This window comes from Gymnogyps californianus, chromosome 7, assembly GCF_018139145.2.
Source record: "Gymnogyps californianus isolate 813 chromosome 7, ASM1813914v2, whole genome shotgun sequence".
Taxonomy (NCBI): domain Eukaryota; kingdom Metazoa; phylum Chordata; class Aves; order Accipitriformes; family Cathartidae; genus Gymnogyps; species Gymnogyps californianus.
The window spans coordinates 6280251-6561211 of NC_059477.1; the positions used below are offsets into that span (position 1 = coordinate 6280251).

Below are 280961 nucleotides of genomic sequence, written 5' to 3' on the forward strand. Positions count from 1 at the left end.
GGAGGGAGGGAGGCAGGCTGCCCTGTGGTTCAGCCAAGTGGGAAAAGCGGTGGAGCCGTGATCCAAAACTGTGACAAGTCCCCGCCAGTGGCCTGGCTTGTGACAAAGGGATGGCTCCGGCCATTGGTGATGCCTTCGCACACCTCTGTGCCAAAGGCAGCCAAAGGAAACACCGTGACAAGGGAGGGAAAGCTGGCTCGTTTGTGGACCTCCTCTGCCTGGAGGGCTCCACTGCTCAGTGCAGGGTGATGCTAAACCTCACCTCCAGGCTGGGAGCCTGGGATGAAGGACAGAATAATGTATTCACACAAAGCAGGGAAGTATTACCCCACAGAAGAGGATGCTAGCTGTCAAAACTGGTTCTTTTGGCAAGAAGGAACAGGGATTAGCCGAGAAATGACTTAATCCGCTCTGACTTCTCCTGGCAAGACTGATGATGCAATACCAGCAGGTGCATGATACTTTTTTTCCATGCAGGGCAGCGATGCGCAGTGGTTGAATGCAGGAGGAGCTGTATCACAAACAGTGGAAACCAACACAAGCAATTAGATGACAAGCGATTTTATTTTGCAAAACAATCACTATACAGCAACAAATACAATTGCAAATCGGATTGAAAAACATGAACTACCTACCACCAGCCATTCAAGAAATGCCTCTTTTATGGTAACAGGCTCTAGAATTACCAGAAAACACACAGGTTTGTAACAGCAGACTGTATTCCTTGACATCCCAGCACACAGCATGTTTATTTGTTGGCTTTTTCTCTTTGCTAAAGTTGAAGTGGCTTTTATACGCTTGACTTTTCCAAGTGTGAAACTAATTTACCTTCCTGCAGTGGGAATTGCTGGAGTTGCAGAGGAAGTTGCTTTAGCAATCTGACTAGTGAGTGAACTTAACACACACCTAGGCTAGAAATCTACCTGCGTCGATTTTCGTAGCAAATGTGATCTACTCTTCAAGGCATTTGCCTTTGAAGGGACATTGGTACTTGAGTTTTGAACAGTATTTGGTCCAGCATGGAAAAAACTTCTGCTCACATGTGGTAGTCCACACAGGCTGCCTTTCGACTCCTGTTGGGTCATGTATATAGGCAAACTTAGATTTGTAAGCAGTCACGATGAGGTTACTACTGTACCTTAGCAGAGCGTTGAATGGATAATACCATTTACTGCTGTACAGTGAAAATATACATAGCCCTTGTGGGCACACAATTTCCCTCATCAGTATTAGTTTTTCCTTTGCTGTTGCTGGACAGAGGTTTGCTCAACTTTGATTTCTTTCTGCTTGTGGTTACATAGAAACAGAACTCTGCAGATGGGGCAGAAACACTTTTTCTTTTGTCTCTACAACTTGATGGATTATTAATTTGGGGCTCTCCCCTAGCTATCCAAACAAGGTTTCACCATTGCTTCTGTCTGGATTATCTCTGCTTTGTTACAGAGTTGGGTCTCAGGCACCCAACACACCTGCTGGCTCAACACGCCTGTGGAAAAGAAACACAACGGATGCAGTTTCCAGGAAGCTGGCTCTATCTTCTTTAGTGGGCGTTACATATTTACAAAACTGTTGTTTTTAAAACCAACACTCTTCTTGAGAAGTTAAGATTAATATGAGCTTTTTCAGTGAACATCTAGAGTCATGTAACATAACTTGGTTTTTTTTTTTTATTTAACAGCACAAAACTCTTGATTTTTCATCTAACTCCACAGCGTTCTAGGATTCTTTCTATGGAAGGATGATTACAATTACAAAGGTCTTTGCTTGAATCAAGACAAGAAAGCTCATTTTAATGCATGAAATAAATGACTTGGAGTGTTACACCTCTCTAACTTTGGACTCATAGGTGGATTAACTAAGCTTCATTTTCTAGAGTATGTCAATTTTAAAAGCAGAATAAAAAAACTTGAGTCTCAGGTTAACACTATTCTCACTAGCTGGTGTTCAGCTTCAGAGAAGCTGAGGTTCAGTAGTACCATAGACTCTTTCCCACATTGGCAAAAGGCATAAAAAAAACCCACTGCAAGGCTAATTCATATTAATTGATAGTATGATCAGAGCAACGTGATATAAATACTGTTGTTTTTTTCTTTCTGTCTTTCTGTCTGTTGTTTTTCTGGAAAAAAGGGAAGAGGCTTTTAATGCACCTCACTTGACACTGTTTCCATGTGAATTCTTAGGATTACTCTAAGCAAAAGTATAACAAATACAAGTCAGAAATCAGAATCCTCCAGATGCGCTTAGCATGGTTCTAAACTCACTGTCCTTTGTATGAAACAACCGACTTACAAACAGTATTAGGTACTTTATAGTGTGAAAAAGCTTTTTGCAGAGCTGAAATGTTGTGTGTGGGGCTGTTAGGAGTTCATCTTCAGTAAAATTTTTAGAGATGTAACCATTTTGTTTTGTCTTTGTACTGCTGTGACAGCTTAGCCAAAATCCCCCTTTGGTCCACTGAATATTTACTGTCTAGTAACTGTGCATTTACTACCTGAATTTAATGATGGGGAATCCTGTGCTATTAATTATTAGAATCCTCCACAGACATAAAAATCTTCTCTATGAGTCTTTTCAGATCAACCCCAACACACACAAGCACACATACAAATTAAGAAGGAAAAAGAACAGATCAAAAGCTTCCAACACACAATGTTAACCTAATACATGTATCAAGTATAGCTCAACTGACAGTGCAAAGTTTAGTTAAGAGATTTCAAAAGGAAAAGATCAAACAATCTGCAAGAATGTAAACTGGTCATTTCATAATGTCTACTGTACATATAGTATCAGCAGATTATTGTCCGCTGATGAGTAATACTACCATATTACCTTCAGTGTTCTCTTAGTGTCCATAAGATAGTGTCGGAGCTCTTACAGGTAACTCCGTTAGATCGGTTGTTTATATATCTCTGCCCTTTATCTTTTATGCACACTTTTTCTTATACTTTTTATAGTCAATATAATCCCACTTTGCTCAGATTTTAAGATGCCATATTTACTGATGAATCACTATGGCAACCCAGTTTAGGGAGCTCATTTTATTTATTCACGTACTATAATTTACAGGCATCTCTGTTACGTTTATCACTGTTAATCTGAGTGCCTGAGTGTATACATGAGACATCACTAAAGGAGTGGAAACAACATCTTAATGCTTTTTTCTGTGTTTCAACTTTAGCAAAAGAAAAAAATAAATAAATCTAACATTCACTGTTACTACAGGAATTTAAAAAAAAAAAAAAAAGAAAGAAAGAAAGAAAGAAAGAAAGAAAGAAAGAAAGAAAGAAAGAAAAAAAGCCAGAACCAAACTATTGTGGATTTTTTAAAAATCCAGAATCCAAACTCAGCCATCTTTGGAGACCCTTTTACAAACATCTGGACCCCACAAAAATCATACCTTTGTGAAGAAAGGGAGGGAAGGGAAGAGGGAAGGAATCCTTTTTCTAGCATCACAGAAGAGACTTGCATCTGGCACTAAAACAGGGTCACGGCTTTTAGTTGTTACAGAAAGCAACTTCATGCTAAAATTTTCATCTTTTTTAAATGTATTCTTATGAATAGGGAAAAAAACCCCTGCTAACATCTACTTTTACATACCTAAAATTGCAACACCAAAGGGTGCAAGAGACACAGATACTGTGAATAAAGAAGTAGAATATTCAAGTATATGAGGAGGGCGTATCACAAATGGCCACAGAGAAATATATATATCTATAATACTGTATCAAACAGATGGAAAGGATGTGAAACCGGTGGTGCGTACACAAATCTAGCCGCTTAACCAACCTTCTAATCAGACACAAGTCCGTTGGGGTGGAAGTGCTTGCTTTCAACAGCTTTTTTATGTCACTTCCCCAAGCATGGTTCAAATGTTTTCAACTACTATTTTTAGTTATTAGTTAAATAATTTATTGGCTTTTCAGCTATACACTGACATAATTAACCAGGTCCAAAAAAATGTTAATAACTTAATTCAACTTTTGTTCTACTTATTTATACAAAATAACACATTTTTTTTTTAATTAAACTTGAATTTCTTTATATGCCCTTCCTTCTGGTAAGCAGACTGTTAATTTAACCTGTAATAACTTACAATGGGCAACTTTTCTTTTTTTATTTCCCCATCTATCAACAGAACAGTGAAATGAGCAAATTGGGATATTAACAAGGCTCTTCAGAAAGAGGTGGATGGCCTTCAGGCACATGAAAGGTAAAAATGCATTTTATCATAGTACGGTACTCCATGCAAGACAGAGCAGAGCAACAATAATTGTCCAATGTAACATACTGCAGTTGTATACCCATATAAAGCCAGTGTCTTCCTGTTGTAAATGGAGATCAGGCCAATTCCTGCATCTATTTAATTTTTTTTTTCCTGTTTTTTTTAACTGTATGGTAACTACAAGTCTTGGGATGTGACTTAGTTTTAGACATGGTAAAGAATGAATGTAACACCTGCTCTGAGCCCATTCCTGCCAAGAGCTCATGCCTAAATATTATTACTTCATACAACGCGAAATGAGCAAATTCATAAGCCCTGCTTAGCAAGGGCTGCTGTGACATCTTCAGCGAGGGTAGCAAGCTGAGGTGATTCAAGCAGGTTGATGCTTCCAGAGGATGAGACATTGCTGAGTCTGCGTGGCGAAGCCACGCTGGACCTGCCTGGTGACTGCGTGATGATCTCAGCCCCGTGATCGACACGGGCTTTAGCGTGCTCTCTGAAGTTTAGCTTCTGGCTGTCAATCTGCTCCAGGAAAGCAAAGAATTTAACACATTACATATTCACCAAATTATCTCATTATAGGTCATCATTTGGGTCTCATTTTGTTTAAGAACTCTTACAAGGACTGAAGCTTCTTCACTCATTAGAATAATTGAAACTGCAGATTTTTTCACCTCGTTTAATATATACTGGCTTACTATGTTACATTCTCTTACTATTTCTGTCTCCGATGGATGCTTTAATGAGCAGTGCCATTGTTCTTAGCTGTATGAATTTAATAGACATTTTATGGGCATTATGATTTGTTTCCAAAATCTGTATTTTCAAATGTTTGTGGGAGTGATCTTACTTTCAAGATGTTTTCCCCCTGTTTCACAAAGCAGTCCTGATCCTCTGGGATACCCATACTACAAACTTATTAGATCATACCTGTGCTGTACAACAGTCCCAAACAAGGTTTATCTTTAGGGGGAAAGCCAGTGCACAAACTACAGGATGTTTCACTTTAAGATTCACTCTCAACTTAGATGTGGATGTGAGATTGGTCATTCCAAATTCCAAAGAGAACAAACGGCACGTGAGTGTGCTTGAAGGAGAATAAACAGATGTCTCCTACTCAATTCAGAGCCATTGCTGAATTCACAGCTCTAATAATTTCACAGGGCCAGGGGCACAGTGGTAGCCTTTTCTGACGGCTGTCCCCTTACCTTGACATTACCACCGCCAGGTACGTGGTGGGCATTTTCCAGTGAACCAACTTTAGCCTGAGCTTTTTCTTTGAAATCCAGTTTCACGCTCTCAATTTTCACACGCCCACCTCCTACACAGAAAAAGGAAATACAGATTAAGAGGCTGGAATGGCTCAGGAAAAAGTCTGACCTGATGCCCAAGGGTGTGCACACATTACTTCCCTTTTAGTTGAGATCTAATGGTTTTAGAGAAGCACAGAATACCATGCTGCATGTTCAGTAAAATATAAGATCTTCAACACATATTCAAACTGTAAGCAGGTACTGCAGCCCTATTGATTTTCACGAGAGTTAAGCACATGCTTAAGTATTTTGCTGACTTCAGTCTGCATTTCAGTATCTTATCAAACTGACATTATGCCACAGCAGCATCCTTCTGCATTATTTTTTTATCTCCTCTCTAAACTAGGTGGTCCCATACCTTTATGTCTTTATATATTTAGTTAAGAATATTACTTTTATTACCAAAGTGTATTTACTTTTTCTTGGACTATAAAAGAGAATGGTATCATCCATGATTTTTCCTTCACATAACAGGATTAGGTCTTTGCTTTGTCCCACATCCCAGAAATTCCTACAATACCTGGCTTGTGGTGGATATTCTTGAGCGAGCCACACTTGGAAGTCACATGACTCAAGTCGATCTTCTTGGTTACTATTTGCACCTGTCAAAAGCGCACACACACACACAAATTACAGGAATGAAAAGAATAAAATAAATAAAAAGCCAAGCCCTGCAGAGGAAGAGCCCAAGTCTCTACAAACCACTGGAAAGGGAGAGATGGTTAGCAGAAAACAGACCATGCCACAAAGGAGGAAACACCTGGATTAATACAGCAAGCTTCCTCCCCACCTAGGGAAATGACAGAGGTCAGTTAAGCTTTACTGTTAGCAAAACAAAGAGAAGGACAAAGCAGATCAGTTTGCGGGTTCTTTCTAAAATGTTTCTGAGCCTCCTCTCAGGGTGGATGCTCTGAAGCCCTGTCTGCAGCAGGACCCATCCCGTTTGCTTCTGCTCTTGAATGTGCATCTGGCAACTAGGAATATTTCGGTGACTGTGTTTTTTCTCTACCATCTGTTTCATATTTTTCTGCATCTAAATATGGTATGCATTTCATGTCAATCCACTATGGAGAGTCTGATGAATCTACAAATGTGACTCCCGCAGCTGTACCTGAGCTGGCTGGTGTTCAGCCCGCCGGCTCGGTGGTGCTCACCAGATAGCAGTGGCACCGCTCTGCTCAGCCAGGCAGCAGCACAGGCACCCTCCCTCCGCCTGCTGCTCTGTGCCCTGCTGCCAGCCCTGTTGCCATTACTGAGCTGAGCCCAGCTCAGGAACAGCCACAGAGTGACACTCCTGCCTTGCTGTACTCCCAAACAGCTCCCAGATGCGGCTCACAATCACAGTGACTGCATTAGAAGGTCTTAAAAAGTTGCAGCCCCTCCAGGCCAGACAGGAGCTCCAGGATGACTGCAATGCCACTGGTTTTCTCATATCACCAGCGATGACTTAAGCCAGCACTGGTGGCTGTACTGAATCTGTTTGGATCAGACATGCCCACACCTTCAGCTCTTCCATCTGAGGGGAGATCATTTCCATCAGGGGGGTCAGAGCCGCCTTAAGCTATTCCAGCGTGACTGCTAGAACTAACAGGTGTCTGGTCAAACCCGGAGCAACCTCAGTTTGTTATACTGGAATAATGCTATGGCATTAGCACTCAGCACACTGGCTGATCACACCCTCTCTCTGAGGTTTCTTTGTCCTTATGTTTTATTTTTCCTCTTCCTCTCTGATGAATGCACATAACTGAAAGGTTAGCTGAGGAAGGACTGATGCACTGTAAGATGCCCAGCTGTGAGGCTGCAGTCTCACTGTGAGCTGCAGTCTCTTTCTGGAAATTACTTCCTTGGGCCACTCCCATGAAAGGCACTGAACCATTTCAGCTCACACTGGACTTTTACTGTCAGCACCCTTGAGCATTTAGAGATAACCCTTTTCTCATTTCCTTTTCCTGTCCAAGTTCTGGAAACGTGTTGTGCTCTGTGGAGAAAGATCAAGAGGCCACCACTGCATACACAGGGCTCACAGACTACCAGACCAGACTCACATGTGAAACAGTAGCGAGAAGGAAAGTAGTGCTCAGAGGAAGGGAGACAGAGGGGTCTGGCTGTGCAAGGTGGGTCACCACAGTGGAGATGCCTGTTCACAGGGTGTCCGTACTACTTACATTTCCTCCCCCTGCAGAATGTTTGATGTTATCTCTGGAACCACACCGGGATTGAATATCGCTAAAATCGATCTTCTTGTTTAAAATCCTAACCTAAAAGGAATCGGAGGTAACTTACTATATACCATACACACACTCCATCGGGGCACAGGACAAGGGAGCCAGGGTAATTTTGCCTCCTGCTGTGACTCCTTCTTCTGACACTTGTATTGTGTCAGAAAGTGAGAAAGTAAACCACGCCAATCTCTATGCTTAGTATGTTAACACAGCACATGTAAATACACTATGCTGCTCTTTTTCTGCCTCATGAAGTGGTGGTGAAATACAAAGGGGAAAGTTTTTATACTGGGAGATATGAGAGGTGGCTTTTCCCTGAAAAGCTCAAAGAACTCCTTGCTTGCCTGGACTGGACATAGTCCTTGGATGGCCAGTGTTCCTGCTGAACCGGCCACAAGGAGAGGATGAAAACCCTCCTTCCCCCAGCTCAGCACTCCAGCCTTTGATACAGAAATCCCAGATCCAGCCAGCTCAGGCACGGGTTGAAATCCTGAGGTATTTCGCCCCTCCTTCTGCCATACAGCCATAACAGCAGCTACATTCATACAACAGACCTCAGAGTGTCCTGTGAAAGGGGATTGACAAAATTAATTAAACTGAAGTCAGAGCTCTCTACTGCTCTGTCTCTTTACTGTCATCTCCTAAAGGGCAATGCAGAAAACAACAGCATCTGGAAACCTACAGCTGCAATCACTGCTTCTTGATTTCTGATGCTGGCCATAAAGTTGGTCACAACTTTCTGGTGCTAGTAGCACTGTGCTTCTCCCCTATGCTCTTTGTTCTGGCAGAACAAGTACCCAGCTTTCCCTTGATGGTGCCAGCCTCCCTTACAGATGTCAGGAGCCCACATTTTTTCTGTGTTACCTTAGCCACAGATGCACTGCAGGCATATGACAGTGCCTGGAGGTGAACTCTGCGAACAGCAGGCCATGCTGTCCCATGCTTGACCCCTACCTTGACCCCCATGTCAAAGCAGTTCCTCCACCTGGCAGAACTCAGGTACCACCAATGATTGTTCTCCCAGGGTATGATGTGCTGCTGGATGGCAGTTACCAGTAGGCAGGCACAACTGGGTGCAGGGTACACACCTGAGTGACACCACTCCAGACTTCTTTCTGAGCAAGGGCAGGGGACTGTGCTCACCAGTATTAGGCTTTTCAGGTGTGTGAGAAGGCATTTCTGGCCAAGGCTGCACCTGCCTTCTTTGCACCAGGAGCTTTTACTTACTCAAAGAGTGCCACCCGTGCAGCATATTCATTCTCTGGGTTAAATATGAAGTCTTTATTCAAATGTTATGTTGGATTTTATTTACCTCTATATTATTAATATACAATATGGATTTACACTCTTTCCTGTATAGAAAGCCACAGAATTTTGGGCATTATCTATTCATTTTGCTAAATGGCACTTGTAGAGCCTTCACTGACATATTACTTAGCACAGTCCTGTTGGCTGCTGTTGTAGGTAAACCTACAGTGACTAACCGATATTGAGATAAGAGAGAGGGAAAGATACACTGAGGTACCTTATTGTGGCTTCTTACCACTCCAGGAACACCAAGCAGCTGCAAACCAGGTGAAGTGGTCAGTGGGAGGAAGAAGAACCCTGTGCAATTTCTGCTTCCTGACTTCAGGTTCCCAAACTGCCCCAGGCTCCCTGATAAATCTGAGACGAATCACTCCCTCTGTGCCTCACCTCTCCAAACTAGGAAAAGACTATTTGCCCCCTTACAGGAATATCAGATTTTGCAGCTCTTGGCTCCTGCAGTGGGGATAATGTCACATTAGGTAACGAGTCGAATCCTCTGGCACTGAGCACCTGGAATGCACCCTTGACTTAAGCCCAGTAAACTCCAACAAGAAATTTTCAGAGGGTCACACTTTGTAGCTAATGTGAAGAATTTCTTCACAGCAAGCTGTTTCATGGGTCCCCCTCATTACATTTAACCACTACATCAGTCAAACCATTAGGATGTTGTGTTCTCTCGCTTTAATTGGTAAAGATCTGTGGTGGTGGCATGCTCAGCAATAAGAGTGATAACAGCACCAGAAAACTCCACAACTGGTAGGTCACCTTCAGAAGGGCATCTTCAGTAGGCAAACTGATTTCTGTCTTTCTCCCTCCTATCTGCTTAATCCATCCAAGTAAACCAATGTACACTGAAACATGAAGGCAAATGCCTTTGGAGTTTTATGCTTGTGCTTTCTCTCAATATACTATTTGTTTAAAAACGTACCCCAGTACTATACAAGACAGGTGTCACATCAGTTACAGAAACACACATCAGATGTGCAGTCAGATCTGGCTCCCAGAGAGCTTCAGGCCAGACACAACTGGGCAAAACAGAAAACCTTCCTAGCACTTTCTGAGCACATCTCTCTCAGCAATGGATCAGCAGCAGCTCTTAGCAATGGCCACAGGGATGCATTTACTCTGAAAATGCTGACTTAGGGGTCATGAAAAGACCTCAGTGCTGTGGACTCGGGGCCCATAGCTTAAAATGGAGCCAAAGCAAGGTGATAAGTTGAGAGGGTGCCTTTGATCAAGTGCCTCAAGGTTGATTTGCACCCAGAAGTCTGACAGTTTATGAGTCTCGTGGCCCATGGACCTGGCTAGCAGATATGTAAAGGACCAATCATCTCAATTATCCTCTCTGTCTCACTGGGTGAAATGTGCCCCTGTGTAGAGGGGCCAGCAGGAGACCTATGTATGATTTATGTCCTATGCTGAGGGCTGAAGTGAGCTGAGTGATGTGTATGTGTTGTGCTGGTCTTCTGGCTCAGGGAGGAACTGCACTGATCCAGGTTTTCCCTGATGATCTGTTTCTCTTTTCCCTGGAATATATCAATATCCCTGCACATATTTAAATCATGACTGCCCTCTATAACTAAGTGTTCCACAAACTAATGGAGCCTTGTTTCCTATAGATTAAGGCTTTAAACTGCTTAATCCCTCCATCCTATATTCTTCAGCAAGCCCTATCCCCTCTTGCCAGCAATATCCCCCAAGCTTTCTCCCAGGTCTGCTAGACTGGGCAAATAGAAGCCAATACACAACCGGCCAGCTGTCTGTTGTCTCTGATTGTGGAGGAGGGCTGAGTTATCACTGCCTTTACCCCAATGACAATGTTATGCTGAGTCTCTGTATTGTACCCAGTCAACAACTATCACCCAACTTGGAGGGACCGCCTGTATTTCTAACCACTGCTCCCTTGCCAGCACTGGTTGAAATTGGCCAACAAGTTACAACGGAGTTGAGGAACGCTGAGACTGCCAGCCAGACAGTGTGACTGCACGAGCTTTGTTTCCTTTGAGAAATCAGAGTGTAAACATGAGAGGGAGAGTACCAGCGAGGGACAAGAAGTATTTAGGCTAAAGAGAAACTTTGGCTTGCAAACAAAGAATGGAAACTGACTGTGAATTATTTGAAGCTGGAATCTAGAGGGAAATTTGTAACTATCAGAGCAGGGAGGCTCTGGAACTGCCTCCAAACTGCCTCCCAAGGGAACAGAGCTACGACAAGAAAATGGTAACCTTTTATGATGGCACTTGATGAAAGGAATTAGATGATGCAGCTGCCTGCGATAGAGACAGCATGAACACCATGACTCACCAGTAAGGTCTCCGTGTTCCTGAATGTGTATGTACATCTTGTGTGGGGGTGGAGGTGTGGTAGGGATGTACATATATGCACTTCAGTTGTGCTGCACATTAAATGAAAGATCAAGCCTGCTCATGCTCTTAATTCAGGAAAGGGAACATTTTAGTCTGTGGCAGAAACAGGACTGCTTTCTATTCACACTAAGTAAACATCCCAACAAGATAATGTCCTGACAGAGCCCCTCATAACCTGACCTGCCAGTCTGAAATGGGTACATTCTCTTCTGATCTGATGCTGGTTTGCCCAGGTATGCTGGACAGGAACTGGAAGTCAGTATTTTGATCAGGACCAAGGTGAGGTTCCTCAGCATTTGTCATATCCACGTGAAGTTAAACCACAGTGAAAAAATTAAGCCTTACAGACAATGCTGGGTTTATTCCACAAAACCCCATTGCCCAAGGAAAAACTGGCTTCTGTCTGAAGCCCTGACAGTCTGACAGACCTTCCCCCCACTCTGTCCTCTGATGACTCCTCAGCAATGGTCCAGAATTGAAGCCCAGGGCAGACTGTGTGCTGATGTGCACACAGTACAGCCTCACTGACTCACACTACTTCTAGGTAGTCCCCAGCAGGAATCAGACACTGTGCTCCATACCTTCTGTGCTGTTTGAATGCTATCTGTCCAAGTACTGGGAGATGCAGGGCATTTATGGGTAGCCTGCTAGGAAACCACATGTTGAAGGTATTTTTCTCAGAGTTCATTTAGATGAGGCATATATTGATCTGCTCCCAGCAGGGTAAACTAACTCCCTTCCTACATGTAGTGGCCTGACTGGCAATCTAAACAGGAAGGGGCTGTGATCCAAGGGCAACATCTACACTAGACCAGGGGGGATGTTTTGGGGTTAAGCTGGCTGACATGAGGAGAAGAGACAGGCTAGCAATACCTGTGAACCTCCTAGTTAGATATATGCCTCCCTAAGGCTGTTCACAGAAAGTGAATTTGGATCTCAAAGTCTCTATGTACAACAGTCTCCAGTCCAGGGGCCTCAAGCAGGCCCTCCTCTGTCAGTACTGCACCACTGGGTTCAAGATGAGCAGAAATTTGTAGAAACACTGAGTGGAAGGCAGAGAAATGCAAGAGAGAATTTAGTTCAGTTTGTGCCTCACTGCTAAAGACAACATTAATTACTGAAAACTGCTCATGAAAGAGAAAGAATTATGTTCCATTGCTGCCTAGAATCATTCAGTTCAGCTGCTTTTCACAACAAGAGGGAAAGCCCCTAACTTACCAGCATCTGGGCAGAGAATCCATAAACGGCTTTCCTCCTGTAGCGTACTACACTAGTACACACCAAAACAAAGATATTTGAAGAAGAAAAATTGTGATGCTGATGAAATTACAGGCTCTGAATACATTTTCCAAGAAGCTATGATTTATGTTCTCCCTGCCTTGCAATTATGGCCTCTGAGAAGCTCCACCACAAACACTGTGCCTAAAGCATTTAAAAATACTCTAGCTTGGCTCCACTTGCCGTTTGAACATGCTGTGGGGCTGTGATATTGGGAAAAGCTCCCAGACTCCTAACAACTTATCAAAAAGGGCAGGTTCCTCCTACTTACCACAGCATCACAGTAATTTGACAGAGCTACATCCCAGGAAATAGACATTATTTCAGTGTTTGGTCTCCTGGTTAACACAGGGGCTGAATGAGACAAGAATTGGTTTGCATAGGAAGCAAGGTTAAGGTTAAAACCTGATTAGAATCAAGAGGCAGTTCTAAGTGCTTCCAAATCGATACGCTGCCAAGGACAGGTGATACTACAGTTTTCATGCTCCTGGCAGAGGCTACAGGTAGAGGAAAGGGAGGGGGAAGGGTATTTATTTGGCCTAGCAAAGTCCTTGAAGAGAAAGACTGTGCCTCAGACTTGTCACATCTACAAACAAAGCTTGTGATCATGGTCAGCCTTTGTACTCCTGAAATTACTGGATACACACACTAGTGAAGCTGCCAGCCTACAAGCTAGTGAGATTCAAAATAAAAGGCTGCGCTGGACATAGCATAGGCAAAATAATGTACCATCCTCATCTTGCTCTTAAAGGGTGAACAAGATAGGTTCATTTCTGGCCTTTAAAAACGTACCCAGAGGCAGACACTGATCATGTAATATTTCAGCCTGAACAGTTAAACTGCAAAACAATTACAAACAACTGAAAATACGTACTTTCAATGGGAAGTATCAGTAAGTAGAAGAGATGTCTTGCAATCGGCCACATCTTTAATACTTTCATAGGACAACAAAGGGTGATTTACAAGCTTCTTTCTACCTATTTGCAAACCACTGTATTCATCAATTAATAAGGAGGCCACACCGAACTAGGCATGTCCCTACCACTAAAGGGAGAAAAGGCCTATAGAGAAACACTGAGAGGTTTTGCGTAGTTGTGCTGGGAAATACAAAGTGAAATGACCATCTTCCATGCCGAAGAGTTTACAGTCAAGAGACAATAGCTGAATTTAACGGACAGCTCAAGGAAATGCAAGATCCACGTCAGACGAGCTGTAACACGTGTTCTGTAATCAGACTCCTCACTACATTTGGGGAGCTGATCAAAAGAATGGTAAAAGAAATTGAAGGATATTCATGCACACCAAATAAAAAAGATCCTAGGAGCTCAATTAATTCAGCTAAAACACAGGATCCCTGTTTTAGTACTCCCTTAAACAAAAAACCAACCAAACAGATTCTACAGAGTTTGATACTTAAATTTTAGAGGCAACAGTCTCTACTCATGGGAAGATATCAAATATCAAGTACTGAGCATCAAGTACCACAGTTTTCAAATCAGTTTCCTTATCTTTAAGAAGGGATGAGTTTTGAGTCACTATGTCTGGATTTTCTTTACTCCAGCATAATGGAGAAAATTAGGTTCTTCAGTTCAAGTTCAAAAACATATCTTGTGTTTAATCTCTTCATGCAAGCTGGCTTTCCCAAAGCTCAGCAGATACGTCCCTTAGCATCTCTTTTTACTGTTCAAATCCAAATTTCCAAGATAAAAACTAAGGGTTTTATCCTTTTCTTTCCTGCCTTTTCCCATCTAGCAAAATAAATTTTTTTTCTCACCTTTCTGTGCAAGACAGAACACTATTATATGCCCAAATAGCTCTGATCCAGATTATGTATTGCCTCAACATTTTTTCCAAAAGCAAAACCTTCCCCGTTTTATTGCTAATATATAGACTAGTTAGAGCTCAGCTGAAAATGCCTCCTCTGCCGAACTTGCTGCTGGGATGACTCAGACTTCCACAGGAATTTATGTCCTGGTAATTTCAATCTACTCTAGAAAAAAATACAGCTTCTCCCCTTGCTATTAACGAGAGACCAACAACGTACGGTACATCACGGCCGGGATTTGTCTCCTCTGGCATTAGCCAGCTAAGAGTTGGAATTGGTCACTTAAGCTGCCACTGTAGTTGGTGGAAAGATGCTGAATCCTCCAGAAAGTGATAGCTTCAACTCTAGCTAGACAGATCGAACACACTCCATCCGACTGGCAGAAATCAGTGCACTGCTGCTAACTCCCTTCAAAAGAGGGAGAAGCATCGGCTCATGGCTACTGTAGTCAGTGGAAGTTTTCTTAGTGGCTAGAGCCCCATCGGACAGCTTGTGACCCTCCTGATTGTGGTTCACAGTTTGTCCTCAATGAGCATGATGCATGTTGTACAGATAGTTGAGGCAGAGCAGTGATGTTACTCTGTCCCAGCCACATAGAAAGTGAATGTCAGATCTGGATAGAAAGTCCCAATTCCCTGCTCATTTCTACCAACCAAACACCTTTCCTCAAAGAAACTTTCTGAAACTTGCTAGAGCCTGGCAATGACTGCTTCATTTTTCCAAAATATGAGTCAGGAAGAAGATCTTGCTTTTTATCCACAATAATTCAAGGCTTAACTGTACAGACTGTACTCGGGCAAGCCTTCCATTAAATGAGTGCAGTCTGAACACAGGAGCTGCAAGATGTTATTTCTGTACAATCTGCAATGATCAGCCAAAATTCTAAATTTCAAAAACTTAAAAATGATGGTTTTGAGCTGTGACAGAGTTTTGAAGGTGTGCCTGAAACTCCTAATTTCTCTTTGCATTTGTAGATCTACAATTAACACGGGATGAACTGGTTTCTAATTTTCAGTTCAGAACAAATCCCTTCAAATGTCTTGCAAATCCACATAACCAGGAATGTATAAAGAAAACAAAAGCAGACTGACGGAGATTAATTTATCTTACAGTTGTGAACTGTTGACTTGGTAAATGCACAAACTTATTCCAATAAATGCAGCTAACAGCGTGGAAACAATTGCCTCCCAGTCTCTCATTAGCCAAGTACTTTAACAACAGCCATGTTACAATGTCAATCCACATCTCCCTATACAGCTGCCTCCTGTGGTTCTGGTTGGGGAAAGCACCAAAGCTTGAACCTTATAAGTTCATTTATGTTCATCCCTGTCCTGAGCAGGGACATTCTCTTAACTTGGGCCAAAGTGTTTTTGGCTCAACTATGCCGCAGATCATGATGGATTGGAGAAAAAGTGCATGACGTGCCAGAAGGAGATGGGAGACAGAATGGGACCCAGCAACAGCTCAGATTGCACTTTTTGTTAGGCCTATATTCTCCACTACTTTTTAGGGCACTCTTCATCAGCCAGTGCACCAATAGCATATAGTCTAGATCTTCAGATTAATTTTTGGGCAGTCATCAGTGTTCATAACATAGTGCAAAGACACGTGAAACAGGAGGAAGAAGAGTTATAAGATGCCATCTCAAGGGGAACTTGCTGAATACCCTTTTGACCTGCAGTTCTCCCAGGAGGTGCTCAGCTCTGGTGCACCACCAGACCTGTCTGTCTGTCTGTCTCTGCACTGACTTTGCATCCTGGCAGGCTGTACCTGAGGAACACTTCAGGAGCCTACTGTTCTCTGCAGACTGAGTTGTAAATTGTGATGATGGGGGTGTGTTGTGGGGGAATCTCTCCTGCCATCCAAACTGATTTTGAAGCTAACAAAAAATTGTGCAAAGAAGACAACAGATATCCATCCAAGCCTCCTCCTCTGCCCAGCTCTCAGATGTCTTATCGTTCCCTGTGCCGGTCTATTTTATCATCTAATGCAGATGCCTATTCTCCTTGCCAGCATTTTTGTGGTTTCTGGACTGGTTATACTGAATAGTGGTGTCATCAATTTGTTCAGACTTTCCGACCCATGACTAATTGCACTTTGTTTCTATAGTTTAGGAAAGATGGTGAAGTTCTTCCTTAATCTTCCTAAAAACCTTCAAGGAACACTTCATTCTTCAACATGGCTTAGGTATTTCATTTTTCTATGTGTCATCTTACTTCTTACAAGGTGCCTGGCTGTTACTATAGTTAGTGATATTTTAAGCCTTATGCGTGGCATTCTAGTCTATACAGCTCCATTCACTTTGATGAAGCTATGCTGATTCACACCCACTGAAGTTCTTGCCCATGGCTGAGATTTTAGGTATATGTTTTAAGATTAAATTTAAAGAAATCTAGGTTGGCTTTATCCTTGGTTGCTGGCCTATGATGCTTTATAAACACTCTGCCTGGTCAGTAACGAAAAGATTCAATTAGCGCACTTTTGTACTCCGATATGGTACAAACCACATCCATAGACAGAATTTCAAGAAGAAAAAAAATCCGGACAGAAAAGAAAAACCCCAGTCTTGGCATCTGAAACAGATTTCCAAGCCCTTCCCCCAGTTCCCCCATGCTTCCCTTGGGGTGTCTGAGGAATAACAGATGCAAATGGGTTACTTTTGAAAGCACAGCATTTCCTCCACAGCTGATGCGGTGCGAAAATCCATCTGAAGCCCAGCAGACATACCCATGAGCAAGTCGCCTCTGAGCTTTGCCAAGAATGATACATTTCACCATACTCTACTATAAAGAGAAAACCAGACAACCACCTACTGGCTGCATCACAGAGCAGAGAAGCCCTCGTTTCTTCAGACTGCAGAATACCAATTAAACACATCTCAAGCCATCTATTCCTAGTAGGAGCCTAACGCAGTGCAAAGTTAGCTTGCTTCTTCCCCTAGAAGCACGCTCTTTTTTTTTTTTTAAAACCCTGTCAGGTGGAGTGATTTCTCTCCTTTTCTTTGTTTCTGTGGCTGGCAAGTCAGAGCTGAAGTAAAATCAGTCTGCTGTCTGATGAGCTTTTGATGAAATTTAAAGCACTTCATTTCTTGATTTATTTAGCATTCAAACATCCTCTGCTTCTTCAGTTCTGCACCTCAGCCTCTGGCAGTTTCAGAGCATGGCTGCTTTCTCTAGGACAGCTGTAAGCTAAGAAAAGACCTTGTGCTAGGTTCAGATATGCCTCTGGTAAAAGGATAGTCTGTCTCCAAATGACACTTTTGGGCTGCATATCTGTATTCCTTTAGTGATTTGCATGTCATGTTTATGTACTTAACTTGCCCAGATATATGCTGGCTTTTTGTCTGCTTGTTTTTCCTGTGGTTATTGCTATCAGCACTTCCAGTTCAGGTTATAAAACTTGAGCAGCTTTCTGTTTGTTTCATGGATCATCACTAAAAGCAGATAGCAGATAACAGCTCATTTCAGCCAGTGCAATATTTGCTACCAGACATTAAAGAAGTGAGCAGACACAAGGAAATGAAATTAGCTTTCATGTGTTCCTCTCACAGACTCTATAAAATTCAACGGCAGAAACTGGAAAAGAATTAATCCTAAAACCTCTTGTCTAGACTAAGCAACTATAGCATAAAGGAGACATAAAGGAAAAACTCAGTGAGTCTCTCTTTGCCCAACCCACAGCCCAGTGGCCACATACCACTGGGAATTAAAAAATGCTTTAGCTTCAGTGACATTATGTCCACCCAGCAGATTTCCCCTGTGATCCCCGAAAGAGTGAAATGCCAACTGCTGTGCCATCCTTCACTACCCAGCAAAGACTCTGTGCAACTCCATAGAACTGCTAAGGAAACGTAGCTGTCAAGGCATGGTGTTTACAACGAAATACAATTTGCTGTGGCCCCCTGGTCTTGTACGATTGTTACAGTCCACAGAGAGCAACAGGGAGGAGGAGGATAGGCTAACATGGTGCTGGTTTCGAGCCCCATGTCCAGCAGCTGGGCTTGTTATGAGGAATGCTAATCCAGATGCACAGTCTGAACTTGTGTTCCGAGCCTCCTGGAGCCCCTGCACACTGTGACCATCTGCTACGCAATATGCCAAATGTGAGTTGAACTCGCATACAAAATAATTACACAGACAATTGTCAAAATAAAGGCAGAAGAACCTTTGCTGAGGCATTATCTCCTTGACTTTATCTGGGTAACTGGCTACTGTCCAAATCCTGGAAAGCACTGAATGTGTTAATTTACCATGAAAACAGGATCAACACCTAAGAGATACCTCACTGTTTAAAAGATGAGCCTGTTTTTTTCTCTGGAAGACCTGCAGTAGGCATAAGGTTGCAATGTTAAGTTTTGATCCAATTTATTATTTTTTTCTGAGACAGCATTAGACAAACCTCACTGTTCTGTATGTTCCACTATGAATTCCAAAACTCATATATATATAGAAGTATCTGATCTGGAAACACTGTGCAACCCAGCTTTCTGGAATGTCTTGTTTTCAGGATAGCTGAATGGGGGAGCATGTTATTCACCCTGATGTCCTGTCCCTGGAGGTAGTTGAGAAGTGAACCTTTCATAAAGCACTCACATTGCCACTGCTGTAACTCAGCAATCTTAGGGAAATAAAAGGGAGCTGGGGGCACTGCGTGTTTTCGTCGTGGGGTGGTATCCAGAATCAATATGAAATGCACAGGTACTTTTTACAAAAAATAAATCAACATAATTGTTTACACCCACAAAGCTGAGTTGTCCATATTTTTAGCATAAATGTTGGTAAGCTATATTCTTTTTCCTCATTCAGCCTCTTTGTTTCTAAATAAAACAGGATTTCTTTCACGTTATAAATGGTTTTATAACTCTTTAAACATTAACAGAATGGACCACTTCATCCTGTAAGCTAGAACAACAGTTCTTCCAAATAGAAGGAGAAACAAATTGCTTGGACATAATTTTGGCTTTTAATGCCATCTGTGTTACTATTTCCGCATTGCCCAAAAATGAGAGAAGACTATTCCAGCTCTGGCCATGGCTCTGCTTGGCAGGGCATCAAGCAGAGACTCTTCAGAGGAAGGTATAAACACCATACCTCGGACAGATTTATGGTACTTCCTATCTGCTCTTTCCTCAGTCTCCAAAAGCTTCTGCTTAGCTTAAAAGCCTACATCTTTACTGCCCTTTCCAAAGTTTGGTAAGTTCTGCCTGTAGTAACAGGGGATTTTGCTACCTTACACACATGTTCAGTCTAGCCGAAAGCAATCCTCCTGACAATGTGCCTCATTGCATAACTCTGCAAGGTATGAAACTATCTCTTTTTTTCAGCTTTTAATTGCATCAACATGTCCCTGAATTCTTGTTCTTTCAGACAGTGAGAACAGAAAATCCTGATCTGTCTTATTACACATTCACCTTTTCTTAGATTATACACATTCTCCAGTTTATACAATTTAAGCCCTGTTCCTGCTTATTCAAACCCTGCAGCAAGAAAAACAGTTAAGTCTAATATCTGTCCCCTCCCATCATCTTTAACTTGGAGGTTAACCAGGTTGGAGGCTGCAACCCTCATTAACATCATCCAACACAATGCACATGTCACATAAAATGACACAGGAAAAGGTCATGGTGCTGTGCAATCCTGCTAACATCTATCTAGGTTGAATTTGAACTTGCTTGAATTAAAACAAACCTCTTCCCTTTGCTGGTACTGATGAAGACTAAGTAAGCAGCAACTGCTGAGACTCAGGCTGAAACGTATCTATGGCATGGAGTGCAAACTCTTGCTTGAAATTTTTCAGCTGATCTCAGTGAGGCACTGTCAGTTTTCAGGTGACAAAATACTTTCTGAAGATTGTCCTGGGCCCTGCCAATTAACATCACTTAAACAACCAATGCATATGGACAATAGAAGCAGCATTTGCAAGGCAACTCAAAATGGCTCCCATCCCATACCTATCCCAAAGGTGCACACATAAGACTAAATCACATATGGATGAACATAAAGAGTGGAATCCTTACCTGCCCCCCTTTAGGCTGGTATTTGATGTTATCTGTTGATCCAATTTTGGACCTGACGTTCTTGAGGTCAGGTAGAGGCTGATTAATAACTCGTAGCTGCTTCGGAGTGGCTGGAGATTTAGGAGGAGTGCGAATTATGGCAACTTTTTTCTCAGTAGGTACCAGTATGGCAGATTTGGGGGTCCCAGGAGTGTGTGGGGTTCTGGAGTAGCTGGGTGTCCCTGGAGTGCCTGGGGTACGGGAGGCATAGCTTGGTGGTGTCCCTGGAGTGATGGCAGTGGAGCCAGGAGTAGTGGGGGTAGAAGTTCCACTTTTTCCTGTTCTGCTACGAATGGGCTCTGATCCTACATGCAAGGAAAAGAACAGCATTAGACCCACAGAAATACAGCTCTTCTTCCCTCTGTACCTCCGAAGACTGCATCCCTGTGTGCCAAGCGAGATACAGCTCTAAGATGGCTGTCCTAGTGCTAGAGCAGCAGATGGGATGTCTGTCTCTGTGTCTTACTTTGCTATCAACCTGCCAGGAGTTACCTTGTCACGTGTGGTTGAGCTGGTAAATAGTCCATATGGTGACTGAGCTCTCTGTTCTGTAACACAGGTGTGTTTCCCACAACACCTATGCTTCCTGCAAAGCTTGCTAAACAAGGCACAATATCACACCAATTTCCGTTTTGGGGAAAGGACAAGAAGCACTCTTGGAATCTAACCTTTGGGACTTGATCTGACAACCTGACTAGCCAGTAAGAATGTTGTCACCAATTTCAATGGATTTGGGCATTAAACTAGAGAGTGGAAAAAATTCTGATCGTAATCCTGAAACTAAAGGCTCTGAGTGCCTGGCTGCTGCTGGTCACATACCACTGCTGGCAATCTGGTGTCTGCAGCTGAACCCTGGGTGAGCACTCAGCTGATGAACAAGTCATAGCTCTGTTGTGTGGATGGGCAGATGTCCCTCACATTCAATTGCTATTTTTCATTAGTGCAGTGAAAGAAAGCAATTACAGAAGGCAACCTTGATTAAAAGTCACATTCTAGTTACATCTGCATGCAAGTTAAAAATAAATAAATACTGGAACATTTTGTAGCAGCTCCATTCAGTGTTTACGACATTGCCAGTCCTTTTCACTGAGCACAAGAATCAGTTTAGTAATGGCACTGTGCTTTCTGCAGCCAGCTCTGCTCATAACTCTCAAACGCAAATAAACAGAAGCTGAGGTATCTCCATATGCTGCTTAAAGCAAAGCTTTGCTGAGAATACTCGGGGAGAGAAAGACCAAACCAACGCCCAAAGCCTGCGAACCCTAATGCCGAATGGGTGCATATATGTTTTCACCTTTAAAACGTTCAGGAATTGTGAATCCAATGGGCCTCTCTAGAGCACCCAGTGGGAGTAATCAAAATCTTATTTAAAGTATTTGTTAATCATTCTGTTTACGTAATGGTGGTGGACCAAACCCAATGCACTGCTGCCCCTGGGGTCTAGGAGAAACTCTTTGCTCTACATGACTCATTAGACAGATTGAACATACTCCACTCTCACCTCCAGTTTCCCTGAATGGTTTCTTTCTTTCCAAACCAATCCTAAACCAGAACCTTCTCACTACACCAACTGAGACAGAAAGGGAACGATTTTTTTTCCCAGCTCCCTGCAGCTTTGGTATATTTATTTTTCATTCCTCAGTCCTTCACCACATTGGCAAATGCTCAACGGCCTCTCACTCCTAGTCAGCAGAATGGGCTGCTGTACCAGCTGCGGGTCACTCTGCTTACAAAGGGTCTCTGTTTTATCCTTGGAGCATCACCGAAGAATTTTAAAGGATTTTTTTTGTAGAATTTAATAATCTACTTCCCTTAAGCTGTCTTAAAAGGGCTGAGATTGGTTTCTAAAGAGTGAAACCAGAGGAATTCCTATTGGAAAGCAGGGAGCCACATCCAGGTTCTGAGGCCTGGGCTGAATGCAAATCTAGCTAAAAGTTCTGGGGGTATTTGGTAAAATTCTCTTTGTCCTGTAATTTCTTTTGGCCTGTGATTTGATAACATTGGTCCTCATGAAAGGACCTTGCTAGTTTACTATGCTAACTTCCCCCAAAGAGTGACTCCACTAACATCTCAACTCTCAGCAGAGTTTTTACCCTAGGATTAGAGCACAGGGAAATCATTACTGTGAAAAAACAAATTACTATAACTATTAGGTTCACTTTTCCAAGATCCATCAGAATATTTTATGTTGCCTACTTCAGGTTTGTCTCATTTTTCTTGCTGCTGTTTGTAAATGCCCTGTGTTAAGTATCTTACCCAGCTCTGAGCTCCCCACAAAGGCATTTTCTAATATCAACGATAAGTCTGAACAGCAGTCCTAGCTCTGGGCATCGCAGAGGATGGAAAGGGTGCATCCCGTCCCTGGTTTCAAGTCCTTGCTGCTCAGCACTTGGTATCTGAACAAAAACAGTCTGTGATTTCCAACAGCATACCCCACACCTACCCCTCTGTGTAAAAGATAGGAACACATGATGCTATGGCAATGTGAGAAATCTAACAAGGATGGGAGACACCCACAGCAGTAGGAGAGGGTTAATATGCAGAAAACGTACGGGTGGTCCGTCGAACTGAAGAGGAAAGAGAAGCTGTGAGGGAGAGAGAGTTCTCCTCTCTGTCTCGGTCTCCTGATACACCTCTTCGAGGAGGAAGGATAGAGGAAGGTCTTGGTAGAGAGGAACGCTTTTCGGGACTCTTGCTTACTCCATCCTAATAGTAGCAAAATAAAAATGGAAGGTTTAGTTGTCAAAACTCACTCTCTGGGCTGTGATTTCTCTCAACCTATATACAGAAGAGGAAGCCTCATCCTATGGGCCCAGTTTACTACTCACACAGGAACCTGTGGGGATCCAGCCACCTACCATGCTCTGCTTAGCTCCCTGGTGCTTCTTTACTGCATCAAAACACCCAATAGTCATCTTCTGAGCTACTTAAGACAGATACAGATACTCTTGGATCTAAATATGGATGGATCCCACACTTGGTTCTTAATAAGGGACAAGGTTTTCTTTAGTGAAAGTTGGAAGTAAAAGAATTCTCTGGAGCTCAGGTGTGAAATTCTTATGTGAATTTACCTGCAAAGTAACTGCAAAACTGGTGCCCAGAATACACCCCACACTGTATTGTTAGGTGATGTGTGATTTTTGCATTTTCAAACACTAACTTGTAATTTTTTTACGGAGAAAAATTTTTAGCTACAGCTTATTTTTTGAGTGCAGGACTATTAATCCTGGTGTCTTATTTGCTTCCATACTCATCTTTTTACTTTTTGAAATCAGCAGATACCCTCTTTTTACTATGGTTAGAGCGATGGACACGTATGTTAGAATATTTTTGAACTTATGGGATGGGCAGCCAAAGATAGTCTTGCATAAGCAGATAGTCCTCCCAAAGACAAATGTGATGATGGTCCCAACCAGTAAAAGACACACCAAGCACAGCGTTACACAGAAAATGGAAGTCAACAGTGAAAACAGTTTTTAAATGGGGATAGCCATCAACTCAGCATCAAGTAGATTTGAAACACAAGTGAAATGTAAACATGGGAAAGCTAGGATGGACTGCCAAACACCTCTTTAAATTTATACTGCAACTTCTTCAACATGGTCCCATGCACAGACCAAATTTGGTTCCTAGAGCATTTGCCTTCCGCCCTTATTGCTGGTGATTAAACTGTACCCTCCTACACTGGGGACTGAATTTGTTTCCAGAGAATATTAACTGGTTGAAAATTACATTTTTTAAACTTGGAAGGCAAATTAGTACTGCTGTTCTTTGCCACTTACCCACGTGCAAATGGGTGCAACTTCTTAGCAGTCAATGAAGCAGCATCCATATCAATAGAAAGAAGATATGTCCTTCTAGTTATAACTTATTTCACTTATGTTTCCTCTGGAGAATCTCCTTCGGCTTTATCCATTTTGTAGCACAAATCTTGTAGCCTGACAATCAGTTTTCCTGCCACTGGATGTAAGTAATCCCACATAAGCTTGGCAGAGAATTACTCAAATTCAGTGGGTAGAGAATGTGATCCATGGAGTTCACCTACACATCTCCGAGCTAACTCTACCAACTCTGCTACCTTACCTTAGCATCTGATTTTGAGTAGGGCAAGCAGTCTCTTGGGCCTGCTGAGGAGGGCCGTACATAATAACTGTCTGTATCGAGAAAAGTGGCCCTTTTAGTAGTTAATGAGCAAGCTGAGCTGGGTCTTGGAGGAAGCAATGACTTTGCTCTAGACTTTGAGGCAGGAATCTTTGACAAAGAGGCAGTCTAGTCATGAGAAAACAAACAAAAGAAAACACAACATGAAGCTGGACAAAAGGAAAATACATGCAACATGGACCAAAAAAATGCCAAGCTATGAATTAATACTTGTGTCTGGTAATGGTGTCTATGCGGTTCTGACATGCATGAAAGTTTCAGTTCTGTGTTGTTTGACTGAAACCATCTGGGTCTGGACACAGTTACTGATTCTAGGAAGTGCCTTTTTCTGCAGATGCTGTTTCTGTCTTGTGTTAATAGGACAAAAGTGGTGCCAGGTATCGCATTTAACTGGTACAACTGCTGGTTGGCTGCATTAGAAGCAAGTGCAAAACTACAGGAGCACCAAGACATCTTAGTCCTTTAAAACTAAGCTGTGCATTTGAAATACATCACTCCAGGCTACAGTCAAGAATAAAACAGTGGGAATCTTAAAAGCAAAGTTACACCAGTATTCCCACAATGGCAGAAGGACAAGACAGCATTGCTTCTTGTGCCACTGTGTACACACAAAATCCCTAATGCATCCCAAACACTGTATTCTGTGCATTTGGTGTCACTCTACAGAAATTCATAAATTTGTATTGACAATGTGGAGTCCTGGGATGAGGAAACCTGTATATGGTTGAAAGGCTGACATGATACGTCATCGTGATCAGATACTTGTCTGATTCTGAATAATGATAATATCCCATTGAAAGAACAATTAAAAACCAATAGGATAGATTGAAAATTCTTTGTTGACACTTAGGAGCACCTAACTGCTTTGCAAAAAGGAACTTCCTTGAAAGAGAATAGGGCTACTTGCTTCAGCAACATTTTTTTTTTCTCCCACGGGTATAAATGATACTACAAAGAACAACTGCAAGGCTGTTATCTTGACAATGTAGTCCTGATTCTCTCTGTATTCATACAAGCATTAAGTTACACATAGGAGCAATCCCAATGGTCCTGTAATTATGGGATTTGGTACAGAACTTTAGCCATGAAAAATTTGGCATTTGATCTAAGTCAGTCACCTAGACTTCCTCAATGTTCAGGAAAGGTGTATGAGTTACTCCTTAAGTTGTCTTTATTAGAAAATGAGAAAAGAATGGGTTGTCCAGCCCTGACAGGCATCTGCCTTAGCCTACATGCCCAGCCTACAGAAAACTGAGGCTGCTGTGCCGAATGTCATCCATGACATCATCAACATGATTAAGAGTTGCAGAACTGTGTAACAAACAATTCCAGTCCTACAACACAGCTGAGAGGACTTCTATTGGATATCATCAGCCATACCAAGTAGCAAGACAAGAAATTAGTTCAAAGGATGGAAGTGCTTTACTAGCAAGAATATATTCCTAGAATGAGTTTTGCAACATATTTATGCCTCTTTCTTTTAATACTTATTTCACTGTCTGAGAATAAACAGAATAAAAATCAGTAAATAATTATTTTACACAGAAACCGCACAATATTTGTTTCTGTCACATCAAAGGCTTCTCCAGACTTTGACTGATTTGTCATAGTTCAATTTATGGATCCCATCCACTTGTGAAACTTTGGGCCATATTTACAAATCCACTAAGGTGTTTATTGACGCTGAAACTCTGTGGAAACAGGGTATCTACGTTGGGTGGCTCCAAGAAGTAGACATTTTGCAAACACCTTTCACTCGGTTTTCTGAACTTGAGATATAACTAAGCACGCACAGTTTGAGGCCCAAATGTTCATTCAGTGGTTTTCGCCTTTTTCAACTTGCGGGTCACGCAAAATGTTTCCCCTAACGAGTCTGGAAAACTCTTACAGATTAAGATTTTAGGCACAACGTAGAGACCTCGTCCTTTTCACTCATATTGCATACAGTGCCCTCTGTGAATATGTGCATCTAGCAGGGATGCTAAAGATGGACGAGGCTGAGATCTTTCAATGCAATAGCTGGGGAAAAGGCATGACCTTGAGCTTATGCACTGCTCTGAGATTATCACAGTCTAGATGCCCTCAGTGTTATTTAGGGAGCAAGGCACTTTTTAGCATCAGTAAGAGCAGCAGAATCTGGCCCAACCAGATTTCAGTGACATGCTCAAGGCTGGTAGAGCAAGCAAAGAAACCAAATGCCTCAATCCCTGCCTGTGCTTTACCCAGAAAACTATTCTTATTCTCTGTTGGCAACACGTTACCTTTGACCTCTGTTATAATTCATGTCGCTGGAAGTGCCAGCTGTCCACTGGACAAAGATCTATGTAACACTGACTAAGACTCAGGGATTGCTGAAGTCGGGATGCAGAAACCTCACTTTATTTCAGAGGTGTTCGTAACACATGAGCGATGTTCTCATCATCTTGCTACCACAGGTACACAGCTCCTTCCAGCAGATGGAACTGCTTAGCCTTTCCTGAACCTGTTCTGCAAAGCAGTATGTAAAACTGTAGTTTGAAGATGGATAACAAAACTGACCAGGTTGGATGATCTAACATTACCAGTGGAGAGGAAAAGGCTGCAATTGAAGGACATAAAAGCTGAAAATCAGGAAGAAACACAACAACAAAAAGGGAGAGGTCTTTATAAAAGCAGAGGTGAAGCCAAGGCACAGAAGAGAAAATGTCCAAGAGTTGCATGAGTGTGGCAATCAGAGAAGTGAGGCAACAAGGAGAGAAAGTAAGCAGGGCACAGACTTCTGATCTTTGCATAAGGGACATAAGGGACAGGGATAAGAAAGGTGTGTATAAAGCAGATAATTTCAGAGAATGATTCTGCAGTGCTTGTACTTAAAGCATTCCATGAACACAGATTACTCTGAAAACGGGCTAGTATTGACTTCTCTTGCGTAAGTGTTCATCATCCCCCAAGAATAATAAACCATACTGTTGACTCAGACCAGAAACCTGTCCAGATATTTCTTACTGTACTAGTAAAGAAGCTCTAGCAGTTTCCCAGTTATGAGCTGAAATGGGTCAGACTTGAAAAATCACATGAAATCCCAGAATCCATGGCTGAATTCAGATCTAAATTTCACAGCTCCTCCAAAGCCTCCCATCAGTTATGCTGCTATCATCATTAACAATTTCTTACAATTCATAAATAATGTGTAGCACTTTATGAGACAGAGCTTTTTGTTCCCCAAAGAATTGATGATCTGGTTAGACAGATGAAACAAATCAGCCATAGAATATATTAGGAAATTCAGAGGAATCCTAAGGAACTTCTTCATTGTTAATGATGGCTAACAATGACAAAGTATTGTCGTGCTGCAGATGTGAATTAGCATGTGTCAGTGTCATGTAAAAAAACAGTTGCATAGGGGATAGTGAAAGGAGGTTGGTTTCCTGGGGATTTTGGAGTGATGGGACAGGAAGAGTATAGGGTCAGCATGGGAGCAGGGCGGAGAGGCACTGCAGTATTTGCTGAAGCAAACTCAGCAGAGGAGAGCCAGACACAGGGAGCAGAACAGGCTGCAGAGCAGCTGAAGGCAGGGCATGTAACTGTCAGGTTAAAACACAGACAGAAATCAGCAGTCCAGGAAATGGCCATTCAGAAAGCACTTCATTGCATACAAAATGCTACTGGCCAATAACTTCTACACAGGCATGACCTCTGCAGAATGCATGGCTATGTAATGGTGCATCAGAAGACACCCAGTGAGTCCTGGGGGAGGGTTTCTGCCTACATAGCAATCAAGCAAGTTGGCAGTACGAGTCAGGTGCTGCAGAAAGGGCCAAGGTACACAGTTTATCCCAGAGGACGACCTGGCTCAAAATGCTGAACAACATCCAACTCCTGCAGTTTGGAGTCTGTGTGCCCCCTGTGGATCTGCAAACTGTCATCATCTACTACCCGGGACTGTAATTCAGAGGTTATTCAGGAAAGGTGGTTTTAATTACCCTTTTAAATGAATAATGAATATGGCAAACAAATTCTAAATGGAACACAAATTTTAAATGGAACACACAATTATTTACTGAATTAACACAAAAAGATCTGAAATAAGGACAAAAGGAGATTATAAAGATGAACAATAAAATCATTTTACTCACTGAGAGTTTTTCCTTTGCTTGTTTAAATACACCAGGAGCCTGGTTTGTTTCACCACCTGCTGCTGAGAGACCCAAAGAAAGACTTTGATAGTTAAAAACAATAATAAGCACTTAGTACACTTGTTAGAACAATTAAATGCCTTGGAACTACTGTGCAAAGCAATTACTTCGTGAATGACTCTCAATGAACTGTATGCAGGAATGTACCTGCCTTAAAAATGTCCTGTATTCATCATACTTGAGGTAAAATGGTATTCTACATGTTTCAAACAAATCGAAATTTTGTATTCATGTTCCTAGAGGTCTAGAAACTACAGTAAAAAGTTCAAGAAATAGTTGACAACTATAAGAGGCTATAGTTCTGAAGGTCAATCCTCAGACACCTTAGCATCCTGATTTTCAGGACTGTCCTCTAAAAATCAGGCTCCTTTAAGTAATGCACAAATTAAACTAACTTTTCAAAATATTAGCCAACATTCCTAATGGAAAGAGAGAGATTCACTGTTGAATTATCATCCTAGTTGCGTCAACAAGGTCAGTGTGCCATGGGTCAACTAAGTCCTCAGACTTTAGCAATTCAAATTATATCTGGGACATCAAGTATGTTAATTCACTATTTCATTTATCTGATACAACATGGTTTGAGGTAAGATTTTTCTCTCTGACTTAGATTCCATCCTTACAAAAAGTTTTGGAATGGGGCAGCTTTTTGGAAAGCAGGTTATTAGTTTCACCCCAACATTGCTGCTCAGGAAGTGATCTGCCACACAAAAACTAGATGTGAAATCTTTTGGTATCTGTGCCAGGATGCCTTTAGTAAATGCAGAAGCAGGACAGTAGTCACAGATTACAACCTTTTGCTGTAAACCTAACTGTCTTCCAACTGTAAAACCAACCCTAACACATCGTACAGGACAGAACCGATTAACTTTCTCCTTTCCCTGTACAGTTCCCAGGTGTGGTGAGGATATCCCTGGTTTTCTGCCACACTTCCCACTCTAGTTCTGCCCTCTTAATATGATTTTTTTTTTTTTTTTTTTTACATTGAAGGAGTAGGAGAGAAAACTTTTGAGGAGGAAAAGAATATATAACTGCGTACTTCAGTAGTTCTGAATTTGTAACAGCGATAAGTACAGCACAGCCCTCCTGCGTCACATCTGTTACTGCTGGTTTTGGTCTGTTTTGCATTTCTTCTAAATAATCACAAATAGCATCTTTCCTCCTTCCCTTGGTATTGAACCCTAACCAGCCACCACTATGAAGTGGAAAGAATAGCGGTGCTGCTTGTGCTGACTTACCTGAAAGCACCACAACTTCTCCATCTAAACAAAAGATCTCTACAGGCTCTGCTGGCAGTTTAAATACACAGCAAACATGTTTTACCTCAGGGGGCAACCCCAGAACTGAAGACAAGGAACAGAAGTGTATCACATAGTGACTCCCGCTCACAGCCAGGTAATTGTCCTGGCCTTGCCACCGTAAATACTCCTCTGACGGCACAACTGCAGCGGCATCTCGCAGCCACTAAGAGAACACAAGTCAGATTGGGGTTTCATTCATGGAACTACACCAGTCAAGGCAAAGACTTCACAACTCTTTCCTCAGAGTTGGCCATGCAGTTTCTTTTTCAAATGGCAAGGATGAGTCTCTTAAAAAGCAGTCCCTCCCTTGTGGATATGGCACTGTAAGTTACCAGTATTTGCCAGTGCTTACCAGTGACACGGGAATTTTTTTCTGGTATTGAGGGGAAATAGGGGAAAGATGTCATTTCCCGGGCCACTATGCAGAAAATACAAGCAAATACTAACTTTTTTTTGTAGACACTTGTATCTTACGACTGGACATGTTTCATTTTAAAGTCACAGTAAATGCAACATGGAGGTTTCAACTGACTGCAATACACTCAAAGCTGTATAGACTACACTGCCAAGGAACTTTTGGTGGGGCTCCATTGGCCAGGTATCACTAAAGCTGATAAGACTGTTCCAAATAGGACACACTGACAGTCAAAACTGGCTTCAAGAAATGGTGCTATATTTTACATAAAAGGAAAATGGGAGAGAGACAGTGTCCCTCTAAATTCCAGATCGTGGAAAGAGCTGGATGACTGGTTCAGGCTCAGGGATGCATAGGTTAACATACGGCCGCCTACACTCTTAGGATATCACATAGCAGTGCACTCTTTCTCATGGCCTCCCCTCAAGTCCCATCAGTAAGTATAAAAAGGTGAGGTAGAAGAAAATAAGGGATACTGTGAATTTTCCAGCAACACTGAGTATGGTGAAACATTCTAAAAGACATTTTTGTTCACTTTGTGGTATGGTTCAAGCTCCTCTGCTTTAGAGCCCAAACCTCAAAGTTCAACCCACATTACTGAAAATTTTATGATCAGTCTGGGTCCATCATTTTGGTTGCTCTCCATCTCAGGATTTAAATGTACTGGGAGGTCATTTTTGTATTACATTTTTCACTTTGACTAATACATCTGCTTCACTACGTATTGGAGTGAGAGAGAAAAAGCTCTGATGGTTGCCAGGCAGCACACATTCAAGGCACCGGGCAGATTTCCTTATGCAAGTCTATTGGCATGACTCAGGCCTCTCCGGGACGCTACAGGCCAGAAGAGTTCAGAGGAGTTAGTGGTAGAGTACCTGAGGGCAACACAGCACTGACCACAAGGCTGTAGAAGTGTAGACGAAGTTGAGAACACTACAAAGCCAACACTTTTTCCCCCCCATTTCCACTGCTTATTGAACCTCCCGGGTCTTTTGAAAGAATATGTGAATTATGGGTCATAACTTCTGAGCTGATCAAGCTGTGCTTCAGCAAACAGCAAGAGGTAGCAAGAAGAGTTGTTTTAATCCTTTTTTAAAATTCCTCACTCTTGGGTAGTTCTGGTCCAGACTGCAAGTTAGGACAGCCCAGAGACTGCAAACTGAGGAGGAGCCATCACGGCAACACAGAGGGGCCTGGATCAGCCTTTCCTTCCCCGGCTCCATTTCTTGTGAGGGGGGGAAGTAAAAGGACCAGATTCCCTCACAGGAGCAAGGCAATGGGACCGAGTATTTAGTTCTGTTGTCCTGATGGACTACAACCAGGAGACAATACACACTTCATACAGTTGAGGCACGATATTAAAGCTGCCCTCGCATAACTATCCTTTTACTGTATTTTCACTAGTCAGACCTCCATACTGAGACTGGTCTAAATTTAGAACAGGAGTGACTCACTGGTGCAAAACTGGATGGGAACGACTTCTTAGGAATACTTTTGGTATTGCACTGTTTAACTATAGGATGGGTAATAAATCCTGTTCTTAATTTCTAAGCCCTGAGAAGAGGCCTATGTAATTCTGCATTGCTGTGCATGGTTCTTGTCTTAATAGCCCTAGTTTCACTCATGAACAACCTCACTGCAGCATGCGGCTATGTTACATGACAGAAAACCTGGCCTCTTTTAGCAAAATTTTTTTTTTTCTTAAGATCACCAGAAAAGTCATGTTCATCTTTCCACCCTGAACTCACAGTAACAATGAATAATATGATGAAAATGCTGAAAGTGTTCTTTTTGGTCCTCTAAATAATGATACACCTATCGAGATGTAACAGGAATCATTTGTTTCGTCCTTTCATCTTCCTCTACCAAATATTAAGATTTTTGCTTGGAATGCATTTGTAGTGTGAGCCCAGATTTCTTCTCTCTCAGCTTCATGCTGCATGTGGCTGGATTCCCCCTGTGGATTTTGACTGTACAGCATAAACATCAGTGACAGATTGGAAAGTGTCAATGCAGATAACATCAATCAACAAAATATAAGTCTGAAACACTTCTTATTATGCATGAGAGTAAAAAAGCAAAATAATGGAAATGCATACCATGGTTTAAGCTGTCAACATTTTCCCACCAGAAAAAAAAAGCGTAATTAAAAAAAGAACCAAAAAAGAACAAAATGATGAGTAGAGATTCCTACAACATCACACTATAAGCACAATGCCAAGTTACAACCACAGCACTTGGAGGTCCAAGCTATGACAAGCATACATGATCATGGCCTCCATTAAATAAACAAACAAATACCAGGAAAGAAAGAAGAAAAGAAAAATGATACAAAACACTAAAAAAGCAATACTATTTGTGAAGACTGATATTCTTGAAGGAAAAAATAAAAAAATAGAGAAGCTGCTATAGCCATGAGATTTACAAAAAAAAAATATGTCTATGTTTGCCAGCCACATTGCATAACTGAACAGAACGCAGTCACCTGTCTGCTTCCGTTTAACACAGGAGAGATGAGTTGGTCTAGTATATTTGATAGCAGGTTTTAAAATGATTTTCCTGGAGGGAGAGTGGGCCTGAACTTCAGTTTTTTTAGCAAGTTCAGCTTTCTTATACACTGCTATGGACAAAAAAACACAAAAACATAGAATCAGGAAAAAAACCAGCAAACAGTTTCATATGACAATACATCAAGTGGCAGGCCCACTGCTCCACAACTCCAACCCGATCCGTTGCTTCTACTGGGGTGAACAAATCCTAAGTCGGAAGAGGGGGAGCACTGGTGCATTAACCTCAGATGTGTTACCCAGTGATCAGTGGGGATGCCTACAATGAAACGGGACTGGTGGAGCAGTGAGCCTTGCACATGGCTTTTCATATAGTTGTACAACATCTCATTAAAAGGCACTACCGTTAATACTGTTAAGGTGCACATCATCTACAACAGAGTAACTGGATAGTACTGTACAATAGTAAAAAAAATTTAAAAAATAAATATATATTGTAATAGGGAGTGTTAAATGAACCTTTTTTCCTTCTCACTTCATCTCTGGAGAGTGTGCTAGGTTCCTTTTTAGCTATTTTCCTTTCAGGAGTAGAAATCCTGCCTCTCCCAGTTTTAAAAGGTTTCTCTTTTTTATGCTTATCAAGAGATGATCTTCGCAATTCTCTCTCTGCCTTCTCCTCTTTAGGAACAGTCTCTAACTGTTCAGTCATGATGCTCCTATCATCATCTGTAGGATCAGAGCAAATTATAACAACAAACAAAAGATTAGTAACAATTGTTAACAATACTGCGGTGGAGCAGGGAAAAAATAGTTGAAGACAGAGCAGACGGATTAATAAAAAAAGGCAGACTATTTTACGATTTTTCTGAAACATGCTGAGATTACTATTACAACTATAATAATTTTGCTTTTTGATCATTATGATTTGGAAGCAAAAATATTTAACAGACAAAACAGAAAGGATAATGCACACCTTGAGTATCTGCCCAGAGACTGTCTGTGTCCATGATGGAGTCATCAATTGTTGTTTCATCTTTGTAATCATCACACGTCTCTGTCTTGTAGTCGGTGAGCAGGATTTCTTCTCTCTGGGGTGAAGCAGGAGCTTCTGGGGAGCCCTCCTTGGGCTCAACTTGAATGTCAGCCACTTCCTCAACCTCCAGCTCCTCTTCAGCCTGGGAGTCCCCTGTTTCGATGTCTTCCTGCTGAGTAGCAGCAAAGCGCACACTGTGAGAAGCAGATTCACCCTCATCAACTGTTGTCTGCACCACTGTGATAAAGTCATCCTCTACTGTCACCACTGATTCAATAATGCCTTTCAGTTCAGGCACTGCTTCTGGGCTACCCTTGGCTAGCATTTCTTCAGCAGTAGGTTTCCCAAAGTCTATTTCTGGGGGCATTTCTGATATAAGATGCTGTTTATCCTCTTCTTTTTCTTCTTGCCCTACTTCTACCTCTTCTTCCTCATGTTCTTCCCCTTTTGTGGCCCCAGCTGTCACTTCACATGGCAGCAGCTTTTGCATTTCCATAGGTTTCACAGCTGTATCAGGAATCTTTTCAGTTCCTTCTGCAGGCTGTGGTATGCTCTCCATCTGAATCTCAGCAGGCTCTTCCTGGAGAGGCTCAGCTTTTGGAAGGAGCTCCACAGAAGGCTCCTTTGCTGGTAACTGTGCAGGCGTCTCTTCCCCAGACACGGGAGGTTTTGGAGGTTCTGCTTTGACATCTTCTGGTTTCAAGGATTCTCCATTCAAACCTTCTTGGGCTTGATCATGTTCTCCACTAGATTCATAAGATTCCTCTTTATCAACTGCCTCTTGATGTACCAGATCGGGCTTAGTTACTTTTTCCTTAATTTCTGTTTCCGACAGTTTGGTGCTGTCCTTCACATAACTAGGCTCGGTCTTGGAAAGTACATCTGCATCCTTTGCTTCTCTGGACAAGATGGTCTGATCTTTCTGTTGAGTGTCTTTGGGTTCAGGCTCTGCTCTTTTAACAGAGGCTTTGTCCTTCCCTGAAGGGAGAGAAACAACCTCACTGATCTTACTATCTAACTGACTCTGATATTCTTGGTCAGCCCTCCTTGCAGCCACTTCCAAATCGTGCTTTATAGCATTGTAATCTGGTTTAATTGGAGCTTCTATCTCAGCTATTTCAGGAACAACACTAAGCGTCTTCTCCTCCTTCTCCATCAACAAAGAAACAGCATCCTTTTCTATTGCTACCTCTGAAGCTGATATTCTGTCATACATGGTATCATCAGTTACATGAACTTTATCAGCCACAATTTCTTCTTTGATTTCTAAGATTGCCTCAGGTCTTGTCTTCTCTGGCTCTGCACCTTTAATGGGATAGACCTCTTTAGAGTCAGCTTGATCTTCACTTTTTTCTAGCACAGTATCCAGCTTCTCTTTTTTCTCCTGCTCAAAGTCCCTCGCCAGAATGGACTCACCAGTGGCATGCTGACCTAAGTCTTTTTCACTGAGGAATTCTTCTTTTGATTTTTCAGCTGCTGCCAGCTTCACTTCTATTAAAGACAGGTCGGGAGCTAAGCCACGTCTCAGTTTTTCATCTGTGCCTTCGTAAAAGGGACAGGTTTCGCTCGTTAAATTCTCACTGTCCTGAACTGGAGAAGGGAGTGGGACTGTGTACTTATTGAAAACACAGTAGCCCAAGTCTTCTAGCTGACTTTCAGCTTTTAGCGTTACGTGGTTTTCATCTGTCACAGGTGGCAGGGCTGTGCTGCTGTCTTCCACAGCAGTGTCAGAAGGAACTGACTTCTTTTGCGCCACCTCAGCATCTGCACTCACGGACGCTAATCTAGATCTTGTCCCTGCTAAGTCTAACATTTCAGGCAGGTCAGGAGCCAGGACAGCCCCATTTTTGTAATAATCTTTGGCCAGGAAAGGTGATTCGGCCAAGGTCTCAGGCTGGACTTTTTCTTCTGCCATTGCTTTTTCTTCTTCAATGTGCTCATCTTCCTCTCTACTATCAATGGGGAAGCAGGGGGCCTTCTCCAGTGCTGGTGTGGTTGCTGGCAAGTAGTCATCACCTTCATCCATACTTCCACTGGTGTTAGTTAGAATATCCGAAGCGAGGGGAGAAAGATCATGTGCACGACCAAAGCTAAATCCTAGAGCTATTGAATCCAGGCAGGACATGGGCAAGTTAATAGACATACTTCTCTGTTCAATTGCAGATCTCCCACCAAGTCCCAAGCTCCTGCTCAGAGTTAAGTCATCTTTATTCTTACTGTGGAGTTCTCTCTTATCGCCATAGACTTTGGGGTCAATAGTGAACATTCTTTCTGTCGGGGAACTTGGTTCTTCAGATTTGTCTGGTGTAAAGCTCTGAGCCAGGGTACTGTACCCTATCTCATGAGCAGGCACACTCTGCTGCTGATCTAGTTCTGTCTGTAATTCTTCCTCCTCTTCCTCTTTGTCTTCAGGTATTAGATGATCTGTCTGATAAGGCTCATACACACTCTCTTTAGTGTCACTTAGCTCATAGTAATCACTGCCTTGTTTCAGAGCGTCTGCTTTGAAGGCTTCCTCTTTCAGAGCTGAGGTTTCAAAGTACTTCGACATTCCCGATCGATCTTCCTCCTCTTTCATTTGATGAGGAGCTGAAACACTTGTCTTATCCTCCTTGGTATCTTTTTTAACATCTTTCTCTTGAGAAGCTTCTAGAGTAGGAGTCTTGTCCATGGTTAAACTTGGTGCCTCAGGGGCTTTCTCTGTTATTCTGGATAACTGAGTGGTATCAGAGTGCTCTACTGTTTTCTCAAGTGTCAGTTCATGGCTTAACTTGGCTGGGGGTACCTGTGTGCTTGGCTGCACCTCCTTTTTCGTGTCTACTGTTGCTGGGAGCCCACTTTGGTCCATTTCTTTTTCTGCTTTGAGAATATCAGGTGACTTTTTAGCTTCACCATCCTTTTGAAAGTCTGCTTTGTCTAGGGAAAGTGCCTTAACTTCAGGTTTTGTGGTAAATTTACCATCATCCAATATTCGAGCCTCCCCTTTATCATAGAAATCATACCTTTCTTCCTCATCACTCTCATCCTTGGTCATGTCCTTTTCTTCCTGCCACGCAGGGACTTTCTGGGTGCTTGGCGTTTTCAGGCCATCTACAGTTACTCCTGAGACTTCCTGCAGAGCTAGTGTCCTGTCTCTGTGGATCTGTTCATCTTTAGTGATGTCTTTGGCAAACAGCTGGTCAGTGGGTTCCTGTTTTGTTTTGGAACTGTCTTTGAGTGGAAGCTCCTGGGGGACAGCAGGAGATGGGCCTGAAGGAAGTTCACTTTTGGCTGCTTCTGCCTTGGGTTCTGATAGCAATAGAGAACTTTCACCATGGCTGATGGCAAGATCTTGCACATCTTTCAGGTCATCTTTAAATTTCATAGATATAACTTGGTTGGATGATGAGGGCACATCTGCAGTCCTTTCTTCTGTTTTGCTCCCTTTAGGCAGTTCAGATGACAAGTCCTTTTGTTCTTGAGAAGCAGGAGGCTTGGCAGCAGGTTCTGCAAAACTGGCTTCCCCTTTCTTTTGTGAATCAGTTTCCAAGATCTGTTCTGATAGAGGTGAAGGCATTTTTTCTTTGTCTTTGCTCTGTGAATCCTTTTTGTCTATAGCCTCTGTTTTTGCTGGCTGTGGAACTAAGGCATCATGTTTAGGTTGCTCACCAGTCTTACTGTCTTTCCCAGACTCACGTTGCTTTGTGTCTAATGGTTCTGCTGCGAAAGGGCGTGCGCCCTCCTGGACACGGAATTCCATCTTCGTGGCTGCAAGTAAATCTGAAGTAGTTTGTTTTGGTTTTATAACAAAATTATTTAAAGCACTTACAGGCAGGCAGTCATGTGGCTTACAACAACATCTTGGTATGAATGATGGAAAGGAGAGGGAGAAAGATGCAAACATGCAGCAAGGCCATCCACCTAGAAATCTGCTTTAAAGTGTTAAATCCTAGTTTCCTTTCAATATATGAGGTTTTACAGTGAAAATGTGAGTTGTACACATATAAATATGTGACCACTGAAATGAGATGAGTTCATGTGAATTCTTCATCTTCATGGTTTGTATACAACAGCAAAACCACAAGTAATCCTCACTTCATTGGTATGCTTTGCTGGACTCTGTAGCTTATGTTAGTTTTGCGTTAGTAAAGTCTGCAAGATTAAGTCCAATCGATAGTATCTTTGTGTGTTGCTGACATTTAAAACATACATAGTTACACATTTCTATATCTTTTTTACATTTTTCTTCTATACGCAGCCTAAACTAAAGAAATAATGCATACAAAAGGTTTCACAAGTGTCAGAAGAGGCTGGGTTTTTAATTGTACGAACTTTTGACATTCACTCTTCGGCAAATGACAAAAATCTCACTGCTGTCATGAAACCGGTATATGTAAATCAGCAACAGAGCTATTAATAGTCCCAGATCCTGAAGGTCTGGTCTTCAAAATGGCCAGCCACCTTCAGCTGTAACCGAGGTCAAAGAATACTCGGCAAGTTTCAACAACTGTAGATCAGGCCCTAATTAAGTTTATTTGAAACAAAAAATGCTACTCTTACAGTCTGCCACTATATTTTTAGGGAGTAATACCTAGTTAAGTTTTTTTTTATAGATGCTCTGTTAATCATTAACAGATTGTTCTTTTTTAATATCCTATGGAAAATAATGATTCCTATCATATGGAAATCTTCCTATCTTGGAAAATATGGAGAGATACTGCAGAATGTGGCAGAACTTTCTGCAGTAATCTGTAAAAAAAGTTTTACGAGTTTTTTCTAAAGCTCGCTACAAGCATTGCGCCAACTCTGAATCTCCTCATATCTGATTTAAAGTCCATGAAGCCATCTTTTTGCTATGATGAATTTGAATGTTTTAGAACAATTAGTATCAAAGTATTGGTCATTCTTTAAATATTTGCATATGTTAACATTTAGTCAAAAAAGCAACTGCCATTCTAAACTCTACAGGTGGAAAAACCAGAGGTCTACAACTACAGTAATTTTGCTCCTGTATGCTTTTACATTTGGTGACCTACTTGCAAACCCTATGAAGTATAAAAACATGGCCATTGAGCTGATGTCATCCTCGTTTCACAGAAATTAAATAGCTAGATACTGACTTTCTTTATGTATCCTACTGTGCCTCTGACTGTAGTGCAAATGAACAATACCAATGGCATCAAAATATATTCTGACTGCCAAAGGAACTTAATATTCTTTAGCTGGGCCAGCCAGAACACCAGCCTCGCAAATGCAGCATTTCTTAGCCAGGTAGCAAATGGGTACATCACTACTCCACACAATGCGTCTTTACACCTTGTTGCACTGGCTGAAGAGAAATACCATTAAAAGGAAAATCTTGAAGCCTAATTCTTACGTACTGAAAGACAATTGATTGCAGTAAATATTTTGTTCAGTAAGCGGATCAGAACTTCACCCTGTGCACCCAATCCTAAACTTCAATATGAAGGCAAACATCCCAGTGGAAGTGAGGGAGGTTTTGCTTAAGAAGGCACTCCAGCAGGGTTAAACATTTGTATTAAGATAAGACACACAAAAAATCAGAGTTCTGGCAATGACTGAGGAGAGGAGGGGTGGACTGCAATGAATGGCAAGGATATGACATAAGAAGCAATAGCTTTAGGGAAGCTACACCAGAATGCACTGAAGCACACATACACAAAAAAAAAAAAAACCAAACAAACAAAAAACCTGCACACTGCAAATGAAAACATTTCTACAGTTTAAGCCTCTTTATGTCATAGTCAAAGTCAATATATCTACTTTTTGAAAGAAAAGCAGATGAATCTCTGCACCAAAAAGAAAAAAAATATACATAGATTAGCAATGTGACTGGCAAACACATCTGAGATGGGGGAAAAAGGCTTACGCAGAGGAATCAGCTTAGCTGCAAAGCATATTTTATCATGGCAAAGTAAAAAATCAGGAATCGGCCGCAGTGGTGGGAAACCATGTTGTCATACAGCACCTATGCAATCATATTATCTGCTACACACTCTTCAAGCATAATAACAAGAGCAGTCATACTAATAAATGGGAAGAACAGGAAATGAAGCAGCCTTGGAAAGCATTGGAGAAAGCTGGAGAAGGATTCACCGGCAGCAAACACATGCAAACCTAAGGAGGACACACCTTCCTCAGCTGAGGAAGAGGATGTGTCTTTCAGGGGTGTTTCTGCCACAATGGTTACACTCTCCCTGCTGGATGCCACACCTGGCACTTTGTCTTCGTGACACACTTTGGCCTCCAAACCAGAATCCGACTGACCCTCACAGAGGCCCTTTGCCTGGTCCGAAGGCTCAGTGGGCCCGTGCTCTTTCCCCACTTGCTTCCCAGGAAGAGCAGCAGGTTTCGCTTCCACAGCCATTGGACTCTCTATTGGTTCTTCTTCTTGGGGATGGAAAAAGGAGGCGACATCAACACCAACAGTAAACACCAAGCACACAGCTCAACAGGACTGCTTTTACATAACACTTTCAGCTCTGAACACTTTGGATTTAAGTGTGTCAAAGGACTGCTAGCATCCAGCCCATTTTAGTCATTGTGGAACTGAATTTTCCTTAGGAAAAAAAACAAACCAAACCAAAAAACCTGTCTCCCCCAGAGAAGCATGTTTATGCTGTAAGATGAGAGCTGAAAGTGTTTTACAGGTATACCTCTCCCAAAGATGATTGTGGGTCAAATATTCACTGCAAATGGAGATGGTATTGAATGATGGATGGCTCTGACAACACCAATGCATCAATGAGCTCAAAGCACACTGATACTTTTCTGATAAACGTGCTGTTTAATCCAGTACAAGACATTCAATTGAGGTGGAGGAAGGTATGAGGCATTAGTTTCTTTCCACTGACCTTGGCAATACAGACTGCTAAACGCCAGCAAGTCAATCTATCGCATGAATCCTAGATTTGGCAAAATATTGAGCCACTTCCATAGTCTTAATAAGCCTCGTGCATGGCTGATAACTAATGTTTTCGCAAGAATTCAGCCAAGATTCCTACACTGAGCGGGTTTATAAACGACTTCTCCCTTAGGCTGCCTGACATCTGAACTCTGTATGTGAAAATCACAGTTTTAACACAAGGACTCTTCATTTTCTTTTCTGTTTCCCCACTAGCCCCCAGGCTTCTCATCACCAATTAAGTCAAAGAAACCAATGAGTGCAATATAACTATTTGTTCATCTGAATTTCTAAAATACATCACTCAGCCTATGGGCTGTTAGGATCAGTATAGTAGTATAAGAGCCATCTTTACTCACGCCATGGCAGACGAATGATTAGAAAAGTCTCCATTCTGGACTGTACTCCTGCCATTGCTACTCAGACAGAATACTACTGTGCCCTATTAGTATCCTCTCTGATAAGAAGTCAGGATAAAGTGTGAAACCTTTGATTCAGCAACACAGTTAAGCAGCTGACCAGCAGCCATGTTACAGTCAACCTGATGACCTCCCTGGGTTTAAAGTTGTCTCATGATTAAGGACTTTGCTGAATCATACTTAGAACAAAGTGGTTTCGAATCTGGAATTGGCTGTATCCAGTCTCTTGGTATTAAAATAAAACCTCCTCACAAGGGCTTGATTTTTCTCCTGAGATTGGCCCAGTGAAAACCAGACAATCAACCATCCACTTCAGTTACGGCCTTTAAAAAGTGATTTAAGGAACACAAACACTATTTGAGGCTGAGAAAATATCACTATGTAAAGTACAACACATTATTAATAACATATAAAAATGTAATTAAGGTTAGATACTGTATCTTAAATGAACAGAAGCCAGAAGATTCAGAATCAGAACTGGACCGATGCCTGAGTGTTACAGGGATATTTACACACGGTGTCCTGGTTTCGGCTGGGACAGAGTTAACTTTCTTCCTAGTAGCTGGTACAGTGCTGTGTTTTGGATTTAGTGTGAGAATGATGCTGATAACACTCTGATGTTTTAGTTGTTGCTAAGTAGCGCTTATCTTAAGCCAAGGACTTTTCAGTCTCCCATGCTCTGCCAGCAAGCAGGTGTGCAAGAAGCTGGGAGGGAGCAGAGCCGGGGCAGCTGACCTGAACTAGCCAAAGGGGTATTCCATACCATGGAACGTCATGCCCAGTATATAAACAGGGGGGAGTTGGCCGGGAGGCGCGGATCGCGGCTCGGGAACTAACTGGGCATCGGTCAGCGGGTGGTGAGCAATTGCATTGTGCATCACTGGTGGTTTTTTTTCCCTTCCTCCCCCTCCTTTTTTGTTATATTCCTTTTCATTACTATTATTATTATTATATTTCATTATTACTATTGTTAGTATTATATTTTACCTTAGTTATTAAACTGTTCTTATCTCAACCCACGAGTTTTACTTTTTTTTTCCCCCTCTTTCCTCCTCCTCACCCCACTGGGAGGGGGAAGGGGGAAGCGGCTGCGTGGTGCTTAGTTGCTGGCTGGGGTTAAACCACGACACACGGGCAGATTGTAAAAGCAGCCTGGCAGAACAGCAGGTGTCCAGCTACAAGAGGCCCTGACTTGAATAACTTGCTTTACTTTTCTTTTTCCGATTTTATGTAGTTTTGTATGTGCATCCCTTTCAACTAAAAAATTTTAAGGAAAGCCTCTCATTTTACCCAGAGCAATTTCAGGTATACACCTCCATTTCCTGAGACGCTTCACACAATGCCACATGATTAAAACTAATTACTTACCAAAGTAGAAAGTTATCCCTGACTTAACGAAGGAATCCTACAGACTCTCTTTGTGCAGCAGGCTCTTTTATGCCAATCAGACTGCTAGCTTACAGGCAGCAAGTGAGGAGGGCTGTTTCATAATGCCTATCTTTTCACTGATGATTCAGCTTATTTCCCTTTTTTTTTTCCCCCTCATAGATGTGCTGAGACCTTACACTTTCACCAGGGGCAGATGCATATGACTGAAAAGGAAGCTGCCCATGAATTAACCAATCCAGGAGTGCTCTAAGTACAGCTATAGGTACCCAGCTATAGTAAGGCTACTCCTGTGCTTTTCCGTCTCCCCTAGCTTCAGGCAGACGTGCTGATATTAACAACCTTCAATTATTAGCATTGATCTCTTTCTGGTGCTGTTGCAGTATTAGGTTATATTATCTTGTTAATTCTGAACAACTCTGGTTTTCTTGAAATGACCTGGTGAGCAATTTCAGGTATACACCTCCATCTTCCTGAGACACAAACCTTCAGAAGACTCAGTACTGTTTTTAACTTCAGCTCCTGTGTCCCAAAATTGAGTTAATCAAATGTTCCAAGATGAAACGTGATCTATTTTGCCTTGGAGAAGAAGTGAGCATTCCTGTTAGTCACTGAAATAGATTCTCCCTTGATTCCTCAAAAGCCATTTCACTTTTATGTAACCTCCACTGATAAAATAATACTTATGTGCTCAGGCCATAGAAAAACAGGGTACAGAAACACAGTAACAGTGAACTTTTTTTTTCTCTTTGGTTGCAGTCAGCTGACATGTTAACTGGGTGTATCCACAAAACAACTGGAGATCAAACATGACCCAATACTGTCTGAAGTCACCTGTGTATACAGGGACAAAATTTAGTTCCTTTGCCTACTGGAGAATTAAAGACCTTCCACTGCTATCTTTGGTAGAGACATGTTTTTTTTTCCCATTAACAACTGACTTACCTCCAGCAACAATCTTTTGGTGTATTTTGCACACTGTTCTTGGCAGTAATTCTCTGGCACAAAGAACAAACTAGCTTACGCTTTTAACTAGCTGCTCCTTTTGCTTCTGCTATAAGCTAGGCCAGTAGACCAAGAGCCCTGATTTAAGCAGGGACTATGGTTTCACTGACCCCAAAGTTGCATTCATTGCTCACGCTGCAGCTTCACTTGGAGATGGAGAGACTCTGGAGGGGCGTCACTTCCATGTGGGGAGAAAACACAGCTAGGTTTCCCTCCCCAGACAGCAGCAATCCCAGGCACATATATAATGGAATGGATGGCAGGTGGGTAGAGGGGAAGAGGAACAAAATGGGACCATGCTCAGTTCACCTTCATCATGGCCCAACAAGACCTCTGTGCTCTTCACTGTGGCACTGGGACGTGTACTAGAGCCAGTCCACTCTGAGCTGAACAAAGGGTGTTCATAGTACTCCTCATCCGAATTGTAGGGCTCATCATCGGGCACAGACACTGAAATGGAGGGGGCCAGGTGTTTACGCCACTCCCTGCTGGCAGCAGGCCCACAGCCTGGGCAGTGGTGTAGCGGTCCCACCTTATCCTCTGCCCCTTCATCTACAAATAGACACACACACAGACAAAAGCTGCAGGACAGACAGACAAAGAAAAGACAAGACAGGATGGATGCATGCACTAGCAACACTAGCCACTATGTCATACTGCAGAGTGGATGAAATCAGCCAGGCTACAGGTTAATGCAGGATGGAGGAATGAGGCAGCTGTGCATTTTAACACATGGGCCATGTATGTGGCATTTCCTACAGTGTTTATGAACATCGGAAACCAGCCGTCGGAGTAAGTGAATTTCAAAACTATACCCTCATTATTCAGAGGAACACATACTGTACACAAACCACATCTCACAACTCACACTGATACTCATATGTATTATACAGCTGACTGACTGTATTAAAAACCTCTGAAGTATCCCGACACAGTTGTATCCCTCATAGTCATCAGGTGAAGTACTTGAAAGTGTAAATTTTAAAAAGTCGTTTAATTAAAAAGCAAACTAGCTTACACTTTGGTCAAAGGTGGTTTTATTTCTCATTGTATCTAATTCAAAATTCCCCACTTTTTTCTTTTCCCTATAAATAACATTTAAACAACCAAAAAACCCCTTCCCCAAATAGCTAGCTACCTTTCTTCCTGATGAAGGCCACACAAAGCTGCGCACAGCAATCTCTTTTAGTCCTATATTTTATGCTGTTGTGTCATGTTTCTGTGGGTGAACTAGCTCCCACTTTGGTGTTGGCCAATGCTTTGGAATGACAGCTTTATTCACCCATCACTGTAGCATCACAGATAATCACATAATCATCTCAGGACTACACCAGCTACTGACAGCTACAGGGAAGGGGAGCCTGGGTTGGTTTTTGCAAGACAAAGAAAAATAATACTGCCCAATAAAAACGACTGCCCTACCATCTGATCCATACAAACCTAAAGGGGAGACTTGAGAGCTTGTGTAGGCTAAGGTGCCGTCTCACCATGAATAAAGCTATGAAAAACTAAACATCTAGTACTAGAGAAAATATGTTTAAGCCCATTCTCTGTGTATGACAACTGGCAGTTTGATGAACACTACATTCATGGAGTGCCTTTAGCAGCTGCAGCTATCCCACTGGATTTCCTACTAGCTTCAAGAACAAGTCCATGCCCGGTGTCCCTGGCCTTTCTCCAGGTAATTACAACTTAAAGAGTTTCCCTAGAGCATCCAAAACTTTCCTCTCAGATCCAAAACACTGAGTCAGAAAGCAAGGCTTTAACACAGGCAGCGTAACAATATTAACCAGATCTCTCTGTGTGACCCAAAAACAAGATGGCTCATGAATGCTGCTGTAACTACCCTTACCCAAGTCTCAGAAAGCAATTTTTATCCAAATCAATTCCATCTATAAGAGCTCTAAGGTTCTTCCTGGCAAATAACAGTAAGTTTTAAGTTTCTTTCTATAGCACACCATGACAAGACAACATCTGTGTCTTTAAAAAAAGCACCCTCTGCCTTCTGCAGCAACATGGCAGCAAGTGTCCTGTAATGTAATGACAGGCAGTTCTTCTGCCTGGGAAAAGAATGCTGTAGTATCAACCCATTCAGGCTCAGTCACCCACAAAAAGGAAGAAAAATTATTCATCGATGGCAATATTAGTAGCTCCAATATGTATCACAGTGCTGCAAAAGAAAGATTATCCATGTTTAAGACTCTGTGACAGCCCTGAGGCTGGCCAGGACTGAAGGTATGCTACGTGCACCTATGCAAATACACAAATATCACCCATGGAACTTAGTTCAAGAGAACCGTTCTCACATTTTCTTTCAGGGCACAAAGAGTGCCTGAACCACTGATAGTTTAGTTGCTTCACTCCTGTAGTGGAATCCAAACCCCAGATGCAGGGGTTTATGCATGCTTAAAAGAGGTAGGAGTGGACAGATAAGCCAGCAACCTGCTTCCGCCAAGCAGGAAGCTCTGCAGAGCACTGCAATAGGAAATGCTAAACACAGGGCTGTACCTGAGCTTCCCACCTTTCCCTAGTACTCAAGGGCCAGCAGCAAGGTTGCAGGGAAGCATCTTGATCCACTTGCAAAGCAGAACCCATGGATTTCTCCTCCACAGAAGCTTCTACAAAATTCAGTGACAGATTTGAGGGGGCTCGCGGTTTGCAAAAGGCTAGTTACAGGGGTGAGGACATGTCTCAGGGTGCAAGAGACCCGGAATCAACTCCCTCCTAAACCTGAGAAGATTCAAAACTACAACTCCTGCTTCTTTGCAGGGTGCCCTCACACTAGTCCATGTATTACTGTGGACAAGAGTGGAAAGGGTTGACACACTTGCCACCTCTTCTGCTGGAACTGGGACATAGTGGAGAAAAGAATGGAAGGTTGATACGGTCAGAAGCAGAACATGGAGAAGGAGGATGTGCAAAAGGGGAGGTTCTCCTTCCAGCTGTGGGTCATATTTATCCAGGGGCCCTTCAGAAGTAAAATGCATCAACAAGAGTGAAGATGAAACCCCAAGACTTCTCTATACTGATGCAAACAAGGCTGAAAATTCCTCCTTTATAGGCTCTGAATGGATTGTAGGCAAGAAAATACAGGCCCTGCCTCTGCTCCCTAAAACTACAGAAACTGACAACAGTAAAAATGCTTAATATATATTATTGTGATGGTCCAAAATCATTAGGAGTGCAAAGTCTAGCATTGTTTGGGGCTGTTATGTCTGTGGCTATCACAGATTTACATTGATTATTTATCAGTTTTAATAAAGATATTTTCAAAATTCCTGCAGATAATTTCATTAACAAGATAATTATGTCTTTAAAGGAGGATATGCTTTTATTTCCACAACGACAAAAATCCTTTCTTTGTTATTTTAGTCCCTTCTAATAGTTCTTTCTCATCTCAAAGCGTGGGAAAAATCCCCAATGTATTCTAAAGTCCAAGATTAAAATCACTTCTCACAAAGGCTAATTCTGCTTTAGCTTCCCGGTATCTTTTGAAAATGCCTTTCAAGAAGTAATTTTCACTGTAAATAGATCCATTTTTACAGGACACTTGGTTCCTTTCAGTTTGTAAAATATTGTTAGTTGGTATATAAAGCCCAATCTGAAATGCCTATTTCAAAATGGAAGATAGTCCATCAAAGGCATCCTTCTATCTTGTAACATTTAGAAAAATTTTTACATGAAGACATTGTTGACCATTGTCAAAAGGTGCAGAGCACAAAAGAAATGCCAAGTTGGCAAGAGAATATCGCATCAGCCCTGCATGATCAGATACAACTGATAAAAGGATTAGACGGTGCTAGGGAAAATTTCATTTCCTGAGCAAAATTATGTTACTATAGTTGAAATAAATGAAATAATTTCAATAAGGCAAATTAGTTATCTTACCTTCTGCAGCAGTAAAAAGGGACAGGCTCATTTGAATGTTTCTCTGCAGCCAAATGAAAGAAAGAAACCTACATCCACTGACTCCTTTCTCTCATAAAATACACTTGACCCACAAACCTCTCTGTCTTTTCTACCTTTTTTTTTTTTTTTAATTTGTGTTTGCTGCATGGCTGGCCACATCCACCTTCGTCATGTCTACAACAGTGATTTCCATCCTACTATGACTGAAGGAAGTCTCTTTTGGATTCAAAGCAATGCAACACACACTGACAAGTGCATTAGGAAAATGTTCTATGAGAAGGGGAAAAAGGAGGTCTGAGGTAGATACACACACCAAGCGCTCACCTTTTTTGTTCAACAACTGTAGAATTGGGTTAAATTCATCAATTGTATTCTACCAAGCAGAAAGACAGACAGACAATGTAAAGGTGCATGAGGATGGATAGCCAGATGGTATATGGAACTGAAGGTTTAAACAAGTACAGTAAAATTGAGTCAAACCCTACTGAGGCAAACTCTTCTGAATGGGAGCTTTGCCTGAATAAAAATGACAGGTCTGGCTCACTCAAGTCAGCAAAAGCTCAACTTACCCACAGAAAATAAGGACCACACCTTCTAACAAAGAGCAGAACACAGGATTTTTACTACCAGTAACTACACTGAATTAACAACACTGATATTTTGGGAAAAAGCAACATAATATACTTCTGGTGAAATTTTTTTCAAGAAGTTCCTTCTGTTCATCAACCAGTTCTACTGTGAGTTCCAGTTTCAGAGCCGGACATAAGAAGCTTCCAGCAGAGTGCATTAATGACTCAGCACATAATTTCTGTCCATACTTCCCTTACAAATCTACACTTTTAGGATTTATACAGGCCATCTGCTCTGAAAAATTAAGAGTTGAATCAAAATCTTGTCATGGAAAAGTCTCCTTTGACTAACATTAAAGGAAACAATTTGAATGTTTTTAAAAACTGTAGCATTGTGTAAATCATCAAAATGACTCCCAAACACTGACCTTTCAGTCCTTGCAACTACCCCTGCAGGGTAGATAAGTAAGTGCTATTATTTTAACTCAATTCTACATGCAAGGAAAGAGAAAAACAACAATGTTAAGTGACTTGCTGAGTCATATGCACAGCTGGGAACAGCACGGTCCAGTAGTTCATAATAACCTCGAGTTGTATAGTGTTTTGCCACCTTCTTGTGTTAATACAACTAGCTAAATGGTTTCCATATGCTTAGGGGGCAATCTACAACCTCCTGTCAATTAATCAATATGAGGACTTTATAAAATCCTAAAATAAGTGCAAATAATACTGCTGATAGAAACAGCATGCAAAGCTAATCCTCAACTAAGGGTAATGGAAGAACCTTGACATTGGCCTGAAGCAGAAGAACAAGCCCTTTATTGTGCTCTGAAAAAATCAAAAAGCATACGCTGAACTAGTCAAGTGAATTATATATTAAAAAATAGTGATAAAACCCTGGTAACAATTCTAAAAGCCTTTGCTAATGCCCTACTAGCTTCCTTTTCAGTTAGTAGTTTTGATTACCATTACCTCTGGGTGATGAGTCTAGGAACTGTTGTGCTATTTTTTTAAACACACAATGGGCAGATTTAAAAAAAAAAAAACAACAACAATCAATTAATCAAATTCTTTATATTGGTTACTAACCACATCCAGTAGGTATTTCCAGTACAGTGGACTGACAAATATTGTTGTTAACACAGCCTGTAATTGCATTATCTCAAAAATGACCGCAGGATGGAACATGCCTAATTGCAGTGTCCTGATAAACTGAGAGTCAGACTATGTTAGCACATGAAACAGCAACCACCCACTTGCAAAATTAATAGAGGCTCTGTGTTAAAATACCAACAAAGTTTGTTCAGCAGATGACAAGAAATTATTTTCATGCACTTATTTAACAAAAAGAAAGAAAAAATGCTAAAAGAAAATCCAAGAAGGAAATAAATGGACACATAAAAATGCTATTGACATGGCAGAGTTCAACTGACAGTCCCCTGGAGATTCTGAACCCAAATCCTTCCCTCTTATCCACATAATACAGCCCAGTTTTAACATATTGCTGTCTCCCTATACTGATTGCCTTGATGCAGCAGTCTTCTGTTGAACAAAGCACTGACGCACATGCTTACCATTGTGACAACTTCACTGGGCTTTAGGCCTCTGCTTAAAACTAAGCCAATGCTTAAGTTCTTTGCTGGAGGGGATTTTAGCAGGAGGAAAATGCAATGATCATGGGCTACTGAAACTGAACATGCGTTGTGCAGAACAGAGTAGAAATTTGCTTTGTGAGACTAGAACTCGACTCCTGCACTCTGTGTACAGAACCCCCAATACACGTAGGCATTGAAGCATGAATTACAGGTCAAGGACCAAAGAAATGATCCAACTCTGAATCTCCTTGCTTTCGTGCATTTAAGATTCCAAAAACACAGCTAATGGTAATTAAAAAAAGCAGCCAAACAAATCCTAAGAAAAGAAAGATGACCCATACTGAATCACAGTTTTGGTGACCACATTGAGACAGCAGACATCGTGGCTCATATTGCATGTAACAGATAAAAAGGTGAGCATCACCATCTTTTTTTCTTTAATATGGATGTACTTAACATATCCTGTCAGTTACCTCTGTGCATATGTGTCTACCTCATCCATGCATTGCAGGTGGTTTGCAGATGGGGAGTTACTGCTGGGGAATGCCTTATCTTTTCACATGAAGGTGCAGAAAGTATCTCCATTTTCTGATTCCCCCATCCTTTAGATTCATGTCTCATCCCTCTGCTGACAGCTGTGCACTGCAACGTCCAGGAGACCCTTACCTTCCTCCAGAGCTCCAGTCTGCTCAGAAGCTGGCGACGGAGGCGGGGAAGGAGGCAGGTTGGCTGACTCTTCAACTGCTAGAACAGTGAAAATGAGATACAGCAATTAATTCCAGGGAGACCGATGCTTGATACAAGCTGCAGTCAGCCTGTTCTGCCCAGCTGAGAGAAATATTCAATGGGGACTTATGCCTAGTGGATTTTCAGATAGACCTATTCAGAATACGTGGGTTTTTAAAGTTATAATAAAAGGATTTTTTTTTTTCAGATAGTATGAATTATTTTCTAAATTCTGGTCATAGAGTACAATAAAAAAATCAAGTACGAAATTATCTTTTAAATCAGTATTGCAACTTAGAAAATCTTCAGTCACCCAAGGCAACAACAATAAAGCATCTGAGCATGAGAGATTTTATAAATTCATGCTGACTATCAGAAACTGGCATCCAATCTCTTCAATTTACCTTGAGTACATGAACAAAAAACATTCTGCATGCTTTTTTTTTTTCCTTTCTTCTGCTGAGTTCAAGGTTAACCACAGAATCCATGCAAATATTGCTTGTCTAAATACAAAAGACATCAGCATAGGGAACTCATGTCAGCCATGACATAATAGTGATTCAGCTGAGCAAGGTGCAGTGAAATCTCAGATGCACTTACACTAGGTTTTAGATTCATTCCCAGTCACGAGACTAGATGCTGAAACTAGATGATGTTTTTTCAATTATTTCAATTAAACTACGACAAAATCCTAAACAAACTGCTTCTTAAATGAACTCAGCATAAACTCTGCATCTGATTTCATACCAATCACTGAGAATTTTTTTTCTTTAAAAACAGATCTACTACTGGGGCTTAACCAATGGTTTTTTTTTTTTTTTTAAAATAATAAAAAAAAAATCTGTTTTAACAAATCTGTCTTATAAACGGCACCTCTCAACAGGCAGATCTCAGTTTCTGATTCAGGGCTTCTTCCCAAGCATAGAAAGGCCAGCTTCAAAGCCCCAGCAGAATTTGCCAGGCCTCCTTCTATTGATTTCAGGGTGGTTTGGAAGAGACGCTTATGCGACTTGTCCTTAAGATGTGCTGTCCAGGGACATTTATATCTTCATCCCAATGCAATTCTACCCGCACTTCTTTAACAGTCACTGACCACAGGAACTGTAACACCAACAGTTGCTAACTGAAGACACACTTCTCACAATATTTTTAAAATGTCTTATCTAACTAGATGGAACTGAATATCCATTTTGCCTCACCCTGGCCCCAGTGAAGCAATCTGTGCTTAAATATGTATGAAGTGTTTTGCAGAATCAGGGTCTTCCATGTAAAACTGAGTGTCTGTAAAGAAGGGAATTATCAAGCAACACATCTCCTTGCTGCAGTTCAAAATTAGTTCAATGAAGAAAAAGCCCTTGGGAACCAAATTTCCAACAAATATTCTAAATTACTCATTGACTTTAATTCATTCCTAAGCAGGGTCCAGCCACTGTACCAAACAAAGCGGAGTGCCTATGGGGAAAATACCACAAGGCATTATTTTGATTTGATCACAACGCATGTGCACTCAGCAGAACTTATCCTGGGGCAGGCTTGCAAGACTTGCCCTACCTCAGGACTGAGTATGGCCTTTCTCTGGCCTTTGGTGTACGTGTTTTGAGCTACTGTGAAAGTTTTCTGGCAGGGAGGAAGCACTGTAGATACAAATAGCTGTATACTTACTTTTATATATATATATATATATATATGCTTGTATTTCAGAGACACATTTCACAAAGGAGCCAGCAGGAGGATGGGGACGCAGCATGGACCAGTGGCAGTGGTACCATTCCCAGTCTGGATCACTGGCTTTTGCTTCTATGATGTGTAACTCTCTCTCCCGCAATCTCCCTTCACTCTGCCTGGCTGCTAACCCCTCTCCTGCCCTCACCTGGTGTGCCTCATTCCTCTCTGCTTCCTGTTGAGGTGCTCCTCCTCCATCTTTTTCAGTAGCTACCACCCAACCAGCAAAGCCTCACTTTCTTTTTATATGCCTCTCCTCTAATCTTTGCCTCTTCAGCCATTAATCTTTCTCTCTTCATGTTGTACGTGGCTGAACACAAATGGGCTCAGAGCGCTGCTGGGTCCCACCAAACACGACGACTAAACCACTACCACCAATTACGTTTACAGCTGTGCCACTCAGGAGTCAGAAACCAGGTGGAGAACTGCTGTTAGAGCAAACAGGGAATGAGACAGTCACAGGGCCGTGAAGAACTGGGGCAACAAGGATACCACTAATACTACATGGTTCCAGCGTTTATCCAGTGGCGCTGCAGTTTACCCGTGACCATAACCTATGTGAATACACAGCTTAACGGTTTTTTGTAATATACATACATATAACATTTGCAGACACGAGGATACTTTGAACATTCTTTGTCTCATTTTACCTAAAGGTAGTGGTCCAGGCTGATCTTTGTGCTGGGCTTCTTTTTCCTGTTCGCCTTTCAGGACTGCTACAGCTTCAGCTGTTACTACTTGTACTATCCTCGCAGACACTTCTTCTGTGGCAGCAGCAAAGTTAGAAAAAACAAAGAGAAGTATGCTAATGAGAATGATGTTTTAAAATTATGAAGATTAGCTTAAGCAATAAAAAATGGAAGCTGACTTAATCAATTTTTAAAAGGTAACTTTTTTCCTGAAATATAAGCAAATCATTAAAAATAAAATAGAAAGTCCAGATATTCCAGAGATCTCAGTGGAAAATGCTGAGTATTTATAAAAACGAGGACCTCAGCCTTTACAGTAAGATGCACAAAGCATCATTACTAAATGCTCTTTCTGTTAGGGACAACGTGCAGCAACTGCAAAATTTTAAGACAATCATTTATGGAGTGTCTAGAAATTCTTTTTGCAGGTACTGTTTTGCAAACAGGGGTAGAACGGCCAGCTGAGTAATGGGATTTCTTGACATTTAATGTATGGAGTTAGCTGCACTCTTACATGCACCTTGGATGATACTTCCTCCTCATCAGCACACAGTTTGTATGCATTAAAGGCACTTCCGAGACAGACATCTATGCTGATGAGGGACTTGAAAAAGAAGTGCCAAATAACATTTCTGTATGATTAAAATGTATATTTTGTCCTCCTCACCCCTCTTAAGACTGCAACACAAAGCTTTATTTAAACAGTAGGTCTGAAGATCATGCAGAGGGAGGGACTGCAGAGGGTAACATTTGTTTGGTGCGATGGGCTCTCCGGCCCTGGTCTCGGACACAGGCTTGGCTCCCGGCCACTCACTCTCGCTGTGCTGGGTGCAGGGAAGGGGGACTCGCGTGGAGCTGGCCGAGGCATTGCACGCTTGACAGACCTGGGTGCCACAGGACCCGGGCTTCGCTCTTCCCCACTGCCCTCAATGTGTGGCATGCCCGAGAGGGGCTGAGGAACCAGGTGCTCTGGTGAGTGGAGGATAGCAGTGGGACCACTCAGGGAGTAAATACTTCCAAACTGAGAATTTGTACCTCCTCTCGGCTCTAGACCCACTCAAAGGTGCAGTGAAATGTCATTGGGCACACAACTGCACATGGAAGTAACGGGAGAGGTTTCCTGCCCTAAGGGCAGTTCAGGCACCTTTGATCTAGCAAATCAAGGACTTAAGGGTTGGTCCAGCAGAACCATCTACAAAAGAATTCAGAGAAAAAGGGTTTCGTTTTCTTATCTGTGTGTCAGCCCACTCTCCCTCACTCATTACTCAACATATTCCTCCCTCTCATAGCCAAACCCAGTGGAAATAAACCCCTAACTCTCCAGCTATTTCTGAGTGCTGGCTGAGAGTTGTTTGAAACGCAGGGTACCGGGACCCGACACGGAGCTGAGCCCTAGCGAAGGCAACAAGCTGCGCGGCTGCGGGCCCACCAGCTGCATGGCTGGGCACAGACCTGAAAAGAGAGCAAGAATCTCAGTGCTGCTCCACCCCTCGCGTGGAGACAGAGGTTTCTAATGGCAGATGGCAATACACCCTGCTCCTGCCAGGAGACACTGGCAGAGCCCCCATTAATCACCATCCCGAGGGCAGAAATAAAAGCTCTCTGCTCACCCATTACCGCGTCCTTCAGGCAAGAACCAGCTGGGAAGGGGAAGTATATTTAAATCAATGCCCTACATGTAACTTTACAGCAACTACCCTAGCAAGGGACGCTGTCCATTAGATTAATAATGATGATTTCTTCTCACAGTTAGTACTCTTACAGAATTCCTTTGTACTTTTAATGTAAAGTTATTCCTCTTCGTTTGTCCTTTAGAAAAGCTGATTTTTTTCTCCCAAAAAGCATAGATGTGAGTTACTTGACTTTCGCAGTTGTGTTTGTCTAAAAACAAAGTGCTACATTAATCTCTCTTTTGCACAAACTATGTAATGAGATATTAAAAAAACCCACCCACTGGCAAAGAACATTCGTAATTGTTGGTATTTATATCTTACAATTCACTTCCCTCCTGACTGGTCGCCAGGAGGGCAGTGACTGCAATAGCAAGAGTAGATGGATGAATATGTCAGAACAACTACCAAGCAATGAAAAAAATAAGCTGATTTAAAAAACTGTTAGCCCCAGAATACATGAATATAAACTTGCCAAGGATAAATGCAGACTAGATGCTGCTTTCCTACTGTCAGGGGTGTGAAGTTCTGGCAGTCTTCCACGTAGCAGGAAACCACTCAACTGGTTTTGAGATGGAGCTCAATACATTTACGAAAGGGACTACATATAGATGCCTGTATTAGCAGGAGACTGCAAATGGCAGCTCTAGTTCTATTCGACAACGTGCCCCTAGTATGAGATGAAACTCTACTTTGTTGTTAAATAGATCTAATCGAGCACCATAACCCCACAAATCAAGTCATGCGTGTGGCTAGTCCTATGGACCAAAGAACAGGGATATTGATTTAAAGCCCATCAGTCTTCCCAGCTGCCTTTCAGGGGCCTGCACCTCATTTGGGGGCTTTTCAAATTTTTCCTGCTTCCATGCCTGCTGGATGCTGGGGGTGCTTCTCGGCACCTCTTGGTTCCTTCCGCTTGTGAGAAATGTGGAACAGATATCTCCCAGACCCTCCCAGACTGTCACGTGGTGCTGCTGTTGCAGAGCAGGGGACTGGACACAAACGGTCCCTTGGAACCATTATAGGTCCTGACAATTCCCTGTGTTGTGAGGCACACACAGACTGCAAAGCATAAGTGATACAGGGGAAAACTGGGAGAATGAACCTGCAGCTTGGCCCATCCTCTTCCTGCGGCACCCTGCATGGGTGGGACACACGGGTAGGAAACAAACCACTTTTCCATAAAGTGTCCTTTGATACTTGGTGTATCCCCATGCAGATTCTGCTCTTTCAGAACAGGAAAGAGTATCACCCTGACAGCTTTGGTGAGCATGGAGAACGGCACAGAGCTTCGCAGAGTACCACGGCTCCAGAAGACCCCACGCCGACTGTCACCACCACTTTACGCCTGCAGGATGTGACACGTGACCCTTCTGTCAAAATTTCCATGAATCTACTAATCACAACACTATTGACAAAATTAATGTAATCAAATCTGTACTGTTAGCTCAGATGAACAAATCAAGACGCAATTAGGAAGACTGTTAGGAGAATCAATTTTTTAAGCTTATTTTCACATGAAAATTTTAAGAAAAGGTTCCAATTAATTTTTCAGATATAGAATATGCAAATGTATACCAGATTTAGTACCCTGGAGCATATCCAAAGGAAACCCACTCGGTCACCTGCTCTCCATCACCAAAGCCACTGCAAGCCTCCTCCCAGCAAGGTAAGACAAATCCCTGTTAAAAATGGTCTGCTTTGTTACAGAACTTCCACTTGTTCACATCCAGCCTGGTTCTGGGCTCTCCAAGGCTGGAAGACAGGTCCCACCCTCTCAGCTCTCTTCCTGATTTAATTTGCCTGGGACAAAGATTATGTTCCACAGGGAGATATGGCTGGGGGTGAAAGGTTGCCTCCTGAAAAATAGAAATTTCAATTTCAGGCTATGCAAAATAAGTAAATAAAATACAAATGGCCTCTGGGTTTTGTGGGTTTTTTTTGTTTTGTTTGGCTGGGTTTTTTTAATCAAGAAAGGCTCACTTCTGAACACTCTGTTGATGGATATTTTGGGTGACACAGGAGGCACAGAGAGTTCACCAGAAGAGCGGTGCTTTTGCTATACATGACTGCTGCAAAAGGACAGACATTTTTGTACTAATGGACACTATAAATAGCAGATCCAATGGGTAAGTCAAATCCTCACAGGGCAGCTACTGAGACTCTTCATAGTTTCCTTATGGTTCAGTTAAAGTTCAAGGGAGCTTAATGATAAAGAACAAAAAAGAAAAAGGAGAGTTAGCCAGCCTGGATGCCAGGCAAATTCTTCACAGCCTAAAAGCTCTGGATTCATTAGAGATAGTTTTGCTTGTAGAGATTTATTTTCCCTCTCTTTAAGCAGGTAGACATTCTCTAACTCTACTTTGTGCCACAAAAATGGCACTAACAAATGACATGTAACACCAAATACATGTTTCTTAAAGGCAACAAGGACCTTGGCTTCACGTAAGACTCCAGCACAAAGAAGAACGGCAACACGGCTTTCCTTTGCATTTTGCAGAGAGTAAAATGCTGCTCCTTTTTACCAAGATGTCAGCTGCTCATGATACAGGCCACAGACTGAGTCTCCCAGTTTGATTTCAGGGAATGTGGCACCCAAAAGCATAGGTGGTCCTCGAATGTGATATCCATAACAGAGAGGAGACATTGTGAAAGATCTTCAGCGCGAGCTTTCAAAAGCCCCCTGACAACGAGCAGGCTGAACCGAGAGGCCAGGAGCTAACACACAGGGACCGGGATTCCACAGCTCCCTTAAAGGTTGTCACTTCAGACCAAGCTCTGACGGGGCTGTCAGGTCAAGTCTGCCCAGTTGCTACTAGTGCCACGGCTGCCCTCTAGCAGGAACAGAGGACTCTGCCCTGCTGAGAGGACAGGCATCTGTCTTGGGCACTACGCTAATCTAAACCAAAGTTAAAACTCAAACCAGTAAGCACTCTCTGCTCCTGGTCTGGGAACCCAGCCCGATTCTTCTACAAGGTATGACAAACCCCAGCATGCCAAATTGGGATATCTGGAGTCTCTCTGCCCCACAGATAACTCAGGGACACAAACCCTTTCAGAGCACTGGGATGCACAGGAGATGCTGAACCAGCTGCTGATGGTATGGGGAGCCGCAGCCTTTCCTCTTTGCTGGGTTTAGAAGGCCTGGTGCCTCCAAAAGCTGCAGTCCCTCTCATAAGCACACCCAAGGGCACAACAGCTGCCCAATCCCCACCCCAGCTTGCTCTGGCACTGATGTTTAAACTGCAGTAGGTGTCATCCAGACACTCCCTCCAGACACCTGAGAGAGACCCCCTTCACTGACACAGACTCAACCACAGGCCGTTAAAGCAAGGTTACATGTCAAACATGCTACAGCAGAGCCAAAGATCTGGGATCAGACCCTGCAGAAGGCCAAGATGTTGTGTCAAAGCCCTCCTTCATTTCTTATTGATGCTGCTGCAGTTGTCAATGGACTGCAGATGTCTCCACTGGCACCTGAATCCATTACCTACAGTACTTTCATTTCCCAGGATATCTTTCCAGTCCATTAAGTTTTTTAACAGACAGGTTTACCAGCCCTGCAGACAGATGTACAGCTGGTGGCAAGAATCTTTAAAAAAGGTGTCCGAGCTTTCACCAAATATTTCCAGAAAATTGTTAGAAATAACTGGCAACTATAAAGGCAAGAGCAAAAATTAGATCTGTGAGACATCTCCGCAGTGATGTGTGGTGTCTGTTCCCTTTGTGTCCCTTTTAATGGTTTTCCTTCAGCCTCAGGCACTTTTTCTCTTTCTCTCCCAACCTACCATAACCTCAGGCTCAATCCGTTGAGGAGCTGAGTTTGCTAGGAACACCATTTCCGAGGTGAAACTGCTCAGGCTCAGACATTTACCTCTGACAGCCCTCATCCAGCAGTACCTTTTACCTTCTTCTCTCTCCCTTCTACCCCTCTATGCAATGCTGTATTATTATTCTGAGAATTGTTTTTGACAGGAGAAACTTCCTATGGGCACAGCTCACGGCATCTTCCTGCCTCGCAGGTATGTGTCCCGGCACTGCCGCAGGGATCCTGCCAGCAGAGGAAGCGGGGCTGGTACAGCTCGCTCTGGGGAACCGCTGGCTCACCACCTCACATAACAGTGTCAGTGATTTCTCAGGCCAGAGTTGCCCTGGTCAGACCACAGTTTGTCTCCCCAGCTCTTACTCTCCTTCCCCGACTGTAGTTGCCTGTGTTTCATTACTGCCATTCAGCCAGTTCACTCAGCCCACCTATCTATCACTTCTTGCCACCTGAGCACCCATTTCACAAGAACAGGGACAGCTCCTCCTAAAAAGAAGCAGCATTTCACGTCCCCACAATTTCACTGGGACACTCTTCCCAGACTGGAGCAGCATCACCCCCCGCTCTTCCTAGCAACAGCTCTATCTGATACCACTACGGTGGCAGCGGATCTTGAGTTTGCCGTAGCCACGGAAGATGCCATCTGGTCTCTGTAAAGCAGAACTTAAGGCATAAACAAAGTTTAACATGCTGGAACTGCATAGCACAACAAATGCTCCAGGAGAAAAGCGAAGGAAAGGGATGACAGGAAGGAGGGACAGAGAGGAGAAGACTGAAAATTGCATCAAAACTTCACATGCATTCACAATGTCACCCCTCAGACACCTACCAAGAAAATTAACAGTGAGCTCGGTTAAAGCAAAGGGTAATTAACGCTCCTGGAGCACTGAGGCTAAAACAGGGATAAAGATGCAAACAGATGGAAAGGATAAAATAATATGTTTCATTAATTTTGCTACATTTTAGGGAAGCAACACAGGCAAAGCACAGCAAAAGGGTTAGCTACATGTGTGCTTGCAGAATTGCGAAAACAAAGCAATTCCAGTCAAAATGTGCCTGTCAAAATCCCCAGCGGGGTGCAGAGCCGTTTCCAAGGTAACCAGCACTAATTGTTGGCACAGTGGAATCCAGTTAACAACAAAAGCACAGAGCAACCCGCGCTGCTTAGTGAGACAAAATACCCCAAACATATTCCTGGAGAAAGGAAAGATACAAAGCAGCTATTTGCTATCTTTGACAATTTGAAAAGCAAACAGGACCTACGGATTCCCCGCCCCCCTCCCCGGGCACTGCAATTCCAACTGCAGCAGGACTACAAACCGAATAGCTATTCCATTTGTTTAGAGGCATTAGCCAGTCCCCTAAGGACAGGTCCTGAATTCACACTCAGCTCTCCTGGAAGCTGGTGGACAACTCTTGTTTCAGTCAAGACTGCTGAAATGCTGGGGAAAAAAGATCTGGGCTTCACCCAGTGACATTTCTGATGGAAAAACCATAAGACACATCTTGGACTTCATCACTGGGATCATGACATCTCTAAGTACTGCTTTTTGCACTTGGGTTAAAAGAGAAATGCACAGCAGCAATCACAGCAGCATGAATAAGTTATATAAAACCCAAATAATGCCAACAGATTAGTGCTTGCAATTGAAGAAAAAAGCAGTAACATAGCTTTACAGAATTCAAATATTTGCTCTCAAATGGCTTTCGTGAGCGTAAATATTTTGCTGTAAGTAGGTCCTTGATCTGGATGTTGGCAATATCAACAGTAATTGGCAGGAGGTATGAAGGCAAATAATGGGAACATCAGCTTTTAAATTAAATGAAACCACAACACAATTGACAAGTATCATTTCCCTAATAAACTCGTTGACTTTAATCTACTGTAGCATCAATGAGGATAGTGACAGATTAATTTAATCACCAGGATTTACCAACTGAACACGTCAGAAAAGGCTTGTGTTTTGGGAAAGAGTGAGCTTTGATTGTTTAATGCATTGAAACACAAAGGTACGAACATTCAGACTACCTTTGGGGAAAGATGTAGTGCAGTGACTATGTGAAAAGAGCACGTACAGGGGAACTACAGCTGGATAGCCTGGAAGCCTGTGAACAGCAGCTTCACACCCTGGTGTGCCCCACAGCACACGGCTTATGCCTCCATGTTTTGGGGTACTTCAAGTATTCAACAGCTCCTCCTACATTCGCCTTAAACTCAAGACTGTAAATCTGAATTGCCATTATCCAGCCCCTTAACATATCTGCTTTATAACAGAGTAAATCTGGTGCAAGACTGGAGTCCTGGCTGCAGCTGAGCTGTGTCGGACCGGTCGTGCTCTGGCACAGACAAACAGGGAGGCTGGAGGGCGGCTTGTCTGTGCACCCCTGGCTGCTCTGCAGCGTTCGGGGAAGCAGCAGCCCAGGGCTCGGGCTGCCTGTCCTTGGACCACTTCCACGCCTTCTGCGTGTACTTCAGCTCCACTGCCCTGACTGCATTTTCCTGGTCACCTTCTTTAACGAGAAAGCTGGACAGGTAGTCCAAATCTCCAAGGCACTCAAGTTGCAAAATCCAAAGCGACTCATGCTAGGAGCCAGTAGCAATTCCGACAGTTCCAGTGAGCCCCCTCCTCTGGCTCCCCAGCACACCCCAGTGCACATTCATGAGGCAGAGGCCTCTGCCATGCTGTCTAGCAGCTGTAAAACAAAACACCAAGGGATCAGCCCACGCACACCCCCTCCCTTGAAATATGAAAGACTGTTAAAAAGGAGTCATACAAACGTCACTACAATAAAGCAATGCTTTTAAAACGAGCCCTCATTACTGCAAATACTTGCTCCCTGTGCATCCCCTGAGTCGCATCTTCTTAAGTCTACTGCCTGGAACAAAATATTTACTACTGTCAGCATTTCCCAGCCAAGTCAGAGTTGGGAAAAGCTAATCGGTTCTGTTTTGTCTGATGCATCGGCAACACAATTTACACCTGACAAGCAATATTGAAGCAGACAACACCAGACCCTCAGCCAGAGCAATGCAGTGAGGTCCCACTGCCTTTCCCAGGACTTGGTATCAGCCGAAAACATCACTCACACGTACAAAGCAGCTGTATCTATCTTTCATTAAAACTTGAACTCCTTAGGACTCATGCAGAAGAAACCACTTTGGCTTCAAAACAAAGAACCAGATATTTAATCCTTTGAGTGTAAGTAAATACACATAACAGGTAACTCGCTTCTAAATCAATATTTGTTTTGAACTTCAGTACAAGTTAAGATTTTAAACAGACTTTAAGAACCCTCATAGAAGTCAATGGAGCTTCAGCCACCTACAGCAGGAGGTGACATTTCCCTGAAAGTTTATTTTTAGCTTCTTTTGAGCTGATTTTAAACACTTTTTACAGTGTTTCCTGTGATCTTTTTAAAAAAGAATTCAAAGTAAGCTATACAAACTCTGCTGAATTTAAGTTTAAAATTAACATTAACCTGTGCACGCTTTGTGCGGGATTTCTAGTCATGCCTGGTCAGAAGGACTAAAGATCAGTCCGTCAATGCAACAGAATTTTCATTCATCCCATCAGGGGATATGGTAACACATAAAATGCAGCAATACCATGCCCTGTTCACCTCAGGGCTCACGCTGCCAGTCCAACCCTGCTTAACCAGCTAGCGCTGCAATGCAGCAACAGCTGCACGGCTAATCTCCTCCTAGCTCTGCTTCCCAGCCTAGCCCTGTGCCTGTACCAAGACAGATGTCTTTCTCCTGCTGGCTGTGAGGAACGGCATTGCGTACTTACAAACGAGTGTGTGCAAGTGTTCCCACAGACAGGCAGAGCAGAACAGGTCCCACGTCACATACAAACTAACCAAGTCCTGCAGAGGTCATGACGTGGATGGATTTTCAGAGCAGTTCTCAGCCCCGCTCAGCAGTTCTGCCATCTCTCCCCCTCTCTTCTGGCACTACTTTAGTCGAAGGGAGCCTCATCTCTCCTAGGTCACCGTCTCTGACCAGGACTCATCCCTGACCGCTCACACAGCCTGCTCCTGTCCACTGCCTGCCCACCCTTGGAGACTGCTGGCTCACACCTCTAAGTGTGCAAAGTGATTAGGAAAGAGAAATGTGCACCTACTCCTGCAGAAGGGAGATGCAAGAGATGCACAGTGCATCTTCTGAACTACCTCTTCCACTTTTTTGAACAGAGCTGTCTTCTCTGGGCACTTAAACACCTGCAAGCTTCTGCAGCCACAGTGCTGGGGACGTCTGGGTGCTGTGGGGAGAGCTGAGACCAGGGTTTGGGTCACTGCAGCCACTGGGAGAGGTCTGCAGTCAGAGGCAGAGCTCTCAAGTGTACTGAAAATGAGGAGCGGCTGTGGAAATTCAAGGTCACAGAGGAGCTACACCGGATGGCTGGGATAAAGCTGGGAGTACATAGAGAGATCAAGGGGAAAAAAAAGCTAGAGGCAACGTAAGTAAGAGGAGAAGAAGGAAGAGCTGACAGAGCAATTGTTGAGAAGGACAATATATTCTTAAATAGAGAGAAAGGATGACAGTGAAAGGGAAGAGAAAGCAACTCATGGACAGGAACAGCTAAGGATTAGTTCCCTTTACAGCTCACCAACAATCTGTGCAGGCTGCGTTACTCTGGATTTGGCACATACTCTGAATTTGGGGTAAAAAGCAACAGTCACAGCTGAAGCCTTCTCCTTCTCTCATATGTGGTGCAAGGTTATGGATGAAAACAGTTTGGGTACGTCAGCAAGACTGCCACATCTACGCAGCACTGGCAGCTGATACGTTAATAAAGAAGAGTAGAAGTATCTGTCTCGCCAGATGCACGGGCTGCACGGACGGAGGACCAGACTGTAAATTAGTTTTATTGTAACTGCCATAGGCTATATGGGTTGCTGGGAGCTGTACCGAACTGACCATATATCACTATGAATTAGTCTCAAGGAAAGAAATAGGAACAAAAAAGTGAAATACCTGGGGTTTATTTTCCCCTCCCAAAGTATATAGTGCCTCCAAGTGAAACTGATTTCCATGAAGTATTCAATCTACTCAGTCCCGAGTGAAAATGACTCTCTGGGAAGCAGCTAACAGGTTTTCCTGCCTTGGAGATAATGATATCTCACAGTTATTTTCCATATACTGCACGCAACTAAAATTAAAGTATTAAAGTTTTGACCATGTATTTTCCACACGTAGGAGAAGTGCTCACTCACATGATCTAATGTACACAGCTGGGGTGCCTTGAGTTTCCTGCACTTTTTGCATGTGATGAGGAATGCCTCAGTAACAACAAAACCCCCAAAACCAACCAAGACTGCATTTCTAAACCATCACCTCAGAACGGGTTTTCCAAGCACCACTGACTCCGCTCTGCAGTCAGTCTGTGAAACAGCACAGGAAAACATAAATGTTTTGCTCAGCATCTCCCAAGGAACAAATGACAGAGTCAACACCAGCATGTAGCCCTCTCACTTTGAGTCTTGCCTTTGAATTTCCAGATCAACCTTTTCACAGCGGGTACGGACAGGCACTGGATCATCAGTGCTCATCTGCCAGCTAATGCCAGCTGCTTTATGCTGATTTCCATCCCTTCAGCTGGCAAGGGCAAGCAAACCTGTATTAATTATCATTATAAGGATTTAATTTGAAGTGAGCAGTTAATCTACAGTAGCGACTCCACAAAATGGAAAAACCCAAACCAAAACACCAGTACATGCTAGGTTTTGTTGTCCTTACTCAGGATATGAATATAGCACGAGAAGAGATGATTTCTTTCTCTATATTGTAACCTCACAGACTAAAACAGCAGGGAAGACAAAGACAGGGGTTTGTCACCAGCTTCCTTCTAATCTTTGAGTTCCTCCCTCAAATTAAAACCCAGATCGCCTTTGCTTTCCAATTTTAATACAGAGTAGCCCATCAGGGTTAGTCAAACCAAGAAATTTGCATATATATCTCTCATACATGTATTTTGCACAGTAAATACATCCCAAAGTAGTATTTCCTTTTCATTTCCATGAAAGTCATGCCTCAGTGAGGACAGCAGAGTGAGGTCCCCATCACAAAGCGCTCCCAGCTTCTCTCCCCATCTACCCTGTCTCCCTTAACCTTGACAAGCAAATGCTAGAGGAAAAAGATTAAATCCTTCTTTCCTTTGTCAGACAGCCTGGCTGTGGCTCAGAGCCGTTACAGAGAGGCTGTGCACTCCTGAATGCTAAATAAGCTCCCAGGCTACATACTTTCTCTCAGCGGAGCTTAAAAAGAGATCTCACTCCGCGCAGGGACGTGTTGGCATGGCAACAGGGGAAAAAAGAAATCAGCAACGCCTGGCACTCCTCGCAGGAGCAGCAGACTGTTTGTGTGACTCTCATTTTTGTAAGTGATCTGATGGTACCTACCTCCTTCTCTGCCGAAGCTTAAACCCGTGCCCAGCTGCGTGTGGAAGGGCAGATGTCCAGCCCGTGCACCGGCAGGACCTGCCTCCACCACATGCACCTGGGGATGGCAGGGAGCTGTGCCTTGTGCTGGGCTGTCCTGTGGTTAGCTAGGGCTGGAAAGCGCACCAAGCCACACACATCAGCTTCCGCAATGGGAAAAGGGGAGGAAGGAATCTGTGAAGCATAGGGGTGAGCGGGTTAATGACCGCACCTCCAGGCTCTTCTGCTCCACAGCGTGTGAGACCCTGAGAGCTGATAATTGCCTGTGCACAGCGCGAGGGGCCAGGAAATGAGGCACACAATGCCCACCAGCACGTCCCGGGCTGTCACCTAAGAACCTGCTGCTTCCCTTTCAAGGTGACTTTAGAGAAGTTGCCATTTCAGCTCTGCCTGAAACAAGAGCAGCTGTGTGTCTGCAAAACAAGGCTCTGTTGTTCAGTAATGAACGTTCCTCCAAATCTTCCTGCCCTCGGATCAAAACTGGAATGGAAGATTATATGCTGGCACAGTCCCCTGCGATACCACCTTCCAGCTGCAATCGCAAAGACCTCTGCCCACTGCCAAACATTGCCCAGTGCTCCTGCATGTCCTTCATGCTGCCATCCTGGGGACAGAGACCATGATGGCTTCCCTTCAGACGTGACCGGGAAGAGCTGCTGAAGTGCTCCATCTCCACCTCTCTGCAAGGGGCAGAGCTGAGCCAAGCCCGGAGGGCAGGAGCCCGCAGGGAGACAGCACACAGCCCTGCACAGGACTATGCCGCCAGGAGCCCGCAGAGAGACAGCACACAGCCCTGCACAGGGCTATGCTGCCTGCCTGTGGCTCTGCCGCAGCCCCCCTGGGTGACCTGGGGTAGCTCTCTTCACACCTGGCTGCCTTTTCTCCTGGCTTTTACAAGCCTCGTCTACTTTATGTAATTCATAAATGCACAAGCCCTCTCCTACCATACACTGAAAAGGACTGCGGCACAACAGGCCACAATTTAGAACATGGCCTCTGGACACAACTGCCCCACCAGTCACTCAGCTAACGCCAGGGCTGGAGGGCCAACATCTGGCCCACAGGAACAGCAAAGTCTGCGTTTACGGCCCCCATCAGAGCAGGCAGCCAAACACGAACAGTGGGGAGGAAGGGCAGAGGCAAACAGATAAATGGCAAATTTTTGTGCACAAAAAGGGGAGACAAAACCAAAAATTTAACTCCCAGGATGTGTTCTGTATTTGACAGGATATTCACCCTTCAGCAGCAATAGCTATCGTGGCTACAGCAGCGCCCCAAGAACAGCTGCAGATGTTTTCAAAAGGCAACTTCAATAAACAGTGCTCATGGCATACAGTCTGAATTACCGGTGTGGTTGGAACAACACGTTATGAAAGATATTTCCTCCATATCCTGGCCTCACTGCTCCTTGTTGCATCTCCGAGGTTGTTATCAGTTACGTTTTCTGGGAACGCTGATGGCACCAAGTGAGTGCTGGTTGCCAGGCCAACACACTCACAGGCATTTCACTCGTACTCCTTAAGGAAGCACAGCTGCTTATGCAATTCCCTCTTATGATGCTCATACCATAACAAGAAAACACCAAAGTGAATCAAAACACCAACAGGGAGCCCAAAGGAAATGGCTGGTTGATGCCTTCTCTTGGCCAGATTCAACGCTGACATGGCACGATGCAACAGTTGACTCTAATGGTGTTACTGCACCTGGTTTGAGATATGGTTTTCAAAAGCGAATCTGAACCACACACTGACATTTTCAGAGGAGCTTTAGGGATAAAAGAGACTGATGGCTGAACTTCTCTGGGTGTCTGACTCCCAGTCATGGGAGTCAACGGCACCTGCACACTGGGTTCTCTCACCCCACTCCCTTTCAGCAATAATTTTTGCATGCTTGCACTACCCAAAACTGTACCAGACCCTCCAGCTCCTACCAATACATTTCAATCATTGACTGATTTATGAAGTCCCAAGAGGAAGTGGGAGGGCAGAGCCAGCCCCTCAGAGAGGTTACGGTTGGACAAAATGGGATGTCTTACTGGATTTAGTGACCGGTAGTGCCAGCCACAGAAAAACCTGCAGAGACTGGTCTCTACAGCCGTTATTGAATATTTAGAGTCAGGGAGAAGATAGCTGGTGGTAGGGGACACATGGGAAAAGATGAAATTTCTGTGGCTTCATTCCCGGTCCTCTGCAGAAGAACAACTGAGAAGGACCTCTACAGCAAGCTTAACAGAGAATGGTAAAAAACCCCATTTTCTACAAGTGCCCCAAAGAGGCTAAGCGGCTCTTCTGCCTCCGCCTATGCTGTCTTCAGCAACATAATTTAAACATGTCTAAAATATTCCAATAATGTGTCCCAGAAAATGACACTTGTATTACTCTTAACACAGAGAAGAAAAGTTTCAGAAGTCTAGTATGTTTGTCTGTATCTAAATTGGCAAAGATGATGGTGCACAGTAATTACTGTCACATTTCCTGGGCAAAGGGAGGGAGATCAAAATGCCTAATTAACAGCTTCTTTCCCATGGGAGCCATCAATGACGTGGTAAGATGCATTCTTCCAGCTTTGTAAAATAAACAACTGAAACGGGACAAACACAGCAATCACATTCATCTTTGAATGTCATTGATTTTGCATCCTTCTGTGCATTTTGTTTGTGTCGCTCGAGACATGCGGCTTGCTGAAAATGCACATCTGACAACAAGGCTGGGAGGCTCCTTTGGGGAACAGGCATTCAGGGAGTTTGTGGAGGGCTCTGGTAACTCCAGGAGGGCTTGGGCAGCAGCAGGACAGCCAGTGCAAACAGCTGAACGAAAAGGAAAGCTCTGACAAAGCAGTCCTGCTGGAAAGAAAGACTAAAAAGGCCTCCATACAAAGAAGGCCTGTTTGTACGTTTACTGGCAGTGCCATCTGAGTATTATCACTTGTACAGCAAGAGAGAGAGAAAAACGAAAAGAAGATTAAATGAGATGTTTTTAGAGTGGGGAAAAAAATATTAACACACCATGGGACCAGGCGATGATTCCGTGCAGTTTCAGCCCAGAGAGGCTGTCATGTTTACTGATACCATGCACAGTGCTGCAATCCTGGCCCAACACAACCTGCCATTGCAGCTCCAGTCCTAGCCCTCGTGGGCTGAGGGCCCTGAGCCGGCAGAACTAAGCGTCATGGTGATTTTCTAACAGTGCAGTGGTGGTGAGGGCCATGAACAAGATCCTCTTTACCTGGAGACTGGCTACTACAAGGCAAGCTATGGAAGACGATGGGATATAGACTGTTTCCTTGACACACTGCCAGGCAGCTGAAACAAGCACAATCCCTGTCTTCATGGTTTTTTTGCACAGCCAACCTAAAGGGACTGCCCACCTCTGCTCAAGTATTACTGGCTATGCCAGGGCAGTCTTTCAGGCTGACATTCCCTGCAGCTTATTGAAACATGCTTATTTAAAGAGTAGTTGGTCACAGGAATAGATTTGTTGCAGATGCCCATTTAGTCCAGCTGAACAAAGCCTAAAACAAATGGCTGAATTAGGATAAATTACATTCAAGGCTGTAACATGATTTGCCCCTTCCCAATTTTCTCTTCGGTTGTTCCCTGCAGACTGTGCTGTTTCTCCTGTCTGAATCCTCTCCTCTGGGGTAATATCTGCCATCATGCAAAAGCTGTGTTGGCTCTGGATGAACAGATAAAACTGAACCTCCTTCTATTGTCCTTACCTTATCTTCAATTTTTCCTTTTTTCCTTGCCACTTCCTGCCCCTGCTTTGCTCCCTCACAGCTTTGATCTCACCAGCTCTCGGCCCTTCGCCTCTCCTAGCTCTCCCGCTGCTGGGTCTGTTCCTCCACCATTCCTCAGCCCCTTACTCCTCCCTCAGCTCAATACTGCCACTTCTTCATTCCTCTTCACAGGTCTAGGGCTCCCCTCTCTTTCTGTTTCACTTATAGACTAACACATACCAGTCTCTGGGTCCCCCCAGCCACCAAAAATCCTGGCCTCTCATTTCTCTGTCATGGGCTCCTTCTCACCCACCTTTCCTATGACTCAAGAGCTCTGAAAAACAAGGCAGGAGCACCCAACCCGCAGTCGGTCTGCTGTGCTGTGTCAGGACGTCTGCTACAGTTTTCTGGCAGTCTGCATCCCACATGGTTTGGGTACCCTGCCAATTAATGAAGGGCTCTGCTTGTCACTCTGGCAGGACGCATTACTGTCCTTAACATTGACTGACACCAGGACAGAGCCACTGTCCTGAGGCTCTGGTAATAGGATTTCAGGAAATGCTTTCCCTTCACCTGTCAAAAAAATAATTCATCAAATAACTGTGTGGGTAATCCAAACCCCCTCCAATTATAAATCTGAACTTGGCATATAATGAAGAAAGCACTCAATCAGCTGAGTCACTGTACATAAAGACATATTGTAGAAGATGCTTCACAATGCATCTAATTACTTTTACCCCTAATTATATAAATTTGACAGGTTAGTCATATTATTGAAAAGAAAAATAAATGCATTTTAAGTGTAAAAAACCAAACCTTTGCAGCTTGATGTTCCTTGCAAGTCAAATACAATGGACTGTGTTGAATTGCTGGTTCCCAGAGAATGCTGCAGCACATCTGTACTGCTCCTCAGTGCTTCCTCCCAGTTAGTTGACCACTTTTCAGGAAGCAAAGAAAAGGCTGCCACTCTCGTATTTCATTGTAAGTCAAACACATCCTGTGCTCTACTATGGGGTCCAATCCAAAGCTTTCCACATCAGCCCACTTCAGAGTGAGTTTCTGAAGATTACTCTATCACGCCTCCTTCGCAGCACACATCTCATGTGATGTGAAAATGTTTGGTTTGACAAGAGCTACAGATCTCATCCTCCCCTCTTAGTACTTCCAAAATCCTCACCAAAGATGCTCTGTGTGTGTGTGTGTGTAGGTGGGAAAGGACATGGACAGGCATGGATGAGGGAGAGCACGTTGAAACTCGGTGGATCTTGGGCTGTGGGGTGCTGCAGAGCACCCCAAAGGCAAGGTGTCTTCAGGAGCTCCTCAGGAGCAGTGTGGGACTTGTGGCTTGCAGAGGCACAGGGCTGAGGACAGAACGGGGCTGAGCTGGTCTGCCAGGGGCAGCCCAAGTATATTTACAAATATATATACACAAACACATATAAAAAGGAATAGCTGCTTTACCGCCCTTACTTATATCATATCCATAACTGCTTCCTACGCGCTATGCCAAAAAAACCCGGCCTGTTGTCTCGCACGTATTTGCCTGTGACTTCGGTGGATGCTGGATCAGGCCCCGAGGCTGCCCTGTCCACAGTGCTGTGCACTCTCCCACGTTCCCATCGGTCCATTTGAAAGGACGGCATTGATGTGTCTCCATAATGCAGCCATTACCAGCGTGATACCGAGACAGATCAATCAAAGGCAACACAACAGCCAGATTCAGAGGATTCCAAAATTGAGGTCAGACTCAATAACTCTTAGACAGATGCCAAGAGAGAGAGACACACATATATACAGGAAGGCAAATTTTAACTGTGCAAACCTAAAAATGTCACTTGCAGTGATGGATTGGATGCATTTTGGCAAGAACTGTTATTTCCTCCCCCATTACCACTCCTCGCCTCTGCATCAGTGTTGGCATAAGGTGCCTTTGTCCTGGTGGCCTGACTCTAACCTTCCCCTTAACACACAGCCCTCAGATTTTACAGCACGAGCCCTGCAAATGGGTGCCCTGCTGCTTTGCTGTGCCCCAAAGGGACTATTGCACTGCTGCAGAATACCTCTCCCTAGAAGAGGCCCATTTCATGACTAAATCCCGGCTCCTGGGGCAGTCAGGTGCGGGAGAGCTTCCTCAGGCGAAATGCCTCAAAACATAACTGAGTTCTCATCAGCAGGGATGGGGCGATGGGCAGCTGCCTGGGAAATGCCCTGTTTATACTAGTGCTCCACTGCGGATGAGCTGGTTGTTGCAGTTGCTGGAGATTTATGGACTCCGACACAAAGGCTGAGAAGCCAGAGGTTTTCCTAGGTTATGGTGCTGGACTTGCACCAGGGAAAATAAAATCCCTGTAAATCCACTCAAACCCACAGTTTGGCTTAATTATCTCGGTCGACCTTGGCTTCCTGTGCATTTTCTCCTCAGCGGTTTGGAGTCAGTAAGCTACTACAAATGATTAAACGATTCACATTATTGGTAATTACGTGTATCAGAGTGGCATTTAAAAACCCTACCCGATACAACACACCACTGCAGTTAAAATTTACAAGCAAACACAGCAATGATGACTGAATTTGGTGGCGGATGGCAATCCTGATTTCAAGATGAAACTCTGAATCAAACATCAAAAATCCACTTCAACTTCCTGCTTCACAATGCATTAAGCATATCCAGCTAGTAAATACTAGTGTAAAATGGCAACACACGCCCCAGTCCCTTTGTAGCACTACAGTAAGTTGCCAACAGGTTTCTCCTTCAAAAAGAGAAAAATTATTAAAAATATATCTTAAGTATCCTAAGATGGTTTATGTTGCATTAATTAAATATGAACTTAGCCAGTGTGTGTGTGCACAGTGCACAAGTTTTCAGAGAGCTAGGAATTCATGCATGAAGGCAAGCAGTTTTAGGGACTTTTCTGGTTGTTAAGGACAAACAAAGATGCCACGAGATAAGCTATATTAAGACTCCCAAACACAAACTGTATGTATTGACAATAAGTCCCCACACCAGAGATCTTGCAATCTAAGCAGACAGTGAGAAAAAAGCAGGGGAGGAGGAAATGAGGCCACAAAGCAGTGATCGAAGCAAACTTCACCCAGATCAAGAGTAGTCTTGTTCCCTTGGCAAGTGTGTGTCCCTAGTCCCGTTGCCTGCCCTAGACCATACTGCCTCATTTTTTCTTGGTCTGCTGTTTAACACCTTGCCTCAAAAAGCAACATGAAAATACACTACTATAATGCCCACTGATGGGCAGCAGTGGGTTCCTGCCTACTCTCACCCATTAGCTGCAAACTCCTCAATTAAATGTTCAGGTCTCTCTCAGACACTGACGACCACTCAGAACCTAAGTTTGAGAGAGCCTGAGAAGAGCACTTCTCCCTTTCCAAGGAGAGGAAATTCCTCTTCATCCTGTAAAGTTATTCCCACTTCTCCACGTGCATGCATGGGACTTGTCCAAGACTGTGTGGAAAATCTGTGGCAAAGAAGAGAAATGTGCTCAGTCTTCCCATGGCCCACATCAACCCCTAAGAACTGCAGCATCTTACCTCTGTGATTCCTGCACATCTGCTTCGGCTTATTTGCTGGCTCAGCACAGCACACAGTTGGGTTTCAGCAAAGATACAAGACCTTGTTATCAACCCCACAAACAATCACCAACAGTGTGTTTACCTGAATGCTTACACAAGATTTCTTTTACCTTTGGCTTTCAAATTTTGGCTATTCACAAGAAGAGACTCTTAAAATCGAAACCCATTTACTTTTAGCAGAGAGATCCATTTCCAGCAATTGCTTAGGAAGTAACTGTAGAGTCCAAGAGCCTCAAAACTCTCCAGCTGCTGAGAAATTATGGATAGCATCTCCAAATGCTGTCAACAGCCAACAAACATTGCTAGAAAGATCTCTTTAGCATGCATGGATAGATGCATCAAAGCCAGTTGTGTCTGTACAAGAGAAATTCCTCTTGCACTGTGCATCTGGGGTTTAAAGTGGGAACGCTGCACAGAGAGAATTAGCATTTACTTCTAAAACAGGAAACTTGCTTTGCATATTTCATTTTGACACAGTCACACTTGTATTTTTTCCTCCAAATAACAAGCTGAATCCTAAAATCCTAACATAGTTTACAAATAGACAAAGTCCCAGTGAGTATCCAGTGAAATATGCCTGGGCAAGGGTGAATAAATGCTGATGCTGAATTGTGGTATTCCAGGTCAGACTGAGCAACACATTATTCTGCAAATAGTTGGTGGTTTCAAGAAGGTGTTGTTACTTGTGAGTAATAACAGGCGAACCCATTCTTCATGCACACGCAAACGCACGCAAGAGCAACATGAGCTATCCATGCACAACAGTTGAGCGGTTTCCTACTCCCTCCCGGCCCAGAGGAGCTGAGCAGCTGCTCTACACCAGCCTGTTCTCTTGTCCCCAGAGAGGTGACCCTGTCCCATCTACCAAGATGCACTAAGGCATCGTCACGCCTTTCCTGAAGTCTTCTCAGAGCACTGCCCAGGATCCTGGGTAAGGATGCAAGTTGTGCAAACCCGGATGAAGATGCAGCCCTTGCTGTGAAGAGCTAGTGCCCTTCCAAGGCACATGCTCCCTCGTGTCAGCTCCCCCATGCCCCAGGGCACGCTTGGCTCCAGCTAACATTTCCCCTTGGAGAAACATCATTCAGTGGTCTGCAGAGCCCAGTGTTTCATGGCGGGGCATCGAGGCATGTTACCTGCGGTCTCCCTGTCTGCTGCTGACAGCTCTCCATTGATCCCATTCTCTTTGGTCCGAGTGTACGTCCCTGGCTGCTCATGGCCGCCCAGCCCCGGCTCCTCATCCTCTTGGTAGGGAAATCCATTGGCACTTCTGACCAGTCCGGCACCTGCGCCGCCCTGTTCCTTAATTTCAGGTGAATGTGGGTGCGAAGAAGCCTCTGTTAGCTGACCCGAAGTCCAGTGCGGTGCCTTGGCTTCATCTTTCCTATCCTCCGCCATGGTTCCTTGCCTTCACCGCTTGGCCTGTAACGACATTAGCACGAGAGATCAGCTCCAAGTGGGTGACTGTGCCCCTGACCGTCAGGCAGCGACTGGGTGCAGCAGAGGCACGTTACCAGCAGCGCTGCCAGGGAAACTTGCATCCGGCAGATGAGAGAGGGTTTAAATGCAGAAGTGTCTCTGCTTGTCTGTCCTGGGCGTGAGCAAACTGCTTTAAAACCAAAACAAACCACAAGCGGTAAAAATTATGGGTCAAGTCCTCCCTGACTCTCATATGCCTTGCAATTATTAGCACCAGTTTCTTGAGGGCTGCCCTTTCGTTAATCTGATTTTAACTCACTAATTACGGTTAAATGTAGACCCACTTAACGAGAAGTGAATCGGTCATCATAATGCAACGACAGCTTCCCAGGGTGATAAAGGGAAGAATGCTACAACTGCTAAAAAAGTGAAGCTGCTGTTGCAATTTTCATTGCAGTTGCAAAGAGCGGGTGCTCTTTGGGCACAGAACCACAGGGCGATCCGTCCTCTGCAGCGCGTGCAATCTGCTGCTAGCCATGACAGAAACCACATTGGAGAACATTCACTGGGTTCCCAAACATATGTGCTATTTGACCCTGTTTATATCCCCTCTTACTTGCTGTTTCATGAACATTCACACTCATTCCCTTTTGTCCAAAACAGCCTGTGGGGAACAGTTGTTTCCCACACAAGCATTTGCATTCTCTTATGACTATTAGTATTTATACATAAACAAAACTAATAATTATTTGCTACTTCACACATATTTCACTCCTGTTAATTAGCTCTCATTTGTCCAAGCCAGGAAAAGAAGTCACTGCACAAGCCATAGGCTTTGGCTACTCCTCACAGAAAAATGTAGTAGTAGCTCCTCAATATGTAAGCCTAGGAAGACAACATATCGTAATCCATGTTTCCATGATAAAGTAACCTCTGGGGGGGAAAAAAAGGCTTTGCGTGAGCTAGCTACTTCCAAGTGAAAACCAGCAGGCCTTTTCCAAAAGCACTTGCCACCTTTTTTTTCCTGGGAGAAAAAAAAACCCCACACCTAAAAGAAATCAGCTGAATGCAGTCAACCAGCCACATATCACAGAGGCTGAGCAGTCTAGAAAAGAAGGCACAAAACTGGATGGTGCATATACTCCACAGACATTTGACAAAAAAAAAAACCAATAAAAAAACCCTAGTTTCCACAGAGTCAGGTCAGTTTGCAGAAAACCTCTAAACATGAGAAAAAGCTATTGTTATTTGTCAGATAATCATTCACAACTGATAACTTGACCTCTTTCTGATCAGATATTATTGTTTAATAATAATAGCTTTCAGAGCTACTTTGAATTAAAAAATCATGGTGAATCATGAAAATTAGATTTCATTCACAATAAACATGTGACACAAACTGTAGTTCTACCCCAAAAAGGACGAATAACTCTTTTGCCTCCTGGTGAAACCAGGGTGTTTCGGGAAGCGCAGCTCTGTCTGCTCTCACCCTGACCTAGCACCATTCCCTGGGGATAACCGATTGCATAAAGACTGCAGGAACAGGTGAAACTTCAAGCCCAGCATTTCCTCTGAGCTGTAATGAAAATGGTGGGCTGAGCAGTATCACAAAGCTCAGTGGCACTGAGACATGCCTTAATCAACCACAGAAATGGTAAACACGCTCCACATCCCTTTGCCTTCCCCTCCTCCTTTACCCTGATGGGAGACTCGTCAATGGGCCATTCTGCATATACAGCAAGAACCTTAATGCAGCCATCTCATATCATACCAGTAGAGCTGATGGGGTAATTATGCAGAAGAGAGCCCAAGCTGGGCAAAGACCATCTCCTACGCACCAAAGACATAACCCTCTGCCTCTAGGCCTGTTTACTGCATGACACTAGAGAACATTTTCTGATCAGAGCCTTTCCAAAACACGAGGCCAGGGGACAAACGTCTCCCTCTCTACAGGAGTGAGTAGCACACATCCAAAGCCACCAACGTTTGGGGCCCGAGGACAGAACAGAGCCTGTTCTGGGAAAAAAGGAGACAGTCTCATCTATGTCCCCTGAGGAAGCTCGGGGGGGGGGAAAAAAACAAACCCAAACAACAACCCAAACCCTAAACTCAAGGCTTTCCTCACCAATCTAGTGTGCTTTGAACCTGACAGCGAGCCCCAGGAGCCATACAAACCTGCCCATCAGCTTCAGCAGTTCAGCCCCTGGGTCACCCATGAGAGGAGCCCAGAGCCTCAGCAGGGCGAGGGAGGGTTACACAAGACCCAAGCGTGGGGCATGCGGTTCTGAAAATCACTGGGACAAATGTCACGGTTCTATCCCACCACCGCAGTTTGGAGGCTATTATCCCTAAGCGCCTTTCCCGGTTCCAGGCAGACACTCCCTGCTTCACTTGAAGCTCTTGAGGAAGGATATTCACATCCTTACAATGGACTGTGTCACAGAAGTCCTCTGTGAAAGTAACAGAAGTGCTTTTATCTTTAAAAATAAATACAGTGGGCAGGCTTCAATGAGAGCTGTGTGTATCTGGAGGCAGAATTTGGCTCAGTATTTATAATAGATGGTTACAGAGTGAAACATGGATGAATTCATTCTTGACTCTCTGTTATTCATCAAGTGCTCTCAGAGTTTATAATGGTAGTAGAAACACAGTGAGTCACACAATGCATCTTCGTACTCAGCAATTTAGCAATGACTATCTGCTGTACGGCGTGATTCATCTGCAGCTCAGGTTCAAATCCAGAATACACAGGTGTGCTTTTTACCATCAGGTTAGTTGTTTTTCTGTCATTTCATTAGCATACCATGGAATTAAATTAATCAAGTAATTTAAAAATTGACACAGAAATACCAAGAGTGGACAAATATTATGGTAGAATTTAAATAGTGTTAGGTATATAAAAAGAAGAAACCTGGAATAGTTTGGACAATCTAGGGAAACACAGTACTTCAGGGAAGCGAAAAGTTCCTCTTCCCACTATGACTTCCTTATTCTTTGCATAAACTGCAATGAAGGCTTTCAACAAATATCAGAAAAGAAGGCACAGCCAGTCCTCTAAAATGTCATGTTGCCTTAGTCAAAAATTAATTTGGATACTTATGAGCCTTTCTTCCCTACCCATTATAGCAGAACCTCATCATCAGAAAATACGCAGCAGCAATGTTACTAGTATGTTCTCACTCTTTTTCTCCCCTACCACCTGAAGTTGGTGGCAGTGAGAGGGTGACCGAGGCAGGCGCTCGACTGTGGCAGGAAGGGCAGTGGAGCTCACGGGCTGTACCAGCCTCAGCTGCGCCAACACCCCAGCTCGGCCCCTTACTCCAAAGCCATCCTGGTGACACCACACCAATGTGCCATGGGGCACAAGTACAAGCCTCAGTGCGGGCTGCGTTAGCTACATGGCACGGGATTGTGGAAACACTCCTCCCTCAGTATCTTCCTCACCCTGAAGCCTGATCAAAGCCAGCCATGCAAACCAGGGTATGGGAGTGGGGTGGGAAATGCCCCCTTCTTCCAGAGGGATCAAGCAGGCGCTGTTGTACACCACAGACCACATCAGTGATACTGACCCACATCTGTGGGCCAAGCGCAGCCCTCCCCAAAAGGCTTTCCTTGTCCAGAATGACACGGAGGATGCTACTGAGACTCTGGCCATTCCCTGTCCAGAGAGATCATGCTCCACCGGCAGCTGCCAGCAGCAGCAGCGAAGCAGCAGTGAAGAGACACTTCACAGACCTTAAATTCATGTCCTTGTAACTCCGGTGGTGCACTAGGGATGGCATTATGGATCTGAACTGGACATCCTGCCTTCTAAACTGATAACTTGTAGCAGAAATGATGGTAAAAACAAATTCCCTCATCCTTTTCAGCCATTTGGGAACTGTATGGAGACAGAAAATACTTAAATAACTTGGAATTTACACAGAGGGACAAACCTCGTGGGGAACGTGTGGTCCGACTTTGCAGTTACCTCCTCCTTTTGCAGGCACTGTACATATATTTCTTAACCCATATGCTCTTTTATGTGAAACCAGCTCCCGCTGTCATGGCTGGGTTGAACCAAGCCCGAGTGCTTTGAACTCAACACACAACGAATCACCCACAGTAATACAGCATGAGACCACACTATGCAAAACCCAAGATAATGCTGATTTAAACATCCTGTCATGCTAGCTGTCCTTCTATATATTTCAGGAGTACATTACAGAATCATCTTAACATTATATTAATATTGCCTTTGCATGTAAGCAGACGAATTTTCTACAAATTTCACTTTTTAAGAGAACAGAATTAGGCCAATACTGAAGGATTTTGCAAATACCCTGCCCTCCTGCTTCAAGCAATGTTTTTACCTACTCCTATGTCTATGAGTCCATTCACAGTGAAATGAGGCTATTTGATTTCAGGGAAGCTAATTCATTAACTAAGAGAAACAGCCACCTGGATACATGGAGGAAGAGCTACAATTCCATTTCAGAGGAGAGAATAACACTGGAGGTTCCTGAACGGAGAGACAACAGACTTCTCCAAAAAGAAAAACAAACCCTGGCAGGGGGCATAGCCAGATCCTAAGCTTATTGTGAGGGAGAGGGGAGGAGAGGGGAAGTGCCCCCTGTATAGCTCCAGGGCTAAATCCTGCTTCCCCGAGGGCTATTTAGCTCAGATGCACCATAGCACTGACTCAGCTACCCTGCTCCCGAGTCCGGAGCCAGGAGAGTGTGGGGATTGCTCCGTGGAGGTAGGCTGGGGTGCAGAGGCATGGCTAGCATGACCTCAGGCACCCAGGGCTTCCAAAATTCCTGAATAAGCCTGCCTAAAAGAGAATTTTTTTATGAAATTTAAGAAATTCAGATAAGTTCTTTCAGAGAAAAGAAATTTATGAGGTGAGGTGTTCATAAATTTTTAAAGAAAAGAGGGTGCCAAGAAGTAGAAAAGAATGAAATTGTCTCCAAAATTAGTTACAAAAAAAATAAATAAAAAATAATCTTTCCTTAACATAAAAAGCCCAAACCATATAACAATAGGGCACAATCTAACTCATACTGGTAAATAACACAACCGAGAAAACTTTTAATTCATGTCCACGTACCAACTGGCCAGTTGGGATGATGTGTCTGAATATTAAACATCAGGCACTGCGGATTAAGAGGTCCCAAGGGAATTTGACAGTAAATTTAACTTATCGACAACTATGTCTAGAAGAGCCAAGGAAAGCGGGAAGGTATCAGGAGGCCGGAATAAAAGCAACAACAGACAGGAAGTGGGAAATCTGGATGGACAAATTCCAATAACCTCCTGCCACCATCATAAAGCTAAGCCTGCAGTATGTAGTACCCAAACCCAATCAGTGCTATTTTCTTCACGGACTCTCCACATATTTACGAAACACGAGGGCTAATTTTGGATACCATGAACACATGGAGAGCTCTGCACCCACATTCCACTCCTTCATTTCAGCTAACATGCATCTTCTCTCAAATTAATTTGATTATTTTCAGATGTGAGTGGTGTGCTTCACACTGATCAAAAAGAACCACAGCAAACAGCATGGATGGGGAGAAAGTCTTATGGCAACTGACAGCGACCATGTTAGCTTCCCTCTTACTTAAAATGCTCGGTCATGGTCCAGAAGCCACTAAATGATTAACAAAAGTTACCACTTGATGCTAAATGTCTAAGTGCCGTAATTCTAGTAATACGGTATATTATTAGACAGAATTACACATTCTCTCAATTGGAGCCACTCTACCTCTCAAGCCTAATAAAGGATGAACAAGTTTCTCTGGTAATTTATAACAAATATGATTTCTTCCTTGTCCACTGCTTGAGTTATTAGCTTGCAGCTAGATCTCTCTTTCTCGACAATACCAGCAAGACTATCCTCTCTAATACTACCTTGCATCTGTTAAAAACACAGGCAGTATTCATCTCCTCGCACTTGTATTAGCATTTGGTGGTTTTTAAAGGCTTTTCCATTTCCACACTGCAAACAGTTAGTCAATAGTCACATATTCTTTGTAGAAAATCCTTTTGATTGTACCTTGGATTACAAAATGGATGAAAAATAACGGATGGCGCCTGGACCAGAGGCTGAACAAAGGAGGCTCACTGTGGAAAGATGAAGAAAATTTACTGCAATCTGCGTCCCTGCCAGAGCTGAGAACAAGGGATGGCTAGAGCCTCTGAAGCAGTCAATCAGACCTGCAGCACTGGCACGGCAGAGAGCAAGCAGAGAGCCAGAGGAGCAGCTGCTCATGCTCTGCAGTCCTCCGCTCCTTCCTGCACGGTGTCCTGCCCTGTGGGCGCAGAGATTTAAACCCTTCTCGGAGTTTCCCGCAGTTGGGCTGGGCATCAGTGGTGGCAGGCAGGTGGGAAGGGTGGGTCACCCTGCTGCAGGAGCCGCACAGCTCCTGATGAAGGGGAACGCTTTCACTTGCAGAAATGTGAATCTGACAGAGCCCCCCTGCTCTGTACCGAGTAATAAACCCTGCTCGGCCAGGCGGTACACCCAGGTGGCATGCAGGAGGGCCGAGATGCAGCACCACTTGCATTTCTGTTGGTAGCAAGCAGAACCTGCATCCTGCTGCAGAACCTAGGAACAGGTAAACATATGAGATCGAGTCTTTCAGCTGCCACTCCTGACCAACAAAGCTCTTCCTCCCTGGGGAAGGTATTCACTTCTCTGGGCTGCTGGAAAGCAGAGCGCAAGTGAGCCAACCTGCCATTGGGCGCTCCCTTCCCGAGACACACGGTTGCCCGGCACGCAGGGCTGCGCTTGCTCCCATGCCCAGGGACTGTATCAACTTGCTCAAACTCCAGAAATCTAAAACTGGGTGCCCTTCTCTCTTGCAATGGTGAAATCATGGTACTAGCAGCTTCTGCCTGCAAAAAAATTACCTCACTTTTAGCTAAAAAGCCAGAAGAATCCCTGTACTCTCCTTCCTGCTCCAACACCACCCCTTTTCGACAAACCGTTTCTATCCACAATGCTGCATTTTTACACCATTTACCATTCATCAAACACCCTCACACACATCTATCTATCTATCGCTAATCGTAATTGCTTCCTGCAGGAGAGAGGAAAGGCATTTTAACTGGTGAAGGAGATGGTAACCATAACAACAGCACCATGACAACTATAATTGATATCTGAAACAAGAAATAGGGCAAAAACTTATCACCAATAAATTTGGTCCATGATAAGGATGGCAAAGGCACTAAAGGAGCAATACCAGTCAGTAAAGGTGCCAACACAAAGAAACACAAGTCTCTCTGGAATAAATTGCACACAATCCTTCTGCAAATTTTAAGATAAAACACCATGACAGCCTTGTCTTCTGATCAGTAAACAGAGAAGGCAGTCCCTGCTCAATCCTACCTGAGATCTCCTCTGCCTCGGGGAGCTGGAGGGGCCGTAGGATTGAAGGAGTGCTTCTGGGAAGCCAGGATGCTTCCTGGCAGCCAGAAGACTCCCAGATTTCTCAGTGGAGTCTTTTGTTTCCAGGAGACTCATTGAAATGAGCCCTGAGCAAAGACGGCATTGCTCCCAGGGGAGGACCTCAGAGTCAGACACACTGCATTGATTTTTCCACCAAGCACAATTTCAAATGGGCATCGTGAGCCCTCTCCGTGCACTTTAGAGAAGGCATTGCAGTTGGCAGGCTTGTTTGAAACATGAGGCTCTGCAGCCATTAGCCAGCAACCATCTAAACAACCTGTGCCAAGGCCCTGACTTACAATCCTGGCAGAGAAAAAGATTCACCGACACTTGTGGCTACATTGGCTTTTTCACCCTCGGTGCAGGAGGCACAGAAAAAACACCATAAATAAACAGCACTAGCTCCAAGGGCTGTGTGCAGATAAAGTTATTTGGGGTGTGATCAGACAGGGAAACGTTCAAAGAAACAGCTGCACTACGTGGCCCTCTCGGGGCTTTTCAGGGGGAATTCAGCTCACCAGTTTGCTACACAGGATAGCTCAGGGTGGGCACGCTGAAGTGGTCTTTTCCCATTGAAATACTTTGTCACCTTCTGCACAGCTTCCCTCTCCTAATCTCCTTGCTTTTCAAACCACTGCAATAATCTAACTGGAAATTAAACCTTTCTACATGGTACACTTTGGTTCTTCCACAATATGAATAAATGGAGATTTTTCAACTCTATATTTAAGACTTAATGAAATAAACACTCAACAACTCAGTCCTTATTTGTACTTGTACAGTCTGTTTTTCGCTACCAAAGTAATTATAAAAGATTTGCCCTACTTATTACAAATACATTTGCAAAAAGCTAAGAACAGAGGAAACCTTCAGTTTAAGGAGATGATTTTGAAGGGAAAAGGAGATTCAGATAGCATCCAGGAAACATGTCTCCAATAGAAGAAACATTTTTTTTTTTTTCCCCTTCATATTTCCCTCTTACCACAGCGGTCACTTCAAACCTCGACAAGACGACGACAGCTGAAAATCCATAACAACAACAACAACAACAACGCCACCGAGCTGGAGGACAGGCCATATAAGACAAAGGTGCTCAAAATACTGCTTAAGGGGAAAAATTCTTCATCAGCCAGGGAAGAAGTAGTATACAACTTGACATAGTCATTGCAGGCTGGGCGAAAAAAATGGCAGAACTACTAGAAATACTCACAAATACATTACACTAAAAGCACTGTGGCTGCCAACATTTCACAAGTTTGGCCAGCTGAAATCTTGTCAGAAACAAACACTGGCTGGCTAGTAAAAATGAACATTGAACGCTTGGTTCCCCTCCCCACTGCCACTTCCATTATAATTTTCAGTGCTTATAAAACGCTGAAACAAAGTCATCTTCCGCTTATTTATCACACAGGTACAGAAGGTGACGGCAGCACACACTACCCAGTTTACGATCTTCTAATTCTTAGACTCTACTTTCAAGCCTGTTGTTCGAAGGAGTGCCAGCCAAACTGTGTATTTGCCACAGCTACTGCAAACAGGCTACATAGCTATGCGCTTCCTTTGCCCTCAAATCACACTAATCAATACTTGTATTTGGATAGAGTCTAGTAAAGGTAGTCCACGAAAAGGCTGGAGTGAAATTTTGCAGGATTTTTTTGTTCCCCACACTGACCTTGCTAAGACACATTGATTTGATGTTGCATCTCTTCTCTCAAGAGACTCCATAATGGATGACAGCTCAGATTAGGTAGCAAGGATTTAATTAATTATGCTAATATGTTACTTGCATATTCTCTACATAGGATAGGTCTATGCCAACTTCAGTGGAGCTACTCTGCATGCAGGTGAGGCAAACTGGACCAGTTAGCAGAGAGGTGCTACAAACTTAACTGCTAAGCAAAAACTCACACAACAAAATCTCATTTATCCAGAATAAGCACTTTAACTATGCTGGTGCGTCTCTTCCTTCTCCGCATACATGCATTACTTTCACATCCCTTATTTCTTCCAGTTTCACTGAGATCTCATCAAGCATGACACTTTTTCACATGATCTTAGCTTTACTCAGTGAGCTTTTAATTAGAAAAAAAAAAAAAAATGCTGCCTCTACAAATGCGTCTGCATTTTTTGATTTTCTTACCTAACTTTTAAAACTAATTCCACCCCTGCTACAGTACAATCTTTGAAAACACCCAGATGCTATCTTTGGAGCATCATTACATCAGCTACTACAAATGGTAAAAAGCATGTCCTGGGCTAATTTCTGGCAGATTCTTCCCCATAAATACATGCAAGAGAACCGGCCTACAGCAGAAATCTGAAATGCAGCATTTGCAGCACACTCCAGCTCTCTGCGCCCTCTCCAGGGCCATGGACCCCCTAAAAAGGGGTAGGTCAGTAACGCCAGGAATGGACTTCCTGGTCCAGCTGCCAGCCCAACTTAATTCTGTCCTTCCATATGCTGAAGTAAAGGAACACAGTCAGTCATTCCACAACTCAACAAGCAACACAAAGATGTTGATGTGAAAATCAAGTATGGAGGTGGTAACAGGAAAGGATCTTCAAGGCCATGTGCCGCTCCAGTTTGTTTGGGTAAAAATTCTTGCTCACGTGAAAAAAGTTTTCTCCCCAGGTCAAGGGCAGCAGATTATTCCTTTGCTGAGAGTGCTTTTAGCTTCACTTCATAATGCTCAGACACACCAGGCAATCATGCCAGGCACACAGTGTAAGCAGAAGCATCTTATTGTCTAACAGAGGCATTGTTTATTCATGCTGAAAAAGAGCATCAGACAGAAGAAAGCTTGTTCTGAGGTCCCTCCATCCAGACTCACTTAAGCATCTTTGACTCTCAGTTTCGCGGTCAGAAAACCTTAGAGGCAGGGGCCCAGGAACCCATTACAGCCAACAGAAGCCAATGCTTTTAACTGCAGCACAGAACATCTAACTGTAAATAAATAAACAGAAATAAGGAGACAAAGGGTTGGAAAACTGATTGGGAAAGAGGTTATTTGCAAAGTCTACTTGCTTCTATACTTACAGCAAACTTGGCATGGATTAGCTAGTGCTAGAATTTTCTTTCCTAGGGAATGTCTGAGTAGTGACTGTTGTGCTGCAAAATCTTGGTCCTACAGAAGTGGCAGGATTATTTCATCCCTTCATATTATTTTCTAACCGACAAAGTTACCAACAAAGGACTTCCTTTAACTTAAATACACTCTTATGCTTGTATGACCTAAAAATACACTATCCACCCACATTCAGCCACCCACTCGTATGACCCATGACTGTATACCCAGGCAAATAAAATAATCTCTCCCTACCTGGAAATGAGAATACCCAGAAATCTTTTGTGCTCTTAAAAGCTCTAGATAGTAAAATCACAATATTTGGGATATAATTTCATCATGTGTTAGCTTTTGCCTGCCAAATCTTCACTCAACCAACCCTACCGCCTACAAAAGAAAAGAAAGCAAGCAGCCACTCCTCCAGCCTGTCCAGGCACAGGGGCAGGAAGGACAGAGGCAGTATTGAAGGAACCTGAAGCCACAGGAGTTGATTTTGCAGCCCTCGCTTTCAGAGGAAGTTCTTCCCTCCAAAGGGCTTCAATTAAGATCTTGGGATCTGCACTGAAACAGGAAGAGGAGTTTATGTGCCTCGGCTTGTATTTTAACTGTAGTGATTTTTTTTTAAAGTTTAATTTTTAATTCCTCGGGTTTTTGAATTAAGAAAATTAAGGTATCTAAAGTGTGAGGAGGAACCAACTCACTGAGTCATTCAGCCTTTCTGAAATCTTAATTGCAGGACTTGCTGTCACAGCAAAGACCTATTTCAGAGACTCGTTTCCTCCCCAAGCTCCCACGGGTGTATGCAATTACCTGATTCTCGCTACAGGTTGGGTTTAACCTTGCTCTGCTGCCACCTCTTTTCCTCCCACCCTGTGCCGAGGGGCTGACATATGTATGTGAAGCCAGTGGCATTCTCCTCGGATAAGATGAAGAATGAATGAGTTTTGTGGGAGGCGAGGAACAAGCCCAGGGCCGGGGAGTAGGGGAGGGTAAGAAAGTTGCATTGGGTGAAGAAAGTGCATGTCAAGAATGATAAGATGTGACTGATGAACAAATTCAGTAACTGAGGAAAAAGTCTGGAAAAAACCCAAGCCATGGGACTGAATGTGTGTTGTTTTAATACAAAGAGACAGCCAGGGAGAAGGAGGGAAGCTAGGATTTGCCATCTACAATCAAACCATCCAGTCTAGACTCCTGCCACAAGCAGTGGCCGGCACGAGCTGCTCCACATGAAGAGGCAAGAAGCTCCCCAGAGCTTCAGTCTCACATCAGCATGTTCTCAATGCACAAAGTCTCTACCCAGTGACACAGACCTGCTGATTTCCATCAGAGCCAGGTGCCTACACGTCTATAAGGATCCAGATCATCATGCTCTTTCCAATACAAGCAGTCCCTACAGAAGATACCCTCAAGGTGACTTTCTGGACAAGGGAGGTAACCTATCTGTGTTCTTCCATGGACTGTCATCAGAGATTTCCATTAAAAGGACAACAGGACACAAAAAGCACAACAGGATATAGGACATGCAGAGCACTGATGGACACAGAAAATGCATGCCTGAATTCATGTGTTCAGGTGCTTCTGATGTCTTTTTTGAGAGGTACCCAGGATCCAACATATGATTCATCTTGAATTTCTCTGTATTTTTTCTTTTGCAAAGTCTTTCAGCAGCACTAATGCTGATGATGGTTTAGGATGCCTGAAAGCATTAAGTATTAATCACAAATGAAATAAAGTAGACCTGGAAAAGGTACAGAGAGTTCAACGAGGATGATAAAAGATCTGGAGAAGCTTCTGTGCAAGGAATGACTAGACAGGCTATGACTCTTCAATCTGGGAAAGAGGGGAATGAGACAGACATTTATAAAAATACGTGCAGCATGGAGAAGATAAGCAGAAGAGAAAACAATCACTCTCTTCACAAAGAGCTATGGTGCATCAAACAGAACTCGCAGGTGGCAGGCTCCCTGCAAATGAATGGTGATTATTCCCACTGTAAGGAATTACACTGTGCAGGAGGTGGTGTATGATAAAAGTTTACATAGGTTCAAAAGCCAACTGCTGAATTTTTCTTCCATTAGTTTGCCCATGGTTTCTCAATTTGAGAGACTTTTCTGGGAAAGGAATGTTTTTACCACGTAAATAATATCTAGATCTAACACAGCTTAGAGGCTTTATTTGCTATTTTAATATTGACTTTAAATAATTGTGTCATTTCCTGTCATTGATTTTTAAAGGCGACCCTTCCCCATCAAGCGTGATGGAGTGCCACAGCCCCTTGCTGAGCATCACAATGTTTAACAAACTCTAAATGAAAATACACTGTATGACATAGACTGTATTGCACTGTAAATGAAAAGCAAGTTATTGCACAGCCAGGCTCTAGCAAATGAACAGCTTTGTTGGTCTGCTAAGTTTCTAACTGAAATACAACATTACGTCCCAGACCCATGTTCTTCCATATCCCTCTGCTGATGCAGCAAAAACAGGCTCTGCAGACTACGTCTTGCCACTTGCGTGGGGCTGGTTCACCAGATGAAGAAAAGGGGTGCTCATCTTCAACCTGTTCTGCAGAATCAACTTGACCACCTCATGCTAAAAATCTACAGACAGCACATGGTGACACTGAGCTAATGATTAGGTTGGAGACATCAACAGGAAGATCAGCTGAGAAAAGTGTTCTGGGGTAGGGATGATGCTGAAGAGAAAAAGCACACGAGCAGCTAGGAAGACAGATGGCCTTTCCAGAAGGACCTGGTTATGCATCCAGAGCCGCCACTTGTAAGAGGTCTCATGAGATACTATATGTAAATGTTTTATAGATGAGATGCTCAAAGCTGCAACAGCATAAGCAAAGCCTTGTATGTTTTCTTTTTCATTTAGGGCAAACAGTCTGAAACACATGCCCCACCACTGACCTCAAATCTGACCCAGAGGGGCTGTCTCTGGTTGAAAAGACGATTCATTCACTCTGCTAGAAGGCCTGAATGAATAGGCAGTATTCAGACTGCAGGACGCTTATCACTTGGGATTCCCTCAAAATTTAGGTCTGACATGACTGGGTCAGTAACCACGCGCTTTTGTTCCTAGCTCCTTGAACAGAAATGTCTCTTTGCATCCTTCAGTGGTTCCCACAAATCAGGTCGATTTTTATGGCTTGCTAATTATTACTGCTAGACTTCTGCCGGGCTTCAGGATGAAAAGAAGTGTATTTCTGAAAGCTCAGGGCACAAAACTTACAGGATAAATCACTGTCTATCTAGCAGCAACAAAATCCAGCCATGGCAGCCACTTAAATATACACATCTGGATAGTGCTGAACTTTATTTGTTTAGGAATGGAAAGTTTGGTTCTGCTTTTGTTGACAGAGCATATTAAAGAGTGCCAAAAATGCAAAAAGAGAAAAAGAAGTAACTGTCACAAATTGGATTTTGTCTAGAGGTGCGTATATCACACATACAAAGCTATCTGAAATGACATTAAGGTTGCAAGGTTACACCTCAGGAGTTTGGCTGTGAAGGAAATGAGAGATGACTGCATAATCATAACTGGGTCCCCTTCTGCATATGTACTAAGCTACTGCCTAGTTCAATAAACATATTTTATTCTTCCCATTCCCTCTATCTAGATTATCCCACTCTCCACTGCATCAGCTTCCCATTCCAGCCCAGGCATTGCCCCTGTGGGCTCCAGTCCCTCACCCAGGGCCTGTCCATGTTTGCTGTCCAGACTATAGCTTTCACCACTGCAAACTTTGAAAGTTTCATCCTCCTCATACCAAGGTCCACTTTCAGATCCTCTCCTGCAGGTTTCATCCCAAGCAGCAGTTTCCTCATTCATATTCCTCTATTAAATTCCAGTTTTCCTTCCTGGACTTCTCATCCAGTCCCTCTCTACAACCTGCCTCCATCTCATTGCTTACCCATCCTCACCTTACCCCATGCATCCTTTATCAGAGCTGTCTCTTCCACCCTTGACCCCCTGCTTCCACAAGTTCTTGGCCATGCTTTCTAACTTTAGTTGCCTCTGCATTTGAAAGTGCGGACTTTCTCCTCTCCCAGAGACTATAACCAAAGGAGAGGCAGCTTATTCTTTTTTTTCTGGTCACAGTGATATGATATAACATGACATAAATTGTGCCAGTCAGGCTCAGGGAGGTTGGAAGCAGCAGAGGCTCTAGCAAGTCTCTCCTGACACTCAGCAAACTTTCAAAAGATACGTTGTCCCCTCCTCAACAATGAGGATGCTGAAGAACTTCACAGACAAGATCCTGAGTTAAAACAGCAAACCTGGCTTCCTCCACCCAGCCCGGGAATGCAGCCTTACTCCAGGAAAGGGCAGCTTGGGCCAAAACATGTGCGAAAGAGCAAGATGAGCCTCACTGCCAGAGAGAAAAATTGCAGCCTAAACCACAAAAAGTTTGGCAAAGTGGTAATAGAAACAGGGCCTTATAACGGAAAGTAGCAAGCCACCTTAGCTGACAGCCTCATCTATAATACCACAATCAGCAAATGGACCGTGTGTGAAGGGATGTGTACGTTATGCTCAGAGATGCACTAGCAGATAAGATCGCCGTATCCATAGTGATGGCAAGTGATGCACTGGCAGTACCGCAGGCCAGAGTCTGACGGTCTGATTTGAAGCACAGGGTGTAAAGAGACCTGGGAACACTTTTCCAGAGAGGCAGACAACCCTTCTTTGTATCCCCTGAAAGAAAGTATAGGTTCAGTCAAGGGAAAGCATAAGAACTCCCAACAAAGGCATCTCAAAGGCTTTGCTATACCCTCTTCATCAGCAGAGAGCTGCCTGCCATTCAGACCTGGGCTCTATTCCTGCCCAAACTCCTGCTGCTGCTGGAGTGGCTCTGGAGAAGAGCCAGCTTGGATGCTGGGACTGCAAAGGGAATGGCTTTGGACTCTCTGGGCCCCTCTTGCTGAGGGTAATGCAGTGTTCATGTCTCCTGTTGTGGATCCCATAACCTCTGGTCCTTTCCTCTGGCACTGCCACCACTACATGTCTGAGCCCCAGCCGCCCTCCCTAGGCAGGTCCCAGCCATCCAAAGGGGCATACCACGCTGGGGCCTCCCCCTAATCTCTTCTCTCAGCAAGCTACTGCCGAGTAACAGGCAGCAAGACACTTGTCCCAGATCCTGTCTCAAAGGTGCAAAAGGACCTGAATTTACTCAGCCTGGGCCCCGAACTGAGGTTTGTCCTGGCCAGAACCCAGGCTGTAGCCCAAAAAGTCATAGTGAGGCTCCTTGCAGCCCACAGGACAGACCACATGCAGAACAGCAGGGCACCTTGTTCTCAAGTTCAGACACCTCTCTACCTCCAAAAGTATTCTGAAGTGATAAACAACCATTACTTTCTCTGCATTTAGACTTACACCACATGGAACAAAAGAGCCCCCACATAAAACGCTGGGCACCCCTACAAAACTGTGAAGAATGTACCCATGACGAAACAGGCACTAAATTCAGTAAGATACAAACTAACTGCCCCAGCACCAGGGTGTCCCTCTTCAGTCTCATTCCTCTCTTATCCCCTCTCTGGGCACAAGAGAAGACGTGCCTCAGTGTACGGCCCATGTCTAGCCTCACGCCAATCTCTGAAACACTCCTATGGCCAGTGCTAAATCCTCACAGGTTAAAATACTGGTTCAGGCATTGAGACTTCCTGATCAATTTACAGATCGTGAAAGTCTCCTCCCACCCCACCCCTGATTTCTGCACTGTATTAGGCTGAGCTGGCATTTGGGGGCATTTTTCCAGGGTACAGTATCAAGGTATTTTCCAGCATCACTGGGTACCCTACATATGCACTGTCAAGAACAAAGAAATGATGAAAAACACTTTTTTTTTTTTTTAAAAGAATACAATACTTACATATCATAAAAAGAAGGACTCTGCTGCTGTCCTTTTAGCTGTTACCAGTTTGAAACACTTTACATGAGGGAGGCTGCAGCACAAAGTAGAAGAATAAAACCCTAAAGCTTCTTTTCCTGAAGCACGGCTAGGATCAAACCCTACTGTGCACACACCAATCGGCAGAGATTTTCAGTGAGGATTTACTCTGGTGCTTTGTCAGTGTTCTCTGGGAATATTACAAAAGTCAGGAGATTTTTCTTGAAGCAAATTTTTACTTGTCCTTCGAACAGGCACTTTATTTGATACAGAAGGATTTGATGTGGGAGGATACTCCAAAACTGCAATTCTCAACACATTTCAATTTTCTTTAAATTTCTGAACATTTTAGAGGGGCTTTACTCGGTGAAATGGGAATTGTTAACATCAGGCTAATAAAGACTACAATATCCACATCATTATATTTGACATAAAGCCTGTGATCAAGTGCAAAAAATTACCATTTAAAAGATATAGTTGATATTTCAGACATCTACCATTCAAATGACATGCTGCTTTGAAGAATATATTGCGCTTTACTTTGTTGTACTGCTTCCAAGGAGCATTGCTCATAACCATTTGCAGCTTCTGAAACGAGGGTGGTATTCTTCCTTTTTCCACAGCAAGAAATGACTATTGAGACAACACATTTTTAAATAGAAGACTTCTTTCTGTCAATACTAAATGAACACAAAGGTGACAGGAAGTTACTGTATAATCGGTTCTCTCCATATAGCTAATATTTCATTGCTCTCTTTGTTTCCTAGTATAAAAACCAAAGTGGCTCTATTTTCTTTGGCTCTTGACCTTTTACTGCTTTCTCTGCTGGTTTACCTGTTCAGAATCCCAGGAGGTCTTAACATGAAAGATTTCCAAAATCAACGGGAAGATTTATGAACACTGTCCAATGTTCTTCTTATCATGCCAGAACAATCTTACGCGGCAAGAAAGGCGCAGAAGCAGTTCACGCTAGGGAGGATCAGTACAGCATTCACAGTCTTCTGCTCAAATTCCCAGACCAGTTCTCAGTCAGTGGTATGGAAAATGGTCAGGGAAAATACTCTGAAGACATGGCATTAAGACACTTCTCACTCCAGCTCTTCTTCAAAATCCAGATAAAAAAATTCATCGCAACTTAATTCCTAACATTCATTTTTCCATTTCAGCAATTGCTGAACAAGGAAGTTACAAGATCATAAAAATGGGGGGCAGCAGCAAAGCCCAGTGCTGCAGCCATGCTAGAAAATACATTAAGGTCCCTGGACTGTCCCATCTCTGCAAATCATTGTGAAGTGTTTATACAAGGCCAAATTAGACAGGAAAAGGCACAACTGCGCTTTTATACACTAAAACGAATAACCAGTCCCTTTGCAGCAAAAAGTCTAAGCATCCAACATGTTCTTGAGGAGGAGTAAGAGCAGAGCAGTCTGGCCTCCCTGCAAAGCAGATCAACACCTGTGTGGAATACTAGGGAGACAAGGAGAGCTTTCTTCCCCATAGCTGAGATGTTTCTGTCCTTTCCCAGCCCCTAACTGCAGCATTCTGTCTTACTGGCAATCCTGGTATTTCTCAAAATCCTACTTTCAACACTCTTCTGAAGGTGTGGGCTTGGTCTTACTGACAGAGCCAGACATGTCCATGCCGGGAGATCACCAACATGCATTAACCATCCCTGATACATAGCTCCTGAGACAAGGTTGTAGTTCTTCTGCAGGTAAGCTAGGCAAGGACATTTGGGGTGTTACAGTGTTAAATCCTACACTGTTAATCTCCTGTAGGCAGGCTGTAGTAAAAAAAAAAAAAAATTAAAAAAAAAAATCACTGGAACTTCATTTCCACACATATTTAAGAGCAGGAAATAGCCAATACATTTACTTATTGTAAATCAACTTCTTTCTCAGCAGCTAAGAGTGAGCTGTATCTGACATTTTCTGACATCCCCACAGGATTACTGACTTGCATTCCCTTGCTCACTGCATATCTGCAGGATTGCAAATATATTGCAGTATAAATTCATGAAGTGAATTCATAACACAGAAAGCATCAAATGCAATTGAACATGGCAAAGCAGCAGACCATCTAGTGATCAGACATGATTGCCTAATTTCCATGAGTTAGCATGTTTTAGCCATGTGGTGCTTTCAAGATCAATTCATCAACAGAAAGTGAAGCATTCAATTCAGATCCTCCCTGATTTCATTTTAATCCCTTCTCGCTGCTTTTCTCTGCATCTATTCATAGATATGGAAATAAATGACAACTCCATACAGCATTCCACCATTTCTCATGCATTTTCATGTGTGTTCTGATGGGGCCTCATGTTCGCGATAGTGAATCAAAACATGTGTCAATAAAATTGCCTCTCAGGAATTACAATCATGACATAACTGTGATGCCAGAATACATCTAAAAGAATGAAAAACCAACGTAAGGAGTACATTACACAATAATTACACCCTCTTTACAGAAAAGACAACAATAGAACTTGGTAAAAAGATGACGAAGATTTTCTGCATTCAGCAACACCTCCTTCCATTTTACTTCCCTTGTCATCTCTGCACCAGAAACACTGAAATAACCAGCATCACTGCAGTTGTAAGGACTTAACACCCACCTCAAGCACATACAGAAAAAAACCTAATTTTGTAGGCTTCAGTGCTTTTAAATTATGCTTGTTACCATGAGAACTTGATTAAAATGCCACCCACAAGCTTGCAGAAGGGGGGGGGAAAAACAACAACAACAACAACAACAATCTACTTTTAATCAGTGGTAGTACACTTGCTGCATTGCAGCATTTCATAAGCTCCACAACCTTCTGCAGTAAGAGGCAGCAGAGATGCCCAGACAGATATATTTTGCTGAATACTTTATTCTGGAAAAAATTTAGCTGACAGTACGGTTGTCATCCAGTACTATTACACAATATTCCATTTGAGGAAGATAAAGCACACATACATGTTCTGCACCATGTTACAAGGCTTGATTTGAAAACTAGACAATTACGTGTATGTGCGGGGGGGGGGCAACTCTGACAGCCGCTCAGGACAAAAATTTATTTTTGATGATATCTGAGATAAATCAAAGCTATTAAACACTCTGGTTTCCCCTCCATCTTATCCATTTGCTAGCTTTATAAATTTAGGCTGATTTTTATGTATATATATTTCTGTAAATTCAAATGATAGCATTGTACCATCTAGGCTTTTTTTTTTTTTTTTTTTTAGTTTACAGTCTCATCATCTTTGGATTAATGGCTACGGACACTGCATTACTGCAGTTTGACTAGGAGCCAGAGTTTGCAGAACAGGCACCCCAAGCCTGCAGCCACTTCAAAGCAGATAGTTAGCAGTGTGGCTGAATCAAGAGCCAGTAATAAACTACATAAAGTAGCTTGGTCGGTGGTATATGTGTTAAATGCCACAGCTGATACAGACATGCAGCCAGTGGTGGGCTAGGAAGTGGGAAGAGTTTCACACCTCTGATCAGAATAACTTACTAGCCACTTACTCAAGGAGTCATCTCACCCAGCTCTCTCTTTAAAAAGACATACCTACTCATCCACAGGAGGGAAACTACCGCTACCGTAATGAAGAGACCGGCCAGACTGTATCCCATTTACAGTGATAACAGAGTGAATTTCCCCATGAAAGATCAGTCACCCTCTCAAGGACACTATCCATGCCAGAGCATCAGGCATCCTTTAGACTTCAAACGAATCAGCTCTAAGAGGAAAAAAATCTATCAGCCAGGGAGAGATAGCATGCACTGTGCCAGAAACCCTGGCTACCATCTTCTCAAGAGAGAAATGTAAAGTGAGTTGAAAGAAGGGGAAAAAATAGACCTTTGATATAACTTCAGTAGAGCAGGCAGGTGTCCCAGTTCTTCACTTGCATCTTTATACAACATTAGTAGTTGGTCTATCCATTTTGAATGTTATGCATAATGTATGTGTTTGCAGCTGTACTTTGACCTGTCATGAGTAAGCATCACAGATGACAAAGCATTCTTCACCAGAGGAGGTAACAAATCCATGAACTGGCAGCAGGGGACACCCTAAAAGATGGTGATGTCCCATCTGAATTGCTCAGGCTGCACAGGGAGATCGTACCACCTAGGCTGGGGGAGGCACAAACGTCCTCCAGTGACACTGGAGGCTCTCAGCCATGCAGTAAAATACAAGTGTACTTGCCTGAACTTAGAAGGTCAGACAGGGAGCGTGTCATACCCCCTATTAGGCAAGATCCTAAAGATTTTTTTAATCACTGTCAATCAATATTTTGGGGAAGAATTCTACGCAGTATCCATCATGAGTTATTTTAGTGAGGTCAAGACAACTACCCTGACTTACCCCAGCTCCGAATCTGGTACCCACTGGTTGCCTGGAGCTCCCACCTCAACCCCTTCCTGCTCCCACACACATACAGGACTGACTCCCAGCAACTTCCATGGGATATACACCCTGCAGGCAAAACATGAACAAAGCTTGACCCTATATACACAGAAGACAATGGGCATATCATACCTGAGGGTGGAACATGGTGCAAAGAGATTTGAGGGAAGAGGGCCAAGGTTGGACATGCAGACCAACCAGAATTACAGCAGCCACGGTTGAGCTCTGTACAACCTGCTTTCATGCCTAGGGCATACAACGCTGTGGATGTGCCAGTTTAGGCCAGCAGGACCAGCTCAGACAGCCCCTTGGCTCAATGGCATAACTTTTCTATTTTTTTCCTCCTTTCCTTTTTTTTTTTTTCTGCTAATTGCAGTGAATCTGAGATCATGCTCCCATAGGGTTGCAAAGAGAGGGAAGAAGAATATTACAATCACCCAAACCTCCCAGTGATGAAAAACAAAAACAACTCTCCTTTGTGTTCAAGGAAAAATTTGGCTTATTCTTCACAGACATGGATTTTCCAGGAGATTACTAACATTAGCAATTATAAGGTACTTTAAATAAAGAGATTTCCCTTTTATTATCTATAGACTGCTGAGACTATGATTGTCTCACCTCTTCTCTGGATTATTGTTAATTTATTATTTGCTGGCAATTTGCCTTCTTCCATTAGGCATTAGCTGCATAGAATTTGCTAAAATTGACCAAAGGATGAAGAAACCCATGCACCGATTTAAGTGCCTTCAAGATTATCTCACTCAAATAGAGGTTTTCTTCCTCCTACCACTGTGGCATAACATAGATATTCCTATAATCAGGAGGATCTTTCAAAAGGCAGAACAGTTTTATGGTTAAGGCACTGAGATGCAAGATCAGAGTTCAGTCCAGGGCTCTGCTGTTCACCTGCTCCATGACCTTGAACTTATGAATAAATAAGCCTGTGCCTCAGTTCTCCCAGCTGTAAAACATGGATTACAATGTTCACGCTGTCTGTAACTTGCCTATTTATGCTGCAAACCCTTCAGGGCAAGGGCTGTCTCTTCCCATACGTGTGAGGACGCTCTGGCTCCCAACCAAAGCCTTCGGATCCAGATTTCAGAAAGTTTTACTCAAGTAAGGACATTTATCAGACACAGCATCTGCCTGGAGGCAGCACGACAAACTTGCAGCCACAGAAAGAAGACCCAAAAGGAGAGGACTGCAACAGTGGCCACTGACACCAGAGCCTAAGTTGCTTCTTGAGCACGTTGGGGAAGCAGAGGGATCTGGGACACCACGTGCCTGCTTGACAGCTCTGGGGACAGAGGCAGCCCTTAGCTTTGGAGTCTAACAGCTCTGGCCCCTGGGAGCCTAGAAGCTCAGCTCAGGCCCCCGGCGCTGCTGAAAGGGACCCTGATCTCTTAAAACTCTCGATGATCAGCTGGGACTATGAAGAATAGCCACGGTTTAAAATATGTAAGTTTAGTCTCTGATGAAGGTTGTAGCCCACAAACTACATTAAGGAGCCCCTGCTGTTGATGTTAGCATAAAAACAAACAAAAATGCAGATTCTTATTTCAACTCCATAGGGCTGCTGGCCTGACCAACTGGGTTGTCTCTAAATGACTTAATTCTTTCACAGAATCTCCGTAACACTTCCTCCCTCTCCTCCAGGGATCTATATAAAGCTTTCTGCATTTCTTCTTCTGATGGATGCCGATTTCTAAAAATACTTTTACAAAGATCTGCCTTTGGTAGCAATTAAAAATGTGACACAATGTAGTGCCAGAATCCATTTAAGAAAACATAAATCACAAGGTATGCATCAAGTCCCTGATACCAACCTGCCTCCACAACTACATAACAGGTCCTTAAAATTTCTCCCTGACATTAAACCAGTATTGTCAACCCCCTGCTCGATTCTGCTGGTTAACTCAGCTGAAGATGTGTGAATGTACAAGCAATCCAAAAATACTTGCTCCCTAATTCTCTCATTATGTTTGTGCTCCGGTTTCCTCTCTCTGCCTGTCTGCTGTGTCTATCCACATCCATAATTGTGAATCACACTGGCCAATTTCTATCATGTTTGACAGAAGATACTAAGCTCCTACCTACCACCTTAGGAAATCCACAGATGGGTATAGGAGAGAGAAGATATTAATACCTCTATGAAGGGAAATACAAGGAGAAGAGCTCAGCCCTTATTCCTTCTGTTTGGCAGTGTCCTGGTGGCCTAATCAGTAGATGTGGAGCTCACATGCAGCCATAGCATATGCTCTTTCTGGCCCAATTAACTGTCTAAGCAAAGACAGGTAGAGGATGAAACAGGTGCTAGTTAACCTACAGTGGGAAGTCACTGCAAAGAGGATGTAGAAAGTTGCTGAGAAAATGCTACGTGGAACTCAAATTAAGTCAGGAGACCACAAAAGTCCAAGGAGTAAATGGAGCTAATTTGGTGAAGAATCAGAAAAAACACGAGGGAAGAGAGCTGGGGATGCAGGGAAGAACCAAGTGCTGTGGGTCTGAAGGATCACAGGAGAGAGCATGAATCTTTCACAGGGAACCAAGGGGATGAGAAAACTAGTGGTACCTGGTACCACAGGAAGGGAATACAGGGGATGGAGAGTTTAGGGCTAGACTGTAGGTAGTGTGGTGAAAAAGATCACAAGCTGTGAGTAGCAAGCTGACACTGGATACCACCCCACACTGACAAATAATACCAATTATTTTAATTTACAAAATAGTTTAACTGGCAGCATCATTTCCAGCAGTGAGCTGAACTCAAACCAAGAGGAAGACCTGACTTCAGGCATTTCAAAGTACAGATCTGCTCTGAAAGGTATAGGTACATTTCAGATTGTGAGAGAAGGCACTTCCATGACTTTACCAGATCCTCCTCACTCAGGCCAGAAAAGAATAGCTTTTCTCATCTTAATTTGGTGTTTTTATTGCTAGCTGAAGCCAGTTATCTAAACATTCAGAACCGGGGGGAGGGGGGGAAGGGGCGGGGGGATCTAATTCCATTTTAAGGCCAACGTTTAGATTAGTTTTTAATGGAGCTATTTTGTCCATTTCTGTTACTTGCTACACTGGCCAATACACAGAAACACAGAGCTGCATTAGTAACTGGACTTGTGCTGTATTAGAGAGAAAAATATTCCCCATGGAAAACATGCTAAAACAGTGGAGACAAACGAGAGATGAAGCTGGCCTCGTGTATTTTACAACTCGTAATACACTGGATTTTAAGTCAAAAAACCCAAGTAAAATAGGATTAGATCCCTTGTTAGCTGCATAATGTATGTGCTTTCATGCTGATACGTCCCAGGTGAACTGCATTACGTGAGTATGGTTTTCCATCTACAATTTCCCAGCATGAACTATGGAGCCTCTAAGCTACTAATTACACTGACAAACATGGTCTCACCAGCATGCTGTCTGGCTGCTTACACCTCCACGCCTCTTCGTAGATTTGACTGTAAGCTCTTTGGGGTCTGGAACAACTCTGCTGCTTGAGCACATAGCATCTAACATAACAATGATCTAATCCAGACTTGGACACCTAGTTACTAATATTATGGTAGCTACAGCAATGAATCATGGAGCATTAACAAGAATCACAGCAAAAGCTGTTGTACACACTATCTAGTTCCCAGGCATGCCACCACTAACCCTAGACTTGATCCTGTTGTGTCTAATTCTGTTTCCATTACACTCATAAAAGGAAATACAATTCTTCTGTGTTCTTACAATTTTTAGCAGCAAACCTGATGCAAGAGTAATTGTATAAGCAAGCAAATTTCCCCCCCCCCCCCCACAAAAGAAGTCATAAATAAAATAAGGATACCAGGGAGTTATTATTAAGAGTATGCTGCAGAAAAATCTTACAGACGTAGGTACGGGTAACATTATGAATTAATTGTTGAGAAAGGACTACTGATCAAAGTGCCTTGCAATATGTACCCCAGATATCCCACACAGACGTGGCAAAAGGCAGAACAACAGGCAACCTTACAATTTTATTACAAAAATGTCCTGAAGCCTTCTGATTTAGAATTCAAGGATGATTTGGAAAACAATGACGAGAACAAGCTGTGTCTGTAATGTCAGGATCTCCCTTTTCACGTGAAGACCTCACTCGTACATGAATCGCACAGCATATTATACCTCTCTCCCTGCATAATTATTCCAGCTGCCCAACGTGTCATGGCCAGAGACTGGACTGAATTATAACTTCCTGCTTCAGAAGCAACCGAAGTCTCGGAGGGATTAAAAATGAGGGGAAAAAATTACTCATCTTAAGGATGACAACTAGAGTATTTTTTGGTCACGATTATGAAGAGTTTTCTTTCATCAACTATGCTGGAAAGAACATCATGATTCAAACATCTGTTATTCTCATAAGCTTCGCTCCTCAATACAAACGAATCTGTGCCCCCCTCAAACTCCTCTCATGGAGAATGCTCACAGCACTCCCATTACTTCCACTATCTCTTTCAAAAGCGTGTTTACTAACACCACTGCTTAAATACCTGTAACTCAGGCTTAACTCTGAGTGTCAGGTTTCCCAGCACTGAATGTAATGGAGTTGTAATGCTTAGGCATTCTGTGATTCGCACTACAAAGCCATTTACAGTTATCAAGTGAGAATGGGGTAATTTTTTCCACCAGCACTTCACAGGCAGCACTGACTTCTAGCCCCTCCTCAGCGCTGACAGGCGAGAGTCCCTGTGCACTGTATCCCGGCCCTGACACCAGCCAGAACCAGATGCTTCACAGGAAAGTTCAGGAGAACTCAGCAGTAGGATGCTATGGACAAAGGTGGTTTTAGACAGCAGCAGGGTTTGCTGTGAAGATAAACAGGGGACATCTGGTAGGTCAGACCACTAGAGGAGGCAAGTGATACAAGGCCCTTTTGAGCAGGTCACCAGCCCAGTCACACCCTGATGGATGGCATAATCTGACTGACACGGAGTTGCTCTCCAGCTCCTGGGAATGAAGGGCTGGTACACACACCACATGGCAAGGACCGTATACCTTTCAAAACTGAAACTATAATTTTTAGAAACGTGGGCAATTCCTTTTTCATATAGCCATAAAGCTATAATCCTTAGCAAGATGGTATGTTTTCAAAAGGATGTCCATGGCAAAAATTCAACTGCCTTTAGGAGAGCTAGGCTTCTACTCCATGGTGTTGTTTTCTTTCCCTCCACGTGAGTCAGGGGACAAAACTTACAGTTGTGAGAATTCAACATTAGCACACTGGACTGGTTCTTGAGCTACAGGAAGTATCATGTTGACTTTACTGTTGGAGATGTGTCCTGGTTTCGGCCAGGATAGAGTTAATTTTCTTCTTAGTAGCTGGTATACTGCTGTGTTTTGGATTTTGTGTGAGAATACTGTTGATAACACGCTGATGCTTTAGTTGTTGCTAAGTAGCGCTTATCTTAAGGATTGTTCAGTTTCCCATGCTCTGCCAGCAAGCAGGTGGGCAAGAAGCTGGGAGGGAGCAGAGCCGGGGCAGCTGACCTGAACTAGCCAAAGGGATATTCTGTACCATGGAATGTCATGCCCAGTATATAAACAGGGGGGAGTCAGCCGGGAGGGGTGGATCGCTGCTGGGGCATCGGTCAGCGGGTGGTGAGCAACTGCATTGTGCATCACCTGTCTTTTCTTGGGTGGGGTTTTTTTTTTTTGTTATATTCCTTTTCATTACAATTATTATTATTATATTATTATTCTTAGTTAGTAGTGTATTTTATTTTACTTTAGTTATTAAACTGTTCTTATCTCAACCCATGAGTTTTACTTTTTTTCTTCCTCTTCCCCACCCCACTGGGAGGGGGGAGGGGGAAGCGGCTGCGTGGTGCTTAGTTGCTGACTAAGCAGTAAGTCTTCACAAAACCAAAAATCAGCTCATCAGCTCACCTTCACCATGCTTAATTTTGCCCCTCTATAAAGTCACTTAAGTACTGCACAGGAATGGAAAAGCTCAGTATTGGGGTTGGCTGCTGATCCTGACAAAAGCATCGAGCACAAGCTGCAACACACAGAATGGTCCAGTTTCCCTTACTTACCAATCTGTTCCTCAAAATTAAGCTCCTTTGCTCATCACTATGCAGGGGAAAGGAAAGACGACATTTCCCTCTTCCTCTCGCCTCCTGGTCTCTCTGGCCCACCTCTTGCATCCAAGGAGTTGCGCAGATGCTTACTAAAAAGCTGCAGCAAGTCATATAACCTCTGCCTGTCAATTCCTGCCTGAACAATCTTGCTTCTTGGCTGTAAACAGGTTTTAAGCATCTACTAGTGACTCAGCCTGCTAGGTAGGATTATTACTAACACCACCATCATCATGATTTGCTAGCGACAGGGGACACTCTCCTTCCTTTGCATTGCTTAATAACCACGCCTGAATCCTTTCAAAATGTAGCAAATGCTACCTTTGACAGTTGATAAATACAAGTAACACAGTGTTCTGCCTTTGCGGCTTATGTTCAAAACAGGTGTTTTCAAACGAAAGAAGGTGCAGATAACGGCTATTAAGATAATCACAAGAAAAGAGGAAAGAGACAGGTTGATTATAAAATTGATGACAGCCCTCCTTTCAAAGGAGGAAAGAGGTAGATTGATGATAAGGGATAAACACAAAGGAGGAAAAACCAAAGGCTAGTTTGGTACAGGAACCCTGCGGCCATTGATAAGTTTTAGCTGGAAGCTAAAGGTTTCTTGCAAGTGAGATTGCAGAACAGCCTACCGGTTGGCAGGAGACTATTATTAAGAGGGAGGCTGATGAAGGAGGATTGGATGCCACACTGGCTGTGACAGCAGGCATGCCAAGAGCCTCCTTCAGCCCTGTGTCAGAAACACCCAGGTGGGGATGCCTCCTTGCAACCCTCCCAATGCCACACAGGAGACACTCAAGCCAGCTGTATGGGAAAAGAGAAGACAATGCCAATAACACCACTAAGCTCTATCTTGCACTCTGCCCAGTTATAATCTTTCCCTAGTGCTACAAAGATCATTGAGAAAAAAAACAAAGCAAAATGAAAAAGGAGAACAACCTCTCTAGAGTTTTTGACTTTCCAGAAATCAAGACAACATTTCAGCTGTAGGTACTACAAGAAATGCTTCTAGCAGGTATCAATTCGCATCCCTTTTCCTAAGTACTGTTCTAATCATTGCTCACCGACATCTTTCTGTACAATGTTAACTTCCAACCACAGTGAAAGAAATTTCTAAGCCTGAAATACAAGCTATGGTGTATTTAAAGTGCAGTCATTTAAAGTGCACTTAGCTCTCTACAGAATTCATCTAAGATGTGCTTGTATCTGAAGAGGTTCCAACCTAATCGAACAAAATATCAATACACAAACGTTCTCCCTGAGTACACCACAGGTTCACCTTGGCCCCATGCTGTCCTCAAGCCTCTGCTCAGGATGGCTGCTGCCAAGCACCGTCCTCATCTACATGCCTCTCCTTCTGAGCATCAGTAGATTCACAGCAGAAAAAGAAGTGCAAGTAATGCTTATACTTAAAAGGCTACTCAAAATGATTAGGAATCTCAATGTGACAGAGCCTTTGGAGGGTGTTAGAGTTCCCCCTCCTGCTCAGGAACAGCCCCACACCAGGCCTAGGCAGAGTCCAGGTAAGCAACTTGTCTTGGTACCTTCCTGTTGTGGAGTGCCTTCACAGAACTAGCTCACAGGCAGAGACAGCACAGCGAAAAGCTCATGTCAGGAGCCGCTGAGTTTGTTCACAGCACACAGGGAATCACAGGGCCCAGTGACCAGAGTGAAGAGTCACTGCAGCAGCCCCAGAAGCATCAGAAGCAAAACCACACTATCAGAGAATGCTGTAATGCTTCCAAAGCTGAGCCCTCAGCTCCGAATGCTGCAAATAGGCTGTACCGACATGCCAGCTCAGAGGGATGTGAGCTTTATCACCCATCCCTGTAGCCCTCTGTGCCACCTTGCTGGTTCTGTTACTCTTCCTCTTCATCCAAGAGCCCAGCCTTGGGGAATGCTCTTACACAGGAGGCAACGCGACAGCCTCCTTTTCCCGAGCCCCCACCTCCTTTATCACAACTTTCCTGTCACCCACCTGCAGCACATTATTTCCACTGCTAGTTTTCACCATTACTTCTAGTCACTACAGAGACAAAGGGACACAGGAGAGACAGCAATGCTCACAAGATATTATACTCTGTTTTTATCTTTATCTTTAATTTTATTTATTATACTCTGTTTTTATCTCCTAACCACTGATGCAGTGACCCTGTGTAGAAAATGCTAGTTCTGACGTACAATTGTTTCCCTCTCTTTTCATTTCAGACTTGCCCACTTCTTAAACTGTCTGTGGCATCCCAGCAGCACCAAGAGGCTATGCTGCACTCCACAGATATACTCTTTATTTCAAGAGCAATAATTTAGGCCTGTCAGTTAAAGATGGGACCTGCAGAGACAATTTAAGCTTTGCACAGTAGACATCTGAGAATTTACTTTATCCCCACTGGAATATTATCAATGGGGAAATGGTGTATGCAATAAAACTGCCTGTTACTTTAAGTCTTAGAGGCTAATTTAATCCTTCATTTAGTACTTGCACGCTGCTGCAAGGGTATTCTGGGGCCATGGGAAAATTCCTGAAGCGTGCAGGATCACTGTAAGCAGCCTTATGCTGCCCTCCGCCCTGGCAGACGCTGGCAGGGAGCCAGCCTGCAAGCACACTGGGTTGCTGTACGTGCTGGCTGCCCCCAGGGAGCCTGACATGAGCAAATGCCGGGGCTGGGGCAGCTCCTGCCCTCCCGCAGTTCACCATCCAGAAGGCGAATGCTCCTTCTCAAACTGCTGGGCTGCTTGTGCCATGCTTTCCAAGAGGAGGAACAGCACTGAAATTTAGTGCAACAACAAAAGACACCCTAAACCTCAGGCACACCAGCAGAACGTCCCTCGGGGACAGGAGAGGCTGGCACACACAGCCTTTATCTTGACTCCCACAGCCCATGGCAGGTCTGTGCTGCCATGGCTTGCAAGAGAGAAAAGTTCACAGATGAAAAGTGAACCGCCTGGTACTTGGGTGTGTGCTTTATACAGCCTAAAAACCTAGAGGGCCAAATTTGATTCTTGATTTCCATTTCCTTCGAATTCACAGAGCCACAAGAGACTGCATGCAGCAGTAAACTAGGGGCTGGTCAGCAAATAGATTTATGGGCTTATAAAAGCTCAAGAAGTCCAAAACCAGCCTTGTACCCAATACATATGCTTACACAATACAAGTGCATACATGCACATACACACAGATCCTAGATCATACACTATTACTTTTTTTCCGTTCTGTAGTAGCAGCTTGCCTTCCTTTAAAGCTGTGCTTGGTCTTTCCATTTTTTCATCATTAAGTATCCTGGCAGCCTCAGAAGCATGGCACAGACTACTTGAGGAGAACAGGGGAGATTGATTTTGCTCACTGCTTAAGTATAATCTCACAGAAGGAACGTGTCCTAAACTGGCATAATCCAGCACCTTTTTATTAATGACAACACAGAGGAGGTAATTTTTACCAGCTGAATAAAACTTTTTTGCGTGTGTGTGTTCATGCTACTCCTCAAAGGATGCAGAGTCTGAACCTCCTCTAGCTTGCTGAGCTGAGAGGAGGTCCTGGGAAGGGGACCACCATCCCATTATGCCTTACATCTCACTCTCCATGAGCTTCTACAGGCATCTCCTGAGCTCACTGAAACCCTCTTGTTTTGCTTGTGTTGTAAGGCCAGAGCAAACACAACACAAACACTGCCCAAAAGAACGGCAGTATTTCACGCTGCCCTGCCCAAGCGAAGTTACAACAGCAGAAACTTGGGCACTTTGCCACCCCACTCACTCTGCCCTCCTGCATTTCTTCCTTACGCTTTATATGTAGTCTTTCAATCAAGCTCCATTCCCACTTGCTGAAGTTCAATATTCTGTCTTTAGCATTTCAAACTCATGCTTGTGAGAACAGAAACTATGTTTGCTTGTAAATCAAACTGAAATGAATACATGTGCATACAGAAACACTGGCAAAACAAGTATCTCCTCATCCACGTGACAGAGGCAGCACAGGTTTTCTCTAACACTTGTTCTTAGTCTTCTGACACAGGGATCTCCTGAAAGTTTTCTCTTTCCCAAAGAGGAGACAAAGTGCATTTCTTTGATCTAACCCAATCATTCTTGATTCTGGAGATGAGGCAGCATTATGCTTGCCCTTACTCTGCCAAACCGTTCTCATCTTTTCTGTGGTACGACTCACTGCAGTGGCAGGACATGACAAACCAGAGCAGCGTGCAGCAACACCGTCACCTCTCTCAGATGCTCTGCCTTTGTATCAACACCATCTTAGGCCCTTTCCACCCAGAGCTGTAAGCAGGTTCTTGCTAAGCCAAAAGCAAGACGACAGCTGCTGTGACAATGGGTATGGTGGCTCCCATCAGACACAGGAGTCTTTTAAAATAGAAAAGAAGGAGGATTACAAAAGCAGGAACTAACCCCAGAAAAATAAAGTGTTCCAGGAGCTAGAGGAGTTTTCTTTTTGCTCTTTTCTCAAGCCTCCTAGGTCTGTTGAAGCAGCCTCCTTGTGAAACTATGCTAACACGTAAAAAGGTCATACCTGTTTAAGCAGATGATAGGATGCTGCGTCTGGTTGTTAAACAAGGGAAACTTTCTGTTCCTATAAAGAAATAGAGAAACACACACTCTATTTAGTCTCTATTCAGTGAATTTAGCATAAACTCAACACTATAAAGACTGTAAGATGCTGCATGTGTACACTCATGTTCGAGCCTTTTTCTCTCAGCTTTATTTCCCAAGGCTCACTTGAGACATTAATTCAGATCCCCTGTTATGTCCAGCGTGCTTTGGGACCACCAAGGAGCTGCTTAATCCCTAGGCCTGCTCTAAGAAAAGCTGGCAATGGCTCCAAAAAGCCACCCATCAGGGAAGGCAAATGGAGCATAGCACGCTCCCAGCCAGACTCCCTCCACTGGGAGACCTGGCAGGGCTGCTATATGCACAGTCTCTGATGCAGGAGGATCTCAAGCAGGAACAAGGAAAGTGGTTGCAAAGATGCCCAGAAAGTAATGAAAGAAGAGGAAGAGCCCCCCACTGACTTCCCAGTATGACACTTCAGAGCAGCTGAAGATACCAAGGCAGGGAACTACTCCAATTTCTTCTTAAAACTGTTTTTCTTGCCTCACTTCTATAGCAGAGGGTCTTAAGTTTTCTCCAGTTTATCTGGGTTAAATAGCAAAGGTTACCACAGACATTACTACCCCTTTTGTGACCCTCTTTACTCAGTAAGAAATGCTTGGACACCAAATGTAGTTAGTCTGTTGAAATAACCTCTTCTACACATCCTGCTACACACACTCTCTCCTTATTTTAAGTCTTTGATTAGAGCCCACCGGGGAAAACATTACAGATGCAAGTAGCAGGCAGACACTGAAGTGGCTGCAATCAGGGAGAAAGGGGCCTCCTTGTCACATGGGTCTTTGAGTATCCCCCAAGTATTACGGGGATAGCTAGTACTATCACTTGCATTTAAGGCTGCACAGTTTCTCACCTCTCAGATGCTTGTAACTTCGCTGATTTTGATTGTTCAGAAATTAATTCTCCATATATGATATCTGACTCAAGCTAACGCTTTTCTTTGGGAGTTGTTTGTTTTAAAGCTTCGGCAAGAACGGGCCAGGCATTTCCAGGAACTAGATTAGTGAGAAATATATGACTAAAACCAAGTTACAAAGAAGAATAGTATTAAGGTAATGATAAAAAATAGGATGCAAGTATGCAATTAGAGAGAATCATAATGCATACACACAAAGGGGACTAACCTTAAGCTGCAGAGCAGTTCAGGCTTTTCCTATTTCCAAGCCTGGACTTTCATTCTTCGACACTGAGTTAGTCTCCTGCCTGCACCATGTCACTGGCATGGGGCTGTGCTAACTACAGCTTTCCACCAGTTTGCCCAGTTAACATCCAGCAAGAACTGAAAGATTTTGCTGCCTTGAACGGGGAAGGTTTCAGATGGTTCTGACAGCAAATAAATGGAAAGTGACTGCTCCACCTTACTGCAGAGGCTGTCAGCAGAGTGTACCATTCACTTACATGCAATAATTAGTTACACTAAATGAGCTATGTGGAAATGAGGCTCCAGCCAGCATCAATTCTACCCACCCGCAGGATGAAGAGGAATGTTAAAATAAGCTAATTAAATTTGCTCTGGCTCAGCAGAAAGATCGATGTTCTCGACAGCTGGGTGTTCAGCACTCAGCGTCCCAACAGCCCTCTGATGTGTCACCGATGCAAAATAATGCCACGTAGTCAGAACCAGAGGAGGTGCATGCACGCCTCTTGGGAGAGGTAAATGCAGAAGACAGAGGCATTCAACAGGGACATTAACAGAAGGATGGACACACCTGCAACACGTATGCCAGATGATCAGATGGCCTTTGTACAAAAAAAATTTTTTGCTTTGTACTTTCACATTGCGTACTTTACCACCATTGAACATGCACTCTAATAGTCTGAACTGAAACCTCAATCACCTCTCTGCTAAAGGTCTACTGCAATAAATGTGATTTTAGCCAGCAGCAGAATACAAAAAATACCGGACAATCAAAATACAGATGCCAGAAGCTGGAAGCAGTTTTGCTGCCCTAGGAATTTGCTGGAGACAGGCTGTAATCAGCATTTCCACCTCTTGCTGACCAGGAAGAAAATGAGATGTTTCAAAGATTCTTCCCCTAGAAAACAGAAGAGACACCTACCCACACAGAGGAGCCAACAGCTCCACATTTGGGGCAGTTATCTAGAAAGCAAGAAGTTAACACTTAAGTGCCTGGTCAGAATCTGGCACCACATACATGAATGGGGTTTTCCACTTCCTATGAGCGTCTTCTAATCATCACAGTGCAGAATGCGTTAGGAAGGATTTCTTTTTGTCTTCTTTTTGTTTCTTTTTGTTTTTCTTTCTCCCTAACTCTCTTGCTTCAGACAGAAATTACTGAAGAACCTGTCCCAATAAGGAATTCATTGAAATTGGCACAGTCTTTAGAAAAGTTTCATGCTTTGATGAAGGGACATGCTAGCGTGTCAATGCTCTGGAGCCAGGACAGCAGGGGGATGGCGCCTTGGCTGCTCTAAGCGTCACCTTTCCCAAGGGACAGGGCACAAAACAGATGAGCTATTTTTCACTCCTCATGGGAAGCTGCCATTAGGAGACCCTTCCATCTTGGATATGGAAACCTTTATCAGATCATGCAAGCTTATCACAATGAAGAAAGCTTGCTGAAGTCTTTTTCACAAATACAGACTGGTAAGTGCATTTAGCATACATTTATTTTCACTTAAGTAAATTGTACAGATTTTCTGTTGATGCAGACTAACGCAGGTCTAGACAACTCTAGGCTGGATGCACTGCGACCTAGCATAAGATGGATAAGGATACCTGTTTATTCTGGCTCTGCCATTCGCCTGTGGGTAAAGCATGTCACCGACTGCATCCTGCTTCCCCTGTTGTATATATTAGGGATTGCATTTCCTTCTTTTTGTTAAACACTTTGACCTCTACCTATAAAAATTCACAGAAAAAACCCAATGTGCATATACATGCATGCGCACATCAGAGGACTAAGGCTCTCTTTTATGCATAAGGTATTTGTAACTATTCTTCACTAATGTGCACCTACTCCTGCTTCTCCTCTTATTAAACTTTCAAAACCAACTGGTTTGATAGATTTATACATTTTATTCAATTTAAAAAAAAAAAAAAAAATCCGTCTTTTACAGGAGCTGTTTCCCTTTCTTTCATTTTGGGGGGCTTTTTCAAAGACTCCTGTATGACCTATCCAACAACACACTTGTTCTGCACAGTTATCTGTGATGAAAATTATAAGGACTAAGTGCATACTTTTCCTAAACTGTTCCACTCCTTCCCCTCAGAAAGGAGCTGTGCTGTTATCCTGAGGGGTCAGCCCATCCACCCAATGCCCTGACTCTGCCTTGCAGAGATCTATTAGCTTTACCGAGCTGCCTGCAGAATTGCACATTTAAGACTATAAACTCTTCAGTCTGGGAGCTTGCCTTTTGCTACATATTCCCCCAGAGCAGTGTGCAAGCAATGATAAAAACCTAAATTGCCACAAATTACTTTTAAGCATTTAGTGTTTTGCCCAACAATGCATTGTACACGTTAGTCTGCAAACACTAAGGCTGCAAATGGATCCGATCCATTAGCACCAAAGCTTTCCACATAGCTTTCTCCTTTTAGAGTACACTCTCCTCCTTCTTCCTACTTTCCATCCCCCCATGCTTTCCCCTCGGCAGTATAGGCTTAAAATAAGATAACAAACATTTTTTCAAAGGGATGCAAAGAAAAATAATCTGATATCTGGAGGGCAGAAATCACTACACATTTATTATTCAGTTTCCAAAGTGCTAGGGAATGAAGGTCAAATATATCTGAATTGCAGCTGGTGTTGATGTGGATAGTGAATCTCTTTAAAGCACTGCAGCTAAAGGAGGCAATCCAAAGGCCAGGTTATGCTGGTGTAAATTGCTGACCATCAGCAGAAGTCAGCAGCTTACCCTGGCTGCAGAAGTGGCCCAGAAATTCAGAGAGGACTGCAGTAGGATGTCACCTCAACTTGAGAATCAAGAGTCCAGTGCCACCCTGACTAAGAAAAACCCATACCAAAATTTTCACCATCAGTTTGTATGGGCTTTAAGCAGCACATAATTCATTACTCCTCTCACTCCTGGAACATGTCTACCTCTGAAAGCTGGGATAGCAGTACTGTTAGGAAATGTTCCCTTTCAACCCAGCTGATCTAGAAAAAGTTTTAATGCTGCAAAAACAAGCAATGCTGATCTTGCCATCACAAATTTATTTATTCTAAAAGCTATTAAATTACTTCTGTGTTAAAATGACTGGATTACTCTCAACACTTTTTAATTCCCACTGCTTGTCTGGTGATTACAGAAATCTCCTTTTCACTACAATATCCACATCAAATTTTTCAGTAGGTTAAAAGAAATTTTGAAAACCCTACAAGTTGAGAAAAGTCTATTAATGGGAAAAGCATCTTGGGGCTGCTACTGCTAGTCTGAGTAGCTCATGGCTGTGAAGGTAGAGGAGACAGAGTCAGGCTTGGCTATGACTGTGAGGAGGAGATGGGGAAGATGAAAAGCTCTCTCAGCATCCAAGAATCTTGGGTAACTGGAGCCTGAAATACACTGCAGACAGGAGACACTGTTCAATCATTTATGGAAATCAAGGTTAGCAGTGTCAGCATAGCTGGCTTGGGAGGAAACAGTTTCCTCATACTCTTGGCACGGAAGTAACTTGGCTACATTAGTGGCTGCCAGTAAGTAAGGAATAAGGAAAGGAAATACAGAAGGACAAGGAAAGCAAAGGATAAAATGAGTACATCAATATTTTCACAGCTTGCATACAGCAGCCCAAGCTAGGACCCCAAGGGGGTTTGTTTAAGGAACCTCAGAGACGAAGACAATTGCTACATTTGATGAAAATACATAGTGTCTGGGTTTTACAAATGGTGTCTCTAATAGTGTATCTGATTTTGTAACTAGCAGGGAAAGAAATTGTTCTGATGACAATTACTGCTGAGGCATTTGACGCATTTTGCCACGTTTACTAGCATAGACCTGTCATTAACACTCCATTTCTCTTAACCACAACTTACTTCCTTTGCAGTTGCTCAGTGAAGATAGGTCTGGGGGCTGTTTTCCTGGTCTTGTCAAGATGAATTTTAATGCATGAAAGATGTGCCACCTGCTATTTTATATCTATAATTTATTGTATAATGAGTTCCTATAAATTCTTACGATAGCTTACGAGACTTGTAAAATGAATTGCTGGCCTATTTTTTTCTCAGTTCGTCAGCAAAGCAGAAAGAGTTCAGGTCACTTTGAGTTCCTCCAGACACCCCCTTCGGCTGCAGCTCTGGCTGGCTTCCTCCGTGGAAGAATCTGGCCTCCAAGAGAAGGGCCATTATAAGACTCTCACTGCTAACTGAGAGATGCTGGCATAGCAATGTACCACAGTTTTTGCCATTTGCTTTAAGAAGCCTCAGCTATTTCAGACACCCATTAAAGTGCTGTATGGACACAAGCTTTATCTGCACATGCTGGAGAGGAAAAAGCTCACTAGAGACTCCTTTCCGGACAAGGACTGTCTGCTACAGTCATTTAGTGAAACAGCAACCCTGCAGGCTGGTAGCCAAGAGAAAGTATTTATTTAAGATGTGGGACTGAGAAATCTTCCACCTATTAGGGACACACTGTCCTCACTTCAATATCGCCCACCAGAAGACATGTTTCCACACTTCGGTCTAGCACCACACGCACAGAGCTCCCATCGGAAGCTGGAGACTTTTCCATTTGGGACATTACCTCTTGGGGCCAAGACCTTGCCAAACACTACCAATAAGTTTGTAGGAAGTGATTGTGATTTCTTCCCTTTTTTTTTCTTTTTAAATGAACAGCAAAAAAAAAACCTACTTCAGAATAAGGGTACCGTACTACATGCATCTTATTAAACGCTGCATTTAATTTGTCTTTGGACTAACAGCACTTTCTAAAACAAGCCATAGCCTTCAGTAAGATCATGGATGCAAAACCAATGAGACTGTTCCCAAGCAGAGCTCTTACAGTGAATAAAGCCAGGATGTGCCAAGATCGCAGAGGGCTTTCTGTTTCAGTCATGAGTGACAGACACCATCAACAGAGAAAATCAGCCATTGCCTTTCATCTCCTTACAAAAGCCTTGACGGCCAAGCTGTTGCAAACCAACAGTATAGGAGTCTTTCCCTCAGACATCATGGTAATTTGGAGGGAGGAAAAGGGGAGGGAGGAGAGGAGGGAAGAAGAGGGCCTGAGGAGCTGGGACAAAGTGTCGAGACAAAGCATCAGGACAAAGCGTCGCAATGAGACTGACGGCTGAGCAGAGCCACTTCGAGCTTTGCTAAGCATGGATTTAGGGAAGCTGAAGATGCACTGCCCAGAGCGCCCAGAGCACCCGGAGCAGGCAGAACCCTGCGCATCTGGACGAGCCTGGTGTGAGCACACACCACGGACCAGCCGCAGGTCCATGCTGCCTACACTGCTACTCCAGGGACACGCTTCAACCCAGCAGCAATGAGGGGATTTTCTCAGTTGCCAGTGTTGAGTCTTGTCCTATCGGAGCAGTAGAAGATTCACCCCAGAGGGAAAGCAGCAGTACATTACTCCATGCTAAGCTCTATGCTGCTCTGGTTTCCAGGCTCTTTTGTCCAAAGTTAAAGGTGCATTTCCTTTCCCTACGGCATCCAGGACTGTAATACAGATACAGCCCATGCACAGGGTGGAGCTGAACAGACAAGGCAGCTGCAACAACCGCCTTCCAAAGGACAGCACAGGAGCCTTTCACCATTACTGGGGGTCTTAAGGGAAGGGGGCTTTCTGCAGCTGAGAAATGAAGAAGGACATAAGAGAGGCAGTTAGAAAGCATGAGCTGCTGCATTGGCTTGGCTCCATCCTCTTGCTTGAGGATCCTTTTCTAACACACCAGTTCTGTTCATCCTGCAGATTTTCCTGTGATATACTAGGCAGACAGAAAACTTCCTCAGTGTATTCTATACCCAAGAGTCAACTTGGTATTTCAGAGCTGTGATGGAAATGCAAAGTAAGACACAATATAAATATGTCACTTTTTTTGGCTTGGGTTGGGTTTACTTTTCTTGTCGGTGTGATATACAATTTAAGGGTGTCAATTAAACTTCAGAAGATGATTCTGATGAAAAAGTAATAAAATCCCATTTTACAGGTTTGTAGACTGAGAGACTTCCTGTGGGTAACAGAGCGGGTTACTGCCCGAAACAGGGAGAAAACCACGGTCTCTCAGCTCCTGCCTCTAATCCCAGCATTGCCCCTGATGTAACACGGTGTGTAACTCTGTAATCCTGTAGTAACCACGTGCAGCCTTTTCCCAGCGTGCCTGTGTTGTTGTTTTACCCCAGCCAGCAACTAAGCACCACACAGCCGCTCATCCCTCCCCCGCCAGTGGGATGGCAAGGAGGATTGGGGAAAAAAAAAAAAGTAAAACTTGTGGGTTGAGATAAGAACAGTTTAATAACTAAAATAAAATAAAATACACTACTAAGAATAATAATTGTAATGAAAAGGAATATAACAAAAAAGAAATAATGCCCAAGAAGAGACAAGTGATGCACAATGCAATTGCTCACCACCCACTGACTGATGCCCAAGCAGCGATCCGCCCCTCCCAGACAACTCCCCCCGTTTATATACTGGGCATGATGCTCTATGGTACGGAATATCCCTTTGGCTAGTTCAGTCAGCTGCCCTGGCTGTGCTCCCTCCCAGCTTCTTGTGCACCTGCTTGCTGGCAGAGCATGGGAAACTGAAAAGTTCTCAACTTAGGATAAGCACCCCTTAGCAACAACTAAAACATGAGCATGTTATCAACATTATTCTCACACTAAACACAGCACTATACTAGCTACTAAGAAGAAAATTAACTCTATCCCAGCCAAAACCAGGACACCCTGTTAACACAAACTACATGATGCCACGAGAAGGGCAATGGTTCAGGATTCAGGGCTGCTCTGGGGCTGTATGGGGAAGCCATGTTACCCTACGGCTAGTCCACAGGTTTCTGTAATCAGCTGGCTCTATGTTATCTCTAATTTTAAATGGCCCAAAGTTAACTTTGAGGAGTGGAGAGCAGGCTGTGCAAATTGTGCGGTACCCATGGTAACTGAGTTTAAGCTGCAGTTTTACACTGAGATGGACATATTTGAGATAATAAGGCCCAAAGCACCACATTAAATAAGGAAGGGACACAGAAGACATTGGCTAGAACACATCCTCAAAGGCACGGCTCCAACGTTATGGCATACGTGCCACCAGAGATGCCCAAGATAAATACAAATGGCATAAAAAACACTGCCTGAAGACCTCCACCTGGGAGCAAACATGACAGGGGATGCAGTACAGGTTAGCAGGCATTCCCAGCCTTTTTTTGCAGAAATTTTCATACCATACTTTGGATTTCTGCTTCTTCCTTCTCCCCAGTTTAGAGCATTCCAGCTAAGCAGTGGTGTGGCAGTACTGACCACATCCCATGGTGTGTTATGGAAGTTTTACTGGTGCTATTTTGGAAGAACCACATTGCTTTGCTCATGATTGTACTGACAGTCCCACTTCACACACATTCCAGTAATGTATGCACTTCCCATGCACAATACAAGTGCAGAGCAAAAGCTCCCAGAGGCTTTGAACCTTTTATCTTTTAAATTACCTCTAAACTGCTTATCTCCATTAGCAATCTGGAATGCACAAGTCACCTGTCACAGGGTGAAGGGGAATTAAGTAAAGTCTTTTGGTAGTTGACAACTGGAAGCTTTTTGCTTGCTTTGCTGGGGATTTTCCAGAGACCCCCTCTCACCATTTCCCCCAGGCCTGCCTGAAAGTCTGCACATCCGGAGTACCAAGAAATGCCCGCCATCACCCCCTGCACAACCCAGCCAGGCACCCTAGGGACAGTGTCTACACACTGTTATCAGCCTAATTAGGCCACGTCACACCAGCTCAGGACCTGCTAAGTGGGACAGCCCAGCAAACAACTCCCTCGTTCAGCTTCAGAGGTTTTAGGGAAGCCTCTGAGGTGCCACACGCTTTCACAAAAAGACATCCACAGACTGGACTTCAACAACCCCAGCGAGTGCCGGCCTCCCTTCTGTGCCAGGGTAGAGCTCACCAGAGGAACCAGAGACCACGACCGAGACGTCACCAGGGCCTGCAGCAAGAACGCACAGTGAGAGGTGGCTTAGGAGAGGACAGGGGATGACAGCAGCCCTTGAGGACAGAATCACCACCATCTCCCTGCTCTGAATAGACACAGTCTAACCAAGGCAGCAGTCATATTTAAGACACAGTTGTCCCAGGCCAACTGCTTGACTCTGCTGCAGGAGGTGCCCTGCCTGGTAGCCAGAGTGATGGGGAAAACAGCTGCATGTCCCTTGGCTGTTTGACTTTGTTGTTCCTCTTGAATCTCAGCTCACACTCGCCACGTCAGTAGGTCAATCTAACATGTTGAGCTGTGACCTGAGTCACCTGGAGGCCCGTGACATGGTCTGTCTTGCTGCCCCTCCAGTGGGGGAGACCACCCAGACAGGGACAGATGGGTGGAGCAGACATCATGTGAGGAACATATAAAGTCACAACAGTGAGTGCTGCCAGGTTTTGTCTGTTAGTCAGGATGGCCGTGCATGGGAGAACCACTGCACAAACAGCTGGACACAACCACTAGGGTCTGCACACTCCAGGAAGCCACTTGTAGTGGAAGGAGACAAAGACTTGCATATATGCATGCCTTCCTATAATCCACTAGGAAGTAACAATCTTGGAAAAAATTCAGCTCTTTCTCACTCAAACAACATCTATCCCCAAATCTGAAATATAGCATCACTTTATTTTCTGCTTGCCCAATGTCAAAGCTCATAAAAGCAGACTGCCTCTCCCAGGCCCGGGACTGCTGAAGCAACCACACCTGCCATAAAATTCCTCTTAGCATGCATCTGGTTCCTGCTTTGTGGAAAAACTAGTAACCTGCTGATGACTTAAGTAAATGAGCAATGCTACATGCCAGAGAGGATATGATACCAGAACCAGCCAGAAAGAGATGTTTCCACTGTGAAAGAGGACTCACCAGCAGTCGCATATTCAGCCCCAGAACACAGGGTGGCTGGCACCAGCACACCCACATCCAGCCTTGCCCCCCTTCTCCTGTTTTGCCCTCATTCCACTGTCCACCTGTCTTTTCCCTCCTCCTTGCTAAACTCTTAAGAGCAGCAAACTCAAATGACATTTGCCTAACATCAGGCATTTGGTAAGAAATCATTAAAAGATCAGTGATGCTTATGAGACATGGGACCCACAAGTGCCACAGTTGCATGGTCCTCAGAGGTGCTACAGTAGGAAAATTGTCCAAAGAGACTGAAGTACGATACTTCTCCAGTCCCTAAGAGCCTCAGCCCCTGGATTCCCTAAAAACAAAAGCTCTTACTTTCGTATCTAATAAAGAAATTAAGAAAATATTGGCAAAACCTCTTCTCCTGCTCTCCCAGTTACATGAAAGCCCTTGTCTGTTTACAGTAGAGCACAGGTGGATTCAGCTGATAAGAATTCAGGCACAGCTGTCTCACTGTATGCAGCTAACAAATATGGAAATACAGTGTTGGGATTGGGCAGAGGGCTGTCATAAAACAGAATTTCAAGCTGGGGTAGAGGCTCCAAAACAGACTGTGGGTGCTTCCTGAGAGGCTGTCAAGGCCAGGCTCAAATGTTCTCTCCAAAATGGACGTGTAAACAATTTCTAGTCATGGAGTTTAGACCATTATACTCAGCAAGTCTGTCACCCTCCATTTATACAATCCATAAAAAGTCTGGAGCCCGACTCGCAGCAGAAACCTCTGACGACTCCTTTCTTCCGGGGCCCACGAACACCCACTCCCCAGCATATTTACCCTCCACAGGCTCTGGGGGATGCAGTCCCACACAGCCTCCTGCTAATTACCCACGTCCCCAGCCAGGCTCAGTGCTAACCAGCATCAACATTACCATCTCTATAATAAGCAGGCACAAAGGGCCAGCCTCACAGCTGGGAGCAGCCATTGCACTTCCCAGCTGTGTCTGGGGTTCGTGGGCACTTGTAAGTGCATGCTGTCATTAATCCACTCTGCCTGTGAGAAATCCTACTTTGTTTTCAGGGCTCTTTCTGCTCAGGACACAGGCAGCAGGGCTGGAATGAAACAATGTGCCCATAAATAAAGCTAATAACACAAGTCTTGCTGCTACTCACTTGACCAATAACTTTTTTTCCTCCTCTCTCTTTTTTTTTTTTTAATTTTAATTTGCTGATTCTTTTGCTTCTAAAGAAACTGTGGACTGGCCTTCTCCATGTGCTGGTAAATGGGCAGCTATTGGAGTGGCCCCCTCATGCTATGGGGACCCTCTCAGCTCCAGCAGCAGAAACCCAGGCTGATTCAGTACCCCACACCCTGAGGCAACGAGCCTTGCTTGAAACATGAAGATTTTCAGCTGGGCTGAGGTGTTAGGCAAAGCAGTCATGCTGCTTTTGAAACCTGAGTTAGTGTTTCCTCACTGGGCTGCACTGAACCAGGTGGGAATTCCCCAGGTAGATCCACACTGCTTGGCGTGGTGCTGCACTGATCACCAATGCCCAGAACTGGCAGAGATCACCTTGCCAGGTCCCACAAGGTTTCTGAAATGTTTTCTCAATCCAAGCTCAAGATATCAAAAAAACACCCCCATCACTGCATATTTCAGACTAGGTCAACTGAAATGTTTCAACTGTGTTTTACTTGGTTTTTCCTTGAGTTTTCCATCAGAAATTTGAGCTATTCCAAACTGAATGACTTTTTTCTCCCATTTTCAAGATGTCTAAAAAAGGCATTTTAAAATCAGAAAGAGGGAGACACATTTTTCAGGAATGGGAAGTTTTTGAAACTAATCCTTTCCCAAGAACAGTTTTCATTTTATGAATATTTTTTTTCTGATTTAAAAAAGAAGTGTTGGATTAGAAAAACTCCATTTAGCTCAGCTTCTTAGCTTCAACATCAAGTCCAAACCTAACTCTGGGAAACAAGTCCTTCGTCACTTTCCCCAAAGATAAGACAGAAAAAACTGACCTGCTTTCATTTGGGAGCAGAGTTTGCCATGAGCGCGCTCTCTCTCATAATGTATATATTCCAACCACTTGTTTATTTGAAAATTATGTAGTTCCTGTGAAACCAAATGTTCTGTATTTAATAGCTTAAGCTATAAATCATAAAAGCCAAATTCAGCAGACTATACGTTATTAAGAAATAGGGATCCAGATGGCTAGCTGAGGTCAAGCTGAGGCCAGCATACCCATAAAGAATACAAACTTCTGTGTCCTTATTAAAGTTTAGGGGTTTAGTAAAAACAGGAGTGTTTTCCTTTTAAAGCACTCATTTCAGATAACTTTTGTTTACTTTAATACAATATCCTACATCTTTCACAAAGTTTAAAATAACTAGAAGCTGCCAGAAGTGGGAGACCACTATAATGTGGTTTCACGAGGAACTGTTGCACCTTTTTTTTCACATAATTAAAAAATAATGCTAACTTGTAACTACTTTTGTTAGAAGCCAGAAGCTGTGTCGAGGTTCCTGCATTTTGGGAAAACTTCCTGTGGCTCGAGGGTCTAGAAATCCTGCAGAAATCAGTACCGCCTCCTCTTTTACAGCCATCTGCTCAGCTAAGATGAGCCTGTGACAGCGACCGCCTCTAGCTGCAGAAGATTTGTCATCATCTACTGCTTCACAAAGCTCAGGTGGTTGATACTGGGTGCTGAAGTCTGTGCTTCCTGGCCACTGTGGGTAATGCAGAGAAATCACCAGATGAAGCAGTAATCATCACTGCCTGTTACTGCCCACCACCTCGCCACTAACCTGACACAGGGCTTGGCTTTTAAGACTAGAATCTGCAAATCCAAAGGCAACTTTTTGCAAATCATGGAGGTTGAGCATCAGCTGAGATCAGGTTAATGTGGAAGGCCTTGGTTCCAGCAATAAGTTTGAGATGGGCTGGTGAGCACTGATCTGTAAAGGCTTCACCGCTTCCAGGGTGAAGCCCGGCACTGAGCTCACCACACTCTTCGCCCACAGCTGCCCCAGGGCAGTCAGGGGTCTCTGCCACGCCGGGGTGCCTGCCACACAGATTCAGCAAGACCTGCCTCAGATCCTGTTTGATATTGACATTTCCCAACAGAGAACTAATTAACAGCTGATAACATTGTGACATGAGACTAGTGCAAGAAGCAGCAGTGAAATAAAAACCAGAGGAAGTTCAAAGGCTCCTGGTGCTCTCTCAAATCCCCACCGTATATCCCCCTTCTCTCCTCTGAAAATCCTGATGTTGGTGACCGGACGATTCACCATGAACGTCAACAGCCAGCACCGCAGGAAGCACAGATAATACTGCTGACCAAAATGCTCACAGTTCCTCCTCTCAATTTTCTATCACCCTTTCTCTGATAATTCCCTTTATTTATGAGCAGTTCAAACGTGTGTTCTGTTATTATACTTTAATTGGCTTATGATTAAGCAAGCAGGCGGTGCTAAGGAGATGAGAAACCGTGGTGCAACACAGTAGAAAGCATTAGATGCCTTATTTCCTCCCTCAAAAAGAACTTTATTGTGCATCTGAAAACACTTAGCAAGTAGCAAGCCAACAAGAAAAGCAGGGCAAATACAGATTTCTACCCTCTTGAAACTAAATCCCTGTAAAGGTAATTATTATTCTCTCTCAGCACCACATGCTTCTGATTGTATCAAAATGCATTAAAATAACAATGCTTTTTCCTAAGCTGAGCAATCTCAGGAAATGATTTACAGGCTGAAAGCTGTACTTCACTTGCTGGAGACTACATAAGTACCAGGCTGCAGTGGTTATTCACAGTGCCATGCTTTCTCCAACAAAAGACAACACTGATTGCAATACTTCTATGAAGACAGAACTAGTCAAAAACAGCGTTTTGACCTTAAGATTATGGACTTTATGGGTCACAGAAAAGCCATTAACACCAAACATCTATTGGAACAATTTTAAAAACAAGTGTTTTATTACCTAATTTACCTAGCGAAGTTGCCTCCTTTTTAGAGCTAGCATGTAAAACTTTGAACTTTCAAAACAGAAGCTCATTACTCAGAAGTGCATAATAGCTTCCTTAAAACACTATGCTGTGTTATATAAATACCTTAATAAAGATTAAAGAAAGTGACTGAAAACCAAAGGTTACTGACCCATTTGACCACAACAGCTGCAGCCTTCTGTAACAGATGATTTCAGGTACTTTAGCACAATTTAGACCTCATGTCAAATGAATCACACATAGTACTGAAAGTCCTAAAGAAGACTCAATTATATAGAAACCAGCACTTCTGCCCACCTGGCAGATACTTCTGTTTACATTCCTGATCCACTTTCAATTCACACATTTGAAAATGGATTCACAGATCTGGAGACAACACTACAGAGCAATAGAAAGCTGTTTAAAAACACTCGTGTATAGCAACAAAAAACACAATAAGGAGAATCTCAATTTCTGCACTGATGCCTTTGCTAACAAAATTTATACTTTCTATTTTGAGGATATTATAATTAAAAAAAAACACCCTATAGCTCAAAAACTACCTCCATAAATGTAAAGAGATACTAGATCTCCTTAAAAGAAGAGGATGAACCATACTGCTGAGGGATATAACATGATGCCACAAGTAAAGGCCTTACTTTCAACTCTAGAACCATGTTCTGCCCATCATATCATGTGCAAGAGGATGTGGCAACACTCACAGTCCTCAGTCCAAAGTTCAGGGATTGCTCCTGGTCGAGTGCCTGTCAGGCAATGAGCTCTGCTGAGGACAAACTTCTGTTCTAGAAAAGCATAAGCAAGGTGAGTGATACATCAGAATCTCCTTAGCCAAGAGGAACAGCAAACTTCCATGGTGGTTGTGCAGAGGCAGAAAGCCTGGCTCTTTCTGTACACATGGAAGATACCACCAGATTCCAGCAACATGATTAGCCAGACACCTCTCAGTGCTGCCAGATATTATAGCCACAAGTTCCTTTTGTCGGGAGCAGAGCCACGCACTATTGCAGAACAGCAGCTGGAATCAGTTCATACAACCCTGTGCATCCTGAGCTCAAGATGAGCCCCATCTCACTTGTGAAGTCAGCCCTGCACTGCAGCTTACAGAGCTAAACCAGCTCAAGCTTTTCTAGCTGTCTTCTTGTAGCTCAGGACCAGGGACTAAGAAGATTTTCATTTCAACCACAGGGCCTGAAAGACTTCATTTTTTCAGCAGACTGCCCTTGAGTTCCATATGCCACAGTTCCCTCACCTCTAATCATCGGAGCAAGCACCAACCACCTTGTAGGGTCCGACCGACGTGCTAAGTACATCCTTAACACATGCAGGCTTTGGCTGACAGTGGGACCCATTACAGTAGGCAGTGCACATACTGAGAAGAGGCATTGGTCCTTGAAGAGTTCATAGCCCAATATAGACAAACAGAAGATAGAAAAGGAAACCCTAGTTATTACCATGTACCTGTATTTATGACATAGGGCCTCTCTGTAATAAATAAACTACTTGTAATTCAGCATTAGTGCAGAATATGTTCATATATAAGTTACACAACACGAAAGTTATCTGCCTTTGGTCTTCCATAACCGGTTTCCTATTCCCCAAGCTGTTGCGCTACCACCTGCTCCCTGCCTCTGATTTTTGAGGATTATCTGTGGATTCATTTTCAAGGAAAATAGTTTTAAGAACTGTGTTGTATTGTGCCCATTTTTATGTTTTTTTTAAGATTATGAATTGAGGCCAAGGAAGATAAAATGCCTTGCCTGAAAACATGCACAGGCTCTATAGCACAACAGGGAAGTGCATGCAAGATTTTCTGAGTTTCAATCTGAGCTCTAATGACAGAATCACCGCTCCTGCTTAGCTAAGGGCTGCAGTCTCTGTATGCAGTAAACAGACGATATGGGCCATAGGCCTGAAGTTTATCTTAAGCTCCTTTAAAAGCACTGCTCATCATCGAAAGGAAAACGTTTGACCTTGTGTGACATCTCTTTGGAAGGAGCTTTCACGTCTGTTGCTCTGAGATGATTAGAAGACATGGTATTTTGAATGCAAACTAGGAAATACCAGCGCTCCGCTGCTTCTTATTCTCAGGCATTAAGAAACAGATTTCTCTGGTTTTTGTAGGAATTGGGGAAATACATGAAAACAGGAAATGAGCAATGGAGTAGCAGGGAGCTTTGTCTGGCCCCTCCTTCCTCTTGTTGGTGAAAGTCTCACTCTTCTCCTTTCAGGTGCTGAAGGGCACCCTCCAGCCGCATATTGATCAGAAAAAGTTGCCTGGAGACTGGAAGAGGCAACAGCCAAACTGAAGGTGTGGAAGGAATGAAAACCTTGCTCAGTTAGCTATTACGAATGGACAGCCACTCCTTATTCCAACCTTTCCTTCTGCGCATGGACTAGGACATTTTGCTGAACACCAGCTTCTCCACCAAAAAAGGACAAATATCTACTTCCTCATCGGACTGGCCACGCCATGGTATGTTTTCTCTCTCCTGCTGGATGAGTACCCAACTGGGCAAGGAGGGAGAATATCATGTAACAGATACCCAGCACACGATCCCTCCTTTGGGGAGGTCGTTTCCTCAGTTCTAAGTGCATTTTGGGGATGATGCCATAAGACTATGGGAACAGGACTGGGTTGGACCTGCCAACAAAAGGATGATGCCCTATCTGGTAATGACATCACCAGATATCAGAAAAATACAACTGTACCTTATTAACACAATTGCGCCTAACAATCACACTTGCACTTCTCTACACCTACCCGGCCAGAACTGTATCTCTGCCTAAGAGGTATATTGTTACCTGACAAAACAGCCACAGTGACCTAAATGGCACAACTCTAGATTGTACCAGCCGAGGGTACAGCCTCAAAGCAGAAGCTAGTTTAGGTAGACCTCAAAGTTTGATCACCAGTGCAACACCTGATCATGGCAGCAGAACTGTCAGTACTCCTGGAACTGAGCCCCCTTGAGGTTATTCAGATAGTATCAGCCTTTATTAAGGTTTCATTCCTTCAAGCCCCTTGTGTCCACATGTACAGTGCAAATTTTCTAGTGGCCTCTTATTACTGAGCTGGCCCACTTCCCAGCAAACATATGCCATGTGAAGTAGCTCACCCCTAATTACTCCAAACCAATTAAAATGGTTTTCGAAATGAACTGCCTCTTGGCTGAGTGTATTTTCATGAAGTTGTATTTTGCTCTCCTTATTGACTGTCACGATCCTTTATGATCTTGCTATACCCCAGTCATGGGGGCATTAGCCCAAAATTACTTGAGGGAAACTACAGTCTTTCCTTCTGTGGCCAAAGAGCCCAGAGGCAAGTGCTGCAGGCTGTGCCGCATCCCAGCTTAATGATGGGGATGGTGGGAGACAGGAATCAAGGCTGAGACAGAGAAGTTCAAAGGCCTTCTACCAACAACTGCTAAGTCCAGTCTGACTTACAAAGGCAGAACATGGTGCTCTTCACTCAGGAAAAACAAAGGCATAAAGAGAGGAGAAGCTGCCACCAAAATAACACTACCAAAAATGTGTGTCTGAATTCTGTAGAGACATATGGTGTCCCAGTAACAGGCTCCACCAGAAGTAAATACAGACACAACTCATCCTCAACACGTGAGACAGTGGGGCCATAAAGTCTGGGAAACAGAAGACAGATTGAATCTCCTGTAACCCAGTACATGTTCTCGGTGTCACAAGATAAATAATCTATTTGCCTTAATTAGGCTACGTCCTCCTGCTGTCACACAACCTCTACTTGGCAACTGCACAGCTAGGTGAAACCAACCCCCTACATATCAGTAATTACTGGATAAAACAATTTTGCTATATTCTAGTATCTCAGTGGCTCACTCTGCAGAGTTAGCTACAGTATTTTCAATGCAGATGGATGTAAGAGATGGCATACCTTAGTCATAGCTTCACAAGTAACAGCTTGAACAAGTGAAGAGGATTTAACCAACCAGCACAAACTCCAAGGAAAGCGAAACAAAGAAATGCTGAAATAAAGACTGAGCATACGCTTGGTATGAAAGTAACGGTATAAAGCAAGAAAATACTACTACAAAAAAAATTCCTGTATTTATGTGTGCACTTGCAATAAATTTGCTTCAGCTATTTTCAGTTGTTGATTAACAATCAATGAAGAAACAGTCTCACTAACACTACTCCACGTGGCTGTTTTAATGCTAAAAGACTAATGGGTGCTTATATGCCTCAATAGGTTGGAAGAGGGGACTTATTCTTTTGGATAAACTGCATGTTGTGAATTACTTGTCCAATCTTATTATTCCTAAGAAAAACAAGGTAACTGGTTAAAAGAAACAAACAATCCACCCTAATCTTGCTGCCTACAGAAAAAATCTTGCAAAAGATATTTTATCATCAGAACTAATAATTGAACTACGCTACACATGAGGCAATGCCTTGCATGATGAGGGCTAGTGTGTGTCTTGGCTTCCAGAGATAATAAACTAAGAGCCACAAGGACACAAAATGCTTCTTTCCTATTGCAGCATATGCATACACAAAAGGGTAACCACCTTTGCATGAGGACAACTATGGCCTCACAGACCCCTCAGAATGAGACTTGCCTCCCTACACCTGTGTATCAGAGGATAGCTAAGTCCCAACTCCCCTCCTGCTATCCACAGGTGAAAGCACAGAAGCAGAAAGATGCATCTCTCCATGTACCTCCCAAGCTGCTCGCAGCCGTCCCACCCGGTACCACGGGACAGTCCTGATAAGCACAATGTGCCAATTACCTTTTTATCCATCCAACACTGTCACGCCAGTTGCAAAGGAAAGAGCTTGTTGATTATAACTGAGCCAAAAGGATCCCCTGCTAGAAGTCGCTTCCATAACATTACTTTTTACTACTGATTATTAATAGAACCAACTGATGGAAAATAATTTCCAACAGTGAGACAGTTTAACAGGAAACCAGCATCAATTGGCAACAGTTAAAGGAGCTCACAAGGGAGCGAAAGGGGGGATATTCACTGTGGCCAGTCCTACAAATGCCATGAGTTCAAAGCTTGCATCCAACTTCCAGCATTCCTGAACAGCTGAGAAGGTGCCCAAATGGGAACTAATAATTTCTAACATGTTCTGAAATCCTGAAACATGTACAAGAAAGCTAAAAGCCACCTCAAAAGTCTGCATCATTTTCACATTGTTAATGAGCCCCATTCTTTATAACACACATATCCCTGGTGGGTTCATGGAGAACATATGTAGGGACTTCTGCCACTGGGATTTCCGTAGATGGAAAGAGTAAATAACATGCAGAAAGGAACTACACTGTAGGAAACAGTGCCCTAATTTTGATGGCATATGCTTTAATGTACTGTTTGCAACGAGTCAATAAAACCACACAAATCTGTTTTAATATGGAAATGAAAGCATTTCAACGTGAGTTTAATTTTTAAGGTTGAGCCCACACAGCCGCATGTGTTGCTATTAAACCACTCGGAAGAAATGTAATTTATTTTAAACAGCCTTTTTGGTATTTCCCCCCATGTGGTGGCGCAGCCCGCCCTGGGCCACGTTGCAATGTCAGGACCAGGCAATGTCAGGACCAGCCAACATTGTGTTCTTGTACAGCGAGTTGGGACAATCTGGTACTTTCTTATCCTGGCTACGGTACAGTGAGTTAGGACGATTAGGCACTTCCTCACCATACCCAAAACTCCTGTTGCCTGGAACCGTACCTGAAAGTCCTGCTGCCTGGATCATGGCCCACCTTGGAGGGTGCCAGAATTACCTGACAAGAATTATGGCCAGAATGGAAATACACTGAGTGAAATCAATCATCTCACGATCCTATAAATAGTGATCCTAAGTGAGACCTTTTGAGCTCTCTGGGATCGCAGCAGGCTATGACCCAGTATCTCCCCCTGAGTTGGGACACCTCTCAGGGTAGATTTCACGAGGATTTTTAAGGATAGTTTCGTGAGGATTTTAAGTAGTAGACGTTGCAAGGATTTTAAAGAGTATATTTCACGAGGATTTCCAAGATCGTCTGCTGATGGATGCCGACAAAGAAGGGGTCAAAGATCGTCTGCTGACAAATGCTGACAAAGGAGAATAGTGAGTAATTCACTACAAATAGATTTCATGAGGTTTTTGAAGATAATTTGGTACCAATAATTTATGACAATTGGCTGAGAGAGAAATCTTGATTATAGGTTAACCTCTATATCTGTGCGTGTGTTTGTATGTGTGTGCGATTTGATTTAGGAAACTTTGTAGTGCTGATAGCAAACTATTAAATCACTGATAATTCGCTGATGATTAAGTACTCTTAAAAAATCATATAACCTAATATTGTGATTTATCGTAACAGTGTTAATAAATCTTAAATTGCTGCTACCTCAAAGTCACATAGGATCCATAATCACCCATTCCCCAGCAAATTGTCATAGTAATTTAACGGGAGATTTTCCTTACCCTTTGTATCCCTTCCATTAGGCGTAAACCATTGTCCAAGTCTGAGACTAAGATTGGATCCAGCTGCACCTAGACTCCTCTCTGAAACGGAGTCTAGAAAGCAAGGGGGTCCATTCTGAACCTCATGACTCAACGGGACGTCTTCCTTACCCTTGTATTAATTCCCTTACACATAAACCGTTGACCAAGTCTGGGACTAAGATTGGATCTAGCTGCACCCAAGGTCCATCAGGAGTTTAGAAAGTAAGGGGGTCCACTCTGAACCTCGTGACTCAACAAGAGGGTCACCCTTACACTTTTGCATCTCCAGCCTCTGTGTAAATCATTCTAAAACGATTCTATTTTCCTTTGTATGTTTCTCCCAGGTAGTAACACAGTGAACCTTGCCATTGAACTTTGTTAAGTCACACTTTTACAAGTTCCCATTAAAAATCACTTTTGCTAATACCTTTGACAGTGATTCTTTAAGCGATCTAAACCACTCCTTCCGCAACAAATTGGCATAGTCAGCAGGATCCTAAATCAGGACTCGTGACACCCCACCATTTTTACCTTTAAACATTCAGCTAAGTCCATCACAATTACTGCCTACATATTCATTATAATTATGTAGATATGTGAATTAAAACATCTTCATTTGTATAAGCATAGCATATACCTAAACACCTCCACATTCACACCACTACTACACCCTAACCAGCAATGTATGGGATGTCATTATACCAATTTACTCTACTAAAGATGATCAACCAAGAAATAGACACCACCAGCAAAATGTGGATGTTTAGAGTTTTTTAGATGTAAGGGTTGTATTACAAGCATATCTGCAGCAGCCATGAGCATTTTAGAGGAAATGGCAATTTGGGAACCAAAGCAAGCCAAAGCTCTACCAGCTCAACATGAGTGAATAACTAGAAGGTGAATTTTAGTAGTTAATATTAAACAATAAATTGCCCCATCCTGCCAACATCATTAACGTCACTTTTCAGCATAATGACAGCCTCTGGCAAGAGACTCTGTGGTGACAATTCCAATTAACTTTCCTCATCTTTATCTCACAGGTCACCTGTTAAAAAATGCATGTTTACTCCGTCTTCTCTCAGAACAAGACTGACTGCAGCGGAGGTGAAGTGTTCTTCTAAGTCAAGTAGGTCATGCCGTCTCAGCTTCACTTTGTACAAGTCACTCTGCATGTTGTGTGAGCTGTCATTTGACGTGCCTTCCTCCCCAACTTCCAGGCTGAGCTGCCTCATGCCCTGCAGACAGGCTGCCTCTCCTTCCCTTAGCAGTGGAAGGGAACCCAAAGAGCCACTGTCTTCACCTACAGGCCTGTCACTTAACCCCAGCCAGCAACTAAGCACCACACAGCTGCTTCCGCTTCCCCCTCCCCCCTCCCAGTGGGATGGCGAGGAGGATCAGGGCGGGGGGGGAAGTAAAAACTCGTCGGTTGAGATAAGAACAGTTTAATAAAATACACTACTAACTAATAATAATAATAATTGTAGTGAAAAGGAATATAACAAAAAAAAAAAGAAATAACACGCAAGAAGAGACAAGTGATGCACAATGCAATTGCTCACCACCCGCTGACCAATGCCCAAGCAGCAATCCGCCCCTCCCAGACAACTCCCCCCGTTTATATACTGGGCATGATGCTCTATGGTACGGAATATCCCTTTGGCTAGTTCAGTCAGCTGCCCTGGCCATGCTCCCTCCCAGCTTCTTGCACACCTGCTTGCTGGCAGAGCATGGGAAACTGAAAAATCCTTAAGTTAGGATAAGCACTCCTTAGCAACAACTAAAACATCAGAGTGTTACCAACAGTATTCTCACACTAAATCCAAAACACAGCACTGTACCAGCTACTAAGCAGAAAATTAACTCTATCCCAGCCAAAACCAGGACAGGACCTCAGCAAAAAAAGCCCCCACTAGCAAGAGCAGCCTTTCTCATGCCAGTATCCAAATTAGCCCAGTGCACCCTCTTCACTGATTAAAGCAGCTCCTTAGGGGCCCAATCCAAAACCCACTGAAGCTGATAAAAGTTCTTACTTTGGTTTCAGTAGGCTTTGAACCAAGTTCTGTTGATACCATCATACGCTTCCCACAAGATACACAGGGGAAGAGGGGGAGAATTCTGTTTTAATCTAATCCTGTGTTCCCCTGACCTTAAGGAAAGAGTGGTCAAAATGATCATTCTGTTACATCAGGAGTGCCTAGGACCTAAGAGATGATTTCAGGAATCCATCACAAGCTGATTTCACAGCTGTGGTGCACAGTGCAATGACAGCTACCAGCTGAAGAGACCCAGTGGCAACGTGTCCTCAGAGGAAGCAAATCTGTTTCCCTCTTGGACGCAGTCATGTACAAAGGCTGTTTATAAGAGCTATTTGCCCCTGTGGACATCACCTCCAGTCCCTATCCCTCTCGCAGGGACAGAGTTCTCTCCCAAAAAGGAACTCGCACATCAAGGCTGAGACCACACAGACCATCATATCTGAGTGATACGATACCAAACAAGAGGTCTCACATAACACCAAAATCTCTACAGACCTAAGAGCCAGATAGACTGAAAAGAAGAGGGACATGGTCCCAGAATTAAGGAAACTTCAGAGTTTCTTAGACCATATAACAAAGAAAATGCACATTTGTTTAATTATCCATAGCCCCTTAATGCATGTATGGGTCAAATGGTACAGTTTTTGCGTGCACACAAGCCTACAAGAACTGACTGCACACAAACACACACAAATTCACCCCATGCCATGGCAAGGTTAGATGATTCAAGAAAGAGGACATTCAGCAGGAAGGTGAAGCTGCGTATTAAAGTGCTAAGATCAGTTGTTAGATCTCAACTCTCTGACAGAGTGCAGAAAAAAGTAGTATCGAGTTCATTGCCTTCAGTTCAAGAGCATTTCTCTTTTTCTGGCCTTCAGTATCAACAACTGGGTCTTTATTAGGCCAGGAAACAACTAAACCCAAGCCCTCTGATAGCTCTGTCTTGACACAATCAAATAGATTCACCCTGGAAGTGGCTCTCCTGGCAGTTTCAAGACCCAAGGTGCCCACAGGAGTTTCATATAACATATGCTGTGCAATACACCTTTGCCCCTAATACCAAGTTTTACATATGGAGATTTTTAGGCAGTTAAAATGTTCATTTCTGGTGTTTTAAATATCACAGTAAAAGCATTCACCATTTCTGCTTATACCAGCACTTGCTAGGCTAGTGCCCTCCCGTGCTACAGACTGCAGCGTTTTGCTTGCTCCAAAAAACAAAGCACTGTCACTTAGCTCTTTGCACTTACCCCATCAACGGCACATTCTCACAGCAATGCCTTCAACCTGCGAATCCCCTGGGAGGACTGCAATCCTTTTGCAAGATCTAGGTCCAATCTTGGCAAGTGACTGACCTAGTCACTCTAGTTTCAAGCCAATATAGGGCATGTACAGGCTTTAGATAACTATATAAATGCATATATTTTAGGTATCTACCTCATAGCCTCCAAATATGTCAAGGTTTTGGGGTTTTCCACACATTTTCTAGGCAAGAAAGCAGAGTAATGTAGTTAGGTGTGAAGGCATGAATTAAATTACTCATCCCAAGTTAGAGAGCAACCAGTGAAAGATCTAGGAGAAAACTGCCTTCATGCAAGCAAATTTGTGTAACAGCATCTAGAGAACTCTTTATGTTAAGCACTGAAGAGTTGTCCCATCACATAAGCTACTTAAACTTTGTGGATTGCTCCTTCATCTCCATCCTCCTCCTCTCCCCCTCCCAGAAACTGCAACTGATACCAGGTAAGCAGGATGAAGTCATTGGCGCTTGCAAGGATCACCAGTCGCATGACTGGAGCCTAAACAGACAAAAAACAGACCTGAAACACTAAAGTGGGGAAAATCCTAAAGGCAAGACGACCCAAACAATAGTTGGCAAACATGCAATTGCTGCTGGACAAACTCCAAGCACCCGTTTCCGCAGGCACCCAGGAGATGTGGCAGCAGGCTCCCATAGCAGTACTGTGATCAATGTGCTGCAAGCCCTGGGAACACCTGTCTTCCCGACCAGTACATTTTACATATACAGTACAATGTGCTGGAGGGTGGGAAAAAAGTCAAAGTCTTTTACCTGAAGGTTTTTATTTTCTTTAATCCATTTTTTTACCCTCTAAGGGCAGCAATTGTTCCATTGCTTTGAACTTAAAAATCACAGCCAGTGAAGTGTACTTAGTAACTAAGAATATATTTTCATACGTGCAATCGTGTTGTGTCTCAGTGTCCCCACACCAGTTTCTCAAGTCTCAAACTGTTTCATTCAGTGTGTCTAACCATCTACAATTACTCACATTTTCTTTTACAATGGCCTGACTGCTTCGTAGTTGCTCCTTAGTTTTGCTTAAGTGAGACTGCAGCAGTCTCACAGTCCTTCCTCCTCCTGTCCTAAATGCAAATGATGCTCGGGGTGGTTAGGGCAGGAAGGATGAAGGTTCGTTTTCTACAAATTGTTACTCACCGCACCAGAACAATACCAAAGCCAGTCTCAACAGGAATTCAAAACAGAAAAGGATCTTTTTCTTCCCCTCCCTCCTCCGCCACCTTTTTGGTTGGTTGTTTTTTTCAAGACACTCCCTCCTGCTTAAGTTTTGCAGATAGATGCTGCCCCTCCAGCAGCCACCTTCCTGCAAGGGACCCCTGATATGCTTTAGCTGTGACCAGGAGCACCAAAAGGAAATAGTTTCTTGGTCACACTGTTCAGCTTGCTGATATGCTGTTTACCACCATCACTGACCCAAAAGCCCAGGCACAGCACTCCATAAAAACATCTCCTTTAGGATATATTAGGAATGGATTTATGCAGTGCTTATTGGAGCACTTCAAACCTTTTGTAGAAGCTCAACAGATATCTATGGGATAAAGACTGGAAACTGGCAAAAAGAGACCAATACGTAACAGCAAAGACCTCAGAATTCAATTGTTTATTAACCCACTCAGGCACCAACCATCTCCCAACTTTCACCTCCGGTGAAGGAAGCAAGGTCCTGAGAGTGTTGCCACATTTCACATGCTGGAGGACTCACCCCTTCCCATAAGCCTGTCAGCACAGAAAGCTGTACAGGATTTTGCTATAGAGTGAGCTAAGACACCGTTCAATTTTTAATTCACAGATGTGCACTGACAAGTGACTGGCTGTGTTAAGCACCCGAGGACAATTCAATAGTCTCTAGTCTCTGCGAAACCATGGGGCTACCCTGCAGCACTCAGGAGGACAACAGTAGGAGGACACCTCCAACAGCGTCAGGGAGACCCTGAACTCGCACGGGCTTAACCTGTGTCTGGGGACGACAAACACCTTCAGAAATCTTTCAGAATATTCCTGCTTTCTTGCTCTTACTAAAGTTCTCATGACTTGGACAGTTTGTCAAAGGGAAGAATTACACTTGGGCACCTGAATGTTTGCAGCCCTTTAAAAAGTCTTTATTGCTGATGTTGAGAACACCTAGATAGAACAGATCAATAAAACATGAACTGCGGACTGACTCCTACTCTCACTCACATGCAGTACTGCAGACCTTCTGCAGCTGCTGCACGTAACTGGCTTTGGACTTGGTCCAGAGATAAAGACCTTCAGTCTGCTCAACACTGCCACGCAGGCAGCAGAATCAGCCACCGACTTATGAATCAGTACCATCTCCTGACAGCAGGTAAGCAGACTGACTTGGATAGGAACTGGCACAACGAACAGCGTCTACAATATGTTACACATTTGCCATTACATTTTTATTACTGTTAGCCCACTTTAAAACTCCTTCAAACCTCTCAACTCTTGCTAGCAAAATTTTTACAGAGTTCCCTGAAGCATCTTCCGTGTCCAACACCTGTTCTTCTCCAAACCTTGCATTTATTTCCCTCCTAATATATTAAATCATAAAACATATTTGGGCTTTCAATGCTTAATGCTCCAGCTATTGTTTATATGGCTACTGTCTTCTGTTTAAAGCAAAGCACCCAATTAAAGTGCAGTGATTAATCAGGATGATAAATGCTGCAGTAAGGCCCCTGTTATCAATCACATTTCTTGCGCAGAAAGGCACTCATGCCAAAAAGGGGGGGAAAGGCCCATTTACCACTATTGTAGTAAGATTATATGCTGTTAAGAAAAGTGGCAGCTCCTTTATCCAACAATGAATGCAGACTGACCAGCAGTTTAGAGACCTAGTAAGATATGGTTAAAGATAAGAATAAAACAAACTTATCCTGTGTGAAAGAGGACAGATGGCAGCCACACAATAGCCATCAAGTCTATTTAAAGAGATAAGTAGTCTTCCTATGCTCACCCCAGCTCTAGACATGTGCTGATTCAAAGACTGGCTCTCTTCACACGGAGTCCTCTAACCTGAAACAGGTGCAGAGGTCACAGTTTTTCCTTCCACGCTCTCATTTACAAATTTGGCCATTCTCTCTGTCAAGCGCAAAATAAGCAGAGCCCAGGACAGATGCTCCTGCCCAGCAGCGATAAGCTACGCCTCTGTGCCTTGCAAACATGTGCTCCGGACCCCGGGACAAAGCGGCACAGCTCTGGGAAAGGCAGAGGAGCGCTGCATCGGAAACGCGATGGCCAGCCTGGCAAGCCCAGCGTTTCATCGGATTTCTGAGCCTCGGCAGAGACAAGCTGCGATGGATGGCAGAGGGCTGCACAAGCAACACCCGTTTCACTTCAGAGATGCAGGCCGTCCCCAGGCAGACTTTCTGTACAGACAGAGAGAATTAGTGACAGATACAGGGGAAAAGGAACAGAAAACCACCAGTGTCAGCTGGGGTGGCCAGAGCGGGCAGTGAATTTTGAATGAGATGGACCAGTGAAAGATGTAATTCTACTAAGCAGCCAAGGGCCCTGGATCCAAGGCCAATTTCTGCTATGGGGAGCATTTTACCAAAAGCAAAAGGTGCTGATGAGCCTGAGAAACCAGCAGCCACAGACAAGTGGAAAAGCTGGAGGGGAGGCATTGGAGGGCTGGCGAGACAGACCATCTCAGCAAGTTTCTGTGAAGTCCAACTGGCCCTTCCCCCACAGACACTGCAAGACTGAGGCTTTTAATATTGCAAGGACTACTTCAATCCATAGGCTTAACCTTCCTACAGCAAACCTGCACAGAGATAGAGTGCCACTGTCTTTCTGCTGCGAGCCAGTCCATCAGCCGCAGCCCGGCCAGTCAGCATTTCAGGCATGGACAGCAGCTACAGCTTCTTGCAGGGGCTGAGTGCCCCTGCTTCCCACCTGACTGACATCCTGCACCACTTCATCTTTATATACATCTGTCTTCTGATGATCTCTGCAAGCAGCATTGCTGGGCAACGGAAATGCTCTGGGTTCAGTATTCATAAACACTCACGGCTGTAAATCCTCAAAAGCCTTTTTAAGCTCTGTTATAACATATGACTTTCTTTCCCATGACAGTTTATTATACTACTATTTCTTTCCCTTGTTTTATGAAGAAAGGGAGCATAACTGCAAGGAAGCATATTAGCACCGCAACATGAATTGAATCCAAAGCATGATAACATTTTTTTGGCAGAATGGATATGAGCAGTTTGGGCCCCTCATTACATTTAGTAAACTATACAAACAGAACTACAGGTGGAAAGGAGATGCTCACATCAGGGACTACCCTTCACACTACAAGCCTAGCCTAAGGCTTTTCAAGTCAACAGTCAATTCCATAGATGCTGGATTAGGCCCAGTAAGAGTATTTCTAAAATTATTTTATCAATTTTACTTCAGTAACAGTATTTTCAGAACACCTAAAAAAAAACAAAAAAAAAGAAAAAAGGCCCAAAGACCAGAGTTTTATAAATGGAGTGAAATTCTGGGTGAGTGAAAGAAGGTATACTTCCCCCCGCCCCTCCCCCCCCCAACATTATGGATTTAAAGTCTACTTTTCTGTATTATATATGATTATACACACATATATACACAGGCCAAATTCATACTTGGTTACAGAAAGAAGCTGATTTGCTCCAGGAATTAATTTGTCCGCAGTACTTTATTCCAACAGACCTCATAAAAATACTTCTAACTCCAGCACTCCTTCACTGTTATGAGGAAGAAGAGTTTGTTTTGGTATTTCTCCTGCCCATTTGGATACTGCAGAAAGGCATTTTACGGGTCAAGACAGTGTTATTACAAGGGCTCCTCATAATAAAGAGAGCTCTGGAAAATGTAAATGCAAACACTAACAAAATGTAAGTGAACATGTGGACACAGATGCAATGATTTGACTGTATGCCCTTCCTTATGTCTCACTGCTTTTCTCCATTTTTAATTACAGGTTGGTATGTTAGGGGGAAAATCACAAATATTTTGCAAAGCTGACACCATGGCTGAATGTGTGCCCTGCGGGGCACAGACTAACCTTTAACAGATGAAGAATAAAAAATAAGTTTTGGATTGCACAGCCAAGAAGTATTTTGTGGCACAGTCGTGATGGTATCAAATAGCAATCCAAAAAGGTAACTGAGGTGGCTCCCGTGCTCAAGATGTCTCTGGAACAGAACCACAATCATCTGCCAAGTTGCCTATAAAGAGTATCGCAAAAGCCCTGAGCCTCCATGAGCCCTGTTTTAAACGTAATCAGCAGAAGGTGATTCCCCCCACAGATCACCTTAGAACTGGGAGAGGAAAAAATAAAGAAAGAAATAAAAAAAGGAAAAGACAGACAGTCTTGTTGCTACAGCTCTCAAATCAGCATCAGAAGAAGAGCTCCCCAAGCCTAGGTCTTCCTCAGGAGTGCTGCACGATCTTTAGCAAAAGGCGCAATTGCCTCATTTCTGCCTGCGCAGGAGGGCTGGTGTCCCAGCCCCGGAGTGACACAGCTGGCAGCAGTAATGGTAGCCTTCACATGTGGTGAAGAACAATGTCACCAGCACGGAGACAGTAGAATTGGGAGGCACCTCTTGGCTATGTGCAGACCCTCCTACCCAAAGGCATCCACATATACAACTTGCACAGTCAAACTGCAGCAATACAGCTGCGCAGAGCCTTCTGCTTGCAGGATCTTGACCTGCACCTGGGCTGCCTGGCTGCCAAGCACAAACTCCCAGGAGCAGGAGTTGTTACACTTAATGCACTCTTCTGCTGTTGTTCCCTGCATTCAATATGCTAAATAAAATTAAACACATCGCATTTCCTGCAAAAATACATGAATGAGGAATGACAGCACACAAAAAAAGGCAGGGCCTAAGCATCGGTGGATCTGTAAATATCACTCTGAGGGCAAAAGAGTTACAGGACAAGAACACTGAAAATAACAGGATTCCACTATAATAACAATATGCTCGCTCAAAAACTCTCAAGGATCCTTCCTAGCCAGTCACGCTGTACTCGGGGCCGTACAGCCACATCATACTAAAAGGCCTATGAAGAACAAAATCTCTGACTACCCTGCTCTTACACCCTCCCTTGGCAAACACAACACTGAGGGCACACAGCAGACTGAGCGGGGACAAGCAAGATGCGCAACAGTTCAGAACGACACTCTGTCTCCTTTCGTCTGTGATACAGCCACAGAGAACTTATCTTTTTTTTTTTTTTTTTAAATTCATATATTCTTTAGTGAGTTCTTTCAGGGAGTTATTCTTGGTTTGTATACTGTTTGCGAGCCACATGGATGCGTTACGTGTACCAGGGAGCATCGTTTCCATCCCTTCTGTTCTATAATTAATGACTAAAGTGCTCAAGTTTCCTGCTTGTAAGTAATGCACACAATGGTATTTAAAGTTTTTACACATGCTGGCTAGTTATACAATTGTAAAACTACTTTTAGTAGTTGTATACATCAGTCTTGAATTTACCTTTTCATAATTACTTCCACAAGTGTTCACTGAAAGACTTTTTTACTAATGGACACTACACTCAACAAACCTAAGAAGTACGTTCCTTGAAATACTCAAAGGCATTTTGTGTATTTTGCAGGAAAGATTGCTGCAATAAGCAATTCTGTCCGTGTCTCACAGCTGCTGTTACAAATACTGCTGTTCTTATCATTCATTACGTAACACCACCAGTACAAATAACAGCACCAATTCTTATTTTTATGATTATTAATATGCTCAGTTGTATTGCAGCAGTATTTCATGGCAACTTTCCAAGGAAAAGGTCTCAATTCTCCTAGGCACTGTACATCCATCCAAGGAGAAAGCAAGCTCCTGCTCAGGGGGACATCAACAGCAGCTCTGAGTACAGTGAGCCCACAGCACAAGGCACTGAGAGCACAAACCTCTGCGGATCTCAGCAGGTTTTGAAAAAGAGATGGAGGCCCCTTTGGTATATGTACAGGACTATGGTGTGAGAGGGGATCACAAGAGTTTTATATCTCAGGTTTCTATCTTCTCTGAAGGCATTCAGCACATTATTGAGCATCCCAATTTGTTGCTTTAATTTCTATCTTATCATGACCATGGAAAAAAAATGTTATCAGTGCAATCTTGACTCATTCTTTGGCATCTAATGCTCCTTTAGTTTTATCATCATGTTGCTAAACCCAAGAAAAGATTACTCAACTGTTGTCTTGTCCTTTAGAGATTCAGAGCATACAGTGTACGAGCTGCATGCTGGCTCTAGCAGAGCATGTGTTATGAGCTAGGAGCTCACTGCGCAGCACATTCAGCTGCACTTTGTTTCACTTAAAAACAAAGCATGTCTGTTTCAGATTTCCTATAAACTTTAGAAAGACACAAGATCAACAGTCAGACTACACTCAACTTTGCCAGGAGCATGGGGAAGTCATCGGAGCAGTATGTCATCGGGTCAGGGATCTGTCCTCACTGGACAGCTGATCCCGAGAGCAGCTGAGCACCTCTGCGGCTGGCCAGGATTACACCCCGCTGTAGCACCAGGATGAGGCCTGGCAACACAGACTTGCTGGCATACCCTTAAACTGCAGCAGTAACTAAGCTCTGATTTAACATTAAGTTATCAATACAAGTATCAGCCATCTTGAATCATTATAAACTTGGTTTATACTGCATTAAGTCAATATGGAGGACTCTAACACCAATCCATCAGCCAGGCCACTGCAATCACATTAAGAAGTGCTGAGAAGGGTTTTGGATTAATGCAAGTAAATCCACCCTTAAACAGATTTCAGTTAAACTGCTGCGACTATGGAAATCCTAAAGTAGGTAGTTCTGTCCTAAATTAGTAAATGTTACTGGATTTGTCCCTTCTCTGACCCCAGTCAGAGACCACTTCAGGTGGACTGTGACTGCAGACTGGGTTTTTATGCCTTTGCTTTCAGACAGAAACGAAAAAAAGCTGGAGCTATCAGTGAGATTACTCCCCGGTGTGCTCAGGGCTGAATACGAGGGAAGAAAGGTGCAGCAGTTCTGAATCCTGCACAGGGCAGCCTGGTTTCGAGGGCTAGAGTGTCCAAAGGCAGAACCTGATCAGTCTCCAGATCCTTACAGCCCTGTGCTTTCCATTCCTGCTACCCTTTCTCCACAATATCTCAGTCTCAAATTTTTAAAAAACAGCAGAGGAATTTGGAAAATCTACACTGGCAAGAGAGGCTTCTAACCCTGTGAAACTCCAAATCAACTCTCTTGACATCTTATCTTGGAAATTATCAGCACAGAAATGCCAATAAAACCCTAACACTCTTCCCAACGCTCACAGAGGATGTAAAATACAGTTGCAAGAGAGTAGCAGTCACTAGCCCGTGCACTGCTGCCAGAAGTACCTGTAGGGCCTGACAGCACACTGACCAACACTACCGCCTGGCAGCATAAGGATATACCGAGTAGGTGAACAGTGCTCCTTGCTACAGAGCAGAACAAGGTGCTTTCCCCAGTGCAAAAATGAGACGCCAGTTTAGCGTGATTTCCTCTCTGCTATACTACCTATGTGGTGGACTGTGCTGCCCTGTACATGGAGTCAGCAGGGATTTGTCAAGGAACTTTTCACAGAGATGTTTTGTGTATTTGTTTCCACATCTGTAACTCAAACACCTGAAATGAGTGTTTGAGGATGTGCCACATGCAAGTCCCCAGAGCTGTCACATGGACCTTTCTCTCCCCAGTCAAACTCAAGGCTATGGATTCCACCATAAGATGAAGTTTTTCAGTATTAAATGCTACGATGCTGAGCAGCATAGTGTTCAGGTCCCTTTGGGCATGTGGATGGAAGTGACTTAGGAACCACAGACACACAGGCAACTGGACGATACGGGGAGCTTTATACTGACATTTAAATACTCAGCTCCGTGATCTCTCCCCCACTGCTCTCTATTCCTGTATCTAGCAGTCATGAACCTCTTCCCCTTGATGATGAAAAGGCTAAAGAAAGGCACTTTCTTAAATGTGACTCATTTTCTTTTAGCCAATTAAGGCACACATTTGCTTTTTTAAGAGCAAACACACACACAAAGTAAGAAAAAGAAAAGATGAACCCAATTTACTAACCACACATACTGAAAAATCACCTTATCGCAAGAACCAGGATGACTCAGAAAACAAATCTAAATAGCTTCTGTGATTTAGCACTGACTGACACCCAATGTATTAAAATAAATTGCCCATGATTTCTTGCAAGCTCCATGCTAATGCACTCCACAAAACGTCAGTGAAAATGCAGCAGTGCGTAACTATCTAGAGGCTTCAGTTGGTGGCAAATAATACAATGAATTGTCCCCTGACCAGGACAGGGAAAGGAAGTTAATCTGCATCTCCAGCCTTTTGGGGAACGTTCCAGGTTTGTAAAGCATGAGTCAGCAGCACTGCTGTTATAGAGGTTTTTTCCTAGCATGCTACTGGCAACACAGTCTCTTCTGCCTTTCCCAGCTGTGGTATGCCCGTGTAAGTGTCCATCAGGAAATAGCCACCTTTTGTATAAAATGGGACAGATGAATTGATACCCATTTATTCATTATCATGTTAAAAGTCATCGCAGACCTGTATGATTACAATATAGTCCTATACAGCAAAGAGCTCCACAGGAAGAAAGTTAAGTTGATGGGTGAAGGTGGGAGAAATCAAGTCTTTTACTAAATGTATTTTAACCTTTTTATTGGTACTGCTACTACAGTAATACCACAACTACCTTTATTACTGCAGCCAAGACAAAAGCCACCATACTAAGTCTCACGATCAAATTTTGCACATATGCAGCTGCCTCTAACCAAGGATCTCAATCATTTTGTGAAGTTGATGAATACCTCTACTGAGGAATACATTGGCATTTCTTTGTCTGTAAAACAGACAAAGAAAATAAAGAAGAGAAGGACGACACAAGCTTCCAGAAATTAACCTGGCAGCCTACAGCCCTTCACAGCAACTGCAGGCCTCCACCTAATCACTTCTTCCTCCAGCTGGGGCCATGTCAGCTGAGCTCCAGTTCATCCTCCATTGGATTTCTGTGCTTTGATGGTTATTTTCTTGACAGGTTACTCAGGGTCCTCCCTAAAGTTACTAAACCAAACTTCTGCTAACTGTCTAACTGTCCCTAACTCTAAATATTTAAACATAGCTTGACAGAGAGCGAAGGACAGAAATGTATTTTCTTCCTAGAAACCGAAAATAAAGCTGAAATGAGTCCTCCCTTCCCTCAAATGAAGAAAGCACTGACATAACCTCACCACTTGCTGCCCCTGCTCTTCCAGGAAGGCAGTACACACACACGATGGCCAGCCAGCACCCCGGAGCAGCTCTAGTGCATGCCCTGTCCTGCCCAGCTGACAGCACAGGGCCACAGAGAAACTGGGGTACTCTGGTACAAAGGTAATGGAAAATGTGGTAGGGGAGGAGGGGCACAAAAGATGTAAACCCACAGGAAAACAACTTCTGTCAGGACCATGAGCAGCCATTAGCTCCAGTCTTACCCACAGAAAACCAGTTTTATGTGGATTATGTTCTCCCCAGCTAATAATTTTTGAGTCCATTGACCAATTTCAGCCTACTTTAGTGCAGAAGCAGAGATAACTGTCCTCCTACAAGTCACGTGAAAACAGACACCCAAGTAGAAGAGACAGACCCTGCAAGTGACTCCTCTCAATGTCCCAACGGAAAGGAAAACCATAACATAGGACCCTCATTTGCCACTGAAAAATTTGCCTAGGAGAAAGTCATTCTAATTAGTAAAACAGCAGGAAAATCTTCACTGAGAATTCTTCATCAAGCACAAGACGTAAATCAACAGGAGTCAGCACCATTAATTCCAATGCTCAAAAAAAATACTTGTTTCATGTAATCATAGGACAAGACAACGTTGATACTGGCGATCTAACCCTAACCCTAGTAAACAAACTGAGGATGTTGAGACCCAGCCTGGAACAGCTGTAAAGCAAACCTCCTGCTTACCTCCATCACACATGCTAAGAGAGGGCCATCTAACAACTGGGGTTAAAAAACAGATGACGATCTCAGGACAGAGGTAGACACAGAGGCCCAAGCTTGCTCCTGATGCTGCTCCCTGCAAGAAAGCCCTGTGGATGAACTGACACCACATGTTGCTTCTGAATGCCTTTGGTGCATTTGGTCACCATGTCATTTGTTTAAATGAAGGCGAGTGCCAAACATCACGTCATTCTGGGTGCATGCCCTGGAGTCCACAACCTGTAATCGAACACATCTCGTTGCCACTGCACGCTCTGGCTTCTGTTGCTTTTTTGTATCAGCCAACAAAACAGTTTTCTTTTGATATTCCAAGCCACCTTATGCTACCCCTGTGGCCATAGAATTTTTAAGTCTTGTCAATCTAGAATTAATTCTCTTCTTACAGCGTAAGTGCCCCTTACCTCTACTTCAAGAAAATGATACTGTTTGAAATAATTTCCATTTTTGCCAGCATAACATCTCATTTTCTTCTTTGGACCCAGAAGGAACAATTTGTAACATGAATCTTAAAAACCCAGATCAAAGGAGGAGGTTAAAATGACTGATAAATCAGAGGTGTAAGAAATGTATATGTATTGTTTATTTAAAAACCAAAAAACCCCAGAGCCTCCTCACCAACTCTGATTTATTAACAAATAGTTGACACCCTTTCTTTGTTTTTAGGAGACCATAGAGGACTGATAAGACGCTGTGCACAGGAGATAAAAGACATTTCCACAGGAGATGAAAATCATTCATCTGAGCAGATCACGTTGTCAACAAATTTGACTCATTATCCACTGATACTGTAAAAACTAGGCAGTTCTACTCATCTGCTAACAATGCCATCACTTCTATTTGTGAGAGATCCTTCCTTTCCCCTTCTCCAATGCTGCAGCAAAACCCTGGATTCTGACATCAAGCCCAGCAAGCAACGTTAGTCCTTGAGACAGAGTTTGCAAAACATTAATGAAATCAGAATGAGACTGCAGTTTGGCTTGTTGCCCTTGGATAATGGAAGTGAAATTAAAAGTAGAGGGAAGAGAAGGGACTTGCTCATGGCTAAAAACAGATCGCTGAATGCATTTTTCAAGAATTAAAGCATTTTATACACTATTTACTTCAGGTTTTTCTATTTCAATGAGTATAGTGATGATTGATACCAGGAGGAAATAGTATTAAAAGCAACTAAGAAAAACTAACAAGTAAAGCATTTCTTTGAAGAATTTTATTTAGCCAGGAAAACCTATTAGGTAAGAAGCCTTCTGCCAAAGACAGAAAAAATACAAGGGCCAAGAGAACAGAAAGATGCGTAGAAGAGGAAAATGAGGAATAGAATTGTACGTAAGACAAACAGGAGAGAAAATATCCTGAAAAATTCACAAATGCTTTCCCCCAGGAAACAGCATCTATCAATCAGCCCTAGCAATTTATTGCAATGAAATTGATTATTCATCACATTTCAGAGGGATGCATTGCTGCTAGCAGTGGCCCACATCCTTGCCAGCACTGACGTTCTGGCTTGGGGTTCCTGCCTGTCTGGGGACCCAGACTGGCAATTTCAGGAGACCAGGCTTTCTCATAGAGTTATCATTACTCCTGGTTTACCCAGACTAGAAACATAACTGCCTTTCCTGAAGAATTTCGCACCTTTTTAATTCTGGTTTTTAAAAGGCACCCTGAAACTTCAGACTAAAGACACACAGAGATTTTGATTGCTGCCCTAAAAACAAACATATTCCCTCCAGGTCTAAATGCAGAGGTAAGAAGTATGATCATTTGTAGGACACCTGGGAAGAACAACACATGAAAAGTCTGGTTTGGAAGGTATTGGGTGAGAACTGGCACCTCAGAAGTTAATGCGAGATGGATATACCTTTCCCTCTCTCCAAGGTGGAGGGAGCAGATTTTCAATCCTGCCTAGATTTTTTTTTTTTTTTTAATTTAAGGGCACAGTCCCCACTGCAAATCAATGAGATCTATATTCCTTAACCACTTGACACATCTGAAAGTTCAATACAAAGAAAGTCACTTAATGTTTTTTATTCTGCAGGTTTTATCTCACCGTTTCCTTTGCAGCATCAAGGGGTTAGAAGCAACCAAAGCCAAAAGGTACTGGAGGAAGAGGATAATAAACTACTTCCCTTGGGAACTAGCAATGACACTGTCAAAAAAACCCAGTCTGTTTGCTTCATTTTGATATGCAGAAATAATTTCTGAAGTGCCAGTGATATGTCAAAAAGCCATCAGACAGATGCTCTTCCAGCACTGCCCCGCCCTGCCAGGCTACCGAAATGCTGTGCATAAAAACCCCGAGCTGAGACACATGTGGTTTTTGGCAGCAGTGAACGGGTTAAAAGAAGTTTCCCTCCTCCATGAAAGCGATGCAGTATAAAACCACCACTATGCTTTCTGCTGTGTGCTGTGATAGATTGTACCTGCTCTGAGCAAGCCAGTGGGTTTAACCCTGTTCTTGCTGATGCTAAAATCAATATTAAGACGATCCCACATCTGATATGACTGGAGGCAGTTGTGCACCCTCGCTATACAAACCCAAGACAATAGACAAGCACTCAGGTTTGTATCTTACCCTTTGGTAGGTGCAGCTGAAAGGACTAATTAAATAGCTAGAGCATATGCATACATATCAAAAATAACTTTACAGTGCCTGCCAAAACAATTTGAAAACCTACGCAAAGGTGTACAAAACAAAACATAGTTTGACAAAATGAAGAATAACAACTATTGTTTAAATCAAACAAACAAAAAAAACCAAACCAAAGAACAGCCCACACCCCATATCACATTCATTCCCACATTCTCAAAATCACATTCAAATACAGAGGTGTCCTACCTTTTTGATCTGTGAACAAGCAGATTCCAATCAGTGCGTCACGTCCAAGACTATATACTGGAGAATCTGTTAATATAAAACAAAGGTGGGGAAAAAAAAACCCCTGAAGATACTTAATTTTTGCTGAAAAACAGTTTTCAGCTATGAGGAAAGTTTTTTTTCTATTATACAAAGACATAGATGCATAAACATACCCACACAAGTATGTGTGCATATAATATACATTATGTATGCATCAAAGATATTTATAAACAAAACCACAGAAGTTTATTACCTATACATTTTAATTCATCCAGTGCGCACCGCTACAGAATTTAATCTACAGCAGACTAAATCCAAAAAGCTACAGCATAAAGGTATAACACTTTAAAATCCTCAACAAGCAAACAAAGCTGACATGTTTAAAAGAAAATCATTTACCAGCTCATATGCTGCCATACCACAAAAGCCTATCCTTAAATAACTGCTGCACAATCATTCTCCTGGAGTGTTCTTATCCATCGGCTCGCTGCCTATCTCCAGACAGACGCAGTCTGCAAGCCACCAGCTTGTATCTACCATGTGTACGTCAGGAAAAGGAAAACTGCAAATTAGAAGAAGTCCCCGCAGTGGTGAAAAAGAAAAGAGGGTGAGTGGGAGAGGAAGAGGGAGTTCACTGGCCACAGAAATTTCGAGAATGATGACAAACCAGCTGGCTCCGCCATCATCCACTTACAATAGGACGCTGCACCTCACGGCTGCTGAAGCAGTTTGTCAAGGGGTTGCTGGTATCAAATGCCTGACAGGCATTTTAATTGCATCCAACCAAGTGTGTCCCCAGGAATCGGGCCTTTAATCCTATGAATATCATCAACTGGTTTCTTTTGTGCTGCTGCCAAACACACACAGGCACGCACTGCATACAGGCAGCAGCGCACCCGGTTTCCACTGCGATGCCGATCCAAATCCTAAACAGGTTTTACGGACGGTACATGCTGAAAAGGAGGTCTTGAGGGATTTAGCATTTTCTGCATTACAGATTAGGAGGGCGATTTGCTCTCCCCCTTTATTTTTCTATCTAGCACTTCTGTTCACGTGTTGGAAGCAGCTCATCTATGCTGTTATTTGAGCCTTGCATTTGCTTATTCACACCAACGGGAAATAAAACCAGGGAAAACGCAGAAGTGCTGCAGGACTGTAGGGACGAGCAGGGACCCTTCAGGATTAATACAAGAGAGGAACAGGGCTCACTGCACAGTTCAGCTCGCAAATGAGTTGCTGTGAGGGGTCCAGTTTTACTGCCACTATTCAGCCACCGTGTCTGCCTTGATCTCACCTCCCTATTCCAAGACTTTCTCCAGAACAATGTTAATCTTAGTAGGACAAGGGACCTGTGAATTGGGAAATCACCTAGTGTTTTGGGAGGAGACACTGCACGACTGGGGAGGGGCAGCAGAGAAGGGGTAGAGGAACATGAAGGAATTTTAAAAAAAAAAGAGTGAGAAAAATTTGAAAGATTAACTGGTTTGTTTTCAAGCGTTTTAAGTTTGCAATGAAACGGCATAAGCAGCAAAGGAGCAGCCAAGAGAAACCAATGAGCCTAACCAGACTCTTAAAGGCTGAAGACAAGCTTAAATTTCTCTGCAGTCAGGACACACAAGCCAACTAGATCCACTTCCCAACAGCAAGCTGGTGCTTCTCAGTCCCTGTGACAGCAAAGCTCTTGAGAGGGAAAGATGTCAACAGGAGAAGGAAACATCTCCCTACCACAAAGTTTGGGAGAGGTCCAACAAACCCCATTTACCTTTCAGAGGGACAAGGGGCTTGCAGGAAGGAGTAACTAATCTCCCATGGATTTCCATGGCTTCTCTCCCAAAACTTTGGGGGTAGAGGGCTGCAAAGGGAATCGATTCCCTTCTGCTTTCCCCCATAACCACAAGATGACTTTTCACACATCCAAACTTTCCATCAACCAGAAGTTCCACCCTCATTGTTACAAACAGATCCTAGTGCCTTAAAAGCATCTGCCCTGACCTGACAGTTTTCCTCTACTCTCTAAATCACCACAGCAGTGAGGAGGATGAGGAAGTGGAGGAAGGTAGCCCCCAAAGACAGTCTGTATGGGACAAGGATGATGGTGGAGCAGGTACCACATGGCGGCAAAAAGGCCTTCAGAAGGAACGGAAAAAACAAGCAAGAGCAGCACTAGCACAATTCTTAGACCTTTCCTGTGAGAAAGCCTCCTGTGACTCATCAGAAGGGGTGCCTGCTGCTGCCAAACCTCCCACTGCAGAGCTCATCCTCTGCAGAAACCAAGGAAACTCTAATCCTGCCCTCATCTTCCTCAGCTCCACCATTTAACAGTTGGTGCTTGTTCACAGCATTGCTACCATCCCTCCCTCACTTCTACAGCTCCCCTCCACCAGTCAGTCTTCCCCCAAAGCAACCAGGAGCTCTGGGAGGTCCCAGAAACAACACCATGGAGTTGGGATAGTGGAGGAGTAGCAAGAAGTCCTTAAAACTGTCCTGTAATTTCTCTCAGATGTTCCTGACGAACCTCATGTGGTTCACAATGATACATATTGCCAGGCTGTGTCCTACACACTGGAGCCCATGGCTGAATCTTCAACCAGCCATCCAAATGGCCTTCACTCTGCCCATGCAAGCATTTCCAGGGACCCAATCTGCCAAAACAGCCCATGGCAAATGGTTTCGTCATAAGATACTGCAAATAAGAGACAATCTTAATAATCAAGTTTGTTCTGGCTGCCCTGCGATATGGCTTTTCATATTGCTATAAAAGCATTTCTGACAAGACAAAAGGCACTGGAGGACACAGGGATGAAGGGCCTAATCCAGGTAGATACTGGAACACAGGGAACACTCAGCACCGTCTGAGATTTAACCTCATGTTTTCCTGGCTCAGCCAGGAAAGCAGGAACAACCACAAAGCAAACTCATCACATGAAATTAATGCACCCCACAGTGAAAGAGGAACACTTGCGAGCAAAAGGAAAATACAAACCTTAGTAAGTTGACAAGTCAAGGTCCTGGAAATGTTGAAATTATGAACTTGTGCTACTTAGCATGCATTTTCAGCACCGTACCTCTGAAAGAGGAATAAAGACGTTTACAGTCTCAGTAAAGGAGGTGGTGAGACCGTGACTGAAGCCTGGTCTAAACTCTAAAAGATCTTGCATGTTCAGGCGGGTTTTTCTCTTTAATTCTGACATTCGTGCAAGACAGTGCACTCAGTTTCATTACTGTACTGTAGGAGAGCTTAGAAAATCCAGCTGCATACTGGGTGTCTCTGTGCAAGGTGCTGGGCAAAATAGGAGACAGCTTCTATTATAACAGATTACTTAGAAGAGCCAAAACACAAAAGGGGTGTCATGGTTTAACCCCAGCTGGCAACTAAGTCCCACACAGCCACTCGCTCACTTCCCCGCCCTGGTGGGATGGGGGAGAGAATCAGAAGAGTAAAAGTGAGGAAACTCATCGGTTGAGATAAAGACAGCTTAACAGGTAAAGCAAAAGCCGCATGCACAAGCAAAGCAAAACAAGGAATTCATTCACCACTTGCCATCGGCAGGCAGGTGTTCAGCCATCTCCAGGAATGCAGGGCTCTATCACGCATAACAGTTACTTGGGAAGACAAACACCATCATTCCGAATGTCCTCTCCTTCCTCCTCCTTCCCCCAGCTTTATATGCTGAGCATGACGTCATACGGTCTGGAATATCCCTTGGGTCAGTTGGGGTCAGCTGTCCCGGCTGTGTCCCCTCCCAACTTCTCGTGCACCCCCAGCCTGCTCGCTGGTGGGGTGGGGTGAGGAGCAGAAAAGGCCTTGATTCTGTGTAAGCGCTGCTCAGCAATAACAAAAACCTCCCTGTGTTATCAGCACTGTTTCCAGCACAAATCCAAAACATAGCCCCATACTAGCCACTATGAAGAAAATTAACTCTACCCCAGCCAAAACTAGCACAAGGGGGTAGTGGTAGCATTCTCCTCATTTTCAGGAGAATGGAAAAAAAAAGAACAGTTAAGGGGCTCGGGCTTGCCCAAAGTCACACACAACCACTGTGGCCAAGCCAAGCTGGAACACCCTCCCAGAACCTCAGCCTAAGATCTTTCCACCCAAACCACTGCCGAAATCTTGCAACCAGCCTTTAACAAAGGACTTGGGGGTTGGTTGCTTCTTTTTTAGCAAAGACTGGGTGAACGTTTCATGAAATGCCTAAAATAGCATCCAATATCATCAGTGATGTAGAATAAGAGGAATAAGTCTACTGAACAGAAACTGCACCACTCTGGTAAAAATAGCCCTGGAACAGGGAATCTTCTTTTTATTCGCTATTGTCTTACCACTTATAACAGTGCTGGAGATGGCTGCCTGCTGGAGAGGTTGAGAGGAGACGGATGCTTCACCAGACTGTGTAAATATTGCCTGTTCTTCCGCAGGAGTAATAGACGTCAGACTATCCTATTTTACCAGCCATTTGAGGGACAAACTTGCTTTCCTCTTTTCCCTCCTTGAGGGGGGGGGAAGCAGAATAGAAGGGCATTAACTAATTCTGGAAAAACACATGCAGTATAGCACACTAGCTCTTTCAATAGGGCTACACGGTGAGGAAGGCAGAGGCTGGAGTCACCGTCTGTATCTCTATGGTTACTGATAACAGAGAGGATGAAGGGTAGGGAGGAGTTAGGAAAAGCTGCAGGCTGAGTTAGCAGCTTCTGTGGGTAACAAGGTGCAAAGGATTTCAAGGCAGGTTAGAAAGTTTCAGGATGCAGGGGGACCCTGGTTTTGTTTTTAGTCTCCCCCACCAAAGAATGAGTGTGCAAGAGCTGATTTACCCGCCTCATGCAGCCAGCCCCTCCAGAGCCTTTTCAATTGCACTACTTCCTTTACACCAGCGGTGCCTCCAGCTTTGTATCCACAGCAGATTTCAACATCTTTACGGGACTTACTTGTCCTTCCTCCCAGGCTACCAAGAAAACAGGCCTGTACTGGTGACATTGCCCTTCCCCAGCATCCATGCAAAGGCATCATGCCGAGTATCAGGGCCAGCTCTCTTGCACCCATGAACCCACCAGCTGACACAACATGGGCTTCTGTGTGGCATGGTTATATAAATGAGCCTTCAAAACCCAGGCAAAATATGTCCTCTCTTTCCTCTATCTCAGCTTATTTGTTTTAAACCTGTCAGACAGATATTTCCAGGCATGATCTCTCTTCTGTGAATCCAAGCTGACTCTCCTCAACTGAATAATAGATATGTGGAGTACCTAGAAAGGGATCTCCTATTTCCATTTCACTCTATGGCAGCATGTCACTGAAATCAAGCTGGAAGATGTAGGATATTCAAATCCTCCCAGGCCTGCTCTTCAGAACAACCAATTCCGCACAGAACCCTTTGAAGCTACCAGATAAATGTATTCTTGGGTTTTCTTAGGAAATCCTTGGTTTCTAGCTTAGAGACCAGTAAGAACAAAAGAATAAGAAAGCAAAATTCATGAAAGGTGTTTGTTAGCCCCCAAACCTTGTATGTATATGTGGTATAGTTACTAGTAACAGCTGCAATGCAAGCTTTTGTATAATAGCCCCATAATAAACCATCACCTCTGCCCTGGGTACTGCACGTGGAGGGGAACAGCCCAATCTCACCGCTCGTTCAGCCCGCTGCTTCAGTGACAGCTGGGCAAAAGACCCCAAGCTCAAAATCCATCCACAGAGGAAAAGCAAAAAGTAAAGATATGAGTGAATAGTCATATCCCAAATTTTGACGTGGCAGAAGCAAACCTCCATCTCGGAGAACCACTGAAACATCACTAAACTCATCTGATGTGTCCCCATCAGCACAGCCTGCAAGTGCCTTGTCACCAACACATTGGGCCCAGTGATTTCCCCACTGCCCCGGAAGACAATTTCAATTTTCAGTTGGTTCCTTGAGCCTGCATTATCAGAAATAATTGATAGCACCAACACTCCTGCAGAAACTAATGCCACTTGAGAGTTCCATGACTTTCCACAAAATCAGATCACTGAACTGCACACACCCACGAGCATAATGTCTTCAGAGGCTGCGAGACAGACCTGTGCAGTCAACACTTCATTATTAGGAAGCTCAAAGATTATACAAGCTAACACAAAGCTCCTCTCTGACAGTCCCGAGCCACTGGAGTGTCTACAATAGATTCATTACTGTTTTAAACATGTAAGTGAAAGAGATGGGTTTATTCTTCTTTTCAATTTTTATTTCATCTTTAATTCCACTTCCTGCAGGGAGCTAAACAGCACAGTTTTGCACTACCACATAAAGTAGTAGCTGCAGTGTTATAGCCACAACAAGCTAAGGTCATAACAGAAGGCAAGTTTTCAGGGAATAGTATTTGCTCTCATCAGAGCGGTGCTGGTGCACACAGCAGTCAAAACACAAATGATAATTAATGCTCTGGTCTACCTAAAGATACCATTTTTCCTACAAATCCTCCCTCACATGCCAGCAAGAGATGGAGGCAACTCCTGTGGCCACCACAAGCACCAAGTCCTGTGAGGGACTCAGGATTCACGACTGCTCCCGAGATAAATGAGAGGATGAGGTTTTGTCAGTCTCTCAGAAACTGAGTTTTTTCTGAATGAAAATTAAGAGTTAAGGGTGTGAGAAAAAGGCAAAGATAGACTGACATAGTTAAAAACAATGCTTGTGGTGTTGCCTTGACTGTTACAAGGTCACCAACTGCTTCTTGTAATTCCAGTTCTCAAAATCCCCCTTGCCACTACCTGGCTCTTTGCTCCAAAGCCTCCTCCCAGCTCTCTTCCAACGGCTGCTTCGTTCTCACTCCTCCTGTTCCATTTGTTTCCCACTCTTCCCCTTTCACTTCCATCACTGCCCTCTCTTCTTCATGCATCCTTCCTTTACCTCCCTCTTTCTCTTACCTCCCCCTAGCAACCCTTGCCTCCCCCCCAACAGGTAAAGGATGCAGAAAAGTCAAAAGCCTGAACAGCATGTGCTGCATGACATCTGTGGAGCATTGCGTTACTTATTCTGCTTGCCTGCGTTAGTCCTTCCTCCACAGCTTCATCCTGTCTTTAGGGGCAGTTCTGCCCTTCGCTCTCTGCTTGCAGAGGAAAGTGATTGCCCAACACACTCACATAAATTCCTGCTTCAAAGAGATGCTTAAACCAGGCTCCTAAAGCTGCAGGATCCAAACCGACCAGTTAAGGCTGAAAACCATGGTCAACTTTCCCATTACACCTCTGCCTAGACTGAGACACACACTCCTGAGAGCATGTAACGGTTGGTACCTTCCACTTCAACCCCAGCCTTAACCTCAACTTAGCCACAGGTGCTCTGGTAGCCCTTGAGTATACACAGCCCTTGTCCCGGTGGATGTCCACGTGAAAGCTTGTCGTACCATGTGCATCTTAGAGACACACAGAGTGTTTCTCCATCCTGTCACATGGCTTATGACTAAGAAAATACTGCAGATACAAACCCTACCACTTCTTCTCATCTTTTCTCTCTCCTGGCCTACCAGTGGGGTGATGAATCAAGACAAAAACTTGCTTACAGTAAAATATCACAGCTACTGTGACAAAATTTATTCAAATGTCAGTTTGTACTTGTCCTGGTTTCGGCTAGGACAGAGTTAATTTTCTTCCTAGTAGCTGGCATAGTGCTGTGTTTTGGATTTAGTAGGAAAAGAATGTTGATAACACACCGATGTTTTTAGTTGTTGCTAAGTAGTGTTTATACTAAGTCAAGGATTTTTCAGCTTCTCGTGCCCAGCCAGCAAGAAGGCTGGAGGGGCACAAGAAGCTGGGAGGGGACACAGCCAGGACAGCTGACCCAAACTGGCCAAAGAGCTATTCCATACCATATGACATCATGCCCAGTATATAAACTGGGGGGAGTTAACTGGGAGGGGGGATCGCGGCTCGGGAACTAACTGGGCATCGGTCAACGAGTGGTGAGCAATTGCATTGTGCACCACTTACTTTGTATAGTTTAATTCTTTTAGTATTGCTATTGTCATATTATTATTATTATCATTATCATTGTTTTTCATTCCTTTCTGTCCTATTAAACTGTCTTTATCTCAACTCACAAGGTTTTTTTTTTCCTGATTCTCTCCCCCATCCCAGGGGTGGTGGGGCAGTGAGCGAGCGGCTGCGTGGTGCTTAGCTGCCGGCTGGGGTTAAACCACGACAGTACTTCACTTAACCATGTAACCTAATGTTTTTCAATTAACTGTCATGTCATACCTCATAACAGAAGCTTTAGTTATTATTCTGTATTAAATTTATAAATAAAATATTTAAAATTCATGAATCATTTGTTGAATCAGATTTTGCATGACATGCAATTAAAATATAAACTCTGAGCTGGCACGGCCTTAAACATATATAAAAAAATAACTGCAATGTAAAATACACAAATTTATCTGTTTTGTCTAATCATAGGTTTTGGGCAGTATTTCAATTTAAATCCCATTTATATTTAGGACAATCTGTAAGCAAACGTTTCAGTTCTGTTTCAGTCAGTGGGACATTGGCACGTAGTGAAATGCAGTATTGAAAATAGAAGTTTTCCTGAAATGTGTCTGTATCTGTGATCGCTTTCAGAGAAAAGGTATTTGCTCCTTCATTTTCATAAGTCAAGTTAAAGATCAATCTTTTTTCAGAGATATTTTCCCTAGCAGCTAAGTACTGCCTTCGTAAAAGCTACCAGCTAGTTATTTTCTCCCATGTCCACACTTTCCTTCAAGAAATTTTTTTAAAAAATTGGTTAGCCCTAATAACTCACTGCTTTTCCTCGACAGCGAAACCAACCAGACAGGCAATAGAAATTGCAGTAACATGTAGTAACATGTAGCAGAATTGGTTTGAACAGCTTCTCACTTAGCAGCGCTTTATGTAACGAAGGCAGTCAGGCAGAAACCCATGGAAGAGCTACCAGCAGCTGAGCCGCGTGGAGGGGAAGCAGCTCTGTCCTCACTACAAAGGAGAGACAACAAAAGCCGCCTTATGAGAACGCTGCTGACTCGTCAGCCTGACCCACATGGGCGCAGATGTGACACTGTGCCAGCATGATGCAACAGCTTATTCCCTTTTCGCATGGGCATCCAGGTCCTTTGCATGGAGATGAGCCTGTCCAATAGCTGTCCTTCACAGACTGCAGATTTCCAGTAAAACCAACCATAATTAATAGCCACTTTGACCTCTAAGACAAAGCCCAGCTAAAACCACCAGAAGCCCTTCCTTGACTTCAGTGCATTTGGATCAGAACTTGTATTTCACACACACTCTTGAAGCACTTCAGACAAAGGCAAGGAGGGCTGGCAGTGTGCACACAGCGCATTACAGGTACCCTCTTTGCAGAGGACCCCGTTGCAAAGGACTTCTTAATGGATTTTGACTGTTGCATTTACTGTGAAATGAACATAGCAGATACTGCAGGCTAATTCATTAGCTACTTGTGATTGATTCTTGTTTTCATCACCATAAAAGCAGATTTCCTGTGGTTAACATAATGATCCCAATTCCCTCTTTGCTTACACACATTTAAGTCAGCCACAGCTCCACTGAGCCCACAGCAGTTGCTACATCAAGAGTAAAACGGGTTTAATGACTGGAGACTTGGACTGGCTAACTTAAACGTAGGTTTCATTCACCCTGGTCTCACAGTGCTGTCCAAAATGATTTTTAAGCTCTTTGTACATGAGAATTACTGTCCTCATCTCTACCAGGTAGTTGCCTCAAGGGTGAAAAGCAGCAGCTGTTTAACAGCACTCAGTTACACTGCCCATGAGCTCAGGGTACGAAGCAAAGAGTGCCACATCCAATCGCCATCACCAGGGAGACTTTTGGGAGGTGTAACGTGATTATAGTCAAACCTGGTTTATCAGAATGAGATGGAAAACAAGAAAGTCATTAGGCAAAATGGAATTTCGGATAAATGAAGGACCTTGGAACTTATCTGATATACCTCAAGGGACGTGACCTTCTTTTAGATGAAGTAGTACTTTGATCAATGGCATTCTAGATGACAGGCCCAAACGGCAGCACTGCCAGTAAGTCAGGGAATTTCTCCTGCTGTTTCAACAACTGCCATGGGAATTCTTGCTACTGTAAGCCATCCGGACACCGGTTTACACTGTATTCAAAGGATAGTACTGTTCAGCAGAGGAGTGATCCTACAGCAACACTAGGGCACCGATGAAAATACGATCTGGAATTAAAAGGGGAGAAGGCAGAGGTGAGGACAGAGAGAGAAATCGCCCTTCTTGGCTCCTCTACCATCCTACCTGGATTTATTTGGAAGATTTCCATTCAGATTGGCAGGCAACAGAAGAAAGCACGGACAGCTCAAAAGATAAGGGTTTATGCTCTGTGCAAGGCTCCCGAGATACACAGAACCAAAAAGCAAAGACAGAAATAAGAGTTTAGCAGCTTTAACAACAAAGTCCACCAGTACAGAGGAAGAATATGCTAAACTTTTTAAGAGCCTGAATACTCAAATAAAAATCACACAAAACCCAGAGACAAACATCATGTAACTAAAGGACAGCAAAAGCACAGGAATATAATCAGAAAAGCTAAGGAACAAAATGAATTACAATTAGCAAGGAACATAAAAGGCAACCAAAAAAGATTCAATACGATCTGAAAAGCAGACAGGGCAAGTCACGGTTCAGCAGAGAGGCACAGCAAAGATGATGCACAGAAGGGTACGATTCAACATATTCAACATTTGCCTCAATTTTCGCAAGTAAGATCAACAGCAAGCAAATACTGCATGCAATTAATTTTTAAAAAGAAGCAGAACCTCAGGTCAGAATAGGAAAGAACAGCTTAAGAAACACTCAAAACAAGATAGATGCAGCTCAGAAAATTTTGTGAATCCTCCCTGACTCAAGAAGAATAGTTAAGGTTTCAGAACAGATCCCAGAGAAGATCAAACATTGCACTCTCTCTTGAAAGGAAGCCGTGGAAAATTACAAACCAGTCAGTTAAACCTCATCCTTGCAAAGGTTTTGGAAAAAATAAACAAACAAGTAGTTTACAAGCACCTACAGGACAAAAGCATGACTGAAAAAACACTGCTGGCAATATGAGTTTGTCAATAACAAATCCGAACAAATTACTCTCATTCCCTCCTGATTTTGCATTTATAAAATTTGGGTTTGACCCCAAATTGGCATGAGCTTGTCACACTTAGGAAACCATCTTCAAAAACTAAGATCATTGCAGCGTACTGCAGAGCAGCTCCCAAATCTAAAAGCAGGAAATCAAGAAAGAAAAGGACTGAACAGCATATTGAGAGACGAGGCCTCAAACACATAAGTAGACAAATCGGAAGTAAGTAGCTAGGCAGTAGCTTGGCAGGAAAAGGCTTAATCTGGGCAAAAAAAGACAAATCACAGTTTTATTTATCCTAATGGGGATGCTGTCCCTAGAACACTGGGATAATTATTCCATTTTCTTTGTTGGTAGTGATGTCTCAGCTGGAGAAGTGCCAAAATTTGGGGTTTGCACAGTAAAAAAGATATCGGCAAACTGGGGAGAGTCCAGATATAAGCAAAAGGGAGAGTCTGTGAAAAAATTCTTCTAATCTTTCCTTGTAAGCACATGTTTTCAGATAGGTTTCTCTAAAGTACAGAAAACCAAACAGTAATAAAAATCTTCTGGAGTATATAATTTGTGAAGATAAAGCAAGCAAGCAATTACATTCTAAATCAATTGGGGGGGGGGCTAAAAGAGGAATTCACTGTGCTAATTAAAAGCAAAGATTATTTTTTTTGTGTGATAGTTAAAAAAAACCTGCTACTGAGGAAAGTCAAACAACTTATTTATGTATTTTATTTTTATAAAAAGAGCACCAAGGACAGTGTCTAGACATGCTGGCATCCTCCTCGGAGTGAATGAGGATCCTGTTGTCCTATCCTACAGGCGCCTGGTTTCTATAATTGTGCAACTGTGCACAGACTGGGCAACTGGTACAGCCCCCAGCAAAATTCTCCTGGGCCACAGGACTGACTTATATTGCCTTCTCTCCATCCTTCAGCGGGCTTCCCGAGAAGCCAAATCAGGATCACCGGTGCAGAGCATCGCACTGCACCAACATTGCTCCCTCCACACCTTTCTTATCTGGGGCTGGCCGTGGTGCTGGGGACCTCAGCCTCAACCCCAACCTGCTGTTAGGGTTTAGAGAGCCACAAAGCCTACAGCTCCAGGGACACTGGGGCTGGAAAAGGCATGCCAAGGGGAACATGGCACTGCACCAACATTGCTCCCACTACATTAAAATGGTCTCTCAGAGGACAAGGCAGGTGTGACAAGCCCTGCAGCTCTTCCACGTGAATCCCACCTACTGCTCCCCTCTTTGCTGATGGAGCACCTCAGTGGGCTGAGGACCAAGGCTGGTCCTTGCCTCTCCACAGTGCCATTGAGATTGTACGTTAGGGCCCAGGAGCAAACAGTTTTACTGGGTCTGTGACCTGCCATCCCCGAGACTTCCAGCTGGTCCACAGGGTGGGACTGGTTGAGATGAAGATGTTTGTCCACTTGTTAACAATGAAGTGGAGACTGAAGAACACAGATGCTCCTAGCATTTCAAGAAGGCTCCCTACCTCTTTTTAAAAGGTTTCAGAATCAAAGTCAGTCTTCAGGGCACAACGGCTCTTATATTTGAGCAAAAAACCCAAGCAACGATGCGGAACCTGCAAGTGAAAAACCAGGAGAGCAACACTATTAAAAAAGACTGCACAAGGAACGAAGAGGAGAGAATAAATGGAATAACTAATACACATTTGCTCCAAGGTTCTCTCTGCACCAATTGGCAAAAAGAATACAACTGAATCATTAATAATTGAAGGAACTTGAAGACAAAGGCATTTTCAGCCAACATTAGATAAAGGGATGAAAGAGGGCTGTAATGGGAATTCTGACGATGGTATCATTTGGGGGGTCTGGGAAGGAGGGGGTTATATTTAAAAGAAATGGTTCCTTTGTAAAATGAGAGCAAGCATTCTCATTACTAATGCAGACAGACGCATCTGAAAGATGCGTTCAGCTGATGGTGTCACCGAACACCCTTTTGGACACAAGCTCTCCACTAACAATATTAAACAAGGATAGGAGACTGCTGTAGCAAAATATGAAGTGTCACTTGTTTATATTTTTTAGCCTCATAAATCATTAAAGGATGAATATTAACAAGTATCCAGCTTTCTGAGCTTTTCTTAACTCTGATGATTCTCTGCACATAGTTGATGGGAGCTTGAGCTTTCATTGCTTTTGGAAGCTGGCCCTGCAGAACAAGTCATGTCCAACATTACTAGCAAAACACACTGGGTATCCCTTCTTAAAAGCCAAATCTTGCACAGAGCCATTTCCACCAATACCTTTCAAAGGCCATCAGCAGTGGAGTCAGGCACACTCATGTCTGCCTCTGGTTCAAAGCCTTGAGTTTTGCACAAGACAATTTCTGAGCAACCAAACTGCGCAAAGAGACAAACAAAGGGCACGTTAATTTTACTGGCTTGCTGCCATATTTTGGGGGAAAGATGTTCATGAAAACTCAGTAAGACTGAAATATATTGTTTTCATCATAAAGAATAAAAAGTTACAACTTCAAAAACAGTATAGAAAAGATCATATTAGATAAATTTCCTAGGAGGAGGGAACGAAAAAAACTCCACAACTCTGCATCATCTGCAGAAAGGACTAGTAGCAACCTGTCATGAACCAAAGGCTCACACTGTCAGGGTAACCAATTCCAAACTATTGAGATACTCACCCAAAAAGCTATTCTTGCAAACCTTTCCAAGCCCCAGAAACACGGTAATGCAAACCACAAAGGCATTTTCAGAATTACACTATAACATCATCACTCACCACAGCTAAAGTCGATGGGAAACAACCAATCCACTACCCTGCAAGAAGTTAAGACCGAAAATGCAACAGAGCACCACAACACAGCACAACCTGTCTGCAGCCCCACCTGAACAAAAGCCATAAACAGGAGGAGGGTGGCCCTCCTGCAGCTGTTCACACCCAGAAGGCTTCTTCCCAACTCCACACGAAGATTGCATTTTCTAGGCTGCTAGCTTTGCTCAAGTCACCTGCTGTCCTCTGAATATCCCCACTGCAATCAGCAGGACGAGTGGAGCTGTAACAGTCACTCGACCCAGGTAAACGTGGCAGGACAGACCCTAAAGAGCCTGTTCTTTGCTGTACTCTGCAGGTACAAGCATGGAGCCACAGAAGCGGAATGGACAGAATCCAGTTTATGAGGACAGTGGGGGTTTTTTTGGTGTTACCTTCTTTTAGCTGCTGGGGATCTCTACCATGTAGACTCACCTCTGTAACTCCTGGCTTTTGGGCACTATGTTATTTTCGTGAGCCTCCCTGGGATCACCTCTCTGCAGATCTTGCTGCAAGCTTGGAAACACTTAGCCTGCTGTGCCACAGCTCAGCAGCGTTTCAGTGAGCAGAGAGGGAGCTCCACGGGTCATTCATCCCACCCCCCTCAGTACAACAAGTCTCCCTCAAAGACACACACTTATCTCCCACAACCGAGCCTTCACTTTAGCTCAGACTAGAAACCAAACCCCAAGACAACTCAAGTACATTAAACTCGGGATTCACCTCACTTAATAGCAGCCCTTATTCATAGGACTTGCAAATTGCCTAATATTTTGTACTGCCTTCATTAATCATTTTTGCTTTCCAGTCAATGCAAACCAAAAACCTCAGAACTTGGACAACCGGTAACATCATCCTTCAACATTTCATTGCTTACACTCAGATATAAATCTTCTGCCTGACAGAGCTTTCACAGGACAAGAGGTTAGTGGAAAAGGAATGGGTTTTCATTATAGGATTTATTCTCTCTTCATTGTGTATCTGAGGTTTTTAAGGGACAAAAATCAGCCTGTGTGCTCACTTGGAAACTACCAATCCTCTCTTCAACTTAATTTCTTACTCTTTCCTGTTCAGAGACTAAATTTTGAAAAACAAAAAAGAAATATTTATTGCACTTCTTAATAAAGGGAAACCATCAAAAGTCATTAATAAATCATAAACAGCTTTACTAATAAAAAAAATATAGGGTCATGCCAAAATAACCAGCTTTCACACATAAAAAACCAGCATGCAAACAAAACACAAGAAACCTACACCTGCTGCGGAGAGTTGCAGGTCAAGAGTCAGAAAATTCACATCTGCTAAGGCTGCCTGAGCCTTCGTTAACTTGTGATATTTCTCCAGGATATTTTGATTCTTTGCGACAAGATATTGTCTGTTAAGGCCATCAAAGGACTGGGGCTCTAGAAAAACTCATGCTAAGTGTTTCTCAAACAGCAACCACTGGTTACACCTGGGTGCTGGAAATCATCTGAGCTTTAACCACTGCAATGCTGGGAAACACACTTTTCTTCCAGCCCTTTTTGTTCCCCAGCAGATTGTATTTGCTGATCCTTCTTGCTGGATTTAGGCCACTTCCAGCTGCTGACCCCTGTTAGTCCATCAGGAGTGGGCCCTAATGAAACCAGCTTTCTCAAAACAGATTTTCTTCCTGACGCTGTTTCCCACTCTTACATTCACAGATCTCTTCTCTATTCTCTTCTTCAGTCGCTCCTAATGGCAGGGTTCAACATTAGAGAGGCAAGTCACGTAAGGAGCATATGCCAAGGCTCGGTGAAAGACACTGGCAGGATGAAAGGGCTTTCTTTTCCTTACACCTTTTGGAGAGACTTAGAGTACCTTCTCAGTAAAAAACATCTCTACACATGCCCGATCTACTGACTGTCAAACAGACCACCTGATTCTTCTCTCTCACCTTTCCCAAATTCCAAAATACTCTGTTACTCTAGAGTTTAACATGACCTATCAACCATTAAACACAGTTAAAAGCTGTGAATACGTAGAAGTATTCAAATCTTTTTTTTAAAAAGATGAAAGCATGACTTATCCTCTGATTTCTGCTTCCTGAGTCACTACACAGGGGTCACATCTGATGCGGGGGGGGGGAAGCCGGGGAGGAAAAAAGAGCAGCTGTCCCCCCCTGAACCTCACAAAGGTTTCAGGCTAAGGAAACATTGTCTTCTCCTGAAAGATTTAGGATAATTCTGAAATGTTTCTGTGTTATAAATACAGGAGCAAATGTAACTAAATCTAAAATTAGATAAATGAGGAATACACACTTACATTACTAGCACTCCATTTCTTCTATCTTTTTTCCCTTGTTTTTCAACCTATTTGCTGTAATATTTAACAATTCTCTTTGACTCTTTGTCTTCTGTCCATCTCTTTTTCCTTCCTGCTGCTTCTTTGCATCTCTATATTCTCTTCCACTCAATTTCCCATCTTCCTCCATTGGCCATGTCCTCAAGGCCTGCATCAGCTCTGCCACAGCACCTTGCTCACTTTCGCTGCTGTGGGCTGTGCCTGCCCTCCACCCAGGCTTCCATCAAAGGCCTGCAATCTCCCAGCCCTCCCAAGAACAAGGCTTCCACAGCCACATTACACTCCCCCCACATGCTGCTGATCCTGGGGTACATGCTAAACACATGTCCCCAGCCAGGTCATCCTGCACATGGCATAAATGCTCACTCCCCACCATGCCCCAAACTCACACAGTGTCCCTGGCGCATCCTTCACTGCGCTGCTCCACCCGCTGCTCTCATTGCCCCTTGTCCCCTGCCCCACTTCATCCTAAGCAGACCAAGTGCTGCTTAATCATCTTGCAGTGGTGTGAGAAGGCCCAAATAATTACCATTTTGCAATGCACGCCTCAATCCTCAAGTGAAAGCTCTTTAGTACACGTGTTGGACCCCACTGTCAAACTGTTTTCAAAAATTCAATGAGCATGCCATTGGGACAAGCAAAATGGAGCAGTGTTTTCTCTCCACTTTCCCCACCTAACCTTAAAGCCTTTTTCCTTGTCTCTTTCCATTCCCTTGAACAAGGGAGAAACCAAGTGTAGGAGCTTTCTCTATCTAAACCTGTATTTTATTAATAAGTATACACACACGCATTGGGTCAGATTGACTCCAACATATAGCCAAGACAGAAATAACCGAACACTATTTTATTTTGTTATGCCTTGGTAGAAATGATTTTACACTTCAGTAACGTGAAAAACAAGTCACTGTGACCAGCAAACGCCTTCTACCCTGCAACATGCAACTGATGAGCAGAAGGCAGACTGCAAAAGGCAGGTATCACTTAAAGATAAAAGTCTCCTGACAGCATGCCCCTAATATTCATGCACTGAGCAGGTGGTTGCCATCTGATAGAGAACTCAGAGAACAAGATAAACTAAAAAGCTTAAGGCTTTTTTTGCCATCTCATTTCATTTTTATTCAACTACCACTCCACATGTTGCTATTTAATTTCTGTGGCTCAAGGTTTTGCCCCTTTAAAAGACCAAAAGACTCTCTCATCCTGAATTAATCTTTCATTCCTGAAAAGCACTGGACTGAATCTCCTTATTTCCCCCTGGTTACACCAAGGGTAGTGACAGCTGATCCTTGCATGCACTGCCCAGTCAATTATTATTATTTTCCTTCTGAAGCCCACAAAGACTCTTCAGGAGTGAAAGCGCTCTCAGTGCGAGGGCACTGCTCAAACACCTGCTAAGAAATAAATGCATGAGACAAGATAATAGGTGGGAGGAGGAAAGAGGCTCTAAGGGGCAAAGTAGTTCACTGGAACCAGAGGCAACAGCCCAGTCCAGCTCCTGCATCTCTGCCCTGACTTCCAGAAACTGCATGAGAAAAGATTTCCTGCAAGTCAGCTTTTTCCCCACGCTTGGCCTTCCTCACCCACTAGCAGGGCAAAAGATTATTGTATTGTTTACATTTTATCTACACTGCAACAGCTTGAGGCCTCAGTCCCAAACCAGCCCCAGAGTACTAGGTACTGCATCCGCTTGCACCAAGCTTATCAGCTGCACAGCAAACAAAGGACAATGTAGATACAGGTGGACAACGCCTATCAGCTGCAAGATGAGGTGGTGTCTCAGCTGGGACCTGTTGATGCACTTTCAGCTGGCACTGCATGGCATGGGAATCCTCTGAGGACGGCACAGTGGTTTAGCTGCCACAATATGCTTCCTCGCACCTCCCAATCCACGTGGACGGGAAGCAGGAAAGAAAGCAAAGAGGATGCAGCTTGAAAATTGGCAGCGAGTGCTGTATGGATTGGCAATAGAACTCACACTGAAGACTAGCCCACAGAATTCTTTAAGATAAGAAAAACAGATAAGAAAAATGGATTTAAAAAAAAATAATTCTGTCTTACCTGAAGATTCAGAGAAATGACACTGCACTAAGTGAAGCCCAACCCTACATCAAATGTCCTGTTGAAAGCCTGGCTGCTTTCAGGGAGGAGCTGATGTGAGCAAAGCTTGACCTTAGGGACCAGAGTTTGGGAAGAGCGGGGAGGGGCCCCTCCAGGCAAACCTCTCCCGGGTGAGCTCCCAGCAGGAGCAGAGGCTCCAACCAAAAGGCCCAGCATTTGCCAACAAGAGCACAGAGCAAAGCCCAAGCTGACAAACAGGCTTATTCATTTGCTTGCTGTTTATTATGTATAAGCACGGCGCCATCTGCTTTACTATACCCTTCAAAAGGCTGCAGCAGTGAGGAGGAAGGCAGCCTGTTTGCCATCCTCCTGCTGTGGAGCATAGGCAAGGCAAGCTGCTCTGTGCGGATGGGAGGTTGTCCCTTCCCCAAGAGCAGTGACACTGAAGTGGCCAGGGTGCAGGGCAGGTAGGGAGGGACAGAGCTGGGGGAACAAGACCAGAAAATGGCTGAGAAAAGCAGAACACTCATCTCACATGGCCGGGTGACTTGGGGTCCCATTGCAGGCTGAGTGCTGGCACTGCCAGCAAGGGGGAGCAGGGAGACTGCAGAGTCAAGAGGGAAGTGGGATTTCACCTGTGCTCAGGAGAACGCCTGTTATCCTGGTTGTAACCGGAGCGTCACCCGAGCTGGACGGTGCTTACTGGCACGCAGCCCCCGGCAGCCTGGCTGTTCCAGCAACCTTGGCGACAGGCGGGAACCCACAGTCCTGCAGCTTTGCAGGACACAAAGTTGCTGCTTCCAGGGCCAATTCTCCTTCTTCTAACAGGGTCATTCCCCGGACTGAAGGAAACTACCCTGGTGTCAAAGCACTAAATAAGATTGAGGCCCAGGTCCCTAAAGAAGTTTGTTTACTGATTTCAGAGCTGGGTGGCTTCAAACAAGGAGACATGACAACCTTAGAAAGGGCGCCTTGAGGTTGCCACCAAATGCAACAAAGCCGCAAGCTATGGGACTGTTCACTGAACATCTGCACATCTCACGCGGTTTGGGAGATCCCAGTATTAGATCAATCACTCATCCCATCCCACCACTGAAAACTGCCATCCTCTCCCCCATACACGCCCAGCCTGAGTGGTTGGTAAAGCCTCAGTACAGCCCTGTGGAATCAAGTGCTAGAGAACTTCATATATATATATGTATGTATATATATATATACACACACACCACATAACTGTGAAACACTCCATCTGCTCACGTTACAACACTTTAAAAGCATGCAATTAACTGAACTGAAATGGCATAAGGATCTGGATCAGTCAGTGTCTTTTTCCCTGACTCCCACTATTTCCACCTTCCTCTCACCCTAACATATGGAATGCCATATGAATGACTGAATGGATCGTGCTAAAACTGGAGTCTGTAAAATTTTTTTTAATACAGATTACGGGGGGATATTGTCAGTCCGTGGTGCAGCATTGTTTGCCTTACAAGCTTGGTCTGTCACTACTTCTGGCAAGCCCCACTTCCAGCCCTGACAACTAATCTCCAAACTCTTAAATATTTTTCCTTGGTGCTCTGAAATAAAAAACTCAGTTTCCTTCTGAGTTCCTTGGCGGGAACTTTACAGGAATAGCAGGTCAGGCGAGAGTCAGTGCACTGCAGTTTTTCCAGCCTGCTGCTGCCCTTCTGAAGTAGCCAAGAGATGCCGAACAAGGATGCCCAGTTTGCACTGTCAAAGCTACCAAAGTATTTACTAATCAAACATGCAGGGCTGTTAACCTGAGCTTTCATGAAACGCCATCAAGACAGACATAAATCATGTGCTGCCCCAAGAAACAGCTAGAGAAGAGTCTATATGTTTTTTTGTCCTGTAGTACAAACCAGGAGGGTACAGCTTTTTCACCCCCTCACTGAAAGCCCCTCCACCCTAAGGAGCCACAACAACACAGTCAAAGTCTTGGCAGGAGAAATAATTGGAGCAACCTGGTTTGTTTATATGCTGATAATTAAATCCTGATGCAAAGCTAAGGAGCCTCACAGTAGAGATCCATCAGCAGGCAGACACAAAAATACAAAATCTCTTTAAGAGGCCACAGCAAGCCCTACTAGGCATTTTAAAGCCAAGGCAGGTCAGGTCAGCCAGGTTATTATTAGCTCTGAGCAGCCCATGTATCAGTGTTAGCATACATTACCTGAAATTGCAATGGTTATCAAGAACTGCATTTCCTCCTACCCTTGAAAATCAATTAAACCATTACCAGTCTCATCTTTACAGCCAAATGCACCATCAGCAATGCAGACTCAATCCAAAACCAATGTCAGATAAAAGGCTTCAGGTGAGGTCATAGAGAATTAGAGGGAACATGTGCCAAAAGAAAGTGATTTCTGGACAGTAACTCCTTCTTTCCTTTTAATCTATACAGGCTCATCAGAATCAGGCTCCACTGGAAGCATTTTCTTCCACAACGAATTTAACAATTCAAACAAAAGCAACTCACACAAACACATACACAGGACCATGTGGATGCACAGTTTCTAACTGATTCCAGAAACGATGCTCACATTTGCATATTAGATTTTACCTGAAGAAATGCAGGTGCTGCCTAGGCAAAATGGGAGGCTGGGACCAACCCAGCATTTCCAGCTCTGGCTGGAGACGAACAAGCCAGTGGTTCACAGAGTTCCCAGCAGTTAGGGAAGGGAACCTGAGTGCGCTGAAGCAGCTTTAAAAGTGTTTAACAAAGCAGAAACTGGAACTGATGCGTCATAAAACACTATCAATTACCATGCAACTGTTACTTCATTTTAGTGTACCACAAATCTAAGGCTGCCTCTTCAGGGTACCACCATTTCACAAGCAGAGGCAGCTTAGAGCCTCACACTTAAAATGTTTTCACATATTTCCTTTTCCCTCAATGAAAAGGAAATTCCCAGTCATTCCTTCCTGGTTACTCTCTGCAGGACTCAAACTTCAGAAATGCTCTCACATCTTTCCCTGTGACGCTGAAATTTGTTGGCAAGGCTGTGCCTTCTTGTTGCGTATCTGCAGCAGATCAGGCTTTCACCCTTTACATACAAACTCCCTTTCCTCTCCACCACTCGGTACTATAGACATTTTATTTCACTTTCCCTGATGTAACCACAGATCAAGGGATCTGAAGCATTTTAAAGCAAGGCTAGGATCTGACACGGATTAGGCATCCACGTAAAGGAATAGAGAGACCTTGTGCTCCCACAAAAGCTGTCTTCTCATTGAACGGGTGCATATAAAAAAGCAGGTTTCTACTCCTCCTTCTCCAGAGGAGGTAGGGAAGAAAGGTGGGCACCTATCCCTTATGGTCAATGTGGCCAAACTCACTTGGGAAGGAGGCCCAAGCTGAGAGACAACCACCAGGAAAAGCCAGCAAGAAATTAAACCCTCAAGAAGTAGTAGGGCTCGGGAGAGGCAGCGTGCCTGAGACGGAGCCCAAGGAGAGAGACACCCCAGCCTCTGCGGCCAAGGCACTGCTCTCGCTCAGAGCGGTGCCTCGCAACACAGCCGAGCCCTCGGTCTGGTCGGCTGAAGCTCCCCCAGCCCATATGTTCCTCTGGCTCACAAAGTGTGTTATGCTATGCCTTCGCTTCAGCAGGGGGAAGAGGGGGAGGGAGAAGGGGGCAAATTAATTCAGAAGCTCTTGGCAGGCATATGAGTAACAAAATAAAGGCAGAAGTTATGTAGAGCAGGCCTGTGCTGCCAAATGAAGTCACAAGTGGCTTAGTTCAGATTTGAGTCTTTTTCTTATTTTTATTATTGTTGTTGTTATTATTATTAGCATTTGGCAAAAGGAGCCAGGAAATACCTTGCTGGTGATGTCTGCTTCTCCCAGCACGAGCCAGTTTGGAATGCTGAATGGCTTACCCTGAAAAAGGGAGAACCACGCTATTTCCAAGCCCCTGACTTCTACTGCCATTTATTTAAGCAGCATTGCAATAATTTTATTTTTGTTTTTATTTTATAAGAAGTTATTACAGGATGAGAACAAACCTTCCCAAGAAGGTTCACTTTTCTCCTCCTCTATTGACTGGACATGGTCTCAGGGAGAGGGGGAAGTTTCCAAACATATACACTGATGAAAGTTGAGTTTGATCTAACAGAAAAAAGCCTCTGTTCACTTAAAAGCCTTATAAAGAAAAGAATCCTGAAAGAATCCTGTCTTTCAGACATGTAAACACAAAACCAGAATTCACTGGTTCATCTGAAAAGTGAAATACATGGTCCCACTGCAGGATACAAATAACTCCCAGTGAAGCCAACGTGAATGACTTGCTCCCTGCAGCAGCAGAACGTATGGTCTAACAGGGCATCTAATTTTGAAGGAACCTGGTTTTAACTTCTGGGCAAAGAAGTTGTTTAAGCTTAAGGAGGCTGAAAAATTATGTATGTTACTTACAAAAAAAGGCCCAGTTTAGCAATATATAGAGCATCAAATTCATAGAACACTAAGCAAGCCACCTACAAACCTCTTGCTTGAAGTGAAAGCCAAAAATACAGCTCTCTTCTCTGACAGAATATACCCCTCCATCTGTTTGCTGCTTCCGGTCAGACTAAATACTGCAGCTTCCTAGAAAGCTAAATAAACTTTACCTAAAGGGACCCTCAAAACACTGACACATGACTCTGGCTGGCTTTCTTCCTCCTCTCCAGAGTTTGTAGCCATAGAGTCCTGTGCCACTGCCGAGAGACTCGCCACACTCCCTGAGGCAGGGCTTCCTCACACCAGGCTGTTGTGCGAAATGCTGTATCTTCATCATGTTACCTAAAATCAGTTGGATGCTTCTCCTGGGTGGACCCCAGGACTAGACTTCTCCATTTCTGCAAGTTGAGCTTTTTTCAGTAGCGTGGTTGCTGGCAGAAGTAAGCTCTATGCTTATGTTTCACCCAGTCACAACAGGGTCCCATTTGCACAATCACACACAAAGCAGCATTTTGTACTCTCATGAGCACAAACAGTGTCTAGGATCAAGCAACCTTTAATCCAACAGCCTGGTGCCAATGTCATGAATCAACATAACAAATATTCAGATAAATATAATTACTGTGAATGTTTCACTCACATGCTGTTGGAAAACCAGGACTCCAAGTCCTCTGCTTGAAAGCACAGGACTTCTGCCATCTCAAATGATGGAGAGCCTCTATAGCTGCTTGTACGGGTTATCATCTACCCAGTCTGGATGGGACACCAGCACTCTCCACCCAGCACATTGCACTTACCACTTTCAATATGCCAACACTCAGTTTAACTCACTCTTCTGTGCCTGTCCCAATTTGCAAAGACACGTGTTACCTCTTCTTTCTAACTACTACTAAAAGCTGACGGCTGTTTACATCACTGCATAAAAGACTTTCATAACATATGGGATTACTGAAGGAACAAGCTCCTTCTTCAAGAAGAGCATCAGCATAACACCTGTGACTTTAAATGCAAAACTAATCTTACTGAAAACTGTCCTTACTTAACCAAAACTGTAGCAGATGCAAGCTATAAAACCTGGGGGTAAGAAACATGAATACACTTCTCAAGGAAGATACCTGAAACAGTTTCTTAAACATCCTGTATAAATAGCTGCTTCAGAAGCAGCTCTTATGCATGTGTGCCTAAGAAACCACCATTATTTCAGAGATGGCATTATGTGCTTTACGAGGTTACATGCCCAAACTGGCTCTAATGTTTTACGAACCGCACAAAATTCATTGTCGTTTATTCTTATACCACCATAAATTCTTGAGAGAAACACAGCTCTGGTAACCAGCCATTTATAGATCGCTATTTCACATCTTGGCCTCACCTGCCCTTTTTCTTACAGCCATGGTTGACAGGAACCCCAGGTGTAGGCTCTATATGGAAGCAGGAATTGCTAGATTTATAGTCATTACTAAACCAAATGAGAAGTCAGTGAACGGACCAAGGGAACCTGATGCATCATAGTATCTATCATGGCACGTGTATCTTCTGTGGTTAGGAGAAAGATAAAACTTAAATCACAACACCTACTCAGTTCTTCAAGAAGAAACAGGGCAAGAGAAGCCGCAAAAAAGCAGCAGCCAGGCACAAGCTGATTGATGACACCAATAACCCTTCAAAGCATATTGTCACAAAATGGTGTCAAGCCCACCAAATTACTCAGGAGTATTTGCTAAATAAACGTCAGTCATTTTGTTGTAGCAGCCTTTTCCACCCTACACTTATGTGTGACAGTTGAGCAACTGCACCAGCATGAGACAGCTCCCCCAGCTTGCTCGCTGAAGGACACATACACTTCCTCTCGCTTACAGAGGATAAGGTTTGCTCTTGAAGCCCAGACTCTCACAAGCAGAAATGCTCACAGTGATGCTGCCCCAGCCATATACACATGTGCCAGCGAAGCCTTTAGCCCAGAAGAGACACTACGACAAGCAGCATGCTGAAGTGGCCCTGTGATTCCCTCTGCTATCTCCCCAGAGCCCTGCATAGGACTGTGTGAGGCCTGTGAGAAATTCACATACAAACAGCAAACTAATACAGAGCACAAAGTAACTTGCTTGCTTTAGTCACTACGTTGTCACACAGCCTACTTACTGTTAAATCACCATTCCTTTACCTCTACAGTAGTGTGAGGTATGTCTACATGTATAAAAAAACCCTAAGTATCTACAGGATTGTAGCCTGGCGCAAAACTCCTAATGCCCAAATCCAGGTAGGTTTGCTATACGGCAGAAGTGCTGTACTTGCGTTATAGAAAGACAAGTGTCCCAATGGCAACCAGGTGTTCATTCATTTACATGCCCACCAGAGCCAGTGCCAGGCTGGATGACAAGCAGCAGAACAGCCACTGTACACGGTAGGCCATGATGGTGCAAAGTATCGCATTTCTTCCTGAATCAAATGCAGTTCTGCTCCTTTTCAACTCTTTCCTTTCCACCTCTCATTGTCCCTCTAAGCTGAAATATAAAACCTCTGGTTTGACAGAACCACAGGGAAATGCAAGGATGCAAACATGTTATTCACAATCCAGAAAATCTATCTTCTGAATTAGAAGCAGCCAAAGGCTGAATTCTCCAAGGCAACTTTCTCCGAGTACTTGATGTGGCCAAGGATAAAGCTGACAGGGCAGAAAAAAAGCTCAGATTTAAGCAATCAGTTGCTGAGCCACTGAACCGAATACAACTGCAGATAGGACTTCAGAACATTATAAGACACACGTTTTGGTTTCATTTGTGCATCAGCAGCATCCCCCTCCTCACCCGTGTCATACAGCTGCAGCTCAGGTCAGCAGAGCTGTCAAAGCCAGTGCAGCCCCTCCGTAAACACCACAGACTAATAGCCATTTTCTCTGTGAGGATTATTTGGAGTTTGTTCCCTTTGGCTATCCAGTTTGCTGCAGCAATAAAAACAACTCTACTTCAATAAAGCAAGACCTATACAGAAAGACCAAATTAACAGAAGTTAAGTTCAGACAATACAGAAAAGAGGTATGATAAAAGAATCATACCCAAACATTTACAAGATTACTGTGCACAACAGAGAACACGCGCAGTGGATATGAAAAATAGGTCTATCAAAGCACTAAAAATCTAGGTAGTTATTGGAAGAAATTTTCTATCAGTAAGGACAGTGAATCAAAAGTAAAGCAGCACTAGCACCGGTGTATGCACTACATCCCTGAACTACAGCGAGGGAACTGGGGAACAAGCTCTAACTTCTGGCTAACCAACTTCCTTCAACCACCCAAATACTTTCATTTGCAGTTTTGGCAGCTCCCAACACAGCTGCTTCTCCCCTCCATTATTGTGATTTTCAATTTAATACACCATCATTTCATCCTGCTACATTCCCTCTGAGCTAATATCCTGCTGCTAGGGGCAGCAAAGAGCCTTTCTGCTAGATTTTAACCTTCCATTTCCTGTGATGTGCAATGCACCATGGGGTGCATATTGCTACACTGCAGAAAGTTTTAATTCAGAAGCAATCCCATTAACACCTTTTTAGGCACTAGCTGGGTCATTTGGTGAGAAAAAGCAGCTAGGAAAGCATAGGAAAAACGCTATATATGCCATAAAAAGACCAATCATTTCTTCAAGCAGCAGGGTGCTATTAAATGACAAAGTCCTGTCTCCCTTGCAATGCCTGTCTGTAGTAAAAGGGCCGGAGGCAGCTCTGTGCCGATTTCACCCCAGCAGGCAGCAGCAGGGCTACGCCAACATGGATCTGGCAGAGCACAGAGGCACTTTGGCTGGTGGGATAGAACCACCACATTGTTCTCCCAGGGCCACCCCAGGCGCTGCAAGATCTCCGTAAGAGACCCCAGTTAGGGTCATGTTAAAAGGCGCCATCTGTCCCCCGCGCCCTCAGCTCTGCCGTGGTGGGACTGCTCCTTACGTAAGGCGCTCCCCAAGCTGGACAGAGAAGCCCTTTAACATGCTGGTGTCCCATCCAATCCTCCTCCCAGCAAAGAGTTTAATGAGGGCTGTTTTCAAGCAAGGTTAGGAGGAAAACAATTATCTTTTTTATTTGTATGAACACAGAAAGTAATTGAGCAGAGTACAGAGAGGTGGGCAGGAGGGAATTAGAATGCATGGACTTTTTTCTCCTCCTGCATATAGCTCTGAGCCTTAGAATTACTGGGGTAAATACCTAAGTTCAAGTGATACACAGTATCTGAACTGGAAAAATACAAAAAGAAACTGCAAGAATAAAAACATCCACAAAACCCTCCAGCCTTTTTCCTTGACTGTTTAGGGAGTTTATTTGGGTTTTGCCACTCCCGTCCCCAAATCAAAGAGAAACTGCAATGAAACTGAAACTTTTTGTCCAATCACAAAATTCTTCTTTCCTGAAATGTCTCATACTGAACTAGTCAGGCCAACACGAAAAACGTTCTTGTAGGAAGTGTGGAGTTAATGATTTGCTCAATGGGGAAAGATTTGATTTGCCTCCTTCACATCAAGGCTTGGCACAGCTTAGATGCCTCACCAGCAGTACCAAAAAACCCAACCTTACAACCACCAACAAACTCGTAATGGTGCTCAATTGCTCTGCAGAAGTGATCATCTCTTATAATTTTACATTCTGTATCATCTCTTTACAACTACAGCTTCTCCCATTCTTGTGCTTAGCCAGGACAAGGCTTCTTACTGGCACCACTTTGTGGAGGTACAGTCCCCTCCCCATGTTTTGGTCACTTCTTGCAAGGCCAGACCCAATGCTGCGGTGCCCTGTCGAGGGGACACCACAGGAGCAAGCTAACCGACGCGCAGCCGCTCAAGCACCATCTGGCTCGCAGGGCTGATTCCCAGGAGCTGCTCCGCTTCAGCGGCTCCCTTCCCTGCCAGCGACTGCCATGGCTGCAGCAAGGCAAAGCAGGCACCTTTCTAAAAGGGATTAACGTCTCAGCACCAACTTGGCCTAATAAGCGGAAACCAAACAACACTACAGCTCTGCCCCACATGCTGCCATCCTACCCTGCACCAAACGAGGGCTGTGGCAGCACGCAATGCTGCAGATCTGCCCTCTCTGCCCTTTGCACATGCTTTGACTCATAAAGCTCAACCAGCAGGCATCACACTGAAAAGCTCCTCTTAGTTCTTCTGTTTTCCCACAAAGAAAGTGCTCCTTTCCATCTACAGTCACGTTGCTCCCTCAGTACAACAGTATTCCACCTGAGCACTTTTGTGAGCAAGTTTATGGTAGGTTACACCTATTAAGCCAAAGATTATTACTGCTTATTTTGATTGCAACAGTGTTTAGGTAACAGCTGAGAATGGGGCTGCATTATACCAGGTACTGTACAAACACTCAGCAAGATTATTTATATAGATTTGTAGGTGTTGTACAGTATCAATGTTTTTGTGGAAAATGAGCGGTAAAAGCGTATCACAAACAGATTTTCTAGCAACTCCAGGACCTCTTCTTTGGTGGAGTAAAAATGCTACTTTGCATGAAGTTATATGCACCTATTTTCATTTGGTGGGAACTTCTGTAGTGGAAAAGATTTCAGATTTTGAAAATGGTGGTATTAATGAAAGACAGAGGAAGATCTCTGTCCCAAAGTTTGCTATCTCAGTCATCATTAAATATCAAGGAGAAAAAAAAAAAAAAACAACAAACACCTTCCTTCATTTATATGGTATAAATACACAGTTTCTCTAGACAGAGACTATTACTTTAACCGCCTCAACTTCTACTTAAAGCAGCAGATTTTTTTATTATTTTAGATGACTTGGGCTAGAGGGCAAAATCCCAGATGTGGCAGAGTTAGCATTTTATACCAGGATTTTTGTTTGTTTTTAAAGTATCTCTCGTTTTAAACAAAAGTAAAATGAAGTGCACAATGCCACTAACACTTGTAAATAACGTTAAGACAAGTACCCCAGAGTGTGTTTAACATCAGTTTGAAAGTTGTTGTAAGGGATGGATCATAAACATGCTTTTGAATGGAAAGACTTCCTTCCTATTTTAACATTTTTTTAAAATGTCTCTGGAAATGAAAAGGATTATACACAACCTTGAAAGTATGGACTGTCTGGAGAATTCTGTCCCGTTTCCCACCTATACTGGTTTTATACTCAAGGCAGGTTTTAATACTGACTAAATTATCCAAACTCTTATCATGCTATACGCCGCCCCCCCCCCCCCCCAAAACCCTCCCAAACCCAGAAATCATGTCTTTTGGTGATTTTTTTTTTTTAATGGTAAAATATGCAAAAGCATAGTAGCAATAATGTCCTTTCTTTCACACAATTCTTGTAGCTGCTGAGCACTGCACGAGGCCCCCTTCATCCTCACTTACTTCAGTGGAAGTTCCTACAGCATCCTTTGGGATAAAGTCCTTAAACACTGAGTTTACAAAGCATTTAAGCATCTGTATAACTTTAGGCACTTGGGCAATCCATCCTCACTTAGCAGAGCACTTAAGCACTTACAGTAAATCATGTGCTTGGTGGCTTCGCTGACTCAAGGCTTTAATGTTATGTCTTTACAGGACTATCCAGCTTCCATAGTGCGACTGAAATACAGATCCAACAACTCCAGAAGTTAAAGACCAAAGTTGTCCTCGCCTTTTGAAGACAGTATGGTTAACAGATAGAGTATGTGTACCGTAAGCCTACTACGTGCAGTACATAAAAAGCTCTGATTGGGATCAGATGTTGGCAGGTGTCATTAACTTGCTGTTGAAAGAAATAAATGTATGCGTTTTAAGTGACAAGGAACCTTTGGAAACCAGCAGTAAATAAAAGTACTCTTCAGGATGAGGGCAGGACTGAGCACAATCGATGCAGCAGCAGGTTCACTCTATGTACCTGAATCTCTGCAAACAGCAATGAGTCTTTGCGTCTGCTATACTTTCCAATTATAGGTTAGTCCTGGTTTTGCTCTAGTTTATTGGCTCTTGTCACCAAGGCAACACATCTAAAACTACCAGATACTTACCCCTCTCCCTTCCCTTCCTTCAGCCAACTTGGAACAGATTTGGAGTTGTCTATGTGGGTTTTATTTAGATGTCTCCCCAACATGCACATCTCCAAACACTGAGTTACTACAGGTGCTCCAAACAGCAAGGCTCTGTATTTTGCTCTCTGCAGGTCCCAAGGTTACTGGTCTATATGATTTACTTCTGGCATTGATTTCTGCACACAGTTTGAGCTGTGTGTCAGCTACTTAACAGTTTTCATCACAAGCCCACCAGAGTCATTGGCAGGCTTGCTGCTGATTCAGTTACTGCTGTTCCCATTCATCTAATCATCAAACAAAATAATCCTTAATTTAAAAAAAAATTGGCTCTGAACTCCCAGGCATCAATCTTTCGTGTATTGACCCTTTATCACCTAGGTTTGGAAGCTAGAGTCCTAAATGATGATGACTGATCTTCAACAGTTACAATACTTTTTCTTCCCCCAGATGAGCAATAGTAAAATCTGTATTTATTAACCTAGAAATGCTGTAGACAGGAGAGCAAGATGTTTCTCTTTCAGAGCCACCCAGTTTTTGTGTACACAGAAGAAAAAGCTAACTAGGACACAACAGAGCATTGGCTGAAGAGAAAACTGAGCCAGCAAGACATGCAGGCAGGACCAAGCTGTCCTTGGAAAGCCCCATAGGAACAGAAGACACTAAGCACACGGCTACACCATCAGTTAAAAGCCTGCTGTCAGATCAAACTCACCCACCATCCCTATTGTAAATCCCTGGCTCGTGCTAAGAGGATGCTTCAACCCAAGCTCTCTGGACAAAGAGATTAGTCATATTCAGCATCTTAACACAGGCCCAGACTATTAATGTGATCTGTACAGCTTTGGCATGGGAAAGGCAAAGCAAGCTACTGACAGCCCATCAACAGATTGGAGAAGATGGCTCCATCTAAGCACACTTCAGATGCTTTGATCCAGATATAAAGCCAGGCTCTGGCCAGCAACAGTGAGGCCTGATGTGCTGGAGCCTGCTTCTTATTTCACATTACAAAAACATCCAGAGCTAAGAGAGGTGCAAGAACTACCATAGAAAGGCAACAGTTTCATAGACCACCATGATGAAACATCAACATCTGAGATGGGGCCCCAGCGGAGGGAAGGAAAAGGCAAGGAAGAATTTGAGATGAGGTAACTCACAGACTGGAAACGTCCCAAATGAAACACGCAGTCAGAAAACTAAGGAGAGAATAAAGCAAACTACTTTATAAAAAGCAGAAGTCATTCTGCATTCCCAGAACAGAATCACAGACTAGTTGAGGTTGGCAGGAACCTCTAGAGATCATCTAGTCCAACCCCCTCTGCACAAGCAGGGTTGCATTTGTTCATATCAGCAACTAGCTGTCCAGAAGCAACCCATTTAAAATAACCCTTTGGTCCAGTTCAATTTTCTAATTAAACTGCAATTAAAAATTAACATGCAAATTAAAAAAAAAAAAATCACAGTCCTGCATGTTAATTGGCGAGGTCAGTGGATGTTAGTCCTTTCCCACTTGAAAATACTGATTTTCACCTTCCTTATGAATCATATCACAAGCCCCTGGCTTTACACCGCCCTTAGCTAAACTTGTACCTTGTATTGAACTTGATACCTGAGACACTACTTTGATGCATTCCTCAGGAGTACCCTAAAAGCATTTTCTGCTACACATAAAAGTATGAGCAAATGAGTCAGCACACACTGGGTGTGAACTTGTGTTGCTCTTTACTCCCTGCTCATTTATCTAGGTGTAAGTCAGGAACAATCCCGCTGCTGTCAACTGAATTACATCAAAGAAAGAAAGAAAGTGCACACAGCCTTCTAAATGGAAGACGCAGTATCATGTTTTATAGCTTGCATAAAATACTGCACGTCATTATAGGGTCACAAAAACATGAGTGTTTTGTGTGCTATTTATTAAACCATACTTGCTGTCCTAATACAAGAGCAACACAAAAGCAACACAAAAAGGGGATAAAAGTCTTCCATACAAATACAAATCTACCTGTTTTCTGAAGTCCTGCTAAAGCTTACACTAACACACCCACCCCTCCTGTTAAAGGGATCAGGAGAAAAAGAAACTGAAAGAAAACAAAAAAGAAAGAGAAAAGGATGCAAGACATGTCTGAGATGCATAGCAGGTAAGGAAATAAAAAGCACATGTTCAGGATTGCGACTTTTAGAAATCCAGGGATCAGTTCTCAGTCCCAGCTTCATGCCTGGGCAGTCCGATGGGGGGCACAGAGCACCTGCTTTAGCAGAAAAGTCTCCAGCAAAGAAATTGCCAGCAAAGCTACCCCTTTGCCAACTGCCCTATGCACGCTGGGAAAGCAAGGCTCTGGCTTGCATCCTTGCTGAGAATCTCAGCTCCTCACATAGGTCTCATCACCGTGTTCCTTGCTATGAGAGCATGCATCAAGCTGGAGCGGCCCCTTGCTGACACTGGGTGAGCCTCAGAGAGGCTTTCCCCACTCTTCTGCCTGGAAAGTGTCTTGAATCCTTTCTTGCTTTGCATGAGTAGAGGACAAGAGAGATGCCTTGGCGACTTGAAGGGTAGAAATGAAAGGTAGGACTCAGTATTATTAAACTGGAAGGGCAGCTGCCTAAAGGCCAGAAACTAGGTAGATAAAACAACCCATTTGGGTGAGTCCTTGTGGCACCACTTTGATAACGGTTTTCTACTTTTGAAAGGCACCAGGAGCTTCGGAGAATGCAACCACTCAAGGCCTTTGATGTTTCTCAATTAGTGGAACCAACGCTAGGACAGCCCTGAAAGTGTTGGCACAAACTGCCTTCTACCCACAGAAGCACAAAACCTCTTTCCCTCCTCTGATAATTCTCAAGCTCCTGAAGAATGTGCCTCGACTGTCTGGTCCACACCTGCATCCATAGACTTCTCCTGGATGGATCCCGTATGCTTCACGTAGAGTGCTCATTCCCTTGCCTCATGGAGAACATTTAAAATCAGAGTGGGGAAAGGGGCAGAATTCTACAGCTCAAATCAGTCTAAAGTCAAACAAGAAATCTGTGCATTTCCAAAGATGGGGATAATAGTGAGCAGTTTTGTTTTGCTAAGGAAAACAAAGTTGTACAGATGAATGTGCACACACACCAAGCCTGTGCCATCTGAAGCTTCAAGTGTTTGAGCTGCAATTGGGAAGGAATTGTCTCTTTCATCTGGTGTGTTGTTAAACAGCTGTAGAGTCCCTCCTCTGGTAGTATAAACACACTTTTTCTTTAGAGAAATGTAATCTGGGTTACATGAGAGGGATTTTAAAAAAAAGTAGTGTCCTTCCTATGCTCTAAATGAACCATGTGGATGATATTTGGGATGTAGACATTGCCAGACTGGAATGGATCAGTGTTTCCTCCAAGCTTGTATCCCATCCCCAGACATAGTGGACTCCAGACATTATAGCAGATGGTCTCAACTTTGACTTTTTTTTTTTTTTTTTTTTTTTCCCCCACATTTTGTTCCATTCACTCTGCAGGTTCACTGACTGTGAGGTTGATGTTCTCAGGACAGGAGCAGAGTTCAGTAACATCCCTTCTGCACAACCAGAAACCCAGAACAGAAGGACGTTTAAGCAGACAGACAGCACACAGCAACATTCACACCTAAGAGTTCTGGCCACAGCCTAGGAAAAAAGGTCTTATGTAGCAGTATAACTTTAATCATGTATGTAATCCCCTAGAGTCTATTTATGAGCTTGAAAATTAAGACTGTACTTGATTATTTTTCTGGAGGGAGGAAGCCTATGATTTCCTAAAGTGATGGGAAATAGCAGCGTTCCAAGGTGACTTTATTTACTTTATTATTTAATGTCCACATTCCTCAGTTTAGCAGTTCAAAAATAAATGCCTTTAAACAGTCCACCTGCAGCACTAGCTATACGATTGATTCAACATTTTCCAGTCATCCATGGTTATTTAAGTGCAAAATGAAATCAGAATAAAAACACAACAGAAGCAAACACGTTTGGAGTTCAGAAATAATAAAAAGCCCCTCCTGTTCTTTAAGATATTGTCCACTCATACCAAAGTATTTGTTGCTAGAATGAAAGTGAATGAGGCCCTCCAGCCCAAAGGTAATTTACAAACCAGTTCATGGAAGGCGGGGGGGGAAGAGTAAAAGGAGGAGGGATTCAGAACAGAAATGTCATCTTGTTAATAACTATTGTTTCTCTATCGAATAGTTTCCATTAGTGACAATGATTCACAGCAAACACCACTGTCAGCCTACCCCCAGCAGTATTTAGTCAAAATGATGTTGCAACTCTCAGGAATAACATGCAATAACCATATGATTTCCTATAATGAAATGTCAGCCCCGAGTCCAATGCTATTGCTGTGAAGGCTGCAGCTGTGCCCAATGAAGACCAGAAATGCTCCCCGCGCCTCCCAGCGATGCTTCAAAGCAATGGTGGCACCTTGTCAAGAGGGCAGAAGTCACACCTCTACTCAAATCTGCCACTCTGATGATTTGTTGTCATTGTAGCACAAAAAATTTGCCAACATTTCATATGAAAAAGGGTCATTCCAGCACATGCTTTTCTGAATAGAATTTATTTCTTCAAAACACATGGAAGCATTTGTCCACTGAAAGCTAACAAGTGCCCTAGTGGCTTGAAGGACCAGTAGCCAGAAACCACGGGGAAAAACCTGAAGGCAGTTTGACAAATGCTTCCCCTTCCCAAGATCAGAGCACCAGATGTGCTCATCCTAGAGCAGCCGGGTTAATAAACATTTAAAACATAATCAACAACCATTCAAGACATGAATGCAATGGAGGAAAATGCAACTGTTGCTAGATCTGACTTGTACAAACTGTGCTTCAGGTGCCAAACGACTCCTGGGGCTAAGTTTTCAGCATCTTTTGTCAACTGTTATTATCTATGAGAAAGCAGGGATATTCATCTTCCTAATTAAATATCTAATTACCCTACTGTGGGCACAAACCAGGGCAACTGTTTGCAAGCACCAAAATACACATCCACTGTCCCTTAGTTAGGAAACCCACCCTTTGCCCTGTGCATTTGCTGCATTCTTCTGGCATTTTGCTTGCAGAACGTGCAGCTTGCTTGATCCAGTTCAAAAATGTGATTTGCAAAGTTGAGCGGGGGGGGGAAAAGCACGCCTGAAGAAGGACCAAATCTTCTCCAAGTAAGGCCACAGTGCTCCAAAGCTGACAGTATCATCTGTGAAACACTAACTGTCATGGCACTACCTTGCTTTCCTCCTTTTCTGTTTCTAGGAATCTGGCTATCAGAATGCCTTTCAAGCACAATTACTAACATCAGAAAGTCATATCTCCAACCCACTCTTCTGCATGACGTTAACTGTTTTTTGAAAGGTTCCCAGATTCCTAAAGTCTTGGGAAAAAGTTCAAACAAACTGAGATTGGTTTTAAATACACACATGCCTTGCAGCATGACATTTCTATAACTGCAGCCAAGATTTCCATTTACTTTAATGGAAAGTGACTGTTCTAAATGACTCCTCTCTCACATCTCTACCCTCCTGCGCTCCTACTTGGATCTCCTTTCATTTCCTCACTTTGCCCATACATTCAGACCTCCTTCACTGACACCAGGCTTTAGATTGCTGGATTCCTCCTGCACCCTCAGTGTAAGTCTCCCCAGCTTTATCCACTAGGCCAGGTGAATTATCAGGCCTACTACTGCAACTACTTACATGCTCACAGATCCTTATTCACATGAGTAACGTGGTACATCAATCTAAATGTTTGCTGTGTCAGGAACAAAACAATTTTGACTACGGTAATACAGAATTACTTGGACCTGGCTTTAGCTGAGCCATGATAACCAGCACAGCCAAGGCTTCACTCTCATCTGCTCCCATCAGCTGATGCTGACTTTATGATGTGGCTCAAAAGCTTTAATTGTGATCAGGATACACATTACCTTCATGGCTTTTGTTGGTGCCTTTTAAAACTGTAGCCTGTCTGGGTGTAAGAACCATTATAGTAACAGATTGCCAAACGGAAACATGCTTTTTTTAAAATAAAAAAAAAGAAAGAAACTAGAGGAGGAGAAAAAAAAGAAGAAAAAGGCCGTAAAAAAAGAACTGGCTGGAAACCAGAGACCACAAGAAGAGCTGGCTTACAGGAAATTGCCCTCATCAGTTACTAGATGGGAAATTTTTTCCCATGTATTACATGGATCATGCAGAGACAGGATGGTTTTACACACACTCAAAAAAGTATATTATCACAGGACAACCTAGCTTGCATTCTTGTATGGTTGGGGAGAAAGGGAATGGAGAGGCTGTTCCTTTTCAGTCCATACCAGCAAAGCAGAAAGGATCCCAGAAGATGCTTTGTCCACTGCATTAGCAAGTTTCAGTTACTGACTTTTAAAATAAAAACATTAAAATGTTTCAGCCAACATAAAGCATCAAAACAAAGTCAACAAAACAATAACAGATACACCATGAAACAGAGGTGTAGGGCCCCTGACTTCAGTGGTTCTACTCATATAAGGGAGCATTATTCACAGTAATAACGTCTCATTTGTTCAGGTCTTTACATGCTGTTTCACTGCAGAAGTACTACACCTATGTTCACTGTGCCACTCTAATTGAGCTTAATAGCATATTACTTAACCAGGTCTACAGCTACAGGCAAAGCTTACCTACTGTCTTTTAATATAAAAATGCTACATTTCCTAACCTGCCAACAAAAGTGGCTTTGTCACAGAATGAGCAAATGTTTGCACAAATATGGCTGCTGTTGCATGATGGGGTCTAAGCCATGAATGAACAAATAGCTAAATCTCCTCCCAAACAGACAGCTTTTGTGATGTGCAATCATAATCACAATTTGGCTCTATTGCCTGGCTAGGACTTCAAGCAGCTTTTACTAGTTACTCCTCGGTGCTCTGCAGGCAGTAAACTGTAGGCTTCTCTCAAAAAAATGCCAAACTATTCACTGACAATTTGTTTTTGTTTATGAAACCAGTTCTCCTAACAGCAATGCTACTAATACACATGTAACAACAGCACGCTTGCTCCACAGTTCTGCAGCATGGTAAGTGTACCATTAGCCCTATTTTTATATTGCTTGAGGTCACCCAGGAAGTCAATAGCAGAGCTGGGTTTTGAGCACAGCCCGCCTGAACACCACTCTCCCTTTCTGTTGGCCATAGGACCGACATGCATGGAGATACTATACTGTGCTCTGCCCTGTATCACAGTGTTCAAAGCCAGTCGTGGTCACAAAGAGAGTCCTTCTACATACACAGCAAACTTTGGATCAATCCTGATATCACGCTAATAAAGAGCAAGAAAAGCAAGGACTGTTTTCCACCACTTGCTGAGCTTCCGTCACCTCATTGACCCATTTTTTTAGGCCGGTTTATTATCTCCATTGTGTGGCTCAAAATTATCATTCCTAGAAAAGCCATTCGCCAGCTTGGACTAGGTAACTCCCCCATCCTCAGCATCTTTTTTCTGTACTTCTTAAGGACCACATTCTGCCTCTTATACGCATACTAACTAGCACCTTCTTCCCCAAATGCTCCCATCGCTGCACCACAAATCCGGCACTGCAGCAGAGTTTGGCTCTTGCACAGCCAGCAGAACCGTGAAGGACCAGCAATGGTGCTGAATTACACAACTTAGCTGGGCTGCAGTCACGGATATGAAGGCCAAAATTTAGATCATAAGAAAGGATTGGTCTGGGGAAGAAGCTATATGAAACTGCAAAATTTAAACATGTAACACTTAAAACATCTGGGCTAGGACATCTAGATAAGTTACCGGATTCCCTACTGAATGCACACGCCAGATGTGGCATTACTGTCACCTCCCGGTACTCACTCCCAGAATTATGTAATGGTAAAAAATTACAATAATTCAGAATTTAGGTTTTAAGGCCACTGTTACGCCTATTTTAGACCCTTCTAAATACAATCATGCACCAACTGCTCCTATATTTCTCTAACAAGTATCTCTTTCCGTTTGTATTTTAAAAGAAAAACATTTCAAAGAAGTATCCCATAATACGTAGAACTGTGTTTTTCCCAATACTTGCCATGAAATCGATATTGAAAACCCAGGAGAAACACTCAGCTCATAATCATGTTTGATAATAGAAATCTATCTTCCAGCAAATAGCAAATAGAAAAGGGGATCTAAAAGTTACTTCTACTAAAAGACAATTTAAAGTTCTAGATGTTTAAGACACCGCCTCTCCCTTGATTCTCCACCAGCATTTAATACCTGAAACCAGCATCATTCCCACATACATGAAGACATGCTTTTACAAAAGGTGGGGCCTCTCTCTACTGAAGAGCCTTTAAAACGATTTTACACCCTGCCCATCAGGAGGCAGGTCGGAGGCTCTTCCCAGACCCCTGCAAAGCTCATATTTGCTAAACTCCCCCTCACTCCGAGGGGCAAGTTTTCTTTGCTCCTATATCATACATGGCTAGAGAGACACTACAAGGTACTAGAAAGTATGAAAACTGTTAAAAACCAAGGTCATGACAGAGTCCTGAAGTTTTTCACTGGTTCTTTACACGCAGGCCATACTGTACTAACTTTATCACGTCAAATTCCCCATGAATTCAAACAAGCACATAAGGAATAGCCAGTCACTGTCAGCCCGTTCTCCTTGTCAAGGACAACACCAGAACACGTCACCTCTGGAATCACATCTACAGGGAGCTCTGGCACTGCCCCTGTCCTGTCCTACAGCATGGCTCATTTACCTGGCTCTCAGCACTGACCTTATGGTCATTTTTATTTCCTAGCTGCTGCACTCCCTGCAGCTTACACTATCCCCGATCTAACCTCATGATGGTAAATAGTCACAGCCTGTGCTCTGCACTCAGGCGAAATTTTCATCTGCACTGCTTGATTTGGCATAATTTTCCTATATTTTGTCATTCCTGCCTGAATAAGCTATTTCCACATCTCTGCATGACCTTTTTTTTTTTTTTTTTTTTTTTTTTTTTTAAGTTCTTATCTCTACTTAACGTCTTTTCCACCCCATCTCCTTCAGCACCTAGGAAGCCTACGGACACCTCAGCAGCTAACCTGTTATAGATAAGAACATCCCTGCTATTTACCAATTCGTTTCCAAGCAGAATGCTACAAAATCTCTGCTCTGCCCCAAGGAGCAGAAGAAAGGTCATGCATTCTACTGTTTTCCTGCTGATAATCCAAGCAATCTTTCCTGTTCAATTTGCAATCAGCACTCAAACATCCCACAGTTTAAAAGCATGACCTAGCACAACACAGCACAACCGCATTACACAAGACCGAGATGAGACACACAATCACAGGGGCTCTCTGGAGAGACACAGTGTCCCATAAAATACACAGACTGGTCTCTGCAACAGGCGATGCGCACAGGGGCAAGCGTAGCACCCATCTCCCAACAACTCACCAATACACCCGTCCACTGGTCACCAGTGGAGAAGAGAGTCTGCAGCATACTTTTTAATCAAGTGGAGATCAGAAAACATCTCCAGAGGAGGGCAAGATTTAAACAGGAGAATCAAAGACAGTTTTAAATCAAAGTGGTAAATGTGACAGCTCCCATGCAAAGAGCCTACCAGCACCCATATTGAGACACGCAGAGTTCATGTAACCCTACAAAACTAGATAGCATATTTGCAGAGGAAATCAATCAGAGCTGAAGAAAGTAGCCTTTCTAGAAATGCAAGCACTGACATTTTACAGCCTGCTTCTCAGGAACATGGATTTATTTCATGGTTAAAATATTTTGTTCAATCTGCCTGGAGAACAGGCCAGGAGCAATCTCACCAGACCAGGTCCCAAGCCCTTTCATTAGGACAGCAACATCACCTTTGCTTATCTCCTGCTCAAAGGGGTCTCTTTTCACACTCCTAAGGTAGATAACAGCCTCCTGAGATCTGTTGCTCTTGTGAAAGTTGATATGAAAAACACACTGTGGGCTAACCTCTCCTGAGAATCTCTTCATTATGTCTGCACCTGCAAATGCAAAACTCAGACTTTTGCCCCACTTCCCCACATCTTCCGATTCCACACGTGCCACTGCTGACCCTATACCTGAATCCCAACTTCCAACTGCCATATAAAGCTAATTAGGAAGCTAATACTGCTTCCTGATCGAGGCAGACACACCCTAACAGGCAGGGCAGTGTCTGCTCTGCACCATTACACAGAAGGACGTACTGACCACCGCCTTAGCCTTACAGCAAGGGTTCAGCTACGTTGACCTAGCTGCAGGGCTGAGTCACATTGCCCTCTCTGGTAGAAGGTTCTGCCACCCTCTGCTCCAATTCCAAAGGGTCCACAGGGGTCTCTGCAAGGGGGAAACACAGGATTTGCAGACAGGCCAGCAATATTTCAAGACCTGTAGGGCTAAGCTTGGGTTTTCCTGCTCCAAGACTCTAAACCAATGTTTAAAACAGAAAAATACCCCACTGCTTTTTGAAACTTCTGGACCAGCTCTCAGTCACTCCACTTCATCGAAATGTCCCTCTGCATTTTTTGTTTGGGTTTTTTTTTCCTTGCAAGTTTTATCCACAAAGTCATGCACTTTAAAAATGCCCTGAACCCACAAATCACAGTTGCTGTGCCCAGGCACATGATTCATAACCACAATAAAGTTGTCTGAGGCTTGCCTACTCTCTTCTGCACTGACACTAATTCTAAAGATTAAAAATGAGATGCAGATTGCTTCTTCTGCAAATATACACTGTAACCTTCATGAGAGCTGGGTGACCTTCAGCCTCAGCTTCATTCCTTACCTGCAAAACGTGTACCATACAGGCAAGTTACTATCCTTAGCATTTCCCATGCCTCTCTTCTCTCCATAACTAAGCTGAAGTACAGCAAAATACAAAATCCGTTCACACTCAGAGAAGAGCTCTAAGATCTCACATCTTTGTAACGTCAGCGTTACCAGATACATGCTGGAGAAAGTAGCTTCTGGAAACACCGTACAGAACAGGAGCCTTAAGGCACCCCTTAACCTGTTGCTTACGGGCAGATACTCATTCAGGTTGCCCGGCAGGAAAGAAGCACTCCAAAAGCCTACAGTAAGGCTAGTCACAATAAGGAGGTGACATGACTGCCTGACATACTTCAGCTAAAGCAGCAGACAGCATGACGTTCACATTTGAATATGCCCAAAGAGATTACAGTTTAAAAAAAACACTGCACCAACTACATCAGTGGCCAGTGTCTGTGATCCGTCAAACAAATACTGCTCTCAAAAAGGCGTGCTTACATCTTCAAAATGCATCCTTTCAGCTGGGAATACAGGAGACGCTTCCACACACAATAGCAGCCCCCCTGTGCCAGTCAGGGCTTTCACTCTTTTCACAGATGTAAGGACTCACTGAGGAAGGATGGGTGAAATCAGCATGAAGGAAACAGACATCCTGCTCCTGACTTCCATTTAAAAAAAAAAAAAAAAAAAAAAAAAAAAAAAAATCAAGAGTTTGTCCCTACCCCAAATAAACTTATCTAGCACGCAGCTTGTCCAGGCAACCTGCAAGGCCTAAATGGCACATGCCCCATGAAACCCATGGGTCTCCAACCAGGCAGCCCCTCCATGTACTGCTCAGTTGAATTTGAACCTTCTTGCCTCAGCAAACAGGCTGCAAAGCTCACCCAGCTTTAAAACCTGCTCCTTTCATTGCAATCACATTATACAGAAGAGAGTTTGACTCCGTGGGTCCCAACAGCAGTGCCCTCCCACCAACAGGAGCACGGTCTGCAGGACTCCGCCATTTCTTTTTGGCTGCTCTCTGGCCTTTCCAGCCAGGAGTGACACAAGGACTTAAGCAGTGTGAGTTCATCCATCAGGTCCTAGCGGGGAGCTCGGTAGGACGACTGGTAAGCAGCTTCTGTTTGCACATTTGTCTTTATCATCTTCCTGAGTGGAGGTTTTTGCTTCATTACAGTAGCCAAGAAAATGCAGAGCTACTTCAGCTGAGGTGCAGCAGAACACACTATCTTTTCCTTTACCTTTTTTCTTTCAAATGATTGCAGGTAGCCCAAAGAACACAGTGAAAGAAGTAACATTTCCCTGCAGGGATAAATAGGCTACAGGATTTCTCCGCACTGCAAATTATTTTATTATTTGTTAATGATTAGCATTGCTGTAGAAACACTTCAAACTCAGCTCAAGATTTTGTTTTGAAACATCCTTTAAGTGAAAGGTGCTCTCCCCTGTAATGCACCTGTAAAAACAGAATCACTTTTGTCTATTCACGGTGAGACCTGAAAACCATTTTTAAAAGGGAGGGAATTGCCCATGATGGGCAGAAACAAACAAACAAGCCAAGTTCCTGCACTACAGTACTTTTGTGAGACTTGCTTCTTCCATCTTACACCGTGACAGATGAACACTGAAAGCAATTTTACATCTTGTTCTGTCAGCATGAGACACCTAATAAATCCCAAGACGTAGAAAACACTCAGAAGGCTTTTTTTCTGTTTCTTTTGGCTGCATAATTGCAGGCAGTAGTTACAACACGCTACCTCCGCCTCTGCCCTTGCAGAAATAATAGGCAAACAATGTGAAAAACACAAAAGATACCAGGGGAAAAACCTAATTGCTACATTTTGTGTAAATATAGGACATCTTTCAGGCATCTGTCTGGCTTGTACAGGATCTGGTGCTATTCCTTCCAGAATGGCTTGATCCAAGTAATTCATTTTCTTAAATGGTTTATTTGCATAAGACTGTGAGACACCTGACAGCAGGCAAAAAGCAGTCACAGCAGCAGGTGCTGCACTGATCTCAGGCCTCAGTGCTGATTAACACCAGCAGAGATGCTGATCCCAAGGAATACATAATCGCTGCTCATGGCCTGCGACTATTTTCCCAGCCCCAGTACCTCCTTCTCTGCTGTGCACAAAAGGCACTTCATTTTCATCCCCAGACAACACAGTAAAACCAAAGGGCCTACCATGCGATGGCAGCCTGGGGTTTCTGCTGCCCACACAACCTGCAACAGCGCTCCAGAGGGCCCGGAAGGAGAAAAGGAAGACGCCAGACCCTGCTTGCAAAGTTTCTGATGGATTCAGGAAGGCTAAACTTCACACAGGGCAAGCGTTAATCCCACGGAAAGCAAGAAATCATGCAGACATGCTGCTGTGTGATGTCTTCCCAACCCTTCGCACTGAACCAAAGCTGGGGTTCCTCAAACCTGGGTCCTCACACCACTACCATAACTGGCTATTGTTTTAAATTTGGTAGGCATTACACTCGCAGACAATTTGACTAGCCTGACCAAAAAGAAAGCAAACCCTCCACCATGTGCTCACTATTACCACCAACCTCTGAGACCAGCAGTAATGAGAACAGCATAAAGGCTTTCCTGTTGCTATGTTACAGATGTTGCTTGGTATCTTCATGGTGCATTTCTGAGACTCAGGAGCCTGTTTGCTGGCTGTTACAAATGCATGTGGGTGCAAGTCTGTTGAAATCAATGGAGCTACAGCAATTTCAGAGATAAATAAGCATCTGGCCCTGATGCTTCAAGCATTCTAGCACAAACACAACATGCACAATTGCATTCTGACATGAAGACCTTAAGCACAGCAATCTTCAGTCTCAGCTCTTGCTTATTATGAAAATGCGTAATTGTTAATACAAAAATACTGGCAGAATCAGTCAGAATTGTATTTAAAAGTCCAAGCTTTCTAGGTCAACTCCCACAGCTCATATATGAAACTTGCCTTTGTATTTGCTTGAGAGAAGCAACAGCTTTTCATCCAAAGCAATAGTTTCCTACTTGATGTGTTGGGGTCTGTATTTTCTCCTTCTAAGTACATTATAATTGCCTCAGATGCACGCACCCCTGTTCTATTCAGAAACAAAATATAACTTTATACACATATCTGTCCATACTGTTACTGTTTGCATTATGGAGCTATTTCTTAGTTGTTAGATCAGCATAAGCTGTTAATTAAGATGTACAGTGGAAACAGGCACTTTGATGGAACAGACAACAAAGCACTGCATGGGGCTCAGGAGATTGGAGTCTGATCCCGGCTGGGCCACAGACTTGCCTACTGTCTGCAGATAATATTAATGCCTTGAGACATGCCTCATTTCCTCGCATGAAAACTGGAAATACTAATGCTCTCTTTGTACTTCAGCAATGGATCTCCAAGGAGGCTCCTCCTTTACCCTCTGTCTGCCTCAGCTCTGTAACTGAACACCTTCACAAAAGAGTAACATGGCATTTTTCTGGCTCCTAAACTTGGACCCCCAGTCACAGGGCAGGCAAAGATGCAGGGCTGTATACTGCTGGGGAACACAGGCTTCCCACTACCCACAGTCTTGTATGAGTTCAAACTCATTTGTGACTCAGTGCAGGTTTGTTTTTCGAAACAGTCAACCCCTGCACCTTTCCATTCACCTCCCATCCCAACTCCATAGCAAGGATTTTTGGGCAGGCACTATTCCCTGATTGGTGTTTTTCCAAACCAGCCCCAGGTCCAAAAGCCTTTCTCCAATGCAAACATTCAACCACACAGAGCCTTGCCCCCCACCTGGCTCCTATCCCCACTGCACATATTCCCATAACCTTTTCTACAGGAAGATCATTATTTAGTTCAGCAGGTACCTCAAGGGAAAAAAAAAAAAAAATGAACAAAAGCTTATAAAGTTCTGGATTTCAAATGCAGCATGATTGTGATGCATTGTATCTTCCCTAGCTCTGAGCTTTTGATTCAAATAGTTGGAAAGAGCACTCTCAGTGCAACAGCTCAGCTAAGAGTACACGAATCAGTTTAATTCTTGCCTACAGTTCTGTGCCACAGCCAAATCTCTCCTAGGACTGCACTTAAAAACTGAGGATTGAGATTTTCACATTTTCAGCCATACAATTCCCCTCGACTCTTGTTCAGAAGATGGGCTTTTGGAAGCCTCAGCTCAAAGCAACCACCACTGCAGCATCAAAGCGTGAGATAAAGACATTTGTATCAACGTCTAGCAATGCAAAGCACCATGTTGTAGAGCATTTGGATTATAAACCTATCTGATGGAGAAAAACAGCAAAGCTTAAATAGCCTCCTCTGCCAACAATGGTTAAATAAGGATGACAGTGACATGGACCTCTAAACAAACATGTTCCTCTTTTTTGGTCAGGATCAAAACGTTGAGATCCCATTCATGCCCAACTCTCTCAACTCCTAGGCTAACATTCCCATACTGAATCAGACTGTGTTCCCTAGAAGCACAGGGCTGACTTGATTTCATCAGGATTTGAGACACTGGTCCTAAGCAGACTAGAAATTATAAACCCAATGACCTGACAAAGTTATTTCAGCTACACACAAATATTCAGAGGAGAGGTAACAGAAGACATATGATTTTTGTATCCTAAAAAGTGTTATGTGTTTCCTTCATACAGTAAAATAACGAGATTATTATAATAGTAAAAAGGTAAATCAGTTCCAAGCAAAAACAGTGGGGTTTCATTTGAAAGTTTTAAAGTGAAATAACTCCTGCCTTTATACGTTGTTCAGACAAACAAACTGAAGCTCAGACAAATGAACTGAATTCTACAATCCACCTTTCAATGTCTGAAAATCAAGATTTTGGTGAACAGCTCCCATTAATCCCATATGCTTCCAAGGTGAGAAGCAACCCTAAAAGAGATACTGTAATGCCTTTAGATAATGAGGCACATTTATGCCTGCAGCAGTTAAGAGCTGGAAGAAAAATAACCAATTCTTCCTATGACTGTAATCTCTTTTCTCTCAGGATGTCATTCCTTTTCTCTTACACACCTGGCCACAAGGAAAATCTGACATTCCCCTTAGGCAGTGAGACCCTCCATACTGCCCTATCAGATCAAATAGCTTTAACCGTGGTTCTGTTGTTACTGGTACCAGTGGGAAAAAACTACAAGTGACTTTATGGGAGAAGGGAAAGACTGTTGACATATCACCTGTTGAGTGGTAGTGGTTCCAGAAACATGTGAGGACATAAGGAATGGAGATAAAAATCTAAGAACAGGATATGAGTCAGGACTGTAAGTAATAGAAAAGCTTCTATTTCTGAGTGCTACACACTGAAATGCTTTCTCCCCACCAATAACAAAAGATACTCAAGTCAAAGGCATTACAGCCACTATGCTCAAAGGCTGTAAGTGAAGCAAACCTTGTAGATAGAGATAACATCTCCTACAGCTGGGAAAAACAAGAAAAAAACCCAAGCCACAAGAAGAGCTTTTGGGAATAGAAACTTTTATCCAGGTCTTCACCACTCACCTGCAAACTTGCCTGTTTTTCCTGCTATATCAGATAACGTCATAAAAGATGTTTTCTCTCTCCGAAGAGACTGGTCTTGCTTAATTTAAACTTTTCAGATTAGAATTAAAGGGCATAATGTCTCCTCTTTAACTCTGTCTCAGAAGACGTCACTGTTGTATTACAAAGAAAGGGCCTGGCTTCTACTCCCATTGAAGACAAAAGCAAAACTCCCACTCACTGCTATTGAGAAGGATCTAATCAAAATTGTTATTATCCTACTGCCTCCAGCCTCCTGGTATGGCACGCAGGAGGTAAGAAAGGATATGTTTTTACCCCACTGAATTACTAAAATAAGGATTAAAAAAAAAAAAAAAAAAAAAAAGTATTGTAAGGGCCTACTGGCTGGTCTAGTAATTTATTCCACATAAATGAACTGCATCACAGAGTGTTTGAAGACTGAGCATTAAGTAGAAGCAGACACTTGCAGTTCTACAATATGTTGTTTCCTCTTAAAAAAGTTGTGTACCACCTGTTCCTTCCATTTGCTGTTTTTTCCTGAAGACATTGCTGGCAATGGAATTAGTCATTAAAAAACAACCCACAAACACTTACTTGGTTAACTAACTAGCACTCGGGAGCTGCTGGCGTCAATAAGAACAACTTCCTCAGATACTCCCTCAATAAATATTTTTCTGGCCCTGCCTCTGGGTTTCACATCTGGTGTTTGGTAGAACATTAACTCAAGCATTTGCTATCGCTCAGAAAACTGCTGCTTTTTACATATAATGTATAAAGATGCAGAATTTAATCTCAGACAGTGAAAAACAAAGTGGCCCTTAAAAAAAGCACCTATTTCTGTATATTCATAATCTCGGGCTTTGAATTATTTGAGTGAGTGGGGTTTGGACATGTAATCTGAATGCCCAGATGCACCTGAAAGAGAACAAAAACAACAAGCCAGTTCTGCTGCTGTGCAATATTGACATCCTTGTGCTGACTTCAGTAGAGCCATGCCAATTAGAAATCCATTAGAGTTAATACTGCAAGCATAGCTGGTTCAGAGTCATATGCGTGCCAGCTGGTTTGCCTGCACTACTGGAGAAAAGACACTACAGCCACAACCCTCATTCAACATCTCCCGCTTCATTTCCTCCCTGGCACAGGACCTAGGGCAGACGGGCTTCCCTGGTCCCCATCCTACCCACAGGCTTCTGGGGAGAAAGGCATCACACTGGCACCCTTCCTACTTTTCCACGCACGAACACAGGGAGCATCACACAGGTCTGCAAGGCATGCTCTCAGTCCACAAGATAGGTCTGGTTAACGTCACAGTTTGATGGCCTCCATCCTAAACCGCTGGATGCAGCCCAGGACATGTGTTTTTCTAACTCTTCAGCATACTGGCCAGACCACAGCCCTCCTGCTGCCCAGGGCTAACAGGACTGCCCACTGAGAGTGCAAGGCAGTGCACTGCACATTCCTGCAAAGTGCTGCTGGGGGCAAACACCACAAGAGATCTCTAGATGGAGAAACTCTGCCTCCCTCTGCCCCATGCGCTGGAGGGCTCCTTTCAACAGGAACACTTGGAACGACAATACAAGGAGCACTTCTAGTCAACTGGATATTTTTTTTTTTCGGTAAGCTCAAGTTCCTTGTGACTTCAACATGAACAGCCAAGGCTCAGTCTAAATAGCTTCTGCTTCATATGACTCTCTAAGGTATTTAACAGCCCTTAGCATCAAACCAAGGGATGTTGGATGTGATGTCAATGCCTTCAACAGGGAAGCGGGTCTGGCTTTCTCTTTTGCTTTTTTATTTTAGCACAAAGAGAAGAATATCACACAGGAAATCTTTAACAGAGAAAGGAGCAGGCCTAAGGATAACATCCATGTTGTTTGGCTGTGTGGACTGTCCTCACTCCCCTGTACCACACTTATGGCATTGCTCCCCTCAGGAACCTCTGATGTGTGAGCTCTTTGCATTGCTGAATCCCTTCACACAATTCCTAGCAGCAGAGTAGGAGAGACCGGTAATGGCAAGTATATGTGAGCAGCTCCAGAAAACAATTTGAGGTGCATAATCTTACACTGGGAACTAGAGTACCAGTACACCTTGGTGCAATGACACTTAGATTCCTCCAAGAGATCAGGTGCCTTATTACAATCATTTATTTGCTATGCTATAGCAGACCACTTTTACAAGATAAACGGCCCAAAAGAGCAGCAATTTTAAAGACAGAACCACAAAAGACTCCATGGTATAAGTGGCTATCACAGTTCTCATATCACTCTTTTAACCATATAGAGATAAATGCTCAGCAAGATATGTCTGTTTATAGGGCTTGTTAGAACACCTGCTCACTCAGTTCCTTCATACCTCACATTTGACAGAGAACAGAGGTGTCCAAAACCAAAAGCTTTTTCTAGATTCAATGGAGAGAGGCTCTCCAGAAAATGGCTCAACCACACGTGACCTTCACAGCCCTCCTGAGGTGCTAATCTACAGACTCTGCTCTCTGCAGGAGGAGAGCAGGGCAAGCACACTTGTAGCCTAATGTAGCACACAAGGGCCTAATGTTAAGCGAGGCAATGCAGGTCTTCGGGCTTTTGATAAAATTCTCTCTATTTTTTGTTCATACCACATGGCAATTCACCGTGAATTAGTACAGGTCTGGGAACTATTTCCTACATACGCTCATGTTCTTCCTCTGAAATATTCCGATAAGATTTAAAAACATGGTTTTGTTGCTTTCTTTTTTTTCAGATTCTCAGTAAAACACAACTGTTGTGCTTATATTTCATGTTTTGTTTTGAGGATTTGGGTTTTATTGCCCTGCAAGTGTGAAAAATTAGGTAATATTTAGGTCCAACATGTGCCTGAGCTTGCAGAGACAGGCCTGAGACAAATGGTCTTGCTTTCATTCCTTTGTGCAAGACACACAACTGCTATGTGATGAGCAAGAAGGAGAGGGAAGGTGCTTTGGGACAGTCCAGAAAGTGGTGCAACAGAGTCAGACCAAGAAATGCATGAAGATTTTTTCTGTGTCATTACATGGGTTGTGTACAAGGTTAAGAGAGGGTTATAAGGAAGGCTATCAAGACAAACAGGAGAGCTGAACATTTAGCACGCTGTGAAAAAGTAACATGATCTGAACATGCCTTAGATTCACGCAGGAGAAGAGGGAAAGAGAATAGTATCCGATAGAAGAACTAACAAAATTCAAAGTTTAAAGTGTTTATTCAGCCTTGGTCCGGGGCTGCTCCTGCAGCCTGCACTCACTGTTTGATCAGCTTACTAAAATGGGATTTAGGTGACCGATTATTTAATTACAAGAAGTTTTTTGCTCTCCATTTATGCAAGAACACCTCTTCTCCACATGATAAATTGTGAGCAGCTCAAATGCATCTGAAAGTACCCATATTCTGGGCACTAAGAGAACTGGGTTACTACTCACTTCTAAGAGCAGACAGGAGTTTACCTATCCCTTTCAGCCGACAGCTCACCAGCCTGCACTGACTTTCCTGGTTACACACATGGCTATTTGTGATGAGCTTTTGGTAAGAGCAGACAGCGCATTCAACACCTGCCATCAAGACTTTTGAAGCTCAGACTAGCACCAGTGAATTAAAATGCAGAATGAACTCTCCTCAACTTCACTGTTGCTCTTTGCAAAGAGCACCCAAACAGCTTCATCTACACTTCAAGCTTAGATCCTCAAATTGCTCTCTCCCATTAGAGTTATTGGACTTGGCCTCCTTACAGCTTTGAAAGACACGGCTCTTCCTGACCATTTAACTTTTTGCCTAATGAATCATGTTCAATGACACGCAGAGGCTGACAAGGAGCAGCTAAAAGAAGCGTCTTGTACTCACTGAAATCAAAGCTAGACCTTTTCTTGCTGGACAAGGATTAATACCATGAGCAGGACCCCCAGCAGTTTCTTTTCAAGTATGTTGACAACTGGAGGCTTACTTATAAATTTTCACACCTTACCTGTTTCTCTCACTGCCTTCCACAAACACACAAGACAAGGCTTACGTGACTGTGGCAATTCTTTTTAGCATCTTGAAAATACAAACAGCACGTCTGCACTGCAGCCCGTCACAGTTATAGCGCAGTATTTCAGAGCTGGCGACAAACACTGCACTGAAATACTCAGCAGAGATACTGCCGCTCTGCACTTAAATACTGCTGCTCACTCTCCTGCTGTGGACATGTACTCTAGAAAGACTCATGCCTTCAGACATAGGAAAAAAGAACCTCCAAGAGAGAAAAGAGGGGCTGCAGTAAGATCAGCAATGGTGCGGCCAGAGGAAACTGCCCCCAGCACGCAGATGCAGGCAACACATGTCCCAGTTTTTACTCCATTCTTCACTCTACAAAGAAGGACAAGAACCAGCTCCAGGAAAGAAAAAAACAAAACCAAACCTATGACTTCATTGTGGCTGTGCAGCGTCACCAGATAAACCTGGTGCTTGAAAACTTCAAGTAGCTGAGATCAGCACTGTTCTCAGCTGAAGAGGAATGACCAAGTACTCGTCCTTGCAACAACCAGTGGATAAAGTGAAAATGGTATTTACCAGCACTCTTTGTGGTGTTTTTCACTTGAGTTGTTCAAATAACCAAAAGCTGTCTGCACCCATTACACAAACTCTCCTCTGAACAGATAATGCCAGGGTGCTGTGGGAAATTCAGGGATCAGCATTTCTTTGCATCTGTGCTGCACTGTAAATTTGTGTATTCTGTAAACAACCTCAATAAAACATTTCAACAAAGCAGAGCAAGGAGCCCTCAAACAAGGTGAGTATGTGGTGACTGACAGACAAGTAATCAGCACATGTTGCAGAGAACATTCTTGACAACCATGAACCCTAAATTTGAAGTGCGAGAATAGAAAAATGCCACATCATACATTCAGCTTGCAGTGCTTGTACTCAGCAGCACCAGCTTCTGGATAGCTCAACTCGTACTGACAATAGAACATTTCCTACAGAAAACAGACACCTGCACAAAAAAGTTGGCAAAAATCCCAATGTATTTTTATTTTCACTTAAGTTTCTACCTCTGTGCCATAAACACCTTCACTGTACAGCCCAAGAAATGTACACATTCTTTTTGTTTAAAACACCATCAAAATACATAACACACATACATGCAGACACAGGAATCATCCTGTCAAACTATTTGGTTATGTTTGAACAAGCCACAGAGATTCATTAGGCAATCCATCCTAGTAAAGTCGAGATGTACAGCATTTCCAGTGCTCTGGAATGACTGATACGAGACCAACAAAAACAGAAAACCCACCTTTTGGTGTTGCTGTCACGTTGTCAGTCACAGGTTATTTTAGTTCAGGTTTCCACAATCTGAAACAAAGCAAAAGCTCTCAGTTAGTGGTAGCTATTAAAGGGAAAAGGCTCTCATTTTATTAAATGAATGGAAGACTCATGAATTGCAACATGTGATTAACACAATACGTTCCTTCTCTGCTTTTGGTAACGTGCGAAGTTTCACCAAACTGTCCTTTCCAGTGACTAGAACCTCTCCTGCCATCATAGCTTACATCCCTTCGTATGCATCAGATCATGTCTCACCAAAGAGCTTGGGCCTTCAGAATGCCCGTTCTCATATAAAGTGGATATCCACAGAAAAGCAGATTCCACTGAAAGACAGGCTACGCTGACAGTTTCTGTTAGGATCAGAGTTTCACAGAAACAAGTAAACCCCTTCTTGCTTTACAGAAAGGAGAAGATCTGCAGGCAGAAGGCCCTTCATGTATGTGGACTCACCAGGGACAATTCACCCAAAATTACAAAAGATGGTACCAGCAACAACCAAAAGTACAAGGAGTCAGCAAACAAAGAACATAGATTATATGACTTAATTTACCAAAAGCTTCCTTGTTTCCAGGAATCCCACAGTTATACCGCACAGTAAAAAATGACGTGCTTACAAGCTGCAGACCAGACTGATGGGACCCATAAACTGAATATCGTGTAATTGAGTATCATGTACCACAGAAAAGCTGCAATGGGGAAGTGCTGCTGAGCAGTCACAGAGGAGAATTCTCTCGGGTGCTACAGCTGTTTACTGCATGACTTTGGGCACATCCTTAACTACTTTGTGCTCTAGTTACTACGATATCTTAGCACGGGTATAATATTGTTGCAACAGCACAAATGAGGATTAACTACCACCTTGCAAATCCTGGAAAAGGCTGGGCAGCGGAGAAACACCTGTAAAGTGCAAATTGTTAGTATTTACAAATTACACTGAATTGCCCAAGAAGGAGGGAGAACAGACAGACTTCCCTTCACAGCTTCAAGCCAACAGCCAGCAAATGGACCATTTTCCAGTACTATCACCCTTAATTAGCATGCACCCTACCTGCAGAATTAACTTCTGCCAGAATGTGGGTAACAAAAATCACAGCTGAACAAAGCTATACAAGATATTCACTGCTTGACAGGGGAAGGGTGGGGAGAAGATAAATGCTAGCAGGAATAAAAGCACTTTGTACTTTTAGTCAACTGTGTTATGTCTCACTGTACCCATGAGCATAGGGATTGCCACTGAAAGCAATGGGAGTCTTGTCTCTGACTTTATCAAACTTAGAAATTAAGCATTTCATTTCACAGAAAGGTAGTGAGGCGCAAATTCAGTGTCTTGCCAAAGTTAACATGAGGCAGTGGCTGAATCACGAGCAGAAAGCAAGGACCCCATCCCTACCTCCTGCTTTTAAGCATGGGACAACTTTCTGAAAGCAAAAAACAGACGAAGTCTGTATTGCACACTGCTGTCATAACTGAGGATAAAGATGGAGGTGTAACCAGGAGAAAAGCAGAAGAAAACTCAAGCTCAACTATTTTTTCTTTCCTCACAATACCAGAAAACGAAAAGTCAGTTCTTACAATATGCTGGCCAGGCATCGTCTCTATTATCTTTGGTTAATTCCATATGTCTGAGAAGGAAATCAGCTCTAAGCCGGTCAGACTTGCTAAATGAGATTTGTGTAAGGCACCACCCCCAGGTGCAGTGTCATGCAGCAAAGATTTGGCATTCTTTAGGAAGATGCTACTTGTCCAGACACTGTTAATAATGGTCAGCAAAACACAACCATCTAACAACTCATACATAATATTTCCCTCTTGAGCAAAACCCCATTCAGCACCTCCTAATCTGTGAGGAGCTCCCAGTCCATATCCAAAGCAAGAGATGAGTAGGGACGGTACCAGCAGGACCCCTTTTATAAAGCTTCTGATGAGCGTATGATGGACAAGCAGACAACCCTGGCACCTCCAGCAAGCAGAACTTCCAGCATCTTTAAGGCCTGGTCCACAATGTTTACTCCTTGAGAGACTCTAGACTCATCCTAGTATCTTGGGTCATGATAAAAGGGAAACAGACTTGTTGCTAGCAAGATAATATGGCTGTGAAACACCAATCAGACACCTATTTACTTTTCTGCTACAGTAACACTCAGTTAACTCTGCTTTAGGTACCTCAAGATTTTCAGAATCACAGCCCTGACTCATGCAGCCTATGGTGAATACCCAGGACGCATTTAGGAAAAGACTACTAATAAATAAAGTACCATGCCAACTGCTTGACTCAGAGAAAACACAATTAGCACTGCTACATCTTGGCATTTTGTCTTCTGAATACTTGTTGGCTAATAAAATCAGGAGTTGTTTTTAAAGAACATGCCTATATTGAATAATTTATCTACCCCTTTCCTGTAACTACAGTGGCGTTTGCTAATGCTGTCAGCTTTTATGTGAAGTTGGTGTTCCTACAAGGAGTCACACTGACAGATCTGGTTAGCAAAGTCTTTCACTAACACCTTTCCAGCAACATGCAATAGGAAAATAAAGTTGTCCAGTATTTCCCATCTTTCAGCCTACGCCAGCCCAGAGAGAGGGGCACATGCTATGAAGACAGCTGTGCTCATCCAAAATATCCACTGGCACAGCTGGACACATCAAGATCTTCTAACAGCCTGGGTACGTTTCATTTCAGAAGATGGAGTTGGTTGGCTAAAAGGGAGAAACTGTTTGAAAATCTGAAGGCAGGAGATGGATTGGGTAACCGTGATCATGAAATGACAACACCAACTATTCCAACAGAAGGAAGGAACGAGTGCAGCAGATTAAGGGTAGTGAATCTCAAAAAAAAAAAAAAAAAGGGACAGATTTCAAGCAACTCTGCACAGGTCAGCAGGGCTCCATGGACAGCCAAAAAAGTGCAGGAAAGCTACAAGTGGTGGAGATGGAATAAAGACACAAAGGTAAACTATTCTGTGGCAAAAGAAAGCTGGGACATCAAGTAACTACAGTGCTGACCAAAACAGAGAGATATGTTTAAAGAATATTAAAAAGAGACTCATGTAGGTAAGTCAGCTGAAACAGATGAAATTAAAGTACAATTTTTTTATTATGTAAAAACAAAACAAAGCACAACCCCCAAACCAAACAACCACACACTAATGAATGAAACCACTGACACTGTGAAGTCATGGGAGATGAGGGAAGTCCTAAAGTGCTGCCCGAAGGCAAGCACAGGACCACCATAAAAAGGAAAGAAGACGACGACCACACAGGGAACTAGAGACCCATCAGTCTAACTCAGATTCCTGAAACAAATTGTTAACCAATTACAAATACCCGAAAGATGGTTAGGCGATCAAAATCAGCAAATCTGTTTCTGTAAAGAACCAACCAAGACAAACTGGTCTAATCTAGTTCTCTGTTACAGTATAGCATATTTATTGGAAAAAGGGCAGCACAGACATTCTATACTCTTCAGGGGTTTGAATGAGTTCTCAGAGGGGTGAGTCTGAGGCTCACTTTTTTGCAGTATTTTGTGTGACTAGCCAGAAGAAAGCACTGAGCCGAGAGAGTTTACAAGTATTTCATTAGGTCCAAAATCGACACCATGAAACTCAATGACACAAAGTGCTGTAGTAGTGCTGCTGCAGAGGCAGCGAAAAGAAATGTTTCAGCACACAGCTTCATCCACCCACATCTTAGTTGAAGCCCAGCGGGCTGAGCCCAGGTACAAAACTTTGCACAGGAGGAGCTGGAGTGCAAACCCACATTCCTCTCTGGTGTGCTGACTCTTAGGTGGAGGCAAGTCACACCCCACAGAAAAGCAAAGTGAACAACTGGATATTCAGCTTCCACAGTCAGATTTTCCAGAGCTCTTCTATCAGAGCCATCAACCTAGTACTGTTAACTGTTGTCTGCAACACAGACATGCCTTAACACAGGAGATAATCCTCCAAAGTATAAAGATAGCAGTTGTTCAACATGTCTGAAACACTTGTAAAGGAGATTTAGGCTAATCTAACTAAATTAGGAACCTACTGAAGCTGTACACCACCTTCACTGGACAGTCAAAAAGAAGCAGGTAAACAGGATGGGGATATCTCAGGGAACCTGGCTCCACAACCAAGGTCTGCATTGTATCTCTTGTAATTCCTTCCAGCATCGTATCTCTTGCAATTCCTTCCAGCCTTGTGCATTTACCTTTCTTTGATCTGCCCACTGCAGATAATGGACAGTCCAAGATTTCTGGTTGTTTGCCTGCCTGCATGTGATGAAGCTGAGCAGCAGGAGCTGTGGATGTACTCTGAAGGCCTCGTCCCTGAAAATACACTAGGCTAATTCACATTCTGAACTGAGGTTTATATTTGAAGCCTAGTGCTGCAGCCTGCTCACAGCAGTCTGTGTGAAGGAAGAACAAATTAATCTTCTGTTTCTTTAAAAAGCCAGAAATCTCAAAGCCCACTTTATCTCTAATTGGAGTAAGACTGTTCCTCATCTGCTATGGTACTTTTGATAGCCTCTCTTACCACGTCTCGTGAAATGAAAAGTTTAATGAGTTCTAAAAACCCCAGAATATTTTAGATTGTTTACACATGAAAAATGATCTATGGCTCAGAGCTGAAGAGGGAGTAACATAACAGATCCATGGGGCATCTTCCCTGCTGTGCAAAAAAGGAGCAGATACACATTCAATATCGTTAATGGAAGCTGAGAGCCTAGTTTCCCAGGAGCTATACGGAGCACATACCCTTTCATCTCCTAGTTTCAGGGACAGGAATTCACACCAAAAGTACATTGTGCGCTGTCAGTACTTCTACAGTGACAGAACCTCAAAGCTTCTGTTTGGTACTTTGACTGATCCTGTTATCCTTTTGCCATTTTTTAGTGCTTAAACACTTTTTCAAAGGTGCAACTCAACACACTGCAAGGGTACCAACAGTGCAAGAAAATATGTAACAAAATAAAAAACCTGACTTTCAAGAGCAATCAGTGTTGCTCTAACACTGCTCCTATTCAAGGAAATTCTTTATCCTCTCATGACAAGGCACTTCTGTTAGTATGAACCTGCAAATTCTGAATTGCTTCCTGTTCTCATTCATAGGCAATGCCTTCCTCATAGCAATTCTGATTTCCAGAGTTTATCCAGGATCTATACAGTTGCAAGTAAAATTAAACCACATCCTTTTATTACCTGCTTAGCCAATTTTCAATTTATTGGCATCAACACTGTAAGAGATAACATGGTTGGAAGCTTTCTGCGAGGAAAGAATTGCCTGAAACTTTTTTTTCTTCCATGAGATTTCATACTTAAAAGCCCGACTCCTAGCTAGGACAGATCAGCACAGCTTTACCAAAATGCCAAGGAACGCCACTGATTCATAGTGGCTAGGGATCCGTCTTGGACGCATGTCTCAAGGAATCACAATGTGAGTTGTTCCTTTCTCTGTAGTGATGAAAAGATGCTTGAAAAGTATCTTTGCTTTCTTCTGCTGCCAGAGAATCTACATGTTCTCGTTCTCTCCCTAAAACAAATCCTTGAGTGTTTCTCCTGTTACTCTCACAACATCTGGTCCTGAGGCCACAAAGTTAATTGGAGCTTCACCACTGACCACCACTTGCCAACCACATTACCACACTCAGCCCTGCGAATCACAACTTTTCAAGAGGAAGCATTAAATGAACAGTCTCCCTCTGTCTTACAGGCTCCTACTATTTTGATGTCCAAACACCTCCCAGTCTACAATCTTCACCTTCCCAATTCTTCTACGATATGGCAAAGCATTAGTTATCCCAGTACAGAAGGGTAACTGAGGCACAGAGAGATTAAGTTATTTACCGCAAGTTCCCAAGAAAAATCTTTGAAAACACGCTCGGACCTCAGCTGATGACAAAGGTACAATTCAGATGACATCTGTCACACAGCCTCAGCTGATGCTAAAGGTACTCGTTAAACAGGCTCACAGCAGCTACACAACTTTTCAAAGTCCATAAGCAGCCCTAGTTCAGGGTTAATAGTTGAGAAAAACTCCTTAACACCTACCATAGGCAGCTTCCTTTCAACAACCAGCAAATCAAAGAATAATACAATGCAAAGCTTCAATAATATAGAGAAGAAAACAAGAAACAGCAGCCAAATGACATTCATTTTAAAAATCAAGTTAAGGTTTCATATCAGAAATCAATGAAAGTTCTTCTGGAGTTTCTAAGTGTCACACGCATGAAGGATTACTTTGGGGAAGCATATTTCTTAATTAGATAACAGATCATTTCAATTTGTGGTAACCTTAAAGATCTGAAACACTCAAATGTGCTGGTTTGGTAAATATGAATCTTGAATAATCCAAAAAGACTCTGCCATTCTAGGTAAGGAAAAAAAAAGTTAAAGAATTAACTTTTCTGAGCAGTTTAAACTCCAGCTTCCTGATGCACAGGTTTTAATTGTAAGATCACAGTGTCTTTCCACAGGACCTGCTCCTCACTCTTACAGAAATTAAAGCTACTCCAGGGATGAAGCAAAGGAGGTATCTGTAGGACAGCTCTCTCTGACACCACAACTCAAAGGCACGTAATAAAGCAAGAACTGGGGATGGGGAAAGGAGTGTGCAGGTGTGAGGAGGATGGCCTCGGAGTCAAAGCAGGATGTCCTAGACAACTGTTTCTTTCCCAGCCTCTGCCCAGGGTCTGGTGTCCTACCTGCATCTCCGTGCCCAGACTGCTCACACAGGGTCAGAGCAGAGTGCTGATGACTCCACAGTGAACCTGAGCAGCTTCCACTGCACACCTACAAGTAGGGTTACTTGGCCTTTAAAAGTTTGTTCCACCTCTACAGCACGAGTGCACCTCCATTTCACTGCAGGGTTCTGAAATATAAATTCCTAAACATGTGACACAGCAAAATAACGTAAGAATGACTGATATGGAAAAGTCAGTATTTTCAGAACAGTCTTACACAGTTTGCAGAAAACAAAAAGAATGAAGACATGCACTGAAAATACAGGAGAAAAATGAAAACACTGAGTGGCTGTTCCCAAATGGAGCAACATCCATACCATGCACTTAATGAGGCAGGAGTTCTGTGGAAACAAGTAATAATGTGATCCCATAATTAAAGACTGCTTTATAATATGTATGCAGAAGGCTACCACAAAGACTGCACAAACACCCTTTATTCCAGTATTTCCTGAAAGGCGCCATTTGACTCGGCAATGTTAAAAGGTTCCTTTAACAGCTTTTTTGGTCTGTGATACATCATCTAGATGTAACTGAGGTCAAGTGCATTAAGAATCTGAGTAACATTTTGTGCTGCAACATGACAAAAGAGGTACTGTCTGAGCTGCAAGGGCTGACTAGCACTCAATCTATTTCTACGGCCATACTAGAAACATATGTGGAAGAGTACAGAACTTGGAATTCATTAAAAAAACTTTTTAAATAAGGTTTTTTTTAATTCTGAATAAAATATATAAATACTAAGTCTTTGGTGGCCTTTTAGTCCCTGTATGAATGACAGTGACATCACAGAAACAGCACATTAACAACACTACCCAGTCCACAGGTTAATTGGGGAAGACAAGGACACATAACAGGGCTTTCTGGGTGCCTCACCCAGAGACCTCAGTCACAAGTAACAATGGCAAACTGATTCAAATCTAGCTTAGAAATCCCATTTTTTACAGATTTATTAACTTTTAATTAGTAGGCACAAGCATTATTCTAGTTTTAAATAATCCTTCCTTGGGAAGGGACATGATCTCTATTGGATTTGCATTTCAGCCAAGGAAGAACGTACTTTTTCCTTTATTAAAAGGGCTGACACTCAGTAACACAATTAATGAGCAGCTTTGAATGTGACCTTCCTTTAAAACGCTCTATTCAGGATCAGAACGCTGTTTGTAATTACAGGTGCTCAGCAAAGAGCTTGTCTTGGTACATTTCAAAATGCTACATATATAATTCCAGCTTTTTTTCAAGGCAGAGATTTTCAAAGGTTCCAGGGGCTTTCAGAATGGAGGGGGATGATTTAATAATCACTCAAAGCAGATACTCAGAAAACTGCTCCAACAGCCCTAAGCTGACCACTGTGTCAACTACTCTTATGAGCAAAAAAGGAAACTGGACTCTGACACAGCAAGCTGTGATTCTTGAAAGTAGTCCTTAATCATGCAAGCAGCCCTACTAACCTCAGTGGGTCCTACCACATAACCATTTGTAAAACCAAGACATCCCGAGCACAGGGCTCAAGGGATCCCATGCAACATTTCTGCTGACACTTTTTGGTTCTGGAATAGTCTTCTTGACAGCATATTTTTTTCAGAAGATACAAGGAAAGCACTTGGGAGCAAGCAAGTACAGCTGCAGCATTAAATAAATTAGAATACACTTGTCAAAACTCTAGACCATGTGTTGATTTGAGATAGAGAAGGTATCTGACAGGGCATGCAATGTTAACCTAACCACACAGGCAGAGGCCACTTGAAGTAATTATATTCAGGACCCACATCAAAGAGAGCAGAGAGTTTATGAAAGCTGCATATGTTCTGGTCCTCAGTATTTGGGTGTGCATGTATGTATGTATGTGTCTGTATGTATATATACACACAGAGTAATTACACAAACTTTTTTTTTTTTTTTAAAGGAGAGATAGGAAAGGAAAGCACATGGACAAGGAAAGGCAGCCAGGACATGAACATCTGAAGAGCAAATATATAAAAAATTAAACATCCTATTCAAATTATAGTAGGTTCTACAAGTATTTTCTGACCACTGGCTCCTAGAAGCACAAGACTGCCACTGAATCAGAATGACCACTTCCACTCTCTGAGGCGAAACCAAGAGCACACCTGATTTGACCCTTCATGCTGTGTCATTTTATACCTGCAAAGCATGTAGCCACGGTCCCACTTTTAAAGAGGTTTAATTTTTTTTTAATCCTGTATCACAGTAACTCTGACACTGAGTCCTTCTGCAGTGGCTGAAGTGCATGCTATGTCAGGATAATGCCTTGTGCTGGCTGCCAAAGACTGAATGAAGCTAATCAGCAGTGTGCTGTTGCATGCTGATGTTGACACTTCAAGGAATCACAAAATACTCAGTTCAACTCATTAATCCTTTAATGCTGCTTCCCATCAATCACAGAGCTTATTGTAATTGCAGGTTTCAAAAAGCACCAATAAGATTATTAACAGAGCAACGCAGAGGACAGCACAACAAGAAAAGGACTTCAGATCCCAAATTATTTCTGTGCGAAGCCTGTACTAATGGCTGCAATCTCTTTATATGCATCAATGTCAAACCATAGGCAGAATTACCCCTATGCGATCCACAGAGGTATAGTAAGCCAACAAGCTGCAAGAGCACACTGCAAGCATAAATCATTTCCTAGGGGCAATACCAACCCCTAAATTGAGGTACAGGCACCTCAGATTACAAAGGTTGAGTCCAGAAACTCCACTGCTGACCATTCGGTCACTGGACATTTGAGTCAGGGACCCAGCTCTGCTGCTGACCTCTGGTGAGCCTGTGCCTCCAATAGCCGGCTCTGACCCTGCTGAACAGAGCCTGGAACATATTGGAGTTGCAGGAAACGACTTAACGACTCCGCAGTCTTACTGCACCCTTCCACACTTGCAGCTAGTTTTTCTCTGCTATATACAGTCAGCATACAATTCTTCAGAAAAGAATTTGCTGTCTTTTACTGGTAAGTCCCATTATCCAATTTTCAGTTTCTGTCTGGACTATACTGGCTTTATGTTTTAGGCTCTCTCTCCCATTCACCCCTTCCAACTTACTGTACAGCATTTTGCAATCTCTCAGCAATGCAGACAAATCACTTCCTACTGTCGTCCTCCCACCACCCTTCTTGAATAACATTAGAGACATACACTGGCTGTGGGTAGCTGGACACCTTTGGCCAAGACAAATTGAGGTAGACACTCTCTAGGACACTCAGGCAAGAATCTTTAGGGTGCCAATTTATTTGAAAACTATACAGAGCAAATAAGTGTACGCTCTTCTGTACAGGTCTCAGGATTTTTCCCGTCTCCTCCCCTCGTGTTAAGAGTGGGATCTTACCCACGCACACTGACCCGAGGAATACTGTAGGATACATGGCCCCAGCATAAAATCAGGGAACACATCAGGAGGCACGTGTGCTGTCGGGTAACCCTGATACGGGTGTCTACTCTACACTTAACATCGGTGTTTAAAATCAGCTGTCTTTGGCTAGGATACTCAGTGCTCAAGTACCTGTCATCATCCACCTGGACAAACTACACCGTTCCAGAATTTCTCCCTCAGGTTTCAATCCTCAGCAGGTTGCTCTGCAAATACAACACTTTTCCCAATGATTTCCCACTGTCTCCTTGTAATCCTCAAGTACCTTTCCCCTACACTGCTTAACCATAGCAATGTGCTGGTGTAAGGCCAGCTACTGTCACCCTTGTCAGCACTTCTTTTCTACTGTTTCCAGGAGTCCCGAGGAATATGCGAGCCAAGTGCTGTAACAGCAGAGGGGTACAATCATCATCACCAAACAGATAAGGCACAAGATCTCCTGGTTTGGTTTTTTTTCCTCACAATCCCCATGATTTCTCTTTTCTGCTTAGCACTGACATCTCAACTGTTCCACCTTACAAAGCTCAAGATACAAACACTCATAGTTCAATACAAAGATGACTTTCCCCATCATCTGAATGCAACAGTCCTGCCATCCGTGGCCCTCGGGCAGATGTGGGATGCATGCACTTGAGAGGCAAAATTTCTGTGCTAAAGCCCTACAGATAACACTGCATAGCCATAATGACCTCACATAGGACGCTTCTGCACTTGACCATGGAAGAAAGAGCATTCAGTAGAGCAAATTACCAAGCAACAATCAGCAAACAGCACTTAAGTCAAATGCAATCATGGTTACATACATGGGTACATTGAGTTGATGATGTCTTTAAGGCTAGAGCCTATTTTGCACTGCCCCCAGCTCAAAGGCAAATATGCCAGCAATAATGGTAACTGAACCAAAGAACTGGATAATTCTGCCCTAAGGAGAGAATATATGGTAAATGTTGAATCAAAAGCCAGAACATCCCCAGTAAGAGAAAGCTTCAGCACCTGCTGTTACCTGCAAGTCACTCAAGCACTGTGAACAGATCTTGTTAAACACAGATGACACACCCGGTCTAGGCGCAGCAGAGGAAGCCATCACAATAGCATGGCAGGCCTAACCGCTGCAGCAGAACAAAGCGGTACTGCAGGCAAGCACAACCACCAACCACACATTCAGCACACAACACCTGCTTGTGTGGTCACAGCCTGTGTATTTTCTTCCATTCACATTTACTCAGCAAGTACCAGCCTTAAGACAAGGCACAGAATCAAAGCACACCTTCCCGACTGAGACCATAAATCAAAAATTAAACAAGGTAAACGAGACAAGCAAAGAGAATACACCTCGCCATCCCCATCAGTGAACACTGCTTTCACTTTTCCTTTTCTTGAAGAATAACAGATGGGTAAATAAAAAAGAATCAATGGTTTCTCGGGGTTTTATTCATTTCCACGTGTTTTATCTTACAAGAAGAACATTCTCATCATCTTTCCCAGTGTTAACTCCAATGATATGAACTGACAGCTTTACTTTTACCATTCATACCTGTCCAGGGCAGCAGTTCTTGTTCCTATCCAACACTTAAAATATTCACCTATATATTCCATCCCTGTCAGTCTCTGAATCATCTTAATTATTCAGTAATCCACTACAACAAGGATTTCTTTAGAGAAGATCTGCTGAACATGGCATATATGGAATCCATTTCAGTAAAGGATTTATTTTCTTGTCAGGTTAGAAAATAAATTGATAAAATTACTCTTGCTTTCCATGATAATGGATATGTTACACCAATTCTTTGGACTTCTTAGCTTTAGGATAGAAATTTTTAAAAACATGGTAGCACCTGGACAGACCACAGAATGCAAATTCCTAACCACCTTTCAAAAAAAGCACGCCTTCAAATATTCAGTCCCTTTTGAAGAGGGTAACAGGACCCACAGTACTAGTTATACCCAAAATAAGATCTAGAACTGGGGATTATAACCCATACTCTTTGACCACACTTAATTCATCAAGCAAAACCTAAGAGATTTCTGCAACTAAGAAGGAAAAAGCTAAATCTTGCTGCAGAGGATCTTTTTCCTTGCATGTATGTAGTTTGGATACTTTGAAACTGATCCAGAGGAGGGGTTTTTTTTTTTTATATATATATATATATATATACACACACACACACATATATGGACACACCTCAAAATACAGTGCTGCCACTTCTCTGCAAAACCACAAGCTGGATATCCTCCCCACTCCTCCCTTCCCAGATGCCTGGAAAATCCTTGTGGATTTACAAGAGCAGAGACCACAGCTGTCCAGCTAAACACACAGCAGCAGCTTTTGGATGACTACCAAATACATCTTTACTCAGGCCAGGGAAAACTGTCCTGAATCCCAGTGTGGGGGCCTGACCTACCCTGAGATTTTCCACTTCCATCACACCACAAGTAAGCGCGGAGACGCCCTGGCACAACACCGCGGGCAGTGGGAGCAGGCCTGGCCCATGGCCGCGCCAGCACCCAGCCGGCACAGAAGGGCATCCTGCGCAAAGGCGGCTGCTGAGCAGGCTGGAAGGCAACTGCCTTCTGCAGCCACAGCCTCCCAAGGGAAAATAAAAGTGAAAAGGTGGTTGTGACCTCGCTAATCCTGGCTAATAGCTCTCTGGTGGTGCGTAACGCTGGTGGAAGAATTATGTAGCTTCTGTGAAAAATTATAAATTAAATCTGCTTGCCTTCTGGGGTTTTGTGGATAATTTTACTCTTTTCTTTACCTCGCAAGCGAAAGACTTCAATTTTTCTTTAAAACACTTTTACAAAACTTTGAAGTTCATAAAAATGGCACTCTTCCAATTAAAAAAAAATATTGACTGAGTGGTATTGGTAATACTTAATCACTATTAAGGTATTTAACACAACAAAAAAATGTCATTGGATTTCTTCCCCTCATTGCAAATACCTCACCACGAGCTTCCAGAGCCTTGCCCACGTACTAAAGTAGATGCTCCATAACAAGCAGCTAATCTTTCAAATTACCTAAGATTGCAGGAAAGCATACGCACATGAATTATGCTTTATAACAGGAAGAGAAGGAGCCTATAAATTATATGTGCAATTTCCAAAAGACAGATTATATTCAACATTAAACATTTAGAAAATAGCTAAGGAAGAATAACCAGAATAACTAGAATACTCATTCAAACTGTGTGCTACAAGGGGAAATAAAGAATTTTCGTATGATGATCCGTTTGACAATAATATAACCTCCAATGTTGTTTTCCAGCAATATACAGGAAAAAAAGCATAATTCTATTTATTATTATTATACTAAAAACAACATCTGTGCTCGCAAGTGTCCTTGGGAAAAGGTGCACAATGTACTTTTCCTGCAAAGGCCATGGGGAAAAAAGAAAATGAAGTATCTCCGTACTTTCTGCATCACTGCCACACTGTAACCAGGAAAGCTAATTAATGGGGCTGCCTCAGCAACTGTCAAAAAATATTTCTTTTTTTTTTTTATTGTTCTTCGGAATAGGCTTACTGCATTTTTACCCATTTAAAGAGGATGAATTTTTTTATAAATCTAGTTTTATCCAGATAGAAAAAAGCAACCATGGGAACACACTCTTTTTCAATTATGTCTTGTCTGCAGATTACAACAGGTAGTGTCTTGGAAAAATTTATTACTCAGATAAAACCAGCAAAAAGCTTTCCATTTTGACGCATCTCCTTAATTTTCAGGGTTGCTTGTTTTTCTTTGACCAGCAATAAAAGACTGAGATTTTCTGAATTTCAAAACGTTTGCAAACAATGTGCAAGTAGTTCAGTTGAAAGAAAGAAAAATCTGCAAAAATAAAAAAGGTCATTTCCCCTAAATTTTGCTGGTGAAAGTTTTTTGCCATCCTTTTCAACCCACCACAAATGTTTGTTTATATTACTCAAGCCATCCTCATTATGCATATCCTCATATATATCCATCCTCATATATATAAAATCAATTTCAATAACAATGCTGTACTGTATCTTTTAATTAAGATATTTATTAGTAATGATAAGATCGTGTTGCCACAGAAAGAAGAATTTACATTACTAGATAAATTTTAAAATACTATTTTTGAAACTTGTCCAGACACAAATGTTTCAGATTCTTTTCTAAATTAGTTCCTATAACAACACGATGAATTGTGAAAACATTCCCAACCATTTCAGTGTTGCGTACATCAGATGTAGCAAAGAATGGTATCCACATGCTCTCCTTTAGCCTGCTTTTTGCATACAGAAGTCAAACATTATGAGTTTTCAGGATCTTTGGTTTTTATTTTATATACTGTCCCTGATGATTATTCCTTAGATCTTGAGCTTCCCCAATGAAAATCCCTCAATTTCTTTATTAAACATATCAAAGTTTTAAAAGGAGATTCTATGTTCAAACCATTAAAGGAGTTTCCTTTGCAAATAGCAACCTTCTGGGGAAAATATATTTTATTCAGTCCTTCTGTTCTTCTCACTTTGTTGTTGATGCTACTTAATTCACCACAAATAGATGCTTGACAAGTGTCTTGCCCTCTACCCCAAATAAACATTTTGAAACTAGAAAAGATATCAGTAATTCAGTGGTTGGTTTTTTTTCCCCTATGAGAATTTGCAGTACATTATACAGTAGCAAACCTCACCACCTTAAAGAAAAAAATCTCCATCAGTACAATGGTAGGGTGGCAGAGATGGTCATAACTCCTCTTCAACCTTCTTTTTTATGGCATCTCTATCAGGTCCACAATAGACAAGGACAAAGCAGGGCACTCCACCCAGACAACACCGCAGGAAAAACTGAATATTCCTCAGAGCAATCACTGCAGAGCTGGGAACCTGACCACAGCTTTCCTTTCCATTCTCAAATGAGAATCAATACAAGGAAAGATAAGTCAGCTCTTAGAAGTGCACGTATTTACCTTATATTTCATACATTTAAGTGCTACATCTTTTATGTTCTGTGCTTTTCTAAAACACACAGGGTTTTTGCCTGTAACTATCATATACTACAGTCTCAGTGCTTGGGACAGCTGGGATATTCTATTTAGTAGTCATTCCTTGGTCCTTCCATCGTTTTCCCATCAGCGCAGCCATTCTTAGCCATTCAGGCAGCCACAGTATATTACAGCATCTTATTTCCATTTATCCTCAAATAATCAAAACGGTATTTCAGAAGTACACGATAAAAATATTTAAAAGGAACAACAGATGTTTGAAAATATAAAATAAACAGAGGTACTGGTACAATGCCACACCACCATTCCACTTCATCTCCTGGGTGTGAGAAGCGCATCATTTATGGCACATCACCTGTTTTCAGCCACTGTTTACATCTTCAAATGGTCTTCCCAGCATCTTACCCTTTATGAAGTTTGATTTTACTTTAGGTGTTATTTGAAAGAAAGCCTCAAAGTGGACCAGTACAAACTGTTTCAACACTCAGTTCCCAAAAAAGACACCAACATTGGTGTTTGCCTAGCCCTCTCCCTGTACCTGCAGCATATGCCTCCAAAACGAAAAGAAAGAAAAACGCAAAGCAGTGCTACTGCAGCATAATCTATGTTGACATCTACATGATCTCAAAGGTAGGCTCTGAAACGCAACCAAAGTAACTCACCAGCTTTCAGAGTCCTTGTCACAATGATACCCAGCTGCCTCACTGCCACCAAGTCCCTCTTGCAGCAGAACAGACCAGAGCCGAATCCTGTGTGACAGAATCCCAAGGTGGCTGCTCTGACCACACAGCCCAGAAACACATTTGGCACTGCATCCCAGAAGCTGTACAGCTGCAAGAGTGCAGCATTTGTTCACAGGCTAATTGCCTTCACATCTCCATTAATATCCCCACTTCTGGGTCTTGGACTACATCAGGGATCTCTGCATCATACAGCATGCCACTTCGCTAGCCAGATGTGGTCACCCAAATGGAGTTTATATACAAAACAAGGACTGAACCTGGCTTTCCAGGGTCCAGGTGCAATTCAGTGTCATATTTCTTAGAGCAGAACTCCATGCCTTGGCTTTTATTCTTTCACAGAACTTCAGTGTAACAGAAATACAGTTCTCTGTTAAAGCACACAGACTGTTAAATAGCATTTGTCCTTGTTCAACTTAATTTGCAAAATCCCAAATGCAGTTTTACAACTGATTTTAAATGCATCTGTCATCCAGTGGGCAACATCTGCTGCACATCGCTAAGACCTGCTTCTGCTGTACAGGAAGGGAGTCTGTTACTGCCGCTACCAGCTTTGCAACTGGGTTGGTTTTCAGCTAGAAGCAGGCCTTGGCCAACACACAACCACATGGCATGTGCACAAGTAAAACTAGTTGTGTCAGTGCAAAGCAAAGCCCAGCCATAACCCAGTCACACACAGAACTTTTCACTAGTCCTCCCTGCAAACATGACTCCTCATCTAGCTCTCACTGCCATAAAAACAACTGTAAGGGGATTAAAGCACAGATGTCTCACTGCCTTCCTGTCCTCACCCTTAAAATCTAACTATTAGGCTGGCCTGATTTATACTGGAAAAAAATCCTTGTTTGCCAGCATATAATACCTCTAGTGATGTCAAGAGTTTCAGACAAGTCTGTGATTCAAAGATCATGGAGAAGAACTAGATGCAACATTTGAAGGGGAAAACGCCTCTTCCTTTCAAATGAAGATAAAATATAAACTGATTTAAACTAATATAAACTTAATTAGACTCTAGAATAGTTAGGTTAAAACATCATGAGCATCCTCTTTGGGTGTCCAGGGCTGTCTGGCATATTTAGGCTAATGAGCATCATTTATTACTCTTTGACCTCTCTTTTCAAGAGTGCCCAGCCATGTGCTATGCTTCTCGGCCTGTGGGAATGACAGGACATGGGGCTATTCAACAGGATGGGACCAAAGAACCAACGCTGTGGGAAAGGGGGGAGCGGAGTAGGGAGAGAGTATGGCAAAAGACCAAGAAACAGAACAATCCAAAATGGAAAAGGTAAAAAAAATTTTGATGCAGAAGGGAAACAACTCCTGCAGGTCCTCTAATAAGAAATTCCTTTCAGTAGAAAGATGCGCCACAAGGATTAACTTGAGAGAACGCCCAGGTATGGTACAGCATGGTGAGCAGCTGGCACACCATCATACCTCATTACCCACCAATGCTAATGTGAACACCTTACACCTGGTCCTCAGTCATTTTGGAGCACAGTTCACAGTTCTGCTGTTAACACAGTAGCTGTTGCAACCCAATTCTTAAGAAGTACCATTAGCCAAAGATGCAAATTTTCAGCCCCTCTGAAAGCAAGACCAGTAAAGGACAGATCTAACCAGCTCAGGGGAGAAACTACCTTCTGCAGCCTTTCAAAGGCAGCTAACCCCCTTCAAGGGAAGAAGTACATGTGCAGGTTGGGGACAACAGAAAGCAAACATTTCACTGATGTGTGGGGATAGCAGGGCACGGCAGTCAGCAGGTCTGGCTTCTACACAATACATCTCTTCCCCTGCCCCCCCGAATAACTCTGAGTGAATCAGTGCCCAGTGCCCCTTCATCCTTGTCCTGCTTTGATGTCAGTTGTCCAGAACAACAATGTACATCTTACCACAAGTCTTTATGTTGTCTAGCCTAGGCAGCCTCCCTTGCAGCATGTAGATGCGGCTACAGCACAAATAGTTTTATAGCAAGGACACTTAGCATCCAGCATCAATGTAAGCTGCGTGAAAACTTAAGTCCCAATTTCAAGAGTCACTTAAACATTTCTCAGCCTTGCTGCAACTCAGCAGGCTCCACGTGACACCTCTCTGCACGCACTAAGATTTCCACAGAGCTACTCCACTTCTCCTATATTGGCTGAATAAAAAAGGGAAAGCTCTGTTTTAGGAGCTAAACAACATCTCCACGCCCAGTAAGAAAAATAATAAATACATACCCTGGAACATATCAGAACATACTCTAAATACTGATAAAGTTTGGGTTTTGCTGCCCTCAGTGACCTTCTGTCCTAAATTAGCTGCTAAAATCCAAACTGATTTTCTTCTCTGTTCTTTTGGCTTTCAGACAGTTCTGACAGTCCCATTACCCTTGCCTTGTTTATCTCCTCCTCATGGCTTCTCATCTGGACAAATATTTATTTTTGGTTCTTCTTAATTGTGTGTGCAGTTTCATTACCACCAGAAGGCACTTCAGAAGGATTAACAATAATTTCCGTACTCATTTGATGGACACACTGCTTTGTTTTCCACTCTATTTAGGAAGGGAAAAAATTTATTGATTAACGATCGTCAACTATTCCTCAGCTTCTCTCCCAGGAATTGTATTACTGTCTCATTTACAATAACATTTACGCCCTTAAGCCCAATTAAGAACTGGTTTCATGGATTATAGCTCCAAGATGATCAGAATATCAGAGGCCCAAAGGAAATTAGTTATCTCCTTGGAAAATAAATCTTCTCACAAACTTGGCATGCACGTCTGGCACAGTCCTGTCAGTCTTTGTCAAGAACGTCAAAATCTACAAATATGTTTATCAGCAGACTATCTGTGCAGACACATAGTTTGTATTTATGGTATCAGTAATACTCCAAAGGATTGCACGTCCAGGCAATCAGTAGTTCTGTAAGGCACCCTTGTAAGAAATCCCCTAATATTTTCAGACTTTTACCCAGTACGGGGGAAGAAACTTATCATTCAGTCAGTCCTAAATACTGATTTTTAAACAGGTAAGAAGCACTTCGGGCTTTGTAGTGGCAGCAATGATATACATGGGGCTTCAGCCTTTTAAAACATATTTAACTGTGCCAACAAACAAAATCCCAAAACCAATGGGTAGAACTCATTGGTCATTTTTTCCTGCAGGAACCTGACCCATAGTAGAAAGGCAGTGAAACAAAGCTACTGTATCTGAACTGAAATCAGTAATTAATAGCAGGAAAGAAGTAGCAAACAACGAACAGCAATGGAGAAAATGAAGAATTATTTGATGCAAATGCAATTCATTTAGTATCATGGCACTTAAAAATCATGTTTCGTTCACCATTCACAGAAGACCACTTTTAATGCCTGCAGTACACTGTTATTTTTTTTACCATAATATAATTAGTATCAGTGGAAATAAACTTATCATCCTGTTAAGAAAAGGTCAATGGTATGCTACAACTTACCAAGTGTGAAAATAAAACGCTATCAGACAATTTTTTTATACCAAACACGTCATGGAGCCACAGATGAAATCAGGACCTCACTTGAGTCATGTGCTGCATCATAAATACTATAAGGACTTCTGTTCTGAAGAGTTTCTCATTTAAAGACACCAAACACACCCCCCACTCTCCCAAGGGGAGCAGCACAGCTCACAGCAGCACCTGCCTAAGCAGGGAGGACAGGGAGAGGTGAAGGCAGAGGTCCTGGTACCCAAGCATCTCCCAAACCTCCCAGTTCCTCCTCCCACACAAGCACACCTCCACACACCACAGCTGCTGCCTGGGGCAATACCCAAATACTACATGTTTAAGAAATACCAACGTATGTATTAACACTGACCCAAGCAATGTTAGCAGGATAAGAAAGAGACCACACAGGAGAACTAATTAAACATCTCTACCCATAGATGTTTTGTTCATTTTCTTGTTGTTGGTTTGGCTGGTTTTGGTTTGCTTCTTCAATGTTTATTTGTCTTTGTGTGTGATCCATCTATTCAAATACAACTGCAAAGGATGTATCAATCTTTTTTGTGTAGTAATAACACTGGGACAGCAGAAACAAACATTTTACTCCCAAAGAATGTACTAATACTGAGAAAAGTAAAGTGCTCCTGGATGAATTCCAGTAATTTAAGCAAACAGACCCTTAGTAGTTAACACACTGCCTATAGGCAACGTTGCCTGTGGGAAGCCCTTTAAAACAAAGTTTAGATCTCCTACTCCATCTCCCTTTCTCACTCACCCAGACAGATGAGAAACAAATGTTTCTAGAGAATTATCATTGTGATACTTACCCAAGACAGAGAAGCAATGTGACTTTTTCAGGAAATACGCTATGGTAGATTTTCTAAAATCTCATTTTGCCATGCATGCAAAGCTTTCAGCTCAGGCCGCACAAGGGTCTGCTGTGATACAGGGAAGCTCCGAGGCCCACATCTGTTGAGGGGGGGCCACCAAGAGCCCCTGTGAAGAGGGTCATTTTAACTACAATGTCTGCCGGTTTCGGTCTTGAGGAGGCATAAAGGAACTCAGGGGCATGGACAGCTGTGGCATTACAGTGCCTGGCATGGCCTATAGACCTGTCTCAAACTGCAAAGTGTAAAAGAAAGCACAGAACAGCACCAGAGAAATTATGCAGACTAATCTCGTCTGATGAGAACCCACCAGATAAAGTTTCAGGGGTCAACAAGATTTCTGCTCTGTTAGAGTGATGGACACACAAATAGCATGTTCATATGTTCACATGCCATGTTCATTTGCTAAGGGATACTGGGCATGGCTCAGACCTGGCAGAGAGCCCAAGCGCAGTAATGCACTGGAATGAAGAGATCATTGTGAAAGCAGTAGATCTTAATAATATTCTGATATTAGCCACAAATGAAAGGTGCTGTTTACCTCAAGTACTTTTTAAGAGCTTCTGGAAGACGTTTTCAACCTTTAAAGAAAGAAATTTTGTAGTCTAAGCATATAGCAGATTCCCAAGGAGGTACTGAGACACAAACCAGAAGCTGGTATTGCTCCTCTGTTTTTCTCCCAGGCTTATGCACTTTTCACGTCCTACCTCACAAAAGTCAGCCTTAACCAGGCAGAATAGATTTAACCTTGGCACAAGCTACAACAGCCAGCAGCTTGATCTTGGTAAAAGCATTTGTCACCCACAGACTGGCCAGAGGAGAAAAAAAGTAACCTATAATCAGTGGACATGTTCTGCTGCTGAGAGAGAAGAGCTGCAGTGCAGAAACAGCTATTTTGGTCATGAATTGCATGCGGACCCTGTGGTTGTTCAGCAGCTGAACTGTTAAGTGTCAGAAACAAAATCTGCCTCTTCCTATCTTTGCTATTATCTTCTGTTGACCCATTTGGGCCTGTGTGCCCTCTCTCTTCAGCAAAAACAGTACAGCTCTTTCCCTGGCACCTAAAATTCACTCTTTGCTGGGCCGACATCATCACATAGAGGAGTCCCTTTTAAGAAGCAGATACGGCATACAAAGACAGGAGAGGAAAAAACCTACTCTGTTTCAGAAAGCTACTCTGCTAGTTTTGTACATCCACTGATGTTCCCTCGCTGTTCTTCACATGAGATGTGAGCTCTCATACTCAGCTGTGGTTCTAGAGATCACCTGCCGAACGGTGGGCTGCAGTACGTTTCAGCTAAAAACAACACACTTGTGTGCACTGAGACACGAAAGCACTATAAGTCTGCTTTTTACAGAAACTGCAGAGTGGAGCTCCCAAAGACAGCTAAAAGGAGCCCACCAGAAATTCCGATTTACTTTCTGTCGAACCTTTGCTCTTAACCCACTTTGCAGCAAGACCTCTGCTCCCATCCTGAAGCATTTTGGGGATTCCACTGTGTCTCCTCTGTCTTGAAAGCTCACCTGCACACACCCTGATACAGTGTATTAAGTCTCAACAGAAGCATGTATTTTATGGGTAGAAGCTCCAGTTTAGAGCTAAATCTTATTGGGAAACAGCACAATAGCTCCCAATTACATCTTATACTGCTGTTGGGGAATTTCCCGGAGATGCAGTGGGACACATGGAGTTCAGGTCTATCAGCACTTCCTGCTGGGACAGACTGTACTTCTCACACAGAAGGGAGAAACCGTTTGAGCTCCCAGCGGAGGGACTCCCTATCAAGAAGAAAACACAATAAGACTTCCTTAAGTGACTCAGAAAGCTGGGCCCAAGTGAAAAGCAAAACCCTCACCAGGTTCTGACAAACTTGAGTCTTTGTGCAGCAAGAGCATCTGAACGGCTGGAGAGGTTGGTCTAGTGTCATGTGATCCATTTAGCTAAATAGAAGTTTGGAAGAGGAACATACTTCACGTATTTCTGATCCCTCACTTTAAGTGACTGCAACCCTCTAAAAATTAAAGTAGGTTGTTCAGCAGCCGCAACATCTTTAACAAATTGCTGGCATCATTTGGTCAGACAGACACAGTGAAACCTAAGAACCCCAACAGACTGTATCAGACTTTCAGGACAACTGCTCAAGCTTGCACACATGAACTATGCAGTTGCTGCCCACAAGCATCTGATCAACTGCATATGGGCGAGTCAAGTCTAACTTGGCAGAGAAGGCCTAGTAACACAAGAGGGTACGAACTACAGCATATATTCCTAACCTGCCAGCAAGGAGTTACATGACTCATCCAGTTACGAGGCACCACTGGTTTATGTCAGTAGGGAATGCCCTTGTCACCTGACACATGTAATCCCGGCCAGCAAGTGCAAGGCCCTGAAAATGTTCTGTCTACAATACAGGTAAACACATCTTTCAGCAATTACAGGTTGGATCAATCCAATTTGTTTTCAATTCACTCACTCATCCATACCAGTTTTCCCAAGTCTTTTAATCTCCATTCCCAAATTGCCAGAGAACTGAACAGGACCAAGTATTAGCCGAGATGTCAGCCTGCCAGTGCTTCTAGAGGCTCTGACTGCAAGCAGTTCCAAAGACTAAAATGCAAACACTTGCTCTAAACGGAGAGCTGGACTTAAATTGCAAGAAAGTTGTTGTTTGGTTTTTTTTTTTAAATTAAACACAAAGCTGGTCTTCCTATACTGCCTACAAAAGAAAATGCATCAGTAGCTCTCCAGTCAGTACTCCCCAGGCATCATAAACACTCTATCTCCTACTTGAGGTTGCCTCCCCACAAGCTGTCAACCCAGCCACTCGCGTGAATTTGTTGAACCAAGTTAGGTTAGTACAGAGTTACCACCGCACAATAACTCAGTTCATCAAACTGGGAGATGGAGCCTGCAAATACAGGTAGCTCAGCCAGGAATAGGCATCAGTGGCTGAAGCATTAACCTCTGCCACAAGCACAGGTGCTCTAAGAGAATAAACAAGAAAACATTATTTTGGACAGTACCACAGCACTGCCTATCTGCACTACTCTTCCCCAGGCCTCACTCTGCTGCTCCACCCAATCCCCATGCAAATGGCCTATGTGAAATTCCTTGATGGTGCAATCCAGCTGCTGACAGACAGAAATCCAGGTCACAAGATCCATTATCCACGCAGCTGGCCCCTTCAGTGGCAGCATCAGCAAAGAGGCCAAGGCCTGAATGGTCACACACCTCAAATGGAAGTGGAAGGCTCGCCCCCCAGTGATTTACTCAGTTATTGATGGAAAAATATTAGTGCATGAATTCATTAAATGTTATTTCTCCATCTTTGAGGCTAGATGAATAATGAAAGCAATGATTCACAAATGGCTTATTACAAAAACAGCAAAACAAACACTAAGATCTGTTATTTACAGAGGATTGTTTCAGCAACTCCACCTCAAAGTGCCAGGGTGGAGTCTCCAGGTCTGCCTCTGCACAGGACGAGAGTATCTCAAATGTTGCACTCACGCTGCACATTTGCTATTCCTGTTTCTCTGTGCTTCCAGGACTATTCCATCCAGCTTCCAGAACAGTGCAAGAATTCATTTTCAAAACACAAACACATAAATTCACTGTTCATCTTAAAGGGATGTATTTGTTTTTTCTTCGGGAAACTGTGCACTCAATATGCCTGACACAATTGCTAGTTCACCAAACAAACCACTGGAAGAGAGAATTATTGCAAAGCAGGCTGGAATGACTTCCTGGAGATGACTCAGGTTTTGTGCAAGGCATCAGTTCTCCTCAAGGTGCAGGAAGAAGGGGGAATGGAGAGCCATCCCATGTACAGAGCCACATTGGACGCACGGCTTCCCAGAGCAAACCGCTCCTTTTCAAAGGACCCCAGTGGAACCAGAATGGCTCTCTGCAGTGCGCACTGCAGGATCAGGATCTGTATCCGCAAATGTGCATCCACATGGCACTGTCACAGCATGCCTGCATGACTAAGAAGCCAGCTCCCACTAAAAGCCAGTGGCATGCAGGGACACAACCTTAAATGTATCTGTGGCTCTAGAGGGGCAGATGGGTTCATGCTATGATTTACCAACACTGCCCAGGCACCTCACCTCCCAGCACTTCCAGTAAGAGCTAGGATTTGTAGACACTGGGATTATTTGCAACTACAGGAAGGCTAAGCACACTTTAAAAAAAAAAAAAAACAAAAAACACCACAGCTGGAAATCACCAACGCATTTTAAAAAGCTCTACCCAAACCAGTAAGATTTCAAGTGGCAACAGCAAAATTGCATTTCTCCTTTTGAGATGGTAGTTCTCACCACACAGATCCAACCCCAGATGACAGACTGCTAGGAATTTTTTTAATCTGATATAATCTAAATATAACAATTTTTTTTTTTTTTATGAAGTGGTTAAAGAAATCTGCTCTCAGGAGACCACATCTGAAGCCAACTTCCAATGCCAAATTTTTTTTTTTTTAATTGCCAAGTTATTATTATCCTGTAATCCCTAAAGATACTTAAAGTACTTATGATGGAAACACAGCCTTAACTACAGAAAAATAATATTGTGATATCTGAGCACACTCAGTTCATTTTTTGGTTAACATCAGATGTTAAAGTAGTTAAAATTCCCAGTTTCCTAAACTTGCATATCCTTTTTTGTCAGAAAAATACTTGTCCTCAAGAACAAAACAAAAAACTCCTGTGACAGGTGGTCCTCACCACTATAACCACCTGATCAAGGAGACAAGCCAGGGTTTTTCTATTTTTAGACACTAAATCAACTTTTATTAAACAGAACTCCCTTCTTTTTGAGCAGCAAAGCTTATTGCTATAGAATGCTTACTTTCACGATGATGTCAGAGATGACAAATGGGGGAGAAAAAAGGAGTAATTGCAAGCTGACTAGATAATCTGAACACAATGCAAACGCACTGAAGATAAATTTAATGAGCATTAAGAAAAGTAAACTGAGTGACAAGTCACACGTTCTCTCTCTATTAAAATAAAAACTTAACTATGACTACTAAAGCTTTTTTCCTCATACCATCTCATGAGCTGAAATAGTGACACACTTTTTGAGCAGAAATATTGTCCCTGTACTCAAGACCTAAAGGCCTTCATCTCCTTTGGTCTTACACTGCATGGAGGGAATTAGGCCATCAACATCAATGGTAACTCCATCAAGGCCCAGATATTCTGCTTCCCCTCCAAGACTTACCCTCAAGTCCTCTGGGACAACTCAGAGCCAGCTGCAGACACAGGGTCTTCAGCCAGGTGGCACCCAGGAAGCCCGAATGCCCACCCCACACAGCTCAGTGCAGTCACCCACCCAGACACTGAGCTGCTCAGAAGGGAAACATTTTACTTTGCATTACATATGAGGGAACACATTACGCACGCAGCAGCAAGCCCCCAGGAGCTGCATGTGATTTAATGGGACTGCGTACAAAGAAATTGAGGATTTGTGTGCATCCCAATTCTCACTGCATTTCACTCCTTAGATCCTTTTGAAAATGCCAATGTTATAAGTTTTGGCCCCTACATCCATACCTGCAAGCATGTGGAATGCAACAGATCAATTCACAGAAGAAACAAACATTTGTACTCATTTTCTTTGAGGACCTAGATTTTTCAGACTAACAGGAAAGATCCTATGCTCGAAAGCTGTTCTACAATCCAAACTATACAAACTGTAGTCAACACTGCAGATCCAACAGACTGGGAGACATACCACTTTACTGCAAACCAGAGTAGAAATTTTTGTTTTGGAAGAAAAGTAATGTTAACAAAAATATCTCTTGCACCATTAATTATAGCGGGAAGAACGAAGCAGAGCATATTGGAAACCGGGATCAAACCACATTATCTACAAGGCACCGTGTCAACACGGTTATTCTGACCCATGTGCATTTTTGTGTCATTTTAAGTCATCAGTTGCCAGGACTTCTGGGAAAGAATTTGAAGCTAATCATTTTTTTTCCTCCATACTGAGTGCTGAGAAGTTTGGGGCCTATCTGCCCCTGCCGGAAGTTCAATGTAAAGTCCTTACATATCAGTACATCATAGAGAGCAGACAAAGAAACACACAAAAGGAGCTTGCTACTCTCACAAGGAAGCTGGGAGTCCCAGCTGTACCTCAGTTCCAATTAGCCGCTTCATGAACTTTTCTCACAAGAGAATGTCTTCTGAAAAAATAAAAACACACTCTGATTAAGTAAATTGTGAGGAGTTAATTTGCAATTCCACAATACTCAAGGGACTCCAAGACCAATCTCTCTGGTGTTTCATCTACAGTAATTTAATAGTTTACATTATAAGACCTATGGCCTACAATGAAGATACCAGGACAAATCTTGAGTACATTATTCACCCTAGTCCCACTGATTCAAAGGCACTACTAGGCTAATTAAAGCAAACAAGATTTAGCAGTCCACTACCTGTCCCAATGATTAGTAGAGCAAGCTGTTTTTCCTGCTGGGATCAACAGCTCCACAGCTAACAGCTTCCACCTGCAAGCACGTTCAGGTTAGGCATGCAAAAAGAGGCAAACCCAAATGTGTTCCTCCATTCACATTCCACTTTGCAAAGTCACTACGCAATTTAATTCCCTGCTCCCACAAAGAGAGACATGCAACATAAAGTGAGCCTTCCAGATACAAATATCCAAACTGTTCTGAGCTATGCTAAACACTGTGTCCTCCGCTCCATTTGGGGCTAGATTTTTTAGTTTGTTTTCTTCCCACATCCCCTTCCTTTGCTTGCCAGGAACTGAGTTGGTCATTATTATTTCAAGTAATGTTGCCCCAGCCCTGGAGCATCTCAGAGCTCTGGAACAGCAAAGCACTCTTTTTATGTAGAGTGCACTTGATAACAAGATGAATAAAAACTACACAGCATCTTTAAAGGGCCATCTTGTATCAGCATAGCAAGAGCACAAGTTCTTAACGATGGATAAAAGGAGCGCAAACCAAACAGCGCTAAGTGTCCAGGCGGTTCTAAGCCTCTTCTGCTATGAATCAATCAAACTGAACAGCCTCTAAAGAGTGCCTCCATTTCCAGGCCACACTGTGCACTGCCAAATACTCAAAAAGTGACTGTCCGTGATCTTTTAAGACACTCACAATGACCTGAACACTATTTACACAAGCATCATAATTCATTTTCTATACATAGAATGTCTGAATGAAAAGCATCTTCTTCAGATTTGGTTACATAAATAAAACACTATATTGGGCTGACCAATATACTGTTGTAAAGCAAATGATTTGTGTAAACTGGTGAACAAGCATCCCCCCCATGCTGCACACCATAGAAGGTGTAAATATAAGTGTGAAAATTAATTTCTCTCCAATCACTAAGAGAAATGAAGTTTCATCAAGGATGAGTTTAGCCCAACAATCCTCCCTCTATCAAAAAGTAGCATAATTGCTAAAAACTTTTGAGATTCTTTCCTAAGGAAAATGATGGAAGTTCATGCTAATTTTCAGGTTTTGCAACCTAAATACCATCAGATATAAGACAAAAAATATTTAGTCTACAGGTGAAAGGATACAACTTCAATGCTTTGATGCAGAATACCTGAACACTCTTTTCAGAGCAACTGTGAGTTATGAGTAATTCTGTTGGAAATTGCGAGGCGGTGATAAATGACTCTTAAAGTTCTCCAACTGGTTTTCTATGCATATGCTCCAGTTGATAAAACACAACTTACATAACTAGGACAAGACAATTGAGCAGTGAAGACAGCACAGGAAATGCCATTTCTGCCGTTAGCCAAAATGCTCATGTGGCATTTACATTCTCAGAGAATCATCGGGAAAGCTTGTTCCTTTTTTCTTCCTTGAGAACAGAAGCACAAGTGTTTATAAGAATCAAGAACACCTCCTTTCTTCTCCACCCACATGGACTTGGCAGCATGTCCCAGTATTTTGTGATGTCAGCTTTGAAAAACCTGCACTACATTGCTTCGGGGCCTCTGAGAAAATAAAAACAATTAAACTACACACTGATTTAAGACCTGCCCTTTTCTCCTCTGTGCGTCCTGCATTCAAAGAGAGACTTGTTGGTTCCCCTAATAAGTCTGGCCCCAATTCAGCTGCTGATTGGAGCTGGCTCATGGGATTAACATTTATGATATGAACTGATGAACGTTTATGAATCAGGAGGTCTGTATGGTTACCTGGGCAGTGCATGGTGCTATCAGCAGTGCAGCTGGAAAGTGTTAGGGCTTTAAGAACCTACACCAAAAGTAATATTCTTGAGCTCAAAACCATGAAGGAAATAACAAAATCACCCAGAGATCCTTGCAGGACAGAGGAACCATGAAGTGCTGTTTCCCCGAGAAGGCGGCACTCTCTTGCCTGCCCACACTAGTTAGGGAGGCTGGGCAGAGGAGGTGGCTGCCATTTCCATCAGCTTTCACTGGCAACTGTCTGTTCGACCAAACAGCCAAACACAAACACCTACCTCGGAATTAACACAGGAGTCCAGGACCAGGGGGGTGGGAACGCAGCCAAAACACTCAGTTCAAGCATGCCTTTCCCCTCTGGATCCCTTGGCACCAACATGGTTCTCCCTGCATATTTAGGAGCATCCCTCAGCTTAGTGCACCATACTGCCAGCCAAATCTGCAAGGGCAGATTGAAACCCACCTTTTTCTTAATACACCTACAATTCTCAAATTTATACCCACAGATTCTCTCCTAACATAGGCTTTTCTGAGCCAAGGATGAATTTTGCCCCACAGGCTTGAAAGGGCTAAGGATAGTGCCACAGCAGGGTGTGCACTGTTCAAAGGGCAGCAAAGGGAATAATCACTCTGGTAAGCACATAATCACACTTTAGGTGCTAATCCTGCAACATAGCCTACAAGCACAGACTCCCCTTTATCCCTAATGAAGAGGCTGGAACACCACATGCATGCATTGATGCCACGGATACCTGTTTTTTCTAGAGGACAAGGGCCTCAATCACAACTGGAAAAAACACCCAAAACCAGATTTTGGCCCCGATTGGAAAATGCCAAAATTAAACCCCAGTACAATAACTAAAAATTAACTAATGGCCAACAAGTAATTCAGGCACAGATTTCACTTATACCTAAACAGTAAATCCTGTTTGGTGGCTTTTAAGCAGGTGACCTTCCATTGACACATCAAGATTTACGAAGCCTGCTAGCTATTTTACTGGAAAATAACTCTATCACACTCATAACAAGATTTCCAGCGATTACAGTCAGGGCTCAATTGTTATACTATCTAGTCCACAGAATACCATATAAAGAACGAGTAAATAGAAATGTCAATTATCTTTGAAACAATGCAGTTAGATTCTGACCCAGCACAAACCGATCTCTCTCTGCCTGCTACTTCAGTGGAGTACAGAAAAGAAACATGAATGCTCACCTCTGTGCATGCATATGCACATACTTATGTTTTTACATGAATTTGCCTGCTTGTGTTCATGGCCCAAACAGGCCAGAAACCTCCCTCCTCCTCCGCAAAAGTCACTGACGCAAGTTACATGCAATAATTGGCAAGTGACACTGAAGGATCTGCACTTTACTCCTTTAAAGAAAGAGGTTGTTGTAGAGTTGACAAGCCACTGCTTTTGTTACACACTGCCCTCGATCCCCAAGAAATCCCTTCATAAATCCCCATACATCAGCAATTAAACCACAATCTCTAGCAAGGTCTATATGCAGCTCACTTGTAGGGCACTCTAGAAAGTTATGGCAAATTTACTATTTCCAATAGGTGTGATGAATAAAAACAAAGAAAAAAGATCTGCATATCACTAACAATCTCATCCAAGTCATTATTGTCCTTCCCACAGGCTTTGTAGAGCATAAACAGAAGCTATGGGCTTGTTATAAAATGGGTGCTGTACTAACTTTACCAACTGAAAATAAAGCATTCTGTATTTCTTCTGAGGATCCTAGGTAAAGAACGTCTCAGTAGGAGTCAAAGATTGTATTAGTGATGATTATGGGTTCTCCCACAACACAATCTGCCTTCTGAAACTCTTTCAATGGAAGATGATAATTAATAATACATGGTTCTTCTCATTGAATCAAACAGGATCTAGATCACATATCATCACTTTTCTATCCTTTATTCCTGCTCTCCTATTGAATTCACACTGAAATTCCAGGCCCGATCTGCTATCCAGAGCCCCTGGTGAAGTCCTCCATGACAGCTACCTTCCTTAAGGACAATAAAACTGTCAATCAAGAAGCTCAGACTCGCAACCAAAGCTGACATCAGCCTCATGATGCCCAGCTTACAACTGCACAACTTCTTCCACTGCAATGGGAAACAGATCACAGAACCTTCCCCCTTGCAGAGCAACAAACAAAACCTATTGCTTCCCTTTAAGGTCCTCACAGTTACAGTTTGTACAACCAAAAATGCTACCAAGCCACTGAGGGAAGAGGAGTAAGAGGCATACTTACAAATATACACTGTAGAAGTCATCCAGGTGTCAGCATGGCAGGTAGGGCAAAACAGGAAATGAAAAAAAGATGATTTAATAGCTCTTTTCTTGTCAGTTGACTATAAAGATGGTTATAAGATGAACGTTCATATTTCAACACGCATGCACAGTTTATTCTGTCATTCTTCATTTTTTAGAGTTTTCCACTGAACTGACAGAGATTACATATACATTATTACACACCGTGTTTGACAGACTATCCAAAGATGTTCTTTACAACAATTCACTTCCTTTGGTACAGTACTATACTATTCTTATTGCAGAAGTCATTACTGTCATAGAAAAAGCTACCTATTTACAGTCCTTCTATATGTGGAGGAGCTATTGCTCTAGCATGTGAACGTAGTATGCAGAAGGGCTTACAGTCATTCATGTGCATCAGTACAAAACTGAATGAAGTAGCACTGACTGCAGGTAAAACATATTTCACTTGGAAATTGTCCATGTGACAACTCTCATGTATTGACAGTAATGGCTCTATTGTTGACACTATTTCTATTTAACATGGTCCAAGTATTAGACTCCAGTAGTATTTGTATAAGAAGTTCCATTCAGCTCAGTAGAGTTATATATGTGCATACATACATATGCACATGCATAAATATTTTTAAGAGTAAGGATGTACAATGGAAAGTTTATCAAAAATTAATAAAAGGCACCTACGCTGATCAGCACAGAAAAGCCTTGGGGAACTTCACAGGGATGCAACTCAGTTCTGTAAGAAAATCTGATATCCTCAGCACTTTGGGGAAAAAAAGTATTCTTCCTGAGGAATTTTTGGTAACTAACAGATGGCATTATGAAACAGGGATAATTCTCTAGTAAAGGACAGGAGTTGATTTAAAACTTTCACAGAAATGCAGTAATTCTCTACAAAATTCTGTCAGATTCAGGATTAGGCTCTTGTGGAAAGTCATCTCTATTCCAGTCTCTTCCCCAAATGGGGGGGGGGGGGGGAGGCAAAAAAAAAAAGTGCCCTGAGTCATAGCTGAAGATTCACAAATACAGGATTTAAAGTAGACCATTATATGACTCCAGGAGACTGCAGAAAGTATCAAAGCTATTTGCTTAGAATAAGTGACAGCATTAGCCCAGCCAGGCATTTTCCAGTATCTCAAATTACATTTTATAAAGATGTACTTTTCCATCTGATAAACAACATGGTTTCACCAGTTGTCACCATAAAAATCTAAATGGCAAAACCAAAATTGAACTATAGCTTTTTTAGTATAGAAAAAGGAAAACAAACATCTGCTCTGTTTTCTGCCTCACTAGTTTGGGGGTTTTAATGTGTTAAGCTAGACAATGTGAAAAAACACTATTTTAAAGCACTGTTCTAACATCATTCACCTCTCTGAGCCATCAAAATTAAACGTCAATGTACAGGACCATGATTAAATCAAACACAACATCACTTCATAACACTGTCAAAAAGCCAGGCTGAAAGGGGTCTTTTTCTGGTTTCAAACTGTAGGCTGGCCTTAGCAATAAAACTCAAGACCATTTAAGATCTCTTTAGATCATGAACGTCTATATTAAACTTACCCCAATAAGGCAAAGTACTGCACCGCATTCCCTAGGCAAAGTAATATTATAAACAATATTACTACTATTAAGTGGGTGTAAGTTTGGAGTCTTGAAACCATTCTGTCATTAACATCCCTTACATAATTACACCACAAGTCTTCCTGGAAAAAAAAATAATAATAAAGAAAAAAGAAGCTAAACACCTATCAGGCAAATATGCCAAAGTTGTCAGACACACACACGCAGCTCTAAGCACCTTTACATAGACATACAACATTCTCAACAGCTGATTTTGTGTGAAAGCAGGTGCCAAAACCCTAACACAGAAGAACAACACACACCACAGCCACTCAGCTTCCAGCTGGGAACAAGTCCCAGCCTGCTTCTCCAGGCCCATTCCAACCAAAACTTAGCTCTGATTCTCCCTACTGCTTCAGGCCTCCAGCAAGTTCCACACGGTCTTACAATGAACCCAAACTCCCCGACAAAAATGAGGTTATTGTGCCTAGTTTTCTGCTTTCAATGTTTCTGCAAAATATGCTTCTTCCAAGGACTAATCCAAAGTCCAGCCAGGCCAAAATAAAGATTCCCACCAAGGGCAAGCCACCTCGCAGCCTGATTCACAGAGGTCTTTAGCACTTAAGCAGGCCCATGGCAGCCCCCACTACGAGGAGGCACCCCAGGAGCTCCCCATCCCGACTCTGCAAAATGCCATACAACATTACAACAGGATCCATACCAGCACCTTCTGCTCATTTTAGTACCAATGCATTACTGGAGCAGTAATTCTGTACATTGAGAAGTACAAGTCTTCATCAGGTTTACACACCGTAGCACCAGGACTGGTGGGGAAAAAGAACTCATGCTCTGTTCTTTGTCACAACTTGCCGAAGCTGGAGAGCACCAACACAGCATGCAATTGCTAATCGTCCCCTCTCTCATTCACTGCTCAAACCTTCTTCACTGAAAAAAACTGCACACCCCCAAAAACTGAAGCTGCCTGCACCAGACATTGTCTAAAGGAAGTACCCTAATTATGCCTATTTTAGGATTTACATTTTAATTTCAGCTTCAAGACAGCTGGGCTCCTCTCAGGGGAAAACCAACAGCAGCACAGTAAATCCTTCAGGCATGTTCCCCCTGCTTTTCTTTCCAAGTTGCTGCTGTGGGGTTTTGCACTGGTTGAAGACACCACCAACACACAACAAAAGGATATTCTAGCTTCTCTGGGTAACGAACTGTTAATGTAAGGACTGTCTAACCTAGGGCAGTAGCTTTCAAGAACTGTGATGATTTATTTTTCCTTTCCCGAGGGTAAAATAAGAAATACCATATAGCCTTTCAGATTCAGAGAGATTAGAAAATGAAAAGACTTACTGAACAACTTGATCCACCCTTTCAAGGCAGAGTTGTTCCATATTCATGTGGCTGCCCCATATCATGTGGTAGGGTGTCACTGGCTTGTCTTTAATAAAATACAAACACTTCCATTGCATAATGCAAGTTAGCTCATCTTTAACAAGGATCTCAGCTGCAGAACCAACCCCACAGGTAATAACCTTAAAAACTGAAGTGGCATTTAAAACAAGTTTTTTTGAGGTGGATTCCTCAGAACTCACTACATGAAATTCACAATAGGCTTTGATATCAACACTAACAAGCAATTAAATAGATATTTCAATGATAAGTGTTTTCAAGTTGTGCTTATCAACATTTTAATATGAAAGCGACAAGAGATACACCATCTGCAAAGAAGGTGCTCAAAGAATATACAGGATAAAAGCCAGTGATGCTCTTATTATTCCATCAACGACAGAAGTCATAAACAACCTATTCAAGCTTCCTGCACGCTCCAAAGCGTTTGTAAGGAAGGCAATCAGAGTTTACATAGCCCCTGGACTAGCAAAGTTTCTTCTTCACTGTTATTCCCACAATGTACCTAAAGACCTTTCAAAGCAGGGCAGTGAGCAGGTTAGCAGTTCAAGACAGTATCAATCGGTCCCAGATGCACCAAGAGCTGGGAGACAAGAGCCACTGATTCACAGAAACAACTCCCTCAAGAAGAGGCATCTCCCATCTTCCAGTGCAGCAGTGAGACAGCCAAAACCTACCCACACATCTCAGTACTGCCGTGCCTCTTTTACCTGCCAGAGTAGGCAGGTGAGTACAGGGAATGTAGGAGGGAGAGCAGTTTCCTCATTCTCACTTCTGTGCACCCACACAGGACCAGCCTGAATTCCTGACCCACCACATGCCACCAACTGCTGCTGCTGACTGGTCACCAACACAGAAAGGGTTTGTGTGCTAGCACCCTTCTTCCCAAATCTCTATTTCCCTACTGATATTCTCACAATTCACTTGAAAATTTAAAAACCTTTGAGTTTGCCCTTTCTAAATTGCAGGCACACTGAAGGGGAAACATAAAACAAAATCAAATACAGGTAAAACATTAGTGTAAGATACCGAGTCAGGCTTATATAAATCACAGTGCAAACCACAGAGTCCTATCCTACTAACGGTCTGAGCAACCCTTATCTGTTGCACACATAAATATTCAGAGAAGTACATAATGCCAGCTGCCCTTGGGAAGCAGAATAATACCAATTCCACGTTACTGCCATTGCTCACAGCTCTGCTGTCTCCAGCCCACCTGCCACCACCCTGGGCTGCTTTGTGCCTCTGACAGAAGTGCATGGGCTCTTTTGTTAGTCGCCCAGAAAAATACCACCTGTAGTATTTGAGCCCTAACATTTCAAGTAGCTCTAATTCAGCTTCCAGCTCAGTTCTTTGTCCTCTAAAAATAACTTACGTTTAATTGCAACTGGCTACAATTTTCTAATTCTTTGTGACCCCAAACCTCTAAATCTATTACCCAGAGACAGCCACAGTAATCCTTAATGAAGGTGTGGGTATGATGCAGCATGCTAGGGGCCATCTGGTTGCCAGGTGTTTCCTGGCTTAGCTTTTGCTCACAACACACATCCCTCCTCCTCCTCTAATTCCAAGGAAGGCAATTTCTACCTCAGGACAGTCCTTCATTAAAGACACAGGCAAGGGCTTTATTGCAAGCAAGTCAGCTGCAGCACAGCAATGTTCCAAGCCTGCAGCAGAAAGCCCGGAAGGGCTCTTCATTACCATACATACCTCCCTGTGACTACCAGCAAAAGACTGCGCCAAGTGTATTTCTGACTGTTAATAGGAAGGGAGCCAAGTGCAACATTTTCACCGTAACCTTATGTCTTGTGTCCTTCACTCACAATCGGGGGGGGGAGAATTGAAAGGCAAGAGAGCAGTTTTTTTAAACAGGACCATTTATATAAAAAGCAGGTGATTTTAAAAGTACTAGGCAAGATTCACAACCGGTGTAATTTGATGTCTTTTAGGGAGCAACACAACCTATTCAAGGACATTAGATCCTGTGATCTTTATTTTCAAAATGGAGCATTAACTTCCTTAAAATCCCTGTCTTTCAGACAGGTAAAGGCCTTCCAGCTCTCAGATACACATTCCAGCCCCACCCCTTCACCAGCGCTCTGGAGCATTTTAGAGAGCTGGACTGGTAGAAAGTAAGTCATTTTTGCACAGCACTAGCATTGCCCCGGGTCAGCTTACTGAGCTGGCTTCCCACGTGGTCAGGCAAGGACCAGGCACAGTGGGAGCAAACAGGCACAGGACCCCCACAGCACCAGCTGAGATAAGCCTTGACTGCCAAGAGACCACATCCCAGACTACCAAACTGGAAAGCTTCTCCTGGTTCCCACTATCACACTATGATTTAGTTTGCACAAAGCGTCTCACATTTCAGGCTAAACCCACCAAACACTTACCTGGCCAATTGTGGTAGTCTTTTCTCAGGAACAGTTTCAGACTGGTTATATACAACAGGGTTGGTGGACATGCATAGCAAAATCGTCTCGGTATTTCTCAAACAGGGTAGGGAAAACTGATTTTTGCTACAGCAAAGAGAAAAGGTCTTGTGACTCCTTCCAGTGTACGGAAAGGGACTCTGTGCTGGGGAGCTCCGGAGAGTCAGGCTTGATGTTCCTGCTGTCCTCGGGAATTAGTAGGATAAGAAACAGCAACTGCTGCTGCTCAGCAGACACACAGGGCAGAAATGTTTACTCTGCCCTGGCAGCCAGGAACCTGTTTTCCCAGGCTTGGGCATAAACAAAGTACCCAGCAGAGTCACAGCCTGCAGGCCACTCCAGCAGCCCACAGCCCTTGGCGCAGTGTATAGGTGCCCTAGGCCTCACTGCCTATGGGCATGTCAGGCCCTAATCAAATTATTGGTGGATAGAGAGAGGATGATTTTGCAATGACAAGGCTGAAATCTGCCCATAAAATCCCCACAGGAATAATTTCCAAGCCAAGAAGAGCTTCTCCAGTTCTACTGTGGATCAGGACCTAAGAAAACAGGACAAACCAAAACCAATAGCGCACCTGTGATGAACATGCCAGAGGCTCTCACCACTAGCCCAAAGTCCCACTGGCTAGCACGCACTGTTCACCCCATGGCTGTCTTGCGCATGATCCAAGACTCCCGTAAGCTCCTCAGAAGAGGAACAACAACTCGTTTCAAAACAAGGTCCAGCCGGAGAATATCACAGGTTCTTTTTCCATGCTTTCATCTATATAGTGGGTTTCTTATTTATGTGGAGCTCTGCCCAGAGCTATGTTCCAATGCAAAATGAGTGATGAAACTGAAAAGCAACAAATGGAAAGAGAGAAACACTTCAATGCAGCCAGAGCTGCAGTGGAAGGGTACCACTGCCAGTTGTGAAGAATTTTCAAATTCAGCTGTGAAGTAAATCCATCATGGAAAGGGAAATATTAACAAGTGACTAGAGACACAGCACCTTTATTCTTGAGGCACTCTTGCTTGCTCATTTGACTATTTGCATATTTTAATATCTTTTAAAAGGGAAGTTTTTGCTAGAAATTATTTTTGCAAGCCTCAAAACATTCTTCAAAGAGCTACTCATCTGCTTAGTGACACAGGCATGGGGCAGGGCTTGTTTACTAATCTAGGAGGATTACGCTTCAATCTAGATCATGCCTTGCCTGCAGGTAAGCGCAGTAGAGCAAACAATAAATACACCAGACTTTCCAACTGCAAAGGCATGAGGGGAACAGAATCCAAAAGAAAGTTATGTTTATACCATGTTCGGATGGGGAAAAGAGGGGATAGGGAGACAGCTGCTTCGTCGTACCGGTTGTTCAACAGTCTCTAGAAATCCTGGACAGATAAATTCTATTTCTACTGTTGCGTCAACTCTGAAAATAAACCTACCAGCTACAGCTGAAACAAGTCTCCACAGCTAGTTTTTCAAATAAAAACATAACACATGCCTCTGACCTCTCTTTTTGCCTTTTTAATGCGTGCAGAGATCACTCCCCCACCGGAGGAAAACTCATTTTTCACTTACCTTCCCTCTCCCTTAGGCAAGTGAGAGAAAGCCACCCAAACATTGCCACAGAAAACACAAAAACACACTACATCCATTCTCTTGCCCATCCCAGGACACTGACAGATCACTTACTCCATTGCACACTGGAATAAGCAGACACTGGGGCTGACCTTGCAATAACTTAAAATGCAGAAGAAAATTTCACCCTCTTCAGAAAAAATTTACTACTTATATCAGTATATAAAATGAATTAGAAACAAAAATAACTCAGATCTTCCAAGTGACTGAAACCTCAGAACTGAAATTCACCTGAAAATGGCAGGGCAGTAAGGGCAAAACAAATCACGTGGTGCTGCCCACAGTCAGGGGTATTTCAGAGGAATGACCCATAACGCCAACTCTGCAATACCATGTCTTCAAGGAAATCGTTCTTTCTGATCCTAGTAGTAAACACAGCTTCATGTCCTAAAGCATGGAAAACATTAGGTTTGCTCAAGATTTTTTTCAAGTACTTATTCTCTCCTCCTTCTTGTAATAGGCTGTAAAAAAAATTCAGTCCTAAAACACTTAATTCAAAGTGTAAACAAGTTACTCTAAGTACAGCTTTCACCATCACCATGTTGCTCTGTCCCCATCACTGGAAGAAAACAGAAAATTCATGACCCCACCCAAAAAAGGAGTATCTGCCTTAAAACAACCCGTAGCATTTTTATCTGCTGGCTCAGGAAGGTACACACCTTCCATCAATTAAACTCTGCGATTGTCAGCATCTTTAAAAAAAAAAATCAGTTACAACCAAGGGCTACTCATAAATAGCAGTGTACATATTCATTGGTGTTGCAAGACAACAAGTAGAATCAAGTTCATAAAGAGATTTCAAAGCAAGGCATAAGGCATTGTTTCAGCAGATACTACTTGACTTACTATCAGTGTCTCAAAGCCTGAGCTTGTGATAAGGGCTTCAAAGACAACTCAGTCCAGATGAACCAAAGAACAGAAAACCCCCATGATTACAGCTGCTTGGTGCACATCAAGCAACACTGGCAGTACCTGCACAAGTCAGCACTCACTCTCTAAATGGACTCAAGGGCTGCAGAGATGGCTGATGGGAAAGGCTTGATTGACTCTGTGCCTGTTGGTAATTACAGGTAATAATGCAGGTCAGTGCTGGCATCCTGACACCAGCTTTACTATCTAAACAAACACAACCATTCAGGCATCTAAAGAATCAATATCATAAATATGGTAAAATGAGAAAATGTGTTTCTGAGTGCCTGTAATTATCAATTAAAGCTTTGCAACATATTATTAATTTCACTTATTGCTAACAGTGATGCTGCAAGTGTACAGTGGACCAAAACAAGTGAAGGCAAAAAAAAAAAAAAGCCTGACTGAATTCAGGTTTTTTGCCCATAAAAACAGTTTTGTACTAGAAGTCATTATAAGTGAATGCAATTTGACTACACTTTTTTTTTCCAAATGCAATCTACCAAAAAAGTTCTCAATTATTCATATTGAAAGGCACATTTAAGAGTATTTTTAATCTTGCATTCAAAATACTGACAGTGTTTTAACCAACACTAGTAGCACGCCATTTAAAATTATCTAACCTAAAGGATTGTAAGTATTATCTATAAATCACTGCTGCTAATTTTGGCAAACTATGTGGAATATAAAATTATAGATATTAATTTGTCATATTATAAAACGCCTTTTATTCAAAGTCTTAGACATAAATTTGTTATATGCTGTAACAGATAGCACTGGGTAATATGAAATGGTTACATTCAATATTTTGCTAAGTCTTACTCAGAAGCACAACCAGCTCTCTATACCCCGAAAAGCTTAACTTTGCAGAACAACATGGAATGAAAGCTCTTATTTACCACACTCTATCCCTTGCTCTTTGGAATGAATCACATTATTAACTGTTACACATACACACACAGAGTTTTGTTTGTCCTTTTTTTTTTTTAAATTACTTTCTCACTTATGTTTGCCAACTTTCCCTTTACTACTCCAGGAAACATACATATGTTATCTCCCTAAACAAAAAGAAATATACAGTTTCCTTCCTCCTGATTTATGGGTTTCTTCATCATTTTCCTGGGGGAGCTTTTCTTTATGGGACATCAAATCAATCATGTTAGAAAAGACGGGGACGGGGACAGAAAACTAACTTGCCGCTTTCCTTCCAGACACACTTAGCCCCAACCCTAAATGCCAGGTCTGCTCTGGACTCCTGGCAACACAGACACTAACTCCAGGTATATTGTGAGCAGCCTGTGAAGAGCATCCTTAGGGCCAAATTCTGCCCTTACTGAATCAGTGCAAATCAAGAACAACTCTGATACAAATCTGGAGGAGCTGACTCTCTTAATTCAGAAATCTCCCTCCTGTTCTTGTGGCTATCTCCCTGCACCACGTATTTTCTAATACAGGTACAGGGGAGCGCTGAAGGAGGGCAGGGTAATTCTGCAGGTCAGGAAGCAGCTTAGGGCCAGCACACTTGGCTTCATCTCTGATTCCCTCCCACCCCAAGCTACAGGTTGACAAGCAGGATGGGATGTGAATGACCGAACACCCAGACCACCCCTTGAGCAAGCTCCACTCTCCTTTTCCTTTGCAAATCATTCAACTTCAGCCCTGCATCTCTCCTTTCTGAGCCCTTGGATTTTTTTCCTCAGCCTTCTTGAACATTTTCTAATTGCTGAGGGAAATAAAAGCTAGTATTGATTTCAGCATGACTCAAGGGAAGCAGGCAAATGCCTAACCTCATGCACACAGTCTTGCTGCAAACAGGAGCGGCAGCCTGCCTGCCCGCCACGCCCTGCGACACAACCACCAAACATCAGCTTGAGACACCTGAAAAGCACGTCAGGCACCAGCAGACAGGGATTTGTCAGTGAGAGGCACCCTGCACGTGAACATACAGCTGCTGTTAATCAAGCCATAGTCACAGTAGCTCAAACAAAGGTAGCAGCTCTGCTTTCTGAGTGATACCACATGGCCAGAACAGGAACGGGTACCCAAGCGTACCTTGCTGGATCACGTGGAAGCAGCTGCAAGAACAGGACAGGGGCTTTAAAAGGCTGCAGGGTCTCTTTGTCCCACAATCGGCCAGGGGACAGCGGAATCATGTTAACATTAGCAAGTGCTGGATGTTGGCACTGGAGTCAGTGCATTGCAGCGTACAGCCTCAGGTCCAGAGTCCAGACAAATTCCCCATGAGGGGATCAGATCTTTCTGTTCAGACCCGGTGGTCACAGAAAGGCTGCTGCAGAAAACACAGTAACTTGGCACAAAAAGAGCTGGTTAGGCTAAAACAAGCTAACCAGCTTTCCAGCTAACCAGAATTCAGATCCAGACCTGAACTCTCCTTAAAGTCAAAGATTTTAAACACACACTTTCAGCCCATTTCACAGCAAACAGCGAGAAGAGGCTTTCCTCACAGTCCTCCTCAGTCTCTGAGCTTTCCCAAAGGTTAAGGGGATCCTTGCACTTGAGGTCTGGCACCTTGCAATTGCCTGCACTGGCTTAACAAGTTATATAGATACCTTCTACAGAAAATGAGGAGAACAAAAAAGAGAGAGAGACTTAGCTCTACCTCAAACCCAGCTAGGGTTCCTCCAGCCACAGCCTGGACAACACCATGCTTGAGCTATGTAGGGAAGGAGGCCAATCAATGCAGATCTGCACGCACGGCCAGCAGATCTGGGTTTCTGACCCAGCAGTAAAGCACCCAGATCACTTTTGAAGGTCCACAGCACTTTCTACTGTTCATCTCTGGATCAAATTTGGACCAAGGCTGGAGTTTTCAAAAGCATAACCCTAACTCTGTTCTGAACCTTTATAATATTCCTACCCTATGTTCTCATTTTGAGATATTTTCTAACTTTGTTCATCCAAGATCAGAACCACAGGAAAAGTGGCAAGTTTGCATGGCAAAGCAGCTCTTCTAAGAGCTACTGTATGTTCCTCAAAATAGAACTGACAGCTTCTAGTTTTAAACCAGAAACCAGCCCCTATCAGTCTCTCCAGAAAATAAAGTGAAAACATACGGTTAATTGAATCAATAGGTCTTATAATTAAACGCTGCCAACTTAGCTGACATGATTGGACTGCTGGTTTTGTTTTGGGGGTTTTTTTAATGTTGTTTATCCAGAGGTTGCATACACTTTAAATACAGCTAATTTTGCAAATGGCTATTGAAATTTAGTTTAAATCTCCCTCGGGGGACAAAATTACAAGTTTCACAAACAGAAAAGTAAGTTTTCATAGACTCAACTCACTGGAAGCTACTGCAATCTAACTGCATTACGGCTAGTAGAAGTACTAACAGAAAACTCTTCCTACTTCTTGCCGGGGGCTTGACCACCACAAGACAAGAAATATTCCTCAGATCCCTGTACCCATGAGTGCCAATTGTAAATGAAGGAGCAGAATTTGCCAGAGGGGCTGAATTCTACCTACAAATACATAACTTAAGAATTCACAGGTATAAACTGATTATTTCGCTGAAGGGGAAAAGTACCCCAGATTTTCAATGAGACAGAGCTGAAAGGGGCATTGTCTTTTTCCAGATGGTGCAGGTCAGGTGCAGATTCAACGAATTCAACACAGTTATATTGATTTTCTCCACTTAACACTCTTGCTTGTAATAGAGCCACTGTCTCCCTTATACTACATAAAACATACAGATACACATATATATTTTATCTGGAAGATGGGCACCATGTGCTAAAATAAGCAAATACTTCTTACACCACAGAAAGTTAGAAAAAAAAAACACATTTAAAAGATGCTAAAGGAGAAACAGTATATGGTAACCTTGGTCAAGCCTATCAACCAGCACTAACCTGTCTCACAGATTACAGAAAACAAAGAGATTTGATAAATCTTTATATTACTGAGGTTGCCCCAAGCCTCACCTTTTCACCATAATTCCTTTCAAACTAGCACCCTAACAAAGACGCAAGATACTGAGTACGTACACCAACACTCTGAAACTGTTGTCTCATTATCATTTTGAATGATTGTGACATGCTCCCTGCCACCTCCCCAATCAAGACAAAAGAACAAAGATCAGTTTCATCTGCGAGACTGCTGTAGGGAAAAACAGCAGTGAGTATAAAACCATAAGGAGCAACAGCATTAGCTCATCTTTTCTCCTTAATACAGCAGCAAACAATTAGTGTTAAAGTAAAATGGGTCAATCAAGACCTCAAATCTTCTTAACAGCTAGCACAGTCAACCCATGTGGCCCCAGCAATCCAAATTAACCCTGTGGATACATCAGTCCTTTCCTCCAATACCTAGAAAGCAATTACAAATGTCACATTGAATCTCCTTCTAAAACACCCTCCTATAGTTTAGTAGCATAACCTGTGATTAAACGTACCCATGAAATAAAAGCTTTTTCCTCTACTAAGGTAGATGGCTTAAGAAACCACCTCTGTTTCCAGCACCAATCCTCTAAATCAGCTCCACCCTATGGAAATCAGTCTCATGTTGGTTTTTCTTATTAGCCAAGATGCACTACAGAACTGCTGCTAATAAGCACACCTGTACATGAAGCAAAAGAATGGAAGAAAAAGCACCAGCCCTAAACATGTCAAGACCCACCCATACTCCCCCTTAGTGTGCGCATCTGTGTTTGGGGAGGGATAAGCAATGTAGTGAGTTTATGGAACATTGTTCATTTCCACGCTTTCTCTGGAGGTATTCGGCACCACCAAACATCATCAAGGGTTTTCCACCACTGAGCCCACATACCCTGAATTTACACTCTTTCCCTTTTCAGTAAAAACATTCCCTTTTCCATTAAAAACATGCTTAACTTTTAAACATGCTTAAGGCTCACTTTCAAGGGCAATTAAGCATGTGTTTAAACAACTGAATAAATCCAGATGGACCAAAACAAGCATCCTTGAGTCTCAGCGAACAATTCTACATATCAGCACATGCATAATTTTATTTCTTCATCAAGTACGCACACGGACTTTAAGGTACTACACAAACAAAATATCCAGATCGTCAAATAATTCAGTTTAGAAGGGACCTTGGGAAGTCACCTAGTCTGAGGACCCCAGGATATTACACCTTTCCAAATTTCTGGCTGTTATTCATTCACGTGCATGTCAACTGCGACACTCCCTGATCCCTTTCTAGGTAAGGCTTCAGTTCAGCTACAAATGTCCTGCAGGCAGGAGTGCCTCTTCGGGGAACCCCAATAAAGCCAAAGGGTGTTTTTTCTCTTTTGCTGTGAGCCAGAGGTTATATCAGATCAGTTCTCAGCACAGTCACTGCCTGTGCTATAGGCAAAAGATCTGTAAGGAACTCAGGCCTTCAGACCGACCCACAACTTACAGAGCAGCACTAGTCAGAGCTTTTTTTTCCCCCCTCCTTTCTTAAGCTAATTGACATTTGTCCCATCATGGCAGATCAGACTTCAGATCTCACAGATGCTGCAGCTGCATTACAAGTTCTGTCAGTACCCTGCAACTTTGTGGAGCTTGTAGTAATAAAGAGGTAACTTTCTGAAAGCCACCATCATAAAGTCCTCACAACCTAAATTCTTTTTGACTTCTCCCCCTTCCCACCCCTTTAAGAAAACAAACCTGTCTCCAACACATGTGTATGACATGCCACATTTGGGGGTGATAGCTGAAATAGTCCAGCAGAGTCTGCAATGGGCCTCACCCACCCATTTCTCTGTTTAGGTATTTCCAGCGATTTCCACGGCTCAGACAACTGTTAAGCGAGCACAGGGCCAGAGCTAGAGGGGCCAGAGCCCACCCTGGTGTCAGTACACACAGCAAATGTTTCCTCTCGTGAATCCAAGTATATGGTTGAGCAAACGGTAACTCATATGGAAAGCACCATGACACAGGCAGAAAGGAAAGGTATGCTTCTGGAAAAACATCTAGCAACAAGGGAATTCTTAACCCACAGGCTGCAGCAATTCATTTAGGGACGACTGTGATCAGATCACTCATGCCTAGGCACAGCACCTCAGGGGTCATTAAATGACGACTTTTTCCTTTATTGTCGGAACATATTTAAAGAGCTCAGCTAAGCAGGTACTGACATAACATACCGTAACAATGACATCAGATCTCTAAATCAAGGGTGCAAATGCCGCTTTATGTAACAAACTGCATTATAAGCACAATGAACTGCCCTCCATGCTCAAAGTGTGCTAAAATTCTCCACAGAACAGCAACTTTTTATTCTCAGGATGACAGCTCTTTGGCTTCTCTCAAACACCCACAGGCAATGCACAATATGGGTGCAACAAATTGTAAAGTTCCATTAACCAAATCCTGTCCCTTGGGTAAAAGATGAGAAGAAAAGATAGAACTTACACCACGGCACCTCACTGATGAAATCACCCCTCTTCTCAGAGCCCTGCTGCACCAGGGCTCACCTGCATGTTTCATTTCCACACTGAACAGTCTCACTAAACCATTGGGGTTATTTTCAGTGTGTTAGTTTAGCTCACCTGTAAGTGTCTGAGCTCCAGGAGACTGGTACCACATTAAGACTGGGGTCTTGCCCACTGCTGAGTGCATCATCAGCGTTTTGCAAATGGGTCAAGTGAAATACGCAGTGAGGAATTCAGCAGTTCCTAGACTTAGGTGCTACAAAGGTGAGTTTGGGCTCCATTTTATCACACTTTCAGAACATTAGCAGCAGAAATATACACCCGTCCACAAACTTAACTGGACTGTCTCTATGCTAACTGACAAGAGTTTTTAGCACACGCAGGGAAGGCGCCCATTCTCTCATTGTTGGTGAATCACTTCTTAGCGATCTGTGAAGTAACGGCAGGGGTAACTTCACTAGGTAATGCTCTCTCAGCACATTCTCTCTCTCTTCCAAGCAAGGGCTGAGATGCTGTGATCACGTCATCCAGTCGGGAGGGAAGTGAGAGAAGCTATAGAAAATAAATACATTCTGCAGCTGAGCCTCTTCTTGGGTGCATGGGCTATGAGATCTGTAGTCTAGACATCCCTGCAAGTCTAAACCAGCACAGGTGAAAAGAAACAGGTTCTTTCACAGAGAGAATACAAAGCTTTGGGGAGGAAATGGGAAGAAACAGAACAGAAAGGATATGTGCTTCAATCTTGCAAGGAAGAACCCTTCTGAAAACAAAAGGGACAGGTTTTCTGAACTGCAAGCAGCGCAAACACTGGATAGCAAATGATTTTTTTGAGAAAGGATGGAGTAAGATTTATTGACACAACCACAAAGACATGACAAATTATGAAAAGGGATGCTAGAGACCTAGAGTAAGTAAGACTTACAAAATACCTACTTATACATCCCATTCTACTGCATGATTTTATGTTAATGACCACTTATATGTGAAAGCCTGCTACTTTATATCAGGAAGAAGCCTATATGAAAATCCACCAACGAATCTGAGAATATCTTTATTCAGAGGACAACTGAAAGTTCCTGCTTAGCACAGGGAAATAAATGCTGTCGGTATCTTACATACAGAAAGCAACTCTCCCGGCATGCGGCACACCCCCTTCTTTCCCAAAAGTGTTTCATAAAGCACATCTTATTCAAATGGCAGGTCGTAATTAGTGTCTCAAACATATACGCAACAAATTGAGGCAAGCAGTCTTTATTTGGTAGATCATATTCGGTGCAACATTACGGCACCGCAGAGCTGCATACGCTCACGGCTTGTACCTGCAGCAGTTCAAGCGAGGCACATTTTGCATAATTTTCTCTTACATAAAAAGGCTTTGTTCTCCACCGCCTCACTGCGGTTACCAGCCTCCCCGTGCACAGTTGTTTCCTCTCCGCGGCTGATCTATTCAATACAAGGAATGATTTCCCCCCCCCCCCCCGATGCAAATTAAAAGCTCTTACTACCATCGCACCCCCTTGTCTCACACAATGTTCTTTGTTCAGCCTTACAGATCCCTTTAGAGGAGCTTAGGGGTGGGGGCAGGAGAGGACAGAAGGTTACATCCTTTAAAGGGTTTTACAGTCTAGAGATGCTCAAAACCCTTAAAGGCAGCTGGCAAAAGTCGACTGCCCCTACGAAGATAAAACAGCCGTTATCGGGGAGCCGCCCCCTCCCTTTACCTCCGGCCACCGCTCCGGGAGGTCCGCAGGGGCGACCCGCTGCAAACTTCGGGTCCGCCTTCTGTCAGAGCCCGCGCCCGGCTGAGAGAGCACGCGCGGGCCCAGGGCGGCGCGACCCAGCCTCGCGCCCCCAACGGTCCCCAACGGCTCCCAACGGCCGCGAGGCGGGCGGCGCGCGGCCACCCCTCCGAGGGTCGCCGGCCCCCCCCACCCGCCGCCAACGGCCGTTTTGTCCTTTCTTCTCCTCTTCTTCCGACGGGCACCCCCCGCCCCGAGCTGCGGAACCACCGCCCCCGCCCGCCCGCCCGGTAACAGCCGGCCCGCAGCGGGGCGGCGGCGAGGGGCTCGGGAGGGTCCTTACCTGAGCGCCGCGGCGGCTGCCGGCACCGGGACGCACTGCCGCGCCGAGGGGCAGAGAGGGCGCGCCGCCGCCGTGCCCGCCTCAGCCCGCCCCGCCGCTCTCGGGGCTGTCGCCCGGACGCGGCCGCCTGCGCGCCGCGAGCCCCCGGGACCCGCCCCCCTCCCCCGGCCCCGCCCCGGCCCCGGCGCCGCTCCCGCAGGGCCCCCGCGGCGGCGGTAGCGGCGGCCGGCCCCTGGCTGCCGCTCCGCCCCGCGCCCTGCCCGCCGCCCGCAGCGGCCCCTGCATTGCGGAGGGGCCCCGCGGCCGCCCCGGTACCTGTGCGGGGCGCTCCCGTTCCCGAGACCCGCGGGGCGCGCAGTGCCGTCTGGCAGGGCGCTGTGTTAGGTGTTTACATGGCGACGTTCGTGCACCGCCGCTGAGGTGCTCCGTGACAGCCGACCCCGGCCCCCGCCCGGTACCCAGCCCTCAGCCGAACGGCTGTCGCCCTGCCCGTGGTCGATCGTCCCCGCCGTCGGAGGAAAGCGTCCCGAAAGTCCCTCACCTGATTTCATTTGGGTCTTCCAATGATGCAAGTCTCAGCTCAATCTAGTTTCTCCTTTTCCTCTGGAGAAAGAGAACGAATGATGGTGAGATAGGTTAAAAAACGCTTTTACAGCACCTCAGAAACTGCACTGCTGCTAACTTACAGATTGTGCTCTTGTAGGGCCGAGCTCTCCAGCCATTTCCTGGAATCCGGCAATAAAAGATGTCCTATTACTTTGTCACTTAACAGCTTCTCACACTGAACTTTCCTCCTCAACCCCTCAGGACGACAATTACTGTTTCCATATTCCGTAAAGCAGGCAAGGGCAAAGTCATCCGTCATGCGATGCCACTGATGTGGTGGAGCTACAGCGTCGGCTCATCTCACCCTTTCTAGTCAGAATCACTTTGTTTCAGTTCCCTTTGCTGGAGATGAAAGAGTAAAATCGTACTCTCTTACCTTTTCTATTTCCTAAACAAATTAGTCTAAGGGATTTGTTAAAAATGAATGTGCAAAAGCCAGTCTGTCAGAATCTTAACCAGCAATTCTGCGTGTCGTGTATGTATTAGCCTAATAAATGTTTTTGAAACAGGTGCTATGTTTTGATCCAGTCAAGACAAATATTGCTATTCTTTTTTATATTTGGGTGCCCAGAATGCACACTGACTGGAACCCATACTGCAGTGCAAAAACTTCAAATGCTGATTTCAGTTTTGTTTTGTTTTGCTGCACCACTCTGAGTGCGTACTCTAGCTATATTTTTTCCAAAGCCTCACTAAGTTTAGGTACCCAGCTTGATTTCAAGCATGATTTTCAGGAGCACTGAGCACTCTTCATGGACTTCAGCAGGTGATCTAGAATATTTCATATCTGTAATTTGGGCCTTACGTGTCTTAGACCGAGTCGTCAAAACGCAGGTTCAGGAAAGCCTAGGCCCCGCCATTGCTTCTGTTTCTTCAGCTGCAATACAGAGATGGCCATCCCTCAACAGCTACTGCATTGGATTATATTCCAGTCCCATGCTAATGTCAATAAAGTGACTTGATGATGCCAAATTATTTTGTTAAGTATTTTTATGTATTTGTAAATCAGGAAATTTTCTTCTCATTTCAAAGTCTGAGTCTGTGATTCAAGGCTACAGACATCTCTTCCAGTCCCTTTCTGGAGCCCTCCTCAAGCTGTTTGGGAGAACTTCCCACCACTGCTGCTTCTCTCTTCTGGCATTTCATCTGTAAATCAGTGGCACGCAAAGGGAGCAGGATCTTGCCAAGAAGACAAGGCCGTCATGTTCCCCTCTGGTCACTCGCTGTCAGTGATGTATATCCATCCAGAGGAGATGCTTCCAGAGGAAACGAATTTGCTGCAGGCAGTCTTTCTTCCAGACTGCCAGGAGCAAAGACACCCATTCAGTGCACAAAGAGTGTGCGCCAGTGTCCCCAGCACCCCAAGGATCAGCAGTGCCTTTCCCCTGCTGTCTTCTTCTGTGCCTCCCCTTGGAGGACTATGTGGCCATGCAAAGACCTCGATGGAGCTCTCCCCCCAAGCACAGGGACTTTGCCCTTCCTTTCACCACCTAGATAACACGAATGCAGGCTTACATAAAGCCTAATCAGAAGGAGCCCTGAGAGGGAATGAGCAGTTGACTTGATCAAGGAGAAACAGTTACACTTCATCCAAATGGAAATTAGATTTATTTAAAGCTTAAAATATTTTAAAAAAAAAAAAAAAAGGAAAGGACAGCTTATACTTTTTTTGGAAATAAATACTGCGATGGGTATCGTGGAAAAGATGTCTTAATGGAAAGACACCACGTACAATAAATAGACTGTGCACTGTCCATGAACATTCCTAGAGATCAGAGGGGTGATATAACTAACTGGAGAAACGCTCAGAATATTCCATGTGCCATGGAGGAATCAACGCCTCTAGCTCAGATGCAGCACAGTAGCAGCCTGTCTCTTTTCAGCAGCAGCCTGCAGAGAGAGAGAGAAGGTGAATCTTGGAAGTTAGTCATTCAGTTGCAGCTCTCCTTTAAACAATCATCAAAGATGATGAAAAATAAACACAGAAAAAACCAACGTGGCATTCGCCATTTTCCCCGAGATAATTATCTAGTCAAATTACATTATACTTTACATTAAATATTCAGCAATAGTGTTGACACTGGATGTTTTAAGACAGGAAAAATTCTTATCATTTATGTTAGAGATATTAAAATGCATGCACATATTTTTATTAGAAATATTCATGCAGAGATCAAAAAGCATCATCCTACTAAGAGATCGTGGGGAAAGATTTTTGTACAAAGGAAAAACAGATTTTTACATAACCTCACAAACCATGAGCTTCATAGTAAAGCTTTGACACGCTGAATTATGGATCTCTATATGGAGGTCTGGTAAGTCAAATACAGAAGATTTTTGCCTGCCTGCTAAAAGAAAAAGGAATTACTTTGTCTATAGCCCTTTTTAGAACAGATTAATTTGAAACAGTGGCTGGGAAATACCGTTCAAAAAGGGACTTGTGTGTCAATACATATTCTTCTTTTACTATATAGCTACAATAACAAACCACCGCTGCTCCTCTGACGGTTTATCGAGCTGCAATTGTTGGCAACTTAGGTATTTGGCTTCACTTCAGACTGGGGAAGGAAACATTTAATTTCTCAAAAACACAGCGTGACTGAAGCCTCGGTGCCAATGTCACAACATTAGCTGAGCGAACAGAGCAGTCAAGGCAAAGCCAGCTCTTATTTATGATGGGAAGAGCTGCGAGCACCAAAGAGGATGATGAAACAATGGAAAGTATGGCTATGGCCCCTTTACGCACTTTCCCTGGTGGCATATTTGCAGTCTCTGGGCATGTTCAACAGCCGGTTGAGCAGTTTTTTGCCACCTTTCCCCTTGGAAACACCTTGGCTACGGTGACCGGGAAAGGCAGCGCTCCTGCCTCGGCATTGCTGAGATGTTTCTATCGGTTGGAAAACTCTAGGGTCCCTCTAGTGCCCAACGGAGGCAATGGGGAAGAAAGGTGAGCTGAAAAGCTCCTTCAAATTATTATCAACCGCAAAGCAAAATAAAAGCTTCGACTGAAAATAGTATGTACTTATCCCTGGCTTTGCATAACAAACTACGTTCAATTTGTTTCTGTTTTGGACAAGAACCTCAACTGTATCTCATCAGCTCATATAGTAACATTTCCGTGTAAAAGCTTTCCTTTTTCTGCCTGTCTCCCATTTGATAACATTTACCTTTTAAAGATTATTTGGAGATATTACCTGGTTATCTCCTGTAGCAACCCGGCATGCCTCAGGTTGCTACAGGAAAGCTTGAAGCAAAGGTGAGGTCTAGCCACAGTGGAAGGACTTGTAGCAGAGCAATGCTGACTTTGTAGACCTTAGGTATCTTTGGTCTTTTTGTCCAAGGGACTGTAGGTACTCATGCGAATTATGAAGGAAGAATTAGCTTCAGGGAGCTACACTCTAATTTACTAAATGCTTTTGATGTCAAAAGCCAGTCTCTGCATAAGAAGTAGAATAATTTGAAAGCAGAGAGAGGGTACAAACTACTGATGCCACCTGCTCTTGGGAACGCAAGGAGCCAAGAATTGCAGTAGAGAATGCACTCCAGCAGACGTCTCCATTTCGCACTGCTGTGATTGAAAGCAAAGGGTCCCCAGATAACATGCCAACGTGAAAAACGGACGGTAGAGGTCCCTCACAGGGTACACGGTTATGTGCAGAGCTTCCTTCTTCCCCTGTCATTTACCTAACCTGGCTACGTTTTCCTCTCAGCTCTTGACGCTTTGTGACATCTTGGTTATGAGGCTGGTTCCTTTGCTGAAGAGGAAAAAGCTGGATGTCAGACCTGTCACGTTAGAGACATCTCACAGGAGGTTTTGTAAACGTATTCAAAAGGAAGCGAGGGGATTACTGATCCCTGCAGGATTCAGCTGTAGAAAGTTCTTAACCTAAACCAATTTTCACTGCTTTGACCCATTTTCTGGGGTACAGAGGAACAGTTCAGCTATTAAGTTTCCATCTCCAGAAGAAGAAAAAACCCAAACTCTCTAGGAAAATAAGATTTGTTGCTCTTAACTTTTTCTAGTTATAACAGGGAATGATGATTGCCAGGAAGTAATAAATGCAAGTTTGAGCTTGGGTTATTTGTTTTGCCATCTCTAGCTTCTCACTAGTACAAGCACTGCCTTCTTTATCTGTCCTGAAAGCTGTGGGAATAAAACTACTGCACCATTCAGTCTTATTAGGTCTTCTAATAAAATAAAAAAAAAATAAACATCCACTGCCTACCTACAAGATCAAACAGAAGATGAACAGAACACACATTAAGGTTTAAGCAGTGAAATCTCTTTACACACTGCATCTGTAGCAGAACTATATGAAAAAGTTGCTTTTCAAAATAAATATGACATATAAGTTACTGAATAGTCAAACTGGTCAGAACATGAGGGATATACTTTTTTTGAGATTTAATTTCCTGTTCTAGGGGGGAAGTCTGAATTTTTCCAACAGTAGCTACTGAGGATTAAAGACCTTAGAAGGAATCTATTACTATGTTTGCATGCTTGCACATGGAAACTCTTCAGTTCTCTGATGCACTGATAGCTTGCTTTATTAATGTGGAATTTTGATAAGGCTTTTTAATATGCTCCTCTTGTTATGTTCAAACATGTAACTGTTACTGCATTTTCCAAGCCTAAAGCTTAAATTATCAGCTGAAAACAGATTAGCCTAATCTAGTTAACACCACAATAGGGGGCAACATAGTCCGTCTTGGGTTCGGTGCTTTGTATTTTTTCCCTTTCTGTGAATAAAACACTACCGTTATTTATAAGAGAGTGGAGACATTGCAGACAGAATGAGGGGCTATTTTCTCACCAAAACCATGGCTTGAGGTTAAGCATCAATGTACTTCGGATCTTTCCCACGAGCAAGCTTCAAACTCAGCCTCATACTCAGCTTTTGTGCAAACAACAAATGCAGTGGTCCAGTCTAGGTTTGAGAATGGCCTCAGCCTGATCAACAAGCACACCCATCATGTATTAGTGTGGCAGAAATACTTCCCCGCCCTGAGGAACGTGGTCCTGAATGCCTGAAGACTACCTGTTGGTTTGCTGTGTTATAAAACTGCTCCTCATCCAGGGTCATCATCAGTACGTGACTCTTACGTTTGCTTTGTACATGAAAGATGAGGGGTGGAGTCCTGAGGGGTAGCACATACATGCCATCTGTAAATTCATGCTAGCTTACGCCCATATATTTGCCCACAGTTATCTAGCTGCACAAATCAGTACTCCGTGTGCAGTTACCCAATCTGAATTACAGCTGTTTTTGCATGTAAGCGCCCGGTGTAATGAACGGATACATTTGCTGCAACCAGCTTCAGAAATGCATCCTGAGCACCTGAATGTTATCTCCTGAAAGCAGAGCTGAAGAACCCACGGGATCGGTGAAGACTACCAGCTGTAAACACAGTACCATAGTCTCTGCCATACCAGCAGGTGGATGAACTTATGTAAAAATATTCCCCCAAAATGGTTGATTGGATCTTATTAAATCTGTTGTTACTGTAGGAAAGCAGTAGTTCATGCAACACAACAGGGAAAATCACCACTCAGCCTAGCAGTCACACAACTACATCTGTTAGTTGGGTTGACGTAGGCCACTTCTTTTTCAATTATGACTTTGGATTTTATCATTTGAAGAACCTGTACTCCAACCCAGCTCAAAGAGGAAAGTCAACAGTGGAGCTTGGGGTGCTCATTCCCATAAGGTACCTCAGCCAGTGATCTAAATGAAAAAAAAAAAAAAAAATCAAAATAAGGATTAATTCTGCCTTGAATCTTGTATTCTGACAAAGGAGCTGCAAGAGAAATGTAAAGCACGTTATAATCAAGGAGCTGATGGGTGGAGAGAGAAGTATTTCAGGTGGTTGCGACACCTATAAACATCCATTGTCTGAAGCGACTCCTTGTCATCACTCGGTATTTCTGATTTTTGAAGCATCTGCAGATGCTTGCGCAGGCTGGTGCGTTGCCAAGGATACCGTGGTGTCAGAGCTGAGGCTGTTAGCAAATGGGCTGATCTGTTTGTGTACCTCTGGAGCGAAAAGCAAGAAAAATCCCGTCATTTGTGTGGCTGCTAGCAAAGGGAGCCTGACAGGGAAACGAAATGACTCCACATAATGGTTTTCAGAATCTCCTCCTCTTGGAAACGATGGGGTAGTGAAGAGAGGGAAGGTAATGAAGCAAAGGATCGAGGAGAGCTGTCAAGCGCTTATCAAAACCCCTTCCGCATAGCTCAAGGCAAGGGTCCTTACATGATAACATCAGCTATATGGTCAAGAAAAATCAATATGAAGGTTTAATAATTCAGTTTCCTAATGGCCTGGCATCACTTTCTGCAAGAGCCAGGAAAAAGAACAACAACAAGGATAAAAGGCGAAAAGGAGTGATCAATAGACAACATAACACAGAAGAGTAACTTGCTTTGAGCGATACCCTGGGAGCAAGCAATGGATATGCATTATAAAAGTAGTATTTAGCTAGTATACATGGAATGCCTTTACCCGGGTACAACTCCACTGCTAAGTGAGAGGCAAAACAGGTTTAGAAGTGACAGGCAAGTGAATACACAGGAAACCAAGTAAAAAACCTGGGCAGTGATCCAGGCTATTTTTAAACTTTGGCTTTTTTGTTGGTGTTAGAACAACCCCATAAATTACACATATATATGGCACAAATCCCCACAAGCTGAATTCCCATACATTAATGCAGTATCTTATTAGGCAACAACACAAAGCTGTCCCACTTGATTACTAGTTTTTGGATTTTGCCCTGTTGTTCTAGAGGGAACTCTACAAAGATTAGGCACGTCACCATGTGTTTCACCAAGAGCTTTTCTTGCTTTTGAGTTTGGGGGTCAAAAAGCACTAACACTTTCACAGGGAACGGTTGTTCCTCACTGCTTACGTAGATGGCTAAGTTAAATAGCTGTTAACAACAAGAAATAACAACAATGGGGGGTCGCCCTCAGTGTCCCTTTTCTCAGTAGGGCTGTGTCGCTGTATGTGAACCAGAAATCCAGTGCACAATATTTTATAGTGAATTCCTCCCTTCTTAACATATCAGGTTTCATTCATGTTGTTTCCCTGCCATAAAACAGACAAAATGGAGTTGACCCGTTCTGTCGTCAACTGTGGTGCCTCTGCGGGCTCACATCTGTAACGCAAACACCAAGAGCAATCTTTGCAGACACAAAAGATAAATAGAAAGCCAAAACTGCAATCCTTGCCCTTCCCATAGGTCCCCTTGGTCTGGTGTCACACCAGAGGTATGGGCAGGGTCTTGGCTGCTTTCCAGCTATGGACCACGCGGCCAGTTACTCCAAGGAAGCTCCTTGAGCATGAAGCCACTCCAGCCTCTCTTTGTGGCCTTGCTCTGGGGATGGTCCAGCACTGTCAAGCTGCTGGCTCTTATCTTTATTTCCCGTTGCTGACTCACGCTGAAGGCAGCTGAACATTCTTTTCTTGAGAAAAGCTTTCCCCAGGTGACCTTTCCACACAAACCCCGGGCACAGTCACCACAGAGGTGAAGCGTGAGTCCTACCAGATTCTGCTGGAGGTTCAGAGAAACCTTCTCCTGAGTTCAGATGAACTGCTATTAAATTCAGCTGTCGATCTGAGCCCTCACCTCCAGGCTATTGATTAATGTTGCTGGAAGCACAGCGCTGTTGTCTTTCACATGTAGCTGCTGTGGGAACCGAAGATGTGCCCTGGGCAATTGGTGACATTCATTTTCGTGAGACTGCAAAAATGCAATCGCAGATTTGTAGAGATATGAAACAAGTCACCTATGCAAACTGGCAGGGAAAAGCTGAAAGGTATTGCCGTTGTGGACACAGATCAGTACTTACGCAGTGTGTAAGTACTTACCGGCGGTTCTGCAGTTCACGTTGATAATGCATCACATAACCTGACTCCAGTAACCAGGGCTTAACTCTGGCAATCAGAGTTTTCCTTGCAGAAACCCCCAAGCAGCTCCTCTCCTACCCCATTTCCCTCTTTCAATAATTTCCCCCCAAACACACACATTCCTTAAAATCAGTGTCTCTGGCCACAGTCTGCAAACAACCCAGCTCCACCAAAAGCCAAGCTAATAACAACCAGAGCTGTGTAAGCTAAAAGCTAATAGTCATGGTCACTAAAACCTCAGCATTCGGGACCTGTAACATTCCTGCACATATATTGACAAGCATCCTTTGGGTCTTGTCGTATTTGAAGTGCTTCGGTGCCTGCTCCGCTATGGCTTGGGCTCTTATTATAGAGCCTTGTAGCTAAGCAACAGTAACCTCAGCTGGGCAGTCCAAATGATGTGGCAAGGGCAAGTTACCCTGCAGGAATATACAGTGGCAATTCAGGAGGAAGGGAATACTTTGAAGCTGGGTGTGTTAACCATGCTGGGAAAACCTCTACGGCCTTCAGCAGGCTTCAGATCAACCCCAAAAGAACTCAAAATCAGCAGATGAGGTTAGGACAACAGGTCAACACTCATTGTGACTGAGAAACAAACCTAGAAAAATGATCTGCAGGGCTGGGAATTCATGGCTTCCATTTGCTGGGAAAAGAAAAGTGGAAGAGCATTGGCAAGGTTAAAGAAATACAGATGGGAAAGTTTTTCTAACACTCAAAATAGGAGAAAATCCCCATCCAACCACAGCTGGTCCTAGAACTGCCACACCTGACTTGGAGGCTAAAGAGGAATCGTGAGGAAGAGTTAAAAAAAAAAACCAACACCCCCCCGTTAATATAAGATTTAAGAGAAAGCTGCCCCTTCCTGGGGCCGTGGAGTGGGGGTCAGACTGAAATTCTGTCATTTAGTCCTGGGGAAGTTGGCTGGGGAAGCATCACTTCTACTCACTCTTGTCAGAGTCACTTGGTAAAGCCTTGACTCTGAGCACAAACATCATCAGCCCCAATGGTGCTTTTTGCTCCAAGCCAGGCCTTGGTCCCAGCCTGGTCAAGATGTACAAAGATCTGCAGGCACTTTTTGGCCAAAAAAGCATGGAAATTCACTTTTTTCATCTGCATAGAGCTCCGAGGTAGGAATAAAATGCCATTTGGCAGCATTCCTGAAGCAAAGTACATACACCATCAAATATAACTGCAGCACTGAGATATTCCAGCTGCTGCTGCCCAACAGGCTAATGCGCTTCTCTTCTAATAGCACCTTCACTCTGCTTTTCTTCAAACTTTTACAGACATTTATGAATTAAGTCTCACACCATACTCGTGCCATAGGAAAAGGCTGGTTGGAGAGAGACAGCAGCTCAGTAGTTAAGATGCCAGGCTGGAAGCGAGGGTCACCAAGCCACTGCCTTGTCTTCCAAAGCTGCTGTGAGGACAAAGACATGGAAGTGTGCCAGGTAGCCTGCACCCACCTGCTGGGAGCATTGTCATTTTTAGGTCAATAGTAACATTTCTATCCCCTTTTCAGATGGAGATGGGTGGGCACATCAGGGTTGCACAGAAAGTTGGTAGCAGATGCAGAACCAGAGAGGTTTCCAACCCGATGCCATAAGATTATATATTTTACCACACACTAGAATTAATTTTTGTTCTTTGCGCCTTCTCAGCCATGAAACTCATAGTTAATTCTTGCTGTGGAAATCACAAAGCTTCCCTTTATAGTCACCTAAAGCTCGAGTCTTAAGCCCAAATTTAGGAACTGGCGTTACCATCAATGACTGGGCAGCTCTCCCCGCTTTCAGTCAGGATTTACACAGAATCTACCAGGGACATTAGCCTCAGGCTATTCTCTGCCTAGCAGGAGACATCTTTATGGGAACAGATGCAGCTGATTTGCAGTACTCACTGACAGAGGACTCCGTGAAGGTGAAAAACCTACATGGGCTCAAAGAAAGTAGAGACAAATTCATGGGCATTGGCAGTTACTGAAGGCAGGGGGTCAGACAGCTCGCTCCCAGGCATCTCTGAGCAGGCAGCTGCTGCAAGGGGGTACCACGAGCAGGACCTCTATAGCTCTCTCTGCTTCTCATACTCTTTCCCTAAGCATTCAGTACTTTCCATTACACTGCCTATCTGCTGGTCTGAAACAGCCATGGCAATTCTTTTGTTAGAAGGGAGACAGTAAAAAAATTGTGATTTAAAAAATGCATGAAGTTTAGCCATGTCTCGAAAAGTCTTTTCAACTAATAACCTCAGAGCAGAAATAAAAGGGCGTTTCTGAAGTAAATGTGCAAGGCTCTTGACTCGTCTCACAAAGTGAGCTGACAGCCATAAGGTGTGGCATGATCTAATTTTAGAATTATCATATAAGACTCCAAATTTACTTTATTAAACGGAGCTATAACTAAATTTTGATGCCATTAGATCATACAATTAAATATTGGCTTGCTTACAGGTCTTTCTATTTTGCCCCACATGAAAAGGACTGCATCTACAAATGGATGTCTTCTGAGATTTTCTCCTGCAGGATGTTTAACAGCTACTGACATATAAAATAAATCCTTAAAAGCTAAACCAACAATTTTTAATCTACAGAAGTGAATTGAAGAAAGTTGCAGCTTGGTATGGGGACCTACTAAATGTTTGCTACTCAGTGAGCTCCACAAATTCTAAACCCTTCCAAGTAAGTGAAAAATAATTAGCTTTCTTCCCTTTCCAGATGAGATGATAAATAACACTCTCCAGGTTTTCTTAGGAAATTAAAAGAATGCAGAAGAGGAAATAGATTAAACATTGCCATATCATCATTTAAATCACATTAATAGGGCCCATCCAACTAAAAAACATTTAGTCTCAGTAGTTCGATTATTTCTGGATCTCAGAAGTTATAGCTGACCAATACAAAGGCAGAGTTTGAGGCAGAGGGCTTGGGACCCATCAGAGGTTCAGAATTTGATGGCCACAATTTGAAAATTACTTTTTTCCTAACACACAACAAACCACCCCAATATAACTTGGTTCTTAGAGCAGCCAGAAAAACCAATCAACTCCTAAACTTTAGTACCGTAGAAAAGGCCTGGGCTGATTTTCCAAGTTCGCTGCAAAAACACCTTGTGGAAGCAAAGCACAGCAATATTAAAGATCCATGAGAGGTGATGTTTTTTACCCAGAACGGCTCAATATTTGCATCCATATTAACGTGTGAGCCAACACACAGGCTCAACTAGGAACGCTGGGTTTTAAAAATAAACAAAAGCCCAATACAGCTTGCTATTAATAAATAATGGTAATAACAATAAAGCAATAAAACACAGGCTATTTAATTTATTTTTGTAAGAGCCAGTTCATGTAGGATGCTTTCAGAAGGAAACATTAACCATGATTACTACTTGCCCATGAAAAGCTAAAGAGAAAAGCACAGTCACCCTGTAGTTTGCAAATATTAAAGTTAAAACCATCAGCTTTGCCTATGTCCTGGAGAGAGAGAGGAAAAAAGGGCAACAAAGAAAGAGGTTATTTAGTGGAAATCAGTTCACTGGGCTTTTAGGTTATGCCTGTATGTTCCCTGTTTGGTCCTTCCCTGCACAAAGTAACGAGCGTTTGTGCACAGCACGCAAGGAAGAGCCATGCCCTCCCAGCAAGCAGCACGTGGGCGCAAGATGCCTCTTTGGCTGCGCCAAGGGCTCTGTGTGGAGCCTGGGCTTCTTCTATGTTTTCCTATAGATGGTGACATTACTGTAGCCACATTCTCCAGAGTGACATTTTGGATATGTCCTGGGGAAGAAATACAAGGCTCAAAGCAGAGTCACAGGTGTTGTGACCTGAATTTTTTCTACAAAAACAAGAAAGTAAGGTCTGTGCTAATGTTTGTATGGCAGATTCATTCTAGAAAGTACAGCTTCGTTAGTGTTACCATCAGGGCCAAATTAAATGACCTATTTAATGCAACTGCTTTCTTAATCAGACTTATCGATCCTTTTTGACCTCTCTGTTAAAGACACAAATGTATCTTAACAGTCATCTTAGAGAAGACAAAGCATGTAGTTGAAACCTGCAGATTCAGGAAAAGAAAAATGCCCAAAATGTAAACTGTGAGGGTGCTTGAGCTAGTTCACCAGCAGCATGGACATCTGCACAGGGGAACAGCTGGAAGTCCTAATCTTACCAGCTGGTCCAGGCTAAGCCATCCCCCCTGTTCCATCAGAGCCCCAAGTCTGCTAGTGAGATTTAAGTTCTTGTGTCATGGAAGTGCTTTTGAACATTTTGTCCTACAAGAACTTATTTTCCCCATATCTTGCAGGACAGAAAATATTCCTTATAGCTTCATTAGGTAAAAATGAGTTCCCATTACCCAAAGGATGCTGCCTCACTCATGAAGGCAGGGGGAGCGTTCAGCCTTCAGCAGGGCATGTCCTGGGCAATAGAGGAATGAGTAATGGGCTGCCGGTGACATTTTGAGATAGCTTGCTTTCATTTCTCAGATTGCTAGTGAAATCCATGATGATATGAGGTGACTCCAGGCTCAGACAGACTCTGATTTCTCAGTGGAGCTCTACCTCGACTTTCCTTCATTAAATATATATATATATGAACACACATATATTAAAAAATGGATCCTACTCCAAGAGTCTAGTAAAATTGATGAAATGGCTCCCATTGGCTTCCTTGGGCACTGGTTCAAAATATTAATCTGATTATCATTATGGCTCAAATTCAGCAAGGTTGTTAAGTATATATCTAACTGAAAGCACCTGAACGGTCCCATTATGATGATTCATGGATTTAAAAATAGAAGTATGTTTAAATGGTCTCCTGAACGCAGGTCTAAATGAAATCAATACATGTCATGCCTCTTATTCATGAAATATTAAGGGAAGATGCATAATTTATTGTGCTCTGTGTATGCATATGTACTTAGCACTGATTATACTGTAACAGACCTATACATAATTTAAACTGTATAGCATCCACTTTATGGGGGAGAGAGAGGGGAAGAAATCTTCATTAAACCCTGAACAGTACACTTTTTGGTGATGTGGGGATTTATTTTATTCTTTTAAACTGCGGATGCCTGGATAATAGTTCTGTTCTCACATGTTCAAAAGCCCTTTTCCAGAGCAAAAGAAATCACAGCCTCCTCTACAGCTCTAGGAGAGGAGCCTGAAACCAGTGAGTGGCTGCAAGCCAGCGGCCAGGCAGCGCAGAGGTCTGTGCTGGCCTCTGCCGACGGGCAGGACCACAGCGAGTGCCCAAATCACTATGAGAGCCTCCAGCCATCCCTCAGGACCATCCCTCATCAGCAAAGGTAAGAAATCCCATGTTGCATTTAATGGTGCAGTCAGCTGGACAGGCAAAAAGGGAGCACGTGGTAGTAAAGCCCACGTTATTTATTCACTACCAGGGATAACTCTCATTATTGTTGGTTTATAAACCATTTTTTCGGTTCTGGTTCTTGTTTGCCAATGACATCATGCTATCTGTGGGCCTTCCAGTAATATAGAAAGGATTCACTGAGAGAAGCACTCAAGGGCAGACTTAAGGATATTTATGCACAGAAGTGCATTTCTACTCTGCCATGCATGTTGGGGAGTATGTCATTAACCTGCTTCAATGCAGCATGTGTTTAAAAGCGTTGCTTGACTGGGAGATGCGTGACATATTTAGCACCTGCCTCATACGGATGGGTTTTAAAAGCTTTGCTGCCTTGTCTCACAACGTGGCCCTTCCATGCCCACACCTGGGACAGGCTTTGCCTCTGATGGAGAAGGCTGTCCACAGCTATTCAGACACCTCTGTGCCCTGCCCAGGCAAAGCAGGCAGCTCTACCGGTGGCTGCCCAGCTCCCAGGAGATGCACTGAAGTGGGAGAAGGGGCAAGAAATGGAAGGAAAGAAAGAGCTCGGCTTTGTGCAGCAGAGCTATGCAGTTACGGAGAGATCCCTCTGAGGCAGGTTCCCCACCTATGGGGCTGTAGCTGGCTCCATGGAGGAGCTGCGTCAGGCAGCTCACGTGTCCTCTTGCACTTCCCCAAGCACTCTAGCAGAGGGAATTAGCTCTAAAGATGATGCAAGGGACCATCTTCATTCAGTGCGGCCAGATCTGCCAGTGGGGATGGTGCAATATGACAAGAAAACCCTGCTGCTTCTCCATCCCGTTCTGGATTTCTTTTTCTGCAAGGAATTGAGTGAAGTAACACAACCACCACCAGGTAACAGCAGGGAATACTCTGAAACCTCGCTGCTTCACAGGCTGTGCGTATGCATAAGCAAATATACACAGTTCTTAATAAGCAAAATAGCTATTAAGCAAATATTGATGCCCTTTTCTTCTCCTGGCCTTCCACAATTACTCAAATAATCAAAATAAACTTCTTAAGGCCAGGCTTACCTTGCCAACTTTGTCACAGGCAAAGCTTACAGCATGGAAGTCTCCAGCAGGAGAAAACATGCGGGGTGCAGTTCTTCCAGGCATGCTCTGTGTCGAGCCCCGTGTCCTGCCACACAGCTGCTCTGCTCTCGCATCCCTGGGGCTTCACTGCAGGAGAACAGAAATGCTTTCGGTGATGTTAGTCTCTCACCAAGCTGTAAGCACACACACATGATTTAAGTTGTGCTTTCGCCCTCAAGCAGATCCTGTGACTCACCTTTTACCTTTCTTATTGTGATGGGGGGTTCAGATCATTTTGCTTAAATTAGTCTATTTTCTTCATGTCTTTAAGCGTGAGGGAAACCAAACAAAATAAAATTGCCAGTTGTGATCCAGTTTGAGTTCAAGCCAATACAACTGCAACTTCACATGACTTCTGGCAGATAATGATGAGTAGGCAAACTTTATTTGAAGAGTTTGGAAAGAAATATGAATCAAGTTTTATGTTGCAGAGGATTTGAACAAAATATTCCAGTGGTAGCATCATGGGATATAAATATTTGGCACTGGTAGTTGTATTCACCAAATTATTAACACCAGAGAGTTAATACATCACCCATGACTTCTCCATGCCAATCATTTACTAAGCATGCAGTGATGAACATCGGGCAAAGAACAAGCCTCCCAGGTAGCTGCTTGGAAAACCCCCCTGGAAAGTCGTCAGGAATTAGTCTGAGCCACCTGAAACGCAGGAGGCACATCCCCGGCAGGCAAGCACTGCGCTGTGATCTGGGCTGCGCTCATACAGGAGGCCACCTCCCCTGGAAACGTCAGACACATGCTCAGAGCCCAGCAGTCAACTGGGATAAAAATTTGGAAAAATAAGAACAAGGCTAAGGCTGGGACTAAACATGCAGGTCAAAAGGGTGCAAGGAGCAGGAAACTCTAGAGATGGGCGGCTCAATCCCTCACTGCACTCACACCAAAGTGTCTTTTTTCTTTCATTCTGTGGATACAGGGGTCAGTGGCACTATACTGAAGTCACTAACACAGCTAGCTCAGTCTGTGTTGCCCATCTCCAGCCACCTCTAGCCTTAAATTGGTAAGGAAAGGTGAAGAGCTCCCACTCCCTGAGCAAGCCAAAAGAGGTCCCTGATTTCTTTGCTGAGCCCCCATAGCCCAATTTGAGGCTGGTCTCCATGTACACGCACAGATAAGCTTCACTGAACTCACTGGCTTGCTGTGTACGCAGATGGATGCGGTATTACCAAACACCCTGCAATATAAGAGCTGTGAAACCTTTCTTTTTTTCCCCTAAAGAAGTAATTTCTAAGTGTCTCAAAAGAGTTATGTTACTTTCCTAAAAATAAAACGCACCACGGTCATGTGCAGCTACGAAGGCTTGGTGATAGATGGCGCTACATGAACATGAATTTGGTTTTTAAATCACTACATTAAATATTTACTGTTACATTTCCTTACACACGAAGTGCACCTAAGCAGTGTCAGTATTTTAGTTATTTCTTACACACGCATAAAGAACATAATAGAAATAAAAATCAGGAAGACAATTTATTGAGACATTGCAAGACAGAAAAGGGAATATTCTCTATGATTCAACTCTCAGCGCCAAACTCCGATACAGTTGAAAGTGTCCCCCCGTAGCCAAGAGCTGAAGGGTGGGAGGAAGAGGAGGTGGTTGCAGGTAACACACTGAAGTCAGTTAATTTCTGATTTCCCGGGTCCCAAAATACAGAGCATGCTGTTTCTAATAGTAAAGCTGCTAGAACAAAATTTTTAAGTATCTTTGGCAAATGCAATAACAGCAGGGGTAAGTTTCCATTTAACCTAAACACCGCTTTGGTCCTGGCTGGTGGTGGTCAGCTGGCAAGACAGCCTGCTGGAAGAGAAGACATCCTCAAACCTCAGGGAGAACGGGCAGAACCACATCAATAGAGTGAAGTGCATAGAGTGAAAAGGGCATCCAAAGCACATCACATCAGTAAGCACCCTGGGGAGTAAAATTTGCAGAGACCCATGATAACGTGAAATGTACAGAGCAACAGTAACAAAAAGCTCACCATTTTCTTTTAACAAGTATCATCATCTTCACACTTAATCTGTATGAAAAAAGTTCCTGCTGACTCATAACGATGTTCTCTGCATTTCTCCCACACCTACACTCATAGACCAGATACTTAAAGAGCAAATGTGATCAGGAACGTGAATTTACCTTGTTTTTTTCATGTTAGTGCAAGTAAGACCAGTGATTGCCTGAAACCAGCCTTTGACCTGCTGGACCAGCTTCACATTTGAGACTCCTCTAGAAAGTGTGTTGCAGCAATGTGTAAGTGGTGAAAATGCCTGCTAAGGAGCAAGGTGAATCAAGGGAGCACCAGGGTTGAGAGAAGAACATTAAAAACTAAGCCACAAGATTTTGTAAAATGTAGTCCTTCATACTGTGCGCACGAGAGGTTTGCTTCGTCCTCCACATGCATGGATTAAAGCAATGCAAACATCTGTTCTCCACTGGTGGTTTAGAAAACCAGTAGCATACAGAGACAGCTTGAAGAGTGGGGAAGCTCAGCCTGTAAGGCTAAAAAACCCAGAGGAGACAGAGCAGCAATGCCAAGAGGCATTCACAGAGCAACCACCTCTCTTGCTCCCACTTTTGAAGCAAACGCTCCAGTTGTCCCAAAAGCCTGCACTTCGATTCACGTTGCAGAGCGGCCTCGAGGCACCCAGATCGGACTGCTCTGGGATGAAACCAAACTGGCTGGTCTGCTCCTATCATCAAGGTGAACTTAGGCTGCAGGAGCAGACCATAGCTGGTCCAGAGTAAAGCCCAGAAAACACACACAGCATGAGGCCAGGTCCTCAGCACCCGCTGCCTCTTCCTGCAGAGGCTCTCCAGTTGCACTGCCTGCCACGTCAGCGCAGATGCGGCCCTTGCCCATGGCAGAGGCACCAGTCGGCTCCTCCATGTATGCCGGCACTGCAACTGCCTTGGGAGGACAGGGTCATGCTCTGGCCAAAGAAACTGCCAGTGTCACCCTTTCTCTCTTCTCACTGGACTCATACATGCATTATTCTTGTTGGTGCCCAGAGCTTCCCTCTGAGCTTTTCCTTGGGATCAGCATCATGTGGTGACAGCTGGTGGAGACCCACCTGCCAGCTGGGCCCTGCAAACTTCCACTCCTCCTCAAACCTCCATCCCCACAGCATTCAACAGTGAAGTGAGAGAGCTCCTAGAGAGTTGTTCTTGCAGAATTGAAATGGGGATCATCTTTATGACATTAACTGCATTATTAAATCTGCAAGATCTGAACCACTTTTAATAACACACTTGTTCCAAGCAGAGGCAGTTAATCTCCTGCTATCAGCTCTCAACCCTCAAAATATTTGTACTCTAGCTGCGAGGTTTGTATGGGCTAAGCAGTAATTAGAAAATTTAAGAAGCACCCAGGGAAGCTTCCTGAGCTGTTCTGCATTTCTTCATTTAAGTTCAGAGGTCAAATAAAATCTGTTGTCCTGTCCTGTAAAAAGAGTTTGCTATTTCCTAAAACTCAGTAGGCCAGGGGGAAGACTAAAATGGGCAGAAATGCTAACTGTATTGGGGAGGAAAAAGCACTTCCCAAAGCTTACTTTTTTAGTTCTGAAGAGGCTTTGAGAAGTGTTAAGGAGCTCCGAGAAGTCTTTTTACAAAAGGCACATTTAAAGGCACAAAAAAAAAAAAAAAATCAAGTTATTTAACAGTAACAACGGCAGCAATTGCTCATGAAGTGTCTGTGAGCACCCTAGCTGGCGCTGACAGTCAAGACACGTGAAAGGGACGGAGGGAGGGAAGAGGACTGGTGATTTCCTTTTGTGCAATTGGGTAAATCTTGCCTGGTAAGTGGTGAAATACTGTAGGAGGTGGAGCTCGCAGCCATGCATCCCCCATGGGATGATGCTCACATGGGGGTGATGCACGGCTGTGAGCTGCATCTCCCTCAGTTCCAGTTCCTGCCATCCTTCACAGCGCAGGAATTAAACCAAGAGAGAAACATCAAGAAGAGGTATACATCCACCCTTTGGAGTCCCCAGTGCTGTTGATGTACGATGATACTTTGAACCAGTCCTTCCAACTTCAATAGCAAAAGAAAAAGGCAAGGGCTGGCCCATAGTTTGAGACTCCTCGTCTACAGGGCTGCTGTCACTGACAGCCAGCTTCCAGTTCCCAAGGAACAGAGATCATAAAGCACTTGATGAAGGAAAGCAACTCTGTTCAGGTCAACGCTTCAGCTATTTCTTCCCTCCCATGGAGATTCATGCACCTAACATGGCTTCCAACTGCCTTTGTGCAGATGAAGTGGAGCAGTTACACGGCTTATTGAGTCTCTGCTATAGAGGAGTCAGAAAATCTTTCACAGATTAGTTGGTTGAGAGATGGACACATTTTAGCAGTGAGAATCGTGGCTATCTGCTAAGCTAGAGATGTGCAGGGGTCATTTACAGTCAGGCTGTGAACATCACTTGGTGATAGACCCTGCCATCTCCATGTCCCCGTGCCATTTCAGTCCCCTTTCATGCCATCCTCCACCGTTTGAGATCCGCACTCTTTCTACAGGCCAACATCCATGAACTCCACCCTGAGCTAATGCCGATGTCATGTCCCTTGCAACTAGTGCTGTTCTTGCTCCCCGCCCCCACCTCCACGGGAAGAAGCAAGTGAGATTTTTTACAAGCAAGGAGCAGAGGAACCAAGACAAAGGCACGCAATGTGCTGCTGAGCTAAGTCCTCATCGTCACTTCATGAGTCTGCACAACTCACCGTGAATCATGCAAACATCCCAAACTTCATGGACTCCTTACAGCCTTTTTAGGCTTGTGTACGTGACCTGTAATGTGCCAGGTTGAAGTTACATATATCCTATTACCACATATATCTATCCTTCCCCTAGAAGTTCAGCATGTAAGCCCTGCAACTTGTCAGCAAATAGCCTGCTACTCTTGTTTTGGGTAATGTATCCAGTTCTGTTGACTGGAAAGGCTGGGGAAAATATAGTTCACACAAAAGAACCGATAATATCAAGGACTAAAAGACAACTAGTGTTTGAATATTAGAAAAAAGAGGGAAGGGAAAGGAGTTAATGAGAGTTTTCAAAAATTTTACTAGACTAATAAGAACTTTACCAAAAAAAAACCCAAAACCAAACCAAAACAAAACCCCCATCAAATAAATTTTTCAGTATTTTGATGAAAGTAGAGCAAGTATCTGCTATTTCAAGTTCGGGAAACAACCTTGCACTAGAACAAACAAGAAAATTACCATTTATACACACAGACCTAAGCATCTGCTGGCTATAGATAAACTACAGCGGGGCTGGAAGTTTCCCTACATCATCTTTTTGGGCAACAGGAAAGCGTAAGCTTGCAGAGGAAAGCATGGACATTTCCTGGGTTGTGAGAATAACATCAGGGAAAGGGATCCACAGCCCACTACAAAGAGAGAGGGGGCATCTTGGAAGGAGACTAAATAGCTATAAAGCTGTAGTGCTCTGACTTTAATAGTAGGCAGGAACTGAAGGCCTGTTTTCCCACATTTAGGAGAACTATAAATAAGGAAGTTTGGAGCATTAGCACACTCATGCAGACAGAGTACTTGAGAGAGAATCAGATTTGTGGAGGTACAGGAAATATTCACATTTAAAGCAATTACAAACTTATTCATTAAATATCGTAACATATTCATACCTATGTCTCTTCATTTATATCCATCGCCTTAAATTGTAGATGTAGCTACAGACAAACAAGTAAAGGAAATTTGTAACATTAACACCAGATTTTTAGAAGTAAGTATTTCAAGCAAACTTCTGAATAGCCTGTGCTCAGTATATTTCTTTTTTTCGTATATCTGTATCCTGCTTCAAGAGTGAAGCTGTTCCAGCAGCCTGATACAGAATTCATCTGGGAAATGCTGGAGGGAAGTTTAAGATTGGGAGTACTTGTTTTCCCCCCTTCCTCTTTAGTTCCTGTTGTTTGCCTGTAGAATTGCATCTTAATTTAACTTATCTTAAAAGTATTAATGAGCCCATTGTATCTTCTATCTCTACTTAAATAGCTGGAATTCCAAACAATGGTCATATCAAAAAATGCCACTTTCTTGCCTGGATAAATAAGGAAAGCTGTAGATCTTCAGCAACTGTGCAGTGTCAAACTCCTCCTGCCGCGTGTCATTTCTCAGCACTAAGGGAAACGTACAATAAAGCTCCATTAACAGCTCTTGCCCTCGAGCCATCACACCGTTATCTCGGGCTGTATTTTAGGATAAAGCAGGAGGAGGAACACACATGCTGCCTTTACAGCTCTCTAGTGCACTGAAGGTAATCGCTTACGTCGAATCATAGCGATGGACCCCATCGCCCCACTGCTTTAGAAGGTCAATCCAGTTTTATGTTTGCTTTAGTTTTTTTTGGGGGGGGAGGGGGGCTTCAAGGTTTGCGCATAATGTCAGAAACTCAAGAAAAACTTTTTCTATGTGACTCAGCCTGGAATAAAGTATTTCTTTCAACTTCACTTGTTATACAAAGATATTCACAAATATATTTTACATTAACTGTTTGTGACAGATCCAGTTAAACTGCAGCATTGAGATGAGATATAGCCTTTGGCACGGCTTAGAAGCCCACAGATAATAACATATACAATAGATACAAGGAAAACTATTTTCACCACGACAGTGGTCAAACACTGGAGCAGACTTCAGAATCTCCATCCTTGGAGATGTGCAAAACTCCAGTGGACAAGCTCCTGAGCAGCCTGATCTAACCGGACTTAGATGACTTCCAGTGGTCCCTTCAAACCTGAATTATTCTACATTTCTATTCATTTCAGACATTGATACAAGTTCCCAAAAACCATAAGAGAAAGTTTCACAAGGGATTAGCTCATGGCAAACAGCTGGTAAGTTCTTAACCCATCACCTGCTAGGTCAGGTTTTGAAAAGGTGAAGGTCTACACAAGGTTATTGTACCCTACATGACATGGTGCAGTCTGCAGAATATTTCTGAATACTGAAACTACACACTGTCTGAACATGCCACCCCTACAAGAGCCTTCCCATGGTGTCCGAAGCCTACAGATTAAGGGCTCCTAATAGAGTTGCTCTGACAGAGGGGGCAGAGCTGTTGCTGTCTGCCCAGACAGTGATCCACAGGCTGCAGATCACCAGCACCAGCAGCTTCAAAGCAGTTGCTGCAGCCACTTTTGCAGAACTATACCACTTCTGATGGAAGCGTTGCACAACAAGCAAGCGGCCTCTTCTTCCAGAAAGTTCACAATTCACAAAATCCACAAAATCTCTATTGTCCTGGTTAGCCAAATGTTTGTTTCCCTGTTAGGTTTCTCTACTGTAATTCCGCATCTGCTCAGCTGTGGTAAGACTGCAGCAGCTAATGGAGCTATTAAGTGTCTGAGAGCAAGAAAAAGCCAAAATACGGGGCAGCGCTTAGTTTCTTGCAGGCTCCACTCCCTTGGAAGATAAACTAAGTGCTGGCACTTAGTCCCTTACATACCCCACCTCCTGCAGGTAAGCAAGCCAAAAATCATCCTAGATCTTCTCGTGCCCCTACAAGGATAGCTCCTGCATCTCTGTCTGGACACCATCACCTAAACACTCTTACTAAGCTAAATAAGAGGATAATTAAGCATAAAAGAGGTCAGAACTGCCATTTTAGATAGCTCCCTGAGCCTACCTAGGAGAACACACTGGAAGAAAAAAGATGCTTTGTGTGGCAAGGTGTCTTCAAATTTCTAAAGTCTTCCTATTTGGGTACTCGAGAGTGGGTTTTCTGCACTGTTTACAAGCTGCCAGTGGGAACATATGTGCATTATTTTTGAAAGAATGAAGGGAATTAAGAATGAGAAGCTTTTTGGGTTTGGAATTTCCCAATTCATGGGACTACTAAAAAATCCTTGGCTTCCAGCCAACTCCTGCTCTTGTAGTGAAACCAAGAAAGTAAAATTTAGAGAGTTAACTCATTTCTAACACAAATGTAAGAACAACAACAAAAAAATTTAAAAACCAAAGTTCAAATTGAAAAAGGCACTTAACTACATTTTCATAGTGCTGCTCTGAAACACTGATCTGCACTACTGGATTCATAATCCACTTCAGAAAGGATATTTTGTGATTTGCTCTGTCTCCATCGATAACATATCAGTAATGTTATGGTGCTAGTGCTTCGTAGGAAGCACTTCTGTTAGCCAGTAAATTTCTTCAAGACTACAAAAATTCCTCCTTTCCCTGTTGGAACAAACCCCTATTGTGACTTTTTTTCCATGACAGACAGCAAAAGGCAGGGAAAACCTCCCTGGAGTGCTGCTCATAGCACAGTGCCAGCAGGGCCAATGGGGTGAAGAGCATTCAACTTGGGTCTTTCCTCTCCCTTCCCTACCTCTTTCAAGCACTACAAGTCACGAGCCAGAAGTCTGTCTGCCCAATGAAATATTACCATTTGGATGACTCAAGCAAGATGATCTGGCCATATTCCCATCAAGTTAGTCAAATAATATGGCTCTGACATCTTCTCTGGAGAATGAATCACACATGTAGGAACAGGCAGCCATTCAGACGTGTAAAAGGAAAAACAAAGCTAGGCATTCTCCTTGAAAGTTCAGGGAAAAAGAGAAATTTGCCACCCAACTAAGCCTTTAATTGGTAGCGTAACCCACAGTCCTCCCCTTGTATCTAAAGGGCAGAACTTTTAATGAGGTCATTTGGGAATGCATAGTTAGCATATTTTTAATCTGTATGTCTAAAAGTGGATTTGTTTTCTTAACAAGTGCTCTCTCATCAACCTGATGTGCTATAGCCCCAAAGACTGACCTATTTTCAAAACCACTTTGAGTCAGGAAGAGTCTCTACACAAGTTACATCAAGGCCCTAGTAATCTTTCAAAATATAATTAAAGAAGCAAGATAAATAGCATCTCATAAGCATTTGGAAAATGTGATGCACTTCTGGTTTATGTGCTTATTTCTGCCCTGAAGAGATTACAACACAGAATGAATCGTTTATATGCATTCTTAACCAATATATTACTCAATTTGTTTAAAAAGTTGCATTTCTATTCTGTATCCTGCTGACAAATTTTGAGTAGGCAGAATTCATGAATGTTTCTGGGAGTTATGAAAGGAGAAACCTGCATCCTTTCTGTGCATCTAAGAGTCTGAATATTCCCATTATGACCAACTTTATTTAAAAAAAAAAAAAAAACAACAAACAAAAAACCCCACAAAAAACCAAACACAAATGGGGTACAGCATTAAAAAAAACCCCACGTACTGGGAAAAACATACTGGAAAACTCAACCCCACTATTCCAAGAATATCAAGAATATCAACAAGTAGCAAGGGTAATCAAGAAGATAGAGGAAGAATGTATATTAACAGACATGTCTTTTACTCGGCTTGTACAAAACTTATTCACCTTGTAGCTCATGATCTGAAGAGTGCCTGTAGCACAGACATTTAGCATCCTGAGAAAAGTGAACAAGGAGACACTGGATAAAATTGGAGACCTTGTGTTGTCCCCTCTCTTTCACTAAATAATGAACGTTATTACTGATACTTTGTCCTAAACAGATAAAATGAAGTTCTCAGTGCTAGGCACCAAGACTCACCCATGAAACAGCTAAGGCATTCTTAACTTCCTCACATTACCATTTCCTACTCTGCTCTGAATTTTAAAGAGCCCACAGACAGCCTAAAGACTTTTTTGCCTTTACAGACATAATTGATAAACAAGAGTAAAGTTTTCTAATTTTACCAAAGATAGTCATTATCGTTAGTTTTTGCATGGCTCCTTACCCACAACTTTACTTTTTCCAACAAATGAATATATTTTACCACAGTGCTGTCACTGTATTTATCATATCACTAGGAGGTACCACTTCAAAATTCAACAGAAAGCAATTATAAATTAAGTTATGACTATAATAAGAGCTCCTAGCATTTGTTTAGTTCCTTTAGACCCTGGTCTGAAACCCACCTGAGTAATGAGAGCCTTAAAGAACCTTAAACTCCATCCTCTGGAGCGCAGTGTCAGTACCAATTGTGGTGGTCCGATGCCAATCATGTTAGAGAAGTTGATGCCCATCATTTCCCATAATAAATCCTCACAGCAATGAACCAATTTCAATACTATCTATCCCTGTTGATCCACTTTTACTCAAGTTTTCTCTGGAGAGACAAAAGAATTTGCTATTGTTTAATAGAAGCTACAGCTCAAGACCAGATTTTTCTACAATTATTTCACATTGTCTTGAATTTGTTGAGGTTCAAGCTTATAACCATCTGAGATGCTGGGAAACACATCAGTTAGGCATAGCCCTTAGGCATAGCCTCCTTAGCCCACTTTGCATTAACTTTCTGCACCAGTTTCACTGCACACCCAACCTCAACGTTGCCCTCCATGCTGCACCTTACAAAGTGTCCAGTTTTCATCAATTCACACTAAATTAGCATCCTTCTTTCCATCCTGCACCTTAAAAATCATGGTTCCTCTTACAATGAGACTATACAACCAACAAATTCCTGCATGAAGAGCTGCAGAAAAATATTCTACTATCAGCAAACTCCTATGTGAAAACCTCCAGCATAATTCTCTACTATCAAGACATTCCTATCGGAAAACTTTACATTATCCCTAAGATTCCCACTCAAAAAACATCTGGAAACAAAGATCCACTGTTCCAACAACAGCTAAAACACCCCAATGATCAGTGAAAACTTAAAACCAGGAGTGCACTGTGATTTTGTTGACATGTGTTAATGCAGAGCTGGGTTTGAAAATTGCTAAGTGTATACCTTACAGTTTTGTGTGGCATTTGCTGAAAAATCAGTTTTTGCACTTGGAGAAGTGCAGATAGAGAAGGTTTTTTAAATAGCCAGAAGGAAACTGCTCTTCAGTGCTCTGAAGTCAACGGTAATCGGGGAGATCTGTATCTCCTCGGAAATATCTTCTGCTCCAACCAGAACTTCTGGTTGCATTACCAACCTGCAGACCCCGACCCCAAACAGACATTTGGCCCTGAAAACCTGAAAAGGTACAAGTACCATTTTGCAAGTGCAAATTCATCATATTCCAAACTTCATAGCCACAGTCACAAAAATAAGCATCGTCATGAAATTAGAGCAAAATCTTCAGTTCACCCTGTTAAGGCTGCCTGGCTCCAGTGCTCATACTCAGACCCTTTAACACTGAATGCAGCTCTCACCGCAGAAGCTGAGAATTACAGAAATAAATAAAAAAATCTAGAAGTTACATAGCTGTTAGCCAAACCTGCTGCCTTGATATGAGGCTAGAACTGGCATTATTTCTGGGTAATTTTCAGGAGCAACATTTGCAAGCTTGATAAAACGTTTACAATCCCTCTAGCAGAGGATTCTCATTCCTGCAGACCTTTACCACTGATTAAAGCACATAGCCCAAACACACCATCAAAAAGCAAACAGATGGAAACTAATCAGTATATTCCATTCCAAGGTAAGACGATACCTTTCGTGTTATTGCAGTAGGTAAAACCCAGCCATGCCGTACCAGCTACATTTTACCAAACTCCTCTGATGACTCCTTTTCTTTCCCTGACCACTGGGAGGGCCGGTACTGGGCCACAGCTGGCGGCATTCAGTGTTACACCGCTCCCAGCAGCTGCAGCCCTGGCTTCGCTTCGGGCACAGCTTCAGTTAGCTGTGATACTTTGGGTGTAATTACAGCTTAAAGTTGATTGCTCTTTTTTTTTTTTTTTTTTTAAAAGAATTATTGATAGGCATATTCTTTGTCTCTCACTGTGAAAAGGGATGCGAATATTAAAGTTGCCATATTAAGAGGGGTAGACAGGTAACCAAAAGAAAGCCTACGTTTCAGGAAGATTCCTAATTTTAATATCTAGGTTTGCGAGAATTTTTATGGCACAGGAGTTGGTGCGAAAAGTTTGCAGGTTACTGATGAGACGGCTCAGCTTTTGCTGCTCATCGTTGTACGACGCTATGCAGGCAGATATCCCCAGTAAGGTCACCGGCGCTTGTCCCTTCCTTGGGGAATGGTGCAAGCAGTAAGACATCGTAGGACACAGGCCTGGAGGTCCAGAATGCAAATCCAGAGTAGGAGTTTTCCATATCCCTCTGTTTTACAGGCATGCAAGACGGGGAAATGCACAGTACCAGCCATCTAAACCCACAGGCAAAACATAGCTTTTAAAAAATCATGCTTGTAACTGTTAAGACAGCCTGAAAATACTGAAAAATACCATTTCAATGGCTCTGTTATCATTGCAGAGGTATGGAAAACACGTCCCACATTAAATAATCCTCACCATTCAAAACAATTTGCTATTTAACTGAGAAGTTAGAGTATGCTCAAAATATTACAACCTAACCTCTTCCTTTGAGGCAGAGCTGACTGTGACTGCCATCTCTGAGGACACATCCTTCTGTGACTAAATATATTAGTGTACAGGAAAACCTCCCACCTTGTTATTGCTCCGGCTTTTGTGGACGGAGCAGCAAACACCGCTGCCTACACTGAAGTTACAAAGCCCCATGCGTGGCGTGGATAAATGAAACTCTTTAGAGTGAATTAGCTGTTCTGTATTTATGGATAGCTGCTAGGAGTCACAAGTTAGCAGCACAATGTTGGCACAAGCTAACATACCTCCTAAAATCCAAATTACAACAAAACCCCTAGTTTAATTAACATAAATATTTTAGCAAACTGGTGTCTTTGTATTTTTAATACATTTAAGCTAAAAAAGCAAACTTTTTCTTTGTAAAGCAAACTGTTAATTAATAAATAGCACTGAAACACCTATTTCCAGGCTGCCAGTCCATCTGGGAGAACGTCAGTTAAGTTTGCCAACCAGAAAGCTAACCTCCACCCAGAAAAAGTATCCAATTTACTGGCATTTCAATATAATGCTCTCTTATTATCCAATTATAGTTTGTTTTGAGACAATCTTCCCTGGCAATAGCTCACCGTAGCCTGTGAAAAGTTAACTGCTTGGACACGCTTCCATTTGATCAAATTTTCACTAAAAATAGTTGCAAATATTGTAAAAACAGAATTTAAAAAAAAATCGTCTCTTTATAGGGAGATTTGTTAGCATACTGCTTCCTCAAATGCAGGCAGTTCAATTGCTGATGAACTGGCATTAATATCTAATAATACTATTAGCTTCAGCTTCTATTTTTTCACTTTGGATGCCCAGTAAAGTGATATTACTGACTTCTGAACCAGCACTGCCTCTTTTTGAGGCTAGTAGCTTTGTTATGATAGCTATTTCTTGTCATACTACATCATTGGAAGAGAAATCAATTGAAAAAAAAAAATCACATTTTTGACATAGTAAATCTTCTGCATGTGACATAGTCTTCACCAGAGTTCATCTGCTTTACACTTCTAAATACCATCTGTGAATTGCCTGATGTCTGCCATCTTTATTTAAAGTGGCATTGAGCTAATATTTATTAACTTTTCCACTGAAAACAGAAACTCTTTACTTGCAAACACTGCAAACTATATATACATATATATAAAAAAATCTGCACGTATATAGCTTAGAGCTTGATCCTTGTTACTCCAATTTTGTATTTGCTTTCATTCTGCTCAGCGTCCAGAAAACTCAAAGGAGGCCAAAGAAAATCAGTGACACTTGTATCAAGAAAAGATTTTTTTTAGAGTTTTAATTTATCCAACCTTTTTGCTATGAAATGAACCATTGTACTTGTGGGTAACGTACAACCCAGAGCAGCTTTACCAGCCTGTAATGCGTCGTGTGGGAATGTAATAACCTTTCCCACTTACCCAGGTAAGCAATACCGCAAAGACATATGTATTGACTTAGCATATATCCTTAACACCTGGCACAGCAATGGTAACCCCTGTTAGCTTTCTGCCTTGGTTAAGCAAGCAGTCAGAGATGAGATGCCTGAGATGAGCCATCAGTTCGTGCAGCAGAAGGCAAGGAGACAGTTTAAGTCTATAGCAAGTGATTTTCCATTCCCAGTGCCAGCCATTGTTACCGGAATAACCCCGTGGTTTCTCCCCAGAGGCTTTGCAAAGATGTTGTGTGTCTTCGGGTGGTTCACAAGCTTGGTTTTCCCTGGATTTTGCTGCCTGTAGGGTGATGAAGGGGTTTTCCTAACCAGTTCTCTGGCATCCTTGGGAGAAACAGCAGGTAGCCTCTAAGTAAGTTTGTGTGGTGTAAGGGGGCAGTTTTAGGTGTCTGCTTTGCTTTGGTTAGAGTTGACTGCGCAATGGCCATGCACAGGAAGCCTGCAAGATGGAAATGGCTTAGCAGTAAGGAGCAGGGGTGCCATATAGATAGGACTAACTAAACTAAAAATAGAAAACAAACAGAGAAGTCATTTTTATCATTTATTGTATTCCTTAACAATGAAATAATGGGAAAGAAAAGGACCTGCCTGGAACAGGATTTACAAGCTTCAGTTGCACCTCTAAGGCAGCTGGAGATGAGGATGCTTACCAGGTACTGGGTACTTTTCTGTTTGTGTGTTTGCTCGTTGGAGCAGCGCTGCCTCTTCTCATGTACAGGTGTTGTTTTAAAGAAACAACCGTGGAAGGGAGAGTTCAGAGTGGCAGAATAACATATCCAGAGGTTTAAGACATGAAGCCTAGTCAGACAGGAACTCCATTTCCAAATTCATTTTACTTATGTCCAGCTTAATGTGCACTTACAGACATCTTTATGCTGTTCCTGTGGTTTGTACATCTTGACTGCAGTACCTATTTATAAAAATCACCAAGAAACGTCATTTGAGACTTGGGACCCTGTCTTCCCATTGCAGAGTCAACTCCAAGAAAAGGATACTTCAGATATTTTTAAGAAGTATTGTGGGGTCCCACTAAACACAATGTCCTTCTTTAGATCCAGCTCTGTCTGTGGAAAAGTTCATTGTGCAAGACAAGCCCCACCTCACCATCGGCTGGATGCACCAGTCAAAAACTCAGATAGAATTCATTAAGAACTACTATTTAAAACAGTCTAAACTAGCTTACTTATTTAAACAAGGTAAGTCAGCACACACTTGTTTGGGTTGCTCCATTAGTTTCCTACAAAACTACAACTAATACAACTAAAGTTTGAATGCAGGTTGGTATTAGACTGTAAAGTCCTTGAGGCTGGAGGTGTCACTTTAACTGTGCCTGGTACTATGGGATGTTGTCTGGGGTCCACTGCAAGATAAGTAAGAGGTTTGTTAAATTAAGTTCTTCTCTATATTGATTTGACACCTGAACGTGGAAAAAGACAAATGGTTCGTGATAAAATAATCTGCAAATAAGGAGATCATTTCCCTCTCCCAGCAGTGGCCGTGCTCACACTCCTGCTCCTTTCCCGTGGAAGCACTGGTGCTCCTCGGACCCCTGCCAGTGTTCTGTCTGTGATCAGTGTGGGCAGAGCTCGATGTCACAGCGATACGGAGGAAATTCCTGCGTGGTTTATTGAGGATATTAGACCTTCTGGCAACAGTCCTTGCAGATCCTAAGCAAAGTCTGAGGCAGCGAGGTTTGGCTGTGGCACCAGCGTTGACGACGTTGACTTGCTGTTTGCCTTCCTGGAAAGGAGCAAGATATACCGAGATACTGATGTAACAAATCCCTACTTTATTATGCTTTAACCCTGAGCTTTTATCCCACCCGGAGCTGGCTGCCATTTATCTTCAAGTTGCCTGCATAGTGCATAACTCACCTAAGTGATTCTGCCCCCGAGATACGTGCCCACCTGCTCCCCAACCTCCCTTAGTCCCCCAGCCCTTAGCTTGTGTGCGGCTTAAAGTCCCGAAGAAGAGCTGTGTTAAACGTTAACCCATCCCTTTCCACAAAACATAAAACCGAATGGCTTTACCACATGTGAAAGTCCTTGTAAAACATACCTGACATACAGCAGCGCTGTGGCTGGTTTCGGATGTGCTTCAATGCTGAAACTCGCTTTTTGTTACAGATGGTGAAGAAGAAATGTCTTTACCTTCTGAGGTTTTCTCTTTTTTTTTTTTTAAAGAAAACATCAATTCAAGTAATGGATTGGCAAAAGTCAAACTTCCCTTACAGGTCTGAATTTGTGTTTGTTGGAGTTGCACGCATCCCTGGAATAATATATTAGCATATAATTCCTTCCTCTGGTTTCAGATTGGACTACAGTGTTTCAAGCCACATGACAATTTTCTCCTATCTCCAGAAAAAAGCATATATTCCAAAATTAATGGACTCTTCATCTGAAAAATATGCTTGACTCTCAAAGCTCTGTGGCTAATGTACTTAGGCAATCAAGCACATTTTTACCGAGTGATTCAGAGTATATTCCTTAACTGACTGCAGAAGATGGGTCTTTCAATGTTTTACATAAAATTTTTTTGTAAAAAGCTAAAGTCTGTCGTCGAAAGCATGGAATTTAAGGGGAGATTAACCCAAACTGTGTAATTTGCAACAGCATGAAACAAATTTACATCAGTTGAGTTTATAGGTGGAAATGTCATACACCCATCTTCCACATACCACCAAAGCATATCAAATAACTCCTGATATGAAACAGTTTCAGAACCAGTCACAATCCAAACAAACACTCTTAGAATATGATCAGATTAAGTTGTTTACAATATGGGGCATGTGGAAGTCATCAAACACTGACATCAGATGGAAATCAGGCTTCTCTTCCGAAAGAGCTGAACACAGGGTAGATCTTAGCGTAGGATCAGCAACTTTCCTGGACTGTTTCCTGCTCTCAAATGGTTTAGCAAAATGCTTTTAAAAAGTGTAGCAGACATCCAAAACGGTTTTATAAAGCACCATCAAATTATATCCATCATTTTGATAGATACTAGAGTGGCTACTTTAAAAAGCAGACTGCAAGTAGGGAAAAACCACTGTCAAACAGGAATCAGCCATAAAACATACATCAGACTCAACAGAATATGTCAGCATGGAAAGCCTACTGCAAGCATGCCAGCAGACCCAAGAGGACCTCTAGCATTTTGCTGAACACAATACCTGTTAAAAGCATGTCCTTGACAATGATGCACGTTTCTCTTCCTACAGAAAGTTAATTAGATGTGTTTTCCATGAGTGACAACGTGATATTTGAAGATATCTGTGGATAATGATACTAGAAGAAGTGAATATCTTTTACAGGCATACCCTGCATGTCTTAAGATACCGTAACAGGAAGAGATTTAGAAACACTTACGAGGTAAAAATATTTTTAGTAAACTAGTTTAAGGTGATTAGGAACATAACAGTGATGATGACCTCCTCTATAGGGTCTGATAGATCTGATGCACAATGAGATAATTCCTTTGATGCCTGTGCAAAATGTCCATTGTGGGATGATTTTTTTTTTTCCTAATCAGAAAAGTGAAAGGAAATATTTTTTATCTTCTTAACGGCAACACACACAAAACTCTTAGCCAAGTTAAAGGGGAAGGCATTATGTACTTCAGCTCTTCTAGAAGGGAGAGGACGCTGCTAGGCTTTTCCTCCAAGCCACTGCTGATTTTCCTAGCCTGCGGACATGCCTGCTCCTGCCTCCCTGCCACATTTGCTCCCAGCTCCATTCAGCACGGCATTTACTGGGCTGAACAGCCTTGGAAAGACAGGACGTCACACAGCACAAATGGGTTTATATTTCTAGTCCTCAGCTTTACTAGTACTTGCTGGTCTTCCCTCCCCTCCCCACCATATCCTTCTTCACCCTGGCTTGCAGACACAGCCTGGGAACCTGCTGTGCTGGTGGGTATTGCTCCCTGGGCTGTTAATGGCCGTGATGCAGCTGCGACCTGAGCAGAGCAGAGGAGCAGAAGCCAAGAGCCAGCTGTGGCTTGCAGCTGTGCGGGCCAGAGGAGGATTCCTGCGTGGCCTGGGAATAGCCACAGAGGGAACTGCCCAGGAGAGGACAAGAGGTGCAACATGGAAGATGCGTTGCCAAAAAATGTAGTGGAGCACAGGGAACTAAGGGGAGAGATATGAAGTGTTGGTGGAAGGTAGGGATGGCAAAAAAGGAGGGGGAAAACTATGCTTCAGAGCCTGCAAGGTCACTAGACACTCTTTGGTGAATGGTGCATTAAGAGAGCCCTGAGGGACTGAATGAGATCTTTGGTCAGGGAGGGAGCACAGACTGAGAGCAGTGAAGGGGAAAGCTGTTTGTTAAATAGGTTTTCTGTGAACATGCTGGCAAAGACAGAAATACCCTGACATTTACCTTTTCCTCTCAACCTTCCAGGAACAAAATGCTCTGAAATCCAGCTGAATGCAAAGACATGTCTCCTGGCTCCTTTGGAAACCGTCTTTGGCAAATTTGTTAGCAACGATGTGTATCCTTCTTCTAGTGCGTGGAGGGTATGAATTAATTCCCCATGGTTGATCCAACCCTCTAACCCTGCAAAAATGTCTGCACTAAAACTAAGAATTTCCTTGCTCCCAGGCAGAAAAGGTTAACTCCTTCCTTGCTGAAACTGCAACCTTTAAAAACCCACACTAAATTTCAGATATATTCAGGTCAGTCAGCAGGAGCAAAAAAAAAGCTTTGGACAGACTTTAGAGTGCGCATTGAGTTTGATTTTTGGAATGGGGGAGTTCTTCAAAGTTAATAGCTGGTTACACAGAATACCACAGGACTTGGTATCACTTGTAAACAATTATACAGCAGTAGGGGAAGAAGAGTTTCCTCTATAGTAGAGGGTGATTTACAGACGTGCCTAAGCGGTGGTTGGGATGAGCAACAAAGTCCAGCCTTTATTTCTTGCAAATTAAACGCCTGAAAGCACATAGGATGCCCATCCGTCTTGTGTAGCTGATGCTCAGAGACTTCCCATTATTTCTATTCATCCCATTCACAGAGCACTGGAGAAACTTCCCCCTCTCTGACAAGCAGTGCCCAAGGAAGACAAATGAACTCTCCTGGAGCCAAACATCTGGCTGGTCCCAGAGCGACAGGGAGTGGAGAAAGCCTCTACCTCCACGCACATGGGCTGGCACAGTAAAGCCCTGTGAAACCTATTCACCATTGGGTTCATCATGCATATTCCCTGGGAGCCCTCACAAAGCCTTAGTTACAAATGTAAATCAAGCTCCAGACATCTAAATTCTCAAAAAGATGGAGATGCAAATCATGGGGAAGGACATCAAAAGCAAAAAAGAATTTCAGCTGAAGGGAGTCAAACAGTCTTCTGGGAATTAACGGAGACTTTACAATGGATAAGAAAGGGTTACCAGGGATTCAGCATGAAAATTCAAGGATTAGACCTTTGACTTAACCTGTTTTCAGGATAATGATGGCAGGAATGTGGGCATCAGCATTTCCTTCCCATTTACTATGTGATTTTAAGTAGGGGAAGGACCAAAATCCTGACTGATCTTCAGGGCCATTGAAGGCAAAACTGCACTTCTTGGCTTTCCAAACCACTCCCAGAAATACCTGGAAGGCATGAGAACATTTTGGGCTCCAGCTGATACCAAATGGTTGTCACAGCAGCCACATGCTGGATGGATGGGAACGTCTTTGCAGCAGAACTTGTAGCCTGAAGATCCTCCCCAGCCCCATCCAGAGCCGACCCTCCTGTCAGCTGCAGACGCACGGTGACGTTAAACAAGAATAAATGTGCTAAAACCATGGACTGAAATTCAACTGGCAAACGCTAACATCTTTTTTTCTTTTTCCTTAAGTAGTACGTTAAGAACATCCTGTGCTGTGTTTTGCGCTCGGGAAGAAACTGGCCGTGCTGGGCAATGGGTTACTCAGATATCAGCCAAAGGGCTTCTCATGCCGTGGTACTTAAGGCTGCCCAATACTTCTCCTGATAACACCCAGCTCTCCATTGCCAAGCTGTAAGCCCTGAGCTGAAATATTTAGCAACTGAATAGTTGCACAGCCTGAAATATTAAATATCAGCTGTTTGAGGGCTGGGGTTGTTTTGTTTTGCTCTGGTTTCAGACGTAGTCATTTCCAGGGGCAAAGCTAGGGAAGAATACTTTGTCCACCCACGCAGGCGAGAAGAAGCCAGACCTCTCTCTCAGCAGCTCCAGTACTTTCATTTCTTGGCAGTCTAGGGTGGGGGGAGAAATTTGACATTAAATCATGAGGGCTGCCACAGTGTCAATGATATACCAAGAGCTCTTGGGCATTTCTGTTTAAATTCTCCAAAGACCGGGCAAATTTCCCTGTAACTGATACCCGCAGACCACCTTGGAAGGGAACACGAGGTGATGGGAGGAAAAAAACGTGCCTGGTACCCATCAGCTGGCGGCGGGAGGCTTGGCTCCAGATGCAGGAACAGGGGACAATGAGCGGAAGAAAGGGAGATAAGCAGCCAGGAAACAGGCAGGGGAGAGCGGGGCAGAAAACCACAAGAAAGCAGAAAGGGAGAGCTGCAAGGGGAAAGGCAAGACCGGCATCCAGCAGCGAACAGGAGGGAAGCCCGTATCGGAAAGGAAGCCCTCAGGAAATGTCAGATGGGATGTCGGAGCAAGGGCACCAGAGTAAAGGCTCCGTGGGGCCCAGGGGAGCAGGAAAACAATACCGGCAAGGGGGAGCGGAGGGACTAGGAGCCTCTCTGTGAAGTCCCTGGGTGACAGAGACTGGAACATGGGATGGAGAAGCCTGGTTATCCTGTGCTGTGGGGAGGAACGGTCACTCAGACAAACAACCTCCCAGAAGGAACAGCTAGAACGAGCTGGGATTATGGATGTAAGACCTGGTGACCAATGTCCAGTTATGGATACTCAGTCCAGGACAAGAAAAAAAGCAGTGCAGATTTCCCTCTCTCTTTTTAACTACCCAGCACCTCCTGCAGCTGCTGAAGAGCTACCCCTTGCACAGCATTTCAGCGGCATTCTCACTGCCACGAATGCTCACAGGAATGAACGAATTTATCTTCCACGAGAAATGATCATCCTCATTTTACAGCCAGAGAGCTAAACCCAACCCACCAGAAATACCCACTATCTGCAGGGTCCCACCTTGAGATGGGATGCGGAGGCCTGCTCATTCATGCTTGCGAGCACGCGGCATCTGCTGTCCGGGCGTCTGCCTAGCCCCAGGAACAGAGAACATGGTTGTCCTGGTTTCGGCTGGCACAGAGTTAACTTTCTTCCTAGTAGCTGGTACAGTGCTGGGTTTTGGATTTAGTGTGAGAATAATGTTGATAAAACACTGATGTTTTAGTTGTTGCTAAGGAGCACTTATCTTAAGCCAAGGACTTTTCAGTCTCCCATGCTCTGCCAGCAAGCAGGTGTGCAAGAAGCTGGGAGGGAGCAGAGCCAGGACAGCTGACCTGAACAACCCCAAGGGGTATTCCATACCGTGGAACGTCATGCCCAGTATATAAACAGGGGGGAGTTGGCTGGGAGGCGCAGATTGCGGCTCGGGAACTAACTGGGCATCGGTCAGCGGGTGGTGAGCAATTGCATTGTGCATCACTGTTTTTTTCTCCCCCCCCCTTCCTTTTTTGTTACATTCCTTTTCACTACTATTATTATATTTCATTATTACTATTGTTAGTATTATATTTTACTTTAGTTATTAAACTTTTCTTATCTCAACCCACGAGTTTTACTTTTTTTTCCCCTCTTTCCTCCTCCTCACCCCACTGGGAGGGGGAAGGGGGAAGTGGCTGCGTGGTGCTTAGTTGCTGACTGGGGTTGAACCACGACAATGGTGCATCACTTGCTTTTCACAGTGCATTGCTTGGGAAAGGTGCACAACAGCAGAGCCACAAGTACTTTCTGCTGCCTTCATCCTGACACCCCTTTTCCATCAGTCCCCCCTCTCCCTTCATTATCACTCATTAAAGCTTTCAAGCCCTGCAGCAGGTGAGACAGCAGCTGGCTGGCCCAAAGCACCGTATCTGCCAGCGTGGGGTTACTTCTAAGTTAATAATTTCCCTTGTGTGACAAGGCTTATTTGGGCCTCGTGTAGGCATTTAGAGGTGCTCTGCAAACAAAGCGGTTACCCAGTTTTCCATGCCCAACCTAGGATCGCAACAGCGGGCTCAGTCGGCGCTGACGTGGGGTCTTTCCCCTGGGTTTCACTGCATAAGCTAGGCTCATTCGTAGGGAATTACTGAGGGAGTAATTCAGCCTCAGGATTTCCTACATCCTCATCTGCCCTATTTCATAACCGTAGAGAAGCTGCCCATCAAAACAGCTACTGCTCCTGCCGTGGCTTAGACAATTCTGCATCTATACACGTTTCTCCAGCATGAGCTGAAGAATCGAGGTGTACTGTGTGTCTGGGAAGCCTCGTGCAAGGCAACTCCAGGTTTGGAGCACAGGCTGGTGCTCTCCAGCGGTTGGAAGGCATGGGAAGAACCAGGCACTAATTAACCCAGTGCTCAGGGGAGGGGGGTTGCAATCCCCAGGGTGACAGGTCAGAGGGGTGGGCAAATACATCCCTCCCAAGAACCCTACAGGGAACAAAGCTTTTTCTTCCCCAAAAGACAGAAGACATTTTGACAAAGAGGGTGAAGCCCAAGCAGTTTTGCTGCTGATCCCAGTGTTAGCAGTGCCTGGTCAGTGACGCTGTGGGTGATGCAGTTACAGACAGCTTTCTGGACACGTTGCTTCTTGGTGTCATCCTTGTTAATACTGTGGTGCAGCGACCATTCAGGAATTCATCTTATGTGTAGGGCTCAGTTGTTTATCATCAGGAAAGGGCAACTGCATTGCAGGGATGGTTACATTTTGTTGTCCATCCTCTGTTCATTCATTTTACTGCTGAAGGCTTGCAAAGCATGCAAGCGTGAGGAAAACGCTAGCCATGGCTCACATGCAGCAAGACAGCAATCATCAGAGTCTGCACCTACCCATGCTCCAACACCACTGTCCAAAGTGAATAATAATCAAATAACCTGTACCATGTTATGGAGGGAATGAAAATCCCCCCTCCAACGATGGCAGAATGACTTACTAAGCTCTCTCCTGCAGGACAGAGAGCTGTTGTACTGTCCTATAGATGAAGCAAAGGACTTTTTTTTAAGTTACACAGCGGCACTGCCAGAGAGCGGGGAGGCAAGCCAGGGGTCCCGACTCCACGTGCTCTGCAGACAATCGGGACTGCGCCATGAGCAGACGTTACCAGCTGGTGTGGGATTTGGGTTATTTCATGCGAGGGAAGGGAAACAATAGTAGCCAGTAAATCTCTCCTGCACAGCTGGCTTTAAGCGTCCCCAGCTGTATTACCTCCCCAGCATATAATGTTCATTTGTTCATTCATTCTTACTATCTCATTGACTTACCTGCTAATTTATAACATATAAACCCTTTAAGGTATGGATTTTGGCATCTTACAGAATAGCAGCAATGTGCAGGGGAACCAGACAATGGCACTGGCAGTCCCCCAAAACTGGGCACCCTCGCAGCCTACCTCTTCCCAGCAGGCACTGGATTCGCCCAGGGTGTAACTCAGAGCAGACATATTTCATCCCATCATCGATATTATGCTCAACCAATACTTTTCTCAGGCTCAATACACTAGAATCTTATAAAAAAACCCTGATTCCAGTTGAGTCCTATTATATAGTCTGTTTGATATCTTATCCTCCCTTTAAAATCACTGACATCTTCCACTTGCCTCCCCCCCGCCCCGCCCCACTCCCCGAGGATCTTGATTTTGCATTTTTCTCCGAACAAAGGCTTTCTGAAAGCAGGAGGCCCTCCGGCTGCCTACTGCTACCAGCGCTGGCTCTCCCTGCAACCCTGTTCAACTGAACTGTGCTCTTCTCATTAGCATTAATGTGAAAGTTGTTCTCACCATATAGACTCTGCTTATTATTGGCTTTAATGGAAGGAATTATACACCAGAATAATAATACCCAGGCTGAAATTAAGCTCTGTTATTTTCATGCCATTGCTAACATGTCCAGAACAGATTTATTAAAACCATGAGTCAACCCCTGCCAGAAACTAGAGACATTGCTTGCAATTAAGTAACTTTGGTGTTTATTCCTCCTGACTTCTCATCTGCTGAGCTGCACTAGGAAAGGGTGCCTTCTGATAAGCACCATGTCAGGCTAATTATCCACAGAGATTTTAAGCTGCATATTTTCTCTCTGGACTAATATAACCCAGCTGTGGGAAAGGCATGGTTTTAATCAATCCTTCTATACATCCCATGACACTTGGTCACGTGTGCATGCATAGGTATGTGCATCACCCAGTAAAATAACCATGTTGTACACAATTGACAAGCTGGCTGTCACACACCATTTTGTTTGCCTGCCTTTTATAGGATTTTAGTGCTGCCTCCAAACAAACTAGTTGTGAAATGAAACAAGTAAATACTCTTAACGATTATAGAGCGCTCTTTCCATAGCTACAGAAGTTTTCATAACAGATTGAGCATGACCGTCAAGTAGTTTCACAGCAGGCAAAAAAGGGAAGATTAAAAGCTATATGCTGTCTCTATACTGTCATATAAGAGCTTGGGAAGCAGAGGGAAACCAGCGTTCCCTCCAGCACATGGACAGTCATTTAAAATGGATGCACCATCAAAGCCCATACTAGAAACTTCGGTGCAGCCAGTGCTCTCCAGCCATCCAAGGTCTTTTTTTTCCTGAAGCAAGTGATGGAGCCAGCCTTTGATGAGAACGGAGCCCTGCACGAACTGCAGGGTCACTTACTAACACCACACTGAACAGCACAGGATACAAAAGCAGCTGCTTCACGTCTCTGGTGACACCCAAGGTCAGATGCTGTTATCGC

The 280961-nt window shown here is 43.3% G+C and overlaps 1 protein-coding gene and 1 long non-coding RNA gene across 7 annotated transcripts; both read right to left on the reverse strand.

Moving 5' to 3' along the window:
* Positions 1 to 3627: 3627 nt before the first annotated feature.
* MAP2 (microtubule associated protein 2) lies at positions 3628 to 232836 on the reverse strand. 5 transcript variants are annotated; one of them, XM_050899938.1, is made up of 18 exons: positions 232793 to 232836; positions 194254 to 194312; positions 142958 to 143023; positions 105179 to 105238; positions 73478 to 73763; positions 53067 to 53180; positions 50635 to 50712; positions 34122 to 37940; positions 33668 to 33874; positions 33127 to 33261; positions 28866 to 28927; positions 24673 to 24858; positions 23142 to 23295; positions 20551 to 20894; positions 7701 to 7793; positions 6056 to 6137; positions 5431 to 5543; positions 3628 to 4744 (listed from the first exon to the last, which is right to left on the reverse strand). In XM_050899938.1, exons 5-18 carry the CDS (start codon positions 73737 to 73739, stop codon positions 4529 to 4531), a joined length of 5865 nt encoding a protein of 1954 aa, XP_050755895.1. In that variant the 5' UTR covers positions 73740 to 73763; positions 105179 to 105238; positions 142958 to 143023; positions 194254 to 194312; positions 232793 to 232836; the 3' UTR covers positions 3628 to 4528. The 5 variants fall into 5 exon arrangements, with proteins under 5 accessions (XP_050755895.1, XP_050755898.1, XP_050755899.1 ...); XM_050899941.1 differs by lacking the exons at positions 33127 to 33261; positions 33668 to 33874; positions 34122 to 37940; XM_050899942.1 differs by lacking the exons at positions 24673 to 24858; positions 33127 to 33261; positions 33668 to 33874; positions 34122 to 37940.
* A 10764-nt stretch (positions 232837 to 243600) lies between these two features.
* Positions 243601 to 267800, reverse strand: LOC127018595 (uncharacterized). Of its 2 annotated transcripts, none has more exons than XR_007766775.1 (3): positions 267753 to 267800; positions 256232 to 256378; positions 243601 to 243833 (listed from the first exon to the last, which is right to left on the reverse strand). It is a non-coding gene; the product is annotated as an uncharacterized LOC127018595 (long non-coding RNA). The 2 variants fall into 2 exon arrangements; XR_007766774.1 differs by lacking the exon at positions 243601 to 243833 and adding an exon at positions 246205 to 247669.
* Between the last annotated feature and the right edge of the window lie 13161 nt (positions 267801 to 280961).

What these genes read in the sequence shown, in the direction of transcription:
- MAP2 (XM_050899938.1), bottom strand. Translation starts at nt 73,739, where the DNA reads ATGGCGGAGGATAGGAAAGATGAAGCCAAGGCACCGCACTGGACTTCG. An exon ending in TGTTAAACGGAAGCAGACAG is followed by an intron (nt 28,928 to 33,126) that starts GTGACTGCGTTC and finishes TGGGTCTCTCAG; the next exon opens with CAGCAGGTGGTGAAACAAAC. An exon ending in CTGGCGGTGGTAATGTCAAG is followed by an intron (nt 4,745 to 5,430) that starts GTAAGGGGACAG and finishes TTCCTGGAGCAG; the next exon opens with ATTGACAGCCAGAAGCTAAA.